Raw genomic sequence first — 288,358 nt, 5'->3', positions numbered from 1 at the left:
CTGTGCTTTGTCAGCTGCTCAGATGTTATATAGAAAAATAAAAAGCAAAGCGATGTGAGATAAAACACTTGGCAGCATAAACATCAGTGGAGGAATTTTCCACACACTACCAGCATTGTGTGTGCACTAGGTGGGCACACAGGATGTGTTTCTCAGATAACAACCAGCCAAACTCTTAAAGGAATGTAATAATATGGAAGTTTGTACCTGTGTATTTTTAAAGGAGTGGATTTTTAAATGAGTTTATTCTGCTTCATTTCAAGATAGAGTGGTTATGTTTAAAATGAAAGTGATTTGATGGCTGCCTAGCAGAACGCCAGGCAGGGCATCTTTGATAATGACACCAACAGCAGGAGGCTCTAACCACGTTGTCATATAAAACTCTGCCTCGTTCAGAATGAGTACAACAAAATTTCCAGATGTAGGGCTTTCTCCAACCTGGTAGATCTGGACAGCTGATAAACCCTCGGGTGTCTCAGCAACAATTAGTTACTTATCTTCCAATCTTGAAAATGGAGGCTGAAAGTTAAGTAGCCACATAAGGCTAAACACCTCTGGGACAGGTCTTGGGTCCAAGCTAGGCAGAAATGACAGAAAATCATTGAGAACTGAAAACGTTAAAAGGTCAGAAATAAATTGTGATCCAGCCCTGTTTGACCAGTTTATCAGTTGGTATTTTGGTCTCCTTTTAAGAATAAAATGACATTTTCCCTTCTCTGAAGCTGTTTGTGTTGGCATTAAGGATTTACCTACCATCTAAATATGTCATCTTATTTAGATGTGTATCATACTCAAGAAGGGTCATGTTTCTAGAGGAAACTTTGATTCAGGAAAGCTTTTAGTGGAAATATCAGTGATAAGGTAAGAAATGAGTGGTAGAGGACTGGGAAGATGTGGCTGCCTTAGTTACACTACAGAACATTCTGGAAATTCCTCCTTGCAACATGGTTAGTGAAATTCTGGCCACAAATAAGCCAAAATCAAGAAGTGCTTTGTGATTTCTTTGGAATTTCAGATCTTTAGTCTATATAACTTTGCAAGTCAGCAGATAAAGCAGATTTATAGCAACAAAGTCTGTGAATTAAAATATAACTATTTTTTATGGCTGTACCTTTTCAATCATTCACATGCACACCTTTTAGCTTTTGATCTTTCTGGGGCATTTCAATCACTAAAATATTTCCTCTGCCCTTATCTACCATATTTAAAATTGGCTCAGAGGCCAATTCTGGAAATGTGGGATTTTCCTAGAAATTTTAGGTTGTTCCTATGAGTTTGGAAATATTAATTCCCTTTGCTGCTACAGTCCATGAGGTTCTTGGAGCTGAAGTAGTTTTTGCCAAGTCATTGGGACCTCGGAATGGGTGCCTAGTTATAACAATATTTGTTTTGATATCCGCATCATGGTCTGTGATCCATGGTTCCCCTTAGCTCCCATTTCCAGATCCCAACAAGGAATTAATCCCCAGGCTTGTTCTGCTTGCTCAGTCATTCTGGTAGCTCAGCATGATGCCCTTCAAGGGCCTTAACAGTCTCTTATAAGAAAAGATCCTTGTCTTTGCTTGTGCCAACATACTCACTGTAGAGAAGCCAAAACTCAGACTTTAGCAGAAATCAAAGCTTTGTCTGCTGCTTGAACTGAAGATAAGTTGTTGCTGTCCATTATTTGAAAGGCTCTTACCAGAAAAATCTCAGTCTCCTTTCTCAGGCCAAACTGTTTTTTCCAGATACTTCAGCTGCATTAGGTATTTAGGTAGATTTATATGGAGACAGCTGCTAGATATAAAGTAAAGATGGATTTTTTTCATCACTATTTTTTCTATTCCAACTATTTGCTGCATTTCATTGTTTATTGTGCCCCTTTTATTTTATTTTTTTTTTTTTCCTGAGGCTGAAAACTGCTTTTGGCTTCATATCTTGACTCAGTTGAGATGGTGTTTCATTCTTCACAACCATAGTACTTTGAAGAGGGTTCTGACAGGAAACTTCTTTCTGTGTGATTTCATTAAATTTCAAGATTATGTTGCCCTGGAAATTCTTGGACTGAAGATGATTTAGAAGAAAGGGCAGAAAAGAGAGCACAAGGAATGGCTTCATTGAATGTAGTGGAAGTGTTACTGGAAATCCTGGGAGTGTGTTTCACAGGATACCACCCTTTCTTCTAGGTGAACAATTTCCTAACCTGTGCCAGACAGAAGGAATCATTGGGTTTTACTGGCAAAACAATTATTAGGAAAACTAAGCTGAAGATGAAAAGAACAGCAAAACAGAGAAGAAAATTCAATTGTCAGATTATTTTGTTCTGATTGATTTTAATGACTCTATTCTGTTTCTTTAAAAATCTTAACACTGCTTTTTGAATATATGGCTCCTTCCCCAGTGAATTAGATTTTATACCTGATGGATTTGGGGGTTGCTTTGGTTGATAGGTAATGGTTCACATTAAGACATGTGCCATCATTTTTTCAGATGCTCTGAGCCACCAACAGCCTAAATATTTAATACAGATCATTACAGAGTTTAGAGGGAAATGCAGGGAGGGAGTTTAGAGGGAAATACTCTTTGGAGCACCTTAAACCTATTCCCTTTGGTTTTGTGCCACCTGAAGTACATGCTGCAGTCTCTTTTAAATCATCTCCAGGAAATGTATTGAGACATATTGGCCGTGTCACTGTGTGTTGTGTGGAACTGGGAGTGATTTAGAGAGCCAGTTCTACTTTTTTAGGTAGAAGCTTGTAATTTAAACTCCCCTACAGATAGTTGTGGTAATGGGCACTTTAACTGTGTTAAAGTCGCTACTTGCCTTTCCTTCAGCCATGTGCATTAGAAATTCAGCATGATTCCTGTGGATATTTGTGATCAATATTTTTATTTTTAAGTCAGCTGGCACTAAAAGTGCAAACTCTTAAACATCCAGGTATAATTCTATCTCATCTCTTTTATTGCCTTCTAATCACAAAGGAAATGAGTGAAATTGTCCTAAAGGGTACAAATACTGCATTTGCTGTGATTCTTTGTCTCCCTAAAGCTTGTCAATTGGATTGGCTGCCATAATGGAACTCTTTACTAGCTTTGATCCATTAAGAAATTCAGTGCTTGCTGGAACCCAGAGTGGGCCAAAATCTTTGAGTATTTAGGACTGAAACTTTCTGAAGGGTAAATGTTTTGTAGGTATTCAGAAGAGAATCTGAAAATGCTTTGTTGATATTATTTTTAGGTTTGTTTTGGGTTTTTTTTGTTGTTTTTTTTTTGCTATTCGTTTTAAATCCCTGTATGTTTTTGTGTAGATAAGTTTCATGTTGACCTGGCAATGCTTGGCATTTCTGTACTTACTGTCTGGATAACTGTCTCACAAAGCAGTTGTTGGTGATTCTGCTTTTGTACCTGAAGTCAGTATGGGATTCTATATTTCCTGTAATGAACCTTACTCTGTAGAGCTTGGTGTCAACTGGCATTCATTCTGATTTATCCCAGAATACACTTAAATGCCCAAAGGTGTGAAGTGGCTACAGCAAATGGGCAGAAATACCTCTTTAATGACTGAAGATAGCTTTTATCTGCTTACTTCTGATATAAAGACAGTAAGCAGGACTCATTTAAAGTTTACATGATTATTCTAAGTGATGATGTATGGGATAAACTGTTTTTCTTTTGTTATACTCCAGAAAATGGTTTCATTTTCTCTTCTGTGTTGCCATTGTCCCCGTTCTCACTTCAGAGAGTCTGTAGCAAAGGAGTCATCATATCTAAGAGGATTAATTTCAGGGAATATCTTTGAGCAGTATCTAATGCTGGAGATTATCCAAATTCTAGCACATTGCTACTGTACATGTGTGAACTGGGATTCTTGGAGAAGAATTTGAGTACTCTCATGTCAGGGTGAAACCTTTGTCAAAATCAGTTTATTTCTTGGAAGGAGCAGAAATATGTTAAGTGACATGGGAAAGAGAAATAAAAAATTGAAGAAAAAGTTGAGCCTTGGGGCTAAAAAGTCATGTAACTAGAGTCAGCTGAAGAGAGAGTCCTGTCACAGGAAGTGACTCACAGATTCTACTTCTAGCTGCTGTTGTCAGCTCTGCTTACAATACCTGTAATATTTGAATGAACATTTAGTTGGTGAAGTGAACACCATTTTTTAAAAAATCTGAGCATGCTTCAAGGATGAAGTGTGCAAAGTAAAAGGAATATTCCAGGCCTGTGTCCTGCAATTCCTTTGGCACAGGCATCATTTTATGATAGGAGGTTACAAGCTGAATGAAGAATATTCTGTCACTGGTTTTGAGAAGCGTTAACAGGTCCTTGGCCGTCATTTTGCAAAGCTATTCCAAAATTTCTTTCTTTTTCCTCCTGCATTGCTGTGATACTGTTTCTTACATTCAGCTCATCATTTGTGCACAGGTCTTTTTGGTAAAAATTAATTTAATAGTTTACTACATGTGAAGGAAGTGGGAGGAAAATTTCAAGCCAAAGGAAATTCAAAGTGCCACACCTAAACAAGAATAAACAAATAAGAGGGCTGGCTGGATGAAAATCAGATGGTCAGAAGAGGACCTGGGGTCACTGGTGAACACCAAATTGACCATGTCCTGACAGTGTTCTCTTGAAGCAAAGGCCAGCCGGGCTGCTTGAGGCAGAGCACTGCCAGCAGGTCAAGAGAGGTGAGGCTTTCCCTGTGGGGAGCACAAACCACAAACCATGGGGTAGATGCAGACATCCAGATCTTTAGCAAAATTCCAACAGATGGCTTTGCAGCGCTGCTCACTGTAGCTGGATGGATCAGTTGCTCATATTCTCCACCTGCAGAGGTCTGTGTTTGGCTGGAGTCTGTTCTCAAGCAGATGGTATGGCCAAGTTCTCATCATCAAGCACAGCAAATTCACTCCAGGATTCTTTTGCCAAAGACAGAAAAGTGGAGTCCCACAATCTTTTTATGAACAGAAGGCTTTTATTTCTCCTTTTTCCACCTCTTGATATGGCAACCTGCTAGTCCCTACCACAGAGAGTAGAGGCATTTTGTTTTGTGTCCCAATTACGACACCTAAGAGCCCTTCTTACAGCAGAAGGGTTTTTTCAGGTGAACTTTTTCATAGCTGGGAGTGCTAAAAAGCATCAGCCCAAAGTGCATTGATCTTAAGGTACTCAAATACTAAGCTGAGGTTCCAGAAATAAGAAAGATGGTTGTTACCAATCTGAGATTCAGGAAGCTGAAATGCAATTCATCAAGCTGTGATGGTCAAGTGATGTAAACCTGTGAAAAGCAGAAAAGCCAAAAGATGTGGGACTGGGGCTATCTGCATGTATTTGGACATGCACCCTAGGGCTGTGAAGTCAGAGTTTAAATACATCCTTCCCTTTCAAGTCACTTTGTGCCTATGACCAGACAGCAAAGGAGTGCATAGAATGTGTGACTGTGCAAAGACAGAAGTAAGAATAACTTGTGTAACTGTATCCATATACAGAGAGACAGGGCTGGTTTTGGTTGGTTTTTTTTTGAAATTTGTATCTTATTCTAATGAATTATGTAGGGTTGGAGGTTTTTTTTCAGTTTTCATAAAAGCTACTTATGATATCCTTGCTGATGGTTCTGTTGATGAAAACATAAGGAAAGGGGAAAGGTGAAACTGTGCTGCCACTTTTACAGCATTGCTGTTATTTAATTCCACATCTCTGCTGTGAGGTAGCTCTAGAGGATCTGGCTCACAGATTAAGTATGTTTTTTTTCTTGTGTCATCTTTTCATAAGAATTCACTCCCCAAATAGCTTTTCTTGTACATATAATGTACTTAGATAATTGCAACGGCAAAAATGGGTTAGGAGCATGAAGAATAGAGATTTCACCTGAGATATAATGTTAAAAGGGAAAAGAAAGCAATGGATTATTGAGGAACAGAGGAAGTAAAAGAGCTGGCCTTATTCCTACTCTTATTAAAGAAGTAGAAGAAACTTGCCAATTTTTGTATAAAGGCTGTTAAATATGATACAGATTTGCTGTAGTAAAGGTGACAAAAGATTTTATACACCTTTTCCCTCCAATTTCTGATATATCTTTGCCTAAATAATGAAGAAAAATTGTTGTAAATAATAGAGATGGAGATACAGAAACACAGGGCCAAATTCAAGCAAATCCCCATCTTGCATAATTTATTCTATATCTTTCAATAAATTTGAAATTCTGATTGACTAGATCTCTGGTCAAAGTTTTGAAAAGACATTTTTCTTTATATTTTAATGGCAGCTGTGTCTAAAAGTTTGTTAGCTTGCAATTTATTGTTCATCCACAGGCTATCCCTGTAACTTTTCATAGGGTGGTTAATACTAAACAAAGGAAGTCCAACTAAGTTGGACTGCAGAGAGTGGAGTCTTGATTCTTGGCAAGTTTCTTCTGCCTAAAACAAGCTGTATTCAATGCATTATAACTCTATGCTTGCTCTTAAAATTTGAAATTTTTTCCAATATTTAACAAAGAACCATTGCCAAATGACCAGCCTTTATCTGTATGGCTGTGTAGGTACCTGCATGTAGAGATAGAGATGTAATAAACAGTATTAATTATAAAGCTATACAGAATATAACCAAAATCTAATTAAGTTGTCATGTAACTTTCTTCTTGCAAAACCTCTATGAAATCCCATGGGCTTGCTTGGAAGTCTCTTTGGATATACATGTTCAGCTGTGCAGGTCAAATTTCTTGGCTGGAGTTATCTAATGAGATGACACAGTTGCTTAGACAAAGTCATTTTAGATGACTTTAGATTAAAAAAGAAAAATAAAAAACCCCCAGATACTTAGTTTTACTTTAAGTGCATGACGACTTTTCCCTTTGCATTTGAAATCCCATTAATATATTTTCATTTTTTTTCTCACATCAGCTTCTTCTTTTCTGCCCTTTCTGGCAGTGACCATATCTGTGAGCTAACTGCATAAGCAGCACTCATTATTTGCTTATCCAAGTATTTCAGGATATTTAATTTCAGATTTGTGAATTAAGGAGAGACAAGATGCCTCCCAGTTCTCCAGGTGATGCTTAAAAGAGCTCAGAATTTTATAGTTCACTAGTTAAGACACCTTTCTGAGGTTAAGCTAATGACATTTTTTATACCCTATTAGCTATCTGATGGTGCACTAACAAAAATATATTAAACTTTATTTAAAAAAAAAGATAACTAATGCAATCACATGAAGCATCAGTTAATACTGAAAGCCCCAAACAGTATTGCAGAGCTGCACTCTAAGTTTGAGTGTAATATATTATGAAAAAATAGAATGGTTATAATCCAGTGTTGCTGCAATTTTCTTTATCTCTGAGTGATAATTTTAATTTTCTTTTTCAACTATTGTATCATGAATGGGTTAAAAAAAAGCAGAATGTGCATTCCCAGCCATGATTCCTTGTCCTCAGTAAGGAAATCAAATATACAGAGAAGATAAAAAAACCCAAACCAAACCTCAAAGAATTACAACATCAATTAAGAATCAAGAGCTATTCTGGGGTCTCTGGAACACCAGGGTGCATCAGGATAAATGATCCAAAATTTTTATCTTGTGGGACCCATCTCTGTTCATCTGCTTTAGTCTGACTGCATCATTTCCCTAGCACAAGTCCTGAGTGATGAAAATATCCCTTTACTCTTGGTTAGAGGTGTCTATTTGTCTTGTACTAGCCCCTAAGGGCTCAACCTTTACGGCTGTGTCGTGTTCTGTACAATTATCCTACAAAAGTATAGAAAGAAAAGCATTTCTGTTCTGCAGAGCTTCCAGTTTAGATACTGTGAGAGGAAGGAAGGAAGAGTAAATTGGGAGTTAATTCTGAAAAAAAAAAAAAAAATTAATCTGGGGCAATAGCATGTAATCTGCTTTATACCTTTGAGATGTCTAAAAAGGGTAAAGGGTGAAAAGACACACCTGCAGCTCCATCTTGATTATAAGCAAAACAGAAACAGGAATAATGATTATGGTTGTGTGCATTAAAAATGGTGCTGCTGTTCTCCTTCATATTATTCAGATAGTCACTTTTACCATCCACCCTTCAGCACTGATACTGCTGACGATAGTAGCTATAAAATGGCAAACCCATAAAATATCTTATAGTCAGAAAGGAGCTTGCTGAGATAAATGAGGGAGTTGATGCCAGAAATCTATGAGCCAAAACAGTTATTTTGGCAGAAAATTTTGAGCAGATAGAAGTGAAGACATATGGCATTTAGGCCACAGGGGTGGAAACTGCAGCAGCTGAGACACATAAGAATGAGACTTGGATGAACACTCATTTTTCTTCTCATTCCAGGCACCTCAAGTGCCTGAAGAACCTTTAAGATCTAGATTATATTGCATGAGATTATATGGATGAACAGCTAGAAAAAAAAATTACAAATTGTGTAACTCAGTTGGAGAAAAGTTAAGGTTTTCCTGAATCTGAGACTAGACTAACAGAAAGATATCCAGGGAAGGAAAAATGCGAGGGCTCTGTTTGAATTCTGCTGAGGTTGTAGCAGAGCTGGGCTCTCCAAGAGAACAAGAAAACATTAAAAAATAAGGCCAAGTTAGGTATAGAGAAAAGAAGGAATTCACCTGGACTTTCCTTTAGGAAATATTGCATTAATAAAATATAAAGTGTGTGTCTACTCCATAGTTTCAAGATTTTCCCAAATGTCCCTGGTTGCCATGGAGATGAGAGCCTAAGGACTGAAAAATAGTTTGTTGGAATTTAAAATTCTACTCTGTAATACTAAACGTGGGTTTTGCCTGAAGTGTGGAGAATCTTTGGGTCAGAAGAAGAGCAGCTTTTGCTTTCAGAAAGAGTTTGACAGTGTCAGGAGAAGTATTGTCACTGCTAGTTACAAACAGCTAAATCCAGTGAATATCTTCTTTCTTCCTGAGAGGAGAAATTGTAAGAAATGAGAGTGGAGCTGGTGAGGTTCACCTCCCTTTCTCAAACTGAAGTGCTGTGACACACAGAGCAGTGTCAACTAGGCAGGACAAAACACACTTCAAGCTAATAACTGCAGCCAAACGCTCCCTCACCCGCGCGGGATCCGCTCCCGCTGCGCGCGGAGTACAGAATCCCGCGCGTCGCGGGGCTGCGAGCGCCAGGAGAGAGAAAGGGGATTGCTGAGCGAGGACAAAACCCTGCCCTCACATTTGTGTCACCAGCACAAAGCCAGGAAACCTGTTTCTGAAGCTATGAGTATGCATCTTCTAGTGTTTTCTAAAAATATGCCCGGAAAGCTCGCCGCTTTGAAAGAAAAGTGCAGTTCAGGAAATTTCAAAAGGGGAAAAAATAATACTGTTGCATTTGCTGTTACTCCTCTGTTTCCTTCATTTTCTCAATGTATTACTGAAAATTGAAGGCAAGCTCATGATATGTACATCAAAAGAAAACTATCCCTGTGATGGATGACAGCAGGACAAGGTCAATAGCAGAAGTGGTTTAAGCATTTGCTAAGATCTGTTGCATTATTCCACTGCAAAATCTGCAAGGCAAAAACACACTTCTAAATACTAAGCCACATTATTCTGCTTGTGTCTCTCTGAAAATACCAAATCTGACATTCCTTCCACCGCTTTGTTGGCTATGATTTCATGTTTGCTCGAAAGATGCGTAAGAAGTGCTTACAGGTATTTAGGAGTAACCAAACCATTCTATGAGCTTTGAAACAGAATAAAATGTTATCAAAGATTATTACAGCTCAAAAAAAATGTAAATAAAATTTACATAGTATTACCTTAATACTTGTATAAGAAAAATAATAAGGTAATGGAATTTCTCTCTTATCTAGAGTAGTTATATATATAGTGTATATATATATATATACTATATGTATATATATATAGTATAATTATACATTATACTAATGTATAATACTTGTATAAGAAAAATAATATACATTTTTTCATTGTTTGAAAAAAAAAATTACTCCCAAGTTGAAGAAAAGGAGTTTACATAAAATGATTGGCTGAACATATTGATAGTAACAATAACAAACACTAGCAAAACATGCCCCCTTTGGGACAGTATCACTGTGATGAAGAGATATAAAAACATGTAAGGAAGGAAGGGGAAGTGGAAGGAACAAAGAGAAAGATGTAAAATAAAAGCACATTTACACATTTCATAACTATAACTACCTCCTCAAGCGAAGCAAAGAGGAGAGGTGGTACATACAATATTTTCCTGATGAAATATTATTGCCAGGAAGACAGTCTTGATGTAGCACAAGCTCCCTATAGTGTACATTTTTTATTCTACAGCCTGTTTTCTGTAGCACGGTGCTCATCATAATTGCACTAATAGGTTTTGCTTTCCTGGAGTGACCAAACGTGTCTTGGCAGGAATCACACAGGCAGGCAGGTCCTGGCAGCATCATCTGTGACCTTTCCCATGTTCCCAGAGTACAGCTCTCCCCTGGTCAGGAGTGGCCATGGGGCAAAAATTGTTTGGGTCCATAGGTCTGGGAGGAACCCCCTATGAGCTGTTAATTCCCTAGAAATCAAATCTGCCAGCTTAGGAATTCTTTGGCCTATTGTTTCAGCAATTCAAAAATTATTGCACCACTGTGAAATTCCTTTAATAAAGATTTCATAAATATTTAATGCACATTAGGCTTTAAATAGAAAATATTTATAAGGAATAAATGGTGTTCAATTAAGACACAATTTCCAGTAACTCCTCTATTTTATTCATATTTAGAGAATTTCTTGTCTAACCCTTTTTAGCAGACCATTCTTCTGCGGGCTGCTGCTTCAATGGTGCTTCATTCTTGGCCTTGTCATTTAAGTTCTTCATTTAATTTAAATATTAAAAAATTCTATCAGTTTAATGTTCTAGCTTCTCATTGTTTTAAATTAAAATGGAAAATATATCCCTTTGTATACCACTGAATATTTGAGACATTTAAGGAGCTTTAAGGAAATCTTTTTATGAAACTCTTTTTCTGTGTTCTTCCATCACATAAAGGGGAAAAGACAAGTAAGATGAAAAACTTTCTTGAACTGAATCTTGAATCAGTAAGAAATATGATGATCAATAATAAAATTTTGCTTTGCCAAGGCATCTCTAGGTTTTGCTTTCCTCTCAATTAACCCAGCCCACCAATTTCAGTGTTTTGGTTTTTTTTAATCAGATTTCTGCTTTCACTGTTTATGGCACAGATTGCTCTTGTGATAAGTTACAGGGTTTAAAAGACCTTTGCTTTTTCACAGTTGTGGCTACTGCTGTTGGGTTATATGAAACCCTCCATTTCTGGCAGCGGGAGCATTGTATCTCAGCAGTGCCTGCTGCCTCCAAGTGGGAAGCCTTGGTTTAAGTCCAGTAAAAGCAAAGAAAGAGTGGTGTTAACTTCCTGGGCACTCAGGTCAGAGCCTGTGAGAACACCAAATCTGTTTGCCCACAGAGTGTTCAGAAAGCCCTGTCATAGAGGCTGGTTGCAGTTTTTAATCTATTTCTATTCAGAGCTTTAACAAATCAAGTCTGAAAGGCAGAAACTACCTCCTGTTCAAAGAAGTACTAAAATGATCAACTTCAGTACAGTAATCTTGCACTAGATCAGAATCCCTCAGGGAAATATTTACATTTTGCCAGTTTACTCAGAGGAACAGCTCTGGGGATCTGGAGATATCCTCTGCATATATATTTTAATTTTTGGGGTTTTTTTTATAACTACAGGAAACAGTGCTGCCAGAGCTGAAGCTAGTGATTTAATCATAGGATTGCTAGAGGCTGCAGTACCCTATCTGCTCAGAAATCAATATCTATACTCTCAGTTATATTAGAGAAATGTTTACTTCTTTACCTGACCAAGATATTAATTTCTATATGCTGTGTTTCTGCCTTTTTTTTTTTTTTTGAGCTAATGATTTGTGGGGAAAGTAGCCTAATTTATTTTGAACTGCACAATTTTCCCATTATTGACTGGTTATTTTGTGGGTATATAGAGCACCATTCACATGCATCAAGATGCTCTGCAAAGGATTTGGGATGCTCTGTATGTAGGAAGCGATGCTCCTTGCTAAAACACAGCCATCAGCAGAGCAGGGTGTAGTAGCAACCTTTGTGTTGCTGGTGCTACTGATTTCAGCTCAGGAGGTGAATAGGAGAACTCAGCTGGTGCATCAGGAGAATTTAAGCAGGTGAAATGCAATTACCTGTGTGGGAATATGATCAGGACACTGGTGCTAAACCCCAGCCTGGTGAAAAGCGCTCTGGGATTCTTAATGGCCACGAGGCACAGAACGTTTTATTTCTCATCCCGAGGACAAAACCTCTATTAGCAGAGTGCCTCCTGCCACTCACTGCAATGTTGGTTTAATATGGACCCACAGGGAGCAGTGTCACCTCCCGTGGCGTGTCACCACTGCCACATCTGCTCCCTGCACAGGGGAGGGGGACACAGAGGTGAGGGGAAAGTGCAGAGGTTTGCTGGCTGTCACAGGCAGTCTGTGGCAGGACAAGGGGCTGAGTGGGATGGCAGGGGCTGCTCTGGTGTGATTTTGGTAAGGGCTGCACATATTTCCTGGTGGGAGCTGTCCCCAGAGGATTCCCATCCACAGGCTTCGTTTGCTTAATGAGAACAGATGAGAGCGTGGCTCAAGGTGCTTGGTTACAAAAAGCACATTAAACATGTCAGGGCAGGTGATTCTCCCACTATAAAAATTGACAGTGTGGGATTAGCTGGTGCTGCGTTGGAAATCTATTAACATTTGAAGCAGTTTGAATTAGAAGCCTTGATGGAATTACAATTACTTTCCTGCTCCTCTGTGAATTTTGCTGCTATCTTTGTGTACCTTGTAATGAGAAGAATTATAAACCAAGGAAGATGTTTTCCAAAGCCTTATGTGGAGCCATATTTCTCTGTCAGATTTACAAGCATGTATGGATAAGGGTGTGGGAGGAAATGGGCAGAGGAAAGTAAAGCCAGTGGGTGTAACTGTGTTCAGAGGGGTCTTTGGCTCGGGGAAGAGATGAGGATCTGACTCCATGTTTCAGAAGGCTTGATTTATTATTTTATTATATAATTACATTAAAACTATACTAAAAGAATAGAAGGAAGGATTTCATCAGAAGGCCAGCTAAGAATAGCATAAGAAAGAATGAATAACAAAAGTTTGTGGCTCGGACTCTCTGTCCAAGCCAGCTAAGCTGTGATTTGCCATTAATTAGAAACAACCAACATGGGCCAATCACAGATGCACCTGTTGCATTCCACAGCAGCAGCAAATCAATGTTTACATTTTGTTCCTGAGGCCTCTCAGCTTCTCAAGAGGAAAAATCCTAAGGAAAGGATTTTTCATAAAAGATCTCTGCGACAAGTGGGGTTTACTTTTTTGTTTATCAAGTCTAACAGCACACACCAAAGCATGGACGTGGGTAAGAGGGGAGGCATAAAGGTCACAGCCTTGGGAACAGGCAGGCGTTGGTGGTGTTCAGAATCACCCAGGACATGGGTACGAGTATCCTGCTTTCTATACACTCAGTGCAGGGTGATGCAAGTAGAATAATAAGAGAAGAGTCGGGGAGTTGGACTCATGTAACTTTTTCTGACTGGGATTCTGTTTCCTTTTGTGTTCAAGCCGACAGACAGGAATTAACAATGTGTGTATCTAGCGCCAGGATATTGAGGATATGCAATGATTTTCTCATAACTGCATCCAAAAAGTGAGGAACCTGCAATCTTCTTCACTCCTCTGGTGACTCCTAGACAGCCTTATAGCAGCCAAGTAAAAAAAAAACATGAAAAAGTAAAATCATCACTAGTCATTTGCTGTGAGTGGAGTGGTGCCAGAATTAGTGCAGCATGAGAAGAGGTGAAGGCAGAAAAACAGGAGGTGCAGAAGTGAAGCCACCTGGTTGGAGAGCTTAGGATGGAAACCTGGGAGAGAGTTTTGAAATACACATTGGCCTGCTGGGCAGCCACAGAAAGGCAAAAAAGAAGAGAGAAAATTATGACTAACATAATCTGGGGAAAAAGTGAGTGGCCTATTAAGAATGTAACCCTTGAGAGAAGGCATTGTCAAACGTGATATGTACATAATTGTGAGCAGGAGGAAAACCAGAAGGACCTGAGAAGTGGTCTCAGGATTTTGATATGGAAACAGTGAAATAAAATGTGCATTATGGAAAAATATTGCTTCCTGTATGGACATAGATGTGTTATTTCATCTTTTTCCCTGGACCAGAGTTTGCTTTAAATTAACGGGGACAAAAAAGAGGTGACCATCACGCATGAGCTGCAAGAAAGAGAAAAACTGCTAGAGGATTATGCATTTTTTTATAAAAATAGCATTTGTTTCTCATACTGCATTTCAGATCTCTTATAGAAACTCAGAGACATCTTAGATTTCATCATCAGTCCTACTGTTTATTTTTTTTAACTTCAGAATATTTTAGCTCAAAATGTAAAGCTATTGTTTTTGGAACTCAACCTCTGTGTCTCAAATAACTGACCTTTGGGTTTAATTTATTTTGGTTTATTATAAATATATTAATTTATTTGGGTTTAATTTATCTTGATCGTTACACAAGTACAGTACCTGTGTACTCAAGTAAGTCTCTCTTTTGAATAATCTCTGTTTTCTGCTGGTGGAACATTTCAAAATATTCCAAATAATTTTTGTCTTCTATGTCTCGATCTTCATCTATGTGTGTTAAAATATCACTTGACATTATCTGCTCACCATAATGTATTTCAGTCCTTCACCTGGCACAGCCATCTTTGAGTCATGCCCACAAAATAATCATTTTTTTATCTCAATATACAAACTCATCAGCAAACTCATTTCCATTAGGACTCTTGGTGGCCTTTGGCCAGCTTGTAGACCTTTATCTCTGGCAGGCAGCATGACATTTCATGCACTTTTCACCCCTTCTGCAGCAATGTCCAGGTTGCCTCTATATTTCCTATTCCTTCAGATCCTTCAGGTAAATCTTCCTGCAAAAGAAAGTTTTATCAGATGCTCATTTGAGGGTGCCCACTGTATATGTATCACATCTGAATTCAGTTATTTTGGTTCATATATGCAAAAAAATATATTAATCCCTTTATCTAAGTAACAGTTCATTGCTGATAATGTCTGCAGTTTTAAAGCTCTTGAAGTTCGTTGCTTCAGGGTTATATTTCCTTCAGTTGATTAAGAAGAAAATCATCTATGAGATCAAAATATAGGATTAACATTTCCTGAATATAGCACAGGTATGACAGAGGAGAACTTTTAAATTTTGGAAGCTCAAATGTATCCTAATTACGAGGGGAAAAAAATCTAATATAATTGTTGACAGTCTATCCAAAGTGTTTAGGGAACTAATATTTACTAATCACTAACAATCTGGGTTTTCAAATACCATAGGTTTTGATTTTTTTCATCCATCAATAACTTGACTTTGATATTAGTAAAAATTTAGGTGGTAATCCAGTTCCAAAAGCACTTTATTTCATTAAAAGCAATTATTCCATTGTGTCACATGGAATTGTTAAATTTATGTTGATCTTTTAATATACTATTGAATTTCTACAAGGAATAAAAAGACTTTATATTAATTTAGGCAATGTATCATTATAAATTTTTTGAAATCCTGTAGCCCACAAAGGTCATATTGTCAAATATCCTGTAATGTAATTTATCTTGATTTCTTAAAAAAATGAATAGAGTTCATGAAACAGGAGTGAATTAGATAGAGACACTTCCTAAAATCTGTAATGTAATAAGTCTGCTGTTAACTCCAACACAGAACGTTTGAGGAAAAATGGAAAAGAATTATGTTTTAGTTTATAATAAAATCCGGAGCAGAAAGGAAATGTCAGACAGGTATCACATTTTTAAGTAACAAGTGAACGAGCCAATATTTGAACTATATAATGAAAATTGACTTAACCATCTTCTATGTACAGGTCTGGGGAAATAAATATCTCAAAATTTGGATCAAAGAAAATATTCCTCCTTCATTTTAATAATGAATGAGATTGGAAACTAGCTGTACTTATTTAAAGAGATGTTCCTTTGAATGTATCTTTTTTGTATAAAATTATTTCTGGGCTTTTTTTTAATAATTCTTTTAATATCGTGAGTAGAAATACCTTAATAATACTGGGTAAACTAAAATAAGTAGAATTTTGAGACACCTCTGTCTCCACTAGAGGCTATAAATAGATTGAATGAGTCCAAGCATGGATGAATGGAACAAATGATTTATCAACCAGCTCAATATCACTTGCTGTATCTAAAACCAGCAACATGTGAAAGGAGAGCAATATTTTCAGGCAATAATTTTTTTTTCCCCCTAAGTTTTTTTTCCCCATACAGTGCACCTTGCAGACCTGTAATGCTGATATATACCAAAAATATCCTCTGCTTATTTACTGGAATATCTGTCAGGCAATTTGCAAGCCATTTTCTATTCCTGGATTATCTTGATGCCTGCAAGAGAGGGATCCCCAGAAGATGATGTGGCCCATAGACTCTGTCTTGTGCAGCTCTGTCCATACAGACTGGAAGATACACCTGGTAAACTCACTTGTAATAATTGGATAACTCTGGTAAAAATAGAAGAAGCGGGGTGCTGAAAATGAATGCACAGGTGATGCTTTAAAGGGTGTGTGATCACTGCTTTATTACCTTTTTTTCTCTCTTTTGAACTCTTTCATATTGGAATGACTGAGTTAGTCCACAGCATTGTACAACTGCTCTTGCTTTCCTCCAATGGCTGAGTCATTTTCTCATCTTTTGGTAGCTCTCTGACCTTTATGTGCCTTGATCAGTAAAAAAATCATTCTCCTGGCCAGTCTTCATGTGTGATGGATTGTCAGGAGGCAAAAAGCCCCTGTTTGCATTAATGAGGCTCACAAAGACCAAACAACACAGGTAGCAGAAAAGGAATTTATTTACTTCCATCCATTGCCCTTGCACCATGACAGCAGGGGTCTGCTGTTTTAGGCTGTTGAGACCTTCTCAGGGCAGCTCTTGGGTCAAATGTCAGGTTGTACTTAAGGACTATGTGGCTCAAATTCTAACTTCTGTTGCAATCTGTGATTCTGGCCACAGGGAAATTTCATTTGCTAGTTCCTTCCCAGACAACATGAAGACATCTTGACTTTCTTGCCCTGGGAATGCAATAATTTTCACTACATATCACAGTGAGCGAGTCCATTTCCCCCAACAATAAGATGGGCTAAGGACACTTTGTGTTACAAAGACTCACACCAACTTCATCCCATAAGAGGTTTGAGCTGAAGAAACCAAAATTATTTCCCCTCCTCCAAAATCTTGAAGAATAAGACAGAATTCCAGACTGCTGAGGACATACCTTGTATGTAGAGCTCAGGAAGGAGTGGGAAAATAATGAACAGAACTGACAGAAACTTAATATATAAGAGACACTTTCTTATTCTTGTAGACTGCAATTGTACCCATAGAGCATGTATAACCTAAGTACATGCACATATAACTACATGATACATATAAAGTAATACACATAATACAGTTTATGTACGTATATCTATGTAGATAAACTGTATTATATGGTTTATATATGTGTATAGTTATGATTACATTAAGAAATAAAGGCCAGATGCTTTATAATTAATAATTTATTATTTGTGGTGCTTAACACTTTTCATGCCAAAATGTCTTACACAATATCTGAACACAGACAAAGAGTCCAATTACTTCCCTGGCAATTGTGTATTCTAGGCCAATCTATATCTTTTAATTTTGGCCTGGAGCTAGAGAAATTCTCTCCTTTGTTCCTGTCAATGGCAAAACTCCCACTTCAGTGGGATCAGAGTTTACACCAAGATGTTACGTGGTACATGTCACCTGCCTGGTGAGACTAAGGCAGGAGCTGTAGCACTTCATTCCCTCCCCTGTTTTCATACAATACAAAAATAACCTTACAGCATGTCATCTTCAGGCTGAGGGCTTTGCAAGCAAGGAAACATGAAGATTTCAGCCTTTTTGAGCATGAGGTTGGAGAATATGTCATGTTCTTTTCCCTCACTTGTAAGCTTGCTAAAGTGAATAACCTCCATGCTGCAAGATCTGCCTTTGCTGGCAAGGAGAATGTGATGCCTTGCAGCTGATGTGCAAGGTGGCTATGGCATGATTGCATACCTGGATTTAGGTGAACAAAATAACTGTGCTCAGGAGACACTTGACATTTTGTTTTGCCTTTTTCTTTATCCCTGTTGAACAAATGGTTGTGTGCTCTTGCTTACCTGCCTCCCACCACCCGCCGTCCCTCTTTCAGAGATTAAAATGTGGAATTTTTTGTCCTGGAAATATACTAGTTTTTGAAAGGAAGGTTGTGTATATGGAGGGAATTATATATTCCAGTGTCATTTATGTGGATAATTTGGAAGATGTTTTGTGAAAAGATTTGTATTTGCAGGACTTGCATTCTGAAGCTATTGAGAGGTGCCAGGGAGAATGCACTTCTCTTCCTCCTGCTCTTACAGAGTCCTTGTGTGATGCTAATCAGAGCAGATTTATAGAGTGCATAGTAAATAAAGCCTGAACAAAGGGATGTATCCTTAGAAGAAGTAAAGAAAGTATTGACTAGGTGTTGCTAAGAGTAAAGTGTCTATTGTGTGCTCTGAATGGCACTGGTATTGTAGGGAAAAGGAAAATCACAGGATTAAAGCCAGCCTGTAAGCACAGCCAAAGCATACTTTAAAGTTTTCATTTAAAGTTCCCAAAGTAACCTCAAATGGCATTTTTCTAGGTTGCTTTTGGTTTGATTGGTGGGGTTTTGTGTTTTTTCCCCCATGTTTGTTTGTTTGGTTTGGGGTTTTGGTTTTTTGTTTTGTTTTGTTTTAAGGTTTGATTTTTAAATGTTAATACTCTTTAATAGGGTAATTTTTACTTTCACTCAGTATAATTGTGTCTGTGCTGGTTCATATGTACACTTTCTGACAATAACAGCTAGCCTTACAGATCTTTGAAGAAAACTTGGCAAAGAGACCTAAGGTTAATGCCTGGTATGAAGCTGTTACTCCCAGCCTCACAGTACACACAAAATTACTGACCTACCTGAATAAGAAAATTGCTATTTTATCATGGGTTGATTTGCTGTCTGGATAGATCTCTTTAGCTCAAGAACTTTCTGTTTAAGTAATCTTGGAGCAATTTGTTTTGTTTCTAGCTAAGCCTGAGCAGTAAATGTGTAGGATAAAAAATTTATGCAGAGAAATGAAACATTTGAAAGTCATAGTGGATCAAAAATGGCTACCTTACTAAATTACCAGAGGCAGGGGCTTACTTTGCAAGGTTGCAAAGAGTAAGCAAGAAATACAAAAAAAAGTTTAATTATATTTGTTGAAATACTATATAAATGAAAATTGCACAATTAAGTTGTTTACTACAGCAATTCAGATTCCTTCACAGCTGGTGTGTAAATACAATAAAAATGTTTATGCTATTTGGCTATATATATTAACAAAGAATATAATTGTTTTTCCCTCAATTTATTAGAAGATAAAAAATTAACAAGTGACCTGGGATAGGCAATGTAATCCCAAAGGCTATGGAAAGACTGTCTGCCTCCTTTGATTCAGTCTTTACTGTGGCAGTGTTGGCTTTCATGCCCCTGACATGTCCCAAGTCCAGTGTCAGTCCCTGGAAATGTAGGCTAACAATGGCAGAAGAGGATCAGAAAGGGATAGCTTAAGGAAGTGGGAGAAGCATAAACCTATGGGGCTGGAAATGGTAAAGGATGATAAAGAAACATTCTGAAGTCATTGTAAGGCTTCTTTCTGTCATCATGGAAAGTCTGTGGCCATTTGAGAATGACTTGCCATTTTCTCACAATTTATGACGATCTACACTCACTAAAAGCAAGGGTAGATATTCATATAATTATAGGCCAGTCAGTCAACCTTTGGTCTTGAATGAGGCTGTGGAGCAAATCCTACTGATTTGCTGTGTGTAGGGACCCAACACGTTGACTTATTATCTACTTTGCCTTCCCTAAGTGAAAGTTTTGTCTTACAAACCTCTGATTGCCTTTGGAGATTGCACAAATGGCTTGGTGGATGAGGAGACAGCACAGGATGCTGTTTTTTTTCTGATGGCAGCAGAGCTTTGGGCATGGTCTCTCATACTAGTATTTCTGCAGCCAAAGTGGTAAAAATAGGCTGGACAGATGGAAAACTTGCTGGGCTGCCAAATATGATCAGTGGTGTGGAGTCCAACTGGCATGTGATTATTAGTGGCATTCCTCAGCAGCTGATGCAGGGGCAAATACTGATTAATGTCTCTATTAATGAGCAGAGTGGTGGGAATGATGATAAATCCTCATCAAGTTTGCAGATGACACCAGAGCTGGGACCAACAAATAAGCTGGAGGGAAGGACTGTCACTCAGAAATAATTCAGTAACCCCAAGAAATGGGCTGCCAGAAATGTCATGGAGCTCAATAGTGGCAGACTGAGGAACATAAGGCTAGGGGAACATCTAAATGTCACTTTCAACTTCTTAAAAAGGATTTATAGAGAAGATGGAGCTAGACTTCTGTCAGAATTTCACAGCAAAAGGGCAAGAGGCAGTGAAGAGAGGCTGCAGGAAGGAAAAATGTAATTAGATCTAAGATAAAAAAATTCCTTGATGTGAGGATGGCTGAACACCAGACCTGGTTGCCCAGAGAGTTTTGGATTCTCCATTTCCAGAGACAGCTAAATTTAAGTTATCCCTACACTGAGATGGGAGCTGGATACAGACAACTCCCAAAGTCTTTTTAACTTGACTCATTCAATGACAACAGGAGAACTGGTGATCACAGAATTCCAGAACTCAAGTTTATAATGTCATGAAAGGCCTGTTAGGTGGTCACATCTCTTATTTACTAAGGGTAAAAAAGGCATAATTGTTTGATACAGGTACAAAGGAGATTTTGGACATACTTTCCTGTTTGTGTGAATGTAGGACAGGAACTACCACAATTACTGTGGTCCACAAAACATTGTAGAAAGTCTTTTGGTCTCTGAAAGACAAATTGTAGCAAAGCAGCACACCACACATACAGCTGAGCTTTGTTTGCAGTGAGAATGGAGCTCAGCCTGATTTATGTCCTGCTGGTAAAATAGAGTCCAGACTTTTGGAAGGACTTGGGTAAGAAGTATTAGCCACTCATTTACAGAAAACTGCACAAGTTTATGTATGACTCCTGTGGTAGAAGCTTCTCAAATTTCTTCCATCCTGGAACACTAGAAAGTGTTCCCAAATACTTTCTTTTAAGGGTTGCAGTTATCCCTAGAGATGAAATGGAGCAACTCCTGTTCTGTACGGTAATTAACCAAGATGTAGTCTTACTGACTAAGATCAGATAAAACCAGTTTCTTACATTTGACTAACTCTATTTTAGTTTTGACCTTTTCATGCACATTAATCTCCTAACCAGCTTAATGCTGTTCTCCTATATGCTACTCACATCATTAATGAAGGTTTTCTTGTTGCAGACTGGTGTAAGAAATTCAGATTTTTAAGACCTGTTTCAGTTGTTAGCAAAACTACATTCATCCTAAGTAAAGAGGAAAGATTTAATAATTTCAAAGAATTTAAGATGTGTTTTTAAATATTCTGATAATTTTGTTTCCAAGTGACAAACTCCTTGTGGATCATTGTAATTTCAGTATTTATGGTCATTTGTTCCTCAGCATCACCTTTAAGGTGTGTCATGAGACATGAACACAAGGTGCATTTGCAAAATAGGTTAATTTAAAAGACATTAAATTAATAATTTCTTGTTTATGTCAATAAACAAGTATTATAAGTCAATCTTGCATAAAATCATTGGCTGTACATACAGTAGCTTGCACTATAAAATGAGGTTAGATTTAAATATGTTATTTTTAGTTTATTGTCTTCGAGCAGGAAAAATCTATTCCCTTGAATAATTTTTGAGAAACTCAGCACAAGATGCAGATATCTGTGTCCATTTTCTTGTGACAGTACAACCTTAAGACTAAGGAATCCCTAAATGACTTTTTTTTGACCTTGATTCTGCTCACTTTGCAGAGATGAAAATCATTGGTCTAAGCTTTGGGACGTTTTTCAATTTTGGTTTTGTTCTAAAGGGATGTTTTAGCTGTGATAATCACAAAAATTACCAAAGACGGAAAATTTATATTGAAAGTCTCTCTTTAAAAGTCAAGCACGACTGCAAGAATCTTAATTGATCCTTCAGTCTATTCACGTTAGATGGACGTTGAAAAGAGAATCTTAATTTTCTAACATTTTGTTAGGAACATTGAGATCTATTCTTTCCAAGATGGATGCAGGACACTGCATGGCTCAGGAAACTGGTAATGCAACCCCAAGTCTATTATTACCCAATTCACAGGCTCAGATTCAGACATGGTGATGACTGAAAGTCATTACCATCAGACAACTGCTCCATAAATTTACGTCAAAGGCAATGATGATTCCAGCCTGGCTCGCTAAGGGCATCTGTCTGCTTAATAAAATCATCTCTCTTATTGGTTTGGATTTCAAAGACTAAACAGGCATAGAAAACAACCATTCAGACAAAAAACCCAGAAGTGCAGAGGGGTTGTGCAAATAAATACACACAGCCTGCACTCCTCCCAGGAGCTTTCTGGAATCCTTAATTGATTCCTAGACCTCAGCCACTCTGGAACGATAAGCAAACTAAAGGCAGTTTGCCTGGCTGTTTTCCTTGAGAGAGACCATGATATTTCCTCACAAATATAAAGATGTTGCATTCAATCACTGAGGTTGGAATTGGGGATCTGTCTCTCTCAAAAGCAATAATTTTCTGATATAGAACTTAAACATTTTCTGAAGCTCGTGAAGAAGTGTTTCAGTCCCACGTTCCCACTGTTGCAGGTTAATGTTTATAGGATTGCATCTTCAGTGTGAGGCAGTGATTAGCTCTCTGTTTCAGAGGAAAACAAGACATCTGGCAAGCTGTCAAAGCCATATCTTTTAGTACATGTCCTATGTTCTTTTGTTCTCAAAATAAGCAGCATAAATGTGATGAATGTATGGATGTGAGCATATAAATAACTAGTTCAAGCCTTCTTTCATGCAGTCTTGTTAAAGGTATGAAATTCAGGGATTTAGGCCAGCTTCTTTCCATGGCTGGAAAATTATCTTCTTTCATTTAATTTTCTACTAATAGAAACAAAAAAGAAGGGTTTTTTTCTCCTATTTCTCATTGTGTGTGCAAATTTGTGGGTATTTTATAAAGTAAACTTATTTTTTGCAAAAGACAGGAAGGGGTTTTATTGTAAACACGGAGTTGATTTTTTTTTTCCATTGCAGTGCATTTCCAAGGGAGATTAAACCTCTTATAAACTGATTATATTCTAAAGTAATTTCATGTAGCAGCTACAGGCCAGTGGCGATTCAGCATTTCTTTGAACAAGCCTGACAGGTGTGCAGGTGGTGGTTGCCCTGTTCAGTTGCATCTTCTTAAGTTAGTTTCCCTGCTGGTGTAAATCAATGTCACTCCGTGAAATTCAAAGGATATGTTTGAATTTAGTTACAGCTGCATTATATCAGAATAGCACATTCTTGGTATGTGTTCTGGGTGTATTCAGACCATGTCATCAAAATCTGAGGCAAGACCTAAATAAGAAACTGGAGTCCAACATCTTCTTTAGTGAGGAAGAAAATGGTAAATGTAGAATTCAAAAATGCGTATTGTGGGTTTGGGATGCCTAAGTATGAGTGTATGAAAAGTGAAATTTTAGATTTCATTTTCCTTGACCTTCTCCCCTCACATCCCCATTTTCCTGTTGCCATGCAGACAAACATCCTCAGTTATGTTAGGATGCCTGTTTACAGCACTTTCGTTCAACCCAATCAGGGAATTGATTTGGGCTGATAAAAAAGGCAGTCAGGGAAGGCTTTTTTTCATTTTTAAGAGAGAATCCTAATCAGCGCTGTAACACAGAGTAGCAAATGATTGTGCCAGCATAGTAGAAAGCAAAGTTCACCACGAGACAGGGGAAGGAATATTTATTTAAGGTGCCATTTTCACCAAACACTTTGCACTTGAAATTATATCTTTAGAGGAGTTCCTACAAACACATAAGTACTGCTGTGTGTTTGTTCAACAAGATGCTAACAGCTGCCCACCAAAGACACCAACAAGTGTAAAAAGGAAAGACGGGTGGGTTTGCTTATCAGAGATTCAAATTAAGTGGGGCAAACTGGGTTGATAGCAGCTGTATGTCTTTACTTAGAAGCCGGCTGCATGGTGTTTTAGAGATGCTGTTTCTAAGCTTCAGGGTACAAGTCAAGAAATTTGACTCATAACCTGACATGAAATAAAAAGCAAAGCATGTGAGAAAGCAGCAGACCAGAGGGATCAGATTTGCTGGCTGTTACCTTGATACTTTTTTTGGTGGATGATAAAGGTTAAAGGATAAAAGATTTTAAGCAGCCAAGAGGGTGCACAAGTGAAGCGGGGTCAATATCACAGGAGGAAATAAAAGCCATGCTCTGCCCCAAAGTATAATATATAAAATTGAATAAGCTGTCAGCTTTATGTAATATTTACTCTAGGGTGGAAATTAGTAGTTACCTTAGCAACACTAGTATCACCAGAGACATAGCCATGCTGACTCTGATTTACAGAGATGCATTTACCTTGACAATGTATTAAGTAACCTTTCTGAATGTTTTACTGTGCTTTTATGACAAACGAGGCACATTGCAACCAAGAAAAATGGTTCCTCCAGATTTCAAAACACTACATGCTGGTCAGACCCTTACCTGGCATAAATCTAAGGCTTCATTTGCCAAGAAAATAATGTTGATTTATTGCAGTGGAAGAACCAGCTCATCATTTTGAGCAGCACCATGGTTTATTACCATTCACTCTTTTAACTTGTCAGCTATGAGAGGGTTTGATTTTGTAATATCATGGTCATGAAAATGAGAATGGTTAACAACCTTCAGTACTGCCAGATCTACTGGGGCAATTGAAGTGTGACTTTACCTCTAAATTCAGGGTTGGCTTAGATTTCCTTCTGCCACAGAATGCTTCAAATATTAAGAACACAAAAAAGAAGTCATTACTGAAAGCCCAGCTTTTTATCAGGAAAGTTCTGAATCTGAACCTATGATACTGCATGGTTCATATTGCATGATAGTTGAATTATTTAATCCAATAAAAATGTTAGCAGTTTGAGCTTCCTTTTACACATACCACACAGCCATCTTCAAAAGATACATTAAAGTATACTGAATCTTAAGTACTCCAAGCAAGAGCGAGTCTTCTGTCTTCCAGGCTAAATTATTAGCTCTCAATACATGGAAACTGCTCCTTATTTGGATGCTGAATTTACTAAATTTTTAGTTTCTTCAGCTCATGTATTGTGAGTGAATTCTGATACTACAGATTTTCAGGTTACTTTAAAGTATAAGTACACTACATGCTCTGGAAAGTTTTAGCATTATTTTCTCCATAGCAAACAAACCAGATTGCATTTATGGCACGACTCTCTGAGTTATTCTGGGGATCTTCTTAGAGCTCCACTAAAATCTCTCCCTGAAGCACAAGCACCAAGTGGTGGTACATGTTATCCTTCTGCCACCTGTAGACACCTTGTCCCCAGAGGGAAAAACACATTCCTAATTTTGTTTCACTTTTTTATGCTTCCCAGATCTACAGCTTATTGGGTGCAAGGAAGCTCGGTATTGATTTTCATTTTGTTTCTCCAGTTATATATTCTCTTTCCACCTGGACATCTTGTCCTGTCAATTTTGAGAACTTGTTCTTTTGGCCAGGATTTTCAGGCATGTGTCAGCCAATTCTAAATGGAGGGTTCCAGCCTTCATATGGAAGTGGGTCATAAGATGAATGCAGGAAGCCACAACAGACACCACAGGTACAGAAATATGAGGCATTTTCCAGGGGAACACACTGTGCATAACTAAAAAAAGATACAGAGTAATCTCATGGCTAAAATATGAAATCTGTCTATAGATTACAAAGACACCAACCCCACATACAAACAGTGGTATGCTGTGAGATTTCCAAACGTGCATGCATTAGGCAGTTCCCAAACAATACACATGTGCTGCAGATTTCCAGCAAAATCCAGATTAACCAATAACTAATCCCTTTACCTGCATCACTGATGCTAGAGCTCAAGTCAAAGTTCCTCCCTGCAAAAACTCAGTAGTCTTTCTTTGGCTGATGTTTACTAGAACAAATTCTGCAGTCCTGCAGGGAAAGATCTTCGTTCCTTCTTCCAAGCGAATTTTCTTGTATTTTGTCACATTAATACACAATGTTGCTCCAACAACAGCCCCATCAGTAAATTTATACCTTTGTGTAGCAGATCTTTTTATTTTTATTATTGTTAATTACTATACTGTAACCTTCACACTACCTACAGACCTCACTAGGCATCACACAGACTTCTGATAAAATTACTCAATAATTTTGGATGATAGATTTATCCTTACTGGACTTTGCTAATAACACATTTACACTCTATAATCAATTATGGTTTTTAAAGATCTGCCAATTATTCAACTCTTATTCCATCTATTGCCATATGGAATATATCAACATAGGCATGTGATCATGTCCAGAAAGACATAACAGTCCTGTATTTTTTAATAAGAGCCACATCTCACAACTACCATTAAATTTCTGGTTTTGATGACACGGAATCTTGAGTGAATTGCCTTTTATTTGAATTTAAAGTCTGAATCAAGGAGTGTTTGTTTAGCTTTTATTTATTCTTCATGTTTCTAATAATTAAGAATAGCTGAGTGAGATCCTGCTCCTGTATGAATTTTCTGTGATTTGTGGATTTTTAATAGATGCTCAAAAGATTACTAATGGTGCAGCATAACCCTGGAGAATTGTGGGAACAGGTGAGTATCCATTCCCTTGTTTTGCTAAACATATGGAAGACAAGGTGATTTAAATGTGCCTGCTTGCTCCTGGCATTAGAGATCTGTCTTGTATTCCTTCCACCATGAGCTATTTGAAGCCTTTGTGGAACGAAGGGAGATTAATTCCTGAATTGCTTACTGTACCACTGAAACACTTGTGAGTGAGATGTGTGTTTGTGGCGCTCCTTTAGGTCACTTTTTCTCTTCTGGGTGAGTGTAATCATGCTCTTCACTGCTCCTTTCCAGTTCAAATCCATCCTGACTGGTATTATTCTTGTACTCCGTGCTTTCTACTGCACTCATTTCATGCCCCAAATGAGCAATCAAGACTGGGTATGCTGTTACTTGAACCAGATCTTAATGAAGGCCATCTATTTGCTTTCATTTCATTAGATTTAATGTGCAGAAGTCTAAACAGCTGTGTGTAGAGTAGAAACTTCCCTTAAGTGAAATGTTTGGGCTGTAGAATCAGTCTTCAAGGTGCGCAGCTGAATGCAGTGCTCCTGAGCCACAGGAAAAGACAGGTGTCTGCTAAGGAAGGCAGGAGCCTCTCTTGAAATGGAAAATGGAAACCCCCTCCCTCCAAACTGTTATAAACTTGAAACTAAGGGGCTCTCAGGCAAAGATATAGCAGTAGGAATAGCAGTTCTTTATTAGGAAAAAATAAAAGTGCAGTAATACAAACCAACACTGCCAGAGTCAGAATATGACCTGACACCCTGTTGGTCAGGCTGTTGGTAGCAGTCCCATTAAATGGTTCCTGCAGTCCTCCTGCAGTGCCATGTGTGGTTCTGTTGGAGCAGGGATCCTGTAGAAGGGTGGAGTTTTCCTCTAAAGGTCCAGTGGTGGTATAGATGGGCCTGGTCTTCCTCTGGGAATCCACTGGAGAAGAAAGCTGCTCCTCTGGGAATCCAGTGGGAAAAGGCTGCTGTGGTGTTCCAAATCTCAGATCATATCCAAGTAGGAATGCTTGGCTCCTCCCCCTGGGCAGACCTTCTCCCAGTGGGATGATGTAATTTTATCACTCATGCAGGGACACTCAATGGCCCATTAACAGAAGACATTTCCTAGAGGGAGGATTGGTTGTGGAAGAGATAAAGAAAACTGCCCAGTTAACAGGAGATAACTGCCCCACCTCTAACAGATGGCAATAGAATGCACACCCCCAGCCACATCTTGCATTTGCAGCTTAGGACACCGTGGTTCATCCTCTTGCAGAACCCAACTTCCTTGCAGAACAGGTAGGTGCAAGACTGAACACTTGGACTCTGCGGTTTCCAATTCTTGAGTTACTGAAATATCCTCTTTGCTAGCAAGCTATGCTGCAAAACAGCTGCCATGTGTTACAGGTGTCAGGAGTTAAGGAATTACTAAGGAATTCCTAAAACCACAATGAATATGCAAGAAAATCTTAAGGGGAGGGGAAAGGGTTCAGTTTAAGTGACAGGATAAATATGTTTTGAATTGCTCTGAGAGCTGCACAAGTGTCTAGAGAATGGATGATCCTGTGAATCCTAGTGCATCTAGCCCTGCAGTGTTGCAAGGGCACAATACAAGTCCTTGAAATAAGGCAGATCATGGGTAAAACAGAAATGTATAACAGCTCTTGGAAAAAAAAAGAGAATAAATTAGAAATATGTTTTTCTACTTGTAAACACATGGATAACAGTAACAGTGCCACTTCTGAAAAAAAAGGTTAAAATCAACTCCTTGGGTGCAAAGAAAGAAAAGCAAACATTTTTTGCATGCATTTCTGAATCCTGTGGATTTCTCCCATAACAGTTCCCTTGGAATTGCTTCTTTCTTGATAGGAGGAACTAATTTTTATGTACAGGAGCAATGCCTGAAGAAATCATTAGGGCAATGAATATTTCAGAAAGAGCATGGGGAGCACTTTGGGGAGAAAGGCATATCAGCAGGAAACCTGTTCTGAGGAAGTTTATGGCATTTTAAATCATTTCCTGGCCTCCTTCTTGCACGTTAGAAGATCATTATATTGGCAACATATTCATCACAATTTTGAAAGCTGGATTTTTCTCTGCTACAAGGGGAGAGGGTCAACAATAGCTGTGTAAGAAATTTATTGTATTTGTTAACTTATTTGCTGCAGTAGTGCTTGGATTCTGATTCTATTGTTTGTTGGCTATTTTTTTTTTTAATAGGAGTTATGAATGACCAAAGATCATAAAAAGTTAGATCTTGTCAATCCACAGGTGTGTAGGGTGAGAATATGGTACTGAACACCGCAAGAGTTAGAAGTTTGTCTCTTTCTGCTGATCCTGTGCTTGACCCCTTTGCTTTTGGAAAAAAAATCCACACCAGCTCCTCCTCTGCCTGAGTTCCCATAGAGGTGGAATGAGCTGCTGTCACCAGAACAAATGTTTGTACTGTCTCTGTGGAAGGTAGGGGCTCAGGGCTCCTGCTACACATTCATTTTGTCCTCGGGAGCAAGCCCAGTTTGTGATTCCAGTTTGTGAGGGTAACCATGGGGTATAATTTTTTTTTCCTTCTGCAAGCCACCACACCTCAATGACAGAAGAAGCTGTGGCCACAGTGTCCTTTGGAAGCCTTCCCCACCCAGCCTAACACCCACGCCCATATCAGCACATTCACCTGCAACTTCAGAAAATTGTGCTTCTGGGTCCTCCACAATTTTAAGGGTTTTTAAATGGTTAAAGAAAGGTGGAAATAACCAGACTAATCCTGCTGGAATATCTTGGAGGATTGTGGATAAACCATTGCGACTCAAATCTTGTAAAAAGTCATCCCTGGATTTAGCCATTTGGCGAAGAATTGGTGAACCTTCCTCATGCTGAAATGTCTTCACAAGGGGGGAGTTGATCTTGGTTGGCTGCCAGGCACCCATCCACCTTCTCTCTCACTCTCCCTGCTCAGAAGAACAAGGGGAGAAAATAGAAAGAGGAAAGCTCATGTGCTTGGGTAAAGACAGAGAGATCTCTTGCTAATTACTGATACAGGCAAAACAGTTGTGCCATTACTTAACTAATGAGGAGATTAGTTAATGGTAAAAATTTTTTCTAATTAAATTAGAATTGAATAGTGAGAAACAAACACAAAACCTTAAGCATCTTTTCTTCACCCCCATCTCTTTCTTCCAGGCTCAACCTCACTCCTTCATTCCCCTTTTTCTTTTCCCCCTTCCTAGCACTGTAGGAGGTTGGAGGGTTGTGGTCAATCCATAACAGCTCCTTTCCACTTTTTCTTTCTCTTAACAGCACCTACCCCATGCTCCAGCATGGGCCCTTCCCATGGGCTGCAGTTTTTAAGGATAAACCTGCTCCAGTGTGGGCTCTTCATGGGCCACAGTTTCTTTGGGGAATATCTATAACTCTAGCATGGAGTCTCCCACAGGCTGCAGGGTGAATATCTATTTATTCCAGCATGATTTCTCCAAGGGCTGCAGAGGAAGCTCTGCTCCAGCACCTGAAGCACTTTCTCCCCCTCTTCTCACACCTTTTTTTGTTCCCTTTGTCTACTGTGTTCTGCCTTTCCTTAACCAAGTTTTCCTTGAGACACCACCAGCTTTGCTGTATCCTGTGGTAAGTCAATTTTGGAGCCTCACAGGGCAGTCCCTGACTTCTTCTGCACCTGAGGGTGGCTCTCTTTTACAAAATGTGCCTTGGCTGGATGGGATGGAGTTAATTTTCTACATAGGAGCCTCTCTGGTATTTTACTTACAAAACCATCTTTATCTCAATCTGTCAATTTTCATCATTTGTTCTTTGATTCTTTCCCCCATCCCACTGGAGGTGTGGGAACAAGTGAGCGAGTGCTTGCAGGCTTAGCTGCTGGCCAGGATCAACCCACCACAAAGCCAGGATTTTGCCCAACAGGTAGCCTCAGGAAGACAGCACAGCAGCTCCCAGCTTCTGCTGAGCTGGAAACCTCTGCTTCATGTATAGATAATATACTTGTCACAGCTCAAGGCAGCCTGTGTCACAGATCAGGAGCTCCACAGCAGAAGGAACCTCTCATTACAGTGGAGGGGGACAGGAACTGTCTCGAGATAAAACCTCACTAAAAAGGTTTTAAAACAAATTTCAAAAATGAATAGGAATAAATTGCCAGGGCCAGGTGTCATTCACCCATGAATATGAAACTGGTGAACTGCTAACTGTGGTTTGCAATATATTCAGTGTATCATCCTTAGTACCTAAGGAGAGAAAGTGCTAAGTATGACAGAAACTCCTAAGAAGAACTCCAGAGCTATCCTAGTTAATATAAACAAGTAAATCAGATTTCCATGAGAATAAAATTGGTAGGAGCTGTAAAATAAAGAGAATTAATTAGCAGACCCATGAATAAATATCATGCAGCAAATGAAAGTCAATAGGTTTTTTTTTTTGTAAGGGGAAGTGATTTCTCCCTCTCTGTGACAGACACAGGTGATACAGTCAGTGTCATTTACCTAGTTATGTAAATTAGCCCTGAAACACAGGGCTTCCTGAAAAACAGGAAATTATCGTTAGGAGGTGCCTTTGTTGGATGATAAATCATTAGGAGGTTAGGTTTTATAATGGAAATTCATTATCGATGAGGCCCCAGGTCCTCTGTTTGGGATTTAGAGTGCTTAATATGCAGGCATATTTTCACCTTAGAGAAAGGGATGAATTGGAAAGTTAAACATGGTGACATCAAGCACGCTGCTGTGTGCTGAATAATTAGATAACATGGGGCCAGGCAGTAGATGTTCCCAGTTTTCTCTATATTTCTTTTTTTCATGTATGCATGAGTGCATGTATTTGCAGCCCTGATGAACTCTAAATAAGCTGCCAGTATGAGTGACCTGTGCTGCTGTGAAGCTCTCAGTTTTCTGAGGAGTCAAAATCCTCAATTTACACCACTCTGTGTGTTTCTAGTACGAGAGTTTGAATGCCATGATATTGCACTTACCTCACCTCAAAACAGCATGTGGAGAACAGGAAGGAAAATCTGCCTTCATATAACCAAAGATTTAAAAGACTAGGATTATTTATCATGGAAAACAAGTGACTGAAATAGAGGTATGGCCTAAAAAGGAAAAGGGTTTAGGTATCAATACCTAATTGATATACAGGAAGTAGGGGACATCTGTTGAAATTACTGGAAAATAAGATTAAAGCAAGTGATTTTTTTTTTTTTTTTTTTTTGCTAAGCATAAATTGTGGTGAACATTGTCATACATTTTCAGCTTTTGCATACAAATGAGTTCAAAAAGGACAAGGACACTGACAAGTGTTAAACTTTGGGGATTGCATTTATCTGTTATCTTAGTACATTTGTATGTTTTAGTTTGCCAGATCTGGCTAAGTGATTCAGCAGAAGGATCATAAGGGTGAATTTAATGCTATTTTACCTAAACATTTCTTCAGAGTCTATAATTTTACAGTCCCTGGCATAATGAAGAAATGTAGCCTTTTTGCATTAATTAGTTCTTTTCATTTAACTTCTATTTATATTATTTTAGTGCAAACACACATTGGAACCTCTCCTAAATTCATGACCAACTTAGTGGAGAGTCATAGATGAAGAGAAGCAAATTCTCAGATTAACTAAAAGATTACTTTTCAATGAAACAATACTTTACCTTGAAAACAGAAAAAAAAAATCAGTGGTGCAAAAAACTATGCTCTTGGTATTTACTGAATGTTAGATCAGCAAGTATTTGTTAATCAGCACCAGAAGAGGTGTTCACAGAGGCTAAATTTGTCCTGTTTATACCTATCTCCAGATTACTGGTTGGAAAGACTGGGATATGGGAAAGAATATCTTGCAATTTCCTTAAACGGTAACAATCTCTATGAGAAAAGGAATTTGCCTTTAAGTATTCTTTAGTGTGCACATAATCCTAATGATAACTAATATTAATAATATATATGTGTCATATATAATTTTGCTGCAGCGCATATTTATATATATATATATATATATTAAAAAAGACAATTTCCTTTTCCTAGCAGCACCTGTATGTATTTATCTTGGAAGGAAAAGTGGGAATGTAAAGGGTGAATGTTTCCAAGCTAATATAGACAAAGACAGGATTTCTCACCTGCAGGAAGGGATAAAGGCCAAGGTTTGCTAAAGATGTAACTTAAAGAGGAGTTCCCCAGGCTGTAATTGGGCATCTGTCTGCTTTGCTGTGGTGCAAGGCTCCTACAACAAATCATGTGGAGAGGCTAGTTGCTCATCACACTTCAAGGCAAAAAAGTGCCTAAAAACAACCTTTGGTAACCCAGCTTAATGAATTAATATTCAAGATTCTTAAATGATGCAACACTTTTTGTATGAGTTTTCTATAAATGTTTTGTTTATGGTCGTATGTCTCATGATTTTTACTGGGAAAAAATGTTATATTTTGAAACATCTGAAAATTACAAGTTTACTGAAAAATCTCATTTGTAAAATTTTCTTGTTTTCTTTTTCTCTTCCTGCCTTACAATCACACTCAACCTTTCAAGGACAAGTATCACTGCCTTGTGCAAGTGTACTCTCAGCCTTGCTCTTCAAAGTTCAGATCAAGTGATGCTGCCAAGATTTATGCTGCTGTGGCAAATAATTCACAGATGCCAACTCATTGAAGAATCCAAAAGCTTTGTCTTATGCCAGGGTAACTTCAGCAGTACTTTCCAGAGCTGTGGATTAAGTTTGCTGAAGCAAAAAAATGACGATGCGTCTGATCTATTTCAACAGCACTGCCAGACGTAAAGATGATTCATCAGTGTTCCCTCTTTAATGGCAACTCTCTCCAGTGGGCAGTAAAGAATGACCAAACTGACTATCAGATGGCAAGGAGCAGGAGTTGGAACAGCATTTGCCTTGCTCACTTTGTACTTGATTGTGTATCCAGGCGTTCCCGTCTAGACTGGCAGGGGTTGCTCGAGCATTTAATTGCTTGAATCCCAATGAGCTGAAACTGCTTGGTTCAGGAGATAGCATAATAAAGGCATTCTCCTGAGGTGGCTATATCATTTTTTTAAGCTTTACTGATGAGCTAGAAATAGTCACAGATTTTAAATGTTGCCAATGATTATCTTCAAAAAGCATGAACAATATGAGCCTACATTTTCTGCTGCTCCCATGTTCCTTCAGGAGCAGCAAAAGAAGGGAATGTAGGCATCATGTGGAACTATCTAACTCTCTGTCTGATTACACACCAGGTTTGGCCATTGTTATGAATTACACCATATAGTGGTCCCAAAAGGGGACAGTCTGGTGCTAAAGCCTCCCACTCCTGCATCACTGTGTAACCACATCAAGGAATGGGAGAACTGGCTTTGTTAGCTCAAGTTTTTCAGTGCCTGAAGTACTCAGACTAGAGGTGTCTTGCCAATATCAAGGTGGCAAGATGGATCAGACTAGCTAAGAGGCTCAGGGAAGAGGGAAGTGTAAAATGTTGCAGTCTTGGATTCTGCATTTCAAATGTATTTGAGGAAATATGAACGTCTTCCAGGTTTGTGTATGAGTGGTGTCAGTGGGGTGTCAGGTATCCAGCTAAGCATGTGACAGTAATTGTAAATGAGACAATTGTCTCAAAATTGCTACTTCACAATCCTTGTATTGGGCTTTTCAGGTAATTTTTTGTTAGGTTGGTTTTTTGTTTGTTTGTTTTGGTGTGGTTTTTTTTAGAGCTTTGCCCATGGAGTTTGCATGGCAGAGTGAAGGTTTCCCATGTAGTAGAAGAAAGAGTGCATGGATTTGGGATACAAATCCAACTGGAGAAAAACATTACCAAAGAAATCCTGATACTTAGTGACTCATGTAAAATATAACTTGACATTTGAGCATGCAAGATGATTTGTGGCACGTAGCTTATACAACTCCCAATTTTTTATATCTCTTTATGGGGAATGCTGCCAGATCTGGAATAGAATATATGATTTATTTTTATTTCAGGCTAGAAATTGTCTTTTTGATTTTCAGTCTGCAAAAGATGAGCACTTGCCAGTGCACATTTATACACAGCCAAAAAAAAAGAGAGCATGCTTGAGCCAAGCAGGAGCAGAATTAGTTATAGACTGTTTTTTTCTCCACAGCATGACTTATATTGATACATTCATTGTGTTAAATGGCATAACTTTGTATTTTTCACTAGTTTAAGTAAGAAAAATTCATACTGTTGGAATCCTTATGGTTCTGACTTAGGTAAATAGAATAGGAATAAGAATTCTCCCCTTATAGATTAATAATTCTCTTCAGGGTTTCACTTAATTTTACACTATGGACTGTATAATTGCAACCCTTTTGCTACCTGGGAGATAATATGAGCTCCATTTTAACAAGCCTTATATATAGCATGGATTATTTCACTTTAAATGTTCAGAAATCTGGGATTACCTTCTTAAAACAAAGCATCTTCTGAACGGGTTTGCATTTGGGAAAGAGGTAATGATAATCAATGCTAGATTTAAAGAATGGCAAAAACTAAAAACATAAGATCTAAACTTCTCTGATAATGCTTTCATTTCTCCTGCGTGGGGTAGGGTAGGTAGGAAAGGGCATAATAAGCCCTTGGAGTAGCAGAGAGAAAAAGAGAAAAATTTGTGATAAACCTCATATTCCTGTTATTATTGCCTCTTAGAGTCACTTCACTGCTGATAAGGCTTGTGTGCTGCTTCTTCCTCCAAGCTCTGTTTAAATTCCTAGTTTAACCATACCTGACTTCCCTCTGCTTAACAGTGATTTTACTCTGCCTGTAGCATTATTTTACTATCATAGAAGGATTCTTGGAGGTGATAATACTATGCAGTGCAACTCTGCTTTGCCTAGTACTTACCTGTTCCTTTAAAATATTCACTTTCACTTGTAATTCTAATTTGGAAAGACAAATGCCATAATCCATGGATAATTGGGAGTCTAGACTAATTCTGTCATGTCAGTGCTTTCTTAATCTACCCCTAATCAGATTAAACACCTTAATTTAGACGTTATTGACATTGCAGATTGCAGAATTCCAAGGAAGCTGCTACAGCATATAATGCAGTTGGAGTTGTTGTAAATGGAATTTACTGTCCATTTATAACCTGTAATATTTTGCAAATAGTATAAAAAATGAATTAAGGAATCCAAAAGTTTGTTCTGACACAAGGAAAAATGAAAGTACACATCCATCAAGATCTTAACTCTATTGTTTCACTTATCTTTTTAGGAGAGATGTCACTAAAAGTAAAGATGAGGGAATTATTTTCTCAAGAACTTTTTGCAGCTAAGAGATGCACAATGAGTTTCACTGTATATATTAGTAAATCGACACAAAATCAGTTTGTTAATTAGAGAAACCACAAGCTGTTTGTTCTTTATATCAATATCAACTGCAATCACAAATATTTTGGTGCAATTATTGGCAGTGGCCAACATGCAAGAGGACTGGTTTAAATCTGGAATTTCTGTTTTGTAGCCAACCCTGACTCATTAACATGGTTTGCACCTATAAAGGACGTCCTGTGATCCAGGCTGATTGTGTGTTGCTAATGGGATTACACTGAATAAAACCACAAATGATACCTCAGGATATATCAGAAAAAGTCTTCTAGTGAAGATGAAGAACTTGTAATTACAAAATTGCATCAGCAATTGTGACCAAGTTTTATTTTTATCTCTGTCCCAAAATATACTTGAATAATTATCATTAGCTTTAAAAGACATTCTCCTCCCACAGTTTTGTTAATTCTCTTCTAACTACTTTTTCTCTTGATCAGAACAATATATTTTTAAAGCTTGATTTGGGAGTGTGTACTCGTGATGGTGCCAGTCAGTTCTGAGCACAAATTAAATTCTGACCTTGACTCTGGAAGATTATGTCTGTCCTTAGTCTTTGCTTACAGCATCAGCAGTTGGCACATCACAGGTAGTGCCCATTCTCTTTTGAGTCTGCTTTGGCAAAAGAGGTCATCACAAAGCATCTGCATTCTCACCCAGAATATCCTGTCAAGAGCTGTATTTAATTTTTAAGTTAAAATAACTCTTGCTCTGATCTTAAAACAGAAGGCCAAATTTATCCTGAGTGAAATGCCTACTAAATTTGTTTTACTGTGGATAAGTTTATTTCCCTGTGTCAGATTCCAGCCTAAAGCAATTGCTTCTGAAAGTTTATTTTGTGATGCCTTATATGTGTTTGCAGAAATGTTTCTCTCCGTAAGTAATGCCCAAAAGCTGTTGTACAACACAGTACAATGCTATTAAAATGTTGACTCTGTGAATTTGAAATATCAATGGACAATTGATGATAGAACAATGGAAGAGATAAATTTATCATAAAGAATATTATGCTGTTCTTCATGTCTCTCAGACCCACACAAAGTACTGAATCAGATTTTTTTCATCATTAGCACTATAAAATTTAACTGATACCTGCACAAAATGTACTTTTATAATGCACATCAATCACAGATGCTGTGATCTGAGAAATAATCGTGCTAACTTGGCTTGGAGAAAAAGGCTACCATTTGGTAAGTTGAGTTCTTTTATGTCATTTATGTACTCGGGATGTTTTTACCCTTTAGGTTTTGTTTCTAAGCTGCAAATGGGGAAAGAAATGAAAGGGACAGTAGGAAGAAAATATAGAAATTATTGTTCTCATATCAAATGCTAGGCTAAGAAAATCCCTCAGCTAATTGTTTGTAAGATGGACTAGCTACAGGGTTGTAAACTAATTAGGATATAATTAACACCATTTGACAGGACAGTTGCTACAAAAAATTGTATCTAGCCTTCATTGCCTAATGCATTCTGCAGTACAGATCAAAATTAACATTTAAATTCAGCTTACTGACTCCCCTGGCAAAAGCCCAATTCTGTTTCCAGAACTTTGCACATTCTTATTAAAATGAGATTTTTTTAACACTATAATTTTTCTTTTTTCTTTGTTACACTTTTGTAATTCTCAGAACTGTTTCTCTTTCCTTTGTGTACCAATTATAGTTCTCCTGCTGGTCTAGATGGCAAACAGATAGAACCCTGGTATAAATCATCCACTGCTTCTTCATCAATGGCTTTTAACTTGCATGTTATCCATTCTGGTTTTGTGGGTTTTTTTTGTTTTTTTTTCTTTTTCAAGTTGTGCATTCCTCTTATAATTTATATATAAGGTAATGCAAGTTGTTCCCCATGCACCTAAGGCCTGAGGATCTTACCCTTATTCACTAGAAGTTGAAACCTGAATCAAGAAAGTGCCGCAAATGCTTGTGACTGTGGCTGTCAGAGCAGGTGACACCCTCAGCGCAGCTGGGATACTGAAAAAAGCTAAGTCAGGAAACCCTTTAAGCAGACATGAAGCAGGAGGTTGATCTCAGGCTAGGAACACTTTGTTGAGAGCTTGCAGGGAGCGTTGTAGTTGAAAATGTGAACCAGGAAAAATAACTTTTAGATTGAAACATGGAGATGATTGAAGATATTATCCTGGCTCTAACTCTAGTAACAATGACAGGGCTGTTAAGACTGTTAAAGATATATCTTGACCTACTGAAGAATTCCAAGTTGCCCAGAGGAACTGTGGATGCCTCATTTCTGGCAGTGTTCAAGGCCAGGTTGGATGGAGCTCTGAGCAGCCTAGGTCTAGTGGAAGGTGCCCCTGCCCATGACAGGGGAGTTGGAACTGAATTATTTTTCAAGTCTCTTCCAACCCAAACCATTCTATGATTCTATGGTACAGAAGATGAGATGAGCCACCTTCAAAAGGGCCAGAATGGCCTCAGTCTCACTCCCACCTTGTGAGTTGCTCTGTGCATGCCTTGAAACCTCTCACAAGATCAGGGTGTTCCAAAAACTTCACTGCCAGTGGTCCAGAACTGTGGCATCACTGCCATGTCCAACTCAATTCTTATTCTTCTACCCAAAGATTAGGTAAGCATTAGAATTTGAATTTGTACACTCTAGGAAGATGGCAGCCTTAATTGCATAAAATAGTAATAGAATTAATCCTTTCAGTTCTTAAGTTTTTTTTTGCGAGAGGACAAAATAGTGAAGAGACTTTTAAATTAAATGACGATTAAAAAGTCCACTTAAAGAGTATACAAATTATTGCATCTGTAAGATGATAGTTGCCATGGTGATGTTTAGTTTCCTATTGACTACTTGAGTAAACAGTTTCCAAAATCCTGTTGACAATTTCAGACTGGAAAATAACCATTTTATTCTGCAGTTCTTATTACATGCATTTAGTAAATATCACCCTTTATTCGTGATATTAGAAGTGTTATGTTTTTAATCTCTGATCTTATTCCGATTATAAGGAGAGATCAGCCAACAGACAGAAGTAAAAATGTAATCCACACTTGGGTGACCTCTTTTTATCCTGTTTAAAACAGAAAGTCATGCAGTGTTTCCCAAATGTCTGTGCTTACACCTTGTGTTCAATCAAAACTATGCACCACATGTCACTGGGTATTCTGGGCTTGGATTTTTGATCTTCCTGGTGATGATGAAGGCTTTTTCCTTACTTTTATATCTGATTTCAGTCAGCTCCCCTATTATTTTCTTTTTTAGGCTGAAGCTGTTTTGGAAGTTGCCATATAACCGTGTTCAAGTTTCACCTCTGATGTGCTCAGCTTGTCTGCACTCCTTAGGTTTCTAGAAAACAGTGGCAGTTCTTTTCAATTTATTAGAAGGACTTTCCTGATAAGAGCAGTGCATTCTAGAAAAGTTCCTCACTGTTGGGGTGTTTCAAAAATATCTCTAAAGGAGAGAGGGCATTGGAAATTGCCATTATTGTGTCAGTGTTGATCATGCTTCTGCAGCCAGAAGTATTTCCATTTTTTGAAGGACATTTGTTCCTTAAGATCACCTTATGCCTGATGTCACTACTACAGCACCTATCATTCTCTGGATAAGTAAAACATCTTCAAGTTTATAAAAAATATAGCTGGAATATTAACAAGTGTGCCATTTTTAAACAAAACCATGTCTTTCTTTTACTGATTAATGTCATCAGCAAAATGAAGGTCACTCAAAATGGGTTATGCCCATTTATAATTATCTTTCTCTTGATTCCAACAATAAACAATGTGAAAGTAGCAGGGCATAAGAACTCCTTGTTTTACTCTTTAGCTTCCTTTATTAATTCTTGGATGCTAATCATCCTCTCTGTTCAACCAGTATGATCACAAAGGATGGGGAGCATCTTGATTACACTGTCCTATCACTTCCTAATATTTTTTTTTCAAAACTATTTCTCAAAAGGTGTTTTGGCTAGAAATATCTTCTGTCATAAAGATTATTTTTTATGCTGCAGTTTAAAAAGAGATTTAATATTTTTCCTTTAGGGGGGTTATTTCTTGAGCCTGCAAATCTCAAACTTTTTAGTTCTACTGAACAAAACTGTATAAATAAATAATTCACATTTATGTGTCATAAAAAATATGCAAACATATAATTATGGGATATTTGTAAAATGGGGAAGAGAGACCTCTACAGTAAGTTGAATTATCATCTTGTTAAGTGAGTATTGCTGGAAATTTTCCCTGAAACAAATGTGCATACACATCTATAATTTCTGTACTCCAGTCTGCTATCACTGCAGTTGTCAGAGTCACAAAATGTGCACAACATCTCCAGCAATGTCACATCTCTGGCCTACATGTGGTGCAGTGTTTGACTTTGTTCTCTTCAGGATACCTGTCATCTACAAAGCAGACAGCCTGCAGCTTCCACAATCTGGCCATTTTTAGATCTTGGCAGTGCTCTGAGAGAGCTACTTATTCACAGGACGTACTTGTCATCATCACCAATTCTTCATTTTTTTGTATTTTCAGAGCATCACAGGTAACAAAAGAGCAGAGTACTTGATAATCTGAAATAGACCTTAAGATACATTTGTTTGGAGGTGTTTCACACAGCTCCTTCAATGTTTGTTTGTATCCAGAAAAAAAAGGATTCAGCTGGCTTCTATCTCTACTTTCCTCTTCATCTCTGCTAGAGTTCTGCTCTTTAAACCTTAGAATATGTTTTTGCAACTAGCAGAAAAGATGATACTTTCAAACCCTTAGCGAGTCAAGCCCAATTGAAAAATTCAGGACAATTCTTCAAAGACCAGGATTTACTAATAAGATTCATAGAAGCCAAGGCTAGTGTCATTTGAACTAAATCCTGTAAACATAGAAATACTGGGTTTTTTGGAAAATATTTTGCAATTTCACAATTAATTCCTACTCTAAGTCTGGTATGATACTATAAAGTATATATGTTTGTTGCATGTATTGTAATAATACCGTAATACCATTATGTGTAAAGTCAAACAGCTCCAATTTTTTTTCCCTGTGTGAAAATCTTCATGATATCATAATGTTACAAAATTGCAGGCCAGAATTTGGTTGGCTGATTTGCAATGAAAAGGAAACTATACTTTTCTTTATATAAGGTGTATAATTTTATATAAGTTGTATTTTTTTTTATATATAAGGTGTATTATATCATGTATATGTGATGCCTAGGGAAAAAAAAATCATTCTAGTTTTCTGAACATTTATGAAAAAACAAGATCTTGACTATGACTTCAGCAATACAAATAAGAAATTTGCTCAGTGCAATGAATATTCCTAATACCAGTGTAGGGTTATTTCCCTGCCAATGGAAAAATGAGCCTCACTAGTACAAGCTTCTTTGTAACAATTTCCCAACAAGAAAGTCAAGGAATCTGTTAAAAATGCGGGAGATTTGAAAGGCAGAGCTTTGGCCATGTGTGCTTATGAAAACAGCTTTATACAGAAACTGCACTGAAACTATTCCTACACATCAAATCGGTTATAGATGTTTGTAGAAAGAACTATTCAGATTCCTTAAGGAATTTAAGCATCTAATGATTTTGAGGAACACCAACTGAGATTTTCAAGTATCTTTAACAAGTTAGATACTTTGCTCCCTTTTGCTTCATCTATTTAGTCAATTTTGGGAGGGATAAAAAAGGGATCTTTTAAAGACTTAACAAAAGAAATCGATGTAATTGCTGTTAATGACTACACTAATGCAGTATTTTTCTAGAAAAGTTTTTTTCTAGACAAGGGGTAATCTAAACTACAACTCATAAAAGATTTACTTATATGGTTTAAGGACCATATTGCACTTTTGTAATCATATATACGTTTGATTATTTGTGTAATGAAAATATGCAACTAAAAAAAAAATAGAAGAGATCATAAAAGGTGAAGGTGAGTCTGAAATTTGGACTAAATTTTTCAATACCATTGAACAAAGCAAACTGCCTGAATACAGTACTCTTATCTATGGAACAGAGACTTTGAAAGCAAAACTGGTTTATTTCACACAGAATTTAACTCAGTTCAAAGACACATATGATTTTTTTGCAGAGCTCTGCTGCAATCAGACACTGAGAGATGAAACAAGTATTTTCATTTTTGTTTTACTACCTGACATAGCAGTCGATTATACCTGATCATATAAAAAAATATTGTAATTTTTATTAAAGCCCATAATTTATGTTAAGATTTTAACCTTTCCCCATATTATTTTTTCCCTACAGTTTTCTGAGCATATGGCCCTTAACTCTTCCAGCTAAACTCCTCAAGGTTTAACTGCAGACACCCAAATTAAGCATTTCTCACAACGATAATATTCATTCTTTCTTTCTGAAAAGCTTCTTGAACTTTAGAAGTGCCCTCAGCTTTCCTCAATAGATGATTTGTTTCACTTATTTTTCCACTGACCATTTCTAATTTTCAAGGCTGCAATTAAAAATCAGTTTGGCATTTTACCAATCAGAAACAACAGAACTCATAAAAGACATGAAGTCCAATATGTTTAGAAACTGTGCAAAACCCCTGGTATTTTCATTCTGTAGAGGAAACCCAGACTTTGATAGACTAGAAGAAAGAATTACCAATACTCTTTTTGTTCTTAAGTTTCACTAGAGAGCTATAAATGTTCAACAGAGTGTTAAACAGAAGGTGGGAATTTGAGACCAGTTTTCAACAGGTTTTGTTTAAATTTGTCAGAAATAAGTTCTGCAGAAGGTGTTTGGCTTGCATTTGGCAGAGTGAGAACTCAGGCACTACTTTCACATTACATGGAGGCAATAAAGATAAAAATGAAGGCAAAATTACATATTATATTAAGATCCAATTTGTAAACATCAAACTACCCATATGGGTTCCTTACTTGTCAGTGCTTTCATCTGTAATTTACTCCTCATTCATACTTTTGGACTACTCTGTATTTAACATTTTCAATTAGTAGAGCTTTTCAGTTTAGCAACTTTAATTAAACTTCTGATTTAACAGTTACTGCAAAGATTTTTATTAGATATAAGAAAACAATTTATTTGACCAAAGACTCCAACAGTTAAGAAAATGAGAACCTGAAAATATTTTACTATTCTGGCTACAATTCAATAGCTACCTATCTAGAATATATTCTAGCCTGTTACATAACACTTTTGGTATTTTTTTCATACATATTTTATAAATGCTATCAGTACCTAGGCCTCACTGGTGGTGATAATCTAAGTAAAAGGCAAGATGATTTTTTAATACCTACAAAGAATTGTATTTAATATTTTTATCTTCCCCAGGCTATGCCTGGAACAGAAATTAGTACTTGATCTCAGACAAATTGCATTAAAGCAAATGGGATCTTGAATAAAAATAATATTATTTAAGTTATAAAATGTTCTACTTGAAAATGTTTAATCCAAATGACTTATTTTTAGTACTGCCAAGAGCAATACACAGATATTTGCCACTTTATTATTGAATTTCTGCTTAAAGCTGAATAAAGGCAAATGCTCTACTGCTTTTATAGAGATTACATTTAAATCCATATGTATGCATATACAAATCTTTATGGTGTTGTCATTCTGGTGCACAGGAGTCTATTTGTGGAGGGAGGAAGGGTAAGTGGGACTTAGATCAGTATTTAAGAAGGTCAGAATATGCCAGTTGTTTCCAACAGAAGGTGATAGACTGGCATGGGAGTTGGGATTGATCCAGTGGTCCATAGGACCTGCAGCACACAGAGCAGCAAATATGCCAGGCACATACTAAACCCAGAAACTTTAGTTCTTTAGCCTCTGTCATGTAGCAAAATTTATAAGGGCTCCTTTTATGGTTAAAAATATACATGTATGAGTAGTAAGATTTTGCTTAACTGATATCTCCTTTAAAACTGAGTAGCCTGGTAAGAAAATGTCGGGTTATACTCCCCAAATATACACAGAAAATGACTCTTTTTTTCTTAGTGTATGCAGGAGACTCATCAGAAACTGACAGCTTGATCTTAATTTCTTTATGCTGTGACCTTTCAACACTCTGTTAAAGGGAAAGAACCTTAGCAACAACTAAGGAAAAACTCCTTGTTCAGTAAGCTTCCCACTCAGAATCCCTGATAAAAAATACCATGATTATGGTGTAGTTCTGAGCTTCATGCTAGGGGATGCTAAGCTCTCTTCACACAGCAGCTAGACAAAACAATTCCTTCTCTAGCTGGGGAAAAATGACCCAAATTTTAGGCCCAAGAGCCTAAGTAAGGTGGACTGAAGAGAGAAAAACAAGAAGGATGGGACTTAAGAAGCTAAAGCTGTAACTGGATAATTAACTCAAGTATGCAAATGGACCAGAATTTAAAAACGTCAGAGACCTCATGACAGGTTTTCAATTTTGTCACCATTTTGGGTGTAGCCCTGGCTGGGCTCTTGTGCTGCCCAAGGTGAATCCATTGAGACCTTCTAATAAATCCCTGCTTAAACTTTGTCTAGCCTCTGTTCTAGGTCAGCCTTCAAGGCAAGTGTGGCTTCTCTCCTTTCCCAGGCTAGAAGAGCCTCGGCTCTCAAGAAGCCCAAGAGTTACACACAGCATGAAAACCCAGATGAAATCGCTTTCATTTAGCCTCTATGGTAGATTCTATATGGACTCAGTGCATGCAAGGTATAGAAGAGTTTTGAAGTCAGCTTAAGCCCTTTTCTAGGGGCTAAAATAAATACCAAATAACATGGACTGCAGCAACATATTTTTTCCTTAAAAAAAAATCGGGTTCTTTTTCCCCTCATACTACTCATGGTATTTTTTTTCCCCAAGATTGTGTATAATGTTTTCACTGAGAAAAAACATGCTAGCAATTTAAAGGATTTCCACTACCCAGTAATAAAAGCAAGATAAATAGCCTAGGTGCAGAGAATTTGACAGCTTCTTTATTTGGGTGGTTTTTGTTAGATTTTTGATCTGTTTGGGTTTTGTTTTGGTTTGGAGAGGTTTTTTTTTGGTAGTAAGACATGTAAAGCAAAAGAACCAAAGCTCTGCTTTTGCCTTGTTGACACAGATAAACTTTCACTAATGCAAGAGAAGATAAGATTAGGCCAAAGGTGAGTATGCAATGAACAGGAGCAGGGCCAGCTCAAGGTTGAAATAGTGTTACCTTACAAGTTTTATCCAAAACAATTTCAAATTGGTGGCATGACTTTATGAAGATGTATAAATTAAATATTGTTTCAAAAGTGGTCATTATGGAAGATCAGTATAAAAGGAAAGAATAAAATACAAGAAATTTGTAATGGGTATATTTAGTGTATTCCATTATGTATAATATATATAGTATATATTCTGTTCTCTATTTTTCTTATGTAATCTACTGAATCTGACCCTGTGCAAAATGTGGCTCTGGTTGCATTTCCTGGGATTTGGAGCCCCATTTATGTCAGGTTATGTACATCAAAATTTTTGCAGCATGTGGCCTTCTAGTCTGACAGAATCCTAGCTTACACTTAGTAAATGACTATCCAAATATCTTTTCCTTAGCTGGTTCAGAGAATATTTTCTGGATTATTTTTAACTGGGCATAGTACCCAAAGTAATTCTGGAAATATATGTTGAACACTTGAGAGAAGTGGGTTTTAACTGCTAACAATACTAAGGCAATTTCAATAGCTGAATTGTATCATACATTCACGTCTATATAATTAATTTTAATTTCTTAGCATCAGTCATCTCAGTTATTTTCCAAAAAAAAAAAGTAATTACTTAGACTACAAAAATTAATAAACTGAGATTATTAAATTTAGGTTGTTTAAAGCTTTGTAAAGAATCACAGGAAATATCTGCAACATAAATAACTTAATGGTCATAGGTGTTATAATTAAATCACTGTTTTATTGTTCAGGAATGCTGAAATATCTTTAGGACATTAAATTTCATGTGTTGGTTCATGATTTGTTGCCTCAGTGTTCCTTTCAATTCTGTCACTGATTTTGAGACAAGATTAAAAGCAGGTGAGGTGAAAGTGGCTATACATACATTGGTCGCTTTGCAATCGAAATCTTCCTCTTGAAAGAATTATGAGAACAGATACACAAAATTTTCATATTGTTTTCCAGTTCAGAAATTTTATTCAGCACCTAAATTATCTTTACTTGTTTCTACAGGTTGTGGCTTGTTCTAGTAGTGTTTTAATTGATTTAGTGCACAAAATGTCCAGCGTCGGTCAAGATTTTTGACTTTAAGCAAGTTAGATGTCACAACACAAGAACAAGGTATGAGGACTTTTATATTCCAACCAATTAATTGGGCAGCACAGATTGCTTGTCTGATTATTAGTTACTCTCTGACAAGTCAGAAGTCAAAATGAGAACAGTTTCAATTGAGGATTTGGATTATTTCTTTAAGACAAATTCAACAGCCACTTTGATATTTTCCTTAAAATTCTGCAAACATGCATTATTTTAGGCAAAATTCTGAGGAATGTGGCACGGTTAAGTGGAAAATTGATGTGGGAAGTAATTATTGTTACTGGCTTGTATTATGTAAACTCATGAGAACAATTGTCATAGAAAATTTTATGAGTTGAACTTTCTTTTGCTTTATCAGGTAGCCAATATTTGATGCCTTTGCATTTCCATTAGGAAAATGCAGTATGGATTAGTTGTCCTGTGATATAAATGAGTGTAATCTATAATAGTGCAGAGGAAGCTGAACCAAACTCTGCTTTTCAGTTGAATTGTCTGTTTGTTTAACTTTGCTGAAGTTATGCTGGCTGTTCATTTCTGCTCACCTTCTCTGGATTTCTGGTTGGTTCTTACAGTCATTAATGCACTTCCAGCTATCAGGATGCTGCCCTTGGTATTGCAGACTATCCCAAATTGATTCTTTGGTCCTTATTCTTATTTTCTAACAAACCAGGCAGCCTCACACAGTAGCCTTCTGTTCTTAAAGTTGCTGTCAGAAGAACTGTAATTACCTAAGCCTACCAAAGCTTTAATGATAAGCTACAACATTGAATTTAAGTGAATTGAATTAATTTAAGATCTGTGATGGAACAAATATATACACAGAAAGAAAATCAAGGAGAAAAATCTGAATAGTATGAGAACATTCATGGAATGAAATTGTAACTCAGTTTTGCTTCCAAATTTCAGTATTTCAAGCTATTTCAGTAGCTTATTTCCCATTTCTCAAAATAAACCATATAATGGTTAAATGACACAATCCATCATTTGTGAAGAAGTGGCAAAATTTAAACTGAATCAATAAACTACTTGCTTTATTTAGCAATTTTGAATTTAAAGCAGCAACTTAAAAATTATGCCAAATGCCATATTGTCACAACTCCTGCCTTTTCCACAGTTCCACCAATTACCTTTCTCTCAAGAATATCTCCTTTGTCATATTTTATTATCTCTTTCTCCTGGCAATGAAACTTTTGAAACAATTAATGGCTTAGAATCTCTTAATTGCCAAAGAGGGCTCTTGCCAAATGCATTTTGAAAAAGCTGAATAGAGAGAAGGCTAATTAAATTACTTTTATAATGACTCTAAGAATTCCTGCCTTTTTTCATGAGCTCCCTCACCTGGTCCTACAGATGTCACTCTTTGGATTAATGCTGTTTCTGTGTGTTTTTCACTCTCAGAATTTATGTAGATCTTCCAAGATTGGGGGATTGGGGAATGGAGGTTGTGGTAACTCCATAATCATTCCTCTCTGCCTCTCCTTACTCCTCGGTTTATCCCAGCTCCAGAGTGGGTCCTTCCCACAGGCCCCAGCTCTTGGGGATAAACCTTCAGGAAAAATCAGGAAAAACCTTCAGGAAAAAGTTCCTTCAGGCCACATTTGCTTCAGGTCACATCTCTCTGCTCCACCACAATGGTTGCAGTGTGGTTATCTGCTCCACAGGCTGCTTCATCATCTGCAGCACCTCTTCTTCCTCCTCCTCTCACCTTGGTGCTCACAGTACTCTTTCTCACACTAGTTTTGCTTCCTTTTCTCCTTGCCCAGCATTTTTTCTCCTTTCTTAACAATGTTTTCCCAGCAGTGCCCCTGTTCAGTTGATGTCCCATGGCACAAATCCATTGTGGATTTGGCTTTGTCCAGGACAGGGCAGCTCCTGCACTTCTCTCACAGATGTCACCCCTGCAGCCCCCTTGCTGCCAACACCTTGTCACAGACACCCCACACTTAAATACATCAATCCTCTTTTCTTGTAGCACTTTTAAGGTTTTGCAGTGCTGGCTTCCCCACTCCAAATCTCATACTTACTTTCAATCCATCAATAACCTAATTTAACATTGAATCTTAGTGATTAAGCTGAAAATGCCCTCTTTGAAGCTTGTAGTTGTGGGAGGTGTGGGATTTGCTTCACATGTGACAAATGTATGAGCTGCATAATATCATTTACTGTCCTTTATTGGTAGAGGTAATTCCTTATTCTCCTTACTCTGGGGGAAAAAAAAAATCTAGGAGATTACAAGCTTTATTATGTCCTGCAATCAGCAATATTATTTTAAGAGTAATGATATTTTTTTTAGTTTGTTTTTTGTTATAAACCAGCAACTTCTGATGGGCCCTTATGCTGGACATGAAGGAATGAAAATGACATTGTCTTTGCAAATGCTGCATGCCATGCCCTGCTTACAGGCTCCCAGGGCAGCTGTCACAGCCCCAAGTCACTGCCAGAGTTCAAAAATGTTTGGACAAGGCTCTCAGGCACAGGTTGTGACTCTTGGGGATGGTTCTGAGCAGGGCCAGGAGTTGGGCTCAAAGATCCTTGTGGGTCCTTTCCAATCCAGCATGTTCTGTGATGCTGTGATATTATTTAATAAGTAGCTTGTGCTAATAAATATTATTTAGTTCTCCATCCTAATGCATCAGATATTTATCCAACTGGACTGTGTGCTGTGAGACTTAGCTCAGTGATTTTATTTCATTTATTGGAGTAATTCTGCAGTGATGGAGAGTTACTCTGTGCTTCCCTGCTGCAGCTCCTCAGTGAATGTGCACCTGGGCAGGAGGGAGGCACATTAAAAATAGTATTCCACTACTGTGCCCCTGGAAATAAAGATCTGTGGGAGTTCCAGCAGAGTAATGTCTCATACAGGCTTTGGAGGAAAAACTTTGCCTTGCCTGGGGTGAGATGCAGAGGATGTACCCTCTCATTAAACATGAAGGAAATGGTGCCACAGCTTTATGCAGCATATCTATTTTGTATGGAAATGCATAATGAAAACTTCCAATTTACATGTGGGATTTTGTGTCACAGCGTAAATTATTTGTCCAAAGCCATGTAGCTGAAACAAGGAATTGCAACTGGATTTTTGAAAATGTAAGCCAAAATCTTTTTCTGTGTTCTATTTTTCAAAAAACAAATCAAACCAAGAACTAAAATACCATTGATATTGCAACAGAGTATGAATATTACAAACCCATCAGTTATTGGAATTTATTTCAATGGCTTTTAAAATGCACACAGATTAAGACAGTCATGGAAATGTATATTTTTGTATGTATTTGTGTTTAAGTAGGAAAAAAGCTCAATAGTGCTTGTTCCCTGAGGTTTGACCTGGACTTGTTTCTAATTTATGAACCCTAATATTTAGCAATTTAAAGGCTAATGTTGTTTATAGATTTTGAATGCTAATAATTCTTTTATATTGTATAAATATATATTTACATTGGAAAATCCTTATGAAGCTGAATTAAAGGCAAATGCAAATATCTGGGTTAATTTTTTGCACATTTTCAAGCACATACCAGAAGGGAAGAGCAAAATTGGTCATTATGAGTACATAGTGATGAAAAATGGCTAGACACAATAAAGGATAATTTCTTTGGTTTCCACAGCATAATGGAGTATGAATCATATTTAAAATTAATGACTGAGAAGACAGATCATGATTTGAATGTCATCAGTAGCTATTTTACTCCTCCCTAGAGCTGCAACAAGCCTTTTATGAGAGATGAGTTCCTGCAAACAAGCCCTTCTAAGCTGTCTGGAAGCTCCTAATTTATAACAGAGCTTTAGAAAATGCTTTATTTTTACTTTTTTCCATGCTGGGGTTAAGAGTAATAGACTGGGGACATCACCTTACTGTCCAGCAAGTAATGTGCAGTTGTTTTTTTGCAAGTAATTTTTTCAAGCATAACTTTTTTGAGGGGTGATGTTGGCAGTACATGTCCATGCTATTGTTCCTATTTAAGTGAACATTTGAATTCTGTTACTGTGTCTGTGGGGTAGACATTAAGCAGAGATAATGAGTTGTCACCGTGATATTTTCTGAAAAATCCCTTTGCCAGGATTTCTTCTCCTGGGAAGATGAGAAGCCTCAGCTTCTCCATGTCTTGCTCCTCTGGAATGTGGTCTGGAGATTGTTTATGCAAACATGTGAATTGTTTTTTATTGATGACCAATCACTATCAGCTGTGTTGGACTCTGAGGAATCAGTCACGAGCTTTCACTCATTCCTTTCTAGCCTTCTGATGTATCCCTTCTCTTTCTTTAGTATAGCTTCAGTATATCAATTCATATAATTTCATATAATTTCATATAATAATTCATATAATATAATATAATATAATATAATATAATATAATATAATATAATATAATATAATATAATATAATATAATATAATATAATATAATATAATATAATATAATATAATATAATATAATATAATAATAAATCATCCTTCTGAGAACATGGAGTCAAATTCTCATCTCTCACCTCATCCTGGGGACCTCACAACACCACAATGAGTCAACAATGAATCTTTTTCAGGAAAAAGGCATCCTGATGTTTTTTATAGTGCAAGATACTGAGCAGCAATAAAAGGGGAAAATCAGGGTTGCTTTTTACTTCTATGTGTATGTAAAGTACTTTTTTTTTTTCAGCATCAGCAACAGTCCTATATTGAAAGTTAAAGTCTGCTATTGGAGATCAAACTTTTACTAAAGGATGAAGCACACCTTCTGTTTCAAAGGACAGCAGGTTAGACCTCTCCTGACATTCAAACTTTGTGTTTACTGCAGCTGGTGTGTACTTTCAGTTCACAGGTTGTCCTTAAGCTGCTGGAGTTGTTACAGTGGTGTATTACCTTTCATTCTACCCACCAAATCTCTCATGGCTCATTTGGCCTGCACAATGATGTTCTGTGAGATTGTTTTCATTTCTCAGTAACTTATATCACAGAGTATCTCAGATTTAGCCATAACTCTATTTTCACTGACAGGCTCCTCTCTCCTCTTCCTTTTGCAGCTGGCTCTTGAGGAGAGCACTCATAAAGCATGGACACTTCGGATCTCAGTTTAAAGAACCTGCCAAATTACACCTTCAAATAGGCATGAAGTCAGGATCACATGGTGAAAGCAGGCAGTAGAATGGTTTATTTTTACAAAAAGAGATAGACCAGGAGGGTTACTTTCATGTATAATAGTAGGACTTCTGCTTTAGTGCATCATTCTTCATGCTGCACTGTCCTATTTACAGTCTTGTAATGTCAGAAAAACACTTTCCATTGTATTTAGGTTCTCTTATTTTATGGCAACGTGTAGAAAGATACAGAAGCAATTCTGCTAAAGGTTGCTGAAATTTTTTTGAAAAATGTTTCCCTTCACATCATTACATTATATTGTTTTGCAGGAGCTGGAATGGGTACAGTGAAAGTTGAGAATTCTGGTGATCTGTAACTTGGCAACTACAGCAGTAGCCTGAGATCTGGAAGGCACAGATATGCTCAATTTATTGCTCTGCTGAAAAAAATTCTGGGTATATATATATATATATATATATATATGTGTGTGTGTATATATATACACATGTATATATGTGTGTGTATATATATACATGTGTATATATATATATATACATGTGTATGCATACATAAATATATGTATTTTATATATGTGCATGTGTGTGTTATAAATAACATACAGACAGAAATAACAAAAACAACAAAGTAAAATCATGTCCCTGCATGCTACTTTTGTACATTTCAGGGCACAGTGTCCACAGAGTATACTGCATGGCAGGATTCTGTCATCTTAATAAATACATCCTGAAAGATAAAAGAAAGTATTTGAATATGCCTCACTCCCAATATTTGGTATCATTTTCTTGATAGGCTTACTTCTTCTATAATTGTGATGAAAAGCTAGGTGACAAAAATTAGAACTTAAAAAAAGAAAAGTGATTGCTCTCTCTTCATCAACTATGACATCATTTTCCATTCTCACTACCAAGGAGGCTCATGAACTACATGGAGTAATGCCCTCTGCTGCTGGTGACTCCTCAGTTAACAAGGCACAAGGATTAAAGGAAAATGCTAATCTTTTTCACATCTTGTGAGGGATGCTAATGTTGGAAGTTCATGGGAACATGAATAAATGGAAGTCATCCTCTGCTCTACAAAGACAACCAGTGGAAGTTATAAAACTGCTACTTCTAAAGGTAATTGCCTCTAGGCATTTCTCTGTTGCACTTTTATTTTGCACAAGCCACACCTGATACAATATTGTGCTGTGTAGGAGTGGTTCTGATGGCTTAGAAAGGCAACCCAAATTATGGATGAACAGCTAGCTCCAATGCTCATAGAAACACATTAGAAAAACATTACACAGAAGCAATAATTTGAGATCCCAAACACGTTTTTTCCCCATTAATGATATTTTAAAATGCAGAAAGCACTTCTGTGAAGCATGAAGGATGGTCAGGGTTAGCTAATGAGGCTGATAGGTACAATTGCTGCATGCTTGATCTGCCTTGGACTCTAATGCTTATTTGGACATGTCTTATTATTGTGTGGGTGTTAAGTCTGTCCAAACTCATAATCAATAGATATATGGTCATTCACAGTGTTTATGTCTCTGTCTTGGATAGCTGGAACAAAGTGATGAGAATGTAGTTTGCTAGGTTCATACAGAGAATTTCTCATGGACAATCTGAGCAAACTAATTGCTGGCATTACCATGGGAGTCATATGAGCTGTGGTAATGATACAGATAATGAACCCCCCACCTTTGGCCATCACTTTATTAGCTCCAGGGTCAGTAAAGAATTTATTCAACCCTCAGTTACATTATAATTGGCTATTTGTACCTGGGAACAATTTGGTACTGCACAGTATCTTCAGATATCATCCATCTGAAAGTGCTTTAAGTGCATCAGAAAAAAGAATGGTGTGGACTCACTGTCAAAGTCTGTTGGGAAATGGAGAGTTAAAAACCCTGTAATTTTTGGTCACAGATCTTTGAGCTCTAAAGGAAACAGTCTGAACTGACAGCTTAGCAATAGCTTAGCAGATCTATAAAAACTGTATATCAACAAAATGGTGATAGCTTGATGTTGCATGAACATCCTGAACCAAGCTGGGCAGTGCTTTGCTAAGTATAGCTCTGTTTTGTGGATGTGATGACTCAATCTCCCAGAGAGACAGCAACACAGGCTGCATTTCTTTGTAAGCTGTATGGAAAGCCAGGGGAGAGAATGATTTTAATTGAAGCTGGTTTTGCAAAGGCTATTGACTTGGGTTTGGGCATTCTGAGTTAATTATCCCAGGCAGAGAGGCACAGGTGTCTGTCAGTGTCAGGAAGGTAAAATGATGCCCACAGCAAAGAGTTCTGCCAGCATCTCCAGTGTGAACTGTGACTTAGTGCTTAGTCAGACCCAGGCCCTTTTCCTTTCCTTGTGCAGTTGGCAGGCGCCTCTGAGCTGACAAGGGATGTCCTTTCCTGCATTTCACACCCACAGAGGGGCAAGTTCTCCCTTTTTAAAACCACAGTCCAACAGCCAACCACCTGTAAAAGGTGGAAAAATGATACTAATAGTCACGAGGTGGCCAGGAAGAGTTTCCTAAAGTACCCCTTATCTTGCACTACTCATTTCAACAGGGAGCTGCTTAACAGGAATGGTTCTCATCTGACAATCAGCCCAAGGAATTACTGGATTTCCACTAAAGCATTTCAGTAGTTTTGGTTAGAAATTTTAGCTGTAGGAAAATTACTTAGAGTAGATCTAAGTCTAAAATGTAATCCCAAATCTCCTGCTCGCTGGTTGCCTACAGTGCCATGGCTTTTATTTGCTTTTTTTTAGGGATCCTGGGACTACTCCTGTTTGAAACAGCTCTGCCAGTAGCTGCAGCTAAAATCAGATCAAATGTCCACTATGGTAAACAATTCTGGATACTCAGCACACACCCTCAAGATTAGATTGCTGTAGCTACCCTCCTCACAATTTTTCCTGGACAAATGAGAATAAAGAGATTTTTATCTTTAGAGAAAGATTCATAATAGAAGTATGTATCAGTTTGTCTAAAGAAGAAGTAAATCAAATCATGCTAAAGTTATTCTGAGTGTTTTTCTTACGTTAATTAAAAAAAAGAAGAAATCAAATGGAAAGTAATTAAAAAAAAAAACAAACTGTCAACAATAGTAAAGAAACTTACAAAGAAATAATGAATAAAAAATTATCTTCATTTAAATTTTAACTTTCTAATTATTTCTTGCCCCAAAATTACTCCATGAGGAAAATTCAGTGATGTAAATTCAAGTTTTTCATTTAAATAGTGGAAAGCAGTTGTAATTTTTTTCCACAAGCTTCTTAAACAGAGATTTCCAATCACTTTTTTAACATAATAATTGGAAAAGCATTCACTTACTCTGTTTTTAATCTAGCTAGTAATGAGTTCACTCAAACTGCACATTGATTTTATTATGAAAGTCTCAAGACAACTGTAAGTTTTTAAATCAGTCTAAGATTTTGGTATTATAAGAGTACAATTCTAAAAAAAATCCAAGTGGAATAACTCTACAACTTTTTAGAATGTAGTATTATTTCAAAATATGATATTTGGCAGGAAAGCTCCAAGGCAAAACTTGCTGCCCCAGCATGGCATAGCAGAGGGATATCTGTGCTTATCATGCCAGCAAACAGGTGAATCTCATCCAAAGATCTCTGCAGACTCTCCTCATAGGGTGGATCTGGGCCATAACTTTGCTAGGACCTTGTCAAACCATGCATACTGTGCTTTTTATATTCCTACAGGACATCCCATGCACACTGGGGTTTTTCTGCATTCCCCAGGAGGAGCTGTGCCATTCCGCTGTGGTTCCCCTCGGAAAACAGCATCCAGCACCTGTCTGTCCTTGGCAGAGAGCTGCAGCCTGCCCACTGCCTCCTCCTGGGCACATTTTAGGGCAAGGACACAGAGCTGCTATGTTGAAGGATTTGCTGTAAGGTGGAACTGATGCTCCCAGGGGCTGGGACAGAAATGTAAACTCAGTGATCGGTTGATATGGAAGAAAAGGAGAAAAAGAAGTTGCTTCAGGTCTGCCCTTACTGCCTACATACTGTCAGACCTTGTGGGAATTTTAGATTAAGTTTGCTGCCTGAATTTTTTGCTAGTTACGGGAGGGTACAGTACCAGGCAATTTTACAAGTGTGGCTGCTGCACTGAAATATTGAGAATATTTTTTTTCCTTGTACTTTTGACCTGTGAGACAGGAAACTCCCTGTTCTGAGAATTAAAGCAGCAATGCAGTTTAGGCTTCAGCTGTGAGAACTGGAGAATTCTTGATATGACAATTGGTGGATTAAGTATTTGTTTAAAACCAAAACCAACATAAGCAGCTAAATTGCACCATCTGGAGCAAGAGGCAGATGTAAGCATTTTTATTTAAGAATGAGTTTCTTATTATTTCTAAAAGATGTGTGGTATTAATTCACTCCTTTTTTTTTTTTTTGTCAGGGAGCATCATTCATGGGAAATAGCTTTGTGTAGACATCTGGAATAGAAATTTCTTAATAATTTTATATAATAAATCCAGAATAAATACTAATTATTAATAGTCAAGATTGCTTAAGGATTTCAGTCTAGCTGACAGCCTGAACAAAGCACAGGCAGATGCTTTAGACAGGCTGTAAGGAGGACTGATAATTATCAGCAAAGCCAGGGAAGTGACCTTTTATTGTGGCAGGAACTGCAAGCATCACCACCCTGCTCACCACCACGCTGCACAAATTAGACCCATCCATTGCCTACATCTAGAGAACCTTGATTTCCAGCTGGTGCTCTGCAGCTTTCAGCTTTAAGCTGGGCATTCAGCAACTGAGGCACGTAAAATCATCCGTCATCTTCCAGATTTGATAGGGAAAGTGGTATTTTCATAAGAGTGCAGTCTTTCTGTTTTCACAATACTAATTTGTTGTCAATGATTAATGAAATGGTAATCAGTTTTTACAGGGTTTGTCTGGCAAAATGACTTTATTCATTCATTGTTTACAGAAAAGAAGCGCATGAGAAATAATTTATATGTGATCCTCAGAAACTTTTTAAGCTTCATCCAAGTTCGTTCAAAGTGAATAGATAAATTTAAAGATAAAATAAGGCAGTAATCTATGTATATTCAGCCAGAAACAGACTATGATTTAGAGCCTCTTAGGATAAAAAATAATGAATGAAAAAGACTGCTTAATTAAAACTTAACATTAAGTTGTGCTCTTTTATAAAGGTCCATCTAAGTCTGTACAATTTTTTCCAGACAGAAGGCATGCAAAAGATAGATTATACTAACAGATAGAAAGAAAGAAAAAAATTCAGTGAGACCAAGGCAACCATTAATAAAGCAACCATTAGCACATTTATAGAGCTTTGACAGAGGAAGATGTAGGAAAATGAAATGTTTAAAAGAAGCTGCCATCAAATAAATATAGAAAAGTTTAATTTTGAATATGTGGCTATTTTTTAATCTTAGGGACTCTGATTTAGCTCCAAACATAATTTATGTATGTACAATTAAATTGTCAGCCTTTAATATAAATGTGCATTATACTGCCTATCCAAAGAAAGCTACCAGCTCAATTCTTGTGGTGTAACCAAACATACCAAGAAAGGCCAAAATTATTTGTTCTTCAGTGGATCTTTGTCTTTAGTAGTCAGCATCAGGAAACTGGATTTATCACAGTGGAAAAATTAGGCCCTGGCAATCTGCTCAGTAAAATTTAATTTAGATTTAATTAGTGATGCACTGTAGTCGAGATACATGGGTTCAGGAAGCTGTATTTAATACTGAAGGGGTAAGAGTTGCCTTTGTTTAATTGGAACTCCCACTGACAGTGACCCACAAAGATTTGCCTTTCAGGCTGGGTGGCTGTAGCCAGCACAGGATCAAATCAGCTGCTGGGGCAGGTGAGTGCTCCTAACAGCAAAGTGACAGACATTTGCATTATCAGCAGTCATTCTGAGTAGCTGTCCTCCTGGTCTTGTGTCTAAACTTGGTTTCTTACCTAATCCAGTTGCTTTTCACATTGATTTATCATCATTATCTTCACACGTCTGAGGACAGAATCCGATTAATCTCTATCACCACTAGCTCTTTTATTTTTGTTTTATAATGACTAGTTATAATTTATAATGACTAAATAAAACTTCCAATGACTAATAGATCAGTTCTTTAAAAGCATCTGTTTTAAAAAATGATCTGTGTATTTACCCATTGTCAGAAAAACAGCTAAAAAATCCTATTGTCACTCAAATGCAATAAAAGTCCAGGAGAAGGAATACCTATCAACAGATTTGAAAGGTGGCTTAATGGTCTCAAACTGCTTTCAGAATATTTTACCTTGAATTAGTATTTTTGAAAATAGAGATATTCAGAGTGGTATAACTTTCTTCTCAGTTGAGAAAACCAAAGTTAGAAATTTATCTTTGCCCTACACATCGACACAGGTCTGTCTGGTGGTCTGAGAATCCAGTAACGACACTGGAATGACTGAGGAGCATCTCTAAGCCAAATATTTTTTTCTGTAAGGCAATGATGTCAGAGGTTTGCTCTTGCAATATTGTTGCTTTCAGTGGTGCGCTAGAATTGGGATATCTGTAGGGTGCTGGTCAGCAGCTCATTTCTCAATTGCAATTATACCTTTTTCATTCCATGTAGGAGCTTTGCTACAGATGAGTAGCATACGGTATTGGCTGAGGAGATGAGACTTTAATGAGATATAGAACATGCCAACAAAACACATGTTAAATTGCAATGACGCGCTTGTGTTGGTAGCATGTCATGTTGTGAAATTCAATTCCTGACAAGACAATGCAAACAAATGCACTTCAGCAAGCCTGTGGTCACCCAGCTTGTCCTCAAGTTGGTCCAGGAGATAGGGCAAGTGGGAGGCTGCTGGGAGGGATTGGGTTCTTTCCCTGTTCTACTGTACCATTTCATAAAATGATTTCATCCTTTTTCTCAGATTTTGCCCAAGGATGTAATGAGGCACAGTATTACTCACTTGAAGTTGTTAGTACAACTGGTGTTGCAAAAGGATCTTCCAAAAGGTGCTACATCTGCCTTAGACACACAGATTTTCAAGCAGATAAACAATAAAAACAATCAACAATAGACTGTGAGTGATATGTGACTTGCTGTAACCTGGAGCCATGCACACTATTTAATTAGCATGACTGAAAATTTTCCATCTGGGAATACCAAAAGCAGCCTTCTCTTCAGCTCAAGCAGTGGCTGTAGAGCAGATACAGATAGCAGCACCCCTGAGCATCTCTGACACTTTGACTTTCATGCCTGGACTCCCAAATCACCCATTTTTTTGTAAGGAAGAGTAAAAGTAATAACACTAACAATATTGTTGTGAGTAGCTCTCAAGGTTTGGAAGGGTTTGGTAACATCATTACTCTGCCTTGGGAGAGATTAAAGAAATTAAATGTTAGATTCCTAGCCAAGGAATACAGATCCAACAGACATAACCTAGGCTAGCATCATTTGATGGGTAAAATGAAGCTATAAGTGTTCCATTAAGATTGCTCCTCTTGGGTCTTTCTGATACTCTCCAAGCTTCCTCTTGCCCTCCCCCAAACGCAGAGAAATGCATGTTAGAAAAGAAAAGCATGTTAACATCTTGTTTTTCTACCATGACTTGGTAAAACAGCCAGTTTATTAAAAATAGCAGCTTTCATCCACTCAGCCTTCCCAAACCATCTTGCGTCTCATGGTGTCAATGCATTTAGGAAAAAAAATATATTTTATCCCTTTATGAAGAGTTTATTCCTGTTTGTTTCACCTAGACAGAATTTGGAAAGCAAAAGGTAAGGAAAACTTGCAGTCCTAGTTATTGAGAAAATGTATTTTTCAGGTACACGAATTTTCTAGGAAATACTCCTAGATTTGAACTAGAAATAATCTGAACACCATTCAATCATTTGTGATTTTAAGGAAATCTAGATCGATTTGTGAACTTCATGGGTTGTTTTTTGTATCTTTTACAGAACTTAAACTAAAATCTAATCCTTGATGCAAGTTTACCTTTTAGAACAGATCTGAACCAAAGAAAATCATTGCAATTCCAGTTGTAGTATACTTGAGGGGGAAATATTCAAAATCTGAAGAACAGCCATGACATCATCCATAACATACCTCTATGATATGTGACCTGCAGGTGAGTGCAGATGTTTTTAAGATATCTTTAAATTAGATTACTCCAGCAATTCAGCTTTAGGAGCTGATCATTAGCTAGTTCTGGTTATCACACCAGATGCCAAAGTGAGTTTTGCACCACGCTGACCTTCAGGGTGCCTTCAGCAGTCAGACAGCTTCACTCTGTCCCACAGTGGCTGTGTACACACATTTGTGCTGTGTCTTTCACTAGTGATGTACTCAATTAGCTGCTTCTTGAAAGGCAGGAATCTCTGTCTTTGTGCTACTGGCAGGAAAAACTTTCTTGTGCTTGGCAGAGCAAAAGGACAATGATAATATCTTCTTACAGTAGTGATGAAGAAAAAGGGAAAATCAGTTTATGTGTGAGTGGAGGATTTTCAGGGTACAGTTTGGTTTGTATGATTCTGCTGGGTTCTGCAGGCTGGATTAACACAGGCTGGGCACCCTCCTCTCCTGCACTGTGTGCAGGAACTGAGCTCTCAGAGCACTTTCCCTGCCATGGCTCCACTGTGGCTGTGCTGCCATGGGAAGGCCAGGTAGGGAGCAGGACAGGCAATCTGAGCCCCAGGGGCTGTTGAATTGAGATTATCCCCAGCCCAGCTGATGTTATCTCCTCATGGAGTGGTGAGGCCCAGAGAACTCCCTTGCTATTTCCTGAGTGTAATTCGTTTTTAGAACTCCTTTGGACTTGAGGTGCCTGCGGTTTGTGCATTTGCTTTTGGCAGGGAGCTGTTAGGATCAATAAAGATTTGTGGAGACTTGCTGTTTCTATGCCAGCTACTTCCTCCAAAATATTATTTTTCCATCTTAAGGCAAAAAAAAAAAAAAAAAATCTTTGAAATCATTCAGAGACCAAGGATCTGAGCAGAAGCCTGTGTGGATCTGACAGTGTGGGAAGATGATTGGAGAGGGAGCTGAAATATCCAGCTCGGCAATTTTATTCCTTGTACTCCCTATTCACACTTCTCCCTGCTGGCACACCCTTATTTATCTCTTACCTTGAACCAAAGATATTGTGCTATTCTGAGAGAAATTTTCCAGAGGAGCTGCAGCGTCTCCTTGAGATGATGGATCCTGGCAAAAAGATTCCTTTGTTCACTTGCTTATGCACAAAGCATCATCTGTTTCCTCCTAATAGGTTTTTCTTCTAAGTAAATGTCTTTTAACAATGAGAATTAGAAACAAATGATATTCAGCTATTCAGACCTTGCAAGGAAAGCACAAGGACTGTCAGCCTTATGCCTTTGCCTATTTCCTTGTTTGATGTGCAGGCTACAGGACAAATGCTGCACTGTGCCCTCTGCTCCCAAGTACATGAATGGTAATTTCATATATATATATATATGTATATGTTAGATGTATTTTTTAAAAATAGCTACTGTAATCTGCATAATACATATATTTTCTTTGTAGATGTTCCAGTGATCTCAAGACAGTAAAGTATATGGTAACAGGCTTTTTCAGTTCATTTGGCCATTGCATTGCATGAAGGGGAAGATTGTATAGCTGGGTGATTTTTTTCCACAGTGAACAGTAGCTCTTTGATTATTTTCTCACTGTCTTTACTGGGGCTATTTTCATCCTCACAGGTTTTTGCAGGATGGGGATTGTGCATCTACACTATGGGAACATGATTATCCATGAGTGTGGTACCTGGACAGCTATGTGCTCAGAAATTAATTTTGCCTTTTATTGCAGGGAAGGACAAAGAGGAACAAAACTTTTGGAAAGAGTTTCCCTCATTAAATATTTACCATTTCAGCTCCAGATTCAGGAAAGGTAAGCTCTGAGTCATTACTTTTTATTTTTAGTATCCAATCTACTTGGAAATGAATGGAAGGCAATAACCTTCAAATCCCTTCAGAAGTTGTGAGTTACATGAAATCATTTATTTGAAAAGCACCACGAGATAATGGAGGGTGTATTGGGTTGGCCAGCTTCTGATAGCAGGGAGGGCGACAGGGGTGGCTGCTGTGAGAAGCTGCTGGAAGCTTCCTCTGTGTCCAGCAGAGCCAATTCCAGCGGGCTCCAGGATGGACTGACCAAGGCTGAGCCCAGCAGTGACAGTGATTGTGCCTTGGAGATAACATATTTAAGAAGGGGGGAAAGTGTTTACAGTGACAGCCAGGGAGGAGAGTGAGAATGAGAGGGACAACTCAGCAAGCACCAAGGTCAGTGAGGAAGGAGGGGCAGGAGGTGCTCCAGGCACAGGAGCAGAGATGCCCCTGCAGCCCCTGGGGAGACCAAGGTGGAGCAGCCGTGCCCCTGCAGCCCAGGGAGGGCACAGGGGAGCAGAGATGCACCTGCAGCCCAGGGAGGATCCACTCTGGAGCAGGAGGATGCCTGGAGGAAGCTGTAAACTCCATGGGAGGCTCCTGTCAGGGACCTGTGACCCTGTGGAGAGAGAAGCCCACACTGGAGTTGGTTTTCTGGCAGGACTTGTGGCCCCACAGGGACCCCATGCATGTTCAGCACGTTCCTGAAGGACTGTAGCCCATGGGAAGGACCCACACTGGAATAGTCTGTGAAGAACTGCAGCCTGTGGGAAGCACTCATGTTGGAGGAGACTATGGAAGAGGGGACCCCATGCTGGAACAGGGAGAGTGTGAGGAAGGTGTGGCAGAGATGTGATAAACTGATTTCAGACTCCATTCCCTGTCCCCCTGCACTGCTGGAGCAGAGGAGGTTGAGAAAATTGGGAGTGAAGGTGAGCTTGGAAACAAGGAAGGGGTGTGGGGAACAAGTTCTAAGATTTCTGTTTTCTTTCTCCTTATCCTAGTCTGATTTGATTTGCAATAAATCAAACCAATTTCCCCAAATCGAGTCTGTTTTGCCCATGACAGTAATCAATTTGTGATTTCCCCCTGTCCTTATCCCAATCCATGAACCTTTAGTTATATTTCCTTTCCCCTGTCCAGGTGAGGAGTGGCTTTAGTGTGAAAGAGTATCCTGGCCTGCAGGCATGGTCAACCCACAACAGAGTTGTTGGTTGGGAAATGTAAGGCACCTTATTCCTGCACAGAGCCATTTTCTGATTCCACTTTTCCCATATTTAAAATTAGAACTCTGGAGAGAAGAATATGAATTGATATTGTGAAATTGTTTTGTGTTATGTTAATTTAAAATGATCAGCTAGCACAGCAGTAATGATCACAGAGGATTGTTCTTTTGAAACAAAGATAACATATCATTGATCTGATGCTTCAAAATTCATCAGAGACTTTTAAGGCCACAAGGGAGTGTTTTGATCAGCTAGGCCTGACTTCTCACACATGAGAAGAGAATTTCACTAACAATTCCTGCACAAGTTGTGCTTCTGGAGAAACACAATTCTTTTCTTTGCAGGGGCTCCTTAAAATGAAAATAAGGCTTTCTGCCCCAGACTTTGTCTTCACCAGATAATTTTAATTTATTTTTAATTTTTCTTTTCCTTTTCTGAAAAGAATTTTTTCTTTGAAAAGCACAGCTGAGTAATTAATTTCATTTTATCTCTGACTTGGGGTATTTATTAAAAGCATAAATGGACTTCTGGAAGTGAACGAAAGGCACAAATTATCTGTGAACCTATGAATAAGAAAACTGAGCCAAAAACCATAATAAAATGCTGAAGTATCATCAGCCCACTGGAGATGTAAAAAACCGTGCCACAGAAATAAATGCAAAGAAAGAAAAAATGGCTGAAGTTGTAATCCAGTGAAACATTGAAGTGTGCCTGTGACTCTAAATAATATGAGAATTTTCACCAAAGGCAATGAGAGTGTTCAAAGTTTCAGAAGACACAGGTATGCCTCTAAGTGCTCTGACAGATTGAATTTGAAGTGCCTAGTCAAAATCATTTATTTCGTTTAGCAAGGAGATAGAGCAGATTTTATGAGACACTCAGTAAAATAAATTACAGAACAGAAAGAACTATAAGAAAAACTTGCTTTTCAACAGTCATGTTCATGGTGTTAGCTAAGGATCAACCTCAAATGAGGTTCCCCCTGTGCAGTGTAATGCACTTCAGGAAGCACAAGGTGCTACTGGCTCTGCAGAACATTCAAGCTAAAAAGAATGCCCATTTTCAAGAAACCACTCTCTTCTGATATTTTATTGTTTGCCATATTATTTCCTCTTGTTATAGTCTTGATTGTATTCTCAGTTACGCTGCTTTTCTCCCAATGCAGAAGTGTTTGGTTTGCATTTCTCAACATCCAGAACCACCCCTGAAGAAAATAGGGCAGCAGTCCTGCAGGTGAGATGTACCATAATATCTGTTCAAAGACTGAAGTGCTTCATTTTTGAAGAAGCCAAAGTACATAATTGAATAGAGTTGCCATGATTAAAATGTAATTAAGGTTGTGAAGCCCTTGAGCATCTTAAATTCTGGCATGATACAATATTTATCAGGCTTCAGAACACATAATCACATCTTTGGCCATCCAGACATGTTTTGCTTTTTCCCTATGCAAGATTAACCCTCTATCACAGTTTGAGGCAGCTAAACTTATTACTTCTGTATATGACACCTTAATAATTCTGAGGTGGAGGAGTAAGGATTAGAATTGCACAGAAGACAAGCCAATGAAGTGACAAGAAAACACCCATGCTTAAGCATTCATTTAAAAAGATGGTTTTTTTTTTCTGTTAGTGAATAATGGAGTTAATATAAAATTCTGACAGGCATAAACCTATTGAATAATTCTGATACTGCAATCTACAGGTGACTCACAGCAATAAATTGAATGATGTTAGTTTTATGCAAGAAATTATCTTTTAAAATTCAGAAAAAGGCATATGTATAATTCATGTGGTTAATATTTGAGGTATTTTGAAGGTAAGTTCACACATTTCTTGTGTCTACATACACATGGTTTAAAAGAAAAAAATAAAATCAAGAAATGCCCTTCAGTTAAAAACTTGGCAACTAGTTAAAATTCTACTTCTAAATTTGACTTTGTCACATCTGCTTATTAAGATTATAATTCATTGCTTGGGAATCTGCTCTGAAATACCAGTATCTATCATAAATGCTCAACAGTTTTTCAATGTATCAGCTTTCAGATGTTGTCACAGGATCAGCTTCAATGTCTGGGTCAAATTCAGGTGTTGGCAGATGACACTGTGGGCTCTAATTGTAGCTTTGTGAATTTGCTGAGGAACTTAAATACTGTGGTTCAAAAGATTTACTGCTATTTTGATTTTTTTTGTCACATTTAGAAGCTGATTCAAGAAGATCCTGTGACCCCTACCTAAATCACAACAAAAGGTTGCCACCCTTACACACAGAGAGCCTTAATTAGCTATTAAAAGTGCTGTCCTGATTTTCCCTGTTGTGTTTGTTTTTCTAGGTAGGAAAGACCTGTTCTGGAGGGGAAGCAAATATAGCCACCATATATTTTTCCTTAGAAATAACTGCCTGTAAGTAAAGCAGATTTTTACATTCAGACACTTAGTACTGTTTAACAAATTTTTGCAGGTTGTGATATTCCTTGTTATAGCTTCATGCATGCAGTAAGGTCTGTACTCATCAGTTAGGTGTTGAACAGACACAGTCTGTTGGTCTAAACCAGACAATAGAGATCAAATCCAAAACTCCTTCCAAATTCAAAAGAAGGGGCTTTAAAATAGAGCAATTTTCCCAATAGCTCAGCAGACTGAGGACTAGAGATGCTGCTGTGTTTCAGAGTTGAAGACTCAGCTTCCAGTGTTACCAATGCAATTACCACAATTTGCAAACAGCAGCTACAACAGCAGTACAAAAGAGAATTGTACCTGTTGTATACAACCTTAAAATTGAAAATTTGCTTTTTGGACAGGCAAAAAATCTTTTAAAAATGAGACTGTGAAAGATCATCCTAATTTCCATCTAATCCTGCTCCTGCTGCTTCCTCTTATATCACATATCACATTGCCTTTTGGAGAGCAGCATGGGCCCCTTGCCCCCTTCCCTTCCCTTGCCTTCTGCCTCCATAGGCTCAGCCACCACTGTGGGAGTTTCACAGGTTCTCCAGGCAGTGCTTTCCAACCCTTGTGTTATAGGCAGGAGGCAGATAGAAAAGCTTCCCATGTTAAAGATGCATTTAAGAACCATTTTGAGCCATCACCAGGGAGCAGTTTGAGGTGGACAAAACATGTGGGGGATGTGGGGAGGGTAAATGCTATCTGACTATACAGCTGAAAAATGATTGCTTGTTTCTGAAGGGGGGTGGGCTTGATAACAGCAATCACTTTTTTCTGTGTCTGCAATGCAGAAGTTTCTCTGTGCTACTCTTGGCACTGACACTGAAATTGATGTGTGGCCTTTAGGTAAGTCACTTAATCAATGTGTTTGTAAAATGAGGATAATAACATTTATTTGCCTGCCTGAAATGGATGTAGTAAGGACAGACTGGTTAGTGCTGTGAAATGCTATTTACTAGTAATTGCAAGTATTATTATGCTGTGGACTTAAACCCCTCCTTGAGTGGTAATTGAAATAGCTGAAGAACCAAATAAAAGTCTGAAATGTAAAGGTGACAGTGGTTTCAGCTAAGGTGGGGCTGGTTAACCTGCTTCCTTTTCAAGAAGCTAATTATGCTTTAGCTGAGGCAATATGCATCAAAAAAAGTGTTTTGAACATGTACCTGCTCTTACTTAGAAATAGAATGAGAGGAAATATTGTGGGATTCACATTTGAGTCACTGGGTAATGTACCATTGATAATGGGTCAAGGGAGAAGCTGGGTGTAACACAGACAAATACGTGTTCAAGGCTCTGTTCTGGGATGCTGATCTCTCAGGTGTCCTGAGAGCAGGACGAGCAGTGTAGATAAGACAGAATTAGATGCATCATTACCATTTTCAACCCAATTAACATCCCAGCTCTTCAGAATTAAATAAGGTCTGTAACTTGCCTTTTGGTATGGCAGGCTGAAAAAAAAAAGTCCTGAGGGTGAGAAGAATGAATAATGTGGTAGAGCAGTATGAAGTAGATTAGGAAATGAATTACAGTAAACTGTCTTATCTGTGAGCTGGGCTTTGAGAACTCTCCTGAGGCCTCAGACTTCCCCCTTTATCCCACAGATGTTTCTTTGAGAAGAGAGGAACATAAGATGGCTGTCTGGGGTGGCTAAAGAACCAGGTCATACAAAAAGAAAATATTTTTGCCATCTGTAATACTACAAAGAATCCTCCTGTTACACATAATCATGTTGATGCAGTAGTTAAAATAAACCTAGGCTAAGGTTTCTCTAACTAATAAAGGAGTTATTTGATCCGTCCTTATGTTGAGTGAAAGCTAACCAGCAGGGTTAAGTGCCTCTGACTTGACTAGAACTTAGGAAATAACTGCTTCAGGAATGTTACACATATCTCACTTCATCTCCTCGGTATTTTCATGGTGAATTTGCTTGAAATTTATTAAGGAAGCAGGGATGCAGACTGTGATTGGCAATATTGCCAAGAATGCATCAGGAGTTATGAAAAAAGAAGTGGTGGAATTGTTAACTGAGGAATAACTTTGCCCTTTCTCCAGCTTACAGCTTTGCTTTCCAGTATGGAGTTTTACAATCCAAACTCAGGGCAAACCCAGCCAGGGGGCTGCACCTCCAGAGCAGCAGTGAAAAACACAGTGGTTGCTGAGCAGTGGCTCTTGGCAGTACTGCTTGGCATACAGTTGGCAGGATGGCTTCCTGCATGTATTGCAGTGGATAAACTCTCCACCAAGCTACACAAGGAGAAACATTTTGCTTTCTTCTGTAAAACAGTTCTTGGAGAGATCACAAGTCCCTGCACAGTGGTGTGGTACCCAGAGAGAACTGTCACACAGAGGCAAATCATCCTGTGTTAATAAGGTTAGAAACAGAGAGGTGCCTCTTTGGGGCTCATCAAAACCTGCTAGCTGTAGGACACTCAAAGGAGGAAGAATCACATGTACTGAGAGCCAGACATTAAAGGGATACGCTCATGAGAAGGAGATTTATATTCAGAAATAAAGAATCTGGGTTGCTGTAGGCTCCTCAGGTTCAAAGGAGGGCGTCTCAGGGGAGTTCTGCTACAGTAATACGTGGGCAGAGCCCTGTCACTCACAAAGACTGCAATGAAGAGATTAGGCAGAGGCAAGGTCCAGCAACTGCTCTGATCCCATGGGAGACAGTGCTACTGGATATTAAGGCATTGCTGTCTGACAGTCAGTGAATGCTTAGAAACATTTCTGGGAGTATTTAGTCAAATTGAAGAACATGCTCAGTAATTTAATGTTCCTTTTGGGTCTTGATAATCATAGCCTTACAGAAAAATCACTCAAAATTGCATTTGAATAGCCATGTCAAAATGTCTAGCTGTGGCAGTGTGCTAATATCCACAGGTAACAGGAATATCATGCAAACTCAGTTGAAACAAGATAAAGGCACTCCATTTTCCAGGTATAAACTCTAGCCCCAGATTATCATGGTCCTATGTTCAATTCAAATTCTCTCTAAAAAGAAAGAGGTGCTGACTTGTTGAGAACAGAAATGTATATTTAGAAAAAAAATCTTGCTCCATTTCCCATGTTTTTATTTCACCGGACCTAGTTTTAACCAACAAGAAACTCAGTTTTCATTGATACAGCAGCAAGGTATGTCATTCTGCCAGCCAAGACACATTCACTGAGTGTTATGGTAATTAATATGGACATGAGACATTCCATCCACCTTTAATGAGCTATTCTTAACACCAGAAGTTCTTCCCAACCCGTGACAGAAGGAGATTTAACCTTACCCTGTCAAACTTAAGAGACAGATCAGAAGTGCTACAAGAGGGGGAATTCCAAGTCATCTCAATTATGTGGCACCACATGAAATAATTATATTTGGTTGCCCTTCAGAACGATATGTTCTTGAGGGGTAACTTTTCTGTACTGCTCCTTCAAACATGGCTACACTCTGAGTGTGCTGCTTTTGATTTTTAAATAGCTCACACAGCTATAACCCCTGTGTGTTATCTCTAATGATGAATGACACTATTATATTTACAAGCAGATAACACGTTCTTGAAAGATTTTTTTTCCCTTAACTATCCTGGTTTACAATGTAAGACAAAAGAAATTAAAGGCTTTGTTGAATCTTCTCTAACATAATAGAAAGTTATCAGAGATTTTTTACTTTTTACTAACAGAGATAATACACAATGCAAAAGACTTTTTTAAGAGAATGAAAAGAATGAAACTAATCAAACCTTCTTCAGTTAATATGCAAAGCACTATGTAAAATATATTAACCTTAAAGGCATAGTGTACCTGATTTAAACTCAGAGAAAAACTTGTTTTCATGTTTCTGAATATTGAATAGGTTATAAAATTAATTTAATTTAGTATAGCAATACAACAGAACCCACACAGTTCCTCAGTATTGAAAAAGATCTTGATGTTTATGAAAAACTGAACCCTGATATAAAAATTAAATCATGTGAACAAGCAGGACAGACACAAAAGCTGAAACACTTCAGTTTATTCTAAAAATGAAAAAAACAGGGCAAGACATTTGACTGTTTTAACTTAAATTTGCAAAACATTTCTAGATTTAAGAAAAACAGGGACAAGAGGTGATAGGTTGCCTTTTTAAAACTAATAGGAATATCTATACTTTGTGGAATAGAAAGGAAATGAAGAAAACGGGAAACATTTATTTTTCTGGTTTTGTTTTTACAGTTATAAATAATCAAGCCTTCCTTTTGCAGAAAAGGAATGGCTCCTTGTGCAGCTCCTTGCAAAACCAGGTTAGTATTTTGATGACATTTGCATCTCATATTTCATAGCGCTGTGCCTTCATCAACAGGCAATGACATCATGGAGAAACCATCATGCCTATTTCACCCATTGATATGATGTTTAATTTTCTTCCATGTTAATTTGAAGTTTCTTAGAGATGTCAATGCCACATGACTTACTGTAAAACAAAGGGAAAAAAAACAGTGTTAAATCAAAAAAGAACTAGACAAGGGAGAGGGAGAAGCACATAAATCAAGAAAATAAACCTAAAGCAAAAAGTATTTCTTTGGGATATTACAAATTTAATAAAGGCAGTATTTACAAAAACAGAACCAGCATGAAAATTCCTAAAACACAAAAAGAATTATACTGAAGAAGTCAGCTGAAAAGCTTTATTTTGAGCAATATAATACAACTCATATACAGAGCTCTTCACAAGTCTTCGTGTAAATCTTATTCAGAGCTACAAGTAACCCAGCAACTTGGACATAAACATGAAAAAAGTCCTAGTACTAATCACTTGTAGTAGTGCTAGAGTGTTGCAACATATCAGAGCATACAATTCTGACAAGGGCAGAGAAAAGATGGACACAAGTCCTTAATTTTAAAAATGCAAAGAATGTGCATGATATTTTATAGTGCTAAGAAAATAAGACATAAACAGTTGATCTTGATTTTTCCTCACTTTTAGGGTGTCTAATACATGTCCTCATTCATCAGCCCTTTTAAATGTTAGGTATATCACATGACTTAAGTCAGATTGATATTCACAGTGAGCATCTTTCAATGTTCTGACTGGAATAACAGTTTGATTGTACAGGAGGTTATGTTCCTTGAGACTCAAGGGTTCCTGAATGACAGCAAAGTAGTCACAGTTCACAGAAATTACATGTACGTACTAAAAGCAGTCCAGTGAAGATGTGAGTCTATTTTGAAATGACAATTAATTAAAAGAAAAGGAAATGGAACACAGAAGTAAGAACATAAGTAAGTATTTGGCACTTTGCAACACAAATGTCACAAAGAAAATTTTGGTGGACAGAGCTAAATTGTGTGCTTTTCAGTAGGACACACTAGTAATTTAAAGTAAGAGAAGCTAAAACATCTTATGCCAAATGACACAGTTAATACTTGCCCTTAAGTCCTGCAGGGGAAGGTTTTGTGTTCCGAGGACGATGTTCCAGATTTAGAGAATGACTCAGCTCCCTTTGAAAGTGTTCCTTGTGCACGTGTTGAATCAGATGGCAACACAGGAGTTGCTGAGGACACAGCTGCAGGAGTGCTTGGGTCAAGAAGCAACAGATAATTCATTAATTTTAAGAGTAATTCAGTATTTTAACTGTGTGCAGCTGAAACAGCAGAAGGAAGAAACAGAACAAATAATTCTAACAGTGTGGACAATTATCTTATGAATGAAGAAACCTCTTTATTTGGACAAGTTAATTCCTTAACCATAGACAGTAAAAAAAACAGATAATGACAACCAGAAACATGTCAGGAGAGGACTCTGTGGTTTATGACACTAAGCTTTAATGAGGGTAAAGCATGAAAGACTTTTGAAAATATTCCTATTTTATAGTGTACTATTCCTAATAGAGACTATTATTATGGCTACTACTTCACTACTATCAACCTGACTGACCAAAGGCAGTGAACTGTATCACTGATTAAAAAAATATTGAATTTATAGAAGGTCATTATTAAAGCAAAAATATAGATCTATAACAAAAGCTAAATAGAATAATTATATAGTATATATAAAATATAAATATATAAAATATAAATACAATATTATATAGTACATAATATATAACAATACATTATTCTGTATCTATAATAAGATATATGACAACCTATAACAATATAAATCTGTAATGATAATTTTGCCTGGAACAAGGTGGTATGAGTTTCTGTGATAGCACAAAGCAAATGGCAGATGGGTTCCAGAGACTCATATTAACTACAGGTCTGTGTGTTCTCATTTATCCCAACACAGTTATTCACATTTCAAATTCTTTGAGAAAAAAGAACTGGAATAAATGAAGACATAAAAATATTTGTAATTTTTTACCAGGACATAGTATTTTAATACTTACTTATTTCTACAGCATATTTATCAACAGTTGGCTAATGTAGGACTAGTGCACAATGAGCTGATTTGCTCATGGCTCCAAAAGACATGGATATAAGGTTTTTCATAGGATCTGTTGGGATTTTATCATAAATTTGGTAAATACTACAAAAGCAGAATAAATTGGAAGAGACTTTGGGGTTAAGTTTTTTTATATTCTATATTAACAAATTACTGAATTGCTGACAGGCTGTAAAACAGGCCTTTGAACAGTACAAACATTCATGATGTCTTCTATCTATAGATGCTTTTCCTGAGAAGCTCAATGAGAAATTTGAACTTAACAATGCAGTGACCTCCAGTTTTATACAGCTCTGCTGACTGTGCACTGCACCAAAACCACTGTGATTCTGGAAAATCAACATGTCTCTAACCTGTCTCCTGGAATCTCCACTAAGGAATTTCAGTTTCATATTGCTGGAACTACTGATTTTAGTAAAGTAAATGGTTGAGTGATAGAGGAATAAAATTGCAGAGGATGGCAGAAATCTGAGATCCCAGGAGTAAAGATATTGCACAATATTCAAACTAGCTGGGAATGGGTAAGAGGGAAGCAGATGTTGTAAGGTTTAAAAATAAAAGCAAACTTACCCAAAGCTGAGGAATTAGAATCCCACAAAGTAAACATCACTGTTCTTGTGTCATCAGCTAGGGGCTGATGACTTACAAAGCAAGTCCCATCTCTTGTCTGCATCAGGAAGCCTGCCAAGCTCAGGACTTAGAAGCAACTGGAAAGGTGACCAGAGTATCAAAAAAGTGAGGCTTTTATGCATTAATCAGATAAATTATACTGTTAGAATATTTATTGGGCTAACAGTAAATTCTTATCAGTGTGAATATGGTGTAGCAAAGAAGATTTTCAGTGTAACAAACTGAATCCTTCTAGTTGGGTTGCTGAACAACCAAGCCTCCGAAAAAACTTTTGTAGGAGGAAGCCTACAGTCATCACAGAAGACTGGGAACAAATGCAGCAGGTGTCCAGTCCTGTTTTCTGGCAATTATCTCATTTACTATTAAAAAAAATAAATTTGGGCAACCCAGGTGCTTCAGGATCACTAACAACCCAAGGAAGGCAGAGAAACAGTAGTTACATCAATTTATCATCTGGCTGTGACTCACTCCAGCCAAGCCTTGCCCTGGCAAGTAGTGGGTTTTGTGAGGGACAGGGAAACTTTGTTGAAAATCTGAGAGAAAGAGGAGAAAACAGATGGCAGTCAGAGCAAGCTGATGATAGGTGGATACTGAATGGAAGCACCAAATCTGCTTATACTTTCTTTAAAAGCCTCTGATCATAGCCCTGTGTGATTAGAGATCTCTGTCTCTTTACAGACTCTTTTTATCATGGCTTTACTTGTAAAGGAAAAAATCAGGCAGATTGATAGGGAAATCAAGGAAGGGGAAAACCAAATCCAACCTCTTACTACACATGCCCACTCTGCTCCTAGAAACACCTGTCTTCCTCTCCTTTTGTAGAAGAAATAGCTGGGCTGGGGGAGTGGCATATTCAGCAGGGACTAAGCCTTGGAGATGCAGATTGTTGCAATCCAGATGTTCCTGCAGTAGCAACTGCCAGCTGTGAGCAGATGTGCAACACCCTAGGAACCTGCAAAAGACACAGAATTTGAAAGATCATATCATCTAGGGATGGATCACAAGACAAAAGAAAGCAGAGACATATTAGGATCAGAAAAAGATGTCAGTCTCTCTTTGAAGTTTATGTGGTAGAGACAGGCAATCCTTGAATTATGACCAGGGTGTATTTTAAGTCCTGTAGTGGATGTCCTGGACACAGAAACATATTTAGTTTTAGGGCCTGTACACACTAGAACAGTACAGAAAGAGATGGCAAGCCATATGAGGGAAGAAGTGATGTAGGGGACACTAAATAATAGCAAGCAAGAGAAAAAAACAAAAAGTCCATCAGAGTGCATGACTCAGATGCTATAAAAGCTGCTCTTTTTTTGCCAGCATTCACTCTCATAAATTCTTCTCTGGTAAAAGTGGCAAAAGGGGGATGACAAAGTGAAAAGAGGCAGAAAAGCAGTCCATGCACATATGCAATAGTAGGAAATACTGTAGTAAGGAAACAGTGAGACCTAGAACAAACACATGGAAACAACACAAGAAAACTGGCAAAGTGATCCTGGAACGAGCTGATCACTAACTGAAGACTGGCATAAAGAAAAAGGCAACTAATTGCTTATGCCTCACCTTTACAGGCACCAAGGTGAACCTTTCCTCTTGAGGATGGCCTGCCCTCCTAGTGGAACTATGGGACAAGCAGAAAAGGAAGAGCCTGAATGCTGCCTGAGAAGGTAATATAATGCAGAAAGAAACAAAGAAGTGCATATTCAAGCAGGAGAAATGAGAACTGTTGTGAGCAGTGACGCTCTGTGATGACGGATGCCCTGTTGCTGCTGGGGCTGATGGTACAAGCAAGAGGAAATCTGCACCCAGTGGCTGCTTAAGCTAAAATGAGATTGGCCAATGTTAACCATCTTTTGAGTAGAATTAGGTAATGGAAAACAACATTCAGAGAGAATTTTGAGAGACAAACAGAAGGCTCAGAGACATCAGAAAGAAAAGGTGTTTGAAACTGAGGACAACTGACTGAGAGCCATCAGCACTTCAACCATTCTAATGGAACTGGGATTGCATTAACTTGGAAAACCAAAATTTACCCATATAATACATGACTGTAATTAATATATTACCAGTGAAGATTGCTATTTGGATAAAAATATAAATATTTAGCTGCTTGTTGCAAAAAACTTGTTATCTAAAAAAGTTATCTAATAATATGAAGTAAATTTTCACACTAAGTAGTAACGAAGTAGTTGTTTTATTAGTACATACTTCAACATAAAATACTCAGGAAACAGAAATGCAGCTAATAATCCTGAAAGAGGTGCTGGGTTTCTGGGTAACTAAGATAACTATTAATTATATTTGCCCCTTTTATTTCTCACACATAACACAGTTTAAGCAAACCCTTCCAAATGTACTCATTCTGGAAGCTGTGTATCACTTAAGTTTTCTTTACTGTATAATTTTGTTAAGCTGCATACATATAGGAAAAGTGAAAGTCATACCACTTTTCTTTTAACTGAAATGCCATGCCTGATTTTAAAAATGAGCATGATATAAACCTTTCTAATAGAGAAAAAGGATCCAACCTAAAGAATTTATCTCTAAGCAAGAACAAAAACTATGTGAGACAGACTGGTTGTTCCTAATCCATGAATATTGATGTTCTCAAAAAAAATTATATATATTTGTCTCGGATGAAGATTTCTATATTTATAGAAATGTAGAGTATTGAAATGTAGAGTCTTTGTTCTAAGAAGAAAAGCTGAATCACCAAGGCATACAAAATTTCCTATAGAAAATTGTACTGCATACAGTACAATCACCTATGGCAACAGGTTACACACCTGTAAGTGTAGCTCTGAATCACTGGGACTGTGAAGGCTGAACCTTCAGTACTGGAGATATTCTAAGACAAAGAATACATAGTTATACTCTCAGATTCTTTTGTGTGCTAAAGAATTTTCTGCATAACAAGTATGCATTGGATATATATATATATATATATAGAGAGAGAGAGAGAGAAGAGAGAGATGCATTATTAATGAGGGTGTTGGGGTTTGTTTTTTTCCAAATTTCTCCAATATTTTGAAAAATGATAGTTTTAAAATATTAATTGGACTGACAACAAGTTCTTAGTTCCATATTTGGTGTTTTCTTCTAACTACAGAAAAATTTTCAATGTAGCATTAAGGATCTGGTCCCTGCCCTATCTTTCTGTTCACTCAACACACTGTGGGTCATATCTGAGAATTAATTGGGTCAAATGCCACCAACTGCCATTAAAAAGTAAACCAGAACTAATACTGACAAGATCTAAAAGGCTGTCTGTGGAAAGCATTTTGGACTTCCAACCAAAAATTCTGCATTTCACATACACTTTGCACCAGATTCATCTGCTTTTCCTGCGGTAAACTCAGGAGAGACTTGAGTTCATGAATACAACTGAGGTACTATTCTGCTTTTTGAAATCTAAAATACTCCATACATACTAATGAATTTATATTGACAGAGCTGTCAGAGCATTAGCAGGATGCATCTCCTTTCTTCTCACCTCACTTGACCTCCCGAAGGATTAGATGTGTTACCCTCTGAACGATTATCTGGCAACCTCACTTTCTTTTCTGAGTAAAAGAGTAAAAGGCCAGGCAGCCTCAATGCCTGTAGTGTTTCAGGACTATGCAGCCAAGAAACACCCAAGGTAAGATCATTCCTCAAGGGTTTTAGGAAAGACCTGACAATGAACAGCAAGAAAGCAAAATTGCTGCCGATGCTGTGGGGTTTCATTCTCAGTTCTGAGTGTATTGGATAAAAGGAATACAATATTTGGCAAGTGTTAATAAGTTGCTTCTTTAATAGTAATATATTGTTACAGGAGCTGCTGCAATAATAGCAAGAATGTTCCTCAGGGGCAACTATCCCAGGGAGCTCAAGCTACTTATTTTCTAAGTGTTAGAGATAAACACACATCAGTAAAACAGAGGTGACAGCTCAAAAGTATTGTGATATGGCATTAAAGAAGTGAGTCCAGAATATTTTTTGTTCTTCCTCCAATGCATAAACACATATGCAAACAACAGGAAATTGCAGTAAGTTGTAGAAAGTTGTTACTACTGGCAGTAATTTCTTTTGAGAAATATAGAAGGCATACAACAGACAGAGTATCTGCAACACCCAAAAAAATTATGAAATTCCTGAAGGTTTTATTTGTGTTTTGCATCTGTGAATTGTTTTACAAATTCTTAGTTGATTTTTTTAGTAAGACTGATAGACATTTTCACAACAAATATCGTTCTACATCTGGATGTTTTAAAATTGGTATCACACTTTGAAGTGCCTTGATTAATGTAAACAACTTTGTAAGATATTTACATTTTTTTATAATTTATTATACAAAATAAGGACACCAAAGTATAATCACACTGCAATATTGTGAAAACAACAAGCAGTCATTATTTAGGACTTTTAGGTTGTTGGAATGTGTTTTTATTTTGCTCTGAATGGCAAGTGAAAATGGCATTTCCATCAACTCTGCTTACTGGAAACTTACAACCCTGAAACTGGCTTTTTAGTGTTTCAGATTCTGTATTTGTTTTGATCTTTGAAGATGTGTTGTTATGTAAAGCTCCTGAAACCATGACATGGCAAAGATGATACCTTAAAAGACAGTATCAATACCCTACATTTCTAATAAACCCCAAACTTAAAATTCTGAAACCTCTAAACTAATAGACATACCAACAGATACTTGTTGCAATTTGCTTGTTTGCTGCAATTTTCAAGGACAGGTGCTTTGTTCTTCACATGTAATCAAACAGTTGAATCCTTTATGTAGTACAGTTTTAATTATGGAACAGTGATGTGATGTTTGGCAGCAGCTGTGCAACACTGACCATTTCCTTTCTCCTATGTGTCTCACCTTGGTGAATCCAAAGATAGGGATAAGTCTCATGGGATCATGGAGTATCTTATGTTGGAAGGGACCTTTAAAGGTCACCAACTACAACCACCCTGCAGTGAGCTACAGCTCCGTGCCAAGTCTTTGACCTCTCTGGGAACCCTATCGAGATAATGCATAATTATTTTTTAAGGGGGGCATTTGCTTTGGATCTGGATGACAACTGTGCAGTTTATTTCTTATGGATCCTTGAACAAATAACATGGGGAGGCTTGGGTGGTTGTTGTGGCAAAATAAGCTAATTTTCCTTTACACTTTGAACTCTACTTTGCGTTAGGAACTGAATGTGAAGAAACTGGTCCAAAAGTGGGAGGTTGCAATGGGTTGGTACCCGTAACATGCTCAGATGTCTGAAGTGTCCTTAAAGGATAGGGGAGTCTTCAAGAATCCATTCTTCTGGAATACTGAAGCACAAATCTTTTTGAACAGCTGTCTCTGTCCACAGGAACACCTTTTCTTGATAGTTGGCATTATGAGATCCAACATAGGCACAAGTCACTGCAAGGCTGGCAGCTCTTGCTCATGGACTATCTTTCATCTCTAAGTCAAGGGTAGGTGCAATGCCAATAAAAAATACATCTCCCAACAGGCAAGCAAACACAGTGGACCAACCATACCTAGATGTAAAAAGACTTTCAGGAAAAGGAGCTGGGAGGAGTTCTGCCCAGACTAAAAGGATAACAAGTCTTGATATAGCCTTTAAGTATTGAACTGAACGATACAAAGGACAAGCCTTGTGACTTGTCACTTTGAGAGATCAGAAACTCTTCAATGTTCTCAACACAGAGTTAAAAAAATATCCTGCTGCCTTTGGTACCTGCCATCTCACACAGGTTAAACTGTGGGATTGGGTCAGTCTCTACATTAGCTGCAGAGCAGAAGCCTGTACCCCAAAGACAACTTAGACAAGCATCTTACAGAGCCAGGCCAGGACCAGGGCCCAGGACTGCTCTAAGCCACTTGGTTTAGCAGAACCTGGAGCTCAGGAATTTGCTCTCTAAGAGCCAGTCAGAGGTCAGAGACCTCACAGATCCATTTTGGCTGAAATATGAAAAGAAACTATTGATGAGGGAGAATCTGAACCAGTGTCCAATTGAAGGAAGATCTTTTTCCTGACTTACTTCCTATGGTTTATCATCTCTGTCATATTTTGCAAGTGCAATATATTACTGAATCAAAATGGAGGTGCTGCATGACAGGGGTAGACATTTTTCTCTTCAAAATTTAGGTTTATCTTTGAACTTTGTATATTAAAAAGACATCTAAATTGATTTTATAAATTTAACTATACAGTTACTTCTCAAGAACCACTCTGCAAAATTTTAAAGGATACATAACTTAAGCATGAACATCCTTTGAAAGACTACTTTGGAGTAATTGATAGACTCCAGCGTCACTGGTAACGGTGCCAGACACATGCCTTAGACACCATTATTATATGATCCACTGCTGTCCCCATAAAAGAGCAGTTATTCCCAACAGTCCTCCTCTTTCTGTTTCTACTGGCAGCAGCAGCTGGCAGCTTTGTATCCATCCCTGACAAATGCACAAAGACACATTCAGCTGTTGGGACAATATTCATTGTCTGAACTGTCGGTTTTGCCTCCAGGTAGAGGATTAAATGGCACTGTCCCGAGAGCCAGCCTCGGCTCATGGTGGGACCACCAGGATCATGGTGTAATCAGTGATCAAAATAACATATGCCTTAGGATCTTGCAGTTACTTGTGACAAAGCAGGCAGATAAAATCGTGCCCAAGTTGTAAAATGAAACATGAGTAGATACAAATGGTATGCTTATTTGTATTCTGGTTCGCAGAGTGTTAAATAGATCACTGGGGCTTTGTCTGTTATAAGGACAGGGGCTGTCTGCAGAATTTAACTTCCTGAAGTTCAAGGTTGCTTGTATATGACACTGGATGCTGTGTCATTTCTACTTAAAATCAACTGTTACAAAGGGGTCCCTTGTCTCTAGGGAGGTACAAGTCACAGCTACGTTCCTACACAAATTGCTAATGCTCGTTTATAGATGTCTCTCTTGTGTGTATGCTGAAAAGCTAATAACAATGCTTGGCCTTGGGAACTTGCTTGGCCTTCCTGACAATGAATAAAACCAAAGAACCTGTGCTAAGACTGAAGCTGTTTCCAATGCTCGTGCATTCAGAGGCTGCAGGAATTGCTCTCCCACCTCCACTTCAACCAGCAGGTGCCCTCTCCAGTACCTGGAACACCTGGAAACCCCAAAGCAGCAGCACATGTAACATGCAGCTATTGTAAAAAACCCAATTTCATGGCTCTTGATAATAAGCTGGAACTTCTCTTCTTCTAAATATCCAAGATATTTAAGTGTGAGAGTGAGGAGAATTTGCAGGAGAGTGCGATGCACACAGTATGAGGAAAGAAGCAAAAATAAGATGGTAAAGAGTTGTTAAACATTGTTTTAGCACAGGCACTGAAATCACTTGCACATAGAAAGTTTTGAGAAGCCTGGGTAATTTTAGAAACAGTTTTTCAGTCTTCAGTGATTGAAGAAATTGTGGCCACTGTGAAAAAAAAATAAATTTTGATCTATCAGGGCAGGATATGACAAGTAGTTCTGCTACAGAATAGATGCAATAATCAAACCAAAACTGTTAGGACAACTGATCTAGCTAAATAGTATGACTGTTGCCCCACAGTCTTAGGACAGAATATTTGTTGCACTCCATAAGGAGAAAAAGAACAAAGGTAGTTGGACTTTTGCCTGTGTAGTTAGAAACTGCTACAGGGAAGGAAATACAGTGTTGTTAAGTGTGCATGCACTGTTGATGAAACAAATCATTATGGAAACTTTCACTGTAGCTAGTTTTCGGAGAAGTAATAAATGAACTGTTAGTGTTCATCAGACACGGTGCTGTTAGTCATCTGGCAGACAAGAGAAACAGCACTTCAATTCAGAGGAAGCCAAGATAGGGGGGTGAGTGTCAAACTGAAGACAACAATTTTGGAGATAGTTGTGGGAACGAGTTAAGATGTCTAGAAGCTGAAAAGCATTCAAAAGAGGCCTCTAAATAAACTTTCTCACTAGCTATCAAAACAAAGCAAAATTGCTGGACCTTAAATAAAAGTGCTCAATGCTGGCCTAGAGGCACGGTCAGGCTGGTGATTAGTTGCCCTGGATAGTTGGTGACCTATCCAAAAACAAGACATGTGGCTGTTAGGTCAAAAACTTCCACAGCAATCTACCTGTGCTATTCAGCATTTCGAGCTGCACCAGGATCAGCTGGACTAACCTTAGCACGTTTGGAATTTATGTGTCTGACAAAGCAGCATTTTGCTGTGCAGACACGGAGTTTATGAGAACTCAGGGATGTCCCCAGAGTCTTGTTCTGCTGAGCTGTCTGTGAGCACGTCAGCACCCTATCAAACAGTCGAGAAATTTATTCCAGCACTCATGATGATGCCAAATCTGCTTTGGGGGGGTGTTGCTGTTGGCTGGGGTACGCAGTGGGCTTTATGTGCGTGGGAATACAGAGTTCACCCGGGCATCTGACACGCTGAAAAAGACATCAAAGAGCCCCTAAGAAAACAAACTGGGGCACTGCCGAGCCACAGCAGGCAGACATCCCCCTCCTGCCGGGCGGCTCGGCTCCCGCAAACGCCTTTTTTTTTTTTTTTTTTTTTTTTGGTCGCAAGTTTTTATATTTCCTCTGCCGTCACCCCATCCCGTTCGGACACCGGCGCTTTTCCGCAGCCCCTTCCCGTGCCGCGGGCAGCGAGCCGGGGCCTGTGGGACCGAGCAGGAGAGGAGGCCGGGCCGGGCCGGGCCGGGCCGTGCAGCCGCGGATTCCCTCCCGCAGCCGCGGAGCTCCGGCCCCGCCGCACCGCGGGCGGGGAGGGCCGGCGGAGGCGGCCCCGGGCGGTGGGCGGGGAGAGGCAGGGGCTCCCGGCCGCCCGCCCGGCCCCTCACCGGCTGTATTTAGCGGCGCCGCGGATCACGCCGAGCCCGCGGCGGCGACATGGCCGCCGCCAGCACGGAGCCGCCGAGGCTGAAGCAGCTGCTGGAGCGGGACCCTTACCTGGAGCCCTTCCGGACCGACTTCCAGCGCAGGTACGGGAGCGCGGAGCGGCCGCCTCCGGGGGCGCCGGGCCGGGCGGTGTCCCCTCCCCCGCGCCGCTCTCCCCTCCCCTCGGCCGGGGCGGCTCCGCTTCCCTTCCGGCGGAGGCGCCGCCGCTGCGGGCGGAGCCGTGGCCGGGGCTCGGCGAGGCCTCCCGGGGCTGGGGCGCTGCAGGGAGGCCTCGCCCGCGGACGTCCCCGCCGGCCTGGCGGGGCCGGGCCGTCCGTCCGCACCCGGCACTCCCCGGGCGCCGGCGCTGCGCCCGCGGGCCCTCCCGAGAGCGGCGGGGATGGGGGGGAGGCGGTGCCCGGGCCAGCCGGGCCCGTGGGGCGCGACCGGGGACAGCTTGTGAGAATCACGGAAGGGACCTTGAATTTCATCTGGTTGCAATCGTCCTGACGTGGGCAGGGACACCTATCACTTGTTCAGGTTGCTTAGAGCTGCATCCAGCTTGGGTTTGAATTCTTCCAGGGATGGGACAACCACAACTTCACTGGTTAACCTGTTCCAGTGCCCCACCACCCTTGCAATAAAGGTGTTTTTCCTAATAGCTAATCTGAACCTACTCCTAGCATGAACCTGTCTCCCCTTGACCTGTCACTGCATGTAAATAGTTCAGCCCCATCTTTCCTGTAAGCTCCCTTCAGGTACTGTAAGGGTGCCATTAGGTCACCCCTAAGCCTTTTCTTTCACTGGCTGCACAATCCCAGTTCTCTCAGCCTTTTCTCATGGGAGAAATGCTTTATCAGCTTGGTGGCCTCCTCTGGACTCATTCCAAAAGGTCAGTGTCCCTCCTCTGTTGGGGATCCCAGAGCTGGATGCAGTCAGGATGTGAGGGTGATGCACTGAGCTGCTATCATTAACAAAAGAGTTTAGCTGCAATACTCTGTAAATAAACTACTCCTGAATCTCGTCTTTCCAGAGAATTTTCCTGCAGGCGCGTGTTTTGAGGTGTCCCTGAACCGCCAGCTCAGCTGTTCGGCAGACCTGCAATGCATGAAGTAGCAGAGTGTGCATTAGGTTGGTGCCAGGTTGCTGGTCTGAGCATCCCTTTTTTTGTGCCTCTCGCTGGGAACTGTGACACCAACCCTCTGTCCAGGGCCTGGGTGAGAGTTTGCTAGTAGCAGGCTGGCTAGGAGGAGGCCTGCATCCTGCAGAGCCAGGCTGCTGGCCTGGAAAAGCTGCTGAAACACAGTCATTGGAAGCTTTTATGTTGCACGTTTATGTTGTGTTTCACTAGTGGTCCTCTGGCAATCAAAATAATTGTTAATGCTGTGTGTCCCAGAAGTCTGGAAAAGTCTCTGTGTGTGAGGGATATATTTTTTTATTTTTCAGTCTTTGGCTTTTTTTTTTTTTTTTCCTTCTCTGTTCCTATAGTCTACATGGTTAACATTACCAGGTGTCCTGTTGCGTTCTGGTATTGAATAGTTGTAAGTCTGGATCTTGTAAAATAGGATTAAGGACTGAGTAAACTATTAGTCTGATTTGCAGAGCATTTTCTCAAACTAATCTCTTAATGACAGAACAACTGAGAGTTTCGTAGAGTGGTTCCTGACAAGCTCCTGGCCATAAATGTAGTGCTTTAAAACACCTAATTTTTACAGTAGGGAGCCAGGGTGTAGGAATTAATAAATGGGCAGATCTTGCTCTTAATAAAAGTATTCATTGAAACATTTGGGCTCCCCAAATGTGCCTGCCATCAAAACAGTCATATTGTGGATAGTGCTGTTTGTATTTCTGAGGATAGTATGACTGTACTGAGTACATTGAGTTTGCAAAACTTTTCTGTCCTTCTCAGGTTTTGTGCATCTGGAGCAGAGAGCTTCAAATGGTCCTGTCCCTGTCTTGTCACTTTCTGGCTCCTGAACCTCCTTTCTCGGTCCCTTTCTTGGTGCCTTTCTCGTCCCTTTCTTTCTATAGAATTACTGTGGAAGCATGTATCCTGTTAATTAACTTAAAACAATAAAGGAAAACTTTTGTGGCAATCTGCGATAAACTGGATGATTTATTCTAAGCCCAAAGAAGCAGCAGATCCTGTGGAAGGTGGAGAGTGCCAGGGAGGGAAAGTTGTAAGCACAGGGAAAGGCCAGTTAGTGTGTGCATGCAGTACTCATTGTGGTTTCTATGAATTGTGATTCAGTCTGTATTTAATGGCTTTGGGTGTGTTTTGTCAAGAGTACCTAGGAGAAAGGAGTTTTGCAGCCTAATTGCTGTTTGTGTGAAGAATCTTTAGGGCCTCCAGTATATGGGATTTGCTTACTTCATGTCCAGTTCCTTTGCTGCAACTTTGTGCACTGTGTCAGAAATCCTTAGCAGTGTGGAACTATGTGATCTTTGTTCCAGGCTAAGGATTCTGATGCATTTAACTGGTGGCTGTATGACCCATGACTGGTCTCATGGGACTGGGACTCATTGAATAACCCAGTGGATCTGGTTTCTACACCTTAGTGGTGCAGGAAAAGGCTGTGATGAAGCTGCCAGGAATATGTGCTGTTAAGCAAACCTGTGTGTTAAGAGTTGATTGTTTGTCAGCTGCTTGCAATAGGCTCATCATAGGTTGGACAGAAGGACTAAATTAGCAATTAATTTAGTTTTGCAGAGTAGGAAAACTGGGTAGAAATGATGCCACTCAACTGCTGAGCCAGTGACAATCTGTTTATTATTCCTTCTCTTACTGTTGACTGACTTTCTCTAACTTTGCTCTGGGTACCCCTGCCCAGTGACATTTTTATTTTTACACTTGAATATTTTAGACAGAAAAAGTACACGCAGTCTATCAGTTCAGATGGTTGAGTTTTTCACCATGATGAAGGGAATGGGAGGCAGATTTGATGCCTGGCACCCTGCAGCACTAGAAGTATTTTACTTACTTGGATTAGGAAGCTTTGGGAAAAAATAGAAGTGAAAAAGACTTTATCAAATACAATATACGTGGATACATTTCCTGTAGTAGTCTGAATCTCTTCTTAGAGTTTGCAATGATATTGACCTTACTTTAATATTAAACCAAAGCATAATGGATTCATGGAAATTTTATAGCTTATAGTTATCATACTGTGTATTGTCTAAAGAAATAGAAATTGGGGCTTTTGACAGAGGATTAAGGATGCTTGAGAAACAAAGCTTTTAAACATTTGTTGGTGGACATCCTTATGCAGTAAGATCTGAAACAGTCCTCCCTTTATCTTGCTCAGTACAAGTTCTTTTGTAGAAGTGATGAGAAATAAAAGACTTGGGGTTTAATCTTGGCAGTGACATCAGCAAGTGGCTGAGTTGCCCTTTGGGCTTCAGTCTGTCGGGCTCCCTTCTCTGTGGCAGGGTATTAGCATGGCCAGGTGATCCTTAGTAGAGACCTTTGTAGCTGTGGCTGCACAGGTGTCTTGGTTATTCTCACACTCAAGGGACCAGCTATTTCTGCTGTTGGATTGGCTGCTCAGGACCTTGTTGAGTTGGGTCTCTGAGCATGTGTTTCCTCAGCCTCCTTGGGTAACCTCTCCCTGTGTTTGGCTACTCAAACTGTGGAAATTTCTTTTTTAATACTGTAACTTGATGCAGCCTTGTTGCTTCTGGTCTGCTTTCCCTGTTTCCCTTGGAGTGCAGCCTAGCTCATTATTTTCTTTAGGTACTCTCAGCTATCTCGGTGTGTAGATAGCTAAAAACTGAGTGGATATGAGCAGCCCATGCCTCCTCAAGTTAGCTTTTGCACATCTGTTCTGAGGAAACCCATCTCTCAGGCCCTGCCTGTGTGCCATAGGTAGGCAGGCCAGAAAACAAAAAGCTGTCTTCTGGAGAGGCTGTAGTGTGTTCCTGCTCATTTATGCCTTGAGCAATGCAGACCTCTCTTGTTGGGGGGTCACACCTGCCTCTCCTGCCCTGTACTGTGCTCCTTCACCCACAGGATGGTGACCAGGTATGCACAGCAGTGTAGCTAATACTGAGATCTTTGTGCATTCTTTTTTGTTGCTGTTGGAGGGAGTGGTTTGCTGAAGGACACACAGGCTTTAGTCACATCAGACTGGATTCTGCAGTGTAATATGATTATCCTGATTCACCTTGAGAATTGCTAGATCCATGATGAAATGAATTGTGATATTGCCTCAAGTTCTGAAAATGTTCCTCTTGCTTTCATGGAATAGTTTGTCTGTCCTTTACCTCTTGCAAAGTGTAACTTTGTGTTTGAGAAAACTGACTGTTTTCCCTCTCTTTCATTAAGCCTCAAGAAATGCTGAATGAGTGCTTTGATAGGAACAAAGGGTTTCTCTAGAGAAGTAATGCCTAAAATGTGATGGTGGGACCTAGTAATGCCCTGAGCATGGAGGATGGACTGACATAGTTAAATGAGTGACCAGGAGGAAGAAAGACTGCTGGTCACATTCCCTTTTCAATACTTTGTCATTCCTGAGCATGTTGCAAATGGTGTTCATGGGGAAAATAGGAATCTGTAGTTTTGTTTTTTTTTTTCTTTTGATGAATGCCTGAATCTGATCCTGAGTCAAGGAACGAGTATCTTCTTTGGGATGAAGGGAAATCAGTGTCTGTACAGTGAACTGCTCAGCCTTCACCAAAATATACATTATTCAGATCTCTAAATAAGAATTTGCTTAAAAAAAGCAAACAAAAAACAAATCCCGAAGTGATAGTGTTTGTGTAGGGTATTGCTGTGCTACATTGTTTGACCATCTGTGATTTGTTTGCCCACAAGTATTTTGTTAAGTCTCAAGTGTTATTTAGACTAAAGACTTGGTATAATTTAGTATGTATTTTTAGTCTTTTACCTCTTAGGGCATAATTGGTTCAATTAAAACCATTAATGCCTGTGGTGTAATTGCATTTTATGGAATTACAAACTGGTGTTAGAAACTGCTGCCTGTTAGAATTTTCTGCTATAGCAATGTCTGTGGCTTATTATATTTTACCAGACCGTGCAGCTGCCTCTGTAACCTACTGATTATGTAGCCACTGGTGAAGGCTTTTTTTGAATACTTCAATTTATAGAATAAATAAGAAAACTGATACCCATGCATAGCTTCTGTCTTTGTCTTCAAAAAACATTAGTTTGTTGAGCTAGATAAAATGCTGCTCAAAGTGCTTGGCCATATGAATGGGTTGAGAGAGAGGAGTTCCATTCCTTCTGTACTGGTTGAGCTGGGAGAATGTACTCAGTGGCTTTTGTAAGAGTATCAGTTACCAAGATGTCCTGTCACTTGGCTCACAGCTTTCTGTTCTGCAGTGTTCTGAGATGCCTCCATTCTTACAAATGGGAAATACTCACCTTTCTTCCGTTTTTATCTCCCATTTTCTATCTGGTTAATGTCAGTTTAATGCTGCTTTCTGGTTCTGTCTTTTTAATCTTTTTTGAAGAGGAACAGTGGTGGGTACCTGACTGAGGTATTGAAAATGAAGAGATGTCAAGTGCATGTGATAGGGCTGAGTAGGAAGGCAGCTGTTGGGCTCTAACAAGTTTGGGAATGGCAGTTGAAGGGTGACTAAGCTGGAGTCCTATTTTTAGATGAAGATGGAATGGGGAGAAGGACTGGAGTATGATCTGTCACAGAATTAACACAACTATTACGTATCATCAGGAAAACTGGATTTTCCTTTTCCATTTTGTCTCATACGGACTGTTGTATTGGGTGGGCAGAACTAAATATTCATAGGAAAAAACATGTCATATATGGCTGCATTTTTGGTGGTTTTAGTGACATCCCATAAATTGAGTAGACTTCTGTTGATTCTAGAACCTTGCCAATTTAATGGAATATATCCTTCTGCATTATTGTAGTGTCTGGCTCATGTGCACTTGGATTGCTAGCTGTGACAGGCATAGTTCACTATCTCACTGACCTTAATTTTTAAGTGTGTGAGGTTGTACTTACATGGGCCTATGTACATCTAGCATATGTGTGTCTGGTGTAGCCCTCATCAAAAGATTCAAGTTGGAATTGTGTTAATAGTTGCCAGATTTATAAAAATGACAGGGAAATAGGTAGGTATTGCTTTTTGTTAGCAGACCAGTTGCCTCTGTACTAAAATTAAAACTTGGTGTTCTCTGAAAAAATGAATTGTGGCCCCCTCAGCTTTGTTATGCAGTGTTAGCTTATCTGAGCATGTTGGATTGACTCTGAGAATTTGCCTGGAATTCTAGAATAATTTATTACGTGACCAGGAATCTGATTACTGTTTCACTGTAATAGTGAGGAAAAGCTTTGTCTTGTTGAGTACTTTACATTCAGGTATTTATGCATGTTTCTTCACTACTTCAAAGATGTAAAGAAGGCATTCTTATGGAGGACTGTCTTAAACTGACATCCTGTCTCATGAAGATACTTTTCTTCCCTTGTTCAATTTTAATATTTATGTGTAGAAACTTCTTATTCAAGCTCCCTGTTACCTTTTATTTGCTCCCAGTATCTAATCCTAACTGTTCCCTTATTTTCTGCCTTCCACAAAAGGTAGCTCCTTTTGGCTTGTTCAATGTCAGAGATCTAAAACCTCTCACTCAGGCTTCCGTTTGCTTTGTACTTTCTGAAACTTTGTTTTATACAGTTATTCATCAGGTTAAAAAGAAAATAATGTCTTCAGGCGAAGTGTCTAGTGCAACAAGATCAGCTCTTTGTATTTAAAATGTTAAAAACATAAGTTTTCTTCTGGAAAGAGAATATTCAGCAAAAAAAAAAAGTTTCTGCGTAGAATATGGCTGCCTCTTCCCCAAGTATCTGACAGTTTGATGTTCTTACAGCATCTCACATTAAGGAATTGAAGGCCAGTTGTTAGAAATGAGTCCTGTTGATTCTACAAAGAATATACCTCCAAGATGCTGCTCTTGGAAGCATCTAATTAGTGAATATTGTCTGGGCATTATTTAAAATTAAAATTCAGTATAGGCTCTTGGTAAAATAGATGTCTGAAGACCTGCTGAAGGACCCAGCGCAATTAGTTCTATTATGTGAACGTGTTAAAAAAATTCTTCCATGAATCTGGGAAATTCTAAGGCTAAACTTATATTCTCTTGGTATATTGAACAAAAAAAACCTCTTACTGACAGTTTTAGTCATTCAGCTGTGATTCCATTGACTGGTATTAGCTGGAGGTAGAGGTAGCTCTAATGCTTTCTGTTAGACACTCTCCTTTTATCTTTGAAGCTGTTATTCAGGCATAGGATACTTTGCTTCCTTTGTATTCTTGCTGTCCTGGTGTGTTGCTTTGCCTCTGTCAGTGCTTACCATGTCTGCCCTTGTGCTTAGTGATGGAGAGGGAAAATATTTCCAAAGTGGATCATGAGGTTCTGGTGAGGGTGGGCCTACATTCTCCAGAGAAGGAATGCCCCTGCTAAAAGGTTATGCCAAGTTCAGAAAGATATAACCTAGATGTACAAAAGGAGAGATGCTCAGTCACACGAAATTAACTGAGATGTGCTCGTTTCCATAGTTCATGGAATAGAATATGTGAGTTTCAGCCCTTGTTGCCTGAACTGGTGTTGTGTTCATTGAGTGAATTTGTGTTTCACAGTCTCTAAAAGGAGGTTGGGATCTGGATTCTCCCACTTTCAAGTGGTTCAGGTATGACATGCCAAAGGAAGGATGCTGTCTTTTATGGTAGGAATAGAAATGTGGAGGAATTCTGCTGAAGTATTACATTAGGAGAGTAAGGACTTCAAGCTTATCAGTATTTCTTCTTTAATATCTTCCTCAAAACCAAACCCTAACTTTTCAGTCAAGAAAAGCTTCTGGAAGTGTGGGTAAGTGGGCATATGTAAACAAGCTGCATGGATCTTAAAGGGTGCTTGCTAATCTGTGTGATTGTAAGGTAATTACTTTGTTTCTGGCCATTGCTTAGTGTGCTCTTCATTTGCTCTCATCCTTCTCTTCAAGAGGGAGCTGCTAGAGAAGGTTCTTTAGGAGACATTGCCTTGGAACAAGTGAAAAATAAACTTAGTGCTGATCACAGAGGTAGGTAATAAGTAGGTAGTTCATGACAGTTAGTTTGGGGACTTTTTTTTTTTTTGAGAAAACAGTATTTTAGATGGTGGCTAAACTGTGCCAACTGTGTGTGGGTCAGGCTTCTGGCTTGAGGGCACTCTCTTTTTCCTAATGTGTCCCAGAGAGGCAGGCTACATTAATGTACCTCCAGGCATTCCCCATAGTCACATGTGAATGCATTGTCATCATCAGATCCAAGTTTTTGGTTGTGTAAGCATTTGATAAGATGATTCAGATGAAAGGCAGGAGGGCCAGGGGGAATTGTCTGAAAGACTCTTATTAAAATCATGCTGAGTTACTGTGTGTTGTAAATGAAAGCATGTTGCACTTCCACAACTGTTTGGAAATTGCCCATCTAGAATGTATTCACTGCATGAACATGAGACTCAGCAGCTCATTTTAGCAGCTTTAGGGGGCATTCTGATTGTACTGTACCTGCTATCCCAGCAAAAAAAAAAAAAGTTTAATAAATTCTGTCTTATGTGTCAGGCTTAAGCAAGTTTAACATTATTATTTTGCACCTGTCAATAGTTAACACAATTGTTTGATTCCTATTGTAGGCTATATCCCCAGTACAAATGTTCCTGGTATAATAGGGATTGGTCACCTGTAAGGTCATGGATGCTTTCCAGTCTAAGAAAAAGAACTCCATTTCCATCATAAGAAATTATGACACTGTCATCACTTTCAGCAAGGTTTAATTTGACCTGAATCAACACTTCTTGAAAATGCTACTCCTTTAGGAAATTGTTGAAGCTTTATAGAAATAGGGATTCTGGAATATTGCTTTGGTTGCCAGCTTTTTTTGAGGAAATTTGGCCAGCATGTAAATACCTGCACAATAGGTTTATATTGTTACACAAACAGCAGTGATGACTCCATAGAAGCATTTGTGACACAGCAGATGTGATGGTTTGGGACAGGAGCTGGTACAGGGGCTCTCCAGAGCTTAGAGCTAAAATCTACCTTTTTGAGAAGTAGAAATTAGAGAACAATCTTATACTTGCTGCATCAGTGTAAGACTTAAGGCAAATAGGATTTGAGAACTAATACAAATAATTTTTCTCAGCCTGTATTTTGATGGGATGTGTCATCTTGTGTTATCTCCTGTGTCCTACCCTTCTGCAGTTGTCCTCACTCCCTGAAAACCTTAGACATCCCTAAGAGAAATACAGAAGGAATGAGGGAAAATCCCTCCTTGGTAAGGAAGGAAGGTGCAGAGCTGAAAACAGACAAGCTTTACAACTTCAGGGGCTGTTTAGACTACAGCTTTTTTTGAGAATGTTAAAGCAGTGAAGGGCAAGGTAAAGCTTCTGCATGCTGAATGAGCCAAGTAATTTAAATCTACTGTCTGAACGACCAAATATGTTCTATCAGTTGATGTGAACTCCCAGGCTTTAACTTAATCTTTGGAAAGCTCATGGATCATCATATCTTTCAAGTTGAATAAATGGATGTTGTTTTTAATAAAATATTTTACTTCTGGGAAGTAAACAGTACGTGTCTAGTTCTGCCAATGGCATGGCCTCTCTGAACATGTGTGTGAGGTTTTTTCCCAGTGAAACATTGGCTTTTGGAAAAGGGTTTTCATTTCCCTTTCAGTAGGGCTCAGATGTCTTGTGTACATTTTTTATTGTCACTTAGAGGAAGTTATTTAGAAAAATACAGCTTAAAAAAAAGATCATTGTCAGAATATCATTAAATCTTTCATCTTGCAAATAATGTGGGCTGTACTATCTTCTTCCTTTGGTCCAGCCTTTATGAGCTTAAATAACAGTACCAATTTGCCCATGTTCTTTTTAGTTGGGGTGGTCTTTGTGCTTCTGTTTTTCTTCAGCTCTTGGCTACTTTCTTGGTGCTGGTTATCAATTGTTTTGGCCTACAACAGATGCTTTTGGGTTACTGCACAGCAGTAGCATGAGTAGAAAAATAATCTCCTCGTTGGCAAGCCCTAAAGTGGTGGGAGAGAGGCTGCAGCAAAGCGTAGCATTTGGGTTAACACACTTGGGTCTGTGTCCATTGTCTAAGCAGCTTTTCCCCTTCTTGGAGAAAGCAAATCCAAGGAGGTGTTGCTGCCTGCTTTGTCAGGCAGTGAGGGGGAAAGTGAAAGTGATCAAGGGATTAAAAATCAGGGAGGTGGTGGAGTCACCATCCCTTGATGTGCTTAAAAAAAGACTGGATGTGGCACTTGGTGCCATGATCTAGCTGAGGTGTTAGAACATGGGTTGGACTTGATGATCTTCAAGGTCTCTTCCAACCTAGAAATTCTGTGATTCTGTGAAAAAGGTCACTTGAGGCAGGAGCTTGGTACTGGTAAGAGAATCAGAAAGGTCTGTGTTTTAACTCTTTGCTCCCTGCCCTGCCTCCACATGTAAACCCCAAACACAAACCTCCACCACTAAAAATGGGAAGGAATTGGATCCCTAAAGATGTGTTTAGTCTGTGCAAAATTCAAGGTAGTTGTAGCTTAGCTTTTAGTGATGTAAAGCTTATTTTGAGTGTGAATGCTAGTTTTTCTTTCGTTTGCTGTACAGCCTTTAATGTATTTTCCCTAAAGACCATAAAAATATCTTTATTAATTGCACTTTATGTGTGTAATGCGTAAGTTTATATAGACACAGCTTTTTTTGAGGAGTTTTAGCTGGTCTGTGTGTAAATTCAGCCTCCACTAGAGTTCATTGGCAAGTTTAGCTATGGCTTATAGAATTCATAGACTTAATCTATGGCTTATTTGTTACAAAATTTCTAATAAGGGTTCCTTAATGGCTGATTTTAAAACATCTGAAAGGTTTTTTCAAAATATTGCTGCTTTGTTTTAATCCTGTTTACAACAATTGGAAAGTATTTAAGGAAAAAAAATCAGGCTTGTAACAGTTTTTTCTTTAAATAGCAGATTACTATTAAAAAATCTGCTTGCTATTGCAATGTAATTTGAATGTGATTACAGTGATTAGTTGTTTCAGACAAATTTATAAATAAGAAGTGTTAACATTTAGAGATATTTGCCAAACTTCTTTGCATTTTCTTTGTTTCATCAAAAATTTTGGGCACAAGAGCTTTTTTCTATTTGCTACTTGTCCTAAAATAAATAAGAGTACGAGTTCATAAATCAAATTATTTGCTACTTCACTTGAACACGGTAAATTCATGTAGTTAAAAACACTTCAAAGCTGAAGACTCCCTCTTCATCTCCCTCCTGTGCCCTCAGTTTTAGATGCCACAGTTGATGTGTATGTAGATGAATGGAGAACTTTCCTCAAAAATTCAAAACCCTAATAATTGGTATGGTGTTTCCTGTTTTTACCCTTTTTGGGTCATAATGTCAGTGTCTAACCAAGTAATGTATGAAATGTACATTGTTTTCCCGTTGCTGTGGTAGACAGTGATTGAAAAGCTGACGTTTGCAGGAGGGCAAGACCTTGGGGAGGTTGGAGAAGTTTTTTGCCAGACTTAATATTGCCATGTACTGATACTATGTGGGCATGTTTAGGTTTGCTACTTGGATATAAATTTCCACCCCTTTATCCTCAGAATTTGCCATGCAGTGAATGCTGATTTATAGCAGGAGCTGTCTTTTCTCTGACTTGAAGGTATTTTGTTGCAGAGATAGGTGTGAGCATGTTTTAAGAATGAAGATGGCACATAAGCTAGTTTAAAATTCACTTTGTCCTGAATGCTTACAGTCATGCAATGACTGCTACTCAGGTGAACCTTCAAGCTACTCAAACTTTAAGAACAACTCCAAACAGAGCAGGTGTCACCAGTTCCTTTTCTGCAAGGTTCCCAGTCGAGTGGTTTTTAACAGATTTCATGCATCTATTGCTTAGATTTAAACTGTTTCTGTTAACTTTTTCAACTGGATAATAAAAATATAAGGTTCTTCAATGACAATGAATGACAATAAATCTGGTTGTTCAAAAATATGCTTTTTCTTCTGAGGAAAGCAATCTCCCTCTTTTTCCATGAACTGATAATAGGATGAAAAAGTATTCATAGTACAGAAGTTAACCTAGTCCTTTACACCTTTAATTGGTAGAAAGTGTCTGTGGGTTCCAAATGAGTAAAATTAACACACTCAGTTTGTGTTTGGAGATGTGTATATTTCAGCTACAGCTTGTGAATTTGGGAAGGACAGGAAAAGCTTTATGGTCAAGATTAGGTGGGTAAATACAACTACTGGTCCTTCTCACTTGAAATTTCATTAAATTTGGTTTGAAATAGGGCTTGGATGTCAACTGTTTTAGCACAGCCAGTAAAGCAGGAATGTTGTTACTGCACAGTAACAATGACTGGATTAAAGTGTCTTTGCATTGTGAATAGGATCTCTTCTGGACCATGAAGTTATGGCCTGAGTATTACAGGATAACGAACGATGTCTTTGAGTGTGACTATCAGGCATTCTCTATTTTGGCCCAGTGATTTGGCTTTTTGCTTAGCAGTAAGTAGTATAAACAATGTCATAAAAAGGTTTTCTTCTACAGCAGAAGCAAATATTTCATCTGAGATGGGGGCCTTTGAGTTGCAGAACAAGAAGTAAGGCATGACCTTCCCTAATATCATAAATAGCATATTGCCATCGAAGTAGACATCAGACTAAGCTTTCAGCAGCAGTCAGGGTTGACTTGAGTGATTTCCAGCTTAAAATGGAGGGAGCTGTAAGTGGCAATTATATCCATTAAGTGTCATTGTAGACCACTTTGACCATAATGATTTCTGACAGAAACAGCTCTCAAGCCTTACAGATGCAGGAAATGCCAAATCTGATTCTTCTCCAGGTGTCTCACTGAACAGCTTGTTTGTCCTTATGCTGTGGAGATCAGAAAGGTTTGCTGCAAACACAGTACCTGTCATTACTGTTATTCAATTTAAAGTGTTTCCTCCAAAATGGGTACTGAGTTCTGGGGTGGAAGTTGGATAATAATTGCACTCCTTGACAGGGGAACCAAAAGAGGGAGTTACTGAAGTAGAAAGTCCAGAGAAAATAGTAAATGTCCACAAAAAGAGATTACCAATATAGTGCACAACACTGACACAGTTTATGGTGTTAGAGCATGCTTTTCGTAATATGAATTATTGCTGGTGCCCAGGCCAACCCTCAACATTAAAAACTGAATGATGAATGTCTTCATCTAATGGCATACCCACTAAGGACTTTTGCAGCCAGAAGGATATTGCTCACCAGTAGTGTTTGCTAATCCACTGGCAAGCATTTCTAATGTAAACCTAGTTTTAGAACAACAGCTTTCACAGTTGGGGGGGTTAGAGACAGCTCCTGGGTGCACTTGCATAATTCTTTTAGATGGTGCTGGGGCTGACTGAAGTAGGAGGTCTAACACCATGTTTGTGTAACTTGTGGACTTTACCAAGAGGTAACAGGCTGAACTTCAGGTATTTGACTCCACTGATTACTGTGGGTTATCAGTGTCAAAGGCTGCCCTGGGTATTGTTGACTCTTGTCAGCAGCCTCTGTATGTAATTGCTTGTTTAAATGACTGTAAAAATGCCACTGAGATTTCTCCACAGGTTTTTATTAAATGCTTCATGACACTTGTCTAATACAAGCCATGTTTAGTCTGTGTGAAGGAAAGCAATGTGATAGTAGTAAGCTGTGGTGGTTTTTGTATTTATTTTTTGACATTTTTTCTAAGGTTTGTCTGTCCAGTCTTTGCTTGTTCAAAAGAATAGATGTGCTAAGTGTGTCAGTATTTTTTTTTGTATGTGTGCTATTCTTCTATTCTGTTTCTGAAGTTTATCTTGGTTCTCTTTCCTAGGCTGTGTGGATTGCCTGGCAGAAACTGTAAGAAATTCAGGGATTTGTCAGAAGGGAGAAGGCTTTTAGCCTCTGGAACCTTTTCTGGCATTCATTCTATCAGTATTACTCCATGATAGGTGTCAGACAACATGATGCTTACAGTCATGTCTGTTACCATGTTGTTAAATACAGACAATGCATAGGTATTGTTGAGTTGAACAGTTGCAATATGTTTTATCCTTTGGTTTTCCATGAATTGCTATAGTGATGAGGACTAGTTGAGAAAAGAAAAATTTGCAGGAGAATAAGGACCAAAAGCAGATTGTGCTGTGTTTTGGTATTGAAGAGTGGTTTTTTTTGTTTTGTTTTCTTTTTTTTTTTTTTTTTTTTTGTTTTTTTTTGTTTTTTTTGTTGTTGTTGTTGTTTCTTTGTTTTTTTGGCTAGCATTACTCCTGATATTTTCACTGAGTGTTGCTACTCTAGAGCAAGAAAAGACAGATCTGTATCAGAGAAACAACAGTATAAAGCCTTAAAATTCCTAAATTAACTTTTTTAACACCTTTTTGGAGAGGTTTGAAGCTGACACTTGCTACTTCCTGGCACAGAGAAACATAATTTTGATCTGATGGCTCTAAACCCTAGCTTTGATATTTCTGATCATGCAAAAGCATAAGTGATGAATGGAAGAAGAATAAGGATAAGGTTTGTTTTGTTTTTTATTTTCAAGAACCATAATCCTTGTGGCAAGGAAACTCTAACAGAAAAGTAGGCATAAACAGTAATTTGTGGCTGTTTTTTAAAATGTCTTTCATACTTCGCAGTGGTATATTCCCATACAATTTTTAGATGTGTGGGTATTTTTATTTGAAAAAGGTGTTGGGTTTTGGTTTTTTTGTTTTTTTTGGGTTTTTTTAATATCCATCTGCAGTAGATTAGCTTTAAGAATCTATTTTGCTGAAGTTTTTGATTCTCAAATGTCAGTGTAAAGAAAGTATCTATCCCCTGCAGCTTGTAAATTACTTTTCTGGCTTTCTAAAGCTTTGTGCAGAATAGGCTGACCAAGACTGAGGTTGCATGAACATCTCTGTTGGAGAGGATAGGAAGGAGCTGAAAAGTGTTGGTTGAGAGTTCTCTGGGTCTTGCTGTGCTTCATCAAGGTGGTGTTCCTGCTGTGGTTTGCTTTCCCATTTAGAGGACAAGAGGCATTGTAAAATTACTCAAAATTCAGTGGGGTATGAGCTTTTACCTGGTGAAAATCTAAGAGCCTGTAAGAGGTAAAGGGGCATCTAGAAAACAGTAGAGATTGGCAGTGCTGTTGTGCATGTGCTTTGGCAGTGAGTGCATCGTTTCCTAGGCTAAAAGCTTTGGCTTAAGATTTTCTTTTTTCCTACTGTTTCTATTGATACTCTTTCATCAACTGATCCACTTGTGAATTATGAAAGAAACCACGAGGGAATTGATGCAAAGAGACAATTGTGGTCTTGACAGATGGACTCAGGAAAGGTTCCTTTGTGATGTGGAATAAAGTGGGGAGCTTTTACAGTATAGATCTTGCCAAATGCAGATTACATGTATGACCTTAATAAAATGACAGAGCTATTTATTAAACAATATTAGAATTGTATATATCCCCAGGAGACAAGCTAGTGTGTTACAGCTGCAGTGTAGGATATCAGATTACAAGTTTAGTGTTTCAAAACTCATGTTGACTTGGAAGCCTGACTAGGTGGTGACATGATGAAGATAAAGTATTAGGATACTGTTGCACATACTACCATAAGATTCTAATATACTTTGCTGTTTCTACCATTCATAATATAGCCAAAGCAAATTTGGGACTGGATGAATGCAGTGGAATTTTGTACACTCAAATGCATGTGCACACAAAGTGGCTACTTTAATATAAATTTGAATTCCTGTCTTCTCTAATAACTTCACTCTGCTTCTTTTTAATTAAAAACATTCATTGCCTCAACAAAAATAAAACTATAGGATGTGAGTGTTTGTGAGAGCCAAGGCAAACTTGGGAGCAAAAGGAAAAGAAAATAGGACATGCAGATTTGCAGACAAGCTCTAAAGGTTGTCATGAAAGCTTTGGTTACATCTTTCAGAAAGTGTCCAGGCTCTGCTGTGTTCTGTTTTCCAGCTATGAAGAGAAAGTGTGTGGTGTGGGAGTTTTCTGGGTAGGGTTTTAAAATAATTGTTAGGGTGGTCATAAGATAACTGGAGCAAACAGGTTGTAATTGCAACCTGTAGTGTTGCTTTTCATGATAGTTATTGCAGTGACATGGTAATTGCAGATCACATGAAATCTCAATAACTTTTGTGGTGGATTATTGCTTCTGCCTGCTTCTTCCTTTGTGCTCTGCTGTGATAGCTGACAAGGGAGATGGCCAAATGCAGGGAGCTTAAAAAATTGCATCATTGTATCATGAGTCTACATGAGCAAGATGACTATCAAGCTTCAGGTGAAATAATGCCATATTTCAGTGTGAGTCTTCAGTAATTCTTGGTGTTCTGATATCTTGGTTAGATATCACTAAGAAATTTCTGTTAGTAGATAGAACCACGTAAGTGCTTTTTGTTAAATTTTTGGAAATACAGGTAGCTGTCAAATCTTAAAGAAATAGCTTCTGCATTATTCATGATGCAATTTGTATTGGATACAATCGTGTCAGTACTCCAGGGAACTGTGTATATTATGGGAAATGTTGTACCCTACCAAAATGCAGCCAAACAAAACTCATATCATCATACATTACTGACACTGCACAACCCTTGTGGATTATTGCAAAGGTATCTTGAATTCAGGTATTATGAAAGGGTAAAATATACAGACTTTGTGTTTTGAGATATTAAAAAATACTTATATCACATCTTCTGTGCTTTTTACATTAATTACCTTTCCTGCTTTTGCCTGCCATGAGAACCATGTCTTTGTATGCCTTTATTGTATCCTTTTTACACGGGGAGCAATCTGGAGTGCAAGCCAGCACTTCATGGTCTTTGAGAAGTTGGGGATTCTGAGGCTGATAATACAAATCTTTCTTTTTAAAAAAATACAGCAGTTGTGTTACTTTACAAGGTAGTGGAGGGAATTCACTCCAGAGCATTAATTACAAAAGAAAGAAATATGTTTTAGCAAGATGGAAGTTTGATTTTCAAATACCTTAGTACTTGGTAATAACCTAGAACAAGTTTGGTTTTTTTTTAATTGTTCCTGTGATGTCTGTGGTGTCTCTGTGTTGTAAACATCCAGAATAAAAGTACTTGTGAAACAAAATCATACATACCAAAAAGAAAGGAGATTACAAGTGCAAACTAAAATTGTGGCAGCATTTTTTCTTCAGTCTTGAAAAGACTGAAGAAAATGATGAAATGGGATTATTTGGCTATTCAGCTCTGTTCAAGGTATATGTTACTAATGGATTTGATGGGAGGACACTGTGTGTGTGTATTTTCTGTGACTTTTTGGGAGTGGGGTTTTGTGGAGGGATAGAATGTAAGAGAATAGTGCAGAAGGTAGTCTCACACCTGAGGAGTTGCAGCTGAACTAATCCCCAAAGATTAGGAACAGGCCTGCCCTTAACAGGCCACAGCTTTGGCCAATGAGTGCTATAAAAGAGTGGGTTAGCTGGGTGAGGAGAGAGCTGGAGTTTGTTGGCTGTGCTGTGAAGAAGAAGGAGTCAGTGCTGTGAGGAGCTGCCCATTAGAAATCACTGAGAAGGTATGGAACTTTTGCAATAAGATGACAACAGGATTTTGTGGGTTTTTTTGGTTTTTTTTCCCCCCCTTTCTGAATTTCTCTGTGACCTGCCCGAAGAGTGAGCATTTTCTGAAGTTTAGTAATAAGCAAAGTTTGAAGTTCATTGAATGGTCCTAGAATAGCTGTCCTTGATACAAGTTAAACTTAGTATTAAGTTTATTTTTGTTTTTGGGAGAACACACTAAATAGGAAATCAATAATTACGTAGGCCGAGATAGTTTCTGTTGCATTCTGATGTTTTCCCATCACCGTCCTATCAAAACCAAACCAAAACCCAACCAACCAGCAACAAAAAACCCCAACAAACAAAACTCCCCACAAAGCCCTTTGGCAACTAGTTGCTACTAGGAATTTATTCTCAAAGGAAAAGTGGAGGGTGCCTGATGCTGAAATTTGGTCTAGAAAGGGCTAGCTAATTTAGTTTTTAAGATTTAGTTTTTAGGTTTAGGCCTTGCATTCTGTTTGTTTTAGTAGAAGGTTACTGTGTCATGTTCATTGTTATTCATGTTTGCTGACATCTACTTCTGCCAAAATACATTGAAAGTGCTTACCTGTTTTGCCCAGTAATTTCATATGTAAATAATGAGCTAATTAAAGAACAGCTTTTCCATTCAAGATACATTAAATTTTTAACAGAATGGGTTTCATTTTATTTGTTTTTTGCCTGTGTGTCTTGGCTGTGTGTGAGGTCTTTGAAATGTCAGGTTCATAAAATTGTATCAGGGACACTTTGACTGGTTTTGAGACCTCTATGGAGAAAAGTTGCCCTGTTACTTGGGGAGTTCACAGTTTTGCCTTTGCTCCAAACTGAGGTGAAGGGAAGGAGGAAGATCTTGCCAAAAGGGAAAGTTATGGCCAAAGAACAGGTCAGGGCTGGCTGTGGGACCCTGCTTTTTTGTTTGTCCTGGATTTGGAAAGTGCTGGGAGCCTAAGAGACTAAATGGGAGGGCTGGTGGAGAAGCTGAGTTGTTGTTCCTATGTGCTCTTAAAGGGTCTAACAGAATAGAGTTATTTCATGTGTGCAAGTTGAGCTCTGTGTTGGAGAACAGACATGAGCCTCCCCCAAAGGTCAAGTATTACACATGAGTGCAATGCAGTTCTAGAAACTCTTTTAATACTAGAAAGAGAGATTAATTGCTGGTTTGGACTCCTTAATATTTCCAGATCACTTTTTGTTCATGTTGTTCATTATGTGTACTGACTATGCCTTTATGAATCTAGTTTTTCTGGATTTGACCTCAGTAAGCAACCTGAAAATTTATGCTTGATTAGGAATAATTGATAAATTTAGGAAGTTTCTCTTAAGAAGCTGCCTGACAAGTTGAATTTTTTTTTTCAGTTGTATTTCCTAAAATCATCAAATGGTTTGATTTGGAAAAGACTTTAGAAATCATGCAGTTCCAATCCCACTGCTGTGCACAGGGGTGCCTTCCAGTGCAGGTAAAGGAAGAAAGAACATTTAAATTCAAGCCCTGCTTATTGTTCTCCTCCTCACATGATAAGGTCATCCTGTCCTGGAAACTTTAAATGAGCTTTTTCTCCATGTAGGACATGAAACATAACTGCATGGGCTGTGTGATAATTTGGAAGAGAAGCTGTGGTTCTGGGCTGTGTTTGCCTGCCTGACCTGTACTAAAGGACTGTGAGGGAGAAAGAAGGGCCTTTCTGCCAGTGTCTTGTCTGTCTGGTGTGTTGCTGGAAGCTTTTTGTCATAACCAAATGCGAGTGTGTTGTGTCATGTGGTGCACTGGGACACCACACCAGGGCTTTTGAACAAAGGTGTCTGTAAACATCATCACAAAATCATCCACTCTGTGGCTTAACATTTAAAAGAAATTAAGAGTTCATTTAGTGTGCACGTTCTTAAAGGCACTAAATGCTCAGCTCAAAAAAAAAAAGAGTAATTATGATTTTTTTCTTATAGTATATGAATAATGGACTATAACAATTCAGTCTTCCATCAGATTTAAAAATAAGGGAGGTACATATTAACAGCTCTTTGCTGTGTAAAGAGGCTACATGATGTGTGACATTACAGTAATTCTAGCCATCACACTGCAGTGAATTAAACTGTCTGACTCCCTCCTTGGTGAGGTAGAGGTATGTTTTGTCCTTTGCAAAGGAAGACAGATGCTAAACTACTGCTAAGGTAGTAGCTGGGCTGTTTTCTCCATGGTTTTGTGTGTTTTAGCCTTGTGGAATTCTTGTGTGCATGGATACAGAAACACAAACAAAGGAAATTAATGCAAGCTTAGGGGAGGTGTATGTGATTGCCAGTAATCCAAGATATATTAGAATGCTTTGGCATTTGCTGTGCTTGTAGTATTTGTTGTGATCTCCATTGTTGGTTTTATATATCTTACATGCTTTGTGGTGGTTTTAAATTTATTTTTTTTTAAAGCAGAACTGTCTAGCTACAGTAGGTGTGAAGTACTAGATGTTCAGAGAACAATTCTGGTTGAAGGGGACCTCTCAAGGCTGTGTCTCAGCCTCCTGCTCAGGACTGGGTCGATGTTGAATTGGGACTGGATTGTTCAGGATTTTGTTTTCTTGCATGTGAAATCTCCAGGAATGGAGCCTTGGTCCTAAGAGAATATTTTTTTTCTTCTCTCTAGGTGGCACCCCTGTCAATTTTTGCATGTGTTTTACTCACAAATCTTTCATCCTGTACCAGTTCAGATGGCAATTATAAAAGGCTTCTAACTGGCAGTGCACAAACTGTGTGTGTGTTGGAGGGGACAAAATAGGTGATTATGTTATAGAGGGTAATGCATGTGTAGCTTTGTAAAAGCTGAATGTCAGTTCAAACTTTCCAAGGGTAGAAAGAAAAGTTTAAGTATGGCTTTTTGGGAGGGCTATATGCAGTTTAAAAGTTATGCATTTATTTCTGGAATAATAAATAGCCAAGCTACTCTGATGCAAAGAATACAAGGTGATAAAAAATGAAACATATTAATTCTTTGCATAGGTAACAATACTGATTATCTTCCTTGATGCCTTGGAAGTATTAGTATCATTATTACCAGCTTTATTCTTCATATACAACTCACAAATGAAGAGGCTAATTTCCTAAAAAACTCCGAACACTTGAAGTTTTGGCTCATGGTTTTTCTGCTTTATTCCCTTGTGCTGGTGCGTATCAAGTTGACCTCAATAAGGAGGCTGTGCTGACTGAAGCTTTGGGACTAACCTGTTGTCCTGCTTGGCTCAGTTTGTAGGTTTTTCTTTGGCAATTCTCCAGGCTGGAAATTGGAGCTGGTAGTATTTTCTAGGCTTAGTTCCAGTAAAGAGATATTACTTTTATGTTCTGTCGTATGAATTTCAGGTGGGAGAGGGGTTGTAAACAATCAGATTTACAGATCATCATATACATACTTTTATTTTTCAATCAAGACTACCGTGCACTGTTTTTTTTTTTTTTATTTTGTACTTTAAAGATAGATGCTTTAAAATACAGCTTTTCAAGCAGGTAATCCAGTGCAAATTGTCGAAGTTTATTTATAAAGAGAAAAAAAATACAAGTAGTCATAAGAATATCATAATGAGTGGGAAATTACTAAAAAGGAAAATTCTGTCCAGCATAGAATCTGTTTTATTATGTTGCTCAACCTATTTGCTGTTTAGGTTTATCCATCTGTAGTGAGTGCTTAGTAATAGTTCTCTACAGAATAGGTTTTGTATAAACAATGCTTATGTCCAAATTTCCTATGAAAGATGGCTCTAACTTAAGTAGTTGTTTTAGAAGGTGCTTATAGTCTTAGGCAGACAAGGTGAATTTGAAATTACAGAAAAACAATTTTATCTACCCAGTAAATAAAGTGTTCTGTTACATCTTCTATTTCCTAACTCCTAATATTAGATAAGGGTTTATTCCATGATCTTGGAAGTTTTCCCAGTAGTATTTCACAGTAAGAGTAGTTACACCTGCATGTGCAGTGAGTGTATCAGGATGACTAACCCTGGCAATACCAGACATTCTGACTTTGTAGTTCTGCTTTCAATTGCTGCAATTGCTGTGTCCCAAGTTACCTCACCACTTCAGATTTTTAAAATTCTGCTGTAAACTTCACTGTCTTGATGTGCCTTGAGTTATTAAGAGATTTGAGTGTTGCATAGTAATGAAGAACTAGATAATGCTCTCCTCTGTATTTTGTTTGCAATTTTCTTTAGTCAAATTAATTCAAAACTTGAATCATAAGCTTTCTAATGTTGTGACAGATAAGTCACATTGTAGACAATACTCACTTGCTTGCATTTGGAGGCTGCAAAGTAAATGATGTCTAAAATTATTGGGCTCTCCCTAAAATCCAGTATAGCTGCAATCCCATCAGAAAGGAGGTCTCTTGGAAGTTATGCCATATGTACTCAGGAGCTTAAATCATGTGGAAGGGGCTATGTGGGATGAATCCAACAGCTACTGGGCAGTGTTTTTCCTGCAGTTACATGCTTAACAGATTTGGGTGATGCAGAAAATCATAGAGTTTTAGTCAGATTAGAGATTATGTCCAAGAGATACGGTACCTTAGTGTTTCAGAAGAATAGCCAGACTCTGTAAAATCTGAAGTGTCCTGTTTTTGATAAAGGTTAAAATTTTCAGTATAGCAACTTGGAAAATCTGATGTTTGCTTTTTTTGGCTAATACAAACTTTTTAATGGCTAGTATTTCTTACCTCAGTATTCATTCTCACTGAAGTCTGGAATAAACAGTGTTTTGACTGCACCTTGAAAATGCTTGGCCGTGAATGTCACAAACTATTCCTAGCAGCCCTTAAGGACAATACTTGCTTTTAGCTTGCTTGGCTCCTGTGGGAATTGATTGCCTGGGACTAGTTACAGGCATTTCTCAAGTACACAAGTTCTAATTATACTTCTAGTACATTGGCAGTAAATTATGAAGACTTGGCATTTTGGACTGTATAAATGTTTGGGTGCTTGGCTTCCCTTGTTGGTCCTGTCTGCAGTGAAAGCAGCTGAGAATTAAATTTAGAAAAGTTTGTGCTGCGAAGCCCCTGTGGTACCTCTGCTGAGGTGACTGGACCTGGTGTGATAATGGTGTTCACCCCCCCACCCCAAATGTCCCAGATCTTATTTCCCAGTCATTAGAGGTGACTTTTTCCTCCCTTAAAATGGTTTTCTCCAAAGGCTGCTTTTCCCAGGCATTACAGGGAACCCAGCAAGCAGAGCAGGCGTGCTGGGGGAGTTGAATGTGTGGTCTGTGTGAACAGCCCCCACAGCTCCTGAGCCTGCAGAGACAGCACTCCCTGATCAAACCAGGGATGGCTGATCAAAGCTGGCAGAGTGGTCAGTAATAAAAGCAATAGTCCTTCCTTCTCAGTCCATGTTTAATACTTGTTTTTCTAGCTATGGTGCTGTATAAAAATCTCATGCAGGCTTTTCTCTCCTGGAGTACTGTGAAGTTTTGTTTGTTACAGTAAAATACAGAGGTAAATGAAAAGTGGATGATGACAAACACTTAAAGGCCAGGAAGAAACCTACAATGGCAGGATATTTGTGTGCATGGCAGAGGGATTGGGAGTATATATTTGTGCATAACAAAAGAAAACAAATCACATCTTTTAGATGATGCATGAGTACATGCACATTCTAAAGCTAATAGAATGTAAGGGGTTATTTAATTAGGTGGAATACTGTAAGTTTATGGAAAGGAAAATTGTTATAGGGAGAATAGTTTGGAGAGGCAGTAAAGAAGCCAGGTGTTGATATAGGTACCTTTTCTCAAACCATCTTTTTGACAGTCTCTTAAGATGGCTGTCCATTTAAATCTGCTTCAAGTTTGAGAAAAAACCAATCCTGTAGTAAGGGGAGGTTGTGTTTGTTTGATATTTATCAAGGATGAGAATTTTTATTTAAGTTCTAACATGTCTTTCAAATAGTGACCTATACAATAGTTAAAAATACAAGGTGTTGATCTTATCCATTATATCATGACTTTATTTTTAAGTTCTGGAGTGTATTTTTAAGCAGCTGAAATATGACTTGTGGAAATGAGTAATGAAGCAGTAGCTAGAGCAGCTGGGCAGTTTTCTGTCAGGAAATTCAAATAACAATTCTTACTCCATCGTTTTTCCACCAAAGTGGGATGAGTGGCAAAGGTAGTGAGGAGTATCTGATGTTTTATTTCAAATAAATCAGGAGTTGTGACTTCTGATTTAAAAGCTTTTTTTCTGTTTGGTAGACAAATAAAGCTTTCAGTTTTAATTTCTTTTGAGTTTATTTAGAAAGGTAAGTCCTTAGGCTTGTGTTGAGCTTCATTTATTGCAGTTAATGTTACTTGCAGCTTTTCAAAATGGAAGTCAAACTGATGCAGCAGACTTGAAATCCAAGTTTGAAAAGAAACCCATGTCTTCTTATGTTTGCTGCTGTGGCAAGCTAATAAAAAACCCAAACCCACAATATAAAAAACCAGCTTTAAAACAAAATTAAAGTGTTATTGAAGTCTATTATTTTGTCACTGTGCAGGGCTTTTAAAACCTTAGGAGGTCTGTGAGCTGGTTCTCACTGTACAAATAAATGTTTTAGAAATGGTGCCATCTGGTGCTTCCAGGTTACTGAAGTCCTGCAAGAGTTAATAACACTTGACTATCAAGAGGAGAATTACAAATTATTTTTACAGAAATTCTTTTTTTTCCCTGAAGTCTCTTGCACAGCAACTTTGTTTTGATTCCAGCTTTGTAGTAGTGCTCTAGTAATCCTTGCCTCTTTCCCCCAAACTGGATCTTGATTTCTATTAACACAAAGGGGGTCTGTTAGCAATAGCTAGCAGTGGAATCAAATGGGAATTGATAAGCTGTTGTTTACAGCTTCATTAAAATTAATTCTGGTAAATAAAACATCTGAGTTCTTTCTAGATTAAGGTGCTTTTAAGCGTTTATTGATATGATGAGTAGAAGCTGTTTTGAATGTTCTACTAATAAATACATGCTTAGAAGAGAAGCAATAAGCTGGTTTTAGCATGGGGAGAAAATCTAGTCTTTGGTTTCCAGTTAAATAGTACTGAATAACAAGAAGAATTTGTGAACTTTTATTATAAAAAGGCATTAGTAAACCAAATGAATTTTTGACTCAGTTGTCTTCATATTACAAACAAATTAATCACATTCACGGATAACCTATAGGAACAGTATAATTATTAATGTTTAGTGTTACATTTTTTAGTGTGTTTCGGCGATATGGAAACCTGAATGTTTAGCAAGAACACAATTTCAAATTAAAGCAATAAATGGGAGTCAGTGAAGTCAGGTGTGCAGTGTGCCCCACTCCTCGACAGCCACTGAGAGAGAGCAGTGTCTTGTCCCACTCCTTTTGGCAGCAGGAGCCTCTTTATCAGCTACTGTCGTTCCAGTCACGCTTGTGTTCGCGTCTTTGCTACATGCTCTGCTGATTACCTTGGAAAAGGGCAATGCTGTAACTGTTCAACTGACCTTTCAGTTTATTTTCTCTTGTGTAATATGAAACATGAGCTAACGCAGCCCCAGTCTACTGATTTCAAGAAAATCTGTCGCTGTGCTTCTGCAGCTTTCTGCTCAGATGTGATGGGGTTTCTCTGTGGTTACATTAATTCCAGAAACTCCATCAACTTCAGATATCATCACAACAGTGAAGCAAATTATTATAGCTAAAAGAGGGGCTTTAGTGTACAACTCATGCATAATAACGACTACTTAGCTGAGGAATAGTGGGACAGTGACTATGAAATGAAGAAATCCTATACCTAAATAAATGAAGTATGTTGCTGGTAAATTTGTCTCCTTACATTCAGAGAAAAAAAAAATATAGAACTCTCATTATTTTGTAATTGCTGTTTTATTTAGACTGTGTCCTCATGATAGGGAAGCTGTTTTGAATGCTTTGGCAGATACACAATATACATAGCTGTGCCATTCCAGAAGGTTGTAACACTACTTTGTATTGTAGTATTGTAAAGTTTGGGGGTTTGTCTGTGGGGCTTTTTTGTTGTTTTTTTTTTTAATTTAATTTTTCTTTATTTGTTTTTTTTTTCTTACTTTATTCCTTGAGGAGTGTGTGCTTTAGTTGTTTCATTTTCTCAAATTGCTATATACCTTTTATTCCATTAGAGAGTTAAAGTAAATGGCTTTCTTGTAGGAAGTGTTGATACATGCACAGTTCTTTCTTCTTTTCCTCCTGCAGCTGATGTCTCTAAGTAGTTTGCTGGGCTTCTGATGGAAAGAAAATGCCTCTTGGTCCTTCTAGACACTAGTAATTTGTTGCACTTAACCTGTGAGGTGCATCCATGTGTTTCTAATAAACTGAAGTGGGTGAGAGATGAACAGGGGTGTGTATAAGTGAGCCTCTAAATATTGGCCAGGGGGAGGTGGGTGGGAGGGGGATTGTTTTTAGGATTGGGATTGGTTTAGATAAGCCAGTGGAGCAGTTGTTAATAATTGATTGCATGAAGTTTGCATTTCATACATCTTGTAACCTCTCCTGCATTTGGTTCCAAGTTGAGAACTGTGTGTGTCCATTCTGATGCTGATGGCAAAAATGTTACAGCTGTCAAATGCTGCCAAAGTTACCTTAATGGCTAAAGCAGGGAAGATGGCTCCTGGTCAGCGACAAATAATCTTCTTGCTAAAATACTATGAAATGATCTTTATCCATATTAGACCACACAGCTTACAGGTCTTAGCATTTCTGCTAGAAATTGCTGGTAGGATGTCAAGAAAATCTGCAGTTCTTTTTCGTTTTTTGTTGTGCTTCCATGTACTAGGCTTTTTGTTAGGGCTTGACTTGCATGTCATTGTACTTTAAATTGTTTTGCAAGGAGGTGATGCTGAATCACATGTCTTGTCTTGTATTGATGGCTTTCAACAGAGTAAGTGATGATGTATTATTGATCCCTAGCAAATATTTCTTAATTTTTGATGTTGCATTTAGTTTGAGATGTGAACTACGTTAGTGTTCTATGCATAAATTCTTTACCTCATCATTCTGAAATCGTGAAACATCCAAAGAGAATTGGGAGTTATTAATTATCTGCCAAGTAGAGAAAATTTGTACAAGTCATTTTTCAAGCTTTTGCCTTTCCTGCTCACTCTTATGAGTTCTCTGCTGGATAGTCTTCTAGTAGTTAGGAAAAAAGCATGCTTTTGGTAGGAATTACAACAAAATTTTAGCTGTGTAAATTCCTTACTGGAATAACTATATCCTCAATTTATTTGGGTAACTATTGATTTTATTACTCCTGAAAGGAACTCAATGCCATTGGTCAACCTGCAGAAGCCTTAGTTTTTAGCTAAAAGTGTATTTTAAATTGCCTCTGATGTTGGAGAGAGGCAAATTGCTCTGTAGTGGACAATTTTGTGGATGGAGCAATTAGAAGATTTGGGGAATTCAGATTTAGTTATGGGGAAACTTCTTAAGGTCATGATTTCAGAATCATGTAACAACTTTACTTTTAACCTGCAGAAAAGCAAAATTAAGTGGTCATCTCCTGGATCATTATAATCATCATCCATGACTATTTTTTTTTCTTCTAAAGCATCTCTCTGAGAATTCTTCTAACACTTCAAGGGCTGTGTGAGTTGCATGTTTTTGATGTTCCTTAATCTATTTAAATGTATATTAAAAAAGATTTCCTGAATGGGACATGACTTACTTGCATAAAGTGCAAGTCAATCAACTACAACTATAAAATTGGTACAAGTTAAAAATGCATTAAATCTGTTATTCTCAAGTAGTCATACTTACCTAGGATTTTCTGTGCCTTTACTTCTTCCTATTTTCATGAAGTGTGGCTACTCTGTTTTACTCTGAATAGCCAAATGAAAAGTATGTGACAGAGGGTGGAGAAAAGAATGAAGTAAAACCCAAGGCTCCTGTTTTGGTGTATTTTCACTAGTGACAAATGAAATGGAAGAAGCTGCCAGCGGGAATTTGCTTGTATTGCATCATTCTAGTTCAGAGTGGTTTGGTGCCTTTAATTTGCTGGGCTGCGGAAATTTGCTCTAGGAAGAGCTTTATCTCTCCTACTTTGGTCTTCCTGCAATCCATTGCTTCTGACCAGTTGAATGATGAGAGATTGAGGGAATAATTGGCTACAGACTAAAGGGGAAGATGAGAATCATCAGGGCTTCACTAATTTGAGCAGGGACTCTGCACTGGCTTTGGTGTCGGTGAAAGTCTTTGTAACTGCATCTTCAAAGTGATTGCAGCAATATTAGAAAGAGGCAATTTGTGAACAACACCATAAAGCTATGGATTATAGTCCATGACCCTGACATTAACTTAAATGTTTGTACTTGCTGGAAAATGGAGGATTTGGTTACAGAGAGTACCTCACTTGGTATTTTCTTTCATTTCCTGTTCCCTTTGGTATCTGCAGAATTGGGCTTTTCATATGGATACCAGATACCATTATCAAAGTCTCTCCTGCTTGCTTTCATCTTTTGAATAAATTAGCATGAATACTGGGCCAATACTGTAGAAATAAACTATGACCAAAAAGCTGATGTGGACAGAAATCTAAAAGATGAATAGCTACTAAAACCAACATCATAAGCAGAAGAGGGGCTAAAATCATTAATGTTAGTGTTGTTGCCAGAGGTCTTATAGTAAGATGACTGACTGTTCCATAACTTCCAATCACAACAGCTTTGTAAAAAACCATGAGAATGGGCATAAAATTGTCTTGAAGTTTTGCAGCCATCTTGGTGTTCAGCACCAGCCTCTTTAAATGAGAGTATCTTATATACCTCTTTGGTTATATTAGTTTCTGTTTAGAATGTAGTGATGCCTGAGAAACTAAAACTAATCTGGTTAAATTTATAAGTTTAAAGTACTACAATACCTCTTTGTTATTTTATGAGGTGGTCAGGAAGGAGTTAGTACCTCTTTTGCTTGGAAGAATAAAGTTGTGAAGGCTTTATGTGGAGCTCTAACTCAGTGCTTTGACTTACCATCAGACTGTTCAATAATCTGCCAGAAGTCTTATTTCAATAAAGCTGTTGACTTTGGGGAGGAAGGAGAAGCTTATCTTGATTTTTCTTGTGCTTCATATTGAGGTTAATAATTTTAACATGTACCTGAGACTTTTTTAATGGGTTCAATAGTTGTATTAATTCAGCAGTTATAGGAACTGCAGAACCAGGGTGTTTCTTTATCAAAGTTACAAAATAAATAGAACACTGTTTTTTGGGATAAGGCTGTGTAGTTTAGCATTAAACTGAGAACTCTTTACTTGTACTGCATAAATTTTAGTTGTATAGGGAGCCATAAGACAAAATATTTGAGGGTGTTTCAGTGATAGAAGTGTGAGGAGTAACTGCTCACCTGACATGTCAGTTCTTGAAACATCTTGCTGATGTAATATTGTCTTTGTATTCACTTGGAAGGCTATTTTTTGGCAGGATACTTGTTTACTGGATAGCCATTATAGTAATTCATGTTTGATATTTTAATCCTGCTTCTATGGAAAGTCAGCCAATTCCTGCACTTCTATTGTAAGGCTTCAAACAAAGCTGCATATAAAGCATGGGATTTAAAGCAATGCTGTTACAAATTATGAATGTAACAATAGGAAAAGACTGTTGTGTGTCTCGGTCTCTCTGCGAGCCTCTCAGGAACCCTGGGCCAGTCCGAGTCGGGAGACACCGGGGGGCAGCCCCGACACGGCCGACAGCGGGGAGACACTGTCTGTGTGTGCCCCGAGGGTGCTGAGGGCACCTGGGCTGGCAGGGAGACACTCTCTGTGTGTGCCCCGAGGGTGCTGAGGGCACCTGGGCTGGGGGGAGACACTGTCTGTGTGTGCCCCGAGGGTGCTGAGGGCACCTGGGCTGGCAGGGAGACACTCTCTGTGTGTGCCCCGAGGGTGCTGAGGGCACCTGGGCTGGGGGGAGACACTCTCTGTGTGTGTGCCCCGAGGTACTGAGGGCACCTGGGCTGGGGGGAGACACTGTCTGTGTGTGCCCCGAGGGTACTGAGGGCACCTGGGCTGGGTGGAGACACTCTCTGTGTGTGCCCCGAGGGTGCTGAGGGCACCTGGGCTGGGGGGAGACACTCTCTGTGTGTGCCCCGAGGGTGCTGAGGGCACCTGGGCTGGGGGGAGACACTCTCTGTGCCCCAAGGGTGCTGAGGGCACCTGGGCTGGCAGGGAGACACTCTCTGTGTGTGCCCCGAGGGTGCTGAGGGCATCTGGGCTGGCAGGGAGACACTCTCTGTGTGTGCCCCGAGGGTGCTGAGGGCACCTGGGCTGGGGGGAGACACTCTCTGTGTGTGCCCCGAGGGTACTGAGGGCACCTGGGCTGGCGGGGAGACACTGTCTGTGTGTGTGCCCCGAGGGTGCTGAGGGCACCTGGGCTGGCAGGGAGACACTCTGTGTGTGTGCCCCGAGGGTACTGAGGGCACCTGGGCGGGCAGGGAGACACTCTCTGTGTGTGCCCCGAGGGTGCTGAGGGCACCTGGGCTGGTCGCCTGTGCAGCACAAGAGACACCAGAGACATCGGTAGAAGAGAAAGGGCCGACTCTTAGCAGGGGTTAATCCAAGGTTTTATTAGGATCCCAAAGGAGCTCCTGCACCTCAGGGGCCTCCTGCCGAGAGCCCCGGGAGATGTGCCAAGGTCACATTTAAAGGGAGGTGGAAACCAAAAGTAGATAACATTTTACCAAGCAATAAGTAACTCTAAGGGATGGGTAGTGGGGGACAGACATATAGGACAGCGTATGGGGCAAGGCTTGGGGGGCTGACCCCTGGCCTCTGGCTGATCACTCGACGAACTGGACCAAAACTTCTGCATGGAGGGGATGGGATGCTGAGTGATTGACAGAGAGCCAGGGTGGGGGTTTGGGGATGATCTCATCCCGGGAGAGGGATAACACAGGTAAAGGGAGGGGAGTACAGTCTGGGATAAACCATTTGGGAAAAATATGGGAATACAAAACAAAACTACTTCAAAGTATTACAAAATATAAAAACGCACTACAACAGTTGTGACTGTGTTTCAGGTGATGTTTAGGATTACCAGTATTTCACACTGAAATAATGATGGGGAGGGCAAAAATGTTGGTGTAAAAGCATTTGGTAACAGAGTAGTACTTTCTTTCTGTTCTTGGGCTAATGCTAAGACTGAAACCTTTTCAGTAAGTCTGAAGACAACAATTTCATTATTTCAGTTTTAAGAAACACTGATCTATTAACAGAGGCTAAATGAATGAATAAGGGACTTGAAAACCTTACCTTTTCATAAAAACTCCAGGATCCAGAAGTACACCATAAGCAGCCCCCCTTTTGCTGCCAGCACTTGTCAGATTTGTGTTGCTGTACCTGTAGTAAAGGACTTCACGTGCAACTTCTTTTAGTCACTTCAGATGCTCTGTTCAGGCATTCTGTAGATCCTCTTGTTGCTCAGTTTAGGTTTATTTTGACCCAAAAGTAATGGTTGTGCTTTTCAAGTCATAATTGGGTACAGTTTTTACCTTGTAATCCTCACCAGTGTCGACATTAACACTCAGAAATTACAGCATCTTAAAAGACTTTGCACTTTCTGGGAACTTGAAAATTATGAAGGCAGAAGTCAGTCTTTTATTGTGACTTACAGCTCTAGATGCTGATGTCCAGAATGTTGAAATTCTCACAAAATGCATTCAGAGTCTGTCATATAAGTATATATATGCATAGCTGAACAGGACATAACTTGCAGTGTTGAAGAGATCACAAAATGTAGTCTTAATCAAGTGTTTATCTCTGGTATTAAGACTTGTATGCTATTAGTGAACAATATAAATATTAGGAATTGGTTGGAAAAAAAAAAACTGTCATTTTCTGTGTGTAATCCTGGGGTGTCACTTTGGAAGATAAAAAAGTGTTAACAAGCCTTAGGAGTATAGAAATGAAAGCTGAAATAGTCAGAAAAATATTCCGAAAAAAATTGAAAAATTTTTGCCTAAGTGAGCCTCTAAATATTGGCCAGGAAAGCAAAACCTTGAACTTCCCTAAAATTCCTAAAATACGTGAGTATGTACTTAACTCAGTCCTTTCCTTCAAAGGAGCAGCAGGCTACAGTTGCTGTTTTACAAGGCCTTTCTGCTGTTTTACAAGGCCTTCTGTGACAAGTAATGTTGTTCTGTGTCCAGAAGTATTTCATCTCCTGAGATGAGTTTTGGGAATAGTTCATGGCAAAAGTAATTGATCCATTTCAGGAGTTGGTGAGTGTTTTTGTGAGCTTTGAGCAAACTACAGTACCTTACTGGCTAATCTCAGGAGGTAGTTAAAAAGAATAAATTCCTTCTAAATTATAATTTAAAATCAATTATGGAGAACACTAGTTGTTGCAAAAGTCTTTATTTCTGCAATGTGATGCAGCAATAATACCTGAATTAACTTAGTCTATTAAAATCAGCATGCTTCTGTACAAATAGAAGGAGCATTCTTATTCAATGTATATGATGCTGTGATGCTATGTTCCAAGCAAAATATGTCCTGTATACAAAGCCATTGTTTTAAGAATGTTATGCATCCTTGCTCAACAATTCTTCTGATATGTTCCCTTTTTGCCTCCCCTCCCTCTTCCCCAAAAATAATTTATTGAGCATGTAATCTTGCTCAGCACTCGTTGAAAAGTGAGCAAAGAGTTGACTTTTTTCACAATGATACTCATGATCATTTCATCTATTAAATGCCATGGTGTCCTTGTGTCATGATTTCCTTGAGCTCTGAATTTACTGAAAGGCAAAAATTGAAGCAGTGGGTGTTCTTAGTGATTTTGTGACAAGAATTAAGAGTTTACAATGTCTGTATTACTGATTTTTTTCCCCCAAAGATACAGAATCACATAATTGCTTTCTGAAATTCCATTTTCACCCATCCCACATTCAAATCCTGAATTTGTTAGAGGCTTATTTCTTCTGAAGGAGATGAATGGGTTTGATTCCTAGGAAAGGGGTCATGTTAAGGAAGAGCAGTAGGCCACTGGCATGTGTTGCACCTCTAGGTGATGTGAAGTGAATAGAATCCTTTTCCTTTTCTGCACTGAAATTTTCTGTCCTTCTTTATGGCTGGTTGTTGTTCTCTGGTAATAAAGGATTCATTTCCTTCTTCTGCAGCTTTCAAGGGTTTGTGACTGACTTTTGTTTAAAAATGAAGCTTACCACTACTTTTACTTTCTGCTGAGTATGGGAATAACTGCATGCAACTAATCATGTTCTTAAAGTTGTGTTCTAAAGTGGCAATGTATTTGTGGTAAGAGTGGGGAGGAAAAGAATAATTTTGGTTAGTTAATATATTTCAAAACCTCCTCTTCTGTTTTACCTGTGTCAAGCTTATTGCTTCAGTTAGATCTTCTCTGAAGTCACAGCAGCTACCTATAGTAAAACAGATCCTGCTTCAGCCACGGTGGAACAAAGTGGAAGCAATACATGTGACAAGCAGCAATTTTAAAACAGTTTATGTATGGCAGACAAACAGGGATTTGCAGATAACACTCCAAATGAGCTTCTTATTATATATATTTTTCCCTTAACCAATTAAATATTTATATACAGAAAAAATATCTATATGTATATAACTATACTCCTTGTATCATATTTTAAAGAATGACTTAAATTTCTAAGCTATAGTGGTTGTTTTATTTTTTTCCCCAAGGACAATTCTTCAAAAATAGAGTAATTTGATTTTACTGGATGATATATGTTGAAATTCTGAGCGTATTTGTGACTTGCTATGTGTTTCTGTATTTAAGGTTTATATAAATTTTTGTGGTTGCATCTGTTTAAAATGTAAGTCGATCAACTGAGTTTGTATATGTATATAATATACTTATAGTTGGAAATCTGACAAAATATTTTCCCTCAAGGACATAAATGAAATTGATTATCAGAGTAGTAGTAGTTAGTAATGCACTTCTGAGGATTATACCCATGAGCAAATTTTAAAGGAATAATGCTGGTAGATGGGCAAAAATATTTATGAGTGTATTTGCTACTGTGTATCCTGGAGGCATTTTCAAATCTTTCTCCCTTTAAAGGTGATCCTCAGTCTTAATAATAAAATCATAAAAACTCACTGGGAGATTAACCTTAATAGTAGTCATAATACTCTAAATTAATACAGGTAATGCTGTTTACCCTAACTAGTAATTAGACATTTTAATCTACTTTCAACTAATTAAGGGCCAAAAAAATCAAAACTTTGCAACAAATCACAGTTTGCAGTCCTGACACTGCAGACAGACTTACTTTTCTTTGAGCAGCAAGGTGCTATTCCATAATGCTGGTTTGGTGTTTCTGTTTCCTATTGCAAAATGTAGGAAGTGTAATAAGGCTGGTGAGTTTGGTTTTGCTGGGGTTCTCACTGGTTTTTATGCACTTCAGAAGACTCTTTACCATTTATGAAAAAAGAAACACATTTCTAATTTACCTCAGGAGTGTCTTACTGAAAACAAACAAACAACAAAAAACTGTACAGGTAGCATTAATTAAATGCTCAACTGCAGCTTTTAGCTGTGCTTCTGGACAAAATAGCTCATAATTTAGGGGTCAAAGTTGATATCTTGTTTATATCGTACCCCTGATGTTACCATCAATTCCAGAAACTTACTTGGAGAAAACATAGCAAAATATGTCAAAAAACTCTAAGCTGTTACAGGCAAAGGTTTATGCCAGAGGTTTAGGGCATTTAAATTCCTACTGGTATAAGTAGGGTATGGTGCAAATAATTACTTTTATGAAGCGGCAATTTTTTCCAAATTGTTGCAGCGTCAGGGACTGACTGCAAAGTCTTGCTGATTGTCTCTGTAAAGAGGTTGCCTAATGAGCCCCTTTCTGCAAGGACCAGATGGGTTTGTCCATGCTGACGTGCTGTACTGCAAACTTTTCAATGGCCTGAGATTGTCTGTCTATTAAAACTGGCTGTGAGAGATGTGGCAAGCCTATCCAGCTCTCCCTAGGAGGCTTGTGTCTGATATTAATAAGATGGAAGGAAAAGTGCTAGGCTGTTCAGAGTGTGAAGTTCTCCTGTTGTGTAGTAATACTGGGATTTCTTGGCTCCCAGTCAGGAATTGTAGTTTTAGACTGAAAGTGCAAAATGTTCCTGTAAAGTAGAAAAAGCACTGACAAACACGAAGATTGCAATTTTAGACTGTGTAACAACCATGGAAAAATTGCATGGGTTGTATTAGATTTTTTTTTTCCTATTCCAGTAGAGAGCAGTGAATCTCATGTTAGTGTGTTTATTTTTTTTTTATTTTAGATTTTTACACTAGTTAATGTAAGAGACATGCTTGCTAATCTTTCTAAAAAATGTTCTCTCTTTTCATTGCAAGGTATTCTCTGTTTTATAACCACTTGAAGAACATTGAGGAAAGTGAAGGTGGCCTTGATAAATTTACCAAAAGTTACAAAACCTTTGGAGTGAACCAACTTGCAGATGGTGGAATATACTGCAAAGAGTGGGCACCAGGAGCAGAAGCAGTGTTTCTTGCAGGTGACTTCAGTAAGTATTCTTAGGAAAATTTCTTCTCCCCTGCATAATGTTTTACATCAATATTCTCATCTTTTAAAGAAAATTTTGTCACAGTGGTGAAATTCTGGTAGTAAAAAACGTATGTCATGGCTTAAATGAATAATATTTTCCTCTGCGTTGCAGTAGCTTATGAAGATGTGTTTCTGTTGCATGGTCAGTGTTACACATTTTTTTATACCCCAAAGCCAATAACTCAAGTCACACTGGATCACACTGCAACCTGAGGCTGTATCTAAACTTACTAAAGTTCCTTTTAAAGTTTTCTAACTAGGCTTTTATAACACTATATGCAGAGAAGCAAAAATAACAGTGAAATTTGCTTCATCTTTTTACTGATCAAGCAACAGTTTTGTTAAGGACCAAGGCTCTTGAGAATTACCACCCATCCTGAGAGCTTAGACAAAAGTTCTGCTGGAAAATGGTAGCCTAAAATCAAACTAAATATTACTGAAAGAGTGGCTCCTCTGTGTTTATGAGGGCAGAAGAAGGAAAGGTGTTAGCAGAATGGGAAGGTGGCAGTATTACGTGGAGGAATTGCATTGCTTTCTCTGAGAACCACGAAGATTATTCCCTTTGGATTTGAAACAAAAATATCAATTTGCTTCTTATTTGAAGGCTAGCTACACTCAAATGATGTTCCAGAACTTTTAGATGAAAGTGACATTCATCATTGCTCTTCAATCCTGCAGTACTTGCTCTCCTTTTTCTTTAGGGTTTCCGAGAGCTTTGTTCTTTTTTTCCTTTTCACCTCTACTCTCTCTTCCATTAGGTCTGCCACAATACTGAAGAGGGACTTTCTGTCAAATTATTTTGTTCATTTAACTGCATTTCAGAAGCATGTAGTTTTATTTATCTGACTTTGATTTAGCAAAAATACTGATCTAGGGAGTGCTCAGTGTATTTATATTGCAAAGAAGCAATATGGAAAAAAGTCCTTTGAAGCAATTAACTACTTCTGCTTAAGCACAAAGCTAAATGTTGGCCATACCTTTCCCCTGTCTGAGGAAGCTATTGAAATGAAAATCTTTTTTTTAGGAAGGTTTTTATTTAAAAAAAAATCCTCTTTTTGATGCAGAAGATGAACAGCCATGATCCTGTTTGATATGACTAACATAGTGAATGATAAAGTAGCTTTTCTTAAAGTGCTGCTTGTCATTTTATTGGAATAGACATTGATAAATAGGTTAGTGTAGTTCGTGCATTTTAATATTGAAATTGGTTATGTCCTCTAACACTGAATAATGAGTCATGTATAGTTCACCTGCTAGATAGATAATAGTGATTTCAGGTATCAATACAGACTGCAAGGCAACTAGATCAGGTTATTTTCATAGGTCAATTTTATATGTATAAACATGCAGAAAATTCTCCTCCTTGTCTCTCCTCTACTTGCTGCAACCCCATCCGTTGCTTAAGGTTTTCATGGGGTGGGTGCAGGTTAAATGTCTCAACTCAGCTAAAGACCAGAATGCATTTGTTTTAAATATGTATTTTAAGAGATGTTAATATTAAAACCAGATTTTTAATAATATCTTTAATATTTTGAAAAGAGGCCATAGCTTGTAAATTGTCTTATCAGGTTGGAGGGGGAAGTATATGTATACCAAAATAGGGTAGCTAAACACTGCTATAGTTTTCTAAACCCTACTTCATTTAAAATATTTGATGTAATACATCATATGAAACAGAAATTTAGGACTAATATCTTAGAGTAGTTGTATGTAGACACTAATGAAGACAGCAATATGAAGAGGAAATAAATTAAAAGAAATTCATTGTAACATGGGAAAACTGTGTTTCTTCTATATATCAGTTAATCATAGTAAAGTATTCATTCCCAAAGGGGACAATAGTATACTTGGAGAGACTGGAGACATGGAAGATTGTCATTCAATTCATATGATCTTGAATAGTATTCTCATGGAAAATGGATTACAAAACCCTAAGATTTAGAGTCAGATTGCTACAGATATGTTTAATTAAAACTGAATCCCTTTAACCTTTCTCTAAATTTTCAAGCAGGTTAAAGTCTCAGACTAAATTTATGATTATATTGTGTTTAAATTGGATATTGGGATTGCTTTTAATAAGATTTTTTTTTTAATAAAACTTTTTTTTAAAAAGAACCATAGTGTAACCACATCGGGGAAGTTGGAAATCTTAAACAAAGAAACATTGAACTTAGATGGCAGAAGCTCTTTAGGTTTTAAACTGAAATATGGGGGTATATAATGTAAAAAACTGTCAATTCATGCTTTTTTTTTTTGGAGATGAATAGCAGTGTTTTTCTTAATAACATGTTATTTTTTGAGAATAGCTTAATGTTTGATGTAAAGACACAAAGTATTAGTCTCTGCTGTTTCATCTTAAGGTATTTGAGGATCAAAAACTAGTAAAAAAATAAAATGGCAAATACAGGTTTTGTACAGAGACCTTGAACTTTTTTCCCCCCAATTTATAATTAAGCTTATAGTTGATAATATCTTTGTTATGAATTACATGTAAGATAAACATGAATAATTTGCTTCTGTAATTATATACATGTGAAGCCTTAGTCCTGCACATGTATTTTTTTCTGATTGTCTTTTATGCCTTATTACCAACAATAAAAGCTTTGCTATTAAGGTATTTTGACCCAAATTATGGGATTTTTATACCTTATTCTCAGAAACTTGTAATGAATTGGATAGCTCCAACTTATAGAACAATTCTTAATATCACTGTGCGTTTTGGAAAAAAAAAAGCTAGCAACTGGTAATAGTACACAAATCTGTAAGTGGATTGGAGAATGAAACATGAATTCAAGAAAATCCCAATGCTTTCAGAGCCTTTTTTTCTCTTTAAAACTCCATAATTGGAGAGAAAAAGTATTGTATCTGTTGGTGTTCTAGTATGAAGCTTTATCAAAGAAGTATTAAATGAGCATCCAAAACCATTAAGATTTGTCAATTAGTACATTCAGCATCTCAATAGATCAAGTGTATGAGACAATTACTCAGCTGAATTTCCAACAGCAGAGGCTCTATCAACATTATAGCTCCTTCAAAAGCTCTCAGTGATAACACTGAATATTTCATTTGTGTGCCCTATATCTGAGAAACTCAATGACTGCTGACAATTTATGGCTGCTTTAAAATTGTCTATTTCAAAATAAGTCACTGCGTGTGAGTGACTGTGAGTTTTGAAGGTAACCCATGAAATTTATGTGGGAATTGGAACACTCAGTATTTGTATTTGGTCATGTGGAAGCTCAGTGGGTTATCTGTAAACAATTCCTTAATTTTAACAAGAAAGCTACTGGTTTAAAAAGCTTGAGAGTAAGTGTGCATATGTTGATTTGGAAATCAGCATTTGCTATAATACATGGTTATATTTGTGGTTTCTGTTCTTTTAGTTGTCTTCCCTTCCCTCCTTCCCAGCTAACATTGATCTAAAATGTTGATCAGTCTGGAATATGTGGTTGGGTTTTTACTTCCTTTTCCTTGCATTGGTGGGGAAGGCTCCTGCAGAGGTTGGAGGGAGGGTAGGATAGTTGGTTCTGGAAGGATATTTGTTTATTATTTAAACTCTGACAGGATCCCTTCAGAGTGAAAAGAGTACCTTAAGGCACTGTACTTCATAATTTGGGTATCTGACAGCTGACTGAAAACTTCACGTATCAGAATGTTTTGGGGTTTTTTTATTCCAGATTTTTACTGAAATGGATTCTAGGTACTGTCATGATATCATGCTGAATTTCTTACTGCTTCCTTTCAAGATTTTTTTTATAGATAAATATCTGCATTTGATGAGTAAAGTCAAACCGTGTTATATTTCTGTGGGTGCAGATGATTGAAAGCAGTAGACTGTAGTATAAGGTGGCACTAATATACAGGGAAACATCCTATCTAAGAAGTAATGACACTTGTTTTTATCTCACTGTTTGAGCTATTTGCCCAGTTTCCAACAACTCAAGCACAGGATAATTAATGTAATCTGCTTTAAAAATAATTAATGTGAGGAGAGGAAGACCTAATTGGCCACTGCGTAGAACAGAATAGTGTCCTTGGAGGATCTTTCCAGTTATGTTCTGATTTCATATTCTAATAAAGTGGAATACAGGTATCTTGTTGGGATACTGGGATTTTGATGCTCTTTCCCTTGTCTGAAATCTTACTTGCACGGTAGACTTCTTCAAGGATGCTTTGTGTTTGCTGACCTCTCTATTCTCTTTAGGTGTCTTTAATTGGTCAAAGTATGTGGAAATAAAATGGCTATAAGAGATTTGATTTCACTTGAGAATTCAGCTTTAGTTTATAAAGCTTTTTGACTTCTGGAAAAAAAAACCAACTACAGTTCTTGTATTGGACAAAGTCAATTATTTGATTAATATGTGAGAACAACTCCTTTCCTCTGTGAGAAGTGTTAATTTCTTGTGTGAAACTCCAAGTTCAGGCATGAGCTTCAGAGTTGTATGGATGTATCCTTGTCAACGTGAAAACAAAATCAAGAGATTGAACAAGAAGTCACTCAAATTGTCATTTAGCTGGAAATATGCATTTAAATTGATTTTTTGTCACAAATGGTAGAACCCATTTGAATTCTGGTCTGCATTAAAGCTCAGTTCATGATTCTTTGGGTGCTAAGGGTGCTTTCATGCTAAGGGTGTAGTTTTGAGCAAGAAGTTCCTTTGTGCCTCCCGTTGCTGGGGTAGGATGTAGTGTTTTAATAATTGGCTAGGATTGGAAGATCCAGTCACAGAGATGAGACAAAACAAATATCAGGCTATCAAAGATGTCTTCTGTGTTGGATTAAGCAGTAGCTGAGGCTTGAACTTTTGTACAGAAGCTTTTGCCTTTGTTTATGGCTTATGAGTATTCTGTGATGGTGTGCTTTTCCCCCAATACCTGTTCAAGCTGATTATTTGAACTTCTGCTGGTAATCTCCTCAGCTTTTTCCTGTTTGTAGTTATTGGCAGAATCTTTGAAGTCTCTGTTCTCAAACTAAGATCTTTCTTTTGACTTTTAGTTTTTCATCTTCACAATACTCTACTAATCACTTGTTGGTTAGTTGAGTTTGTTTTTTTTTTTTTTTTTCTTCCCTCAGGCATTTTTGGGCTAAGTTTTGCTGAAAAAATCAGAAAACCAAGCAGTAAAACTGAGATAAGCATGAGCCACTCTCTCTTTGAAAGGAATATTCAGTTTTCAGGGTTTTCTATGTTCTTTATGCCTCTGGCATTAATACAAAGCAGTGTTTTCTGTTATAATCTTTCTAAGTGAGCTCCTCTCCAGGGGTAATTAGTAAACAGTGGGTTTAAATAGGACCGTCTGGGGCAGATGGGTATTGCTTTGCATTTATTTTTAAATCGTGAGCCACAGGCTTGCAGTCATGGACTGTGGCTGGGAACAGGAGGGATTAACAGGAGCATCTGGCATTGCTGGCAGGTGAAGGGGAAAGTTCAGGCAACTTTGGCAGAATCATCAAATCTGTCTGTGGAGAGCAGAAATATTTAAATAGGTAGAGAGATGTAACCATTCCCTCTCTGAAGGAGGGAAGAGATGTGGTTTTAGTAGAGGTCATGAGAATATTTTTTCATATTTTAAGAATGCCGTGGTTTTGGTGAACATGATGTTCATGTGCAGGTTCCTCTGGGTGAGTTTTATAAAAACTGGGCCTAAGAATTTTTTGCTGTAACTTTTAGTTTTGCTCAGTATTTATCACCTGGCATATGTGGTTCAGTTTCTGCATTGAATCAAGAGGTGTAGCTCTGTTGGAAAGAGTTCCATGAGAAGCCATGAAGATGATGGGATAACTGGGAGGGAGAAGAAGATGGAAAGAATTTAGAGTAAGTCCCCCAACTTGGGTTTTGACTATCATAAATCCTAATCAGTTTTTAAAGCAAACTTCTTTTGACATCTCAACATCTTGTTGCATTTTTCATCTTCCTTCCATTTTCTCTTTTTTGCCTGGAATGTTTATTTGAGATAGTCTAGCTGCTTATGATTAAAAAAAAAAAAAAAAAACCCATAACTTTTTCAAGTGCTGTTTTCTACATCTTTTTTACCATGACCTGAAATAAAAAAAAATATCTATATTTTGTTGTATAAACACTATAGTTTGCAGTTTACACATTTTGTTAAGGAGTATTGTTTAATTTCCAAGGTGTTGTTTGTTTGATGTTGGTCCTAGGAATAGTATTTGTTTAATTATTTTTCTTGATTAAAACTTCAGTGTAAAGCCAAGGGGGATTAACCACTTTAATTCTTACTAATATGTAAGTTCTTCTGCTGTTAAGCAATAGTTTAGTAAATACATTTCCTCTGCTAATATATATAATTTAGCTCCACTATCCAAATACTTTAAACATGATAAAACTATCATCTAAATAGAATACTGAATTAATTTCATTTCTGTTTTACTCTCCAGTGTAAAATGAGTAGGCACCAGGATATTTGTCTGGCATGGTTATTTTTGTCACATTGTGTGGCCTTGTTTAATTTGTGTCTTTCAGCGTTCTTTAACTAAAGATTGGCAGTTCTTGGGTTTAAACAGCTGTGCAAATGCAACCAGTAACTTTGAAAGCAGTCTGGTCTTTCTCTGAAATGCAACACGTCCATACATTGCCAGGAAGTTTTATCCTTTTATTGCACAGCAGATAATATTTGTGATTATTCATGTTTAGGAAAATACGTATGTTGATGGATAGACCTTCATTTCTCTACCTCCCCTGCTGTGATTTCCATAGTGGCAAAAGTGATGATCCTGCTTCAGTTTAACTGTCCATTTTTTTAATTGAAATGCTTTTAACCTGAAATTTTTAGTAGCAATGTTGTTCTATACAACTCTGAGTTAATATTCTTAAACTGAAGGCTGTTTATTCTTCTTTCAATGATGTGTGGGTTTTGGTTTGTTGTTTTTTTGGGTTGGTTTTTTTTTTTTTGGTTTGTTTTTTTATTACAAGAGGCCATGGCATGCAAATAGATGAGCATGAAGGAAGATTAACTAGTGTTGCTTTAATGTCTTTTAATTCAGTTTTCTTTGTTTACTGGTACCTATTTAGCTTGAGTCTGTTGCCTTGAACTATGTGAAACAGATATTTCAAGGCAAAAAGAAAAAAGGAATTTTCAAACTTATCTTTTATTTCCTTCTAGCCTAGAAATGACTCCATTGCTGAAATGTGTCAGTTCAGAAGTGAAATCTTCACTCCATTCAGAGGAGTTAACCTTGAATGTGCTTACAAACACTCCAGACCCCCTTGGCAGGTGTCTGTTCCGTTGGACAGGCCATAATGGCCATCCTTGCACATATCCAGTACTCAGTAAATCCAAAGAGGACAAAGAGTCTTGATTTAGGGGATTTCAGCTGGCTTCAGTTGATTTTTTTTTAATGACAAAAGAATCTTCCTGAAGATTTAAAACTGTGACTTTTCATTTTATCCTTTTTGAGTGTCTGTCCAGTATCAGGCATGAAAGTATTTTTGTCTGCTCTCACTGAAGTTTATTTTGAGAAAGATGCAACTCAGAGTGACACCTTTGAATTGTAACTGGATGCATTTTAAGATGAACACTTGGTATTATTTCTTATATTGCAGATGGCTGGAATCCATCTTCTCATCCATACAAGAAGTTGGAATATGGCAAGTGGGAGTTGTTCATTCCACCTGAAGATGGCCAATCTCCTGTGCCCCATGGGTCCAAGTTAAAGGTGTCGGTTCTAGATTTACTCTAACTCTTATAACCCTTCTTACTCATTTACTGTCCATTTTGTTTTCTTGTAAGTAACTTTATCCTCTTCTAATTCTTCTAAGAAGCAGAATCAGTTTATCTAGTTAAGCAAAGTGACCTAAAGGAGTGAAAGAATCACAAAGAGAGATTTTAGGAACAGGCATATGTGGCTGAAATGTAGTTGTAGGGTATTGCACCATGCCATAAGAGGAAAACAGTTTACAAATTGATAATCTGAAAAAGAAGATTTAAGTAATGTATAAGTAAAATCCTTCTGTATTTGATGCAACTACCTGTTAAGATCCTATTAAAATCTCAATACCTTGATAATTTTTGCAGTACTTTTAATCATGGCTTTTCAGGTGATTTTTTTTGTTGCTTTAATGGTACATGCAGATTTATAAAACTTCTATTTACCCTTCAGGAATTCAAAGTATTGAGTGGAAGGCTTAAGTAAGTGAAACTGAACAGAATTGTATTTCATGGGCATCCATGAGCTTTAAGTATTTTCTTCCAGAAATTAATGGAAACTTTCTTTGAGCTGTCAAATGCCACAGTTGTATGCTTAGTGCAAATACACCTAATGACACCTAGCTCAGAGCAGAGTTGATGATTTCTAGGTGAATATTGATTTAAATCAGAGATGTGATTTGTTGCACTCAGAGCTTGAGTTTCAGAGATACTGGGTGCTAATAGAGGGCAGTACTAAGTAGTAAAGGAAAGAAATGTACTGAAATTACCTATGGACTGGGAAAATTAAAAACATGGGAGCATTTGTGTGATGCTACTACATTTTCAGAGGTCCCATCAACAGAACTAAAATACTGGGAGAAAAAATCCTCATTTTTCTGCTGAAAATCTGTTTAGGCAAACAAGAAATCTGTTAAAACAAAGATATGTGGGAAAATGCTCTGGAAATGCTTACTTCAGTGTGTGTGCTTATCTCTATGCTTTTTATCATGGCTTATGAAATAATCCCAGTAATAAATAAGGATAAATTGAAGTTTAGGAACAGTCATTCAAGGACGAGAAAGCTGTTTTTATTTTACAGAGAAGGAAAGAAAATACTTGTCTGCAACTCAGAAATGCAGTGATTATGCAGCAAGGTATGAGAGTGCAAAATGGTTATTTAATATTTTCCATGGTTTTGAGATGCAAGTAGATTAGATTTGATTGTTGCTGAATTTACCATCTCTGTTTTATCTACAAAACTCTTGACCCATCTACTGTAGAATATTCCATGCTTTTTGTCAAGATTAGAGGTGTGAATGGTGATGAGTATTGATAATTATTAACACAATAGCAAAAAAAGCATAGAATCTTAAATGCTTTTGGAGCAATGTAAGATGATTTTTTTTTTCTCTTGGATAATCACTGGTCATATCTCCTTATTTTGAAGTACAGTCTTGATAGTATTTTCTTCCTGTTCAGCATTTTCTTTGAAATATAAACTCCATAAAGCAAAGATTGCATTATACATGATTTTTTTAGTATGTTGAATTGCTATGGATTGCATTTGGTACTGATGTACTTTCAAGATGAACTGCTGTACTTCTGTAGTTGCTCTGTTTTCTGAAAAGCCAGAAGATACCCACTGGCACAATACAATATGAGTTTCCTTTTTTAGGCTTTTTCTACCCTCTCACTTTGCCTAAAATTGACCATGGAAAGCACAAGTGAAGTTATGTGGCTGTCATTGACACTCACAATACCTTTTTGTCCAGCAGGCTCTTAAAGCAAGACTGTCTGTCTGCATGTGAAACAAATTTTCTTTGGAGTATATTCATTACAAAAGGACTAAATATTTAGGAACTTGATCCATGAGTGTATGTAGTCATAATTGATGGCTCCATCCATATGGAGTTACTCCCTGCCTCATCTGTAGCTTTGCTAATAATCTTTCATGACACTGTTTTGTTCCATGGTGCCTTCAGGACTGAATCCAGCACTTCACAATGTGTACTTGTGATGTAGTCAGATGATGAGACTAACAGAAAAAACCAAAAAAGCCTCCAGTTAAGGTAGTTCCAAGATGGTTTTTCACCAAAGCTTTTGGAGTATTCACATGGTAGGCATGTACCTTACCCTCATGCTACAGCTGATCTTACCCTCTCCCATTCTGCTATAATGGGTGCAGAAAGCTTCTGCTTTTCTGTAAGTTTTCTTTGAGCTACGTGGTTCAGACATTTATGACTGTTCATAAACGTCTGTATTTTGTGTGTTAGAGCGCAGTTTTGCTGTTCTTTGTTCACGTAGAAGCTGAGAAAATTGATTGTTTGCAGAGAGAAATTGCTATGTAGATTGCAGAGGTAATGTTGAAATACACAGGCACTGGTGTCTGCACTAGACTAGGCAACAGGCATCTTTCTAGTAATGAAAGTATTTCCCATTTTTCTTTACGAAAGAAGCCTAAGGGAATCACAGCTTTAAAAGTTTATTTTACCAGTATGATTCTTAAGTATTTAAGTTAAACTAGTCAACTTCACCCATTATTGTTAGGGGAAGAAATGTCTCCTCCAGAAGGGCCTTTTCTTTAGCTTCTGTCTACTCTGTTTTGATCTTGAGTTCCACACAGGCGAATGCCAAGTTCTGAGATGGTAACAAGGTCATTTCTTTTAAATAAGTAATATCTAAGCCAGAATGGGAAATGGATGGAGTGTAGTCGGTGACGCTAATTTAGATCAGGTCACAAAATATTTTTGTGGGGAAATAAATGAGGAGCAGAGGTCAAACGTTTGCCTGTTTTCAAATAGTAACAGGCTGTCTACTGTAGCACTTCAGGCAGTGTTCTTGTAAGTAAATATAAACATTGCAGAAAATGAGTAATTAAAAAACCTGCTGTAAATCTTCTGACACTTGTCTGTGTGAAGAGATGGATGCTTATGAGAGTTGAGTGACTCCCCTGTCAGTTTTGACATCCATCTTCAAAATAAGGTTACCTGCTAGAAAAGGGTATCTTTTCTTTCTCTCAATCAATTGGGAGCTTGGACTGAGTTAAGTGAACAAATATTGTTGCTATTATTGTAGGGTAGTGCTGGTTTTTAAGCTTCTGATAGGTGTCACGAGTGAGCGCAGATTTAAACCCAAAGCCAAATGTTATCCTTTAATAAAAGAAGCCTTTTTACCTCTCATTATTTCTAATGAGGTATTTTGAAAGATGTTTTTTGAAAACATCAGCATGTCTGTCATTCTAGAGTGGTAGCAATTGGGGTGCAAGTACTTACCTTTTGTGGTAGAAAATGACTGCTTTTGTTTCTTTAATTTTTGGTATCCTTAATTAAATTTTTAGAGGATGCAGCAAGTTTTTAAAAATTATAATAGATCAACTTTTATAGCAAGTCACATTGTGGTCATATTAATGCAGGAGTTTAATCATTGTTACACTTTGTCCTTTTACTGTTTATTTATAAATTATTTTTCCAACTGCTTAAATGTACCTGTAAATTAGGTTTTCACTGTAGGTGGTGAGATCCTAATTTTAAAGTAGTGTCAATGGAGTTTAGGGATAGTATTGGTTAAATTTGAGATTTTAGTATCTGCACTGGGGAGCTTGCTTAATGTTATTTACAGGAATGCTGAAGAACAACAAAGAAAATGGAAAATGATTGGCAAATGGAATCCTTTAAGAATTTAAACCTAGTTGAAAATAATTTCTAAATTCATGGTCAAGTTCTGAAATGCTTTCACACATCTAAATTAGAAAAAATGGCAAGATCAGTACTTGAAAATTATTGGCAATTATGATAGAGCTACTTGCTGCCCTGTTACATTAACTAGGAAAAGAATCTGTATAGTAGAACCACTAAATTTTCTTTTCTGAGCTGGAGAGGATATATTAAAATAGAAGTGATTGTTCAACTTTCTAATAATGACAATAGAGCTGTAATTTCTGAAATTATTACCAGAAGAATAATTTTTTAGACTAATCAACTCATCTGACACGTTAGCTAACAATGTGCTGGGTAGGTGCACGAATCTATATACGTGCGACTAAATATCACTTGAATATTCATGAAATGTAGTTAATGTATTTTTCCTGAAAAGAACACCTCAGAAAGTGGTGGAAACTTCTTAAAAAAAACTCTGCATTCCATTATTTGTTAAGTCTGTATCCTTTTCTTCTTCACATGTCTCTGTGTGTATATATATATATTTTCTATGTATTTAAATGGTGACATTTATGGTTTTTTGAGGGAGTATCTTGTACTGTAATGAGGTGATTAGAGCTGATAACTTGTGCACTTGTTAATACAATATTTTTCTACTGATACTCTTGCATGTTTGAGTGGTTTCAGTGATTGCTGAACAGGAGTTGTAGGTGCCAAGGTGGGTACAAGATCGAGGCAGGCATCAGCAACACAGTTCTGTCATCAGTTTGTACAAAGTGCTTTTAAGTTCACTGTGATTGGTTTTAATGGTTTTCCAGTCCAAATGTATTACCCTTTTTAATACTCAAATGTACAAAGGAAAGAGCTACATTGAGTCAGAGCATTAACAGTTTATTCATCATGATTGAAGGTACCTAAAGTACATTTGTATTATTGAGGTAGAGGAAAGCTAGTTATGAAGAATAGTTTTAAAACTTAATCCTTACAGTTTTACCACTCTATGCTATACTTCCTAGTAGATCTGCATGCTCTGTGTTAAACTTGTACACCTTGAAAAGGAATCACATGTGGTGAGCAGGTAGGTTAATCTGTGTCAGGGAACCACAGCTAGTAAAATTCATCAAGTGTAATTACTGTCACCAATGAAATAGATGGTGCTGCAGCTGACCCCACTGATCAGGAGGTGCAACTACAGTACCAGACTGGTGTGGAGTTCAGGTCTCATGCACTTCAAGCAGTCTGCAGTCAAAAACGTGTTTATAATCAGAATGTGAAATCTATTAATAATGGCCGGCTGGTGGCCAGGATTCTAGGGACAGAAGTGTTAAAGATGTGGTTGGCTTTCAGGACTATAAAATGTAAATAGAAACAGAATACCTGGTTGGAAGGGACCTCGAGGATCCTCTGGTCCAGCCATTCTTGACAAAAGCATGGCCTGGTCACAATGGCCCAGCACCCAGTCTAGCTGGATCTTAAGTGTCCAATGTTGGGAAATCCAACACTTTCCTGGGGAGATGATTGTCATTATGACATAGGTTATGTGCAGTCAGATGGCTTTTACAAAGGGTGTCCTGGGTACCCTGAGCAGAGACACTAAACTTGATTTCAGCAGAAACCTTTCTGAAGAAATGCTTGCTATTTACTTTAATATACATATAGAAACACTTCTAATTATTCTGGTTTTTACCTTAGCTTTGGGGAGGAGGGAATATCTCAGGGAATGGCTCAGTCTGCCGAGTCCTGGATCACTTGAATATAATTTCTTAAATAGTCAGTAGGATGCAAAAGAAAAAAAAAACCAAAACAACCCAAAGCACCATCACCAGTTTTGCAAATTTGAACAGTGAATGAAACGAGCGTTCTGCAGCATCATGGTACATACCCTCTGTGGAGGAAGAAGCAGACTTTAACATACTTTAAAATATTTTACTTTTAGTTTATCCATACAGAATCTAATTGTTTCAATTACTATTAGGTGAACATTTAAGAAAAATGTGATTTTTTTTTTCTTAAGGAAAAGAGGGGAGACATCCTAAAGAAGAAGACATCTTGAAACAGAATTTGAGAGTCCATATTAAGAATATACAAGCATGGCTGTGATTCTCATGGGAATTGTTTTTGTTTGGAGGACAGGATCACTTTCTAGGGAAAGCTCCTGATGTTCTCTGCAGTGTGGCACAGCCACCCAATTGCAAGGTGCATTCTGCAGCAGTTGTCCTTGATACAAATGTTTTGTAGTTGAGGATAAGTAATACCTAATGCTTGGGTGCCTCTATTACATACTTCATCAGCTTCTTTTCTACTTGACATGGCTTGAAACAACTGTAAGAAGTTACACTTACTGTATGTGTAATGTGTGCTTTATTATTATGGTTGCTTTTCAAACCATGCTCTTGTACCCCAAGCCTCTTAACTAAAGTACTAGCAGAATACATACAGGCATGCTTCTGTATTATGCATACACATTTTGATATTCTTTAGGCTTCATCACTTATTATAGTAACCTTTTTCTGATTGCCATAGGGAGGGAAAATATTTTTTCAAATGTATTTTCTAGAGATTCCAGTTTTCCTTTGAATAATTTTTTTTTTTTGTGCTAAAAGGTTTTCAAAATCAGGATTCTATACTGAAATAAGTTTTAATGCTTTCCCTCAGAACAGATGTGTGTTTTCCCTTTGTGAAAATAAACTGGCTGTCCCTCACACCTGATAATTCTGCCCCTGTGTAGCTAACAGTTATATTGTACTTGGGTGATTAAGTGAAGTATTTTCTATACACTTGAACGTTAAATTCAGTTGGAGATGTTTCTGTGTGATGTTGCTTTCATTTTTAACAACTCTCCTAAGGCTTCCTGGATTTTGACGGTTTGATTTTCCTATGGTATTTTTATCTGCATAGATATTTTTCAGTACTAGGCTACTGGCTCCATCTTTTGAATTACTTTTTTATTCAAATAGATAATACAGCGTTTTTTTGGTTTTTTTGTTACTACTAGTTTCTCCTAGTTTTTTAAGATAAGCACAAAAGCAGAAAAAAGAACAAAAGCTTTCCTTTTTTACCTGATCTAATAAACTAGTTAAAGATGTTCAGAAGTTCTGCAATGCAATTGAAATACTTAAATCACAAATGGAGCTGCATCTCCCTCTTTTGGAAAATCAAGGCATAACTCCATGACTTGGCTTAGAATACAGGCTTTTGCCTGTTTCGTATCTTGATTGTATTTTAGTTTTACTTTATTTTCTTTGCTTGAGGGAGAAGGAAGGGGCAAAAAAGGGGGAATTGTGAAGAAATATTTAATATCCATAAGTTTTGATTGCAATAGCTGATGTCGTGATACATTTACAAAGCAAATAAATCTCTCTCCAATGATTTTTGAATGGCACAGATTTGCCTGCACAACTTTGTTAAACATGTAAACCACTTAAAAAGTACTGTTATGTCTGATAATTAAGGAATTTTTTTTAATATTTGATATTAATGCTTGTCCCTTCAGCAGCTTTCTGTTTCAGAAAATAGTTAGGAAGAAACAGAGCAAACCAGTCAACTGGTTTGTATCATCTGACTCAGTTTTGATAGTAATCATAAATTGATCAGGAAAACAAAAACTTGGGGGAAGGAATAACGTGACTAGTGTTCTATTACTTTTTCTTTCCAGTGTAGCCAATTTGCAATTTAAGAAGGAAAACAGCCTGGAAGAAGCAACATGCTGTCCATTCTTTCCAAAATTTCATTTCAAGGTTTATGATCAATTCACTGTAAGGAAATAACTTCAGTCTACAAGCACCTTGACAGATAGACTCGATTTCTTGGTTATTTGGAGCAGTATGAATAGAGTATGGTAAAGTTTTTCAGGGGAAGTTGAGTTCTGGAAAGATCTCCCATTTTTTGTGCTTCTTACCCCTCCAGTTTGGGTGAAGGTTCATTTGGGAACGTACTTCTGAGTTGGGGAAGCTGAAGTGTTGAAGAGCTTCTGATTCATTTATTTCCTTGCTGCCTCTCCTGAGCTTTGTTACAGGGCTGTGCAGGAGCAAGAAGAGTGAGGCACTAGTGCAGAAGCTGTGTTTGCTTCTTCATTTCTTGCCTTCTCTTTCTGAGGCTATTAAAGAGAAAAAATTATCTGGCCTCTAAAAATCTGTCAGGTAAAGGGAGACAATTATGGAGTAATGCTCTTTACCATGCTGTTCGATCCCAAATTTTCATCAGGCTTTTGTATTTTTAATCTAAAGCTGCTTTAAAGTGAACTTTCAGACAAGAAACTCTAGATTCCAGTCCTGGGCTCTGCAGCAGGTTGCACTGTGTTATCAGGAAGTGTTCTGCTGTGGTCCTATGCATTAAGAACCAAACATTATGAAGTACAGCCTCTAGATTGCAGTGCTTCTCTCACAAACCCCTGCTGACCTGTAGAAAGAGAGGAGTTGCTCTCTGGTTTCCTCTGTGCTTGTTGAGGGGGTGATGTGATTTTATTTGCTGCTGTAAATGGCCCCTGTTTACACTGCCCACCTGCAAAAGATCATCAGAACTGTGTGTTCTATCCTGGGTGCTAAAGTCAGGATTGTTTCTTTTTGGGGATGAATAGGACAGACTGGGGTGTACAGGGAGAGCTACTTTCAGCTGATGGATTGTAGCACGGTGGGAGTGGGTCTCTTCTCCAAGGTAACAAGTGACAGGACAAAGAGGGAATTTCTTCCAGTTGTGCTGGAAGAGGTGTAGATTGGGTATTAGGAAGGAGTGGTCATGCATTGGAACAGAGAAGTCATGGAGCTGCCATCCTCAGAAGTTTGAGAAAACAGATGGCTATGGCACTCAGGGACATGGTTTAGTGGTGAGCACGGTGCTGAGCTAGCTGTGGGACTACCTGGTCTTTTCCAACATAAACAACTCTAGGATTCTGTTTCTGGAGCACCTTGAGGATTCTGAGAAAAGGATGTACAACTGAAAGAAAAAGAGAATAGCAGCATTGTATTGGTGTCTTGAATGCAGGACCTGTCTTGGAACAGCATTTATGAAATAAACTCTGAGATCAGGTTTTCTTATAGCACCAATGTGTCCAAAGTATATTGGGTCAGATTCTTTTGTATTCTTGGAAATTTGTGGTGCTTTTTCTTGGTTACCCTATCTATCTACAGCAAAAAAGTAAAAATGTGAACTTTTATATTCTACAGAGCACATTATGCTAAAAAAACTCTTCATATTCAAGCAGCTGTTTTCCATTTTCATGTGCTTTTAGAAAAACTGAGGGAGGAAAATACCTTGATGCTAAATTTCTAATAAATTTCCTGTAGTAGAAAAAACTTGTTATGTTATCACAGCATCTAATATAAACTTTCTAGGGAGTCTTTAAAAGTTTATCCTGCCCGTTTTTTATGTTTTGTGTTGAACTTGCTTTCAAGTCAGATGCATGTTATTGAGATGAAATGATATTTCCACCTGTATTCCTGTGGCTTTTATATTTGGATAATTTTGTGCAGAAATGAATAGATCTGAAGCAATTGAAATACTGTAGATTGTAAAATACTGAAATAATAGCTTATTGCCCTTATATAACAAGTCACTTCCATTTCCATATTTATATTAAAGCTAGTCCACTCTCTCATTTTATTAGCTATTGTTGGTTTGATGGCCAATTTAATTTCATCATTGTATTAAAAGCTACATATACCAAGAATCATTCTAAGTGTTTTCAAGCTTTAAAGTAATGAAATAATAATACAGTTTCAGAGCAATTTATTGGCTTGCATATATTCATCAGTTACTTAGTTATGGTTTTGTTATTTTCATTTCCTCAGCTGGAGTATAAATGATAAAGCACTATATAACAAATTTCTCAAAAAGCAGAAATGTGTCTAAATTCTTATCTATATATATTTAAAGAACTTTATATATGTAATTTTTAAAGAAATTTAAATTAAAACAAATAACTGAGAAGTAAGAATGGCAGCATGGCTTTTTGGTTCTAGTGTTTGAACCTGTCTCCTAATTAGTAGAAACAGATGCAGACACCTTATGGAAGCACCTCATAATTAAATTAAATGGATTAGATGCAGGAACTGAAAGCTAAAGGAGTGGTTGCTGAGCAGAGTAGTTGTCTGATCTTCTGCAACTCTCTTGAATTATCCTCTCGCACTGTTCTGAAGATCTTTGTGTACACTGGGAATTGGGGTAGCCAAATGGAGCTGATGTGAAGAGAAGATGAAGGTAGGTAAACACAAAGAAAAAAAGGGATATTCGTAGACATACATGAATTTTAAATGTGGTAGTTTGTGTCCTATTACTGCAGAGGTTTGTCTATCATAACAATAGCACAGCCACATTAAGCTCCGTTTTTACACACGGATTGACTTTTTATGTGAATTTGTATTTGTGACAAAGCTTTTAAATTTGTTGTGAACCTTTCATACTTTTTATCATTATAGATTGTCTTAGAAAAAAACAGTGTGATGTCTGTTCATAAAAAGCCAGCAGATTTCCCTGAGTCACAGTAGGTTCAAAATTGCCTGAATGTAAGCACAGAGTTTTCCTTTAAATGCCCCAAGACATCCAGAAGGAATTGGTGGATGTGCTGTGGGTGATATAAAAGGCCTGTGCTATTTTGGAAAGGCAGAATAATGGGATACCCAAGAGTCTCAAATGCCTGAAAAATCAAGGCCTTTCAATTTCACTTGTCCTGCATTGGCAGCATCATTACATTAAATGAGACCTATTTCAGCTGCTGAATTGCTCCTATGTGTTATTGCATTTTCTTTATGATACTGGACTGACCTCAGAGTGATGGTTTCCCCTTAACTGTAATAAACTGCTTTTGAGAGTTTCAAACATCATCAGACTCATAACCCTTATATCTAATTCTATCCTACAACCTACTCCCCATTCCATGAATTTCCTATCCTCTAGTGGACAGACATGGAACACATTGTCACTTTTGTACTGATGTTATTGTGAAGTTTAGGTCCTGCTTTGTCTTCCAGCAGTCCAGCATTTGGAAAATGGGAGTGAACTTTTGCGCACCAGTTTTTACATATCTTCAAAGTCAGCCTTTGTTATGTTTTCTCTGGCTACAGCCGTACATTTGTTTTTTATTTAGGTCTGAAAGTTTTTCAATATTATTCACTTACTAGCACTGATGCTGTAAAATTCAGGTTTAAAGTTGTGTTTTTTCTGTGTTGAGTGTACTCATCTGTGAAATCCACAGCACTTACTACAGTGTTTTGGATGCTAAACTTTAGGATGCTGTGCACTTCAGACAGAAACTTTGAAAATCCACCCAACATCCCTATAATGGAAAAATGAATACCAAACATAAATTTTTAACCTTTGCATGCGAAAGATGTACAGCATAGGTTGAGGTCTTCACTTCTGTTGTTTTTCAGTTGTACTTATATAAATTGTGTGTCTGTCATGTCCATTTTTAGAGCAAATTGACTTTTTAATGCCAGGTTTTGAAGGACATTTTCATTCTGTCTTCCTGACACTTATTTCTGTGAGATGATTTATTTAGATGTATTTATATCTCACTTGGAAGCCAGAATCATGTGACATTCAAAGGTCACATCAAGGATTTTGAATGTTTACCACTAGGAGAGGTGGGGAAAAAACCCTAAACTATTTAGATGAGCTATTTTTAAAGTTGATGTCAGCAAATTCAGCATGACTTACTTTGAATTTCCTACATTCCTGTGTTAGAAGTTTCCAATGAGAAAGCCATCATGGAGACTTTGGAAATGGGGGAAAAACCTCTTTTTGATAGTTCTAAACAGGCTTGCTGCTTAAAGATGCCTCCCTCTCGGCACACAGACACATAAAAAATTGTGATGTTGTCTATGTACTATACAATTTGATAATATATTGCTTTGTCTCATGTTTCACACAAAGAGGTGGTTGATGTAGATGGTGGCAGCTTCTTTACATCTGTTATTTTGTATTTGTTTCATTCTGTCTAAATTTGGGCAGTGGAAATGTAACTCTTTTGAGATACTGGTTTCTTTCTTCTTAAACAGTTTTTGTTGGTTTTTAACGACTTGGGGAGGATGTATTAGATTGTGTTGGAAACTCGGATTTCCTTTTTTCCCCTCACTTGTCCTCTTGTTGGAGTGTTTTCTGCAATAATAGGATCAAAAATACAGGGATTATTTTTACCTATGATTTTCTTTCACTTAAATCTAAACTGTAAAAGACATTGCTTGTGATGAGAGGTTTGGTTCACTTGGCATGTGTTTCATGCTATGGCATTATGTGTTTTAAAAGCTTTATTTAATGGGGGCTGTAATTTTTATATCAAATGGTGGGATGTGCCTCCTCATATACATTGAGGAATGATCAGGGACATGCCTTGTGAAAATCAAGTAGGTAAATCCCAAGGCCAGTTTGAAAAAGCCTAATTTAATGAACATCATGGTTTTATATATGTTCTTTAGAGAACAATTTTTTGAGTTAATTAGAAAATGTAAAGTCAGCTATAAAGTCTTGATGAACTAAGTAGTAGCTGGTTAGGCTGCAACTTTTATGAATTTGTTTTTACTCATTTCAAACTAATTTGTAGGAAAAGTACAGTATCTGTTAAACTGATTTATAGGTACTCTGTCAAAAGTGCTGTGTAATGGCTCTATTCAGTAATCCTTATGCATGTAAAATCTGTAACAGCACATTTCAAGTGTTCAATACACAGCAGCTAATTTTTATATCTGGACACTGCAGAGAAGGGACCACAAGTCATGATTTGGGGTGAGTGGAGCAAGAGTTTTCACCTGTCTTTATTTTATGTGTGCTTTATAATTATACTCCTTTTATTATTATATTATTGTTATTTTATTATTTTACTTATATGTAATTGTTTCAAGAAATAGCAAAGCAAATATGGGTATTAAAGCTGTCAGACTGTTTGCATTAGAGTTATTTTTGTCAGTCTTGGGCTGAACTGCTATTTGTTTTGTTGTGCTATTCAGTTTTTTCCTGTTCCTGTGCTCATGCTTCAGCTGAGTGTGGTGACGTGAGAGTTCTGTACAAGAAACTTCAGAAAACATTTTTTGGAATTTTTATTTCTAACTTTATTAATAAAAACTTTATACAATATCAGAGAGACAAGTAAGATGATTGACTACAGAGCTTGATAATTAAGCCTAGGAGAGACTCTGTAAATGGTATTCACATAAAATTAAGAGAAGTATTAAGGAAGCTTAGCTACAAAGAGTTGAAATTGCCAGGCATCACTTGATAGATCTGTAAGGACCCTGTGTTGATTATGCTTCTGCAAATCAGAGGAGGAAAGGACTCAACTTTACCAGCTCTGGTGGTGTAATAATTGTTTTTCTTGACTCTGCTTCTCTGTGCACAGCCCATGATACTCAAAAATTACAGCAACAAATGAGCAAACTTGAGGTTTCTGCTGTAGGGTTGAAATTAATCTATAGCCATGGCTGGATGTATTTGAAAAATGTTTCTTAAGACCACCACTTTAAGAGAAAGCAACAAATAAATTTTATGATTACTTGTTTAAAATAAGTGCTTCTCCACATTTTCTGAGATTTTTAATATTTGCATGGTTAAATTTCATTACTTCTATTTTTGTATAAATGTATCTTGGGTTGAACTCTATGATCTTAAAGGTCTCTTCCAGCCTCGTGATTTCTGTGATATTTTTTTCTTTTGAGCTTGGAGTTGTCTTATATGTTTGCATAATAGAACTGAAAGGAAAGTTGCAAAATGAATGAATCCAAAAAATTTAGATTATGAGCCTTAAAATAGAGCAGCCTAAAGTTTTAAGACTGTTCAAGTGTGTAAAGCCAACCCTTAGAATAGTAGATTTCCACCACTTGTTTATGACTCTACATGATTACTATCATAATATATGAAACATAACTGTATGTATTTCTAGTAAGTTTTGGTTTTATCTTTTAAAATCCTGTCTGTAAAGGTTGATAGAAACTTATATGATTTCCTGTAAGTCTCTCAATTCCTGAAAAGTGTAACCCTTAAGTTTGGCTTTGTAGATGTTTTGATTAAATGCAAAACTAGCACTTGAAAAAATTATTTCTGAATAAATGCTAAAAGAAATGCACTGGTGTCTTACAAAAGAGGGAAAATAAGTGACTTGCAATTAAAGTGACTATTAATTTAACTATCAATTTAAGTGACTACAGAACAATGGAAGTTCTTATACTTGCACAACCAATCTCTGGATACCAGATTGTTGTGCAAGTATAACTGTAGAAGTTTAACCTGAAAAAGTCAAATAACTGATGGTTGGCCATTTGAATGATTTTCTGATATCTTTTTTTTTCTCCTAACTTTTTCATTTCTTAATGGCTTTAATTAAAGACAGTACATGACTGGATAAATATATCATAATAAAGAAATTTACATTTCCCCCCTCCAGTATCATTTTTGGATTAAACCAGTACTACAGCTAATTAATGTTCTGAATGTAGATTAATTACTTCACATTTCTTAAATGTGCCTACCCTTCATAAGCCTGTCTAGTATGAATTATGCTAAAATATTAGAAAAAAAGGAATGCCAAGATGAGTAGGTTATTATATGCAGTAATCATCTTATTTCTGTGATGGGTAAATTGGGAAAAAATAATAAAAGAAGCAATAGCCCCGTCAGAAGTGTGATATTAGAGAGAGGAGATAACTTTTATTATTTTAAGAATAATTTGCAAATTGTCAATGCTATCAGCAAGGAGGATCTTCACAGTGTTGATAGAATTTGCAGAAATATTCTTTGGGTCAGCTTTGCTAGTGCAGCTAACAGAAGAAATTTTACATGCAGCTTTACAGTGTTTTGCAATAACTTTCTCAGCTTTTTTGGTGAGGTTTTTGATATGAATTACTCCATTTTATAAAACCTATTTTAAATTGTTGGAGTTATAATACCGTGTACTAAGGCACTGAAATCATTCTTCCTTGCCTTATTCCATCAACTTCCATTAACTATCTGCATATACCTATTTTCTTCTTTGTTGATCTAGATGACCTTTTAAAGGTCCCTTTCAACTAAACAAAATTCTGTGATCCTGCCTTCTTCCATGATTGGGTTAAGGATACAAATAATCTATGAAAACAATGAAAGACACTTGCCAGAGGTGAAAAGGCAATTCTTTGATAATTTCGTCTTCCAGACTACCTGTTAGGAATTGAGAGCAAAGACAAGTAACTTTTTTAACAAAAACAATGAGCAAGGAGTGGAAAAAATCCCAATCCCAAAAATCCCTTTCCCTTTTTCATAGTTTTTCCCACAAAAAATAAAAAGCCCCATAAAACCAACAACCCAACTGAATAGTCTCAGTCATCAATTTGTTAATAAAAAGCAGAATTAAGAATTCTGTACATTCACTTGCTTGTACATTTCTAGGTTTTAAATTTGCAGACCATCTGTGTTACCGTTTTAGTGGCAGCCAAGATACCAAGCACAACCAGAGTGGTGCTGTTCCTTCTGTGCTGAGGAGAGGGGAGGTGGGACAGGGGTGGGAGGATGTGAGAGAGGTGGAACTTTTTCTTTGCCTTGACCCAAAAACTGTCCTGTGCTTCTTGTGTTGTCTGCGGTCCTGGGCTATGTGACATTAAGGACTCTCAGAGCATGGAAAAGAAGATGGAATTATGATATTAAAATTGCCTTACTAGATTGTTTTGTTTGTCAAGTTAAACAAATCACAGTTCTCATCCTAATGGCATAATACTGCATGTCTATTTAAATTTATCAGAACATGGAAAGGAAATAGCAATGACAGGGGTAATTAGGGAACCTAACAGAAATCCATTTGGGAAGGCTTCTTCTCCCATTACTTATATAAATCTTATGTATATTCTCACCTTTCAGCTCTTGCTGGTGAACATCACTCCTGTCTGACATGTCTGGTTTACTGTCCCTTTGCAAATCATCCCTGCGGGCAGGGTCATTCTTCCTTCTCTTGACTTGCATTGTGTGTTTGTGTGTTCTTTAAATTAAATTTCTGTGTAGTCTACTATTTCATTCTGTGCTGTGGCTTGCATAGAAGGCGTTCTGTGAGTTATAAGTGACTGCCTGCATATGTTGTGTTATTTTATAGGTGGTGATTCGTGCTCAGAATGGCGCCCTCCTCTATCGTATTTCACCCTGGGCGAGATATGTGGTCCGTGATGAAGACAAAGTGAATTATGATTGGGTTCACTGGAATCCACCACAGTCATATATAGTAAGGCTTCAATATTATTTTCAAGAGGTGTATCATGTTATCTTTGTTTCCCTGTTTGGAAGAAAATAAAAGGAAATAGCAAACTAGTTAAAAGAGCTGAGAGATGAAGGGCTTTTATTCATGGCTTTGACAGAAATAAATGACTTTAATGATGAATGTTTTTGAGCTGCTTTTCCAGCCTCCTGTAGAATATATAAAAAATAGTTATTAATGTGGTATTTTAAACTTTTGCCACCTGTTAGGTAAGATTGACGGGTATTCTGGGACAAGATGGCTGTTCCTGGTAGGGAGGAGAGCAGGGCTCAGTACTGGATTTAAGGATTGGTTGTCTGCAATGCAATGTTCAGTCCTCAACACGAGGTTAATATTCCATGAAGTCAGAAAAAACCTGCAAAATAACATGCCCACACTCCAGTCAAATCCTGGTTTCTTTGTATCAGGAAAGTCCCATTATTGAATTTAAAGCTCTCTTTCTTCTCATGCACTACTGCAAGGGAGAGAACTCTTTGCATGATGTATGAAAAATACCCTAGGAGAATATTTGGAAACTTCAGACCATCTGAGTGATGTTGTTTCATAATAAACTTGTTCATGTTTTTCCTGGAAAATGGTATGCAGTGTTTTATATTAGAGATGCTGTAATCTCTACTTGGAGTTAAATTTTCGCATCCACCTCAAATTAGGAAGCAACTGCTTGAGAGAGAAAAGGCTATTGGTATGGAAAATATTTTCTTTAAAAATAGATAACATAATGTACATTAACTCTTGTTAAAGTGTGTAGTCTATAATTTTAGTGGCCTACTCTGTGTATGATGCTCTGTGACATCTCAATGTCATCAAGAAAAGTAATGGGTAGGGATTTGGGAATGCAGTGATTGGGATGACCTAGAGTGAAAAAGAGGCTTGAACTTTTGAGTGCAGATAAGGCCTTACTGAAACAATATAAAAGTCCTTTTATGAATAGTAGAGGTGTCCAGTGGAAATAAGTCATAGGGAACAAGCCTCAATCAGAAGTTTTGTCCTTTAATTGTTCCTTTAATTTCTGTTCACATGTTTGTATTCAACTAGCTTTGTTCTGCATTTTCAAAATTTCACCTGGATAATAAACTAACAAATGTTATGTATGTAATGCTATGTACTTGTCTCCAGACTTGAGATTATTTAATTATATTTTAATCCTACGTAATGACAATATAGTTGATTCTGTGCTATGGAACTGTATTCTTTAGGAATAACAAATTTATAAATTTCAGATAAGGCAGCAATTTCATGTACCTGCAAAATAGGAGGTATGCTTAAAAAATAAAAGCCAATCTTATTATTTTCTCTCTGTATTTTCAAACAAGCTCAGAGTGATTCAGAAGGACATCAAGTGGAGTGGCTACTATCAGTTGAACACTGAAGTGTAATTTTAAAAAGAATATAAGAAAAGTGTTGAATCATCAATGTCTACTTTCTTGTTCATAAAGGATGTTAATTTCAAACAGACATTTGCTCTTAGAGGAAAAATTAAATAAACCTAAATTGTTTTTCATCTTGTACAAATCATGTAATTATGACAACACTTCTAAGCTGTTCCTAATGACAACTCTGTTTTTTTTTCTTATAGCATAAGAATCCTTCTCCCAAGAGATTAAAAAGCCTACGAATCTATGAATCTCATGTGGGAATTGCTTCCCCAGAAGGCAAAGTAGCTTCTTATAAAAACTTCACCTACAATGTACTACCTAGAATAAAGGATCTTGGTAAGTAGTACTAGAAATGCTTGCAGAGGTAGTTATGTGCCTGTGCTTGTTAGAAAAGATAACTGTCAAGTATCTAGAGTTGTTTTTTTTTTTTTTTTCCCAATTACACATACTATAAAAATAGATTCTTAGGTGAGCAAAAGTTATCGACAAGTGAAATCTTTGGAGAACAAACAAAGACTGAAATAGGATATGTGAATTAAAGTCTATTCCAGATTTTTAAGTAAAATATGATTATTAAAGCCCAGATAAGTATTGCAAGGTAATTTGCTTTTGGCATGGTTTGCTTTCAGACTGAAAAAAGACCTGTTTTTGTGACAATCTTCAGAAAATACTTAATTGCTTTTACAAGTGTAAAGCTTAATTCTAAGCTTTACACTAGTAGAACCAATTAAGTATTTTCTAATTCTAATTCTTTTGTCCTTCTGATTCTAAGGAAGGACAAAAGAAATACCTTAATATTCTTTGTTTTGCCAGAATAAGCGTGCTAGGCATTTTATCCCTGAACAGTAGCTCAGAAGTATCAGAACAAGGAAACTTTAAATATGAAAGACCCTCCTCGACCTTTTTCAGGAAAAGAACTTCTAGTATATTGGAGAGGATGTGTGAAAGAGCTGCTAACATTATCTCAGGAACCACAGCAAAACTGTTCCCCTCAATTTCATTTAATTATTTTTTCCCATGATGTCTTTGCACTGTTTCTGTAATGGACAATGTTAGAAGCTATTGCCTTTTACTGCCTTGTGATGAAATATATATTTTACACTGCTGTAAAATAATCATTACATCTGTAGCTGAAACCTCTGTGGATGATGGCTTTGTTTGTGTTTGATTTCTTTAATTCTGTTTTATTTATCAGAGCGCCTGACAAAGACATTTTCTTGTAGCTTTACATGTTAAGTCAATGTTTTGTGGCTTTTGCCTTTTGGTAAAGTTGAGCTTGCAGGTGAGATGAGGGAGTTTGCACATATGGAAGATGTTTTGGATTTTACATTCTATAAAAAGCAGTTTTGGATTTTACATTATATATCTGTGACTCCTTACTGCCAAGGAATTTCACTTGTCCCAGGAAGTTAAGAGGATTTACAGAGTCCTACAATTTTTTCTTTGTGGAGAAATGTCATGAAAAGGCTGATACACCAAATAATAAAACGCAGTATCAAATTTAGGGTATATAAAAACGATAACTACTTTTCCTTCTTGTTTACATTAAGTAAACATTGTGTGATTTAAGTATTTTTAAAATATTTTTAAGGTCTGTTAGATTCAGTTGTGGAATGTCTTACTTTTCAGGACAAGCTTAAAGACATCACTATATGAGAAGTCTAATATATTAGTAGTTTGTAGAAATATGTGCATGACAAATAGCAAAATAAGTAGCAAGGAAATTGAATGAGATTAATTTGATGCAATGTTGCTGTTTATTTATAAAAATGATGTAAATAAAAATAAGTACAACAGGCCTGAATCATAAACCAGCAATGAATCTGACAAATTGCTGAGCTCACACCAACTGTCTTCTAATAATAGCTCTGGTTTTAAATGTCACAGCTATAAAAAACCAAGGAAGAATAAAAAATCCTACAGCATCCTGTTGAAATTAAGGAACGAAGTAAATATTTTCTTCAAACAGAGTAGTGGTAGAGGTGTGAGTCTTAACAACCTGTAGATAAAAACTGACTCTTTGGAGTTCCCTTCCTTAAGAATGCACTGAACTGTCTTAGGAGACACAACACAGTGTGTCCCCCAGCCCTCCTGGACTGCTTTGGTTCTTGGGTAAACTTGGAATAAAAGCACATTACAGTTGCGATTTTTCTTTTTTGGAAGACTTTTGTAGAGGGAAGAAATAACTATTAAAGTTGGAAAAAAGTGTTTTTGCTGAATGAAAAAAATGGTTTCATATGTCGTGAAGTTATAGTGTTGTGTCTAAGCTGGAGAGATGTGGGTCTGACAGATGGGCCGCTTGGTGGATAAGGAATTAAAAGGATGGTCACACTCAGAGTTTCAGTCAATGACTTGATATCCAAGTGGACACCAGGGATGGGGTGGCCTCAAAATGAAGCAGGGTGTATTTAGGTTGGACATTAGGAAGAAATTCTTTACTGTGGGCTTGGTGAGACACTGGAATAGGTTACTCAAAGAAGTTATGGATGCCCCATCCCTGGAAGGGGTGTTGAGCAATCTGCTCTAGTGGAAGGTGTTCTTGCCCATGCCATAGGAGTGGGAACTAGAGGATCTTTTAAGTTCCCTTCCAACCCAAACCATCCTGTGATTTTGTCACAGTATGTGTAGCCAGTGGCTAACCCTGTCTGCAAGTGTCAAAAGTTGAAGCAGTTCAGGACATGCAGGTTGGCATTACTAATATTCTGAAGTTAAATAAGGATGACACTTCTTTCTGTCTGCATCTGGGAGATTGAATATGTGTGAATCACTTGGCAAATTGACTGTTCCATTTGCCGTGGAGATCACGTTAGTATAAACTATTAATTAGAATTGCTTTGTCAAAGTTACTCAGTCTTTAGGTGTGGACCATTAGGGTCAGAGGCAGCTAAAACGAGAGAAGACTGGAATAGATATGTTATAGGTATTGAATACTCTTTTAACTATCCTTAATGCATTTATTTGTTGTGTTTGTTTTTATTATAGGCTATAACTGTGTCCAGCTGATGGCCATTATGGAACATGCATACTATGCCAGTTTTGGTTATCAGGTCACAAGTTTCTTTGCAGCATCAAGGTAGGTTTAAGTGCTCCAGCATCTTCTCTGTTCTTTTCCCTTCCTTCCCATCCATTGAAATCAGTATGGCATGCAGGTGTGTGTTTGCAAGAAAGCGTAAAATGGGAAGCAATGGCTTAGGTATTTGCTCTACCTTCCTCTTAAATCTGAAATCAATTTGGCACAGTTATCAGCTGCTGTGTGAAATGCTTTCAATAGAATACAGACAAAAAGTTTATAAGTAACTTCAGCTGCCATAGCATATTCTGAGTAATCCACCTTCAGCAGTCTTTATGCATGGGTTTGTGGTTGTGGAATTCTTGGCAGGAACAAACAGGGTGTGTAGGGCTTTCTTTTATGACAGACAGAACTATACACGGTTGGTAATGAACTTGATTTAAATCATGACTCTGTATGTTCTGTGGGAACCCTTTCCCTTACAGGCTTGTAACAGACTGTATTTAGACATGAGGTATAGGGTGAGATTACATGATAAATGAATTCAGGTAGTTGTTAAGAAAATTATGATAAATATGGAAATAATTTTTTTAGTTTTTTTTTTTTTTTAAATCTTAGAGCAGCTCAAGTGGCAACCAGGCTAAATTTAGGCAGTTCTTAACTAGCTTAAATAGTTGAAAAAGGCATGTCAGGCATAGGATAAAAAAATCTTTTTATAAAATAAGAAAATGGTGTAATACCTAAACCAAATAACCAAGCAGGAAAATAGCAGATAGTGTATTTTGTGGGCTTTGTGGATGTACATTTATTTTTGTAATCATTGTGTTACTTTATTCCAGCTATATGAGTATATTCTTGTCCCTTATGAGCGAAGGAAGTGTTCAATATTAAATAGCAACTTTAAGTTCTATCTGTTATCTTTTATACTGAATTTTATGTATTATTAATAAAGGAAGAATAAAACAATCTATTTCTTCAAAACATTGTGTGGATGATGGAATTCTTATAAGGAAAAATGGTTTCAAATGTTTGTTTGTAAGCAATAGCTACTGCTGAAGAGGCTGAAAAAATAATCTGTAGAGTAGGTGATGAAGAACTGCTGACTTTGATGTAGTTTCCATGATGAATGTTGAGCATTGCCAGCAGGAGCCCTGATGGTGCCACGTTGTGTTTTCACAGCCGGTACGGAACTCCTGACGACCTGAAGGAAATGATCGACGTTGCTCACTCCATGGGCATCACAGTCCTGCTTGATGTGGTGCACAGCCACGCCTCAAAAAACTCAGAAGATGGTCTCAACCAGTTTGACGGTACAGATTCTTGTTTCTTCCATTCTGGATATAGAGGCAATCACCAGCTCTGGGACAGCAGGCTCTTTGACTATGCAAAGTGAGTATAAAACATCACTTCAGCTGTGCTAGTGGTTATTATTTCATAGCAATTCTGTTAAAAGTACTCTCCTCACCAAGCTGGTAAAGTCATTTGGGTTGTTTAACAATTGCAGTATGTGGAGTTAAATTCCTCTACTTGCCTAAATCCTGAAAATCTAACACTAAATGATAGTATTTCAGTTTCATTACTTTCCTGTCATCTGTGACTACCTATGTGCATGTTATATACCATGTGCATTGCACGCATTAGATAATGGTGTAGTTATTTTTATTTAAAAACGTATTTCTCTATAAATATCAATTTCAATACCCATTATGTAGGAGTATATAATTGTGTATTTTATGCATTTATGCATATTAATATTTTCCTGCTATATATAGTATGTTGCATATATATACTAGATGATGTTTGTATATAAAAATAGTCGGAAAAGCTGATGAAAACTTGTAAGCTCTGTAAATTTATTGACATACTGTCAGGTTGTTGAAATGTAGGAAAAGATTTCCCTCAGGACAACTAACTCCATTTCAAAGAGCTTCTGGAGGTCAATCAACAATTAATACAAAGCAGGGATCATTTTCAGTAGACATTTCTAGAGACCCCAGTTTGGGCAAGCTTAATTAACCAGTATAAATATAGTGTGTGTCAAAACATGTATTAATTCCAGTTGATTATTAGTACTTAATATTGTTTACTCTGTATTCTCTGAGGTACTGGGGACAAGGAGATTGATCTTGTATGCTGAATGTTTCAGTGGTTTAAATGGAGAAACAGGCACAAGCAGCCAGCTTCTTTCAGTGTCCTTCTCACATTTTTTTTCTGTTTGTTCATCCCTGAACCACCCTGCTTCTTCCCTTTCCTTTCCTTTGTTTCTCTAAACATTCCACAGTAAGTTTTGTGTAACTTTACAGTCTCCTTAAAGCAGGTCTTAATAAAATTCTGTATAGAATTGATGACTTATTCCAGGATAAATTCTCTTATTTTCCCCCTTGAGATGCATAATCTTGTGTGACCTTCTTATCAATTGCAAAGTCCTGTTTTAACCCTTTCAAGGTTCATTTGAATGTTCCTGTAGTGGCTCATCACAGAGCAACTGTAAAGTTCTAGTTTCTTTTTAACCTCTTAGTTGTTAAGGTTTTTGTGCTGCAGGTTCAATTTCCTGTTTTTCCCATTTTTCTCCCTTGCTTGCATTGAATTGCCATGGACTGGATGGATATGATTACACAGAAGTCATGTTACATAGCATAGGCCGATTGTTTAATGGAACTCAGTGTCAAATAAACCAAGTGACCAGTGTAAAAACTGACTGGTGCACTTCAATACTTAGTGGGATGGGCTGTTGGGACTTGTTATTTGGGACAATTTAACAGGTCATTTCAGGGGGAGTTTCTGGTGTGATTTATTGTGATTTAATATTAATTGTGATTTAATGATAAGAAATGCATTTTAGTCCTTCCTATTAAGCTTTAAATTCATACTCAAATCAGTTGTATTTCAAATAATCTTAAAGCTTTAGTATTAATATGATAGTATTACACATTTTATTTCATTTGATGCTTATAAGTAACCAACAAGTGTGTGAGTATAAGTGTCTCTACTGAGACAATGGAATGTGGTTATGGACCTTCCTCTGTTCTGGTTCTTCCTGCTCGAGAAGAAAGTGGTGCTGGTATTGAGTGTTTGGGGGTATTTATAAATGAGAGAAACAACCAGCTCTTCTGTGGGTTGCACTTGTCAATGTTAAGTATTTCTTCAGAAGTGAAGAGCTGCCTCCATGGCTTGCTTGAGTCAGTGATTTGTACCTGTGGAATTTCTTTGCATGCTATGGCTTTGGAAGAGGTGCCAGACTGAATGCAGAAAGGGGGAAATGGAAAGAGCTGTGAGGGGAGAGATGAGATTAGAGAATAGCAAAGACCAGAGAAACTGCAGCTCTGCACTGGATGACTGTGGGTCCCTTGAAGGTCATTTCCCATCCCCTACCCTCTCATGATATGCAACAGCAAATCTGGAGTTCTCTTTTCAACTGCTTGTGGAAAACCTTTCTTCCTTCAAGCATAGGATGCTGTGAACTTTTCTAGTTATTAAGGGATTCTTTCATCCTCATAGCTGGGATAGTAAATATTCTCCATGTATTTACAGTCAAGTTTTAAGGCTGAAAACTTATAACCTTCATGGTCATTGTAAGTTTCACAGAACTGATTAAAAAAGAGCTTGCATTTTTTCCCCTATTCTTTGTGTGTGCAGGTTCCAAGCAAAACTGTGAAAGAATCAAACTGACATTTCATTGAAAATGTTAGGTTTGGCTTTTTTTCCCCCCAGTTTAGTCTGTATTGGCATTCTGCTAATTTCCATACCAGTGGACGAGCAGCTCTAGTCTGGATGATGCAAGCATAAAAATCTGTGAGAGAGAGTCAAGTTACTGGCAGATGTTGAAAGTTTGCTCAAAATAAATGACAGCAAACACAGTCTGTTGAATGGTCTACAGAAAAGCTTGCTTGCTGAGTGAAATTTCTTCAGCTAGCACAGCCTTCTATCCTGTACAGAGCTTGTACTAAATCCCTTTCCTTCTGTAGTGGGAAGAGCTGTTAAATCTACAGGTGCTTAGACATCAAATGCAAAGAATGCTCAATTCACTTTGGAATTGAGAGAAACTAATTCTGAACTGTGAAGGAGATTAAGGAACAGTTGCTTTATCAGTTTAGTCTGTCTACATTTTCTTTGAAAGCCAAGATGTAAGTAAGTTTATCTCACAGCATTTGCAAGATTATTCAGTTGTCTGTGAAGGGGACTGTGACTATTTCCTATAACAGAATGTGGCGAAAGATCCATATCCATGCTAAAAAATAAAAAAGGATTATATCCTTGTGTATTTAAATACTGTTTTTTAGTAAAATTCATGTAAGTAGAGAGTAGCTACAAGAAAAGCAATTGTAAACCTGTTCAACAGACAGCCTGGGTACTGCATATTTGCACCATAGTGCTACTTAAAAAGAAAAAGGCATATTTTAAATTCTTTATATTTTAATCCATATTTATACTAGTGTTGTATGAAACAGGAGCTTTGCTGTAAACTGTGAACAACATTTTAAAATTATACTGTTCATGGTGTTGTCACAGGAGAATAGCTACTCGATTTCATTGAAATGAGAAATTCCAGATAAGATAGCTGGCCAATAGAATACTTTTTGCTTAAATATTTTCAATAAAAGAATATAAACAGTGCTTTAAAATCAATCAAAAAGAAGCTTTTACTTTAATAATTTTCATAGCTCTTTCACATTCTTATGAGTTTTTCTAAAATATTTGAGGGAAAAAAATGCCCTGGATCTATGTTCTGATTTGGTGACTTCCTCTCCATCATCTCCATCCTGTCTGTCTAAATCTGTGTCCATCCCTTTTCCCTCAGCAAACAACCCAAAAACCAGAATCACAAAGCTTCAGTGAGAATTGCAGTTGATTTTAACATTTTCTGTTGAAAAACAAATTTCTCTATAGTTTGCTTTGGTTCCTGTTAATAATTGTGACTTTTCTAGCCCTGAATTCATGACAGGGAAATGCTTTAGTGTAAAAGGGGTGCCAGAAGCTCTGGACTGGTACTCTAGTTGGCATTGTACAGTTAATTTTGGAGGAAATTAAAGGTCTCTGTTGTGTGCCTGTTAAAGGTAGCTCTCTTGAAATATATGTAAACACCCTCCCATCTTAAGAAAGGATTCTACTTGTAATTAATTTTGCACAAGCCAAGTATAATTTTTATTTTCCTTCTAAAATCATATTCCAAGGTTATTCAGCTGCCAGATTCATTAGAAATGATGTCGTACACCCTGGAAACCAGGTGGGATCACAACTAGAGTGGTTGATTGTGTTTTGCTATTTGGAGAAATGAATTTAAATTAAATGTGTCTAAAATAATAATCAGGCAAAACAATTTAAAAATAATTGAGAACAAGATATTACCTAGTAAAGATTTTTCCCACAGCACTGCATGAATAGAATGTGTAAATGATGTTGCCCTTCTAGACTTGTTGAGGTCCAAGAGCATTGTTTCGACTTATAAGGCTTTTTGTGTCTTTTCATTAGATTTTGTTGGATTCTATTCTGTCTTAATCCAATTCCGAATGTCAATTGGTATACTGATATATTTCTGTGAGCATTTAGGAATTATGGTAGTATTAAAATTCAGAAATCATCTGATGCCTTAAGTTTTGTTGGGGTTTTTTTGGCTTCTTGTTTGTTTGGGTTTTTTTTTTTTTTTTTTGTGGGGGGGTTTAGTTTGGCTTGTTTTGGATTTTTAATACTATGGCATTTTTCACCTGAGCACTTAGGCAAATGTTAAGTTATTTCACAGTCTTGGAGATGAATTTGGTGCAAGGTCAGTAATTGATTTACAATGCAGTTTTAATTTTAATTAGTCCAGCTTTCTTGAGTGCAGCAGTATGATTAGTAAGAGATTACGTTGGTTGCAAGGATTTGGGGTCAGCAGATGTCCCAGCATCTCCTTTGGGCCTTTTTTGAGGCCTGTTTTCCAGAGTTTTTTAAGACAGGATGTTGTGTGCATATTTTTGGGGTTAAAAATCATAACTAAGCCAGGTAATGGAAGAAATCTCCTATTAAGTTTTTTCTTCATCGGTTTTATGAAGTTTCAAGTGACATCCATGCCAAATGTGCTTTCAAGTGCTACAGGTAGGGTTTAGTGTATACAATAAACACTTTGTCCCATGAGCCACAGTTTTACATCAGGGCAACAGATGACTTGCTAGTCCCCTGCTGCCAGTCCAGATGTTCTCTCCAGCTCAGTTTTCTGAACTGCTGGTGGAACAGCTGATTATAGCTCAGTACTTTTTACTTTTTTTTTTTTTAATTCAATTTTTCTTAATGTGTGTTAAGAAAACTGCCAGAGCTCAGAAACTGCTTTTAACCTTGCTGTCAGTGCTGCAGAAACAGGGCAGCTGCCAGGTGTTGAAGCTTGTGTCTTTGTTCTGGTGTAGGTGGCCTCTTCCCCAGCTTGTCCCTCCACAGTGGGGTGGGTCACCTGAAGCTTTTTTCCCCTGGTCCTGTGGTCCAGCCTGGGGCAGGTATCTCAGGTGCTCTCTTGAATATAAAAAATCCCCCTGTGTTTGGATGCTGAGACAGTGGCCTTTTCTGCCACCCAGTGTTTAAATCGTGCATAAACCTTACTCTGTATATTCTGAGGGGAGAAGATCCACTGATTTTGCTTGACTTCAGGATCTGACTCTTTAAAGACATGTTTATCTTCTAACATCTTCAGCAACTCGGTGTTTAGTTCTTCCTTAAACAGCTGTTATTCACCCAAATTGTTTTTCTTTCTTCTGATTGCCTACTTTGCCAGTCTTTATCTGCCACTGAGGTGATGATAGTAGGTGGAATGAATTGTAACATAAATCTTTCAGAGTTTAGTGTTTGGTCAGTAGGGTACCTGTCTGGGCTCATAATTCTCTAAAAGCAGCCGTTCAGAATATTTCTGGGTTTGTTTTCCTTCAATTCAGTGATGAATTCTAAATATCAGTGGAGGTAAAGACTTGTTGCCTTCTTTGGGAGCATCCCCATGGTTTGTAACAGTTTTCAGGATGAAATGGATTCACTGCTACTCTTTATTGCTTACATCATTAGCATTTTAAATAGATTTAAGTTGATACTCTGGAGTACCACAGTACTAAAGATTCTGGTTTCTTGCCTAATGCTCTTAAGGAAAATTGACACATGAGCAAGAGATAGAGACTGCAGATAACACGCTGTGTGTGTTCTTGCCATCCACCTCAGGGGCCCTTTATTGACACACGTTGTAGAGTGCAAAGATTTGACTGCAAGCTTCATGCACACAAAGGATAGATGGGATTTAAAGGCTGCTAGGACACTCATTGCTGCTGACATGACACCTGAACAGACTCTGCTGGCCAGGCAGGTGTCAGTCAGCTGGGAGAAAGGAGACTGCCACTACTTGTCACAGGCCCTTGATGGTGCTGGATAGTCCTCTTCACTGTTTTGTGCCTTTCTGTGGCCTTCCTTTTGAATCCTAGGGCTCCTAACAAACCTGTCTGTAACTTTTTCTTGTCTAGTTCTGATCTAAAGCTTTTTCAGGTATCTCTCAGCTAAGGAATTTTCTTAGAGGATTAAGCTGTGCAGGTTTTGAGACACAGTTTGGGACACAGGAAGAGGAGAGGGAAAAGCAAACGGGGGGGGGGGGGGGGGGGGCTTGACCATAATTAGTCAATCATATCCAGTTGACTTCCCAGAGTGTAAGAACTGAAGCTTTTTCTTCTGCAGCTTCTGAGGATTTAGCAAGGTGCAGGTGGCATTCCCCCAGCTGCATTTCCAGTGCCATGCCATGGTTGTCGCACATGGGTTTTCACTGGGGAGAATCTTTGGCCATAATTCCAGCTAGACTAAAGATAATGCAGTGAGCGTTGACGGTGAGAGAGGTTCTCAGTCGTGTGACGTCTTTTTGGTATATTGTTGATTCTAGGGTAATTACAATAGAACAAGGATGTAAGCTGTTTTTCATTATGTAAAACATAAAGCTGTGCTGATTTTAATTCATTTCCTGCCAGTCTTCCTGTACCAAATTAGTTTAGGAAAGCTCTGTATTTAAAGATCTGCATAATATGCGTTGGAATTTCATTTGGCTGGCAAAGATTATTTCTTAATGACTGTTTTAAGGAAGCACTGCTTGCAGCATAATAGTGAGATTTTCATTCTTCCCCTCACCCCTCATAAATGTAATTATTTTGATTAAAGATTGTCTTTAAAAACACTGTCTGCCTATGATCCTTAGCTCTCTGTTTCTAATAGACTGGATTTTGATGGCGACTGTGACAGTATAAAAGTACTTTATAAAATTTAAACCTTAAAGACCTTTCATGCCTAAAAATCCTTGTTTCTTTTTGTTTTCTCTTCTATTAGTCATCATTATAAATGCTAGTAAGCAAACACTTTCAAGTATGGGAACATTGCAGTTTATAAATTGCCTTTTGTGAAGGGAATGATTACTGAAAGCATTTACAGAAGAGATGATACAATAGGAAATTACTGCAATGTAATTGGAAAAATTGAAATAATAGTACAAAAAATAAAAGTTTCAGCCATGATCCTATGATTTATACTACATACAGTCGAGACCTGCTGTATAATTGCTTTACTTTTTAATTTTTAAAGTTTTTAATTAAATAAGCTTAATTGTTTTACTGTACTGTACTTTGGTATAACAGACTGAGAAGCTTTAAATCCATAGGTGCTCTAAAACTGAGAGTTTCACATAAGAATCCACGTAGCTTTCTTTGAAGTGTCCAGTTTCCAAAATTACCTCCAACAAAGCATTCAAAGCTTTGTGTGAAGTTTCAAAAATGTAGCTGCACAGAAAGTGGTACAGCAATAAAGCAAGATATTGAAATGTGAAGAAAGGCACACTGAAAAGTTGCAGTCAATCGTTCTAAATTTTGTCAGGTAGCACATTTTGAAATATTGAGGTGACCACTTGTAGCCACTTAAATTCAGTCTTATCTTGAATAAATACAGTCACACTTATATGAAGTTGATTATGGTATTTCAATAAATATCTAAAATAAGCTAAGATGCAACACAATGCAGAGAATAATTTTGCATCAGTCTAAATGCAATAATGATCTTGCATTTAGTAATCCACACTTGAATTGACAACTTCTACAGCATTCTTAAGTGATTGCTGCAGCAGTTTACATGAGCAGCATCTGTTGTGAATAGAAGATTGTGCTGGAGGAAAGGCTGATGTTTGTACGAGTTTGAGAAGAATCCACAAGTGAAATAAGGGATGTTGACTTTCTTCTAATAGGGTTTTATCCAAAGAAATTCAAGACTGGAGGAAAATGAGGCAAGGTATAGCACACAGCAGGGAAAGAAGAGGGAAACATTAAGACAGTTGTTTGGGGTTTTTTGATTCTATTATGTACTTGTTGTATAATGCAGAGATCCACTTGAAATGCATTTTTTGAAAACTCACTGTAAAGAGCATAAAATAAATAACTGGGGAAAATAAATAAATTAATGGCTATGTCTACAAAGTAGAAAACAATCAAAATGCTGTAGCATTTCCAAAAGTCAGTAGTGTATGTGTGGCCAATGGATCAGAAATAATCTGCAAGTAATTATGTTCATCTGGTATATTACCTAGAGTTTTGAAAGGGATGCCATGTGTTCTTGAGAGTGGCATAAAGGCAAAAGTTGCTGCCTCTAGAAGGTGATTGGAAGTGGAAATAGAGAGCAATGCGTACAGCAGAGCTGGGCAGCCTGCTGCTTCAGGGAGTAGCTGCCTCTGTCCAAACAAATTGCTTGCCACCTGTAGCCACTGCCTGAGATTCAGCTTGGGATGGGACTGTACTGCTGATGACATGCTAACATTTAGGGAATTTTTATAAGGACATACTCAGCTGTATATAAATGTTTTCTTTAGGGCTTATTTAAATGCCATAATGACTTTGGAACTGTTGTTATTGAAAGAAATTTTGTTAGAGTTAATACTTAAGAAATTACTGGTGAAGTTGTAAAGAAGATTAAAAAATAGTTCTACTGTTCATTATAATAGTAATGGATGGACAGCTAGCAGCTTTTGGCTCTGTTCTGGCTGGTGTAGTTACAGGACAAGTTAGAAAAACTGAAGTAGTGTATTATGTCAAGCGTGTCCTAATGAAGAAGGACGATATTCTATTAAAAGCTTTATCCCTGGGAACGAAGCAAATTGTTCTATACCAGGTCAGGAAAAGAGTGGTTTGTGGTTTTTGGGGTTTTTTAAAAGCATGCAGTATTTCCATCACTATTTTCCCCATAGATTTGCTTTGGGTCTCCTTGTTGATAAGGGGGCTAACTCTTTAGCCAATATTTGTATGTATCTATATTACAATTCCTTGTCAGCTCTTGAAAATTGGTATAAAGTTATTTTGGAAAAAAAAGAAACTAATTGCCCATTTGATTAATTAATAGTTTAAATAGTTGACACAAGTTTTTCTAAGTTATTCTACTGCAATTAATGAGTTTATTTCAGGCGGAGGAAAGCAAGTGTACAAGTAATACTTTGGAGACCTTACCCCTTGATTTATTTAGTGTTACTACACAATAATTAAGTCCTGTCAAGTGTAGTTTTAAAGATAGTTACATGTGAACTAATAAACAAGAATGAAAAAGCACATCCATAGTCACTACTATGTGCTCTTGTAATTTTTTTCTGTAGGAGACGACTTAATTTGTTCAAACAAAGAGCTGAGAATTAAGTTCTCTGAAGAATTATTAAGTAAAACTATGGATTTTTTTGTATATATAATATATTTAGTCATTGCACAAAGAGTGTTTAACTGAGTATATTTATCAAAAGGCTTCACAACGAAGAGAAGACTTCTCTTTGCGGTCTTTATTTTTTTCTTTATTCCTTTAAGATATGTGAAGAAAGTAAAGTAATGACTGTTGTCACTTTCCTGATTAAATAAACACCTAAGATTGCCTTTTCTTGGCTGCCGGGATTTATGTAAACACCATAGAATTTGTCATTTCATGATGTGGAGTGAGGCCATTTTCCTTTCTCTCTGTCATAAAAAAGAAGAAGTTGGACTTACAGCCTGTGTTTTTAACCCACGAAACTTCAGAGAAATTGGCACTGTTGTTTGGTTTTTTTTCCTCAGTGCTTGAGTCATTAACTTTTTCTCCTCTTGCTGTTTGTATTTAGCAACATTTTGATTGCAATGTAGCCCACCTTTGATTAGGGCATGATATTTTAGAACACATTTTAGCACAAGCTTATTATTAGAAGCATATTTAAATTTTCTTGGACAGTTCTCCGGTAGAGTGATAAAGAAATTGGTGTCTTTTGAGGAAAGAGTCCATTTCTTATTAAACCACAACTGGAAGTTAAATGAGTACAGTATTACAGTTTCATACCCTGACCTTTTGCAAGCAGGTGGAAGCAGTGCTAAATTCCCCCTTGTCTTCCCTCCCTTCCCTTCTTGCCCAAAGGCAAAAGGAAAAAAAAAAAAAAAGTGGAAAAAACCATTTAAGTTACTGTTTCACTGACACCAAGTTGGTCAGGCTGGTAAATAATTTGAATAATAAATAATAACAATAATAAAAAGAATTTTTCACACAAAGGAAATATATGTACTTCACCGGCTTCAAGTGTCAAGTTTGTCTGAATGACATTTTGTGACTGTAAATGTAGCCACAGCTATGGGCCAAAAACATTTCTTATTTTGAGTTATATTGTTTAAACATAACAGATTTATTTTCATTTATTTAGTTTTAAATGGACTAAGCTTGGACATTGAGAAACAAGTTCTAAAAGCTGGAGTTTAAGGAACCAAATAGCATAATCTTTGAAATGCTGTATGCACAGCTCTTTTTAGGAATAATGACTGAGTGAAATTTACTTTTTCTAGTTGAAATTTAACTCTTGCCTTTAAGATTTCATAGATAGAAACTATGTTCGAACAATTGGTGAATTGGAGTGATTAGTCAGTCAAACGCTGGAGGAAAAAATATCCCAAAATATTTCCATTGCTGTTTCTCCCCATTTTCTGATGTGTTTTGTGTTTATTACCCAGGATTTTTAGACTACTCACTACCCTGAAATGTAAAACTCTCTATTTTTCTTCCTACAAGTTAGGTAGAGGCTTATAACTGTTCTAGGGTGGATGTTTAAGTCCTGTAGGTGATTGACAAAGTGAATGCTTTTTGGAGAGGGGAAAAAAGTCAACTACAAAACACTAAAATTTACATTATGAATGTTTCCAGGCTTCCTTTGCCACCACCTTCTTGCATAAGGGCATTGGAAAAGATGAAAATCTACTTTGACTTTGTTATAAGAAATTTCAAGGTAATTACTTTGTCATTGGGTTAATTGGGGAGGAAACTGAAAGTCTGTCAGGAAATGGGAAACAGCTTTCAGCTGGATGTTCTTTCTAATCCTTATCCAGCTAACAAATTGGCTGAAAAAGGTAGTGACTTACAGAAAGTAGTTCAAAATAGCATTTTTATAAACTCATTAACTGTGTACTGGAAACAGGAAATGTTTTGTGGGTTTCACCAACAGTTGCTCTTAGCAGAGAACCATCCTCACCTAAACTTGAAAAACCAGAAACGTTTGATTAGAGTCTGAGGCTTGAGCAGCTCATTTGCCAGCAGTACTAGACTATCAATATATGTAAGGGCAAACTTGTTTTAAACTATTTCTGAGAATCTTAGCTTTAGTTTTTTCTTTGTGTTCTGTCCCGGTCTAGAAAACAAAACCTGTTTTCTATAATATTCTGAAGTTTCCATTTCAGATATATTTTGAATAAAAGTCGCCAGCATTCTGCTTCTACATAAGCCAGAATCAGTAATACTTGCACTGAAATATGATCTGAAATAGAGGATATCTGTAGTAGGTAAATAGTTGATTTCATTTCAGTTAAAAATCATGGCATTTCAGTAAAAAACCTTAGTGTTAAAAAGAAAAACATATTTCCAATGCATGAAATAGATTGGTAGATTAATATTTCCAAATGGAGATCAGTAACAGTAGTGTCCCTAAGGAACTTATTGAGACTGAACTTTGTGGATGGCAACAAACTGTGTGGTGTGGTTGACTGGCTTGAGGGAAGGGATGCAGCACAGGACACAGGTAGCAGGACATGGGACAATGGTTTTAAACTGGAAAGGTAGATTTAGATCATAAGGAAGGACATAAGAACAAAACTTTTCTTGCAGAGACTGAGACACCAAAGAGATTGTCCAGAGAGGCTGTGGATGCCCCATCCCTAGAAATGTTTAAATTCAGGTTGCACAGAACTCCAGACTGGTGATGTCTCTGCCCATGGCAAGGGGGTGTGTTAGTATAGTTATTTTTATCTCACAATACAACAATTACATTCTAAGTATTTATTCCAGAGATGATGCAAATAATAATTTTGCCATGTATTTTACTAAGAAAAGCTACAGTCACAATCTATCATAAATGTGTTTATTGTTCTCATATTTATCTTCATGAAGTACAAATTATATGGTTGAAATGACAGTATCTAGTAAGAAATTGAGATTAAAAACTAGGTGTCTTTGAATACAAACCTGTTCTTCAGGTCTCTGAGATGAAAAAGTATTTATGAAACATACTGAAAGTGTATTTGCAAGTTCACAACTCTATTGGCACAGCCCAGTCGGAGCCAATATCTTTAATTACATTTTTGAAGAATGTAGCTTCAAAAAGTGCAGCAAAGAGAGAAATACTGTGCTGTGCTTAAGGATGGATTCCTGTTTAATATGAACCCTGTACTTGAGATCTACTGTGCTGGTTTGTGGAAATGCAACAGCTTTGCATTCTGTGCTTCCTCAAAGAGAATGGGGACTGCTGCATGCCTTGGTCAGCTTTGCCAGGTGGCTGCTTCCCCTTGCAGATTCCCTGAATCTTGTGCTGGGGGTGATCTGAGACAATCTTCAGGCTCTTTGAGCTTTCCACTGGAAGTGTTTTTCTGTGAAGGTAATAATTAATTGTACGAACTTTTCTGCCCTCCATGCCATAGTCTGTCACGTAACTGAGCAGTCTCATCCCACAGTGATGAGAACAGTTCCAAAAAGGAACATTTTGGACTGTATCCACAGCAATTGCTGATGCTGAGGATAAAATCTGAAAGCATGAGAGGAAGTAATCTAAGACTTGTAGTAGCTAATATACAGAGTGAACTTCCCTTAGCCCCTGCTTCCCCAGGGTTAGAAATCAGTAGATTGCCATTCAAGACATGGAGTCAGTATCTCAGACGCTTCCTGTGTTGTCTGTACTGGATGATGACTGATAATTAACGCTTAGACTCATCTTAAAATTTTCTTATCCTTCTCTAGATTTGGCATTGCTACCAACTGCCTGTTTGGGATGAAGGGAAAGATAGACTTTCAGTCAATAAAATACAGACAGGCAGCTAAGTCTTCAGGGATTCAGTGTGCTGGACTCTGAGGGTCTAAAGTAGAAAGATATTCAGATAATATCTTCTGAGGTGGTGTCCTAGGTTGGTAAAATGCAAAAGTTTGCCCCTTTTTCGGTTTTCTTTATATGATACTAACTCACATTGCTTATGAGGTTGATTTTGCTATATAAACATAAAAAGCACCTGCCATGCTTTGTTGCTTGAGGATTAAAGTTTTGATTTGGCAATTTCAAGATAATTACTTAAAAAATAATTTGTAGTAGGATGTAAATACTTGAATGGTAGATTGATAAGGTATTGTACAAGGTATCATGGTATAGATGAATTTGAGCTTCACATCACTGCAGCAACTGAGATTTGCCATCATCTGTACACAGAAAAGACTTTTCAATTATCAGTGCTCTCTAACTTTTAGGAAAAACAGATATTTGATGATCTCTTTGTACTAATCCTGGAATTTTCTCAGAGGCAGAGGTCTGGCCTTTCTTCACTTCTCTAGTGCTTTTATTTTGGATTTTTCAAAATGTTCTCTTTTGTGAAGAATTCTGCTTCTTAGCTGCTTAAATACCTGTTGCTATTCTATTAGCTATTCTATTAGCATTAGAAAAAAAATGCACCTGAATTCAAATTAAACTAGTTTGAGTTTGCATTTTGAAGGTACAGGCATGGTATGAATGCTTTTAAAGATTTTTGTGTGTGAACCAGACACCTTCTCAGTGTCCCTTTGAAGTCACTTGGGTGAGCATAAATTAGGGAACCAGTATTTTAAAGTAAAAAAATGAAATTAGGTTTACAGAAAGCACTGTTTCAGCCTTTTAATAAGATGGTTTTGAGAAAGCAAAGTTTAAAAATGTTAACAGCTGGCCAGGTAGTTAATATTTTTCTCACAGTAATGAAATGAATTGATTTTGAGCGTAGTTTTGTTGATTTTGTTTTCCTATATAGGGAATAAATAAAGTTGAGGATAATTGTTGTCTATTCTTACAAATATATAGTAGCATACTATTTCAGGGGAGAAAAAGCACCTCACAAGGAAGCAGTTAAATCTCCCTTGACACTTGATCCTTTACCAGTCCCCATCTCAACTCTGGTGCTGTTTTCTGGGTAGAGTTGAGGATAGTGATCTCTTTAAAACCAAGTCACCTGACATTTAATACTTTGTAGCTATTTGTGCTCTACATTTAGACTTATTTTGAAAGCAAGCTCAGTGTTGAACAGTAAACTACTGTTTAATTATGGAAACCATGAATTGCATTGAATTGTCTGCAAATTCTGACAATACACCTTTAAAGCTGTGATTTAGTTGTGTTTTGTAGAACAGCAAATTTTGTTTGTTAATTTGTGGAGTTGATTATATGACCAAAGAAACTTAATATTGTCTTCGAGGTTTATTTTGGGAGAACAGAATTTTAAATAATCTCAAAGATTTTTATTTTATAAGTGTATAATTTACTTGGGTAGAATATAAGTGGGATGCTAATTTATTGAAATCGTAGCTGAAATCCGTGTAGGCTTTATCAGCTTTTTAAAAGAGTTTTGTAATATTTTTTGGTACTTTCTTTATTTTAAAATGTGTATGTCCTGCAGGCTTTCTTAAAACTGAGGTAATTGTCTTCAGTACATACTTGTTGGTTTTTTTTTTCTTTTCTATTTAACTCAGGAAGCCCACTGAGCAAAAAGCATCCAGAGTATTAAATTTCATTACAATAAGTACCTACCTGCTTTGCCTCCAAGGCTGTTCTTATATTCACATTTTGCAGGACATAACCTTTGCTGAGTAGTATCTGAATTATCACTTCCATTTTATTGGGCAGATAACTGAATGCCTTATTTGACACTAGTTTACTCCTACCAAGTGTGGACAGGACTAGCCATAAAAATGTTGGCCTAGGACAGTGCTGCTTACTTGTAGGTTATTTTAAACCCTTATGTAATCCATAGTTCATTTGAGGAGAAATTTTTTTTTGTGCAAATGGCATTTCTGGAAGGTCATGTGAATATATTCATAAACATGTTTAATTCATTGGCAAAATCTGAGAGAGAATTGGTGCAGAATTAACCTGCACAATTTTAAAATGAGGTGTCTTTTCAAAGCATTGATCAAATGTCTAAGCCATCAAAAATTGGGAAATTCTTGTTTCACCTTGCTGTATGGCACTGCTTGGTACCAACAGGGGAAGTAGAATTTTAGGCGGAAAAAAGTTAAAATACTTTCATGAACACTTCAGAACTACTGATTCTATATGAATAAACAATGTGCCTAGTTCTAAGAGTTCATTTTGCCAAAGTAATTATTGAATGTAAGTCTATAAGTTTAATAAATGCATAGGGCTGTTATATTGTTTACAGCATATTGAAAAAAAGTGCTTCCTCCCTAGGTAGCAGTGGACTTATGATGATCAGGATTAATGGTGGCAGAAGGGCTGTTGTCTGGTGTGGCACTCTACAATTCCAATTTTAACTAAATTGGAAAACCCTCTGCATCTTCAAAGCTGCTGCTCTTGTTCACTCTCAAAACAAACCAAACAAGCTGCATAATAACCAGTGGTCTGCTTATTAGAATTTTTAAATAGAAAAGTGTAAATATATAAAATATAATGTGGATTATGTATAATATATATATTATTATTATTGTAATTTGTTTGTTGTTGTTTGTTTGTAAAGCCAGACTGCTTCTCCTGTGAGAAATAGCTGAGGGAACTCAGACTATTTAGTTTGGAGAAAAGAAGGTTCAGGGGAGACCTTACTGGTCTCTACAACTTCCTGCCAGGAGGGTGTAGTGTGGTGGGGTGGCTTTCTTCTCCCAAGCAGCAAGTGACAGGACAAGAGAACCTGGCCTCAAGATTATATATCAGGAAAAATGTCTTCACTGGAAGGGTGAGCCTGTGTGACAGGCTGCCCAGAGGAGTGGTGGAAGAACCATCCCTGGCAGCATTTAAAATGTGTGGATGTGGCACACACAGGGACATGGCTTAGTAGTGAACGTGGTGCTGTTAAGAGTTGTGCTCAGTGATCTCGGAGGTCTTGTCCAACCTAAACCATTCTATGATTTTGCATATAATATTGCATATTTGTCTGTGGTTTGTGAAGAACTGGAGTTTTGCCCTCAAAAAGACACAGAAGTAATTGTGCAACCCTGCATCCAATTAATTTGCAACTATTAACTTTATTAGACTGAATGCCCATTTCTTTGTTTGGCAGTCTTTTGATTGAATTTAAGCCAGTCAGCTGTTGAAATGTTTGGGGATAGTTTGAGAAATAATGTTTTAGCGATTCAGTGCTCCTATGTCTTAACTTAATTAAACACTGAGAGCTGAAACAGGCATATCATCATAAAAGTCTAGATTCTTATAAGGTCAGCAGTTCTCCAATACATAGTAATAAATGCAATTCCTGGAGGTCAACATTAATATGGTTCAAAAATTACATCTTCAAACTGTATTAGGCACAGCCAATAGTATTTTTGTCCATAGTGACAAAATTAACTGGTTTAAATGCATTCCGTGCATCTAAATAGTTCATGTTCATCATGGACTGGAATTTAAAATGCTTATGGTGAATCATTATTTTGCTTTTTTTGTTAGTATAGAGGAAAAAAGTAAATAATGAGTGTGTCTTAGAAGTGATTTCACAGGTTTTCTGCTGACCTAGTATAGCAAAGTTGTTAAATGTCTTATCACCTTATGAAACTAGGTCATCTAGGGTAGATGTGCTCATTCCACTTTTTCAGACAAAAAAATCTGTTTTTAATAAATGAGCTATGGGCTCCAAGAGTGAAGGGAAAAAATCCAGCAATACTTCTCTGTAAAGACCTTCTTTGTTTTGAATGTCTGAGTGAATTCTGAGTTATATTTCTTACACTGTAAATCATGCTGTTCCTTAATGATGATACAGCATAAAAAAGCTACATAATAGCCTGTCTTTGGTCATGCATGCAATGAAAGAACTTGCTTAATTTTGATATATGCAAAAATGTGAGATTTTTAGGATAGAACTTAAGATATGGCTTTTTTCCAGAAGAAATTACATTCCTGATGAATGCTATCCCGTTTCCATATCTGTCGGTAAAATACAAGAAGGAACTGTTTTAGAAATGCTCCTGAATTACTGCTTCTGTGGTGGTTGTATCTCAATAATGCCTCTTCAATTTTTGCCTCTGCTGGCTTTCTGCAAAGTTATTTGTTCTGTCAACTTCTATGTCTAATATTGCTGCTCCCATGAACAAATTGACTTGGATGAAAAAATGAACCTCTGTATGGTTTGTGTGATTTGCATGTCTCAAAAAATCTGTTATTCTGGTTCATGTTTTGGAGCTGTGTAGTTATCTCTCTACAATTCAATATGGTTGCTAGTACTTGATATACTTCTTAAAAATTATCCTAAAGCTGATTTTTGTCCAAGTTTAGACTAAAATCACAGATTAAATGATTATATACTTATTTATTTATGGTCTTCTCTCCCATGTGCAATCAGATGCTTGGAAAACATCTGCTGCTCCTACTCAGGTTTTTGATCTCATAAATTTTCTAACTAATACTTTGGTGCAACAAATTCATCTTGTTTGTTTTTATTGTTGTCGCTTTTTCATCTAAAAGTCATTACAATTTATGTTCATGCTGGTTCTCCATCTTTTCCCAAAGATCAATCTTCAATGCCAGCAATGGTGGAAAAAAATTACATTTGTTATCCATTTTGAGACTTTTGTGTATGTTTTACAAATGTAAAAATCCTCTTCACCATCTAAGGACTTTAGGGTTATAAAGTCAAGATGTTTGTAATGACAAGAAATAACTTTCAAGTCTGGATAGTGCTTGTAGTAATTAATGTAATCTTTGTGCATGCATTATCCTAATTCTGTGTGAGATACTATTTTTATTTGCGAAAATGCTGTGCTCTTTTCTCACAGTATTTAGCTTGCAGGAAATAGCTTTCTGTGAATTTCATGCTGAGTCAGAATAAGATACAGCAAACGTTTGCACAAAATTGCTTTTTTGTGACCAGTTTGCCAGTTTGTAGGACTTTTGATACTTTTCTATCCCTTGCAATATCAGAGCAATCTCAATCTTTTCCATTCACTGCAAACCATCTCACCTGAGAAGTAATAAATATATGAAAGGTTCTTCAGAAAAGCTCCTGAGATCTTCCTAGTGTCGTGTTAACTTGTGAATTGGATGATTTGAAGCAGGGGAGTGTAGCAATGGAACAATAACCAAAAAAATCTTGCCATGTAATGCATTCCCAGGAAAGGTGTTGAACTGAGGGAATTCACAGTGAGCTGATTCACATTTCCTAAATTTGGAGGTTTTGAATTGGTAGTAATTCTATCTTTATATGCACAAGTGTGTATTTCTGTGCAGTGCTTGCAGAAAGAAGGGGAAATATTAAAATTCTATGGAAGTTAATAAGAATTAGCTACCTTAGTGAGATCAGGATTTGACTTTATAGTGTGTCCATAGCCTCTCCTCTTTTCTTCTAATACCACTTACTCAGGACTTAAAGCATCCATCATACGAAGAAGTTTTTTGGAGGAAGGAAAGTGGTAACATTCGTTTGTCAAAATGGAGTTTATTCCTTGTGTCATAATTTCTCCCTGAAATTGCTGTTTCTGATGTCTGTTAAATGAAATGTAGCAAGGGTCCCCTTCATTACGTTATGCCTACCATGTGCATAGGTAAATTGTGGTGTGGTTTGTGCAGCATTACCTGTTCTGTCTCACCCAGCAGAGGGTGGCTGGAGAGACTGCCTGCTCCTGGCCTTTTCTCTGAACAGAAGCTTGATAGGAAGTGGGGTTTGTAGCTATGCTGTCTTGGGAAATTGGTTAGAAAGAAATCGTAACATTGGCAAGTGTTGAAGATGTGAACAAAAACAGTTTCACTACATCTTGTGTTGGCTGATTGAGATGGGTGAGGTCTGCAGAGCTGTGGCTTGCCGGAGATGCAGATGAGGGTGTCAGAGAGGGATGTGCTGTGGAGGGTGAACAGTAGAAACAAGATGTGGGTGTCTTTGGAAGCTACAGAGACCAATGCCCAGGGAGAGGAGGTGATGAATACTAGGAAAACTGTTCATGAAACTATTTTATTCCTTAATATCAAAATCTGTTCATGAATGTTTCCACATGCTTGTTCATTTTGGAACCCCTTTTATATTTTGATTCCATCTCCATGCTTTGTGTATGTGTGTGTGTTATACCACATTCCTGATGTTCTGAACTTCAAAATATACCTCCTCAACTTTCCCTTGGTTTACTTTTTAAATGTGTAAATTTGCAACATAGTAGGTGATTTGGTATTCTACTGGTGACATGTGTTTTGTCATTAATTGGGAAGGGCAGCTTTTCAACAGCAATTATGCCTAAAAATTGCTATAAATCCATAAAATGTTGGGGAGAAGTTCTTGCCTATAAAAAATTTATTTCCTTTTCTATAGCATCTTTTCCCACAGAGAGTAACAATCTTCAGAGGGGGAAAGGAAAATTACACCAGCAAGTATGGGTAGTAAAATATAGTATATGTGTTCAGACACTACCCTGTTAGATGTCTATGTAGATAGTTGAGAGTTTTTACTAACCTCCTTTCTCCAGTCTTAAGATTTTTTGCCATAAAAAGGCAAAGACTTAAAGACAAATCTTTTAGGGAAAGGTTAATGAAAAACAGGGAAGAAGTCATTAAAACAATAAAATGTTCAGTACAAGTACCACATATGCAAGTAGAGGACTTGGTATAAGGAACTCTAGTTGGTCCCAAGGTTTTTAAAGCTTAATAAATGTATTTCAGCTGGGAAGTCCTGAGATTCCTTCTGTCTAATTTGAGGATGTGGATTGAAGACTATCGCTTTGATGGATTCCGGTTCGACGGCGTTACGTCTATGTTGTATCACCACCACGGCATTGGTGAGCCATTTATCAGCTCTGATCTCAGCCCTCCTGGTGCAGCTCTGTTCTTCTAAAGTTCACTGTTTCTCAGGGGGGAAAAGGGGTTTAGCACAGGAGCTAGAGGGGCTTGTTGGTAGAGCTTGAAACTAGATGGGAAAGGGACAAAAGCAGGCTTGCTAGTGATGAGCAATGGGATGGCACAACCAAAACTTGAGGATGGAAGCATTAGGAAGATCATTCAATCTGCTCCACAAGGTGTCAGCTGTAACAAACCACACTGGAAGTGTTTCTGTACCAACACACATGTGAAGAACAAAAAAGAAGAGCTCAAAGCTTTAGCCCAGTCCCAGGATTGTGACATGATTGGCATAAGGAAAACTGGTGGGATGAGTCCTGTGGCTGGAGTGCCACAGTGGATGGCTGGATGGGAGCACAACACAGCTGGCAAAGGTGTGAAGAAGATTCCTAAACAGGTTCAGAAGATTGCTAAAACACCTGGATGATGCAGGGTGTGATTCTGGGGCATGGTCCTGTGCAAGGCCAGATACTGGACTCTGATCTTAATGGATCTCTTCCAGCTCAGGATATTCTGTGAATGATCAAAAAAATCTGAATTTGCCAATTTTCTTGCTTTGTTGCTATGAGGATAGATGGAAAATCATTAATATGTTCTGTGCTTATAAAATGAAATATTGAGTGAAATATGTGTTCCTAAATAAAACTTGACCCTGGCTTTTAAAACTTCTTGTCTTATTAGGCACAGGCTTCAGTGGAGATTACAATGAGTATTTTGGCCTACATGTGGATGAAGATGCTTTGTGTTACCTGATGCTTGCCAATCACATGATTAATACCTTGCACCCAGAATGCATAACCATAGCAGAGGTAAGATCATTTTGCCATTCTCAGTGACATTAATATTGATTAGTTTGCTTTAGGATGTGAATTTCCTGTTAATTATCAAGTCACGCTTTGGGTACTCAAGCAGTGACACGAGCTGAAAAATATTAATTAGTGGGCAGACTTTGCCTGCTGGGAAAAAACAACCTGAATATGCACTCTGGGAATTTTCTCAGCATTAATAGATTATTAATTAATGTGGCAGTTTCTTTTTCTTTTTTTTTTCCTTCATCACCTTGAACTTGTAATGAGAATTGTTTTTATTAGTTTATTGCTTGTGCATGATAGCCATTTGTCAGTAGTGCTCTGTGGTGCTAAAAATTAACAGCCCTAATGATCCTTTGCATATTTTGAATTATATTGGTATATCTGACAATTACCCTTCAAATTAAATGCAATAAACTTATAGATGTTAAATATATAGGGTAATTAAAATTTATTATTAAGTTTCTCCAGGTTTCTAAAGGAGTAAATAGACTATATTACTTGAGTTGATTGAGATAAATTTTTTTGACTGAAAAATGTTTCTGGCACATGGGGCTTTTAAGAGTATGAAACAGCAGAGCGTTCAAAATTCTAATTTTCACTATTATTTTCTTTATCCAGAAGAAAAATCATTTAAACATAGAGGATTCTTTTCTATTATCATCTTTAAATAATTCATTTTGTTTAGAGGAAAAAGTGATATCTATCTCATACCATTAGGGACTATATGGATTTCTAATAAAAGGGTTTGTGATGCTTAAGAGTTCTCTATCTTCAGGAAGCAAAATACTGCTTTATTTAATTTCTTATTTATAGTAAAGTCTTCTATCATAGACAATCACTGCTAAGAGCTCAATGACAAGATACCAAAACAGCATCTGGGGAGCAATCAGTAGCAAACTGGAGGTGGTTTCATTGAGCTGTAGGCTTATTTGAAATTAAATCAATTAATTTTCTAGGTAGGCCTAGATTATAAGCATTCCTACCAAAGAATTTGAGTTTAGTTGTCTTGTATTACCTGGCCTAAGGATTCTTTTTTTTTTAATAAGATGTGTCTTCAGTTTCTCATGCTTAAGTTGAGAGTGCTTCTTTTTCAATACATAATTTTCTGCCTCGGGAAGTCGCTACATGAATCATAGAATTGATCAATGTGCTTCATGGTTAAAGGAGAATTTCAGAGTGAGAAACTATTGACATAATTGAAAATTACAAAAGGCAGTGAAGAATGTCTGCTTGCCTACGGAATCAGTGCCATGTGAGAAAAATGTTTTTCTCTGGCTATAACTAATGATAATATATTCCCTAATTAATGTAATTAATTGATGATTTTACAGCTTTTTAATATTCTGTATATTCACTGTCTTAGTAATTGCTAATTTTTTAGGTGTTACTGAGTATACACTTGTTTTTAATTTTGGTCTTCCAAATAAAGCGGTGATTAAAGATCTTTATAATGGGAAGAAAAAATGCTAAGTAAAATTATGTCATGCCTGAAGTGTTATAGACACAAACAGGCAAAGAAACAGTATGTTGAGGTTGCTGTTTTTATATGCAGCTCTTCTCAAACTTGGTATGAACAAATGCTTTGAAATTAGCTGTTTAATTGTAGCATAATAGAATGGCCTGGGTTGGAAAGGAACTTAAAGATCATCAAGTTCCAACTCCTTGCCATGAACAGGGACATCTTAGACTAGGCCAGGTTGCTCAGAGCCCCATCCAATCTGGCCTTGAACAGGTTCTCTGGGCAACCTGTGCCAGTGCCTCACCACCCTCAGAGCAAAGACTTGCTTCCTAATACTTTATCTAAACCTCCTCTCTTCCTATTTGAAGCCATTCCCCCTTGTCCCATCAATACATATCCTAGTGAAATAGTAGGCTCCTTTCTGAAGCCACTGGAAAGCCACAATTAGGTCACCACAAAGGCTTTTATTCTCAGGCTTGAACAATCCCAATTCTCTCATTCTTTCCTCATAGCAGAGCTACTCTCCCCCTGATCATCTTCATGGCCCTCCTCTGAACTGGCTCCAACAGGTCCCTGTCCTTCCTGTGCTGGGAGCCCAGAGCTGATGCAGCCCTGCAGGTGGGGTCTCAGCAGAGAGGGGCAGAGGGGAAGAATGCCCTCTCTCTCCTGCTGCTCACTTTGGACACAGCCCAGGACAGATTTGGATTTCTGGGCTGCAAGAGCACACTGACAAGTCATGTTGAGCCTCTCACTCACCAGCACCCCCAAGTCTTTCTCAGTGGCTGCTCTGGATCTGTTCTCACCCACCTCTGGATCTGGTTCAATCTCTGGTTGCCCCAACCCAGGTGCAGCCCCTGGGACTTGCGTCTTGCTAAACCTCATGAGGCTCCCATGGGCCCACTTAAACTGGTTCCAACACAGAACTGAGAAATGTGATTCCTGTCTGAATCCAGCATACATGCCCATTCCACTGCCAAAACCCCCAACATTTTGGCAGTGACACCAGCCATGGAGCAATGTATGAATAGACTCAGTCCATCCATTTCTTTCAGTGTTACTGCCTTCGACTAGAATTAGAGAAAAGGGCTTCTGCCTCAGCTTCCCTTACCAACTGTCTCAAGGCCCTGAAGTCCTTTTTGATCCCCCTTGGATCACATGTTGTCACTTCATTGCCCCCTCTGTGGAAGATCAGCACTGTGTTGTAGTCTGAGGGCTGTACCAGGCTAGGAGGTTTCCTGGTGGAAGTGCATCTGATCTACTCAACAAACTATTTATGGTTATTTATTTTATTTTGTGTGTGTGTGTGTGTCTAGTTAAAATTTGTAGACATGGATATGAATGCAGTTAAATTTTACTTCCCAAAAATCTGGCTTTAATTATTTTGATTTAAGTAGATGGGACTTGCTTAAATCTCAGACTTGGACGTCCTCCAGACTGGCATCATGGCATTACAGAAAAAGGCTTTTGTTTCATATCATCATGTCCTGTATAACCTAGAGACCAAGAGACTGTGTCTGTCCTTTCTGACTGATTTAGGAAAGTTTTGAAATTTTTATCACATCTAAAACCCTGTAAAGAATTTACACTTCACTATGTGTTTTTTACAGCCTGTGGAATGTGGACAGAGTTTTCTGTGTGATCCAATGGCTGCTAACTGAGGGAGGATAATTCCCTCCTTTGATCTCCTGGCTGTGCTGCTCACGCAGCCTGGGATGTGCTGGCCATCCCTGCTGCCAGGCCTGGCTGCTGGCTGAAGCTCAGCTTGCTGCTGGCTCACAGCCCCAGCCCTTTCTCCCCAGCAGAGCTGCTCCCCAGCCTGGCCGGCCCAGCCCCTATGGATGCAGGAGGTGGCCCATCCCAGGGTCAGGATTAGCTTGGTGACATTCTGACATTCTGTGTGACATTTCTGCTGATTGATTCCTCCAGCCAGTCTCTCTGGATGGCAGCCCTGCCTTCCACCCCTGGGATGCCATCCATGAGCTTCCTGGTGATCTGGTTGATCTCTTCCCTTATGTCCATCTGTGTATGCCTGTGTATGTGTATGACTTGAAGCATAAATATCTTTATTCACTATTCCAGTGCAGCAATTGGATTGAAAACTGGATTGAATCCAGCAAATCAGAATGAGCTTCCTAATTAAGCCCTGGTTCTAGTCATTATTAATTCCATAAATTCTCTTGTGTAGATGCAAGAGGTGTTTGTTAATCCATAGCTGCTGTTAGTGAGAAGCCATTCCCCCACAGAAGTTACTAAAATTGAGTGCTGATGGATATTTTGCAATTATTGGAGACTTGTATTTTTTGTTCAGATAACTTTAAAAAGAATGCTGCATGATAAAATTGCCTAACAACATGGTGAAATTAATATTTTGAGAACGTGGAATTACAAATTTAAGAATATTCAGCATCCATCAATATGAAACTGGAAAATTATGCAGTAAGACCATGTCACATTCCAGGACTAGCTGGATCAATAGGTTGGTTTTGATAAAAAAATAGAGATTGTATTTTTCTTCCTTAGTGTGCTTTATATTTAACCTTTTTTTATGCCATTCCTTATGCAAAATATCAATAAACAAAATGAAGGTTTAATTTGTCTTTTGTTGACGCTGTACTTTCTATTGATTACTTGGAGCTCAAGAGAGCTAATTATTTCAAACTCTGCATCTACTGAGGTCTCTTCCCATTTAAATATTTACTGTATTAAAGTATTCTGAGGCAGTGTATTTGATGAGAAAAGTCATAATGCTTTTCTCTGTAACTTTTGCATTCAAACAGCACATCTGGGTGTAGTAATAGCCGACTTAAATTTATTCTGTTCTCCTTTAAACCAGGTCAATCTGTGAAGCTGCTTTTGGAGTGTTTGTATATCAGGATTGCTGGTGGGAAATATGCAGTGATATTTGCAGTGCTGTGGAAATGATTCTGTGGGTGTTTCATCTGTTCCAGGATGTTTCTGGAATGCCAGCTCTCTGTCGGCCTGTGGCAGAGGGAGGAGGGGGCTTTGATTATCGACTTGCCATGGCCATTCCAGATAAGTGGATACAGGTGAGGACTGCTTAAAAAAATACATCCTGCTCTTCAAAGTGGGATGTTTCTCTGTCAGTGCATACACATAAACACTTCTGAATCCTGCTGACAAGTTTTGCTTTCTCTTATGTTAATGTGCTATTGAAATAAATTCTGACAGGCTTGAGCACAGGTATTAGAGGCTGAAATGAGAGCTGTCAGATGTTATGAACATTTCAGGTGAGGAAGTTCAGGAGCTGGGATTCACATTCCAGCTGATAATTGTTTTCTTAATACAATACACATAAGCTCAATTTCTTTGAAATGACCTGTGCCTTGCAACATCTGTAGAATGTGTAATCTATATTGAATGTGAACAGGTAGATAAAAAGTTAACCATATGCATATAAATATATAAAAACAAACAAGCAAATCACTCCAAAAACATGCACTAAACCCTCCTGATGCTGGGCATAGAAATTGTCATTGAGTATAAATAGACCTGAAAGTTTAAGCAAAGTAATTGTAGGTGAATTACACAAACACCTGCAATTGGTACGGGGGGTTACAAAACTGAATGATATAAATCTGTAATAAATTCTGACTACACTAAGGATTTTTATATCACCTTTTCCTTAATATAGAGAATCAAAAGAAAAGGCATAAACACTAAATGATCTGAAAAGGCTTCTAGTGATATTTTAGAGAACATTTTTCAGTTAGCTAGAATATTGCACCCAAATCCTTTGCGATGCCACGATGATCTGAAAACAATAAATGTATATGACCATTAATGCTTCAATAAATACAGTATGGAGCTAAGAATAATAACAAAAAAATTAGCTTACCTTCAGCATCTTTCAATTTTGTAACTAGGAGGTAGAGGGCCAATTGAAAAACAGATTTCAAGCCTCTTTTCAGAAGACAAACTTGACAGCTTTTCCAACAGAGACACCATCATTAGAACTTGTAATGTGTAATTTAGACATTTAGGTCCTGGAATGCAGTAAGGACTCTTTTTTTTAACACTAAATACCTAATTGTGATGTTTTGTGGGTTTCTTGGAGTTTTGTTAGTTTGTTTTTTGTTTTGTTCCTTAACACACTTTAGGGCAGGCAAGATGAGCAATTTCCTAGGTAAGCAAAGTGCAAGTGGCCAAGTTCATGTTACATGGGTAAAAAACCCAGACCACAGAATTTTACAAGTGCAAAAAATTTGCAATCTAATTTAGCAATCTCTGATATGGTCCGCTTCATTTAATTTGCAATACTTGGATAGGAAACATAATTGTGCTGCAGCAAGTTCTTTAACTGGAGAAAATGTCAGTTTCTCCAGCTTAAATGTGCACTTGACATGGGATAGCATGGGACACTGATGGGATGTTGAGTGCAAATCAGTTATGATTGGCATTGTACAAAAACTTAGTGTGATGTAGGCAGGAAGCTTCTTGCCAAAGAGACTGCAAATAAGTGACCAGAGTAGAGATGTGGAGTTAGAGAAAGAGGTGATGCCAGAGTTTGTTACCACATTTTATGAAGAGAAAAATAAAGCTGAGATGGTTGGAAGGGAGAAGTTCAGCTAAACAGTTTATGAGCAGTTATCAAGCTCTCCTAGACTGCTTACTCTCTCTCCATTTTTTAAGTACATACCTGTTCATAGGAAATTTTCTAGGCAACTTGCTAAAGTCAGTTTAAAAACTGAAGAATCTCCAAGAGATTCCATGAACTAATTTTGAAGAATCTGTAAAAGTAAGAAAGATAAACTGTTTGGCACAACAGTGGTTGTACTAGTTAAGATTCAAGATAGATGTAATATGATGTATATGTAATATGATGGTACATAGGGACCTCGATGTGTTCAGAGCCAGAATTTATGGACTTTAAAAAAAAATTTACCTAAGGAGGAAGAAAAAGACTGTTTAGGAGTATATGGGCAGTTACAATTATAATGTTAACTTTTACAGCATATATCGGCCATCTTGGTGCTATTGCCTTTTTATCACTTCTATTGTTATGTCTATATATTTGTGTATATTAATTTAAGTCATAGGGATCAATGGAGGTCTACAAAGTGGTGTACAAAAAAAAGAACAACCTAACACTGAGATTGAGCTAGATTTAGCAGAGGAAGGAAATAATGTGATACGAGGCAGAAAATTCCTATTAATAGGATTCAATTTAAATTGCTAAAAATCAGGAGGTAGCACCACACTGCCTGGTGGTTAAACTTCATTTGGAAGCTCCCATATGCCAGGATTGCATTTCATGATACTGTGAACCAGGTAGGTCTGTGCCCACGTATTTCTTCCTTGGTTTTGGTGCAGTGCTCTCTTGCAGGTCCTATCAATCACATTATCCACTTTATCAGAGGATTCATGTAATAAATGGCAAAACCTGTTGTCTGAGCTTCCTTGGGGAGGTAGAGGAGAAACCAAGTATTCTAGGTATTATATTTATGTGGGAAAGTTGAAAAGAAAAAGACAGCTCTTTGGATTATCAGAGAGAGCTCATCACTTCAAAACTTGGGAGCATGAGAATACAGTTCGCAGTCCATTGGAAATTTCTGTGCCAAGATAATGTTGCATGTTTTTAGGTAAAGCAGTTTTTCAGTGATCTTTATTTCATTTCTGTAGATAATTAAGGAGCTGAAAGATGAAGACTGGAATATGGGCAATATTGTGCATACATTGACAAACAGACGGTGTGAAGAAAAATACATTGCTTATGCAGAGAGTCACGACCAGGTATTTTCAGTTGTTTGCTTGTTCATAACCAAGGAAAAGGTCCTGTTTAGAAGTTTGGTGATTTGTTTGTTTTGTTTTTTTAAATGAGAAAGGAGTTGAGGAAGATGGCAAGAATTTCAGAAATGGGTAGATTTGGACTAGTGCTCTTTTTTTTGTACTTTTTTGTTTGTTTGTTTTGTTTAGGTTTTTGTGGTTTTTTGTTTGGTTTTTTTGTTGTTGTTTTGCTGTGTTTTTATTTTATGATACTTAATTTTAGTAAAAGAATTCTCCCTGGAGTCCGTGGGTAATATTGGCTTTCAGTTTTGTTTTGTTTTTAAGGAATGAGTTGAAGCTTCTTATTTTGCCTGCCAAAGAAGACAGGAAGGTGTATAATCCATGCAGTTTCTGTTAAGTAAATTGTAACACGACTTCTGATAAGCATAAACGATACACCAATTTAAAAAATTTGTTTGTGACTTGTTTTCCCTTCATGAAAGACATTCCTCTCTGGAAGGATTGAAATCATACTCTTTTGAGACCTAAATGAAATATGCTGTAACAGTTTGGTTCAAAGCACAGCAATTATAATAGTTATGTGTGAGAAAAAAAGAAAAAGTAATGATGAGTTTGGATAACACTCATCTCCCACAATCCTTTTAACCCTTGTTTCTGAAGAGTCAGAAAACATGTAATTTGGGAATTGTACAATTAACATCTTTAAACCTTTCATTAAAAAATTCATATTTTATTTAATAACCTATCTTTCCTTTATATAATAGAGGTTGATATTCCATTTCCTGTACTTTCTGCGATAAATGTCAACAGAAATGTCCAAAACAAGTTGTATATTTTAAAAAGAGCATTCTGAGTTTACAATTCATTTTGTGTGCCAACTTACACTCTAATCTCAGAGTCTGTTACAGTGTTCATTTAATGCATGATCCTGATAAAGAATTTCAGAAATTACTTGAAAATATATATTATTCTGTGATAAGCTGCTTTCAGCAAAGTTGATTTTTCACCCTAAAGCACAGCATAGAACATTACTGTTGCTGTTCTTTTATTTCATGGTGACTTTTAGCAATTGAGTTGTTTTCCATATCACTTTGCATTTTCTGTTTAGAATGTCATATTTAGGGGAAAAAAAAATCTCTTTGTTTTTAATTAAAAGAAAACAATGATTACAGATGTGCATCAGGCGGATTTGTGAAAAGTAGGCTAAAGAAACAAAAAGTGTGGGTAAAATTCACCCTGAAGATGCCTGAAGTGATCCATGTGAGGGTACAATCCTGATTTCTAATGTACTGTAATGGGCTATGAGCTGACTGTTGCCAGTCAGAATAGTAGGCCTTGTGGTTATAAGAAGAGTGTGAAAACAGCAACTCCAAATCTAATAGCTGTCAAAAAAGCAGATGCAGTCCTGGAATTACTGAGCAGAATAGAGCAAAGAGCACAATCAGCATGCCTCTACAGTCTTTCCTGGTTTGTGTGCATCTTCAGTGTTGGAGACAGGTTTGGTCCTGTATTTTAAAGGATATGCAGCATAATTGGAAAAAAAAAAGCTGTGGAAAGGAATAGCAGGTGAAGATTGATTTTCACAAGAAAAAAAAAAACTAAACAGAATAAGATTCTTTGGGGCAGCAAAGACATCATTGAAGGGGGAAATATATCCATTTATAAAATCACAGCTGCCACAGAAAACATGAATAGGGAAACACTTAGCTGCTCTTCCAATGGAAAGATTAGGAGATATTAAATGGCACTAACAAATGCCACATTCTGAATCCAGAAAATAGTTGTTCATTGCAGTCTTCAGTCTTGTCATTGTCACATAGGAATTTTTTTTTTCCTTTAAATAGAGTATTTTTTTACTTAAGGGAGTAATCTATATATGCTGTTATAATGTCAGCTGGGAAATGAAACGATGATGATGCTTTTCAGCTAGACCTGTTTACAATTCTTCTGTATCTCTGGAATTTAGTAAGTTTTCATTCAAGAGCATGAAACAAGAATTGGTCTAATTGGACAAAAGTCAGCTCTTTAAATATAAATGCTCCAAAATGTTTTCCACTATCTGCCTGCTAATACATTGAACAGCATTTTGTGGCTTTCTCTAGTAGAAGTGAGCACTAGCAAGTTAGTAATTCAGTTTTTTCTTTTGTGTGAAATCACAGAAAACCAATCATGTTCTTGATTGCATATAAGTGAATGTTACATACTCACTCTGCAGATCTGAATCAGAGGGTTTTTTTATGCCCATTTATTATTTTACATTTCAGGAACTTTTACTTTAAGTGTTTGCTTTCCTATTTTCTGTGTTTTCTATAAAAATTCCCAAATGGTTGGTCAGCTGTGACTTACTGAGTTGATGCTGATATTTCACATTTGATATCTGTAGGTGAAAAAGTTCTTGAAAGTACTATGATCCCATTAGGTGAAATGTAGGACCAGGGGTTAGCTGCTAGTCTGTTACCATTATACACTGAATCAGCCCAGGAGCCCCAGTAACAATGGGCAGGGTTGCAAGGGGAAAACAGACAACTGGGACTGACATCCAATCCAGGCTCAGCTCGTGGACATCCCTGCCTCAGGTTTTGGCAGCAGACCAGATTGATATGGCACATCACACAGTGCACAGATGCAGTCATCAGAATATAGCATCACCATGACTTGATGATCATTGGTGGTTTCCTTCAGGAACAGGGACTGGATCATGCAGTGATCTTGCAAGATCTCCCCCTACAATATAAACCCCTCGTTTTAAAAAAACCCAAACTTAGAAACACTTCTATTACACTCAAGGGTTTTCTTCAGTGTCTTTCTGAACTGTTCTAGGCACTGGTTGGTGATAAGACCCTGGCCTTTCGCCTGATGGATGCCGAGATGTACACAAACATGAGCGTGCTCATGCCTCTGACGCCAGTTATTGATCGTGGGATCCAGCTTCATAAAATGATTCGTCTCATTACTCATGCACTCGGAGGAGAGAGCTATCTGAACTTCATGGGTAAGTAATCTCAGGAAAAAGTCTCTCATTTTCTCATCTACAGAATGCGTGGCGGGGAAATAAAATGATCTGACATCGTCTTCTATCCACACTATTTATCACAGTGCTGAAATTTGGAGCATAAATGCTTTTATAGATTTATTACAAAAGGTAATATGCGTTGTTTTTCTGTCTGCAAGATGTATGGTAAGACAAGAAAATAAAATCAAGATGGTTTCTAAGTGTATGAGAAATAACTTCTACAACTCAGACTAGTATTTTAATTGTTGTTTTGCAAGTTTATCAGGTGGTGAGCTGTGGCTCATGCAGCTGAGTCGTATTTCATCTCTATTCTTTTACTCTCTTAAATTTTGCAGGGTAACAATGAATTTACTAACGATAGCTCTGTGCTTATTTCAGTTATTAATTGTCAGGAAGTAGCCTGGAAGCAGTTGACCTATTTCATTGCTTCTTAGTGCTTAATGAGGTAGGCAAGGACAAATCACAGACACAGGACATACATGCTGCTATCAAAGCACAGAAATTGAAAGAGTTAGTGGTACTTTCTTCTGGTCCATCAACTGTAAAATAAAACTGTTTAGTTACTTCCTAAGCACAGTTGCTACAAGAAAGTTCAAGTGTTAGTCTAATTTAATCAGCAAGTTAGTTTTATGAAGTCATCTTAAAAGTTGAATATTCTTAGCTTTATGGAAAATTCCAAAGCTATTTATGTTGCCTGTTCTTTGCCACATTCAGTTGTTTAACTTCTTTGCAAAATAGTTTTTACTTGACAGTAAAAAATTTTGTAATGTGGTCTGACAAGTTCTATATGTCATTTGTGATAGTCTTATGGGGAACAAAAGTGCTGAAAGCCTGTTACAAAATCACCATCTCAGTTTTCTGATAATGTAACACTTAAAAATTATAGACATTTTAGCTTAGTACTGTTTTCTACTTGTGTGGTTAAATATTTTGTTATATAAAGTTGAAAGGGACTGTTGGATATATACTGCCCTTCTTCCGTAATGGTGTATTTAACATCATATTTTCTGATTGAAAACCTGGAGAACATAAGACAATGGTGACACTGGATTTAAGTTTACCTATACCGGTACATATTCTTTTTCTTTGTATTAGGAGTAAACTCAGAAAATACTGTGCTGATTTTCTTAAAAAGAATTGAAGCAATTTCGGTGCAGAACGAACTAATTCACCATATGCAATACTAGTAAAACTCTTATTTCCAAGAAAATACAGGTTGTTTGCTTCACTCTTGAGAAGAAAAAAAGAGAGTTAATGAAATAAATATTTATGAAGTGTGCAATCAGGCACCAAAGTGTTCAAGGTATGAGGTGTGTGCTTCCATTCAAACTAGTGATACTGTAATAGTTAAGGAAGCAGGTGTTTACTAAATACTGCAGCTAAACTGCAGGTGTCTTTGGCCCAGATTGACTTAGTAAGATTAGAAATATAATCAGTAATGCAATGTGGCATGTTAAATCCAGTGTGTCAATGCTGGCTGATTGAGCAATTAATATTGGGTATCTCTGAGTACTGCAAGTGGTTCAGTAACTACATTATAGTTTGCTATATATAAAAAGGTGGAAAGATTGTAATAACTGTTGGAGGAAAAAACATATAAATTCAGAATGCTGGCAGTCGTGTAGCCTTAAAATGCATGTTGCAACATGCTATCTAATTAAGCAAATACAGCGACAAATGAGTTCTTTAACTTGCAGGTTTATGTGAATGCCAAAGGTAAGAAGGAGAAGCCTCCTGTAGGGTGAGGGAGGGAGTGGAAATCTTCTTTCACAGTGCCTGGAGAAGGCATTCCACGTGCCTCTGTGCTTCTCTAGATCCTTCCATTAAGAATCTGTACTTCCTGTCTCCGAAAACCCAGCGAAGAAACACCCTATTTTCTGAATGCTATGCTCACCTTAAGGAAAAAGAAACCTCTTGTGTCAGGAGTGGAAATCTGTATTCTCAAATATCATATCCTGGAATTTCTCTTTGAAGATCTGGAATAATATTTAATTACCCACATGTTGGAGCATCATTTGGGCTCTATACGCGCAAGCAGATTCCTGCTGACAGAAGTTTGTGCACCAAACACTGATTGTGGCTTTCTCTCATCTTTCTCACTTTTCACACTGGATGGTTCTCTGTCCTTCTTACATGTATCTCTAAGAAACCACTGCCAAAATCCTGAAAGTCGTAATACTTAGTTTTCATGTTTCTGGATGTTTAATTTTCACTGGAGACTTTTATTTCTCTTCCCACTTGCTTATATCCCTCTATTGGCAATGAGTGTTGTATGCAAAGTTAAACGTGAATAGGAAATTTCTGTCCTTTCAGTAAATTGGTTCCCTTGTAACAAAAACCTTTGGGAGCATTCTTTCCTCTAGTCTGTGTTCTGGTTTTATGTGCAGCTTTCCAGGTGATCTCTCAGGCTTCATGCCTGCATCTGCAATGGAAGACTTAACCTAGGAAAGGAGAAACTCCATATGCTTGGCTGAGAATAACAATGATAAATGTCTTGTGGCAGTGAATGCATTCTCTGGAAGGCCAGTTTGTTTCATAGTAATAGTAAAAAAGTAGCAATTGTTTTGGAACTTTTGCTGTGTCTAAATTTTCTTTTTTTTCAGAGCAGGTAGAGAGCAACAGTGCCAACTTCGCTGTAGTTTGTACAACTGAGCTCCTGTTTTAGACAGATTTTAATACTGAGATGGACCAGTTACAAGTCAGAAGTTGACACAGAGTTTTAGGAAGTCATCAGAATATCAAGTTCTTCTGCACAATGCTTTAGTTGGGAGTACGTGTGCTTCTTAAGGGGTTTCTTTCTTTACTAATTTCCAATGAAGACCTTGACATAGACAATGCACATGCACATATCTGAACTTTAATGACACTTATGGGTTCAAGCAGTTACAATGTGTGTATATTAAATAGTGAAAGTCGTCTTTTTAATTGTAAATAATAAGAAAAAGCTCTCTCCCCCTACTCAAGTGCTTTTGTTTGTAGTTACAGTGATATTGAAGTACCATACACATCTAATTAACTTAAAACCAGAAAAATATATGCAAAAATATTTAGGGCCGTAGATCTCTGCCCTCCCTAATATCAGGATTTGAAAGCAAATCCAAAATAAAAAACTTCTATCAGACTAAAATTCTTAATTGTCAGTTTTAGTCCCCTACAAAATAACAAAAGTGCTTGAGATTGAGCATATTTCCTCAAGCACTAAACAAGGACTAATAGAAGTTGCTATAAGAGTTCTAGAGTATTACAGGAATCTTCTGATCTCAGCCTGAAAATAAAGCAACCTCCGTTGTTACCCAGCAAGGTTTAACTTCAGTGCAAATAAAGACTCACATAAATTTCTTTAAAATAATATTTGAACTTACCGCTACAAAACTGCTGTCTCTACATCTTTGAATTTTCTTTTTGCTTCATTTTCCATTCTGCTCCTGAAGACAAGCTGTAGACAACAGTAAATGCTTTTCTTTAAATGTTCCTTTTGTATTTTCCTTGTTCATTGCATCTGTCTTGCCCTTAGGGAAAGCCTGCAGGACATGTAAAAAAGCGATGCCAGTTCTTCAGTGGACTTGTTTTCATGGTCTCTCCTTATCTTGCAAGATACATCTGTGTGCTAGATTTAGACAAGGGAGGGTAGTTCTTTTGTTGCCCAGAATATACATACCCAAGGGGCCTTAAATAGCATTTTGGGTCCTTGAGATCCTTCATAGAACAAATGCTAACTGGTTTATGCCCCTATAGGGTCCTGCTTTTCATCTTGCTAACAGTCATTTCCTTGGTTCTTTTTTTTTTTTTAATTTGAAATTGGCTTAAGCTCTAATCCATTGCTTTAAATGGAGATTAGTTGCTACATGAACCTCTAGCACTATTTTTCATGACTCTCCCGTAGTAAAACAACTCTTAATTAAGCCTCCAGAGACCAAGTTTCACTCCCTGAAAAACAATTTTTGAATCTATATATATGTATATAGTTAGGAAGTTATTTGAAATAACTAGAACATTTTTTTGCTATCATGAATATTGACTGAAAATTGGGTTGACATTCACCTGTTTCACTACTCTCTAATTTGTCTGTTAGGTTTCCTCTTTCCCACTTGTTAGTTAATTTACACAGCAGTTTCTATCTACCTTCTTTAGTAAACTGACATGCATTATCTATTCCTTGGAGTATTTTAGAGAGAGAAACTTAGATGTTTTTTCAGAAACTTACCTTTAAACTAAGGAATTTCATAACAGCAGGCTCTTGAAAAAATATTGACAAACAAGAAAAGGAATGGTACAAAAACTTTATCAGTGGCACCAATATCAGTGTGAGAAAGGTGTACCATTTTCTTTAATAATATTCATTAGAAACCTGAAATAAAAATGGTGCAGCATAACTGACAATATAAATAGGAATGATACTTTAAACAGAATCTGAACTACTATTTTTATTGCTGCCTATTCTAGATGAAAAAAAATTGCATCAAGAACAGGATATTTAGCTTAAACCTAAGCGAGTTTGGTTCTCTTTGGCACATGTTGCATTTTGATAGTTTCCTCTGTTCACCTTCTTATGCATCTTACATCTGTGCTCTGGTTACAGGGTGACTTTTTTGACCATCACCTAGAGAGTGGCCTTGGGAGAGCATATGCTCTTCAAATTTGCTCACTTGAGTCAGCTCCTCTGGATAAACAACCTTGAAGTGCTCACTTGGTACAGACTGCAGCGCTAGGAGAGGTAGTTTGACGTCATCCTTCTTAATATGCTTGCCTAGGATAGGTGACAAATGTGCTGCCAGTTCCAGCAGGTGCTTTAATTCCGTGGCAGCCTGACAGAAAACAATTATGTTCACTTTAAAGTAGAAAGCAAGGGTGTAATCTGAAATCTCACCTACAGTTTCTCAGAGACTTAGTGATAGACCACCTACAACTTTGTAGCATTGTACCCCATATGCAACCCCACTCACAACTTGGGTTGGGCAGTGGCAGTGGGAAGAATCCAAATTTATATATTAGGCTTCATAAATCACTTTGACAGTCTCTTCTGCAAGGTCTAGAGGTGCAAACTGTTAATATTTATTCATTTAGAGTTGATTGAAGCAAGCTTCATTTCTACACTTCCTCAAAACACATGAGAGTGGCTGGGAGAAAAACAATTAAAGAGAGAGATTGTCTCATAATTCAAAACTAAATCACACACACAGACCTGTCTTATCCCACCTCTCTTTACAAATTATGTCCCAATATTAGGAATTTGTTCTGTGGGCTGACTGTACATCCTCCTTGCAAGTATAGCGAATAAAGCAATATACATGTGTGTATGTTATTTAAATACATAAATAACATTGTTAGAGGCAGCAATCTATATGTGGTGGTGCATCCCTGTCCATACTGTGACCTCTCAAGGCAGAAACCTTGAAACAGAAACCTTCACAGTCAGCAGCATCCTCAGAAGTGCTGGAGAACCAGCAGTTGCTGCAGCTGTGTTCATGGAGTGAAATCCAGGTGGGATTTTCCAGGATTGTCAAGGGAATAGCCTTAATCAAGGTAGCTGGCACGTGTGGCACTTTGTTTTTTTTCTCAGAGTAATGCTGATGTTTCCTTAGTTTGTACCCACATCTGCTGGGTATTGGCTGTGACTGCATTGCCAGTGGAGATTTGTGGTATATCAAGGCATTCTGACATTCTGCATCAGTTACAAGGTGTTGGGTGTTTTGGGGTTTTTTTGTTGGTGTTTTTTTTTGAGGATGGGACTGCTATTCTTTAAATTTATTATTTTCTTTATAATTATGCTTAGTAGCATCATTTAGCCATGGGATACTGTTGTTGAAACTTCTGCTAGTGTCTCAAACTTTGCTTCTAGGGCTCCACCTGTTGCCTTGCATATTGTATGATTTGCAAAGCTCACAGTTGAGACTTGTGACATCTCCACTATCAATGTGTGAGTGCATGCAGACTTGTCTGCAAATATAGTACCTGATGTAATGTGAGGGCTTGCTAAAGAATAATAAACAAAGTCGTAAAATAAATCTTTAGTCTTTAAGAGCTCTATTTCTGTTTGTATGACAGCCTCCATTTTTCCTTTATTGTTGTTTTATTTGTTGTTTTGAGGAAGACAGAAATAGGCCTCTATATATTATAATTTTATATAACTCTACACTATATAACTGTACTATGTACTATAGTGTTCAGCATAGTTTTTAGAGGAATTTCTCTTTCCAGTTATTGAAAAATGTAATTTATTACAGAAATTATGACAAGCTAATATAATTTTGAAAAACTTTTTTGCACACCTGGATTTCTGACTTTACAGGACATGGCTGTTATTCTCTCCTGTCATAGTTGTTTGTTATTTTTCTCTCCACAGCTATAAAATTCAGAATTTCTTTGCAATAAATTATAATTAAGCTCTTTACACATGGCATTGATTAGTTTTACTTGGGTGTCTTTTATGGAAAAGAATAATTAAAGATAAATCCAAAGACTAAAGTATATTTTGTTTTGATTCTCTTCACTCTAAGTTCAAATAAGTTTTAAATCAACAGATTTACCTCACTTTTAGATTTTGTTGCTTTCTTAATTCAGGATGTAAGCACCATTGTAAAAGTTCTGTCCTAAAAACATATCTTAAATTTCTGAGAAGTTGTGCATATAAACACACAGTTTTGTACATAAGAATCTGTTTTGATTAAACATCAGACATAGTCCAAAATTAATATTTGAGTAAAAGACAGAATATTTTTGCCAGATAGTATGGAACTATGCTAAGTTCTTGAAATTTTGTAATATATAGAAAAATTTTTGTATGCACATATGCAAATTTTTCTGTCTACACGTGTGTAAACTTTAGTTTGCATTGATTCATTGTCTAAGCAATGAAGCATGGCCATCGTACACTTCCTTTGCTGTAGTTAACTTGGATTCAAACAAAAGGCTTTGAATATCTTCTGTTTATATACACTTGAAGTGCTTTAAACTGTTACATATTGCAGTGACTTTAAGAATTTCATAAAGCTTGGTTCAGTCTATGAACAATTTGTTAATCATTAGTGCTTCAGAAGAGCCTTCATATTGTAAGGTAGGTAAAATGCCTTTTTGAGATTATTTTGCTCAGACTTCTTCTTCTAGTGCTCTGTGTCCCTGGTTGAATAACACAATGCAAAACTTAAAGAAAATTAAAAGTATTTTCAGATTTTCATGTAAATAATAAGTTTATCTATGGATGAAAATGAAGTCCAGTGTTCGGGTCTCCATTATAATTTACGTTTTGAGAGAGAGTAAACTTTTTTTTTGGGGGGGGGGTCTCTCTGTTGTACTTTCTACAATAAGTTCATGTAATAAGATACAGTTTTCATGCAGAACTTGGCCTCTGCCATGTCACAGAACAGATGAGTAAAGTTGATTTTTGAGTTTGTCAGTGTCACTAATGAAATGCTTACTGCAGGAGGTCATTCATTTCCTGAATGCCAGCTGTCTACAGAAGTGGTGTGCCTGTTAAAAAACCAAATCTGTGCAAGAATTTTGTGTTCTAGGAGCAGGAAATAAGGATAGGCATACCCATTCAAGCAGGGGTAAATAGGATGTGGATGTCAAAGCTTTGTCTTTTCTCCCTGCTGCTCACTGTGTTACATGCAGTTTTGATGATGATCATTTGTCAGTACTTGTTTTAAGTTACTTATTTCTGAAACCCCCAATGCTGAAAAGAAGCAGCAGCAGCCTCTTACCACACCCAGCTGTGTTTTACTTCTACTTTTGGCAGTCTGTCTGTACTCACTAGTCTGGAAAGGGCTGAGAGAAAAACTATTCTCTCCAAATCCATCTACCAAAGAGCAAAAAATTTCTTCCTGATGAAACTGCCTGGGTTGGCTTTTAAAGAGGTAGAGAAAGGTGATCCAAATCAAGTAATTTAGTAAAATCAGGCTGCAGTGAGCTGGTGTAGGAGCACGCAGAGGGCTCTGTTAATCTCAAGCCTACCTTTGGTGGCACATTGCTCTTTCTCAGACTGGTTTCTCTGGGCAATGCAGAGCCAAATAGAATTAAACCCCATGTGTTACTCAGTAAGGAGTTGTTGGCTTGAGACATGACTGTGCAGGGCACATTTTGTATTTGGAAAAGTCTGTCGTATTAGATCCTTAGGCATAGATTCCAATTTGGATTTTAATGCATGCAGTTGAGGTAATTTGAGATGATTTCATCTCAGTAGTGTCATTAATTCCCCAAATCAATGTAGCTTAAGCTGAGATAACACTTTGTGATGACATTGGAATAAAAAAAAGACGTCTTTATTTGTTCAAGAGCTTATTTTCACAAGATGTTATTAGCTTAGAATCTTCTCATTGTCCTAATTTTTTGAGGCCATCAGTCTAACACAGAGGAATTTGCTAGAATAAGAATTTGAACAACATTGTAGTTAAATTTGCATGGACTTTGAAGAGAGGAGGTATTTTCTGCTTTTTCTGAGAAATGGTAAAGTCTGCAGAGCAAAGCATGAGAACATCTTTTATAAACGTTGACCTTTTTCTTTCTTGGGTGTCTCTTGAGATCTTCAATTTGAAATTCCATAGAATTGTAGAATGTTGTAGGTTGGAAGGGAAACAACCAAAAGATCATCTTAAATGTCATCAATCCCAACAATCCTGCTGTGGGTTAGGACACTTTCCACTAGACCAGGTTGCTCAGAGCCCCATCCAATCTGGCCTTGGACAATTCCAAGGATGGGGCATCCACAACTTCTCTGGTCAACTTCTCCATTCTCTCACCACCCACACAGCAAAAAACATCTTACTACTGTCTGATCTAAATACTAGTGGAATTTATAGTGGAGTAAATTAGAAAAGGAGTTTATCAACACAATAAAACTACTTCTGGCTGAAAAGAAAATGAATTTTGTTGGCGGGGGATTTTTTGGGGGTTTTGTTAGATTTTTTTTCTTTTCCAAACAGTACGGATACCTTTTGAGTTGGAATGCCTTGTTGAATATAAACCACTACTTTTGTCTTAATGTGCTACATAAAAGTGCAGGGCAGGAGAACAGGAGAAGTGACTAATGTCTTAAGGAGAACAAGATTATTTTCCACGCCAAAAGTACTGGTGCAGTCTTTTTACAGTCAGAAGCTTAGAACTTTTACTCAGCTGGGTTAAGTATTGAGATCTTTTTGTGAAATTCAGAGCAAGTCCTGCAAGCAAGGTATTTTCATAGAGTATCTTCTCAAGTGGCATTTCTAGAGAGATTATTTAAAAGCAATCTAGTAATCCACTCACTCTTGATTTAAGAGTCAATCTCTAGACTATGAAATAGTTCCCTCAAGCCTCTCATATATATTTTTTTTAATCCAGCTAACTGTTAATACAAAATACTGCAGGAAAGCGTGGATCATCTAGGTGGTTGTATTATAAGTCTGCTCTTTTGTAGCTTAAGCTCACAACCTTTATCTTCATAATGGAGAAATGTATGGTCTTGTTTCAAAATATTATATGGGGAAAAAAATATATCTGATGGAAAACATTAACCAGTATTAACATGCACTGTTGGATTGGCAGCATACTGTTGCATGATTTACCTTGAACTCCTAAAAACAAACAAAAAACTTAGCTCAGGCTGAGCTGTTCTTGTTTGTTTATTTTCATGACTGGTTATTTATTGTAGTTCCTAGTGGCTGCCACCATTTTAGCAAGTCATGAGTTGTGCATAATTTTGCTTGAAAGGAAAAGTGCAGAAGTCTGAACATGGATGGACTTTAATAACTTACATTTTTCTTTTATCTAAGCTAACATAGTCCAAGTAGTAGTTATTGATAGATACCAAAGTACTATGTGAATGTGTATTCTATTTTCCATAAGTCTTCACTTGTGTTTCTATGCTTTTTTTTATCCTTGTGTACTATTTAGCTGTACTTAAACAGCTTTTATGTATTTCTTCTTGAATATGTGAATAGTTAATTCTTTAAAACTCTACATTTTTCAGTGCATTTTGTTTAGCCTGGAGAGAAGGAGGCTCAGAGGTGAACTTACCACTCCCTATAACCACCTGAGAGGAGGTTGTAGCCAGGTCTCTTCTGCCAGGTAACAAGTGATAGGATAAGAAGAAATGCTGTCAAGTTACACCACTGAAAATTTGGATTGAGTATTAAAAAATTTCTTTACTGGAAGGGTGGTCAGACACAGGAGCAGGCTGCCCAGGGAAGTGGTGGAGTCACCATCCCTGAAGGTGTTTATTAGATGTGGCTCTTGGAGATGTAGTTTAGTGGTGGACTTTGCAGACAACCATAATGATTGTATGGCTATTCAAAGCCCACAGGCAGATAAGAATTGCAGAGTAATGACATATAAATTTCAATAGATGTAAAAAAAACTTGCATTAATTGTGCAAATTTCATTAGTATGTGAAATTTATTGTTCTGTTTGGTGAGAGAAAAAGAAAAAACAGAAAAATTAATATTGCACTAAGCTTGTTACAGCCGTAGAAGTACAGTAAACTATTTATTAATATCCTGCTTTCCTACTTAGGGTTGGAAAGGTGTGTCCTAATTAAATATGAAGCAGAGAGTGTCATGTCTTCATTTAAAATAGTTTTCATTTTGTGGAGTTCAGCCTAGACATAATTGAAGTTTTCAGAAAAATTGTACAAGTTCCTTTTTGTATTTGCTAGTTGCTTTTATATTTGTAGACCAGAAAGAGACTGTGTTTTTAGTTTATTTCCTACATGGAAGGCTATTTGGTTTGTACACTGCACATAAGAATACAGAACTAAATTAATTGCTTGCCTCTGGAAGCTGAAATACAGGAAGAGGCTTGTAGAAATTACTAAAACTTATCTTAATAAAGGTGCTGTGTGCATGCCGTATTCTCTCAGTAAGTTTTTTGATTTCTGTTTTTTTTTTCATTTCCCAGTTCATAAAGGGATGATGTGATCCATGTCTGAGATACTGTGAGGCTGGGCTCAGGGACATGAGAAGTTTTTACCAGGCTTCTGTTAGGGCTCTGTCTCTTTTCCTCCCTCCTGCTGTTACCATGACATATCAGGTTTCCAAAGGATATGTTGTATTCTGACAATAAAATGTTCCCATTAAGATCAAAATAAGAAAAAAAGTATTGAAATAAGCTACCACCATAATGTGGCCGTGTAAAGGAATGAAATGGAACGAAACAAAACGAGTAATGACATTGGCAAATATTTTTTTGCAGATAAAGGTGTAATTTTACTTGTTTCAGAGGATTCTTCTCCCCTTTTTTTATAGGTGATCCATGTAAAGCATTTATCACTTGAGCAAGTTTCTTTTCTTTTAAAGAAAAAACCCAAAAGGAATGAAAAATCATTACTGAGAAATTTCATATGTCCAATTCAAAATCTCTTTGTGCAAGTAATCTCTAATGGTTTCTTGTCTGTGTTTGTGTTTGCTTTTGTCATTTTGAATTTCCATATAGCATTGCTGGAGGGGGAAAGGAGGAATCATCTTAGTGTTTGTACATATTTGGCTTTCCTCAAACAGTTGTAACACTTTTCAGACATGGAAGCAGGTTGGGGTTTTTTTATGAGATCAAAGCTTACTTTTTCCCTTGACAAAGAAGTTTTTTCTTAAAGGCAGAAAAAGCAATATGTGCAGTATATTTTCATCTTGGCCCCTAAAAAAGCTGTATCTCTTCTTTGTGTACAATGCAATGACAGCATGAAATGTAGTACTTTAAATGCATTCATATTTCAGTAAATTGAAACACTATTTTTGGAAATAATATTTTTTAAGAAATGAATGAGTGAATACAGAATTAATTCCAGCAGTTATGTGCAACTTTGGGGTAGGAAAAGGAGCAATTCATCTGAACATATGTTTTTAGTAAAACATTGATCAAGGAAAAAGAGGTGTCTACCTAAATGACATTGCTTTTATTATTTTGTACACTAGTTCAGAGGTACTTATTTCAAAACTGAAAAACAAATTAAAATTTTATCGTGATTTAAGCGGCCATAATGTAATCTGGAATAATTTCTGCTCTGATTCTCATTTATCAGTCTAAATTTGTTTTCTGTCTGTTAACTTGGTGTCACAAGAAAAATCTAAAATTCTTAGCTAGTTTTGTCTTGAAAGGCTCACAGTTTTGTTATGCCTTCAGCTGATTCATGTCTTGATGCTAATTTGTTTATGTTTTGAGCATGAGATGAATACTGTGATGTTTGCCTCTGTGTGTATAGCAAATTGTTGAATTTCAAAGAAGGGTTAGCTGTCCACTGCAAATAAAGAGGCATGAGATAATGGAATGAACGAGGGGATGGTTCATTGTGAACCTCTTTTTCTTGGAAGTTAAATCTCAAAGGTTCACAGTTCTAGACCATTCTTTTACAACTATTTACTTGCTTCCTAACCTCTCTTGACCAAAGTTATTTGAAAAAAAAATCATGTGTGAAGACAGATAACCAATCTGATTTTGTAATCATCCCTTCCTCAGGTGCCACCAGAACAAACCATCCAAAATTCAGCTTTTCCTCCCACCTGCACCACAGGGACAGTCAGGAAAAGCACTGGATCACTTTCCAGTGATATGCTCCATACTAGAGTTCTTGATGTATGGGTTGATATGTGTGTGGAGTTACGTATATAATGTGCCCATTGTCAGGAAATGGAGTGTGTTAGTGGTTCTTGGGTTTCCCAGCTATTTGAAAATATTTTCTGCACTAAACCCTGAGAATTGGGGGACCAATTAAAAAACTGACCTGTTATTAGGGAGCAAATGTCCATTATCTTTTCTCTTACCTTTCTGGCTGATGAGAATGTTTACCTGAAGGAAGGGGAGTGGAATCATACCGCTTAACTCAGGGCATATTGTGGCTCTTCTTATGCCTCTTAAAGCTGATTTTTAAGGCAAGTCCTCTTCAGAAGTACAAGGGAAGGGAGAATGTGAAGGAGTAACTAAACATGCAGAAAGGGCTTCTTTTGGCCACAACTGCTTTTTCAAAAGCTGTAGTAACATTCTGTTAGAGTCTATTTTCTTTCTGTATTATGTTTTAAATTTCAACAAACAACTGTTCTCTCAATATTATGAGATTTATTTTTTCCTGTCTCCTTACATAACAAAAACAACAATGACAAAAAAGAGGAATGCCTTCCTGCATAATTCAGCCCTGTTCCTATAGGTTTTGGTGGCTGTTTTGTAATTCACCTGCTTCTTGCAGCAAAGGTGCCATCACAGTACCAATTCCTTAAAGTCCCTTTTTTTTTTCTGAGCAATGGTTTTGCTTCAATTTTAAAAACTGTTGCCTGCTATCTATTTTTTTTTTTTTTTGCTATATTTTCTTTTCCTTTTTTTTCCCCCTTTTTCCTGCTTCTAGTTGTGCTGACAGTAGTTAACATAGAGGTGAGTCAAGACTATCTTTACATTGTGAATCCAGCCCATTTTGCCATCAGGATATTTGTAAAGGTCTGCCCCAGCCTGCACTGTAGTTGTGGTCTCCATGTGCCCACTCATACTGGAAGACCAGCAATTATTCTGGTGTAACTAATTGTAGATTAGTATTAGAAGGTGATGCTCCTCAGAGGTTGCTTCTTAATTACAGCCTTTCTTTGTCCTCTCCTGGAGTTGTAAACAGTCATAAAAGAATTTTAATAACATACGAGCTTTATATTGCTATGTTATTTTAATTTTCCTTTTTTGTTCTTATACTCTGAGATGTGACAAAGGATGGCTCAAGGATCAGGCTTAAGATGCTTAAAAAGCAGATGTTGTGACACTTGCTTTCATATAAGATGTGCATGCATAATGTCCACTTGAGGCAGTTGCAAATCTATGCTACATTTTAAAATCTGATGCAGTGAACATTCCAAGGCTCAGAATTTTTGTGGAAGCAGCACATCTTAATGATTCTAAATGAATTCTGATTTTTAACATTCTTCAGGTGTAGTCTGATCTTGCAATTCTTGCCTTGTATCTTGCAAAAAGTTCAAAATATCTCTTTGAAAACTGTATAAGATTTGGTCCCTAGTCTAGTAAGAGGGAGAGAGAAGACCAGGGCAATTACTGCTTTGAACAGGTCAGAATTACATCATCAGAGGTTTCTCTCATTAATACATTCCTTCTGTGCATCTTCATTAATAGATCTCATTTACAGACAAGACATTTCAATTTAAACAATGCATTTTCTGTTCAAGAACAGTTGACATTATTATGCAGACTAATAGTCATAAGTATTTTAATTGATTATCAGGCAAATGAGACTCTTCTTGAAACCTGCCCTTTTTGTAGCATGACAAAATACCAGAGACCCTGTCTTTAAATCTCTAACTGTTCTTTCTGGAAAAAAAACCCCAAACCTGAAAATTTCAATACCCATTTCCACAATGAAAAAAACCAAAACAGCAAACAAACAAAAACCCCACCAACAATCCAAATAACCTTGCCTTAGACATCCTTATTGTGATTGACTCTAATGAGCAGAGATCTTTCAACAGATTATGCTGTCACCATAATAATATTATGCTAGGATTTTTGAAATATGTTAAAACAAATAAACATGACTTAGAATTGCTTTCAAATGTCTGGTTAGAGTTTTACATAAACCACTTATCTTTCATTTTTTATGCAATGGTATCTTAAAAATAAAATCCCACACACAACTAAAACAATCAAACAAAGCCCCAAACTGTGAAGCTAACGATGAACAAGTTGAAGGGGGGGAGGAAAAGACTCCAAAACAATGAAAGCAAAAAGTCAATAAGTTGATGCAGGATGTTCTTCTGACATACACATAAATGATATTTATACAAGCATAAATATTTACCATCCAATGAGGATACTGCTTTTGAAATGCAAAGCAAAGCAGCAGTTTTGTTCTTTGGAATATCAGTGTATTTCAGAGCTAATTTACTTCCCGGATAAAGAGTCAAATTATTGTGAGAGGAACAATAAGGAAATTATTTCCACTTCATAACGTTTAAACTGGTTATGATACTTGATTAATCTGTTTATTTAACAGTAAGCAAAAAGCAAATGAGTCATGATGTAAATGTACTGTTTAATTTGGCATAGGCCTAATGAGAGTTTGTAATTCTCGAGGCTTCCTCTTTTCTCCTCAGGTTGCTCAAAATATTCACACTTTCATAAGGAGGATTTTGGCAGACTTGTAATTCCCTAGCTTAAATAGTCAGTTAATTTTTATTCCAGGAATGCCATTCTTCTCTAACCATTCTTCTTAATCTGTCTGTTAGATGTTTCTTGAGCAGCCCCATGTTTTCCCTTGAGTTATTAGCTAAAAATTCCTTCTAAAACCCAGCAATCATACTGTGTTGGTTTGAGTGGAAATGCCCAAAAAGCAGTGCATAATGCTGTGTTGTGCTGCATTCCATATGGGGATGGGTGGTTTTGGTATGTCTTTAACTAGAGCTAGAAAACACCAAACCAACATTTGTGTTGGCTACTATTTGTAGCTATTATCACTCTTTCCCAAGATAATACCTTATGCTGAGTTACTCTTACAGCTCATGCTGTGTATTGATTTCACAAAAGGGTTTAGTATGGGCATTTGAAAGTAGCAGGATAAGAAGATTGGTTTTACCTGTTGCCCACACTCAGAGTTCTTTCTCTACATGTTCAGTTCTCTTCGTGAATCTCCTTATAACATTTACTTTAATAACTATAGAGAAATGGATTATTTAGCTAATATGTCTTCTCTCAGGACTATATTAAACTATTAACAAAGTGATTCTTAAAATGTGGATTTTGTATTTTTATTTTCCCCAGCATGTTTGAGTTTTACAGGTGGCTCATATTTCATTCACCCCTCAGCAGCAGCCCTGAAGCCAAAGGTGTAGTTGGCCAATCTTTTCCACTGTCAGTCCATGGCATTTATTTTCATCTGTTGTGTAAGAAACCCAAAGCAACACCAAAAATCCCACACAAAACCAAGCTGCAAACAAAAAAGTCCAAAACCTTAACCTGATATGACCTTGACTCCTCAGTGCATGTTTATTTATCATCAGTCTTATTTATTCTTTTGCTGCAAGGTAGAAGTACAATAAAAATTTGAATGTCTTCCTGTTAAGTAGTGAAATTTAAGTAATTGTAGAAAGAAAATGTCCTGCTGAACAGTAGGAAGGCTGGTTATTGCCGGGGCTATGTTTTTTTATCAGCTCACTCAAGTGAGTCTCTTTCTTGAAACTAATTATTTGAGGACACTGTCAGAGAAACTTGCAGCTCTTCTCATTTGGAAGATGTTTTGTATTGTGAGACAATGCTTACATACAATTCTGGATCACAATATTTGCCTTTCTCCTTAATGATGGGTTTGGATGTACTGACCAAGCACTACACACATTATGCTGTATTGGTGTTGTCCCACTCTATAATAATTGAGCAACTGGAAAATAAATCTGTATATTCCCAGTCTTTATTTTCTGAACAGTAATTATGGTCAGAAACTTCTTTGCTACATGTTGCCATGATGTTTAATTGCTGAATAGGGAACCTGAAAGGATTTCAATGTAAAAAGTTTCCTATCTAATATGATGTGTGGCTAATTTCAGAATCATTTTACTGTTATTTCACTTTCCAGTGTGTAAAATTCTCTGCTAACATTCAAGATTTTCTGTGTGAGAATTTTAGAAGTTGATATGAAAATTTGTATTCCTTTCTTTATTCTATAAACTTTTATTTTCAGAGTAGGATATTGAATTTTACTCTCTATGATGGTTTTGGAATATTGGGGTTTCCTTTGGCCAAGGACAACTAATTCTTAAGCAAATATCCTTATATATCTAAAATATGGCTTTAGTTAGGTATTAGTTCCACCTAGGATTTCAGCTGTTGTGTAGAATTGTATGTAGAAACAAATACACCAATTCAGTGCATTTTTTAATATTATGTTTATTTATATTTGTGTATATACAAGTTCATAGCAGGAGACATTACAGTAACAGGTTTCTTTGAAACGGTGCTGAGTCCTTCAAACAAAACACGGATTGTACCTTCCAAATTCACAAATCACTTATGTAACATTCAGAAAACAAATAACTCCATTTCCTTATCTGAAGTGAACTTAGAAATACCACTGATTGTTTTTCTGCATCAGAGGAGTCTTAATGTTGGCAGCCACAGCCTTGAGACTGAGGCCTCTGCACTCTTTAAGAAATGTGCAACAGTGCCCAGGTGCTGTTTGGAGTTTTCCATTTCTTTGAGAAAAAAGTAGTGTAGCAGTATGATGCTATGCCTTTTCAAAGACTTCTACAGTAATTACATAATTCTGGTTCTGAAAATACCTTAGTAAGTGCCCAGGTTCACTGAAAGCAATGGCAGACAAGAGCTGTTTAAAATTGTGAGGATCTTGAGAAGGTTTTTTTCTAAAACAAGTGTTTTTAGGAAGTTTATAAATACATTCTCAGCATTGCAGGGTTGAACCAGCCTCAGGTGGAGGGCAGGAGGCAGCTGGCAGAAAGAAGCTTTAATTTCAAAGCAGCGATACATGAGTCTAGGAAGAATCTTGGCAATGTACTCCTTTGAGGACATTAGGTAAGAAGAGGTTTAGAGGTGCAGCCAGAAGTATACTCTGATGGCTTATTTGTACTGTTTCAAGAAAACCAGAGCTTCTCACAACACACCTTCTGTTTTGGTTGCTGACATCTATTTTAGAATGCTTTTTTTGCCCCCTATTTTGTTTGAAGTTTATTCCAAATTTTAATTTCAAATTTTCCTCGTATTGTACTGTTAGCAAATGCATAGTTATTATTTAAGTAATTAGATTTGTTCCTGTAATAAGAACAGGATAATACTGAACTTTAATTTTTTATTTACTTTAACTTTCCTGTGCACCACACACTATGTAAATGGTCTTTTTCCTCTGTTTACTTTTTTTTTTCCTCTTAATTCTTTATATGCTCTTTCAAAATTAGACAATGAAATTCTTACCAGTAACTAAACTGCTGCTTGTTGGGTATCCCAGGGCAAATAGATTGATGCCTTTCTTGGACTGCTCAGCCTTGTTCTAAATTCACTTTGTAAGCCCATTGACCTGTCAGTTGTGGTACCAGTTAATAATTGGCAGTGCACCAAACTGAAAGATCTAGCTAGAACTTCTCTGACTGCATCAGCTGTTAAAAAAGTTTCTTGATATAGATTTGTGTTGTTTTGCTAGATTGGGGGGGGGGGTTTGTCTGTTTTGTTGTGGGTTTTTTTTAACCTTTGCAATGTGTTCTGCAATATTTCTGTTCCTAAATATTTTAGTGAGCTTCTGGAAGTCGTTGACTAAATAATGTATACTCTGCCATGTTCACATTGAGCCTGGTGGAAATGTCACAGTACCAAAGTCAGTCTCTTGTTTTTTACCGGGATGCAGCTAATAGGAAACAACAAAATGGGAACTGTTTCAGTGTGAAAGCACCACAAAGAGTTTAGTTGCTACTTTACTGTTTTTAAATACTGTATGAGGACATTGAGTAAGTGGTAAGTCAGAAATATATTATTCTACACTGGGAGAGGAGGCCTGAAGTGTACACATTCACACCTGAAAGTTTCTAAGAGTGGATTAATAAAATAATTATCCTCTCAAGGTCTCTTCTAGCCTAGGTAACTTCTCATGGTACTTTTTTTTTTTCTTGTCTGTTAGTATGAACTGCAGCAACTCTTGCTCTGCTCAGTAAACATTCAAGGGAAAATGTTCATCTGCCCTTAGAAACTGAATACTGTTTTCAGTGAGGCCACTGGTATTTTATTGAGTACTCTTTGATAGAACTTTACAAATAATTAAATGAAAGAATAATTTATTCCAGTTAAATATTTTGGGGTTTTTTTTCTGTGTAACTAGAGTTTGGCTAAATACCAGCATGTGGGCATAACTATCATGTGATCTTCTTCTGTTGAAAAAGAAAGTAAGTCATAGTAAGAAATGCTATGGCCTGTTTACTATGCCTGTGCCTGGTTGTTCCTCTATGTAAGAAATCTTCTCAGGCATCCAGCCCTTCCTTATAGAGATGCAGAATTGGTGCTTCTTAGGGGAATTCTTTATTTCTTATTATTTGGTTTGGGTTTTTTTCTGCAATTTAGCTGGCAAAAGAGAGATCTGCATTTGAAATATGAGAACTGAACAGTGCCACTTAGTATGGTTGGAATTTTTGTTGGAACAATTGGAATATTATCTCCTTTAAGAGCCTGGAACTGTTTTATCAGTGTTTATAAAATTGTGTGGTACAATAGCTCCCAACTTGTAAACATCATTAGAAAATGAGAGGAGACAGAGCAACTCTTGATGGGAAGTGGGAATGGGAGAGAAACAACAGGAACTGTGTCCCTGTACAGAGTAATGTGTCCCTGTGTGATTTAGGGCAAGCGTTTTAAGGACTCAGTCCTTTCCCATGTCTTGGATACATTGGAGGCACCCTTGTGTTTCCACGTGAATGTGTCATCCCAGAGGAGATGCATTCTTTGATCCTTTAATACAGGGAGTGTTAAATGTTCCCTCCCTTCTCCCCTAGGAGACGTGGAAGATCCAAGCTGCAAAACAAATGTGGTGTTTATCCTGATTTTTAGCTTTCATTTTGTCTAGCCTGTGTTTCATGCAGAAGTTAAAATATAATTGTTTGCCTGAATTGATTTTGTTAGTCTTTTCTGACCCAATATGTCATTAAATACCAATGCTAGAAGATTAACATATGCGAAGGCCTTCATGTTATCTAACCCAGGTGTATCAGGAGTCTACTTAGAATTTCACTTAATTTTATTTTTGTATGGATTTCAAGACTATAGGAATGCTTGCAGTGAGGCTCATTCTCTCATCATTCAGAGACAGTATAGCATTGTTTGGGTTTGATAGTAAGAAGAAGATTTTAAGATGTTAAGAAGAATATTTGATACAAATATGAGTAAATACAGAATTACTTAACACCCAAGAGCTGTACAACTAGGGAAGATGAAGATCCATTGTTTGAAGTGTTTATTGTTTGAAGTAATGATAAATACCATATGCTATCTAAATCTGATTTACATTGATTCTCTGTATAGCTTGCAGACTGTTGCACTGTCATCATTGTTCACAAAAGGTAGTGAAATTAAATTCAAAGCAGTTACAACTCCTGGATGACTTTATCATCTGACTTCTGTAAATTGGTGGAACTCCACATACTTTGATAGATGTACTTTAAGGTGGAATTTTTGAAATTCCAACTTTTGTTGGAATTTTTGTCCCAATGCGTCCGGTCTCCAACTCATCAGATTTAAATAGGATCTTTTTGTGGTGTTTTAGATCATTTAAAACCTTGTTTAGCTTTATGCACCTAATTAAACTTCTTACCTTTGTTGTATAAAATAAACTACTTGTTTTAACTGCTTTTAAAATATTTAGTGTCATCGTATTTAATTCAAAATGCAAAGAACTCCTAATAACATCTCTTGAAACTGCCTGCTCCATCTTTTAAATATGCCTTCAGTTCTGCTTAGGCTTATTCTTTCAGAGAGCATTGCTACTAAAGATGTCTAAAGAAGAGAGATCAAGAAAACTTTATTGACCTGTGCAGATCAACTTTAAAAGAATTCACAGCAGCCTAACTTCTTTGTGGTGTTAATGCATTTCTATCCTCATAAACAAGGGTGACATAAATTTTAATTATGGTAGTAGAAAGTTAATTTATTTGTTGGAATTGCCATCTTGAAATCCTGTACATAATAAAGTTGTCCAGCAGTGCACAATATGCAAGAAATAGCAAACTTCAATTAATTCCTAGATAAAATTAGCATGCATTGCACTTCAAGGATTTGTCTTTGTTTTGTTTCTCTAATCAAAACTTCAGTTAATTTCAGCTTTGTTCTCTGCCTCCCCCCTACATTAGTTCCATTGTCTTGATTTGCATCATTTGTGGCAGCTGGCTTCTTATCAATCTGTAGTTTAGACTCTTACATCAAACAGTAAATTAATTAGAGGAAAATAAATCCCAGTTATACTTCTTGGTAACTGTAGAAGCCTCTAAGCATAGAAGTGAATGTTGCTGATTCTTGTCGGAGATGAGAAGTGTAACAGTGGGGAAGGAGGCAGATGATGCTTCACATTCAGTGAACTGATAATTATCTCTAGCAGCAAGTGTTGGTCACCTGTGCCTTTTCTTTCCTAGTCCCTCCTATTGTTATGAAGCTAAACTAGAAAAAAATAGCATTTAAAAAAGTAGCATTTAAATGTAAGTTTTTTTAATAGGATGCATGGCCTTAATGTATTGCAAGAAGCAGATTCATCCTAAATGTTACTTTCTTTTCCCTATACCACAATTTAAAAACATAACCAAAACTGCTTCAATTCATTCTGTTACAATTTATGAACTATTTTTCTTCCTATAAAGAGAAAGCAAGGGACCCTTTTACATTCATGCCACTAGTACAAAAGGCTCAGGAGCATATTCTCCAGAAGATGCTCATAGACACAGACTGTCAAAGTACATGCGGACTTTAGACCTCAGCTTGTGTTTTTGGGAACAGAAAGTATCGTATTGTTTTAGTTTTAGTGTTTAGTTTTTAACAGTCAAATTGCTGCCCTGTACTAAATTCCCTTTTTTTTCTTAATAGCCATTAGTAATAGTTAGGAAATTAGGACTACTTTTAGTATTTTGCTACATTTATATTGTTCCTTTTAAAAAGCCAAGACAACAGAACGGCATTGGAAACAGATTAGTTACTGTGGTGGGGAAATAGGCAAAGCGAGTGGAGGTGAGAGAGTCATTACACATTATAAACCTGAAGGAAGTCTGCTCTACTTACAGTGAAATAATCTATGGAAATGATGGGCTAGTTCAGTCTAATTTATTTGCTATCTCCTATTGCTTATTTCCCCCATTGTTGTTTCTTTCTTGAACAAATAGGTATGATTTTGTTGCCTATCAATTCAAGATACGTGTCATCTCTGTCTTTCTGATGTTTTTTGCTGTCTCTAGCTGAACTATCTCTTGTGGTTCATCTTTTCAATAGTGTGCAGATCACGAAAGAAGGTAATACCTTGTCTAGCTCTTCAGAGAATATTGAATTTGGTTAGATACTGTGTCTGTTTTGCAGCAATATCTTTCCTCATTTTCCAAACCGTATTGTTAGCACAGTTTAAGAGCTCAATCCAGCATTATTCCAAGGTCATTTTGTAAGTCCTGCTGTGATTCTGATTCTTTTATATTTGTCTCCAGTTTTGAGCTGAATATGAAATTTAGTGGTTTAGCTTTTGAATAGGAAATTTAATTTACAACTTGTCAGTTCGTTTACAAAGCGGATACCGCTCTGAAGGACTCTCCTAAATATATATGAGGCTTTTCTCTTTTGTCCTCTATTCATTTCTTTGTTCCCATGAAGCACAGAATTACAGAAATCATTTCACAAATTGAAGTTCACAGTTGTCTCTGCTGCCTGTGTCCTCCAGGCCTTCTAGGCAGTGCAGATGGGTGGTGGATGCACATGTAGGGTATCCAGCCAGGAATCTCTTGCCTTCCCTTGGCATCCCTGCCCTCTGTCAGCCCACAAAGCTCCAGTTCATTGACAAAACTTGAGTAACAGTTTGTGGAAATGTGAGGATCCTTTTACGATTCTTTTTTCGTTTGTTTGGTTTAGTAGAAAAGCTCTTAAATGTCATTATATTACTTTCCATACCTATTTCCAGGTACATGTTTTTGTCTCTGTTTTATAGTGAGTGGGTGTTGTGTAATCTCTGAAATGTTTGTCATTAATCAACTGTCATGGGCTTTGAAATGAGTGTTTAACTTGCAGGGTCCTTGATACCATTTAATCCTGTGTCAAATGAATAGTCCAAAATGTCAGAGAGTCTGCAGGACAATAGGTTTTATCATGAGTTAGAATTATTAAGTCCATTTGGAGTTGTCTCAATCTGTAATAATGACAATATATAAACCAAGAAAATTTTGGATACATCAAAGTCACTTAAAATACAGAGTCCCAAATGAGGTTTTGCTTTGAGATTTGCTTTGGAGATTCTACATAAGAGAAGCTATACTTTTTCTTGACTGAATGTTAACCTGTTTTGTTCTTTTTGAATGTGGTCCAGGTTTGAATAAACCTATTCTTTGTCTTCAAGTGAAGTCTGGTCAGTAGTTTTTTGGGCTAGATAATCTGGGTGAGACTGGCAGACTTGTGAAGCCACTGCTATAAAAAACCAAATTGAGATATAATGGCACTTACTTACACAGAAAAACTTTTGGGAATTTTTAAAGCATGGCATGATAACATGGAGTTCATAATTCGTCACTTTATACTTCCCCTGGAGTCCATGGATATTTTGCTCTTGTAGTTTTAACGGCCAAACAGCCTTGCTAACACAAATGGAATTTCTGAGAGACGTATTAAAAAATGAGAGACATAATAATAAAATGACTGGTTTCTATATGGAAGCAGATTCTTTGGAATTTAAAACTTTTAGAAAGGAAATACACGTCAATATATTTTGCATTAGCAGGCTTAGTATATTCTTAGCATGTGATTTCATGTATCCTTAATATTTTTAAATGCAGGTAATGAATTTGGACATCCAGAATGGCTTGACTTCCCCAGAATAGGGAATAATGAGAGCTACCACTATGCCAGAAGACAGTTTAATCTTACTGAGGATGATCTTCTTCGCTATAAATTCCTAAATGCCTTTGATAGAGATATGAATAAATTGGAGGAAAGATTTGGCTGGCTTGCATCTCCCCAGGTAAGCTGTATATATAAAATGATAAGTTTTAGTCACCAGTTTGGGTACGTGTGTAGAGCACTTTCAAATTTGCATGCTGAAATTTCAAACAGTGCTTTATTATGAGCTGTGTAATGCCTCACCGTATATTTCAAGCTGTCACAATATGGCACTGAAATATCTTCCACAGATAATAGAAACCTGAAACACTCTCCTCTAGCTTCATAACAAGGTGTTTTCCTATTATTTTCCCTATTTTTATTCAGTAACTGTGGATTGCATAAAGCAGACTATAAAATTGTCTGTAATCCTATCCAAGGATTGCTTTGCAAAAGTATAAGTTGTTCTGACATTACACTTTATAAAAATAATTACTCCATTTCTGAGGAAAAACTTTCAGCAAAGTCTAGTGTAAGTTATAGTCTCCTAGTCATCAACCTGCTGCTTCTGCATTTGCATTTTTTACACTGGTATCACACTGTAATTTTTATGAAAGATCAATTGTTATAATTTCTCAGTGTTTAATTATTTTATTCTAGTCCACTTCAAAGAATAATCCACTTTAAAGATTTTTTTTAATTGATGCCTTGTTATTTATTAATGGCTTTAGCAAATAAAACAAAGTATGCGCAGCCATTTATTGTGGCTTATCAAAGCCATTTCTCACACAGATTGCTAAAAAAACACACAAAAAAAACATATTGAGTGCTTCATTTTCTGAATTAATAATACTATATGTGATGCAGATCCCCATAACAAATAGGCTGAAGATTTCATTTGACAAAAGAAATGCATTTTTTACTAAAGGAAAGTGTGATGAAAAGACCATGTTACCAATCTTTGAGCAGGAATTTTTCGAGTGCTCTATGCTGAACAGGCCTCTACCTCTGTAATTTTATGTTGCCTTGTAAAAAGTAAGCTACAGCTTAGTAATCAAAAACTTTATATGAAATTTCATAGATAAACAATTTCAGTTTGCATGTTAATGCCTTTAGTTCTATTCCTTGAATATTTACTTGGATTACTTGAAATGAGGTACAGAAGCAAAATCTTTTTAAAGTGTTGATTTTTTTCTTTTCCCCCTAGGCCTATGTGAGTGAAAAGCATGAATCCAATAAGGTCATAGCATTTGAGAGAGCAGGTCTTATTTTTATTTTCAACTTCCATCCATACCAAAGTTATGTGGACTACAGAGTGGGTATTGAAACTCCAGGAAAATATCCTTTTCTTTACTGTTCTGCTTGTGAGGAAAAGTTTTAGAAATTGAAAGCTGATTTTATGTCTTTTTTTCCTAATATGAATCCAACCTGTAGTTAAAAGGTAAGAAATCACTAATTTGTCACCAATATAATATTGCTTTAATTCTTTGCGTACACCAAAAAAAAAAATCTATAAATTAGTCGTCTTCATGAGAGAGAATTTTGTAGAAAGCAAAAGTAAAAAAATGGAATGTAAAGATTTTTGAAGCTGTTTTTTGGAATTCTGTGGAGGAATGAGAAAGCAAGTAACTCCTACTTCTTAAAAACACAGCAGAAAGCCACCACAGTGGGATGATGCTGCATGGAGTCCCACAGGAATGTGCATTAGTGCAAACCATCATCAGGCAGTTTGCATTTGTACATTTGTACTTTAAAACTTGAGTGGACTGAGAATGTGCTCTTAGATCAGCTGAGCTGTAAATGATTACTCAAGTAATTCACTGATTTTGCATTTGTGTCCAAATTCTTAGAGGCTGCAAAAATTAATGCTGATTTTCTGGGGGAGTTTTGGTTTCCAAATTCAGTTTCTTTCAAGTCCTTTGACAAACACAGCCTAGTGTGTGACTCTTGCTGTGTCAGTTTAAAGCACTGCAGTTCCAGTTTTAGCCTCCTCTTTATTTATTAGCTGTTCAGGGTAATTCCACGTTTCAGTTGCTTTAGTTCAGTCATGGAATTTCCTGTCCTGAGGATCCCAGAGCTGCACACAGTACTCTGGCAGGGGAGCTCACCAGAGAAGAGTAAGGAGCTTTTTAATATCTAGAGGAATTTCCTTATCTGTTTTTTTTTTTAAATACTTTGGGGTGTTTTAATGTTGGCTAAGGTTTCTCCCTAACTCTTCTTCTGCAAGTAGAACCATGAATTTTATGTATAGTTTTTTAATGGATCCCTTTAACCTAAGACTTCAATAAAGTATGATCTATTATTAGGACATATAGTAACGTTATATTAAATCTTCATAACAATTTTTTCACTTGAAAAGGAGTTATTTATGATCTGTTTGAAACTTCTATGTGAAGAGGAAGTACCTAAAAGCAAAATTTTGTTGTTAGTCTGCTTGTTTCTTCTAGTAAATTAGTGGATTTTTAATTTGATACTCTTTGCTGTTATAAGCCGGAAGAGACAAACTGCAATAATGTATTGATCAAATTGTTTTTAATTAAACATTTTTCTGAATTATGTTGGGAATTGTGGGAAATGGGATGATCCTTTCAATACTTAGGTTTAAGTTTGTTTTGTGCATTGAACTAGATCAATGAGTGCACCTAACACGTGTCTTTGAATGTGCCTTTATTAAATGGCTGGCTTTGGTCTATCCATATATTGTAGTGATATATACAGCTTCTCAGATATGTTATCTGGTATGTTGAAAGGTACAGGATTTCCTGCCTGGCCTGCATTTTTGTAGTCAGTCCTCAGTTCTGGACTCACTGAAAATGTCATTCTTCTTTCAACTGCTCTGTATGTAGGCTGTTGGCATAATAACCCCAGTTCTACTTTTATATGAGAAGATGTAGTCAGCAAACATTACAGTTCTGCTGGTCCCAATTGCTTTGGAAAGTCTTTCTGTGGGCATTCAGCTAGTCCATGTCTGTATGAGAAGTCACAGTCTGTGGTCAGTTTTTCCTTCCTCTTTGTACCTCAGTCTTCTCTCTTGACTTATTTTCCTTGACATTGGGTTGCTCTGTTCTATGATTTGTTCTTGTAAGATCCTGTACTTTGGTGTGAGGTATTCAAGGAATGAGACCTTAATTTTATATGTGAGCATGGGTGTCTGTGAATGTTGAGCAGTATAAATTGCTGCTGGCTTACCTGTGTTTTGACATTTCATGTTGTCATATACTGCTCAAGCAGAAAACAAGATGCCATGGGAAATAGTAATATGTAAAACAAAGTGCTTTCTTTGTTTTAGATATTGCTGATTTTGCACAGCATGTATCAAAGCACTGTAGTCCCAGAGACCAGGGTGGCATGAATTTAGGGTTCATAAGGATATTCAGGTCCTCATCTTTTCTCTCTGGTGACCAGTGACAAGACCTGAGGGGATGGTATGAAGCTGTGTCAGGTTTAGGTTAGATATTGGGAAAGGTTTTTTCCCCAGAGGGTGGTTGGGCACTGGAACAGGCTCCTCAAGGCAGTGATCACAGCACCAAATGTGACAGAGATAGGAGCATTTGGACAGTGCTTTCAGACACATATGATTCTTGGCTGTCCTGTGCTGGCCCAGGAGTTGGACTTGGATCCTAGTGGCTCTCTTCCAACTCAGGATGTTCTGTGATTTGAAGCCAGAGTCATCCATAAGCAAATAGCTAGATTTGACCTGAGAAATCACAAATATTGTCATCAAAATGCTGCAAAAATATACTTTTTTGTAAAAATCCCCACATTAATTCAGCCTCTCTGACATTTACAACGTGCATCTAGAGCTTCTAATGAGCAAGTAAGGTCATTTAAATGAGTCACTGGTGTGTGATTGCTGAAGGCAAGGACGCCCCTTTGAAGTGTGGTTGTGTAACTGTCCCTCCCTGGTAGAATTCTGGCAGGCTGAGACAAAGGACTTAATTTAGGATCAGTCAAATGCTAAATTCCATCAAGGTAGTTGATACTTAAGGTTAATAGGTGTGAATATGAAATACAGCATACTAATGTGGGAATGCCTCTTTGATCTGCATGGGAGAAGAAGGAGGTTTGCAGCACTGTGAGCCTGTGTAAGTATCAGAGTGGCATATCCTATTGCCCAGTTTCTGAGTCATTATGTGAAGGAAAAAGAAGAACATTTCTCTGCTTATGCTGGAATTTTACTTCATAAATTATGCTCTTTCAGAAGCCTTTTCATGAGAAAAGAAGCTTGAACTAACAAATTATTTCTGCCTAATTTGCTTCAGTCTGGCAGTAGATGAACAATCATCATCTAGGTCAGCTGTCTCTAGTTTTCTGATTGTAGATAAAACTTTGAATGTTAATGGAGAAACCATTCATAAGTTTCCAATTTTATGTTTTTACTACTGCTTAGGCCTTTTTGTGGGATAGTGCTTGGATTTCAAGGCCAGTCTGCAGTGAAAATTCAATATGGAAACCTTCTTTCCTCTATTGAAAAGGAACATGGATGAAAGGATGGAAAACAAACCAGAAAGGGACTTAAAGATTTCAGAAATTACTCCTTTTCTCTCCCTGAGATTCCACATTTAATTTTGTTAAATAATTTTTCCCCTGTGTTGGAAGTCTCATTAAAATTAAGCTATATGTGTGTATATCCCCTCCTTTTTTAGCAAGGCTTGTTATCTTGGCTCCAGAGTAAATCTGCATTTTATATTTATAATCACCAACCAGCATGAATTGACGTATCTGTAAATTTGTGTGTGGCTTAAACAAAAATCATATTTGGCAGAAGTTAAAAGGGACAGTGCTCCCCTCCCTCTCAGTACCTGTGCATGCATTGAGTGCTTAAATGGCTTCACCTGTCATTGAAATATCCTGAGCTGAATTTTATCAAGCCAAGGTGTTTAACTTCATTACAAAATTTAGCCAAATACCCTCCATATGCTTTTTGTCACTCATAGGTTGAATCCTTAGACTTCAAAATTAGCAATGTGTGGAGATGAGCAAAAGTGGTACCCTTCATCCTGAAATTATGCTAGATTTTTCAGTGGAATTCAGGAATTGTGAAAAGCAAAATGGCCTAACCACTTAAGATTTTATCACCCCCACAAGCACTACTTGGTTTCTTTCATCAACAGCAAGTGTTGGAAAAAAAGATTTTCCTATTTTATGATTTGCATTTACTTTGCAAATGTGTCGATAAACATGCCAAAGATTGAATTTAAAAATTGTGTTAAAATATGTATTTCAAAACATTATAAAGACACGATGATTTAGTAATTAATGTGGTAGATAATGTGTCAGTTTTTTTCCATTTTCAGCTCTGTCTATACAAGGGTTCATTGCTTTTGCTGCTCTCCTCCCTTGTAGTGGGTGGGAAATTTAGCTGGAGCACCAAACAACAGGAATCAGGCTTTTTTTTCTTCCAGTGAGAATATGGGATAGTATTTCCAACACTGTCACAGAAACAAAACAGACCTCACTGCATTAAAAAATACTTCTATTATGTCCTTAATTAAAATGCACATCTGTTGTTTAACGTTTTTGTGAAAGTAATCTTCAGAAAACTAGATGCTTGTAAAATTCTGAAATGTGAAAACTGACTTTTTTTCTGAGGCTTTAAGTTGGAAGGTAAATGCACACATTTACCAAACTAGGTATTTTTCCCAGACAAATACCTGATCTGTGAAGATCTTAAATTTTTTTTCTGACCCCATTATTCAGGATATGATTAACAGCATTTACACAAAATATGCTATATTTTGTGAATGTGTGAATATATGTGTGAAGACATGGTGATATTAACTTCAGCAGTACTTTCTGGCAATACAGACATAATTTTATGAATTGTTTTTAAAACAGCATAGCCATAACAGTGGCATTTGCCGTAAATAGTTTTGAGGGAATCATTAAACATGTCAAGCCTTTCAACAACACTGATAACTTATTAAATTTAATGTATAGTGCAGATTACCAAAGCAAGGTGTGAAATGCTTGATGGAGGCCTTCTCCTGCCATGTTAATAAAATAGGAAGTGGAATAATAGCAGACATTGCTGCTGCTGAAAGGACACTGAAGAGAGTGACTGCATCTTGTACTTTGTGGCTCTGCATGTTGTACATGACAGCAAATAAATGGTAATTAGATCATATTTATAAAAGAAAGGAGAGGTGTGTGGTGTGCACATGAAAACCTTTGAGGACTAAAACTGGCAAAGTATAATTTTCCAAACTTTTTTTTTTTTTTTTTAGGGAAATTAAAAAACATGAAGGTTTTGCTGTAGAATGTTGTGATCTTTGGGCACCTGCCCTGTAGAACTCAACAACTAACTTGGCACTTTTGGACCATTCTCTCATTTTGCTGCAAACACTTGTGGGGAAGGGATTAGATACCATTTGTGATTTGGGAGCTGATTGACAGTTTTCCTGTTTTCCTTACATGCATTTGCTTTTCTTCATTGCAGTCTTCTAGACTCAAGTGTCTCAGAGTAAATTTGTGGTTACTTCTTTGTGATGTCATGCTCCAGCCTTCCTTGTCACCAGAGATTTCAGCCAGTAAGGTGGGTGGTTGGGGAATTTCCCACCTCATCTGATGGAGTTGTGTAAAGAGACTTGAAAACAATTCTGTTTATACCACCATCCTTCAGGTTTTGAGCAGGCCTGTTTTCAAAAGGTTGGGCAAAGGCAGAAGCCTAAGAACAGTTTAAGAACCACTGGCTTTTTTGAAAGAGTGTTGCTTCACTCATCCCTAATCCTATTAAATACAAACTCTAGGAAAGTAAGATTCTTCCAGGCTAAGAATAGAGGAAGCAGGTTGTGGATTATAGAGCATTGTTTTTTCCCTCTCTCTTTTGGTTGCTAGATAGTAGAGATTGCCTTCTGTTGTAACTTCAGGAAAGAAAAAGATGCTTTCATTATGTCCAATCAAGAAAATGAAAGGTACTGAAATAATCAAAAAATTAAAATATTTGCAGTTGTCACAAATAAGAAGAAATTGATTTTGAATATGGGTTAGCTCTTTATTTCACCATTTATTTCCTTATGTTGTCTGACTTTGTTCAACTTTGTTTTATCTTTTATTTTTTGCTAAATCTGTTGGAACCCTTTTATCTAGAGGTATTCCAACTCATTGCTACACTTCATTAAATAATTCACCCCATTTTAGCGACTGCAGTCAGAATATTGGTCTGTTAAAAAGCCTTCTCTTACAATATAGTCTTTCTTTTGTTCCTCTATGCTATAATAATTCCAGCTCTTGTCCAGAAGACTCTCAGAGGAGTTGTGGGGTTTTCTTCTGTAAAATTACATGCTTTTCTGATTGACACTTGCTCAGATTTTGACAGACTGTAAAGTACTGCTAAATAACAATTGATTTTGATGGTCACAATTATATTACTTCTTAAATGCAATTCAAATCCGTTGTTTTATTTAGTGGTACATTTTTAGTCTAGTTCATCACCTAAAGTCCTGTGCATATCTGCTGTAATGTATAAATTTATCATTCATGGCAGATTGCAGAAGATACTGGGGGGTACTTGCTGTGAGAGAAGTCACTGTGCTAAATAAAATTTTCAGGACAAAACTTCCTAATAATTCTATATGTTCTGCATGGGTTTTCCATTCTTTTCTTACATTTTGTTATGATTTTTGCTTTATGTTGAATATATCAGCATGCTTCCATTACTGCATAACCTCCACTACTAATTCTTCTAGATTTTTTGCTATGATTTTTTTTCTGTTTAAGAGATAATTGGCATAGTTCCTTAACAGTTGCCTTCAAGTATAAAATCCTTCTTGATTCTGATGCTGGAGAATATGGAGGGCATCAAAGGCTGGACCACAGTACAGAGTACTTCTCTGAGCAATATCCTCACAATTATCGACCTAATTCAATTATGGTAAGTAAATTATTGGGGGGTTTGTTTGTTTGTTTTCATTTTACTTTCATCTATGTAAGTTTTGCAATTCTTTGGACAAATATGGAGTCCCTTCTAGTATTTGGGGGAAGGAGATATTTTAAATTTATTTTCTGAAATTAACCTTTGTCTAAATACAGTATAGATAACATTATGATTTGATTATAACCAATAATATTAATTATTTTTTTCTTTTTCAAGCTTGCTTTTATATTTCCATGCACTTTTGCAGTGTCTGGCACATGGTGTTCCTTGCCAACATGCATGGAAACATACTAATATGCTTTTGAGCTGCTCTCCTTAATATTATAATTTGCTTTATTTTCACTTTATTTCCGTCAAGAGACTGCATCTTCATGCTTGCTTTGTTTAAAGCTCTGCAGAAACTGAATCTCCCTTTTCTGTCTTAAAATCATGTACTTAACTCAACAAATACGAATTAGAGTCACTCATGTGTTTGCCAACTGACTTTTTGCTCCTCAGTTTACAGAAAAACTTTGCAAAATGGAACAGGATTTCTCTGTTCACATCAAGAATTTCAAAGATTTCCATTCCTAGAGCGGTATGAATAATGGATAAGGAGTTTTCCACAAATGACCTGAGATGAACTGGGAGACATCCTTGCATACAATTTCTGTTAGCTGAGGTGGTTACTAATAAAACTCTACCTTTCTTAATTGCTCTTGAGATCAGAATCACAGTTAGCAATTTTAAAATGTTATTTTCCCTATTTTTTATGTATATGTGTACATGTGCATGTATTTCCCGTTCTTTCTGTATGCATTCACATCTGTGTATATGCTCATAAGCACAAGAAAATCAGATTCAGAAAGGCTGGAAATTAAGAGTTCACTGAAAAAAAATTCTGAAATAATTTATATTGTTGAGTAGATTTTTATACCCAAAACATTTATGTGGGTGAAGGGTATGTTTCTCTATGCACAGGTATATTAGTACAGGTGAACACCTGCAAATAAGTTACATTTGTAACCTTAAGGGCTGGCAAAAAATGGAGCATCTGCACTGATTCTTGTTGGCCACTCCCTTTCCATGGTTGAACAGAATATGAATTTCTAGTGTCACATCTTTTCTCATGAGATCTAAACTGCTGAGAATTATTTTCACGTCTAACCTCTGCCTCTCTTTCTTTCGTTGTATCCAGAGTATTGGCATTTCTTTCATTTGCATGATTTAAAATATTTTCTTTACATGAAAGAATTTTTGTGCTTGATGTAAAGGATCTTAGGAATGGGTTTTTCGGTTTTTTTTTGTTTTTTTTTTTTTAAGTATCTGCATGTGATAGTGCCTTCATAATGTGGGTAAGTATTTGTGCTAATTTGAAATGAAAGGTCTGAGGTTTCATTCCTGAAGGTTATGTAGCAAATTATTGCTTCCAGAGCTCTTGCTTCGTGTGCCCAATTCAAATACATTGCCTGGGTGATTGGAGAGCATCTTAATTATCTATCACTAACTTAACTTTTGCAAGCCAATTAACTGTGATTTGGAATGTATATTTCACATTTAGTTCATTAGATGGTGAGTGCAAGCCTTCCAAGCCAGAAACAAACGTGGCAGAACGTGAAGCTGTGGTTTGCTAGGAGTATATGGAACATAAGGCATGTGGCAAACACAGCAGCAAATGCACTTTTGCACCAAAAGCTGTGGCATGGCAACGGCACTTCTAGGTCAGAGAGAAACCCAGTAAACCCTTTCACTTGTGTCCTTCTGCCACCCAATTCACAGAGCAGCTCCAGCCAACCCCCCAGAGGATGCCTCTTGCACCAAATAAAGGTAAAGTACCAGTCAAAGGACACCGAGTAAAAGTGATCGAGGAAAAACATCTGGAAAACCTAAATTCAGCAAATAGGTCTTCATGTAAGAACTAGCTAAAGTTACAGTAAATGCCTCCCAGCTGCTATTTTGCAGTAAAACAAAGATGTTTTATTTCAAATAGCAATTTATATCCAGGTTATTGGGTAATTTGTCCTGCTTAGGAGTTTCTTTAGTCTTAATTGTACTTTCTAAAATCCAACTCAAAAGTCTTCCCACCAAATTTCTTTTCAAATAACATATGATGCCACCTCAATAAACTCATGAAAGTTCTTTTTCTGTTGTTTAATAATTATTCCTATTTAATAATTCATAATAACTCATAATTCATGAGACTTGAGTTTCTTGTTTAAAAATTTTAGTTTCTCCTCCACTACAAACTTTGAAGGAGAAATTTTTTAATGAGAGATGAACCTTCCTTAAGGTGTGTGGGTAAACATTGTCAGTAAAATATGCCCAGAGGGTTGTGACAAAATGAAATCACATGCAATAATTCTGCTCCTCAAGTCAGGCTTTAATAGCACACAAATGTGTTACAAAAATAGAAGATTAAATGTGACATGATTAATTCTAAAAAAATCAGCTAATAAAAGAAATATTCAAGGTGGCATATCAAAATGAGAAGAAGGGAGATACGAAATTTCTGGAGCAAAGAATCCTGGAAGAAGATGAAGCTTTGTAAGCTCTGCTGAGCATTTCACGGTACAGTTTTCAGGCTTGTTTAGTAAAGCTCTTAGAGGGCCAGAATTCAAAATCATCAGACACATCTTGAAAACTCCATAGAAAATGCACAGAAATGCCCTTTGTAGTACAACTTATTTAAATAACTGTACTAATTTTTCCATTTCACCGCTTTTTCTATAATGGATTGTTAACAAATATATGAAATGTACATAACATTCCATGCCATCAAACTTTCTAATAACAAGCTGTGAACCATTTTGTCGCTGTAGGAATAGATTCTTTTTACCCCTTTAGCTTAATTTCTATTTACAACTCCACTCTGGTATTGTCATAGTAGTCTTTTTAGAGGTATGTTTATGTGTGCTTTTTTGATGAACCCTTAGACTTGCTTATGTCTCATCATCTCTTTGCAAGATGTAAATTAAGTGCTGCACACACATTTCAACCCCTGTCAGATCTTAGTGCCCCTTTTTGGATTGATTCATTTGCTGGCACCTAATTTGTGGTTGGATGTGAAACTTAGATTTGGGGCAGGGGGAAGAAAACATGTAATTTTTTAGTAGTGTATCACTCAAAATATCTTGTTGGCCTTTTCTAAGGTATCCAACTCGATTGTGTTTTGCTGTAGGAAAAAACTAGCTATCAATAAGTGTCCTAGTAAATTTTTTGTACCACACCAAACGTTTGGATTTATATGAAAATGGAGTGGTTATACTTTGCTACATCATGCACCAACAGAAACTGAGAAATTGCAGGCTAAGTGGAGTATTGCAGAGGATGTTGTGTCACTGGAAAAGTAGTATATGATTTATTGTGAAATGTAATTGCTCAACATGTTTTGACTTTTATAGATTTGCTTTTTTTGTAGTTCATTCCAATTAGTTAAAAAAATAAATAGATGTTAGTGTAATCCTTTCCCCCTGTCCCCAGTGCTGTCTTTTCTGTTTCTCTATTTTTGGCATTCAGTGATAAAATCTTTTCACATTAAATTAAGGTGAAATTATATAGTTTATTTTAAGAATATCCTTACTACAGGCTTGAGTTTTTAACCTTGACCTTAATGTATATTATTGAGTGTCAAAGTGCAACTTCCTGCTTCCTTAAGTCTGTGGGCAAATTAAAATACTCCCATAGAGGGAAATTATCTAAAAGCATTTAGTGACCTTAGTTTTGAAAATATTCATTCAAATAACTTTCATTGTAAGGATTTATGTATTGAATTTTAAGTGACTGATGTAATCTTTCACTGTTTTCTCCCCTGATATGCAGATATACAGATTACATGAAAGGATGTTTGTAGTTAGAAATTTAACTGTTCAGACTAGGTGAATCAATCAGAATTTAATGCCACAAAGGTCCTTTTGATTTTTAAATCTTGATGATTAACATGTCTAAATTCATTTGTTCATCTTCATTGATTGTTTGACTTCTTAAAACCACCAGCAAATGTAATGTGAAGTTACTCTGTTATTAATTTTGTTTCATCCTGTCTTTGTCTTTAGAGTACTTGTCTTTCAGGGGTTTTGGTGTCTTTTTTAAAGTACTTTTTCTCAACTTGAAAAAAGAGTACAGAAGGTAATAGAGAAGAAATTTTGAGACACACCCTTTGCAGTATATCGACTTCTTTTTGCTTAAACGAAGCAAGACAATCTAAGAAATTATTTTCTGCATATTCCTGCTGTATAGCTGTAAATTGAAAATAAATTGGAAGGCAAAACTTCACATTATTTTAAGCATACATAGTTTGTCATGTGCAAAATCTACCAAAATGAAAACCAAAATGTGTGAGATTTTATATAATAAATTATAGTCTGAATGGAGAGCTATCATCTATTTTATTCTTTGATGGTTAATTCTATTCTCAGAATAGTGTCTGTGTGTGAAAATTAGTGGTGATACAGGGACGGGAGATTGTCTAAAGTCCTCATTTTAATTAAAAGTTTTGGATGATGTTGGCACAGGCTCTTGTGACATTGCCTTCTGCATCTACCAGCTGCAATATGTTCTACTGAGTATTTTTCTGCAGTGCTTGATCTAGCTCTGAGTTCTAGTAATTCTCCCATCTGTTGCAAAATGACCTTGAAATTGTTTTTAGGGCTTGGTGTTTTCCAATCCTGAAAGTCAGAGGAAGAGTAGTTCATTGCAGTTCCAGCCAATTTTGGTTGTGCTTGCACCTGGTATTGAATTATTCTGACAGATCTGAAAGTAACAGTTGTCATTTGTAGAACCTCTTGCTTGTGGGTTTTTAGATATATTTGGAGATTGCTGTGTATTTTAGTCCTCTCCTGAAATATGTAAGGAGATATTTCTGCCTATAGCTGCTGCTGTTCACAGGTGCTTCCTACATGTGGCATTCCTGTATTCTTCTTGACTCTTTAAATCTCTTATTTTCCTAGAAGTGTTCTGGATATTCACAGAAAAAAAAATAAAGTATAAGGAGTAAGAATTTGGCTGAAAAGCTCTTACAATCCTGGCCAGTAATAGTACCAGTTGTTTTTGTCCTGTTTGTGAGGTAGCCAGCATGAGTAGACTATGATCTTGATAGGTAGTTGGTGGGAAAGAGGTTGATTATTAAAAATCTTTTTTTTTTTTATCTCTTTACTAGAGATACTGTTCTAGTGCCAGAAGTCTTGATCTGTGTGGGACTTGCCTTGTTTCAGACAGTGTAGCTGCCTCATATGGATATGCAGTATAAAAAGGTCAAAAGTGCCAACAAAATCCCATTTTGTATTTGCCTTATGAACAAGATTCCCCACCATCCTCTCTGCTAGCACATCTGCTGGTGAAGTAACAGCAGTTATTCCATTCCTGACAAGCTGAGAATAAAAAGACATTCAGTGATATTTTATGAGTAAACTTTTCAAGGTTAACTTTGTCAAAAACTGTCTTTGCAGCTGAGTCATCCTGTCTCAACAGATTGGATGCTTTCCAATCCCTATGTTACACTCTTCTGTCAGAAAAGGCCTCATGAACCTTCCTGTGTGTGTTTTTAGGTGTCTTCTTAGCTTCCTAAAATAGTGGAGTTGGTGTGAACCTTAGAGGGCTCGAGGTTGTAAGTTAATAATGGTACAGAGAGCAGGGGGACAATTCACTGAGATCCTGAGTGACCCTCTCTGACCTCAGAGCTCACCCTGCTTTCAGCAGAGAGTTTGGGTCTCCTGAGGCCCTTCCCAACATGGGTGAGCCTGGAGGGAAGGAAGTGGCTGGAAAGGACTTTCAGGATGAGCAGAAAGCTTGGAACAGAAGAGAGACTCTGAGGGTGATTTGATTGATGGCAGTCAAGATGTGGGTAAGCTATGAATGAATTCTCCTTAGTGTTCTGTTCTTTGGGTTTTCACTTCTGTCTATGGTCATCAAGTGAGCCATGGGAAATGGTGAAAGAGACATGAATTGGGATAAAAATTGTGATCAGAAAAAGCAGGTTAAAAGAACAGAGATCAGTAGAACTGAAGCTGGTAATTGAAAGTGTATAATTCAGCAGCAGTATATGAAAGAATAAACTTCTGTGAGTGACACTTCCTAGGGTATGGAAAGTAAAAAATTGCATATCTCTTATAGTGTTTTTTGCTGAAGAATACCTAGGTTTCCTGTAATGGTTTTAATCAGGAAGCCTCTGTGTCCTTTTAGTACACTTGTCTATTTATAGATGGATATCTATATCTCAGGCTGTATACTATATCTACAAAATGAAGAGCAGAGGAAGGTGATTTTGCAAATCTGCTGATAAGGAAAAAAAAAGGTAAAGGGAAGACTCCCCTTGACTTCCCTTGACAAAGGGAAGACTCAAAACTTTGATGGATAATATGGACAATACAGGAGTATGCAGTGCTTTTTTTTTTTTTTTTTTTCCTCAGACTCCAAGGGCAAAGTCTGCTTTCACATATTTTTGTGTGGTGGTGCACTACTGAACATAAAGTAGCAGGGCAATAGGTTAAATAGGCTGTATATAAGTGGGGTACACCCAGAAGCTTGGATGATTTCAGTGATGTGATTGCTAGGCTGGTGATTATTATCTGAGAAAAATCATAGTGGTCAGGGAAAACTTCTGGCAGCCGAACCAAGGCTGAAAAGGAAGGCTGAGGGGTCTGTAGGGCAATTCCTCAGGAGACCAGAACCACTTCTTGCAGTCTGTGCCCAGGCAAGTGGGTTACATGAGATGGGTCAGTCAGAAAGCCAACCTGGATTTAGCAAAGTCAGAGCATGCATGGTCAGCCTGATTGTTCTCTTGATGAAATGACTCAAGCTGTGTGCCAAGGTTGCTCCAGTCAGTTTGGTAAGACTTTCAGCCTTGTCTCCTGCAGCATTCCTGCCTAGGAGCTGAGCAACTACAAGGAAGAGAAGGTTATTGGGTGGGTTAAAAACTGGCTTGGCCACTGCTGTTTGAGCAGTCAGAGGCTCTGTGTGCATCTCTTGACTGGAATCAAGGAGAGGGTCTTAGGAATTGTGAGGGAGATGATCCTGTTGGGAGTCTGGAGCAGTGACCAGCATGATGGGACAGAGCACAGTTGTAGATGACACTGAATTAGAGTGAATCATTGATCAACTGAATGTTCAAGGTCCAATCCAGACACATCTAGAGCTAAGGATTATCCATACATTAAAATTCGATTATCATACATTTATATTTTGAAAGTGTCTGGACTCAAACATACAGTGAAATGCTTGCATTTCATCTTACCCTGTCAGCAATGGATTCCTGGCTTTTTTAATAGTGTCACTTAGTGGCAGATTGAAGCATATGCTTGGAGCACAGTTGACTTGGTACAATGGCTTGAAATAGTCAGTACGCTCAGGAAAAATATAGAGAAAATAAATTTAAGTAAAAGGGGATATGTTGCTACAAGAGTGGTAATTCAGGTGAGAGGTGCTGAAAGAAAAGGAATAATATTTGAGTGAAAAGGCTGAGGAAGTTTTTTGGTTCAGGCTGTCAGAAGGAGGAGTGGAGGGGCTGAAAACCCTGCTGGGATCCTGGACAGATAGTCTTCCAGTTTTCACTTTATCTCAGGAAAGACAAGTGATCTTTCCAACCTCACTGGTCACATTTTTCTTCTTCAGTCCATCACACAATGTTCTGAGTTCTGTCTGTTTAAACAAGTGATAAAGCCAGAGCACATAGAATGTGGTATTTCTGGAAATATTGTTGGGCTGGAGGAAAGGAATAATAATAATGCTTATATACCTATAATGCCTATTATTTGTAAGAAGTAGTGTCTAATAGTTGTGTCGTATTTTTCCTTTCAAAAAAATTTTACACCAGTGGAATGAAAAATAATCTTATTTGTAATTAATCATATGCTTAATCAATAATTGATATTTTTGCATTGTTCATGCCTTAAATTGTTGCTTTTTGTAGCAAATAGCCTCAGAGGTGGTTACATGACCAAGGAAGTAAGATTAGGAGATAGAGCCATATGTGGCTTTTCTATGATTTAGCAAGAAGCCCACTAAGATAAAAAACTCTAAAAAGTGTATTTAATTTCCCTAGGTAAGGAAAAAACAAGTGACTAAAGTAATAAGCTGGCAGACACAGCTCTTCATGTCAAGTACAAAACATATCTGTCATTAGTTTAAATACAATCATCTGTGCAAGTTCTGAAATTCTGCTTAAACCAGTTAAAATTCTGCTTGTCAATTAAGTGGTTGGAGTTGGATGATCCACACTGCTCTCAGATTCTCTGCTGATGTAAATTGACTTTAAAGGAATTGGGATAATTTACTTCTCCTAGGATCTGACACATTATTGACCAGAATATAATTGAGAATTGCTGTGTCCCACATTAACATTATTTTTTTTCCCCATCACTGAAGTAACATTTTACAAATTCTTTCTTAGAAAACTTATTTCTGTTTGTTCCTTCTCCCTTCTCACTTCATCATCCAAACCCAGACCGCTGAATTTCTCAGTGCACAACTTCAGAATCTCTCCTTTATCTATATGTTTTGAGGTAGTTGACTTCATTAAGTATTTCCTCTCCTGCACCAGTTTATAGAAGCTATTTATCACTGAAACCTTAGGGGAAATCATTATGTTCGCTGCCTTTCAAGAAGCATTGGACACTGCTCTGTCTGATTCAATGAAGATCAGCTGTTTTCCTTTTTTTCTCCTTTTCCTAAAGCTCTTTGCTTTATTGCTTTATTCTGTTCTGAAAACAATGAAAGCCCTTCGTGCCATCAGGCTCTCGTTAGCAGATAACGCAGTTGAAATTGCAGAATATTAGACATTCCACAGGGATAAAGGATGGTCCAAAAGAAGACGTTGTCAGAATGAAACCAATAATCTTCAATCTTGTGTTACCTTTTATAATTGCATTTTTATTGACTTGTTCAGAAAACACATTCATAGGCCTGACAATTGATGGAGTACCGTGTATCAAGGTAATTGGTAGATACCACATATCAGTCTTGTTTTCTGATTGTGACTCTGCTCAGCTTGGAAGGAATGTCATGTAAAATACATTGCCACGAGTTCTTTTGTGATCTATGAGGAGTCTTTTGAGTATATGTGTTTGGGTATTTTTATGGTATTCAGGGGAAAAAAAGGGGGAAGAAAAGTGCAATCATTTAAATGGCTAATTTTGATTCTGTCCACTTTTGAGAGGGAGTTTTATCGCTCAGCCACTGACATTCCATAGGTGCCAAGAGTGTGAAGAATATGCTGCTGTGTCATACTGCTGGTATTTACCTGTATGAAATGACATCACAGGCCTTGGGACAACTTTAATTCACAGCAAAAGAGAGTTGCAGAACTTTGTCATTTATCACTGACCCATCTGTTGACCTGGATGTTCTCAGGTTTTTGAAACTGGTCATTGTAAGTCATATGAGGCCCTCTCCTGGTAGCCACCTAAAATATATCACAATAAGCTGTTAAAAGAAAAATAGACAAGAGATTGTAATCAAGCTGCCTTTAAAATTTTTATATTGTGTAATTCCAGTGCCAGGGACTAAGCAGTCAATAATCATTCTTTAAGTATGACTTTTATACCCACAACAGTGCCCAAATGACATATTTTTAACAGTTAAAATATGGGTTTTTTTTTCCATATGCTGTTTTTTAGAAATTGTGTCCTGTAAGTTTTCTGGGTTTTTCAGCTGTTCTTGTTCTTGTCATGTTTTTCCTAGGTGTACATTCCAAGCAGAGTTGCTCTTGTGCTTCACAACACGGACATCCCAAAGTGAAGTTCTCTGTAACCACCACAGAAGAAGCAAGTCACAAAGAAGTGCTGATACACTGTACTAGTACTAAGTATAACAAAACTTGCTCTAAGGAGGCTTTCTGAGGCTGAGTATAGTAATAGTAGGTGTTTAAAATGTAAGATTAATATTCACATGTAATTGCAGAGGTCTTGACTTGCTAGACCCTCTTTTGAGGAAGCTTTACAAAGAGACAGAAAGGAAAATGTTGGGTTTGTAGTTCTAGTAGTACAAAATTACACTTAAGGTGTTGCAAAGCAGCAGGTATTCTCAATTAAATTGTTGTTTACAGAATTTTATCAGGAATGGTAAGAGTGATCCTGCTCCAAAGTTTGTAATTTCTTATAATCCTCATTTTGATAGTGAATTCAAATATTCATTATGTATTAATGCTTCTTACTAAAAGTAAGTAGTTTGCTTAAATGAAACAGAAGTTTTTGGCTAAAAGGCAGCCTTAACGGTTTGTGGGACCTAATTTGAGGCTCCTCTTCTTCAATGAAGTCTAACATGGAATTAGAAATGCTTATCCAAATGGATGAGAAGGTCCTCTGAGAGTCTTGTACTTTGCCATGTTTTATTTAATTACAAATGCACAAAAATGCTGGGCAGCAAAACGAGCCGGCCGATTGAGTGGAGGCCTGCTGATGCTATTGTGTGTGCTGGTCGTCTGCTCCCACCCAAATCACTTAGTCTGAGCATCTCACTTGCTAGAGATGGACAAAAATGACACAACTATTTTATTTAGATCACTAAAATGTTCAGTGAGAAGCATGTTTTGGTCTTAATGCAACAATACCACACTGGAAGAGGTACTTGAAGTGTAGTTCTTCCCACTGCGTATATTTCACTAACATCAGGACCTTGCAATACTGATTTCACTACTTGCAGAAGCTGCCTTTCAGCTTGGAACATGATGATGTTCTTGCACTTTTATAACTTTTGAAACATTGCTTCTCGTGAAGAAGCAGTCTCAAAATTCAGTGATCAAACTAAGGTGGTTCTTTTTGATTAAAATTAAGATAGTTAATTATTGGAGTGCTGCTAAGATAATTCAAGTGAGTTTATTCACAAGCTACAACTTTTTTGTAAAGAGTAAGATTTTGTATATTTGAAAATGTATTGCAGAGTATTCTGGAAAATTAATACCAAATTAACCAGACATGCTTTATTTTGTTCCATTTATTTAAAAACATATTTGAATTGGTTCTGAAATGAATGTCTTTTGTACCAATCTGAATTTTCTAACTTTTAAAGTAGCCAAAGAGGAAGATGTCCGTGACCATTTCCAAGTCATAATTTTACCCAGTTTCCTTTGTGAACCATTGTGTAAACTACTGAATAGTTGATGCCAGCACTGACAATCTATTCACAGCTCTTGGAATGCTTACTTGTGGCTTACTTCTTAAGCAAAATAAGGGATGGAATAATGCAGCATGATGGAAAACAGTCTTTTGCAGAGTTCACACTGAAAGGGCTTTGTGAACATCCCCTGTCTGATATGTTCTGTGTGGCAGAGAATGTTATATTGCAGTTGAGTACCATAGGATCATGCTTCATTTTCCTCTACACCAGTTTGATCATTGTTTGGGTGTGGGCTAATAAAAGCATTCCTGTTATGCTATGACTTTAAATAAAATACACTGAACTGGTTTAGCAACTGGAACTGATTATCTTTTTTTTTCCCCCCCAGATTGTTCTCCTTCTAATACAGAGCAACTTCTAAAACATGTTATATTTACACTGTATTGATCTAATATGTTTTATAGGGTGGTTTGTTTCTTTTTTTTTTTAATTTTATTTTACTGGCACAATTCCAGGTTTCAAAATGTAATGGCAAGTGTCTGTGTCAAACCTTTCTTCAAGAGAAGGAATAAATGTATGATATGAAGTATAAACTGTAAAATCACCATGCAAAATAAACTCTTGAGGAGGAGAAAACAAATGCATATATGGTTTCATTCCTTGGATTGTAAAATGATTTTACAGCAGTCTTAACACTGAAAGACAGATTAGACTTTGCTCCATCCTAAAATGGTCTTGGTCAGAAGCGTTCATAATGAGATTGGTAGAATATTTGAGCTATGCATATTTTCTTTAACATAATGATAGATTAATAGGTGAACAACAAAATTTGCAAGGTGAACATGTAAACACAGAAGGCATAATAATTAGGGCTTTTTGAAGCCCACCTCTGCATTTTAATGGTGAGTGTGCTACTGCCTGTCTTGGAAGACTGGGAAATTTTCCCTTTCAACACCCATGGAAAGCCAATTTTTTTCTCCTGCTCCTTGAATATTGATGGAATCTGAAGAGAAATTAATCTTTCACTTTTCTTCTAGTGACACTCTGCAACCAAGGCCCCTCCTTAGAGTCATTTACTGAGGTTGTCAACATGTCTGGTTGAAGCCTGGCACATTCTGAGAAGCAGATGAGTTCCAGAAGTTTTTTGCTTGGCCACACCTCAAATCAGCTCTCCAGAGATACTCAGACACAGTGAAGGGTAAACTCTTTAAAGATGACCTCTTAGTGTACAGGACTGAGAAGGATTTATATTTCAAGGTTTGGAAATGCGGACTTCCCTGTCACCTGGGAATTCCTGCTATCCCTGGCCCCAGAAGCTGTTGCTCCACAGTTTCTCTAACACATCATGAAAACTCACGCTCACCTTCACCTGCCAATTTATCTGAAAAGTCAGGCTGACCTTCCTCTGTCTTGCACTGTGTGTGCAGGGTTCTTTGCACTTAATAATTCAAGTTACTCTCCAGACCAGGTGGTTGTTGTGATAACAGGCAGGCATCCACTACACTGGTGTGTTCTGTGAGCAGTGAGTTTTAATTTCCCCACTGTTTTCTCCTCCTCCCACAACTCAAGCTTTACTATCCTTAGGTTTTGGTGGTTTTTTTTTGAAGATGAAGAATGGAGCCAATATTTAAAATTGGTGAGTACTTCTGGAAAACAAATTTAATTGGAAAAAATTCTTCAAGCTTTATGGGGTTTTTGTCCTATCAAGTTTTTCTTGCTCATTCTATTCAATTTAGTAAAGACTTTTTTAACCATGTTCTCTAAGACAGGAATGTGGTGCTGGTAATATTCTGCCAAAGGGAGAGCAGCTGTGTGAACAGTAAGATACCAGATAAGCAAGTGTGTGATACTTGCAGATACTGCAAGGTGATATTTTGTGTATTAATCTGTCAGTCACAATTCTATTTTCAAAAAATGTTTTAAGTATCTTGAAGTAGTTTTAGCTTCCCCATTTTTTTCATGGTTCTTAACAGCCTATTAATGGTTAAAGGAAAAACTTTGTCTATTTGAGTCTCATTTCTCAGAGCTTAAAAGTAACTCTGTAGTTAAGTAGTGAAGAGTGAAGATTAACTGAATGAACAGCAGAAATTGTTTCCTTTACCTTAAATAAATGTGGACATTCTCTTCAGGATAAATTCAGGTGTATGGTTTGCTTGTCTTCTGCTTCATTATTTAATTTTCTAGAAATTTAAGTATTCTATCACTGACTGATGTTTCTAAACGGGGCATGTTGATGTTGTTGAATTACTGCTACAGAGATGAAGCAATGTTTTACATATTTTTCGTGTATCTTTCCTTATCTGGGATCCCAGTTTCAGAAGAATGAGCCTGTAAATGGTATCTTTTTAACAACTAATTTGAAGTGTTTTGCCAAGGAAGACTCTGCACCTGTGTATTTTCACACCTCAGAGTTTATGGTGCAAGTGTTTTGAAAGGGTTGAGGGTGTAATTTACTGTGATGGAGAGCTGCTTCTTATGCCAATCTTATTTTTTAATTCTGTTTGGTTTCTCGGATTATCTAGAGTTGGTTTCAAATTATTGAGGAGAGAAGCAGCATCTTTCTGAAAGTTTCATGAGCATTTTTTTTTTAAGAAAAAAAAAGGAAATCCAAAAGTTTTGGTCATGATTGCCTTTATATACAGAGAAAAATATTTTTTTTCATCATGGAATGTTTCCTTTAAGTAGGCTTTTTCAGTTTTTGATTTATGTGAAAATAACCTGCAGTAATAGTGATGGGCTGACATATGACAGCTCTTCTTAAAAATAATTATATAAGTTGTTCGGTAAAAATAACTCCAGTTGAATACATTAAAAATATTCTACTTATGGAAAGGTAGAAACAAAAGCTAATGATGACTCATTAGATGAGACAAATTATATTTTTCATGCCTGTGAGTACAATATGTACCCTGTAAATATAAATAAGTCTTGGTTATTCATGGTAAATTAAAGCCTAAAATACATTAGGACAAAACATAAGAATTTGTAGGTATTGAAATCAGTCTGAGCTGAGCTGATGGTTTTGCATATTTACAAAGCTATTTTGAACACTGAAAAAAAATCTTAAGTGTTGAAGTAGGTCTGAAAACTTGTAGAAAGTTAAGACAAAGACAATAATTTCTCAGTATTAGGAGGGTACTAAAATTGATGCAGCACTAATCATCCATTCCATTTGGCTCCACGTCAAATTAACTTCAAATTTTCCATATTATTAAAAGCTAGGAGTGAGCTTTCTCAACTTCATTGTTTCTTCTGACTGTGCCTCACAGATGGCAATTTAAATGTATAGAACAAGGACAGTCTGTTATTGAATATTCAATGCATTAAATTCACATCATTCTTTCCTTGCTGGTGGTGTGAGGTTTATGACAGAACAGGTAGAGTGCATTTAGGAAGAGAGGTGTGTCTGCAAACACTGAAGAAACCAAGCTGCCAGTGCTGTAATGGGTGTTGTAGTTTAATCCCAGGCAGCAGCCAAGCCTGAGGCAGCCACTTGCCCACCAGAGGATCAGGGAGAGAATCAGAAGGGTAAAAGCTGGAGAAACTCATGGGTTTGAGATATAGACAGCTTAATAGGAAAAGCAAAAGCTGTGCACACAAGCACAAGAAAAACAAGGCATTCATTCCCCGCTTCCCATAGTTAGGCAGGTGTTCAGCCATCTCCAGGAGATGAAGGCCCCATCACACATAACAGTGACTTGGGAAGACAAATGGCATCACTCCAAACATCCCCCTCTTCTTCCTTCTTCCCTCTACCTTAAACAGTGAGCAGGATGCCATGTGGTCTGGAATATCCCTTTGGGCACTTTGGGTCACCTGGCCTGGCTGTGTTTCCTCCCAACCTCCCAGGCATCCCCAGCTCCTTCACCAGTGTGGCAGCATGAGAAACAGAAATAAGTATTGGCCCTGTGCTAGCCCTGCTCATCAATAACAAAAACCATCTCTATAGTATCAACTCTGTGTTCAGCAAAAATCCAAAACACAGCCCCCTACCAGCCACTGTGAAGAAATCCAACTCTACCCCAGCCAAACCCAGCGCAGCAGGACTTGGGCAAGCACCCAGCTGTCCTGGGGTACTGGGTCTGGTGGGGCAGGTTCATGCTAAAATAGTGTTGATAAATCAGTGTTTTGGCTGTTGCTGAATGGTGTTTGCAGTGTGAAGGCCTTCTATTTCCTACCCTGTCCTCACTCACCCCTTGCTAGGGAGTTCCTGGACATCTTTCTGCTCATGGAAAGTTGTGAATGAATTTGTGTTTCTGCTTTGCTTGCACATGCACATTTTGCTCTCCCTGTTGAAGTATTCTCATCTTCCTTCTACTCCCTCACCATCCTGGTGGAGAGGGGGCTAAGCAAGCACCCCGTGAGGGTGTTTGGCTGTTGGCTGGGATCAACCCACCACCTCCAGCAAAAACTGAGTGAGCTGTCCATGTCAGAAGAAATTGGCTGGCAGGAGGAAAGCAGGTTAAGTCACTTGAAGTAATTTGAAAGTAATTTGAAATAAAAGGGGAGAGATATATCCCAACTTTCCTTAGCTGCCCTTCACAAAACACTGAGTGTGTGTCTTGTGTTTATTTGGGTAGTAGAGTGAGACAACTGGAGTAGGTTAATTTTCCTTCTATTCAGGTATCACCTGTATGAGTCAGTCAGTCTTTATATTCAGTCCATTTCATGCTAAAAGTTCTTGGACCTGTTCTTTTGCAGTAGTAGCATAAGATTATCCCCGTAGAAAAGTGTAAAAATATTTTTCTACTTCAAAATTTAAGTGAGTTCTAATGTAAAATCTTTCATAAAGTTTTATTCATTATTAAAGGGGAGGATGGGAAGCTGCTAGTGGAAGACTACCTCCTGGTTCAGTGAAGATATGGAAAATGAGCTGAAACATTAAATGAAAACCTGACCTTTAAAATGCATGGAATTTTAACCATTACTTTTGCACAAAGCTCATTTCAGCTGTTGACTGCTGCTTCTGGGTTTTTGTTGTTTTCTTTGTTCCTAGCAGTGGTTTTAGACCAAAGGCAACACTGAGTCTTTCTGTGTTCTGTGACCTGTGTCACTGCTACCTATGAATGTTTGAGGCAATCCCAGTTTTCAGTCATCAGTGAGAAGGTGGGGTTAGCCTTGCTTTTTATAGGGTGGGGATAAGAGGAGAGACTGAAGATGCTTCCTGGTGTTGTTAAATACCACTTAAATTCCTGCCTTTGCAATGCCACTAATAACTTTAAATCTTTGACTGAGGCATGTCTTTGTCAGAAAAAAGCTAGCCCTATGCAGCACCAAAAAAAAACATGTCTTTAGACTGGCATGAGAAAGCAAATTATGCAAGCACATCATGTCCAAAACTGAAATGAATTTTTCTATCCGGGTTTGTTTATCTGAAGGGACCTATTGTTGATCACTTCATGAAATGGAGCAGATGAGCTGTATGGCATAGAGAACAGGCTTTTGTGCAAAAAAAAACCCCCTATTTTCCCAAGGCAAACAATATTCCAGTATTTGAAATACAGGTTTTTTGGGTTTTTTTTCCATGAAAAATACTGGATTATGACAAGTGAGCATTTTCATAGGAAGACATTTGTCAAAAAACCCTTCCAGAACAGTTCTATAAAAATACTATTCAAAATCAATGCTTCCATTATGTGCAAAGCATGGGCACTCACAGCTTTAACTCTGTTAGTGTATGCAGCTGCTTAAAGGGGGATTTCATTAAATTCCTTGTGTAATTGAATTACTGTGCTATTTTTATGGGGGAAAAAAAAAGATTTTTGATAATCATGTAAAGTGATAGGGCTATTTAGTTGGCTTTTCATAGGCCTCCTTGGACTTGTAAAATTCCATTCACCTGTGTAGCCTCTGCCTGGTGCTTTTTGGGGAGCTTGGCAGGCAGTGGTTTGGGCAAGCTGCTGCCCTCAGCATCTCTTTTCCCAGGTGGGCCAGGTTGTGATTGTCCTGGTTGTGGTCCTTGCACAAATGCTGGAGATGCCAAGTGATGAACTGGGCTGGCTGGGGAACTGATTTTGTGGAAATGCAACTCTAGAATGGCATAAACTGCTGAGATCTGTAGCTCAAGCTGGAAAATTGACTCTTTAGTCTGAGATAGACAACTCAGTCTCCCTGCAACCTGTCAGTGGGGGTGAGTGCTGCATTTTTGTGTTTGCTCTAGTTGTGCTATTACACAGAACTAACTCTTCCTTCTGTTTTTCATTAACCTTCTGGATCTACCAGCCCCTGGTCCTCAAGCTTATCAGACAAGTACAATGCAATTCCTCATACTCATGAATGAACACAGTGGACAGTTCTTTATGACAATTAACTCCATTTTAAAAATGCCCAGGGAATTCTGTAATGTGACTAAGTGTTTAGAAACAAGCTGAATATGATTTGCCCAACTGGGTAGAGCTAGTACAAAACATCAAAGGAGCAAATGTCCTGGAGTTATGCATCTGCTGCTGCTATAGAAGCTCTCACCAGGAAACACTTGCCTTGCACTGCTTGTTACAGTGGCTGATTGTAATAGTCCCATTTGAGCTTGAGTGGTGATACACACCTTGTTATGTAAAACACTGTGCAAGGTTGTTTAAACATGAGAGATAATTTGCTGATTCCTTGCTGGCTGTAGCTCACAGGTAGACAGTCCTGAGACTGATTATATACACTGACCTTTGGTGTTAACAGCCTTGATGGGTTTCAAGTCATGGTATGCTTTGATGTGAAGCATAGCTTTCAACCTGACTTGTCTGCTTTTGCTTTTTCCTGAACAGAGCTTGTCCATCTTCCTGTTTATTCTGGACAACATAAGCAGGTGGCTGGTGCTCCCTGCAGTGCCCAGCCACATCCCAGGACTCAGCCCTATGTGCCTCTAATTGTTTTCTTTCTATTTCTATCCTTCTGAGCAGCCCTTTTGTCCCTATCCCTTCCTACTTTTCTGTCTCCCACCCCAGGGAGGTGGAGTTCTTGATGTGAAGGTATTCACATGGGTTTGGGCCCATCTTATTAAAGACAAATCTCTCAGGAGCTTGCAGACACAGGGGAATGCAGAACAAATGTGTTGGCCCATGTTTTGCTTCATCCTTAAAGGTCCTCCTAATTTGCCCAGATTTTACAGATTCTGTCACTCTGGTCTGGGTGGCTCCTCAGGGCTGTTCTTGATCTGAAGGAGCAGTAGTGCTGTTTCCACTGTTGCCTTCACAGCAATGACTGGAACACCACAGATGTGAGCTGCAATCAGAGGTGTGCAAATAAACCACCTTGAGCTTCTTAAATTTATTCCTCCATGTCATCTGCTGAGCAGTGCTTCTATGTTGTAGTTTGGGAATTTCCCCATGAGGAAAAATGGTAAGTCTGAGCATGTCTTTGCATATATCTCAAAGTTACTTTTGTGTCCCACACATCTTCACTTTGCAAAGCTGATATGTGGCAGATGACTTGCCCAGATCTTGAGGGAATCACTCCAAAACTCACCAGGTACAGCCTATTGCACTGGGGGAAACAAACCAAGGTATGAAGATATGAAGGGTTGGTGATGACACGTCACCTGCTGATGCCCAGTGTGTGAGTGAGTGAGTTGATGTGAATCCTCCTGCAACTGCTGGATTGGTACAATCAAATTCACCCTCTTCCCATCTCTTTTAGGGGAGCCAGTAATGTCCATGCCAGTATGCAGGAACTGCCTGTGCTCCAGAGATTATAGGTAGAATGTCACAAAATCAGGTGACGGAATGACCAAGGTAAACAAGGACATGAAACCTCGAGTGTGCTGCACATACACACAGAGTTTAGTGTTTCTAACTCCCATTTCTTACTGGAATTGATCAGCTGCTCACCTCATCTTTCACAGTGGCTGCTGCTGGCAAAAGACACAGGGAGCCAGCAGCAGGTACCTGTCTGATAATGCCTCTTTCTGGGCAAGGCAGGTTTGTTTGGGGATGGAGTGCACATGATAGAGGAATCAATGTGGAGCACAGATACCCAGATATCTCTGGTAGGTGTCTGTGGTGAAGCTGTTTCTCCTGCTTTGAAATCTTCTGTTCATGTATCTCTCTGTCACAGGAACATGAGTAATTTGGCCTTATTTTTAAGTACACATTCTGTAATATTTCGTACTCACTTCTGCATCTCTAAGTCACATCATTAGCAGCAGCAACCTACTGTTGCACAATATTTCCGCAAATTATGCTGCTTGATTAACCAAGTGATGTGTAATAATGCTATGTGACATTTTTCTAGAAGTGTTACCTAAAAGGCCTGAACCTCTTAAAGTGATAACAGGAAAGTGGTAGTTGAGTTCAGAAAGATAAATGTGCTGCAAATTGTTTGGTAGCCCTGCAAGCCTGTGTCGACAGCAGTGGTTCAGATCAGAGCAGTACTGTGTAGTTTTGAAGTGAGTCCCTGGATGGTCTCCACTTACCATGGGCTAACTCATTTTCCAGAGCTATTTCAGGACAGAAAAGTGTAGATTCTATAGAGGTGGAAATAAACAACAGCCTCCTCTACAAAAGCACTCTGGATGTCCCTTGGCGTGTTTTGCTTAGACCTCCAATATTTCCGTGTGCTGCCGCTGTCCACTGCAAGGACTTCCCATGTCAGAATAAATCTTCCCATCAGGAAGCTTCAGCATAGGAGGTAAGACTGTCTCTAATCCAGAGCATACTGTCCAAACTACATGGAATAGCAGTGTGAGAAGCTCAGCAGACACTTTCATCTCTTCCTAAAATATTTGCTAACACAGATGTAGCATAATAGGCCAGCAAGACTTTACTATTGTCAATCCCTATTCCTTGGCTTAAACCCTGTTCTTTATGTAACACTGCAAACCAAATTAAAGTTCCAGAAATGTTTCTGGAACTGTTTACACAGAGCTGATGTTGTGAATCTACAATTATTTTTGCAGTTATCTTAATGTAGCTGTTACAGAATAATAACAGCCTTTAGTCATTGTTTTTCTGCCTGCTATGGCAAATAATGTGCTTGTCTAATGCAACAGAAACTGCAGTCAGTGGCAAAATCTTTAATATCTAATTTACTAGACCTTATTTTGCACTTTTTCATCTGAAATGCAGATTTATAAATTGAAGCAGTGCATGTAACATTTCAGTGAACGAAATCATTACCAACAGGATGTTTGGATGACAACTGTAATTTGGCTTGAGAGAGTTTTTTAGCTGGGACTAATTTGTCTTTGTGTGCCAGAAGATTTTTAAAAGCTAACAAGTTTTATGTTGTTTTTTTTTTTTTAATGTGAGGAGGGGTTTAATTTATGTAGCAACACATAGTGGAACACTTGGCTCCCCTCACTCCTAAGAATGAAGGCTCCCTGCTTCATTCTTAGGCTGCTTCACTTGAGGGTTGCCATTCCACTGATGCAGCCATAAATTCAAAATCAGGAGTTAGTTCTCAATCTTTGTGTTTGGTGTTTTCTGACGATACAAACAATACCTGAAGGGAACCCACAAGAAAGATGGAGAGGAACTATTAACTCAAGGGGGAATAGTTTCAGCGTGAAAGCAGGTTTAGATCAGATATCAGGAAAAAATTCTATACTGTGAGAGTGGTGAGGTGCTGGGGGTGTTGCCTAAGGAGATTGTAGCAGCCCAAGGCACAGGACAGAAATGTCCAGGGCCAGGTCTGATGGGGCTCTGGGCAACCTGGGATAGAGGAAGGTGTTCCCTGTTCATGGCAGGAGGAATGAGATGATCTTTAAAGTCCCTTCCAGCCCAAACCATTCTATGATTCATTACTATATTCACAGAAGGGATTGCGGGAGATGATTTTCATCTTCAACAGAAGCTCAGAATTAACAGGTCTGTCACAAAGAAGGATGCATTTCAGGATGTTCATTCACTGCTTTCAGAGCTTGCAATGCATTTCCTTTACTGAATTATTCCTTAATTGCAGTAATGAGAAAAGCCCACCTGTGAGCTGGATGGGATGAACACTGCCCTTGATACTGTTGCTCTCATTCTAGTCCTCCAGGAAAATTCGTTCCTGTTTCCATAAAAATCCAGCAATAACTTTAAGTTAGTTTCTCCTCCTAAGCAGATGTCAGTGTCTTTCTGAGTGAATAATTGATTTTTGGTTTTGGTTTTTTCAGCACACTGATAATATACAAATGTTTAAGAATCATATAAACAGTTCTTATTTTTTGCTGCCAAGCTAAAACAATGTTCTGTGATGCTTGAAACACTTAATTTGGTGCAATCATCATTTTTGGACATCTTGATCTTAATGTGCCTGCAGAACTGAGCAAGGTAGACCTGAGCTCCTTAATCCTGAATAGGGGAAAAGCCAGACCAGATCTTTGCCATGACCTTAAGTGGAAATGGTAATAAAGCACTGCTTTTTGCTTTTAGGGACACCTGATCCACTCTGACTGTTCTGTCTCTCCTTTTTATGGATGTTTTGTCTCCATAAAAAAAACATGTCTGGATGTGTGTGTGCCCTGTGCATGTGCACACAAAATATATTTCTTCTCTTTGAGTGCAGGACTGCATCAATACTTAACCAGATTCCATCTGTTTTACGGTCAGGAACAGCTCCTGTTTGTATGCCTGAACAAATCTAACACAAAAGTTCTGGTTTACTCAGGAAATTCCTAGACAGATATGCATAAATAATAAACAATGAAAACTTTCTTGACCCATCATCAGATTGTTCTTTTACAGAGATTTTGATTTTTTTATTTTTATTTTTTTTAGGAACAGGATAAAAAGACAGATCTCCCTCTTGTGGAATTCTGCTAATGGGCCCTTTTTTTATAGGCTCTACATTCATTAAGGAAAATATACAGACAAGGAAATATGCTTGTATATTTCTTTCACATTAAGAATATTTATTTAAATATTAAGTGAAACTGTTGCCCTGACAACTTGCTAAAGCAGCCACAGAGTCTGTGTAATCCTGAATGCTCCTGCTAAAGTGGTTTTAGTGCTATTTGTTTGTCCAGTAGATTCTATTGAGTCTTTCATTGAACTGGGTTCCCTTAAGGAAGTCAGTTGGTAAAGTTCTGGTATCACAAATTCTAGGTTGGTGGGAACAATTATATTTCCTCCTCCAAGCTGTGGTTTTGTCTTTGTGACACCAGGACTCTGATACCTTAGCATCAGAATTACATGAAGTGGAGAGCAGGATTCAAGTCTCAGTATACTGAGTTTGAAGAAGTGTTTTAATATTGTAAATTTGCCCAAAAATTCTGCCTACCTCTCAGGCTGCCTATGAATTATGAAATGGAATTTGGGTTCCTACAGTTCCTGAGATATAGATATAGGCATCTCAGCCAAATAATAATCATATAATAAGAGCTGATAATGACTGGCAAGCTATTTCATCTTTTTTATTACTTTGCCTTCACCATCAGTACTTTTGCTGCATCCCCAATCTGCTCTGCTGTGATTTACCTTGTTATTTTATTGCAAGCTCTCTCATGGAGCTCCCAGAATCCCTGAAATTGTTGTGCCAGTTATCTCATAACGTTTGATAAGCTCTGCAGCCAACTCCCCAGGGTCAGAATTTGTCACTCAGGTTCTTGCTTTTGGGATTGGCAGTGCCCTTTAGCACCACAAAACCTTGGCCTAAGGACCCTTTGGTGCTTTCTCATCTGGTAATTACTCCATGAGAGAATAGGAATGCACAGGATTGTGCAGAAGTGAATAAGCAAAAATGAGCAAGTCTGCACATGGTATAAGCCACTGCAAAAGGATTCAGGGGGTAGCCCTGTGTCAGGGAGGGGCTGCCGTGCCCCACCTCTTCTCTTTGGCCACTCCAGACAGAAATTTAAGAGCTTGCTTCATTGAGGAGTGTCAGTGAGATAAAAGCCTTAAAGAGGAATATATATCTTATGCTTTTTGTGTCCCTGTTTCCTTCATGACTGGGGAGCTCAGTGTCATGTAGGAAAGGATGTACAGATGTGCGAGGAATCACTGTCTGTCTGATAGCAAATCACACTCCACCTCCTACATTGTGCCTTTTTTCCATTGTGCCTGGAATTACTCTTTAGGAAGTGCTGCAAAAGCTCATTTAAGGTCAATGAAAGCAGTCATAGTACTGTCAGAGTTGCCAAATCCAGCCCAGGACATTTATTTTCTGGCTCCCTTTTGCTTACCGTTTGCCAATTATAAACGCATTTTTCCCCTTAATTATTGAAAAGTGCAAGCGCTTTTATGCTCTCCTGATTTATATATATTTTTAAATTAAATTTTGAAGGAGTGTGGTGCTTATGATGAGAGTTAAACATATTTCATATCTTAATAAGCCTATTTTTATATTATGCTGCTTGAACTACAATCATGCTAAGGAATGGAGTGAGGGGAATAAAATTAATGGGTTACTCTTGAAGTAGAAAAAATTATTCATTTTTGATAAAAGATCTTTTTGATAATTTACTCTTGACTTCACTACTTGATTTATCTCATCTTCTCACATTAATTTGTTTTTAATTTTTTTCCGTTATGAGGTTTTTTAGCTCCAGTAACAGCTCTGAGATGGTTGGATTGATGGACTGCAAAATTTAACATTTTTGAACTAAAAAAGAAAAGAGCTTAAACACTTGAGCTAACAAGCAATATAACTTTCATGTAATAAACTAGAAATTCAGCTTTCTAGTGCCTTGATTTAAGATGCTGAAATTTGATTATTTAGTTCTCTTACTCCATCTAGAGTAGATATGAACTAAAGCTGCTTGGTCTCTTCCTTGTTGTGTCATTTTTTCCTCAAATGTTCCCAGTACCTCTCCCCAAATCCTCATGAAGATGTTAGCCTGTGTAACATTATCAGTGTTGTTAGATCTCAACGTTCTCATGTGTTTTTATCTCATTTGCAGCCTGTTGATGAGCTCTCAGAATGAACTAGGCTGAATTTAGTCAGGATTGGTCAGAATTTAGCAGTCCTTGTAGGGCAGCTATGTTATTCAATAGAAATTACAGATATTACTTTCATTACTGCGAATACAGAGAGAATAGAGTGAAAGGAAAAACAAAGAGGCAAATGAAATGAGAAAAAGGTAGAGTGATTGGAAACATTTATGTTAACCAGGGCAAACAAGAGTTTTGATGAAGTTATGAACTGTACTTAGGACTGTGGGTGAATCAGAAGAAGAAAAGGAGAAAAACACTTCCTGAATTAGTTGACTGAAGGTGACAGATCATTAATTGAACCTACCTAAATCAAATGGTAAAAATCTTCTATCGTATCCTTTGTCAAAATTTAAAAAACAACAACAAAAAAAATTCCCAGAATACCACAAAAAACACCAAAAAACAAACTGACAAAAAACCACCACAATCTCCCTTTGACCTGAAAAACCAACCAAAAAAAGAAAAGAAAAAAATAAAAATCCAAAAACCAACCAACAAAAAAAAAAAAAACAAACCAAAACCCTAAAAAATTAAAATAAGAAAAAAACCCAAAACTAAAATACCAAACCTAAAACCAAAGCACCTGAAGACAGGGAGGAGAGTTAAATTGACTTTGGCAGCTCAGCTGCAGTTATTGAAAGAGGGAAAATCATAGCTCTGTACCCTGGAGAGCTTCCTGCTCCTTTCCCCCACTGCCTGTTTTGTTCTTCCTTCTGTTGTTTTCATCCCCCTTGTTCCCTGACTGTGTCCCAAAACAACACGAGGTGATTCCCAAACAGCAGCTGAGAGGCATCAGAGCACCTGGCCAGGCACAAACTGCCCAGACTGGCCAGGTGATGGTCTGGACCAGATGGTTGCAAGGAGCAGTTTTAGCTGAGATGCACAGTCTGTGCCTTCATGGATGATGGATCACATTTGATCCAGTTATATATAAAAATAAGCATTTTCCCCCTTTACTAATCTCCTGTGTTTGTCTGTGTTGGCAGCAACACAGCACAAATCAATTGAGATTCAATAGGAACACCAGTTCTTTCTTCTTCACTAAGAAATATTACTTGATGTACAACAGTACTGAATATCCCCTCTCTAGAAACATAAATCTGATAGTTTTTTAGTAAATTTATCTTGTGCAAGTATTGACTATAAAAGTCACATTGTCCTACTATAATTTTATTTTTTAGTGTATTCTACTTCTTTCTCACTTGTTATCTTTGAACCAATAAGTTATCAAACTGTATCAAAAGCTGTAATATTTAAAAGATCCTTATTTTCATCAACTTCAACCAAGAACTACAAGTTCTTGGTCAACAGTTCACATATATGGTATATCCATCTTTAACATTTTCTTCTTTGAGCACCATAGATGGTGAATTTGATTTTTTGAATGGCTAATATTTAACATAAAGCCCAACTTAAGTTCTTTTGAAGAAACTGATATATTAACTCTGTGGTGTTTACATACAAATATTTTTAAAGCTTTGCTACTCAAACAGAGTGATTTTTGTTGCTATTTAGTAATTATCCCTAATTTGTACGACTTTCATTCTTATTTAAGGTTGTCTAAGAAAGTATAACTTTTTACCCTCCCCAGGTGCTTGCAGCCCTCAAATGTTCCATATTCCATTAACACACACACTTTCTTTTCCACACTTTACCTTTTAGTCAATTATTGGCCACAGACACATTTGCAGTGATTTTTTTGTCCTTCATTGTTAATTAGTAACTGAGCAATCACCAATGATATTCCAATTTTCTGAGCTAGTTAGTGGATTGGAGTTATGTATGACATTTAAAGCACCTGCCCTAGATTCTAGGCTCTTCTAGTATATGCTGTGGTTAGAATAATGAATACAAATGTGAAGGAGGGAAAAAAAAAAAGCAGCCTGTTCCATATCATAGCTTTTTCAGTCTTGGTTTTTGCCTTTTAAGTATTTTTTCCACTTCCATGAAGGAGAGAGATGAGCTTTGCAGCTTACTCTGGAAGGTCAATGGCCCGAGGCTGCTCTGAGGAATGAAGGGAACGAGCCCAGCTCTGTCTGTGCCTGCCTGCATGGCAAACCCTGCTCACTGCTGCTCCTGTGCCTCTGGCCACAGCTGGAGCTCAGAGGGGTTTTCAGATCACAGCAAATGTCTTAGGTAGGGTAACTTTCCCTGCAAACCTCCAGCCAGTCTGTGCATCTCCTGGAAGAGTGGTAGTGGTTTCACAAAAAGCAAAAAGAAGGGAAAAAAGGGGGTGGGGGAGAAAGAAAAAAAATCCTCTAGCATATACCCTTTTGCATTATTTTCATAATTCAAGTTAGTGAGTTGCATTTTTCAAATTCAGCTGAACATTAAGTGTGTAACATCACCAGAGACAATCCTTGCCACAGAATCAGCACACATCTTCTGTCTGGCCCAAATCCCTGCTGAATTTTTGCTCCCACTTCCATGGATATCTCTGCCTGAAAACAGGGGTTTGTAGTTGTCTATAACAGTGTAGTAGACAGGACTGCCAGGTGGAGATTGACTCTATGTGGCTGTTCTTTTTCAGTGAGTTTTGCCAAATGGTCAGATTTTAAATAACCCTTCAGAAGAAATGTAGGTGTAGGCAGATATCAGCTCCCCTGGCTCAGGTGCTGGGTTTTGCCTGCTTGGACAGAATCTTTTGAAGCTGCCCCTGTGCTGCTGGCAGGAGCACAGAAGGGTCTGGTTCCACCAGCAAAAATCTCTAAACTCAATCTACATTGAACTGGAGCTTTTGCAGATCTTTCACAACCTTTCCAACCTCGTGCAGTCTATTATGTCCACTCACTTAGTGAAATCTATCCTAATCAATGAAAGGGGCTCTGAACTTCTTGGGAACAGGTTTGGGCTGCCTTGCTTGGCTTCCTGCAAATCTCCATAGGCTCCTGATGGAGACAAGCAGACCCATTGCTCCTTAAACTGCCAGGGAAGGAATCCACACATTGTTAGGCACAGACAATATTGGTAGATTAGCAAGCTGGAGCACCTTGTCACTTGAACTGAAGAGATATGAAGAATTATCTGGCTTTGCATAGATTGACTTTGTTTTCTGCTTCTCTAGTGGCTTCACTTTCCAGGTAAGGCTGTCACTTCACCCAATTCCCACATATAAGGACTACAGAATAACAAAAATGTCCTATTCATATGCCTTTTTTTTTTTTTGTAAAAATTATTGCATACCCAGACTTAATGAAAGAGAAGAATGCATTTCAAAATATTTTTTTTTTCTCACGATTTTAGACAACCAAAGCAATTACTGAAAATTTTCCAGTTCTACAGTGTGTTAGTGAGAGCTGTATTTGACCCTAATGTCAGAAGTCTTGTTGGAAAAGAGTGAAATGGTAAACAACAAAAGAAAAGTCTCCAGTATCAGGTGTGCCAAAAGGGTATGAACTGGCTGGATTTAGATCTTACAGTTTTGAGTTTTGAAATGTTGAATTTTACAAATGTTTAATTTTTAATTAAATGCATATTGAATTTTACAAATGTTTGCCTCATGCATTTTTAATGATCACATGCAGAGTGCTTAACCTTAATAGATGTCCTGGCTTTAAACCAAGTCACATGTAAGAAATGCCCTATAAATTTATAAATGAAGTGAACATGTGTGTGTTGGTTGTACAGTGGCAGACTCAATCTTGCCCAGTGAAAACTACAGACAGAAAATGTAACCTTCCAACCCCCAGTCAGCTACAGCAATTTTTAGAAGCCCAGAAATAGTGACATCTGTTTTCAGAATGGAAAATATTTGCATTGTAAAGATTGCAGCAATTTGTTAAAGCATTAGAATAATCTCTGTCTCTTTTTTTTTTTTTCTTAATCTTCTTATTCTCTTAATATTGCTAATTTTGTGGTTTTATGCAGTTTTACTTTGGGGGAGAATTATTTAAAAAGATGTGTCTTAAGGTTTGTGTTGGTTTTTGGGTTTTTTTTTTGGGTTTTTTTCTTCTATGTGTTTACAGGGTTCCTTCTTTGCTTTATAAGAGGCAGTGGTGGTTAGAGTTTCTTTGTACCTAATTACTGTGGGGAAAAGTGGCATCTGAAAAATCGGGATGGTGTTTGTTTCCTGTGTGATCATCTGCTCCTGCTGTTTAGGCTTCACCTGGATACCTAATCCTTTTAGAAGTGCAGAAGATTATGAAGCTACAGACAAGAGATTATGGCTCCAGGTGAGGGATAAGCAGCTGATCAAGTGAATGAAGGAGAAAAAGAGATTGTTTCAAGGCAAATATTCCCTACTAATTAGGGCTAGGGAGAACAATTGAGAAGAAATGTGATTAGTAGTCTCTCTGTCTGTCTCAATAGGATTTATTTTTTTCTCAAGGACTATGCCTTAAAATTTTCATAAGGAATTTAATCAATTCTTCAGGAGACCAGAATTACCTGTACACCAGCACCACACTCTTGTGTCAGCTTTGTGATATCTTTTCTGTCATTATTGATATGTGTTTGCTTTAAGCTTCCTTTGTAGCAGAATTTCCCAAGGACAAGAGCCAAGCATCAGGAGGAAGGATCTGTCAAGGGTGAGTGGCCAATGGTTCCATGACTTTGCTTGCAGAAACTCACATCACCTCTTCATTCTGCAGCATATTTCTGGATTTTATTTATCTTGGCAAACACTGAGTGGAATAACAACACAGCAAGTCTTCCTCACTGCAGGATCACTCTCATCAATTTATGAGGATATGGGAGCCCAGAGTAGCAGCCAGTGCAGTCAGGTCTTTAGAATGTTTAGCACTTTCTCCCTGGTGTACTCTGTGCTCTGACTTGTCCACAGAAAACCTTTCACGTCTTGTGTAAAACAAAGAGCAAACTAAAACACTAATTAGCTAAATAATACTAGAACTACTCTTTTCCCCACATCCTATCCCTGAGAGGAACACATCAGAACAGAGGCAGTTTTCTGCTGGTTTTACCGGGGACCTCTGGGTTCTGCTGCAATCCAAATATTTGGATTTTTTCTCAAGCATTTAGTCATGGCTTCCCTTCCCTTTATCTTTGCAGGAAGTCGTGACCACAGTTGGAAATCAGTTGTTTTTGCTGAAATTAATACAATTTGCAAATAGAAGCAAACTGGAAAATGCAGGCTTAATTTCATGTTAGCCTAAGTTGGTGTTTGAACTTCTGCAAAGCAGTCTCAAGGTATTTTGTTCCCATGTGCAGGTTTTGTTTCTTCAGTTCTCAGGAAACTGCAACAGAAATGGGAAATACTTATCTCCACTTCAGTGCAAATGCCAAACTGAGGGTGGCATGGCTTGTCCAGTCTCCTAATGATTAACTGGTGCAGCTGAGAAGAAAACAGGGCTGTCCTGTTCTGATCCCAAACCCTGCTCCAGGCAACATTATTGGGACCAGAAGATTGTTTCTCTATGCTTTTCAGATTCCTTGAAAAGAAAAAAGATCCCTGGAATACCAAAAAAGCCTGGCTCAAAGACAGCATGTGAGTTAAGTACAGAGAGAAAGAATGATTTATTGTGTGAACTGTGTTGTTGACTCAGAAAACCTCACAAATTGTTTCCCAATGTCTATGTGCAAGACTCAATTAAATGCAGGTAATTAAAAGCTCTTTCACAGAACTGACAAAGCAACTTCCCTACCTGTGGAGACATTCCTTCTGAAAAGAAATTACCAGCTCCCAAACATGCTTGGGATTAAAACAGAAAGTTGCTAAGCATTTTCATGTCTTTAAAAAGGACACTCTTGATATACTTGTGTCAGGCGTGTTATTTTGCAATCATTTTATTTAAACGAAGCATAAAATTCTGATATTTTCCACAGAAAATAACAGAGAACAGAGAGAAGAAATGCAAAATATTGTTTGTGTTTAGGGATGATTTCAAGTTTTGCCACCTAGCACAGCTCTCTGAATAAGTGCACTAAGGTGAACTCAACATACAATAGACAACATGATAGCAGAGAAAATAATTTGCAATTAAATTAGGTGGCCCATGCAGTTTGATATATTCATCCTTGAAAAAATATGTGGATGCTAACACTCGAGTCAGAATTTAAATCTGACAGTTGTGCTATTAATAATCAAATTCATTAAGAAAGGTATCTGCAGTATATCTAATTAATTGACTGTTGCACAATACTAGTCTTTTCCTTTTGAAGTTTTTGAAGTCAGCCAGTATTTATAGCAAAAAAGTGCTGCTAGGGACTTTTAAGCTGTAATTAATAATTGTTATGTCCCATCATTTAAAAGGCTTGTCCCATCAATATGTTTCTTCTATTTATGGCTTATGAGTCTGGTAATAATTAAAAGGAAGATGGTGGAAAGTAAATTAAATTCTACATTATAGAGATATTAATAAGGAAAAAAAATACACATTGTACAATTGACAACAAAGGAGTCAAGTGTTCCTTTAAAAAATAAGAGCTGTGCTTCTACTGCAATATGTGAAAGACGTAAAATATGGAGTTTTAAATCAAAATTGAACCAGGTTACAGGTTAAAAGAATAGTTTCCAGGTGCTGTACAGGGGGAAAGGCCAAGGAGTGGAGTGAGGAAGTGATGTTTTCAAGGTCAGGGCTGATGGCAGTGCTGCAAATGCATAACTGAAATCAGGTACTTTGAACAAAAAAAAAAAAAAAAATCTGTGTTTTGCTCTCTCTCATCCACTGATGCTGACTTCTGGTCCTTCCCTTGTTAAGCACTTGTGAGCCCAGCTGCTTCTCTAAACTTTACATCTGGTCAAAAAGTAAATATTTGAGAAGAGCACCTTTCCTGAGATAACTTCAGAACAATCAGTTAAGCTGCACTGATGTCTTTTCCCACCAGCTCTAACTTGGGCCCTAAAGCTGTGCATTGAAGATATTTTTCCTGCTCTGATGCCTTCCTCCATGCCTGGGTGCTCCTGTTCAGCTGCACCTCAGCCTGCAGATGGACAGTCCTTCCTTTATTGTTTTTGTAGTAAAAAATGCTCTCCAGTTATTTTAATCTAAGTTATCTTATGCTGTTACTGTTGGGAGAAAACCAGCTTCTTTCAGAGGGTGGAAAATGCTTCACTGCTCCTGTGTGGTAGCTTCTTCTGGTGAGATGCTTTTTCCTTGGTGATACAGAACAGTTGTTTGATAATTTTCTTTTATCTTTGTCCTCCTAAATCTTATCTTATGTGAGTACTGATATTCTAGATGCTTATCTTTCCTCACAAGCTTCTTAATGTTAATTTCTTTTGCTGTACCATCGGAGCTGTCCGTTCCCCCAGGCAGAGACAAGAAAAGAGCCAACCCAAAGGTCTTTGAGAGAGTTTTCAAGGTTCACCTTACACTGCCCTTCTGGATGCTAGAGTACCTGCCTATGAAAGATGAGCTACCAGCTGAGCCATTTTGTTCCCCACAGTATTTTTTTGCTGTAAAGTTTGAATATTTCTCAATATTTCATTTAATTTCTCTCTAACCTTGGGGAAGCATCAATGAGGTTTCAGCACCCTTTGACAAGCAGCCTGAGAAAACAGCACCCAGTCCATTTGCTGTTTTTTCCATTATTTTGCCCACTTCAGAGCATGACAAGGGGTCCACCATCTTCTGGCAAAGATTTAAATAGAAACATTTATCTCCACACTGTTTTTCACTCCATCCCCTGGGTTTCTACATGGGCATGGATAGCTTGCATAGTTTGGCTGAGAAAGTTACTGCCCTCAGCTGCAGAGTGTAAATCAGCAACTACTTCCATTTAAACTGGAGTTCTGCACTGTAAACTATGTGGCTCAAGGTCTGCTTGCTGATCAGCTGAAACATCCTCTCTGCAGTGGCAGTGTGAAAAAAATTAACTGTGAACTGTCTGAAAATAAAACGTCTTGTTTTTAATTAAAGCCCCCTTTTTATCTTCTTTGCCAAGTAAATCTAGATGACTTTTCTCTCCTTAGTGACACATTCATTACAGAATTACTGTGGTGATTTGAGGAGCAGCAGCTGAGATTATTATGAGTTCTTCTGGAATTGGTGGGACACAGGCAGAATAAAGCATGAGTTTTCAGTCCAGCAGCATTTAGTGTCTGGAGGAGGCAGATTGATGCTTCTTGCTGTTGCTGGCTGTCTCATTCTGTATGTGTCTGGCACCTTAGGGCAATTGCTTTGGATTAGAGATGGCACTGAGCACGCAAAGGAAAAATGGCACTTTGTGTACGGTGAGAGAGCTCCTCACAACAGCCCTTTGAACCAGCTCATTTGTTCTAGTCGCTGGCTGGGAGTCCTGGGACTTTATCTGGTACATGCAGGCATGAAAAAGGAGGGAAAAAAAATAAAAGAAAGAGCCTACTTCTGCTCAAGGTTGTGCAGGTTTGGTCTGTGGGCCAGTTTTTCAATGTGTGAGTTGTGTTAGGAACATTTGTTTATCCAGGCAGGTATCTGTTCACCTGTGTGCTCCTTCTGCTAACCAGGAATAATGGGCACTCTCTGCCAGAGCCCAGACACACAACTGCACAATTGTTTTATTCTTCTGAAGTGGGCTTTGTTTTTGTTTTGTTTCTCCAAGTGGCCTACTGCACACTGAGTAGCTTAAGCTGCCATTATCTGTGACTAGCAGCAGTTATTTAGATAAATGAAATCATTGTATTTGCCTTATTGGCAGCGTGGTGGGTGGAAAATCTAATGGCCTCGTTTGCTGGAGCATTTTGGCATTCACTTTTAGCTTCATGGGGCCTCTATCATCCATTAGCTTTACTAGTTAATGCTCTCAATATTTACTCTGGTTCTTAAATAACTGTTTTACATAAGAATGTAAGATAAAGCCAACAGGAGCATTTTAATGTTCTCATTATGTTATTATTTAGGAGAGGAAAAAACAACCTGATGGCTGAATTCTGCACCTTGAAACTTTGTAGTTAATTAACAAAATCCCCTCAGCTGGTGGTTTGGGCTAATGGCAAAAAAAAGTTGTGATGGATTGTTAAAGGGTGAGAAGGATGGTTTGTTCCTACAGAAGAGACAAAAATTACCTGCATGTGGTGCACTTAATTTTCTTTCTTGAATAAATAGCAGAGGATGCAACTATGATTATCCATTTTCCTATACAGGTGAACATTTTAACACTAAGAAGGAAGTTTTTTTCTTAAAGGAATATTCAGACATGTTTCTCTTCTATATTGACAAAACAACTCAGATTTAAGAGTTTGCTTATGTGACTTTACCTTTTATCTCTGAACCACTAATAATGAAATAGAAAACTTTACATGAAATGTGGATGTCGTTCATTTTGTAGATAAAAAAAAAACCTTTCCCATCTTTTGAATTCCTCTTCTCTTTGTGCTGTGTTTACCTGAAGATGTTTGTATGAATCTATAACCTCCTCCTTGCAATCCTCTTTGTTACAGCTGTGGTCACTTGTAAGCCTGTCAGGAAGGACTGGATAAGAGGTAAGCACTAAGTTAGTCTGATATTCCCCAGACTGTTACAGGGGAAAAAGATAATTGATGGTTAATATGCATTTTCAAGGATTTTTCCATTTTAGGGACATATTTAAAAAATCTTTCTTAGTGACGTCTTTGCTTTTGAAATATTCATATTTCACTGCTGCAGAAGACTCTGGTTTGGCCTGTGTTTCATTAGCCTTTCTCATGTCAATTTTCCACAGCTCCTTCAGCCAGATCCCTTTTGGTTTGCTGTGTTCCATGGTTGGCTTCAGATCAGGAATTTTGTTTTGGAGAGTAAAGAAAATTTACTTAGCTTTGGATTTCTCCATACATTTTGAATCAGGAGAGCTCTAAATATGCAATTTAATGGATGATGCAATAATTGGATTTTAGATCTTTAGAAGAAGCAAGACGGATTTGAAGCTAGAATATTTTGCAGGTTTGCATCTGAAGACATTTGATTTTACTTGTTCTCTGTAATTAATGGAAATCTGGTGTCATTTTTCATATTGTGGGATGGATCAGCAAATGGGCTGGAGAAGTATTTCTCTCACTGGGTTTTTAGGCCTCTAGTCTATCGTAGACCTCTAAATTCAGCTGAGACCAGGCACACTCTGAATAAACCCCCACTTTTGTCCTTCTATAAAAGTCCATTTGACCAGCTGTCACATACCCTGTACATTATAGATGTATCTTTGGTAGGCAGGCAGATACATCCTGAACTGTCTTCAGGGAAGTGAAGCACTGAAACTTCCTTTGCCTTGCTTTGTCAATGGTCATGAAGAGAAAATTTTGAACTTTAAATTTTTATTTTCTTAACTCTTCAGGGAACACCAACAGCATGCATATATATATATGTATATGTATGCATGTGTATGTGTGTATATATATAAAAACACATATATAGCAGAAGTGTGGATCTAGATTGTTTCTAAGCAAGAATTTGGGTTAGGAAGAAATTTTTTTCGGTTACTTTAAATATGATTACTGTGAAAAAAACAGTCCATTTTTGCAGTCAACCTGCACATTCTGGATATATATGGATTTGTGGTTGTGTCTTCTGAGTCCAGATTGGTTTGAAAGTTTGATCATGTGAAATGGGTCACAGTTTTCAGAAATCAGCTAGGAAATAATCAGGAAATGAAAAGTGTATACCTGATTTTACCTTTGATTAGATATTTTACTGTTGTGTAGGCAGAGGCAAGAAGCTCCCTGCAATAACCTAGGATAGCAGAGAGAATCAGGTACTTTCAATATTATTAAGTCCCTTGGTTCTAATCCTTTAAGCACCCTCCAGCAGATTGGGAAGTTGATCTAACCTTTGCTGTCAGTACCTATCAACCAACCTTGCACTCAGTAAATGAATGAGCTGAGCAGGGACAGTGTTGTAAACTCACTGTTTATTTGATGTTCTTGCAGTAAGTGGTGTCTCATTTCAAATTCACAGTTGGATGTTGTTGTTGCAGAATCTGTTTTTAGGTATGTTTTGGGTGCTTTTTGTGGCTTTTTGGTCTTTTTTTTTTTAATTCCACAGTCTTTCCTTTTCAAAAGGAAAAAAACACCTTCAAAATTGTGTGGTTTCTTTCACTGTTTCAAAAGTTGTTAAAGCTTTTTATTTCAAACCAAGTGCTTGAACTTTCTGAATGACTTGGAGTTGCCAGTACTAAAAGAAATCTGTATCTCTGTTGTTAAAATTTAAAGATCTCTTGCATCATAATCCAATAAATTATTTTGTACCCCACCTAAGCTGCTCTAAAATTGGAGGACAGAAAGAACTGAAATACATCAATGAGAGTTTTGGTAATTGTCCTTGACCTTTTCTGCACAGCCAAAAAAAGTGCTCTTTAACCTTTCTGTGATAGAAGAGGCTGCTGCCTTTTTTCACACCCCAGAGTATGTGCTAGAGCTTATCAGGAGTTTTGTAGCTCCTCCAACTCTGATGATCTTTGGAGACATGTACTGTAAAACAAGAAGCCAGGTAAAATGAGACACAAGTACAGGAGTGCAGAGCACAGAATAACTGTCTTGATGCTGGAAGGGCTGTGAATACATACCTATATTATTTTAGTAGAGTACTCAAGGTGGCTAGAATTCTTTTTTTTTTTTCAGTGTAGCCAAGATTTCTATCTTCATGAACAAGTATTTGTTTCTCCAGGCTTGGTTTAGCTTCCATCACATGATAAAGGTATCTGGAGGAAGAGTAAGCACAGAGAAAGTTCCCCAGTCCTGATACATATCCCTGTATTATGATGTGAAGGTCAAAGTCTTAATTGATTCTCCACCTGAGGAAGCAGACCCTTGCTTGTCCTTTCCCATGAAAGTCTCCTAATTGTGAAGCTGGAGGCTAGATTGGCCAGCCTTTGAATAAAAAAAGTGAAGGATTGTCTCCTCAGCCCCATGATAAGGGCACTCCCCGGGCAAAGAGAGGACTGAAGATTGATCCATGCTTCCCATAGCAAGTGCAAAACCCAGAGCAATCCTAATTACTGCACTGCTATGACACATTTATCATCACTCTTCCCTATCCACCATCTCTGCTGAGTGTTTCACATGACAAGAAGCAAGCTGAGAATGCCAGCCCTGTCACTGCATGCCTGGTCTAGAGAGGGACAAAGGCATGGTGATGCTTATTTATTTTGTCCATGAATGAAATGCTCTGCTCCTTGGTTGTTATGAAAAGAAAAAAATAGCAGCACAACTTCCACTTCTGTTTCTAGTGGTTTTTTAAAAGGAAAGTGTAAGTTGCCTGCCTGTGTTAAACAGGTTCCCAAGTCCTGCAGGGCTGCAGATCCTGACTGAATAAAAACAGCTAACACAGATCACACAGAGACGCCTGAGAAAGATGAAATTTTAAGCACTTCTCTCTTCCATTTTTCCTTCTAGCTAGTTTAGATGATCTTTGAATTATATAGGAACTCAGAGCTTAAAACAGGGCTTCTGTAAATTTTGTGGAGGAATGTGGGTGTCGAAAAGCCAAGCATCACCATGTTTTAGTCCTGTGTAGTGTTGGACTGTAGTGACAATGCTGGCATTCTCAGCTTGCTTTTCTGTCTTGTGAATTATTTTAGTAGAGCCAGTGGATAAGAATGAGTAATTATGGAGGTGTCATAGCAGCACCATAATTAGGATTGCATTGAGCTTTGCAGTTAAATTTTACGCCTAATGCTCCCCTGCTGTCCCCCATCAGTGCACCACATTTGAAGTACAGCTACAATTAAACCATCATAAAACAGAGTACACAACTAGACAAAATGATTAAAAGGAACCTGAATCCATGTGTTCTTAGTCTGGAATGACTTTCTTATGACATTGAGTGTTCTTGCTGTAGGTTGTGGATTTCTAAGCACTTCAGTTTGGTAATTTCTCACTCTGCCCCTCTATTAATATTATAGTATGTCACCTTGGGCCCTATTATTTGTCCAATTGCAACATCCACTATGACAGAATAGAACTATAAATATTCTTGGCTCTGTTTATGCTTGAATAGTTCAACATGCCTCAGATGCCTAGGCACAGTTTGTGAGCACAGCTATATAATAATCCATAGGATATAAAGCCAGTTTTCCCTTTGAAATATACATTGGGGTTTGTTTTCTTTAGCTTGGATATTCACATCAGTGTTGTTTTCCAGGAAGCAGGCAGAACATGAATGGAAAAGTCTCACTGTGCTGTTGAAGCCCAGAACACCTGCAAAAAACTGCTGGAGTTTGAAATAACCCCGGGGTATTTTTGGCTTGTTCTTCTTTTATACAGCATTTGTTCGTTTCTTTTTTCCTGTGGTATTCTGCATACGGCATGAGGTAGCATCCATCTGGTAGAATACAGACAAGAGGGAATACATGGCTTCATTTGGGGGTTTAAAAACTAAATGAAACACCTATTACTTACTGAATCAATCATTACTTACCAACTAAGTAATGATTCAGGTGTAGGAGGTGGGTTTTCAAGTCTGCTTCAAACATCTACATTCTTTAGCAAAGCATGTAGGGTTGGAGGCGTGCCCCAGATTATTATCAGGTAGCTCTGTGTGGGTCAGGAACTCATAAATCCCTTTGTTTGGGTGCTGAATTGCCACACAAGAGTCCCAGTCCATACATGTGTGTTTATGTGTTGTGTGTGCACTGATGTTGGAGATTGCCACCCTGTTTGATGGCAGTGACAGTCAGATCTCTCTGACTTGCCCTTTTCCAGACACATTGCCTCACTGCTGGGATCTCCTTCTTCAAAGTTATTGGGCTCCATGGAGCACTAACAGAGAGCCTGAGTTCTACAGGAATTTGTGTTTGCTCATCTAATGAGACTGACATTTGTGGGCCTACTACAAATTAATGCAGCATTCTGATGTAAGGCTAAGCAGGGGTCCTAGCAGCAGGTTTTCCTTTTGTTTACAAGTTGTTCTGCTTGTAAAACCACTCAGAGAATCCCTACCGGAGAAACTTATTCAAACTCAGTGAAGTTCTCATTTATAAAGACCTTACTTCAGGAGGAAGATGGGTTTCTATAATCTTTGCAGGCATGTGTCCTGTTCCAGAAAATATTTAATTGCTTGCAAATACTGTTGCTTTTCTTTTCTCCAAAGCCTGCAATGCACTTCAGACAGAGAAATATATTTTACTCTAGGAACTTTCGCAATGAACGAAATGTTATTTATTCTATTTTTGTTACACTTTGCACTACAAAAGCATGAATATCTTTTAATAACTCATTAAACTGACAGTCATTACAGTGGATTAATTTAAAAACATTAGTGAAAACACTGTAAACTGCACTGAGGCCAAAATGTGTGCAATCACCAAAGTTTGCTAAAGAATGCCATCTAGAGGGCTTTGACAGTGCAGAAAGAACACTTCAGTGTTTTCAGGGAAGCATGACGGTAGTGTCTCTGTAGGTATTTTGTCTTAGCTTTATATAATCTTAGTCAAAATTCAGCTTTCTGCATGAAGCCACGGGCAAGCGAGTATGCATGTTTTGACTGGTGACAGGGAATGAGCTGAGGTTAGTTTCATCATTTTTCTGATTTGAAAAAAGCAATTTAAAACAGAGTGCAGTTTGCAGGTTAGAGTTTTTATCTCCTGTGTATGCAGCAAGACTTTCAGTTTTCATTCGCTTCATCTTTTTGATGTAGAACATAAAAAAGACTTTTCAAATGGTGCTGCATAATAAATATTTGCATCATCCTTACAGTAGAGAATAATAGTTAAATGTCCTCTTGTGAATATAGGTGAGTGAAAATGTTGAAAACTACTGCTGCCTGTGTCTTAACAGGCAGTGAAACAAAGCTTTATTATTCTAAAAGCAAAGAAATTTTGCTTGGGAAAAAATAAAAAACCACAAGAAAAAAAAATGAAGTAGCAATTATAGTGTCCATGAGGTTCATTCAGTAGAATGGAATTCTGTAGCGATCCTACAAGGTAACAAAAAACATATTCATATCCTTTTTTTTCTTTTTTTTCCTTTCCATCAATTGTTCATCAGTTAAATAGGTGGGTTTCTTGTCAGGATGGCAATTGGCATTTCATGTATGTAACAGGGCTGTAGTCACATCACTCCCTTAGAACCTGGGCAAATGGGCTTTGGGATGCATTTTGCATGAGTAGATACAGCAGGAGTGCCAAGTAAACATTAATTTTTGAATTTGAATTGAGTAATGTTGGTGATCCAGGGCTTCCTTATTAAAAAGATGATCCTGAACCTCTTGGTAAGATGGGGAAAATTAATAGTGTAGTATGTCTCCTACTCTGTCTTCCACAAATACCTGCTGGGTTACCTTTCAGATTGCAGTTTTCTCATCTTAATATTCTGAGCAAGACTTGACTTTATACCCTGTAGCTCCTGGTGGTTCATTTCTGAGGGCAGAAGGAGGAGAGAGACTGGGAAATGGAAGCAAGTGGCCTCTGGTCTTATTTTGAATGGGCTGAGAACTTCAAATGGCACAAAAGTGTGTGTGTGTGTGTCAATTTCCTTTTTATGTTTAAAAGACAAGAAGGTACCAATTTGGTCCACTTTCAACCTTATTTTTAGGGTAAAATGAAAGTAAGTAGTCCCAGCAGGAACCTCCCCATGTGAATACAGGGAGGTTATGTAGGGACATGTAGAGAGATCTGTCTTGGGCAAATCTGAGCTTTGATTTAAGTTTTAGATGTGCCTAATTGTGAACTGGTTTTACCTTTTCCTGAGGGAAAAAAAATGGAGTGAAGATTGCCCATGGAAGGATTTTCTTCATTTCCTCTTTTCTTTCTCACTTTGGCTTCACTATAAATGATGTAGTTGAGTGCACCCATTATGGAGAAAGGACCAAATATTACATTCTGATAATAAATGTACAGTCGAGTCTGTAATGGAAATCCTTGCTGATATAAAGGAAGATTTCTCAGTGTGTCTTTGTAGAGGAAAAAAAAAAAAAAAGAAAAAGCATTTCCACTTTCTGGAGACTCAGGCAGAAGGGAATAAATTGTGCTGGTTATTTAAGTCCAGATTTTTGTCAGGAGAAAAATCAGTCTGAGACAGTAAAGAATAAGGCAGAGAGAAGCTCAGGTCTCCAGCAGGCTCTGTGCTTTCACAGCATGGAAATTGGATTTGGTCCCTCCCAGCCAGAGAAAGAAGCCAGGCTGTTTTGTTTGTATTTTAATGCAGCATAAGATTAGATGAGATTCCATGTGTGTACAGGCTTTCTTTTTTTATGGAGGATTCTTTAATATTTCCCTTCAATGATTACCTCAGCAGATCAGTATTGCAAAAGCTGCTGGTCAGAGGCTCCTGAAAGCAGCTGGCACAGAGGTAATTTCAGAGAGACAGGGAGTGATGTTCAGCCTTGGGTGGAATTGTGCTTGTGGATGTGCACATAAAGAGCCTGGCAAGGAGCAGAGCTGCTATCAGCTCCACAACCTAGATAGCAATATTAACAAGTAATTAAAACTTGATTCCCTCCTCCATCTTCCCCTGCCCTGTTCCTCACCTACCTTTAAAAATAACCTAAAAAACTGGTTATGAATATTAACCTTTCTGCTGCTACAGAGAAACACAACATGTGGTGGTGGATTAATAATTAAAATCAGGAAACTAAGAGCACAAGCACTCGAGGCAGTCAGCAGCAATAATGTTATTGAAACAGCCAATTTAAGAGTCAGAATTTCTCAAATAATTTAAATGTTAACTTTTAAGATGATGTATAAAAGGTCAAACAACATATAAATCATCAGCAACTACACCAACTTTTTGCATAATTGGAAGTTTGTAATTGTCCTGTTTCTCTGTCTCTCTGTGTTAGGAGAAACAGGAAAGCCCCAGAAGCTCTTTTTTGAAGAGACTTTTTTGGAGGGGGGTATACACAAACAAATGAGATTTGAGCACTTCAAGTAATATAAACACTGCAGCCAGAGGAGAAGAGATGAGGAAAAAAGATAAATTATTAGATGCTGAGTTCTGTGCAGCCAACATTAGGTTTTTGCCTATAATCAAGCGTGCCCCAATATGAAGGTGATCTGAATGTCTGTTTTGTGATACAGCCACTGGTATACTTGAATGAAAACCAAACCTGTGCTGCAGGTTTTGTAAGGACTCCTGGGAATTGCTAGCCTTCTTCTAAAGCTGTGGCTTGTTTATTTTTTAACCCAGGCAATTTTTTTTTTTTGGTCCCATTTCTTGTTTTGCTCGAATTTTCTTTCTGCCTCTTATTTGTTGAGGAGAATATCTTAGTCTGATCTGCTGGCATTCTCCCACAACAATTTTTTCTCCAAGCCCTTCCTGGCTTTGCCCTTGAATCAGGCACCCAAAGCCCTTTAGACATTGGGGGAAATCTCCTGTGAGACAGGTATGTGTCACAGTGGGTTCTAAACAAAGCAAATTAGTCCATACAAAAAGTTGGTTTAACCTTTCTGCATGGCCTTTTCTTGTAAAAAGTAAATGTGAAAATCTGAGCCAAGGTTTTCCTCTCTTCTAGCTCTGAGGCTGCATCCATGACATTTCCTGGTAACAGCTCATAGGGCTGTTGTTTGGTTTCTATTTCTTCCTCTTTTCTTCCTTTTAATTTAGGAATGGAGGTCATTGTCAAAATAACTTTTTTTTTCTCTCTTTAGTTTTCCAGCTGCTGCCTCTTTGAATACCTATTTGCACTGAAGGGCCTCTAGATGTGCTTCAGAGGAAGCCTGCCAAAATTTCAGAACCCTGCTGTTTTTCAGTGAGGACAGACCACTCTCTCAGATACTGATCTCAATAAAAGAGAGTTCTTGCCATTAATAGTGACTAACAATGGGAAAAGCATTAAATCTCAGAGATCTAAAATGAAATACATGAGGAGTAAAAAGCTTTCATGCAGTGAAATTTATTCCATGGATGTTAAACAATGAATTATTGTACCTTCTGCATTATTCTTCTGAATTATTATATCCTTCTGGTTGCATAAAGAAACAAGGAAACAGGGGAGCAAGGGTTTTGCAGCAAAGATCTGAAATCTTCATGAATGTTAAAAAAAATGTGGTAATGTTTGCCTCCACTATAGGTGCTGAATATTGCTCATTTTTCAGTTGAAAGTTATCTCCTCTCTCTTTCCCCCTGTCCAAATAGTCTTGCTGTTGTCACACTGATTGAAAGTGACTTATCTTTTTCTTACCTGGGGTAAGTTCCTGTTGTCTGAGAAATGAGGGGCAGCACTGTGCAGCATTTTGTCTGGAGTCTTTCTAATTGGGACTCTGCCTGTGTGCTGCAGGTCCTTTTGATTTTCAGCACTCCAGGTGGCAAACTTGATTTAAATCCTTACGCTGGAGGTAAAATATGTATGTGTGGGGGGAAAGTAGTTTTTTAAGTAGTTTGGCTTATGTGAGAATTTATAATAGAAAATAACACCTTGAAAGTCTGCATTTCTTTTTCTCTCTTCATCATTTGTGTGCTCAGTCTGCTGGTCCAATTTCTGGTCTTTCTAATTTGAAGCATGTTGCCTTTCCCCCAGTCACACCATGCTTGTTAATTCTACATGTTGCTGTAGCATCCAGAAGCCAATATTATGGTGTAAACCTTGTAATTCACTTTGCTGTATACTGAAACAGGAAGATATAATTTTTCCACTCCCCAAAGTCCCTGTCCTTCCCTATCTTTTGGAGGTAACTTAGAATATTAACTATTCAGCTATGTGGCTTATATCACTTCTCATGCACTCATCTCCTCCTTGACCAGCCATCATTAGCTGTTTGAACTCTATGGCTACGAGAGCAAAGATCAGGTTTGAGGAAACGCTTAAATGAATAAAACAGTACAATGTGAGAAGGAGATGGAAAAGTGAACTTTTGAAACTTGATTATTGGTAATTTAAGGGAAGCTTGAATACTTTCCAGTACCTCCATCCTACTTCTAGGTGCCTCTGATTGCCTTGCCTTCATCTCTGCTCTACCTTCTTTTTCTGCACTGTATGTTTTCTTCTCCCCCTTTTAGTCTGTTATATCCTCATCTGTATACAGTGTGTTTTCCTTCCCTTTCCAGGAGTAGGCCTATTTCTTCCCCTTGAGCACTCTCATTTCCCTCTCCATTGCTCCCCCTCACCTTTCCTGAGATTTTCAATCATCACTTCGTGGCAGTGGTCTCTGAACCTCCCTGTGCTCACACTGCCGTACCTGCCGCAGAAAGAAAAACACATTACCTGATTCATTTTAGAAATGATTTTACAGTACGTCAAGATAAAAGGGCTTGGGGATATAAACAAGCTGAGAAATATTTTGAGATCAGGTAGATGTAATTAGAACACAGGCTGTTGATTAGATTTCTTTATTTTGCAACAATGTAAGTTTAATCATGTTGGAAATTGGTTACGGGATTTCTTGTGGTGATTAGATATTTCTATCATGTTTTAGTCTCCTTTAATTACACAAATAAATACTGGCTGTTTACTTTGCAGTTTACTTTTTCTAGACAGTATCTAGGCCTGCTGCTCAGCAGCCAGGCTGAGTGTGACCAGATTCCTCATGGCACCTGCTGGGAGAGGAGATGAGATTTCGATGCTCTTCCTCCATGAGAGGATCACTCACTACCTGCTTCCCCATTCATCCCTATCTCTGATCAAAGCTTTGTCTCCCTCTGTCCATAACTGCAGATTCCAAAGTACTTGTGACCATGTCCAGGCTACACAGAAATGTTCTTCTTGAGTGAAACCACAAAAATCAAAACAGCACCTTGCTGCCTGAATTGCTGTGGGTAAGTGCAGAGCCCTGTTGCTATGTGATGCACTGAGCAGGATCAGAACCCAGCCTAGATGTCTGGGATATCCTTCCAGAGCAACGTGGTGGGCTGTAGGGATGGTTCAGGGATGGTATTGCCATGGCAGTGTGATGGAAATGTTGAGGAGCACATTCCATGCAGAGAGCTCGGGGTGCAGCTGCAGATGGAGCTGCAGGTTCACCTCTGGGCAGGAGCCTGAGACAAGAGGCTGTGAGCTGCCACCCTCTGCACAGCAAAGGGCACAGGGAGCTGTGGCACAGCCAGGGGAGGGACACAGAGACACAGCAGGAGCTGATGGCTGGAGAGGAACAGCGAGACTTTGGTGTGCTTGGAGTTTGAGAGGATAAAAGCCCAGGGGTTCCTTTGCTCAGGGTCCCTCCTTAGAGACACCAGCTCAGGCTGTTTGTGTGTTACTGCTCTGTGGATCAATGGCTTTATGGAATGAGGTGTCAGAGGCTCTGCTATGGAAATTCTGGGATTGAGCTGGTGAGGAAACCTGGTCTGACTGTGAGTGGGTGTGCAGGGAGTCAGGCAGGGACCCACTGGGGCACTGGAGCCACCCCAATGAAAGGGTGACAGTCCCATCAGTGGCATTCTGTGACATTGGGAGTGTGATTGACAGAGAATCTGGTGAATGGTCACACTGGGAAATTTCCTTAACAGCAGGACATGAGTTTAAATGGCTATTTACTATGCAGAGCTGGCCCCAGCTCCTCCATCCCTTGCAATGCTCACATCTAGTCCCCTGTGAAGATGCACCCACACCCCTTTATTTATATTTCTTCACACAAATATGGCACCAGGCTTGTAAAAATAGGTAAATAACTGACATGGGAAACTGCAGAAACATCTCAGCACCCTTCCATTCTTCCATCCCTTGGCTTGTGAGGCTGCAGTCTCACTGAAGCAAAGGTTCCCTACTTCCTTGGCAGTGCTCATTAGCTCCCTGCAAGGTTCTGTGCTGTCCCTCCTGTGTGTGGCACCATTGGCTATTGTATTTGCTGGGAAATGTCCTGACAAAGGCAGGAATAATGAATCTGACTCCATGTTCTCAGAAGGCTAATTTATTACTTTATCATACTATGTTATGTTGAAGAATATTATACTAAACTATACTAAAGAATACAGAAAGGATACAAACAGACTGCTAAAAAGATAATAATGAAAACTCATGACTCTATCCAGAGTCCCAACATAGCTTGGCCCCAACTGGCCAAAGAGTCAAACAACTCACACCAGAATCCGGTGAAAAAATCACCTGTGGGTAAACAATCGCCAAACACATTGCACGTGTGAGCACAACACAGGAGAAGCAAATGAGATAAGAATTGTTTTCCTTTTTCTCTGAGGCTTCTCAGCTTCCCAGGAGAAATATCCTGGGCAAAGGGATTTTTCCAGAGAATGGGAATGCTACAGCTGGCTCCCAGGGGAGGGACAGCAGAGCTGTCAGCCCCATGCCTTTGCTGCCACAGAGCAGTGGCCAGGTTGGGCAGACCCAGGCTGCCATGCCCACAGATCAGGTTTTCTGCTGTGGACACATCAAGGTCAAGCTGATGAGAGGTAAATGCTCCTCCTGGGTTTCTGCACAGAGTGTGTGAGAGCTCTTTGTCCTCCAGCATGACAGAGGAAATTTATGGGATCCCAGGAGACTGAATGCACCAAACTGGGCCTGATAATCTTGCAGGAAAACAAATTTGTTGTTTCAATTGTCCTCCCACATTTTGAGCCTCCTTAGTCAGCTTCTCACACCTACCTGGCCAGATTATTCACACTCTGCCTGGGCTTCCACTCTTGTACAGTTTCTATGGCATCTAAAGAACCCACAGGCTCAGCAGGTAACAATTCTATGGCTTTATTGATATATTATATAACATATCATAACTATCCTCCCATAATTATTTCCCACTTGTAGATAACTGGTTTTGTCTTCTTCCTGGCTCTACTCAGGTGTGTCAATTGCAGCCTGCTTCAAAATTTGCAGGTATGTGTTATCTGGCAGGCAGGGACCACAATTTCCAACATTAATGTTCCTCTAATGTTAAGGAATGGATGATTTAGTATGTGATTCTGCATTACTGAGGCTTAGGAACTATTCTGCATTCTATAAAGTAAATTTTAAAATGTACTGTTAACAGAATTTTGTCCTGCAACAGAAGTCTGTTAAACGTTGGGCAATCCCTCTGTGTGTCATCCTGAACGCCAATTAAAGATGTAGGACACAGCAAAAAGCAGTAGCTCTGTGTGTACATATCCAGACAGCAATATTGTCCTCTTGGGGTATGTTGCAGGGGATGGAAAGTGTGATAGGTACAGGTTTTTGTGTCTCTTTCCCCTGTAGATTGCTTTTCAGAACTTAATTCTAATGTATACACTTGATTCAACTTCTGACAATATGAGAAACTGTTCCTGAAAATGGGTCAATATGGTGAGGAATTAAAGGGAGAATATTGAGAAGGAAATAGAAAAATGAATTGTGTGATACCAAGAAGATAATGTTGATGAGAAGTCCAGAAAAAGAGATGATAGTGGAAAGATAAGGAGTGTATTTGAATATGCAAATTTGAAACATGTGAAGACCTATAGAACAAAATAGAGGAGATTTGAACAGCAAAATCAAAATTTTGATTAGTTATTTCAAGCCATGAATAGAGAACATGGTCCTCATAAGGACAGCTCTATTACTTTTTCTGTTAGAGAGTGAATGTTCAGTTCTGCTTCCTCACTTCTTTTTTTTTAATTGAAGGATTTTTGTGGCAATATTGCATTCTATTCAATCAAATCACTGTTGCCTTGGTCATGTATAACTCTAGAAACATCATCAAAATGTTCTGTAGCTCATAAGCCTGTCTCTTGATAGTAGAGTTGCCTCTCAGAAAGAGTGGTCTTAAATTCCTGGAGTGAATGCTCATATGGTGAAATCGGCTTTGTGAACCAAAGAAAATAATGTGAGGTTCCTGTCTCCAGTTTAATGTATTTCCCCCTCCCTCCTAGTTCACCCTAGTTAGGAAAAAAAACCAGTTCAAATTTGATGCTGTTAAAACTTTAAAACTTTAACATAAAAAAGGAGAAGCATTTCTCCACAGTGAATATCAAAACATATTTGATTACACCACCTTAATATAAGTGTGATAAACCAGTTTTTAGCAATGCCTTCTATATGATCTCTTAGCATGATACCTAGCAACTCTTTCTAGGCAGTAAAACCTATCAAGGCAAAATAGTACATAAAAGATGCAGTACTCAGGGCAGAGATTTCCTTTTGAGGTCCAAACTGTGTCGTGAGAGGAAGGAAATTTAGATTCTGACCATCCATAAAAGTCAGGATGCCTCATCTTTGCACTTTTGAAACTAAGTGCTTATCTCTTGATGAGATAAGTAATGTTTTGCCTGGGCCAAAGTAGCAGAATACAGAATTTCAGGGTCTCTGGGGTAAATTAGTTTTTACTTCCCCATCCATGCCTGGGTCAGGAGCACTGAGGGAGGTGACAGAGACTGAGCAGGTGCCACCAGCCCTGGAAGCTTTTCCTCCCTGCAGTCTCTGCTCACAGCCCCTCAGAGTTTATCGAAGGACTGAGGGTCAGTGGGGTCAGGGATTGTGGAGGATGGTTTGCAGCACAAGAGCAGCTCCCACAGGACATTTATCTACACAGGACATTATTTACACTGCCCACTTGGATGGAGCAAAGACTGCTTCCCTTCTGGGGTGGCTGCATGTTCTGAGCAGGACTTGTGAAGCTCAAGAGCTCCTGATTATTGTTCATTATTAAACAGTAATGACAATGTTCTCTGGCTCCACATAGTTTTCAGTCCAGCAGTGTCAAAATCCACATCATGTCCCCAAGACAGAGAATTGGTGTTCTTATTTCAGCCATGCAGATGATGAAGCAGAATGGGGCAATGAATCTGTCACAAGGACAAACACAGCAGGACTGTGGCAATGGCAGAAACATTGATGGGTTTTTTCTGGTGTAATCCAAAGGTGTCATTTCCAGCAGACCAAGAGCTAGACCCTAGGCTGAGGGTGAATCTGGGAGGAAAGATGTACAATGATTATACTGATTCCTTCTCCCTTGCCACAGGCTTAATGGTATTTAATGATTGTTTTACAGCATTGCCCCTGGACTCTACTCTGCCAGGCTCCTTGCACACAATTAAAAACAGAGATAATCCCCAAACCATAGGTTATAGACTGTTATAACTTTAAAGTAACCAAGATTTCCCTGGAGAGAAAAAAACCCTGAAACCCTAATCTGACTGTGTTTCAGACAAAACACTGGAGAAATTTTCCCAGTGCTCTCACAGAAAAGTGAGATACAATATACTGTGTTTATCATTTCCCAATAAGTTAAAAAAAAATTAAAAGGAATTATCCTAAAGATTTTGTCATTATTTTCATCAGTTCGTTCAAATCTTCTCTGCAATGCAAACTGGAAAGAAAAGAAAAGGTGAGATTGATGTGGTTTTTATTTTACTTTTTTTTAACATTTTTTGTTGTTTTAGATCTGAGGTAAATGTGCTAAACAGTAAATCCCAACCTGACAGATTTCATCAGGTCTCTGTGTAACAAGCACTCTCTTTCAATCTTAAAATGTCACCACTGTATAAACCTTTTCAATGTTCCCTCCTGTTCTCAGAGCCCTTTATAAACCCATTATGATTTTAAAAAGATTTTATTTCTCACAGCTCCTGCATAGAGAAGGTAAAACCAATTGCATCGTTTCCAGGATGTTGTGACCTGAGGTAATTTCCAGAGTGCTTGAATTGAAACTTTTAAGAAGGATATGCACCCATTTGGCCCCTAACAAGGAAAAATGGGATCGCATACATTGCTTAAGTAGTTAAAGATAAAAAAAAATGCCAATAAATATGGTTGTGTCTCTTTAAGTATTTGGAGTGTACTAAAGAAAGTAAATAACTCTACAATTTTCACTGCAGCAGCCGACAGCTGGCTGGGTTTAAATCTTAGTGGAAACAACATTCTGGATGCTCAGAGCCTCCACTGTTCCATTTCAGCTAAAGGCAGGATTACTTGAGCTGTATTATATCCTCCATCTCATTTTCAGCTCTATTGCACCAATTATGCAGCCTGGAGGCTTATAGAGGCTCATATTGAGTTTCAGATAGATATAAGAAAGTCGCCTATATTCTCTGTGATAAAAATAGTCATTAATTACTGAGATTTGTAAACCGCTTAGCATCCTTCTTAATGTGCTACATCAGGCACTTTACTGAATTCTATAGCTAATCACCAAAAAAAAAAAAGTCTGGGAAAAAATACTTCTTGAAGAATGTGATCTTTCTTAGCTGGAATTGAATGCTGGAGTTTGAGGGATGAACAGAAAAGGCTCAGCCACTTCAGTATGAATTTGGTTTTCAAGGGCTTGGTTGTTTGTGTCTATAAAATCAATTAAACATTGATGCTGGAAGCAGCCCCTTGTGCAGGGTTCACCAATATAATCAAAGGTCTTCCTGAATCTGCGTGGCACAGATATAAAATAAAAAAAAACAGCCTTATCTAAGTAGAAAATATATTTTCAAGTATGTGAGGGTACCAGAGTGAATTAACAAAAGCCCTTTTAGACTTCTTCAAAAGGACAGGAACCACAACAAGCACTTGCTAAATTTCTACCCATGTGAATTATGAACCAACCACTATAATGACAAAATGGCTAATTATCATTCATCTCTTTGTGGACTTCCATAAGGTGAAAGGCAACCAATCAATAATAATTTAAAAAATCCATTCAAATCAGTTTTTAAATGTCTGAGCTTCATATTCCTAGTCAGAATAAACCGCTACTGAGGGAGTAACTTCAGCTTTCAGTTTGTTGTTTGTTGTGGTGGTCAGATTTGTTGTTGTTTCTCTTTAGGAGCAAGAAATTCAGTCTATTAAAGGAAAAGTAATTTAAGCTGGGTGGGTTTTAAACATTTATTTACTGCCTAATTTTTCTTAATTTGAAAGTCTCCATTTGCAGCTTTTCCTTGATTCTCTTGAGATGGATGATTTAATTACAGAAGCAAATGGGTTTAAGTCTTTTATGGCTTCCATTACCACAGGAGAGAAATGCCTCTCTGTGCATAACTTATCCACATAAACTTGCCCCTCTAGCTGGGAAACAACAAGTGGAATCAAGATAAAAAAATAATCCTAAAATCTTCATCTGTCTTGCAGCTGAGAAAGCACTATCAGAAGGTGAGTTTTTACAATAGGATCAGTTAGTGTGGATTCTCTGGCAGTCTACTGGACTGACTGAAAGTAGCACCAGACTCTAAAGCAAAGCAAGAGTGAAGGCTGAGATGTTTGGAGGTATTAACTGCATCACAGCAGAGGTTTCATCTATTTCACAGCTGCATCAGGCTCCAGCCATGGAGAATCATTAGCAGATCAGCATCCATTGCTCACTGCCAAGTCCTTCAGGAGCAAAATGAAAGCAAATTCCAAAACTCACCTTAGATATTAACTCTGGTCTACTGAGTTTATTCTATTCTTCTACTACCTGTATATAATAAAATATTTTGAGTGAACTACCATTTTAGACTGTACTAATCTTTATGCATTGCAACACTACCTAAGAGCCAAATTGTTAACCTGTGAACTTAATTATTTTTAGGACTTCAGACAATCACACCTCACAGTTTCCAAAATAAGGTTCTATCATTGACAGAAGACATTTTTTTTTCACATTCTACTATTTTAGGAAATTTTTGAAATATGTAATCTCAGCCTGCTTTTCTAATATTTTCTTCTTACTTTCCTCTTCTTGATAATTAGGGCAAAACCAAATAAGGCCTTACTCATTTATATCTGTGTATGTCCATGTCCCTTTAGATTTGTACCTCTGATATGGTATGGAAATTTTGGTGATGGAATATCCAAGCACTGCATGTGGCTCTTGAACTTCTGTGAGCAGGTAGAGGTAGATGTATTCAGCCTGGCAGTTTTGAAGTGTCATAAGCAGCAGGGACCTGAAAAGAGAAAAGGCTTTTCAAATTATTTACCATTAATTACTTTTAGTGAAGTGTACACTTAGCATTTTAAAGATGCAAAGGAAATCTATCACTGACTGAGAAAGGTATCTGCATGAATTGAAATTTTTTATTTTCTCCCAGTATGTATTCCCATCTTTTGAATTTCACCCAGTGTTTTTCCTGACCTTCATATCTTTTGCAAACAGGCAATTACTATTCATGGCATTTTCCATCAGATTTGTTTGCTGTTATGTATTGGTTCTAAAATTACAGGTCTCATCCAGTTTTAATTTTTTTCCTTGTCACTGATACTATTACAGATTGTGCCATGGCTGTGCACCAGAAGTATTTGCAGCACGGTGGAAAGGAGAAATAGGCTTCTTAAAAATTCACATCCTTGTTTGATGCTTTCATAATATTTCTCTCTTTAGGAAATGGGACAACCTGCAATGCAGATTTCATAGCTTTTAAACACTAATTTACTATTAATACTTTTTTCCCCAATTTGCTGCAACAAGATAGTTGTACTGACTGTGCAATGGTGAGTGAAAAAAGATTAGACTATGTGGTATTCCAGTGTTTTTGACAGCCTGATATATTGCAGCTTGAAACATGCAAGTCTTTTCATTGTTATTCCCTTGTGCTCATTAAAACTGAGAACAAGCTTTAGGAATCTGACACTACTTTTCTTTCTGTTTTTAAGGGAGAGCAGAAATAAGCCTTTTGCACTGATCCCATTCACATGTTCATACTTGTGACCAAGGGGCTAATTTCCTCTTTCAGTTTCATTCTCATTTCCAGTCTGAGCCTGGAGGAAAATGAGGATGGAGATGGCCGAGTGGCACCTCCACTATCTGTGAAATCAGACGACAGCGTTCTGTGCTGACTACAAGTAAGGGCAACACATGGCTCTGCAGCTGTTATCTCTGTGAGATGGCAGCCAAGGAGAAGGAATTACATGACTCTGTAATGTAGGACAGGAGACGACCAAGTCAAATAATTTCTGTTTAATACGACCTTTGAGCACACTCCCAGCGCAGCCTGAGCTTTCTGCCAGCAGCTCAGCTGCTGTGTGGCTCTTGTCCCTCATGACAGATTTCCTTTTTGCAGAAACAGGAGGGCTAGGGAGGGGAGTGCTTTAGACCGAGTGGTGCAGTGAAACAGCATTCCTGATTGGGTTTCTGCTAACAGACTCAGTCCTGTGCAAATGCTCAAAAATAGATATTTCATAGAAACTCCTTTCCTCTCTTTATAGAGGTATGTCTTGGGTTATGGTAAAATTTGGATCATGTTCTGCCTTCTTCCCTATAAATCACCATGGATAACAGAGTAGGAAACTTCACCCCAGAGAAAGGATTGGGTCACACAGCATAAAAGTCAATCCTGGAAAGAAAAGAAGATTGCTGTCAAGTGTTTAAGCACTATATGCTCCTTTTGTTCCTAAATGGGGAAAAATAAGTGATAATAACTCTGCCATGTGCCTTAGGTTCCCTGGGTTGACACTTGACTCTTGCCTTATGTCACCCACATACCTCTGTGGCCATAAAGATTTGATTAGGAGTGTGGTAGCTCAGCAGAGCAGAGTGAAAGGTAGGCTATCATTCCAGCAGATAAATGTCTCAAGTAAGTCAACCTGACTCTTGTTCTTTGAGTTTAGTATCTATTGTATACCAGCCAAACCAGCCTTTTAGATTTAATAGGGCAGTCTCTTGACTTTCTGAAAGATGCAGTTCACCGGGCATTATTCCAAAAATCATCCATTTCCAGCACTGAAATGACTTTCAGGATCAAATAATGCTTTGCATCTCTGGTTTTCACAAAGATTGCTCTGTATCCATTATCCTGTGAAAACTAAAGAGAAAGTAAAACTGGCTTTTCTCTCATTTAATCACCACCATTAAGAGCTATGGTTTTAAGGGCAGTGCCCAGTGGCAAATTTTCACTGTGGGAACTACCTGAGCCTGGCATAGGAGATTTTACGTACTGTCCCATGAAAAATATAAAAAGAAAAAGCTTTTTGTTCACTCTGCCCCCTGAATATTTAGAGGCAAAATTAAGGTGGCTTTTAAAAGGTTATGTCTTTTAATGAATGTGCAATATTTGGAGTCTAGTAAGGGATAATGGAGCTCAACAAATTAAATGGTAAAACCTTTTCTTTTTTCCAGAACATTGCTGAAGCCTACCTGGGAGAGAAATCTTTGTATTTTCCCCTAAAGGCTGTGGAAGTTAGGCTTTATGTTCAATTTAAGGCTGGGCAAAATAATAGGAAAAATAAATCACAAACAGCTGCAACTATTTTGAAAGGGAAACAGCTGGCCATGTTTTATTGACTTCTATGTTCATAACTTCATAAATGTTTGTACTCATGTGAGTGAAATTTTATTTGTAGAAAAGTTTGAGAAATAGACTTTTAGATTGTAAGCTGAAATCAGTTTCATACTATACCAAATCCATTTCAGGTGAAAGTGAAAGTAATAGATTTCTGGTTTTCCAATTAAATTTGTCAGAAGGCTCTTTTCTCTCTCTTCCCTGAGTCCCTCTCTCTTCCCTAGGTAACACTCCAAGTAGAAATGAGTCATGATATTAGAAAAAATTTCTTCACTGAACAGGGGGTCAGGCACTGGAACAGGCTGTCAAGGGAAGTGATGGAATCAGCATCCCTGGAGGTAGGCATGATGTTTAGGGTCAAGGTTTAATGGCAGTCATGAGTTAATGGTTTGGCTCCATGGTCTTAGAGGTCTTTTCCAACCTAAATGATTCTGTGATTGTGAATGACCCAGTTCCTAATTGCCCCATTACCTATCTCCATATACAAATTCAATGCTCCATATAGCAATTCAATATCTCCAATAATGAGATTTCTGTAATATTTTGCTTTATAGAATAATTATAGAAAACTGTAGCCCAAACAGATCTTTGACAATCCAAATATAAAAATTCTTTCTTCCTCACCCTGGGGTCATTATTGATCTATCTTTGTTGGTTTTTTCTTCTTTCTTTCTGTCTATGTATTACACACTTCTTCCCCATCCATTCCACATTTCTTCCCAGCCAGAACTACCTGGATGGGCTGCTGATAACAAATTGAATCTTCTCCTTGAATATCTAAACAAAATTTGGGGGCATCTGTTTTAAGAAATTTCCTCCCTCTTCCTGCACATCCCCCTGCCCTTGCTGTTCCCTGTCACTTCTGTGCAAGTGACATCTGCCAATGAATAAGTTGTATCAAGAGAGAAAGTCCTTCTCTGAACCAAGAAAATCTGCACTGAAACACTCTTCCAAAGGTTCAGCAAGGAGATGTTATTCTTGTGATACCTCCAGCACATCAGCTGAACCAGAAATCTTTGAGGTAGGCTGAATTCCAGGTGACACAGCCACATATCCTTGCAGTGAAATAAGTCTGGCCATCAGGGATTGTAGCTAACTTTCTTAACCTAATCCAAATTTTCTGGCCAGAGATATTTAGAGTTGCTTGGAAAAAAAATAGTTTTTCAAAAGAAAAACCCAGACCCCTTAACTTTTTAATTTGTTAACCTGACTTCCCTTAATTGCCTTTGCTTCAGTCTGCCTCTTCCAGGAATTTACTGAAATATAATGAAGTGTATCATCAAGAAAGGGAAGAGCTGAAATATATCCCAAGGTGACCTACTACAAACAGCAATATTAATTCTCTAAACACAATTTTCAAGCATGTCATAGGCTAAGTGCTGCTGACATAAGATCTCCAAATAATTACAGACTGCAGCCACACTGGGAAAAATAAAAGCATCTTTGTGAGCAATTTATTCATTTGCTCTCCATAGTCTATGTACAGACAAGTGGCAGCTGCAGATGTCTGGTTCACATGCTACCTAAGAGATATTGGTTTCCTTCAGTAACAATGGCAAGTTTGTCACTGATAGTGTCTAAACAGTGAAAATAGTTTAATAAATTTAGCAGTATTGAACCTATTCCAATATTGTATTTGGTTAAATTCCTCTCTTGGCTAGTAACCAGATAGGTAATTCTAAGTATGATAAGGTAACTCCAAAGTCCTCCCGAATTTTCAGGTGGATGTAATTTCTTCATTCTCTTTCTCATCTGATTATAGAACAGGTGTCACATTCTGCAGAAGGGAAGCAACATGCTAAGAAAAGGTGTAGTAGATGTTGGTATACATAGACCCCTTTAACTTATTAATTTTTAAAAATATATAAATACTATATATTAATAAATATTATATATATTTATTATATATTATCTATAAATATTATCAACGTATAAAATATGTAAATATTTTTGTGATTCTTAACTATTTATATTTTATTCAGACTAAGTATTACTTTTTGAAACTAATCATCAATAAGCACATCTGGAAAACAATAGAGTGGTAGTAAAATTGATTACAAATCTGATATTCCCTTAGCCAGCACTGCCTCAAGCTAAAAATCTTTTAACATATTAGAATCAAACAGCTCTTCTGCTTCCCCAAGACTGTCTAGCCATGCATTATAGAACACTAAAATGTATTTTCATATGCTTTGCCAAAAAAGAGCAATCAGTTGTTTTCTATTTAAAAAGCAAGGGATTATTCTTATTCATCTTTCATCTGAAAATTACCTGGGAGATTTTGGGGAGCTCCTTGAATGAGGACCCTTCCCCACCTTCATTCTAGAAATACCCCTGACCGATTAAGTTTGGTGGCATGTTCCAGACACCTCTTTGTTTCTGCACAAACCCTCAGAAAGCTTTTCCTTTTGCTGGTTTCCAAAGTCTTTAGTAGGTCTGTAGCTGGCATCCAGCATGTGAGGAGCTTCCATCCCTCGTTTTCCCCTCTGAGGTGTTGCAGACTGCAGCAGAGAGCACCAGAGGACGAGGAGTGCCGAGACGAGTCGAGTGTCGTAGAGGTCAGGATGCAAACTCCTCACCCAGATAATGAAAATTGCTCTGTTGACAGGGATTACACCTTCAAGCACTGACCTTATGCCATTCAAGTCACTTTAAGATGCAGTTGTATAAAGACTGCTTTAAGCATAACTCCACATTATCAGTGGAGAGTTGTTAAACAATGATGAGAAGGAGAAGCTTTATGAAAGTATCATAAAGTGTTGGCCATAATTTTATGCATAATAAGTGCTAGTTGAGTTTGTGGTTTTTTTCATGTTCTGTCCTTTTCTGAGACAGCTTCTCAGCTTGATGGAAAACTGCTTGTTGTCTTGGGCAGGAAATCTCCTCACACCTTTTCCACGACTAATAGGTAGAGTACGTAAGGGTGTGTAAATCAAAGCTGTATGGGACAAAATATTATGGGTTTTACTAGCAATTAATGAGAGGAAAGATTAAAATGTTTGCCCAGCAACACCACTGGTCTGGGCTATTTTCTCCTCATTGTGGACCTGTGAGTTAGGCATGTGGCTCCTAATGAGAGCCTACTGGGTTTAGACACTTTTTAGTCTTAGCCTTCACTGTATCCCTTGGAATTAGAAAGTGAATGTGTGTAGCAGATGCTCCCAGCCCGCTTTACCTCATTGTAATTCCTACAATACTTGGCTCCTTATCTTTAACCCATTTCTGAAATCGATGGTGTCAAGCCTCTCTGGCTTCACATAATCTAATATGTTTTAAAAAATGATTTTTCTTGCCGTCTTATTCTTTCTGCCTCGCTTCTGCATCTTCCATCGACTTTAATTAAGCTTTCCTTTGGCTTGTGACCTTGGCGAGCTTTTAAAAATAAAGTGAACTGACTTGCAAAGTGATTTTTCCCAATCTTTTTGTAGCCCTGCTGGAAATTCCGTTTGTGTGCTTTGAAAATATAGGCTGTTCATTTGGGATCATCATATGTGCACGGTGTGGCAACCAGGAGAAACCTCAGCCATCTAATTATTAAATTCTAGTAAATAATTCTATTTCTCTATAATTTCTGGTTTGACTTTTCCAGCCAGTTAGGACCTAACTATACATGGTTGTTTTTTTAAAAAGAAAGATGGAAAAAAAAATTTCTTTCAGACAGACAATATTGAAAGAAAATCTTTTTTTTAAAAAAAGTAGAGTACAGAGTTGAAGATGTCTAATGAAATACCTAATACAGATTCTCAGCATGCTTGTTATCTTCCTTACCATTTTTGCCCCCAAAAAATTCTAGAGTAGTTGGGTAGAAGGAGATAACTCTTAATTCCATTTATAATTACATTTGCCTGACTTCCATTGGAAGTCTGAATAGTTGCCTTTTGTCCTGATTTTCACTGCTGTGGAATCTACATATAAATCACTGCACACTGTCATGCTCTGGAAGGCTGGACATGAAATACCCCTAAATGTGACAGTATAGATGCCAGATCTACAGAGGGTCTTATGTGCAGAATATCTAAATGGGTCTAAAACTTCAAAGGATTTTTTTGGTTTGTTAGCTTGTTCTCCTCTTTCTTACTTGCAATCATTCTTTTTGCCAGCTTCTGTGCCTGGTGGATGGAAAGGAGTGGACAATCCCAGGAGTGCACAATGCCACATGGAGCCTTATGCAGCTTTGTAATTTCCTGCCTTTGCAGAGGCTTCTCTTCCTGTGTTCGTGGGAGAGCTGGAGGAGCTGGCAGAGTGTGCCTGATTTTTTTGACAAAAATCACATCGTGCTGGAGAACCCACCAGGGTCGGGAAATGAAGGCAGTATTGGATGTGGCTGCACACACAGAGCAAACTCACAGCAGGAGGGAGAAAAAAAGCTTTTATAGACACTACATAATGTACTAAATAACACAATAAAAATCTTATTAAGGGCTGGAACTTTAGTTTTAGGTCCAGGTAAATACTAGCAGGGAAGACTACTGTGTGCTTTGACCTAGTGACCATGAGTCCTCATTTATTTTTGCTGGGAACATATTTTGGGTTAACCATTACTTTTCACTTGTAATGTCTTTTCTCTTGGGAAAAAAAAAAATCCAATCTCTTCAAAGAGATTATGTTCAGTGTAAGCAAAAACCAACCTTGAATTCACACTGGCTACCTGACTACTGCTAAATTTAGCTATCCTTGATATGATGCATTTAAAACTCTCCTAATTTCCAGTATTCCTGAAGCCATATTCTAGTATGTTGTAGTTTTCCACTGCAGACAAGGTCTTTTTGTGTGGTTTTGAACAACAGATTACTTTTTCCTATTTGGATGCCTTAGCGTAGAGCCCAGCAAACTGCAACAGATCCCTGTAGCAGCGTTCAGTACCCTGATTTTTGACCTGGAAACAGAATAGCAGGACAGCAAGGTGTGATACTTCCCTAACACTGCCAGGGTGCTTTTGCATTCCAGGAGCATCTTGTGCTTGGAATGAGCCTGGGTGTCCCTAAAGTACCAGTGCAGTGCTTTTTACGGACACAGCCTCACTGAGTGAGAGGGGACAACTCCCTGCTGTGAAACGAGGTACGTGTCTGCCAGTGCTAGATCAAGTCCTAACCCTGATTTTAAAGAGCATTGATTTAGTCATCAGGTCAAATTTAATATAAGTTGTTAATGATGTCGTAAAATGATTAATATCCACTCCTTTTCATCTATGAAAAGTGAATGTTTAAAACAGCTGTGACATTCAAGCCACACCCATTTTTGGTGGGTGGGTTTTGTTTCTTTTTCTTTTTTTTTTTAGTTTTTGGAGTTAATCTATTTTTGCTATTATTAGATTAAAGAGAAAAGTTAGAAGAATGCTGAGAGCAGACAGGTTGCAAATTATTTTTCACGTGTGTTTTTCCTCAGGAAGCACTCCTTGGTGTTTTTAAAGGTGTTTGAATGTTTTTCTGCTCCACTTTGGAAGGTAGGCAATTAGCCTCCTCTAGGACTGCAAGCTTTGAGCCTTTCAAATAGACTTGTATTGAAAAATGTGAGATGATGAAGGAATAAGAGAGCTGCTCCTCAGAAGAGACCTTTGGGTAGTAGGGATTCTGCCTTTGGAAGGGAATGGACACTGTGGGATGTTCCACCTGTGTGCTGGGATGAGGAGCATCCTTTTGCCTGGCATTTCACCTGAACAGAAACTTCTGCTGTCACAGAGCCTGTTGCATTCTGTACAGACATTCTGCTCTTAAAAAACAAACACCTTTTTTCCATATGGCTTGATTTAATTCACTGACACATTTGCAGACTGGGGGTGTTTGAGGGTGAAGGAATTCTCTGCCTGTGCTAAAACACACAAAGATGCAAATGCTTTCCTAGAATCACTGAGGATGAAGGTATGCCCTCAAGTTTCTGAGCATAGATCAATGTTCAATTTAACAAATCTTCTAGATAAGGATGAGGCTTTATTTTTTTATTTTTTTTTTTGGTCATACGCTGGAATATGTACAGCATCAGCAAGAAACTTTCAGGCAATTTTATTTTGGTATCTGAAACTCAGAATCTCTTAAGTGGTTTAAATTACCCCTTTTTACAGTCCCCATAGGAGTTCATATGTAGTCAACAACAGTTAGGCTTCAGTTTAAGATAATTCACCGCTTGCTGTCCTAATGGTATGAGCTAGTATTCATGCAGGACAGATTTATCAGCTTGATTTTGAAGCTGTATTTGCAAGGATGTTTTGGAAATTTTCCTTTCTCTTACAGGTAGATCCAGAGCAATTGATAAGATCTATGATCCCGGTGCCTTAAATTCTTTATTAGAATTTAATAAAGAATTATGTGTTAGTGAGCGGCTGCTCAAAGTGTATTATAGCAGGCCAGATCTTTTCTGGGCTTGTCTGAGATGCTTTCAGTTTTAAAATGTAGGTTATTTGTATGGATAAATAGATGCTGGCTTGCAGGCAGATTCCTTGAATATGGTGGAACTTTATCCACCAGCATTCTGAACCTGCCCAAAGTTGCATTTTGGTGCTCTGCTCCCTTGATTAGAGAGCAAAGCAGCACAAGAGACAAGGGCCAAAGGTGTCATCTGTGTTGGCCACTCTTCAAGAGGTATCCTGGGTTTAGCTGGATTGTTTTGACACTTTCCCTCCAGGTTTGCCCAAGCTCAAATGTACATTAAACCAGACCTCTGGAATTTTAGCTCTTTTAGTTTGATATGAATGAGGGGCTCATTTGATTTCTAAGCAAAATTGCATAAATGGGGCTGAGGATCTTAGGTGACATTGATCTCAAATTTTTAGACTTCTGAAATGGAAATGGTTTGTTTTTTTCAGATATAAAGAATGATCATGACACACAAGTCAGGGTGATATGTGAATCATTTTGCCTTTATCATATTTTCTGATAAAACAACTTGAATTTGCAATACATGTAACTTTTCATGTTAATAGCTGGTGAAGTTCCTTGTAGTTTCAGATATGAACAGAACCATTTTTTCTTGCCATACTGATTATTCCTTAGATCAAAAATTTATCTTGCTTTCACTTTTATTTCTAATGTGCTCATAAACATTTTTCTGACTGAAGCATTCCTTCATTTCTGTGCATACAGACTGCATTTGAAATAGTCCCAACAGAATCTGATGCCAAACCTTCCCATGTGGAGGACAGTTGCCTGTAAGAGAACAGATAGGAATTTAACTTAAAGCCATTCAGAACTTATAGGTCAACTTCAAAGAGGATTTCTGCTTATGCTTTATTATTTTTCCACTTTACTCCAGGTCATGGGCTGTATATGATTGATGTTTCTTCAAGCTTTGAGAAATCCATCAGTGTTGCACTGGATTCATCATCTTTCCTGACATAAAAATTGATAAATGGGATGTGCTTCATAGTTAATTCCTATCCTTGCTATACAGGCCGTACACATAAAAGGAAAAGCCCTGTGATTATGAAGGAACTTTTGACAGAGCATGCATTCAAATTTATGCATACATGTGAAGATCATCTGAAAATTTGTTTTCATATTCTGTCTGATCAATATCAGAAACTGAGGAGGAAGAGATGCTGTGTCTAGACACGCAAAGATGCGTATCAGTTATGCTACAATAATTTTCAAGGCAAGGTACACAGCCACTTGACAGATGGTAATTCCTTCTTTAGAGCTTCCTGTTTTCCTCCCTGACTCTTGAGTTGTCATGATAAACTTGGCACAGCTTTGTTGCTTGGAAGGAAGCTCTGTGACAGAGGAGCATGTGTGTTGTATGAGTATGTGCACATGCCTCAAATCATTATTATATAACACATCCCCAGGCACTGCTGCATCTATTTGTGGAATAGACGGATGGCTGAGCTTTTTGAACTTGAATAAATCATCTCTGACCAAAATATCTGAGTCCCTGCTGCTGGAACATCCTCTGATATGTGCTTCTAAACCTCTCCCAAGTAAGTAGCCCAATAAAAGATGCAAAGCAAAAATAGATGATGACAAGGAGGAGAAGGTTGAACACTGTGGTGACCTCAAGTGCTGCTGATCACGGAGGGCTAGAATTGATCCAGATGTGGCAACCAAGCCCAACACCTGCAGCTTGTTCTGCCAGCTGTGGCTATTTGATTTGTATTCAGATGGTGACCAGAAGACCTCAACAAGGATGAGTTCAGTCACAGTAGCTGGTGGACAGTGCATGAAGATTCAGGTCATTTTGGAACAACCCATAAGCTAAACAAGCCAGTTGAGTAATCCCATTTTATTACAATCATTAAGAAGTAAGTGACCAAACAAGATTTATGGGTCTGTGTCAGCATGTCTATAAAGGTCAGCTATCATTTATTATAGTAATCTGATATATTTAAAAGATAAAAGGGCAATAAAAATGTTTCAATGTGCCAAAAAAAGAACAGAGTAAGAAAAATCCAAGTCCTAGCAGCTGAAATGTAATGATATTCCAATCAGCCTTGCCAATGGGGCAGAAGAGTTCTAGGGGGAATAGTAATACAGAGAATCAGATTTGTCGTGCAGACTTAAAATAGTACCAATGAGAAAAATTTAAAAGTCGAAAAAATTATTTGAACCTTCTTAGATATCTCCCTGACCACCCTTTACAAGCTCACAGGCATCTTCTTTTTTAGTATAAATATGGATGCTATCACTATACCAAGTAGAAAAACTGTTCATATGAAAAAAATTAATATGAGTAATCTAAAAGCAGAAGAGAGAAAGGAGAGCTTGGAGTAATTCAAAACATATTTAGCCTTCATATTAGAAATGTTTACACATGTTTAAATTTTGTTTGATTACTGATGACAAGGGTTCTCTCTTCTTTATGTTAATATAAATCAGGAACTGTAAAAAAAGAAAATGCTATGGTTTTATTTTTCTGAAAGCAAATTTTCCTACCCTTATGTCTTGTTGGAAAAAAAACATAACTGAAATACAAGGTGTCATTAAGGGCAAAGTCTGAATCTTTAAAGGATCTTGGTGCAAATTTAGCTTGTCAATATTAGGGAAAGTGAAGCAGCTATGGCAAAAAAAAAACCAAAACAAACAAAAAAAATCCCCCAAAAAAACAAAAAGCCAAAACAATTGCTTATGACATAAAATTTTCCTTTCTAGCAGTGTATTAAATTAGATGTCTCTGCTGCTGTCTTTCCTCTTTTAATTACCATCACAATTATATTAGTCAGTGGGTGAATGTCCCTGTGTAGTGGTGGTTTGGATCAGCTAAATTTGTATTCTTCCATTTCATTTACTCTCAGTGAGGAATATGAATCTCTGTCTCTCATAAAACCCAAAGTGGATAAGTGAGAATTTGGACCAGTGTATTTCTGGGAGTGGGTGCTTGCGTCAAGGGAGTTGCATGCAGCTCCCTGTTCAAAAGATGCAGCCCTGAGCCCTGTTTTCAGAGCTGAAGATGAGTTATCTTAGTGAAGAAGAATTCCTTGCTCATATTTTGGGTGGATTTTTTTTTCTTTGTTTTTTTTTCTTTTGGTGTTTTTTTTTTTGTTTGTTTGTTTTGATTTTTTTTTTGTTTTTTTTTTTTTGTTAATGGGAGCAGGTGTATTAAGTCAGGAAATATTCTCTTTTCAGAGACCTGAAAGAAAACCTGTCTGTCAAAATTCATTTGGAATGTGAGACAGGCAGCCCTTCCATCTAAGAGGGAATTGAGGGGCACTGACTGATGGCATCTGAGCCCTGCCCAGCACTTTTGAGGGGTGACCATTCCAGATCTGTCCTTCAAGGATGCCTTTTTGCTCCAGCTCCAATTCCACTTGTTTAAAAGAGAGAGAGAGAGGGGGGAATAAAAGACAAAACAAATGGCCCACAACAGGTTTCTGGTTGATAGCATGGATTCAGGAGAGCTTGTTACAGTCAACAGATATTACTTTCCAATACCTCTGCAATAAAATTTTGCTGTCAGCAGGAATCCATATTTTTATAGAAAAAGAAACCGAGATTGTTTAGCCAGTTATATTACAATAGACCTTGGAGTGTGACTAGGGAAGAACACATAGCTAGTAAAGAAATAAATCTTTAAGTTAAAAGTATTTATTGCCAGTTGATATAATTCAGCTCTTTATGTACTGGATAGTCTGAAATTTAATGGCTAACCAAAAAAGAGATAACATAAAAAAGGGGATAACAGAAAAGAAAAGGGATAACATTAAAAAAAATAAATGAGGGAGAAAGGGGAGGGAGAAATGATTAAAAATCTGTGCTAATAAGCTGAGCTCTGCTTTGCTAGAGGCATGTTTAGTATTGGAGAATAACCAGAATATACAAATGAGATTAAAGCTTTGCAGTAATAGTAGGGTTGTGCAGTCAATGTACATTTCCAGAACTGCAGAAAAATAAAAATTATGACCACTTCTTTAGGAGTGACTGATACAGTTACAGGTTTTCTGCTAGATATGAATCCATGATAAAATTCCCCTAAATTGTCAGATGTTTTAAGATTTGGAGATGTATATGTACCTATAATGAGTTAAGATATAAATCATCTACCACAGAGCCAGTACTGCCTTTCTTTCTTTTTTTTTTTCCTTTAGGACAATGTAAATGTAAGTTCCTCCTATTTAAGTGCAAGAGCTTCTCACCTTTCTAAAATTCTGGCAACTTGGAATCATCAGAGAGCATCAAGGCAAGTAGTTCCGAACTAAGTCTTTCACTTCAGCCGTATGCTGAAGATTTTTTTTGAATGCTGTCTCCTCTCTCTTTTCCTGAAGAGCTCTAAATTTGCATGAAAAATAAGGGAATAGTAAACTTCAAGGATTATTGGTAAAATGTGATGGTGGTGTGGGTTCCTGTAACTATGCCTTGGGACAAATGGGTAAGTTGCAGACACTGTGCCTTGTTTTTCTGTCCTAAAGATAATGTGACTACTTACTGATTCCAAAAACATATTGTTTTTGGAGGCCTCATAAGTGAGTATTGCCTTTTAGAGCAATATAAGTAATACTTATCAAGTAAGCTTGTACTGGCTAAAAGCTAGATGCTGATTTTTAGTCAATATTGACAGAAAATTTTATTGAAGGGATTTTTTATATCATTTGGTAAAATGCTAAGGTTTGCAATTAACACACTGTAGGTTCCAAAGTGATAAGATTCTTACAGGGCTCTAAATTACTGGTACTTATTGCCCATTCTGCTTTCTGCATGTAGGTTCTGGCAGTTCATCAAAAGTAGCAGAAAATAACTATTACAAGTGTCCTCTTGGATTTTGTGCTGTACCACATATGAAACAAAAGACATTCTTGTAGTTTAATGACTTTATGTAGGAGAAATCTTGGATTAAGTATTTGGTGTTTTTATTTGGGTTTGCTTTTAAAAGAGGGACAAGCTGCAGCTGATTTAATCCCTGGTAGCTGATTTCATTGGGCACTTTAAGGTATATCTGCCACCTGAGAGCAGAGAGCCCTTCTGCACTGGCCTGGGAGAGGAACCAGCTTCAGCTACAGTTTCAGCAGCATTGTGCCACAGATGCTGCCACAAATGAAGTGAAAGGTGCTAGCAACCATGGTATTCCACCTAACTGTCCTGAAAATGATGCTGGAAATGATCATCCTCATCATGGAAGTGATTAGCCTGCATTCAAAAGGTCTGCACCTGCTTTTACTCAGTTCAGCAGCAGCTCTGAAAGGGCTAAAGTCAGTGCTAACATTTGTATATTTGCAGTATAACAGAGTGAGCACACTTTTATCCACCACTCCCCCCCGCCTTTTTTTTTTTATTTTTAACAGCAATTAATTTCAGAAATTACTCTTCCTCCTTTCTGGTTTATTGCCTGGGTACCACTAAGGCCAGTGTTGTGATTGTGGTATCAATTTTACTGGAGGTTTACTGCCCAGCTCCCTCAAACCCCACTAATTGCTGACACGGGCAGAACTAAGGGAGCAGGAATGATATAGGAGGCACAAGGCAGGGAGAAAGTCAAAGGCCAGAGCTGCTGAAAGGAGCATTTGTGAAGCCCTCTGAGGATGCCAGCTCCCAGCAAGCAGGACTGACTCACAAGCAGGCTACAAATGTGCAGCCTCTGTGCAAGCTGAGCATCCTTTTCAGCGAGTTGGTATTCCCGTGACAGCGACAGGCATGCTCCCATCCAGCCCACACTCAGAGAGTATCAGCTGGGATCTGGAAACTCCTCAAGTGCATGAATTCAGGGCTGGCCCTGCCATAAACTGGATGAGAGACACTGCATTTCAATTTGGATTGAACTCCACGCCACTGTGGCTTCCAAACTAGAGCTGGCTCGCTTCTTGTTGATTTGGAGGACGGGCCACTGGAATGAGCACCCATGGGGAAATATGTTCTGCTGACTGATCTCCCTGGGAAGGGTAAAGTGGGGGTAACCTCATGCAGTGTGTAAAGATACAAAGCCATTTAAAAAACTAAATTATGTCTTCAACAAGAAGTAGAAGAGAAAATTATTTTTCTTTTGTCATTTATCATACCGTCCAGTATGTTGTATGTTTGTCATTTGTCATACTGTCAGTATCTTCATTGAGAGAATATTTCTTTTTTGGTGTTGTATAAAGTAAATAGGGGATATACTTGTTTTTATTCATTTTTTAATTAGCTTTTTATTTACAAACACCTGGGACAGGAAAGTGGTAGAAAAATCTTTCCCATAATGGTTCAGAGCCATTGTAAAATTTTCATCCTGGGCAGTATGCAATGTGGAGAAAAAACTTGGCATGCCAGTATTTTCACATTGTTCACAAGGTTTTTAAGGTCAGAATGGATTATTCTGATAAGAGTCTGACCTCCTGTCTGCAGCATGTGCCACAAAACCTAACCTGTCAGAGGAGTTTCATTTTGGTTTTGCTGCCTTTAGCTCACCTTGCCTAGCTTACTGTGAATATTCAAGATTTGACAGGCTTCAAGGAAAATATGCTGGATTCCAGAAAACATACACATCAAATCAAATGGGTAAGCAGTCTGGGTCTAATATGAAATTTTCAAGGGAATCAACCACCTACAGTATTTTTCTTTTCTTCAGAATGTGTATGTGCACTTGCTTCCCAATCATCCTGAATGATTAAACACTTACTGAGAATGGCTGACCTTCTCATAGACCTTTCTGACCTAATTACTGCAGTGGATGTATTTGTCTTTCTGAAGATTTTTTCTTCTTGCTCAGCTCAGGTTATTCAGTTGAGGCCCATATTGGGTTCTAAAGACACACATCCTGGCCCTTCCAGTACTCAAAGTGCATAACCAAAAACTATTATTTTCACATCAGAAGGGAGGATACGTAAGAAATGTTATACAGTCACCATCACCAGCTCCCATTTCTTAATGACAGTCCCAGTCTTCTCAAAACACAAAGCAAAACATTAAACAAACAAGCAAAAAAAAAAAAAAACAAAAAAAACCCACATCCAAAAGCAGGTAGTATTTATTTTATCTAGGTATAATAGAGATGGTGTACTGTCTAGATGAAGGATTCCACTTGAGATCCTCTTACTCGGCTAGTTTCTTAAGCCACCTCTATAATACTAGGTTATCTTTAGGTTTGTTGTTTTTTTTTTTTTTTTTCAATAATGGGCATGATATTTGAGAGCTTTCTGTGCCAAAAAGTTTGGGGGAGGGTCTGAAAAGAATGCTGCATTAAGTCAGTTAGATAGAAGGAAACGCTTCTCACTAACTTATCAGTCTTTTAGTCTCTAATGTTTTCAGGGAAGGAAAAAACCTGTCATTTGGGCAAGCTTTTTTAAACTCTTCAGGTCTGTCTCAGGGGATTGGAGCTGATAAAAGTGAGAAGTGGAACAGGCACCCTTGGCCGAAAGCTGTGGTGTAGACACAAGTAGCCAAGTTACTTTCAGCCAAGCCCAATTTTGCTGACACCTGAGAAGAAGTGACAAGATTATCAGGCTGGCATTGATAGATAGCATCATCATGGGTGGACAGGGCTGACATCTTTAGGGCTCTTAGGTCCTAGAGCAGAGATGACCCAGCTAAGGGGAGCACCCCAGCTGAATGGAGCTTGCCCTTGCCAGGCCTGTGAGAGGAAAACAAGCAGATCCCCCTAGCTAATCATGTTAGTGCTGCTGACAGCCTCTGCTGTGCCTCGAGGATTTTGCAGCTCTGTTGCTGAGCCAGTGGGGTTGTGTGTGGGTGATGGCCTGTGCATCAGGCTCTCCTCTGGCTTGTTGAGAGCATGGTGGATTACTCCCTTTCGTGTTTTGGCTGCGCTTGCCGAGAACTTCTCCAAAGGCTCAAGCTGCTATTTTTAAGCAGCCACAAGAAACTGATTTATCTGTCAGTGCAGGGGAATGTGCTTTGCAAAGCAGTAAGCTACATATCTGGGTCACACTCTGCATGGAGTGAGGCAGCCCTGAGCAGCTCAGTCAGGAATTAGGCAGCAATCAGATGTGGGGTTTGGGGGAGAAGGAAAAAGAATCCTCAAACAGCAGGGAAGGAGTCTTTGGGATAAGAATCACCATATGCTAAGCTGCTTTCTTGCCACCAGCTGGACAGCTGTACTTTAAAGCTGTCTAGAGGAATAAAGCAAACCAGCCTCTTTTTTCCACAAATTTTAAAGGAAAAGAACTTTTTAATTGGTTGGTCTTTGTTTTGGACATCAATAACATGAACAGGTACCCATAAGCTTCTCCCTTAAGCCATCCTAGCCTACTTGTACTATTACTGTAAGTTTAATAACATTGGAGGTTGCTTGCATGTGTGTGTTCATTAGAAAAGCAGTCTAGCCCAGCATTCTTTGGATAAGAGAGGGGCAGAAAATCAGGCTGCACCTCTCCTGTGGGAGTCTGAGACAGTCCTTGAACAACTTCACTGGAAAATGAGTTCCCTGACCATTTGTTACACAGGCTCATGAAGGGGAGAGCTGAGTGCCTTTGCTTCCACAAGGCTCCCACCTCAAAAGCAAGTCCATGAGCAACACAACGTGGAAAGAGCAGGATCTTATGATTTCATCTTTCAACATCTTGCAAAATTGTGGCAGTAATGGTATCATTGATGTGGGTAGAGCCCAACTATCCATCTGAGAATGGAAGGATGAGACAGGGAACACCAGGGTCCAGAAGATGACGAAGTTCCATTGTTTTTTCATCTTTGCCTGGCACAGGCAGGGCTGGTGGATCCCAGACACCACAAAACTGGGAGGAATTGGTGGCTTGTGACAGCAGCTCTCCAATGGGTGAGTAGAAACAGAACATGGCACGGGAAAAAGTGTAACTGCTGCCTTAAGGGAAATATTTAAATGATCTGGGATTGTTGCATTCTATTTCATTCTGTTTTCCTTCCTAATTTTCTTTAGTACAGTGTATTTTTGTAAGTTTTTAGCTTGTGTGGTATCTTAATACAAAATCTTAGAGGACAAAGGTACATCAATTAGATCATGTCTACAAAGACCGTGATCGTGATCTTTTTATCCTTTAGCATTTTTGGCTTAAACTACCTGATTAGCTTGGAGAGGAGGGGTCTGGCAAAGGTAGGAGCTTCATTTATTGTTTCTTATGGGCTCATCAGACTGGATTGATGCTAACTGGCTTATGTAAAAACACCAACGACAAAAAAAAAAAAACAAAAACCCCCCATGCAAACCCATGAGAAGTCCTTAATGATTATTTTCAAGGACTTGCTTTAATTTTTTCTCTTCTGATAATGAAATGGAAGTGAACTAAATGTAGCAGCTGCAAACTAAAAATTCTATTTTCTATATTCAAGGACAGGTACAAGATAGCAATATCTGTCCTTTGGAAATTGCTTTTCCCTTTTTCCCTTTCCTTCTCCTTCCCTTTCTTCCTCTCCCTTCTGGTCCCTGGTTGAGCATGTTTTAGCTGGCAAGAGCACTAACATGGCATTGTGGTGTCAAGCCTGTAGGTCCTGAAGAGGCTCAGTAGGTATCGCTCTGTTCCCCCAAATACACTCACAATCTGTATTTTAATATGTACCTTTGTACTGAAGGGTTTGCCTGAACTGAATCTCCCTTTTTTTTCCAAGGCCTGGCTTTTTGAATAGTTCAAAGCTCGTTAACAGTATTTAATTCTGCAGGGGGCTGTAATCTAGTCAAGGGCAGAACAGATTAAGTCAAATGGATGTCTACCTCACTGGCATGGTTTAACCATGGCTGGCAACTAAGCACCACATAGGAAGTAGAGAGAGCAAGGAGAATCAGAAAAAAAAAAATATAAACCTCAAGGATTCAGTTACAAACAGTCTGATAATTGAAAAAAATGTTAGCAAAAATAGTAATGAAGAAGAAAAAGAGCATAACGGAAAGAGAGAGGCCATAAAGCCCAAGAAATACAAGTGATGCACAGCAGATTTGCTCACCACCTGCTGACTGACATCCAGCCCATCCCAAGCACTGACCCCCAGCCAACTCCCCCAGTTTAAATACTGGGAATGCTGTTCTGGGCTGTGGAACAGTTCAGCTCAGCTGTCCTGGCCATGATTCCCCCGAAATCTTTGTGCCCCTCCTCACAGGCAGAGCCTGAGACAATGAACAGTTCTTGACTTTGGGCAAGCACTGCTCAGCACCAACCACACCATCAGTGTGTGATCAGCATTATTCTCACACTGACTCCAAAACTCAGCTCTCTACCAGCTACCAGGGAGAAATGAACTCTACCCCAGCCAAAATGGGCACTCACATCACACAAAAGTGCATCTAGTGAGGTGCCTATAGCATTCTGATAAGTTTTCCAAGGTCAAATATACATATGTGTACATACATTTACATTTTAAATGATACAATCTTGTTTTGCCACTCCAAATTCACCATTGTAGCACCAGTTGTGCAGCCATTTAAATGGGTGGCAGGATATCCTCCCTGGATTCAGAGAACAGTATCTCATTGGCAGATTTTTGAGCAGCAGCTGATATTATAGGGTCATTCTCTTTCTGAGTTTAGTATATCAGGAGAATGAAGGCTGTAATAAAAAGGTTTAGAATCATCCTTATTTGCCACACAATACTTGAAATACTATATGTAGCCTGTTTGCATTTTGGCAATATTATTGTGCTGGACGTGGGGAAAGAGAGATCATGGCATAAGAAAAATATTTTAAAAAATTCTATTTTTTTTTATTTGGTGGAGACCTAGGACCAGTGAGGTGATAATTATAAAAAGAGATAATTTAACGTAATAAAAATGAATGTAACAAGTAACAAGGCTTAAGGTTGCAAAACTGTACTTTGGTTTCTTGGTCATTTTTCAGCATGCAGCACTTCAAATAAACTCTGATCATAATTCAGCCAAATTTCCTCCTGATGTTCAGTAAGGGAAGGATTTGTGCCCCATTTCTCTGAGGGTTAAACTTTATACCCCTGACAGAGTGCAGGTCTGCAAAACAGCTCAGGCATCCTTAAAGGGATTCAAGCACACCTCATTTTCCTAACCTCTTCCATTTGCCTCAGTAAAACTCTGTGCTGCAGTCAGCATGTGGAACAGCTTGCAAGGAAAACTTCAAATCTTTCCAGTGCCTGTATGCATAAATGTAAAAATCTCCATCTGGTAGTGTGTACTGATACCTACTGGCCAGTCCTGTACCTGGAAATTTAAAATCTATAGCCAAGGTTAACCAGTGCATTTTAAATATTTTATTCAGAGTTTGAAGATCATACTATGTAAAACATTTTTTTAACTCAGCCACTTTTTGCATTCAGATTGTATGTGAGGTGGAATTTTAAAATCTTTGTTTGAACATATTTTTAACAGTTCCTTTTTATAAAGGTTGATAAATTCTCAGGGAATAACATCAATCTGGCGTCAGCCCTTATATCTTCCTTTAGGGTCATAGTATTAAGCTTTCACTTTGGTCATGGCCATGATTTTTATTTAAAAATAATAATAATATGATGCCTACTCTGGAGAGCTGTAATGACTTTAAGCAGATATCAGAAGGCTTCTGCACTATTCCAACAAAATTAGTTATTGAGCTTGAATAATACACATTTAGGAAGGGCAGAGGACCCACTTGAGTGGAGTGTTTCTGTGACAGAATTAATACCAGCTACTGTAGTTTTAGCTCAGTGTTCACTGATGCAATTATATGACTTAGGAAACCTTATGAAGTGATGTTGAACTTGTAATTTTCATTCAGATTCCTTCCCTTTCTGGGTCATTTGCAGTGCAGACAGACTTCAAGTTGAAATAGTATTCCTGTATTGAGTGACCACAGACAATTTTATTATAAATAATCCTGTACACATTTATAGGTTATGTGCAGATAGGGTTAGAAAACTAGAATAGTTTGAAAGGCCAGAGTAGGAGTCCATCAAATACCACCAGGGGAAAATGATCATTGTGTGTATTAGTGCCTAGCTTCAAATTGCATCTAAGTTTTATCTTTTTAGTAATGCATGATTCTCAAATTCATGTTGTCCTGGAATCATGCAAAATAGATGGAAGGCTTGGCTATCATGTTGTCAATAATGTGTATTTTGTGTTTTCTTGCTTATTCCACCATGTAAAAAACGCTTTTGCTATCAAGTGTGAAAAATGACCACAAAAACAAAGAGGAACCTGTCATTAGCAAAAAAGAAAGCAAGCTACATCCAGAAAAAAAAATCTCACTTTCAGGTTAAAGCCTGACCACAGAGGATGATGGCTTTACATGCAGTTTATGTTCTTGTGTGGAATTATCCAATGCAATCATTTTCCTCAGTATGTTTAGCCAAAATACCTGTTCCTGAAACTGCTGCCAGACATAAGGCACCTTGTAATTATTGCATTCTGATCCAGTAAAGGAAAGCCTCACAAGAAAGAGTGTTGTGTGTGAATTTTGCTTCTAAAATGATGAAGTTATTTGGGCTAACAGATTCTAAATACAGATAAAAAGCATTGTGTTGTTTACCAGCTCTCCAAAACAAGACTTTGCAGAACAAAATGGATTTTCAGAACAGCTCAAGTGGCACAGGCTAAAATGTGTTTCTGTTCTGGCAGGAGCTTTTCAGATGCCTGCCCTGAAGTCTCTGCTTCAAATCCCACTGACAAGGTGTGGCAGTGGGTTTGCAGAAAGCCTTGGTGACCTTCACAGAGGCTTCTGGGCACCCAAGCCACCCCAGGAGGGCCTTCACCTCTCTGGAGATCAGATGATTTCAGCACATGAGACCTTTCCTGTCAGTGAAAGGAGAAGCTGTTTCCTTCTCATGGACTTGGAATATTCCCTGCCAGCTGCTGGTTTTATCTGCATGGCCAAGGCAGAGCGCAAGGAAGGCTCTGAACTGGTCTGTGAGGTCCTTCTGTGCCCCTCTGCAGAGCCTGGCTCAATGCTGCTGCCACAACCAACCTCTCCAGAAAGATACCAAGGGTGGAGGACCTGGCAGAGAGGGCTGGGAAGGCTTTGAAGAAGGAGTAGCTTCATCCTTGGTGTAGGTGGAGGGCAGGCAGGCTCCTGTCAGATGCTCTGGCACTGCTGGATCCTCCTGAGAATGGCACTACCCATCCCAAATTAGAAACAAGCTTTTGTCCCAGAGGCCTCATAATGGTGAGGAGGATTAGCTGAAGATCTTTCTCTTGGAGAAGGCAGTCTGGGACTTGGAGACATTTAGGGAAATGATTTTTGACTAGCTAGTAATGCACCTAACTCTGTGTTAAAATTTTATACCTTACAAGTCTGCAGCCTTCTTAATACAGAAATATATTTTAAGTGACTAATTATATTTATCTTCAAGGGTAATTTTGCCACAGCAATTCTAGAAAGTTGGCAGTTGAAAATGAAGGCAGAGATTTTTCTCAAAGACTGCTGAGTAATTGCAGTCTTCCTGGTGTGCTAACTTAATTTTGTTACCCAATACATCTTTCCTTCTTCCAAGTAGATTCAAGTATTTTCCATGCTTGAACCTTACAGGAGGGTTTCAGGGTTGTAGGGATGGCATTATGTAGCCTGTCCTGTAGGTTTGTGGGACATATTTCTTCCAGGGGGCAAGGAAAATTAATGGAGTAACATGTTCTGTAGGCTCTTGGGGAGTAGAAATACCTGCAGGTATCTATTGACTTCAGATTACTGTCTCACATCCAATCAGAGAGACTTAATTCAAAAGGATTCTTTAGTGATACAGACACAACCTTACTCAGTTTAATAGCCTGCCTGTTGGCAGAATCTTTGCTTATGTTCAGATTTGAGGCTGACAAAAACAAAAATGAACATGTGCTTTAGAGAGATATGCAATTGGGCATTCCAGTTCTGGGCAGTTCTTTTACACCAAAGAATTTTCTTATTGGAAAAGTATTATTAAAGGCTTCAGGTAATTTGGGGTACCCATAAGTGGAAGAAATCAATACTGAACCAATGAGATCAGTGTCATAAATTATTTTTTGTACTTTGTGTACTTTTTGTACTTGCTTGTGTTCTTGTGGATCAGTTTGCTACTCTGCAGCCCTGCCAGTGACTGGGATATCTCTTCATCAGTGCTCTGGCCCAGGAAGGTGCTTTGCCTTCATCTCTGTGTAGTAATTGCTGGTGTGGTGGGGTGGACCTATTTCAAATGTGCTTCCCCTCCCAGCTGTACTCAGGGGAGCTGTTCTTAATCTGTCATAATGAAGGGTGGCACAAGGAGCAGATGAGAGAGCAGAGGCTGTAACTCTGTGTTTGCCACATTATTGGGGTGGTGGTGGGCACAGGGAATGGATGGTCACGAACAGAAGAATTGATTGTAAAGTTATGTTGTTTGCTGTGATTTGAGGGATGTTTTAATGCCTCAATAGCAGAGACTATTTTCATTCAAATGTAGCAAAAAATCCTCTAAGTTTAAAGGCCTACACAAACTTTGATGCAAGCTGAACTCGGATTTGAAAGTTCATTTCCTCTCAGATCTGCATATGCTAGGGCACATCTGCATGCTCACAATCAGTTTATTAATTCTGCAACCTATTTTCTCTGATGTAATCATGGGAAGAGCAGGGATGAAATGTGCTCATAAAGATTACCTTTTGCCATAACTGTCACCCCATGTGCTACCATAAAACAACACCCTTATTGGCAACAGGAGATGCAGGCAGGAGCTGCTCTCTGCACTGTATGGTGTTTTAACTGGGTAATTACTTCCGTAATTAACAATGCGAGCTGCGCTGTGATTTGTGGCTGCATTCCTGCAAGTATCTCTCAGTAAATCAAAGTGGATGTGCCAGGGCTGTTACTCAAGTTCCATCACAAATATTTACAGGAGTACATCAAGCCCACTGAATTATAGCTGCTAAATTGATGGGAATGGTACCCACGAAAACAAATTCTGTTTGTACAAGAAAGGAGGCACAATCATTCTTTAAACACTGTGATAAATCTTACTGCTCTGAAAAGGTTGAAAGGCATTTGCATTTGGCCGAGGCATTGAAATACATCTTAATAGACTTAAATGTTCAGCGTTGTTAATGAAGAACAGCAGAACACAATCATTTTATGGGAGTGATCAGGTGGGTTCTGTAGAATTGAGGTTTGGTTCTGCGGTTGGATCTTTCTCATTGCCAAAACTCTCATTTCTCCGTGGCAGCAAATCATGCAACAGACTTGCAGACAAATATAGCACCAGAGCTATTATCCTGTGGAAATAAACAAGAGCCATTTGTTTAGTCAGCAAATATATGCTTAATAAAGAATACAGATTACTACAACATTTTCAGAACTGCTGTTAGCTTGATTGGTAAAATGGTCCTTTTAAAAAATTCACTGAACTCAGGAACAATAAAATGTAATAGAATCAGTGTCCCCAGGGGTTTGCATGTTGCTGTATAATTCTGAGAAATAAGCCTTACCAAATCAACTCTACCCAATGGTAGAGTTCTATGCAGCCTCTCTTTTAAGACATAGCTAACATTTAAAAATGTCGAATTTTCTTCACTTTTTTTAAAACTTGTTTTGAAAGAAGAGGATAATTTTATGTACAGCTTTGCAGGATCAGAACGAAATCCCTTCCTATTAGAATCTATGCCATAATAAAATCTGAATGCTATTTCAGATTTAATACTCAGTATTCTTTTATATCATGGAACATGGGTATTCTAGGTAAAAAAATTCTTTCCTTCTGAAGAAAAGTAATTCATTTTTCTCTATCCTTTCTTCCTTTTATCATAAGAATTATTTTCATTTGTCAATGAGGAAATGCTTATTCTGTCTCAATATCAATGATAAATAAGAATAATTTCATACCTTGAAGAATATCTTGTTTGTATTACCCATCTATATTTTTATTACTTGTTATGTGCACTGCAATGACTAGACACTGTACATTCAGGGAAGGGGAATGAAGTTGTCAAAAATTCCCTTTAATTCTTACTATAGGAGTCTCTCTATGGAAAGTATTTTTTTTCCATCTTTTGCAAGTTATTAATACTGATAGATGCTTTACAAGTTATTGCTTTTGATAAGGTACTTTTTTTAGAATTTCACTATAGGGGAGTTTTTTAGTAGGTGCTCAGTTTTTCACAAGTTTTGTGAAGTTTGACTGTGTGTTTTCCTAATTAACAGGTAAATATCCAGAAAATACAACAAGAAATAACCTGAAATAAATAGACTGACCTATAAGCTGTCACCTGATTGACACTTTGTTTTCTGAGTAATATGAAGTCTAGAGAAATGGATTTAAAAGAACTCTACCCTCTCCTATAACAAACAGCAAAAATCCACCCAGGTGATCTCCCATGGCTGCACTGCTCTGTCTTTCAGAAGGGTCAGGGGGATTCCCATGTGAGACCCAAGCAGTGGTAAGCTTTGCTTTTTACTTGTGAATATCTGCATTCCAGGGAAATCTGTCATATATTATAAAGGAGAGTAGGAGACTAAACCCAATACCTGTCATTCTTCTGCCAGCACCTGTTTAAATGCCCAGAAACTCAGGAAAAGCAAGAAAACTGACAGTGCTCCCTTGAAAGCATGGAGACTCGGTTAGTGGAGACTTTTTTCTTATTGCAAGCACCTCTTTGTTCCCTTGTCTGTCTTTGGAGCCAGCCAACCTCCTCTGCAGAGCTTCCTTATTGTGCCCTGCACCCAGGTGGCCAAGCCCGTGGCCATGGGCAGCTTATCCCACTGTTTCAACACCAGGGGAACCTCCTTTGGAAATCCCTGCACTGCACAACAAATAGCATCCAGCTCCTCTCCAGGCTGAAAGGTCTTTTGGGGTCTCAGAATTGTTTCAGCCACCTGAGTTCTCCTTTTTGAAGTGAGCACTTTTGATGCTCTGAGCAGCAGTCCCCAAAGAGCAGCATCATTTTGAACTGGAGAATCAATGATGTTACAGAGGTGGGTTATTTGAAGTCAGTTTTGTTGTTGCTGTGTAACCTCAGTTCAGTGACAGACTCTGTGTGATGGGGCAGCTCTTCTGATTCATTTGTTTTCTTGTGTTTCACTAACCTGTCCTTTGCTTCTGACACTAGCTTGTATGATCTTTCAGTTAGACCATCTTGTGTGATTACAGAGACATTTGACTAATCACATTTGATTGCATATTGCACTTGGTAGTGCTTCTCTGTGACTTTCAAATGCAAACAGTGCAATAGAATTCATGCCCAGGTGCTTCAGCTTAGAGCCAAACTGAAATAAGAAAACAAAGCTGCTCTGTGAGTTGTAGTCCTTTGACAACTCAGTGACTTTGTGTGCCATTTGATATTGTTTTAAGTATAAAATATACCTAAAAGTTCCTTATATTACTTTAATGTTTAGGAAGAAGACAGCTAGGTATGAAGGCAGCAGACAAAGCTGTATAAATAATGTAAGCTTGAACACATAAGAAGTGCAGTGGAAATCAGCAACCTTGGAATGTATAGCAGTCAGGTCTTTTAACTCAAGAAATAACATGGGAAAATAACAGCAGAATTATTCTGTGACATTCACACTCAAAAATAACAGCAGAAACAAGTAGACTGCTTTGAAATTCACCACCTATAACAGGAGCCTTTTGAAAAGCGGAATCACCTTTTCTTCCTCTTATTAAATACTAAACACTACTAGTCAAGGAAGCAGATGCATTTGAAATGTAAAGAAATTCAAGAAGTCACTTTACAGCCACAGTTACAGAGGAATTCTGTTTTGAATAACAAAAAAGAGTTTCCTTTTTCCCTGGGATGGCACATTATAATTGGCTTTCAGCTGATCTCAGAGCCGCAGGAAAGGCCAATCTCTGGGGCAATGCATTCAGGACACAGCTTTGGTTTGAATTCTGAATTGGGTTCTTGTGGTGTGAGGAATATTCTGAATATTTACACATGCTTTTCCTTTTCTTTTCTTAGAACACCATTGTCCTGGAATGTGCTGTTTCTGGATTGACATTATTGTTTTGCAGAAGCCATTTGAGTCTCTCAGGTAAATACAAAATTGTTAAAATGTGTATTGTGTGAGTTCCCTTTACTTACCTGACTAGCCTTCATTTTCAGAATTATTATAATCTGTTGTGTACCTCTGTCGTTAAAAACTCACCCAAAGCTCATCTGTAAGCTAAGAGATTGTGATAGCCCCTTTATTTTTTTGAGCAGTCCTAGGGTAACATGTTCGTGAATTTCTACAGACCTTGGAATCCATGGGTTATTCATTGATCATGAATATGTGCCAGGACTGCAAGCTGAAAACCCCCTTGAGCATTTTATTGGAGATGTTACTGCATTCCCAGCCTCACTTTGAGACAAAATAACATCTCAATCATTTTTATTTTCTCCTTGAACACTCAGCACAGAGCATTTGAAGAAAGGTCTGTGAAGGTTCCTTCATCACCATTGTGTTAGAAAAGTAATTTTTTCTCTCTTTCCTGTTTTGAGGGTTGTGTGTTTTCTTAGGGAAGTGATCCCATGGAAATGTGGACTGGAGGGTCCTTTCTGGGCAGCTGGGAGAGTCCAAAAATAGCCCAACAGAAGCTGGTTGGAAGAGGGAGAAGGTGCCAGGATGGATGCAAGGATTATTTCCCTCAGGGCAGGGAGAGAAACCATCACAGGAGTGCTCAAGTATTTTCACAGGGTGGAGCTGATTGCACAGAACTTTCATTTTTAGCAATCAGTTATTCTTTTAGATCCATTCCTTCATTCACTGCATTTTTGGATTTAAAAAAAAAATCTTCCCTGACTTACTCTCAAATCTGACACAAAAGAAAGCAAAATATACCAAATTTCTAATAGCTCTATTTAGTGTTTATTCCCTTTGTATGATTGACAGAGTTTAAAGTGTTTTGCTGTTGATTTCAGGGGTGGTGGATGGATGTAGCATTCACATTCTCTAAAAAAATTCTTCCGCCCAGGACTTTTCTCCTGGGAAAATGAGAGGCCTCAGAGGAAAAGAAAACAATATTATCTCATTTGCTTCTCCTGTGTTGGGCTCATCTAAAATGTGTTTAGAGATTGTTTACCCAAAGGTGGTTACCTAATTAGATTCTGGTGTGAGTTGTTTTGACTCTTTGGCCAATTGGGGCCAAGCTGTGTTGGACTCCAGAAAGAGTCACAAGTTTTCATTATTATCTTTTTAGCATTCAGTATCTTTTCTGTATTCTCTAGTATAGTTAGTATAGTATTCTTTAATATGGTATAGTATAGTATAATAAAATACTAAATTAGCCTTCTGAGAACATAGAATCAGAGGCATCATTCCTGCCTGCATCAGGGCATCCTTGTAAATAGAGTAGATGGGGAAGAGGGAAGCAAAGGTGTGGGATCTTTAGAAAGCTCCTCCTTTTCTTCCGAGTTTTCACTGCTGCTACCATACTAGGAGAGGAAAGGAACATACCTCCTCTCTTGCTGTAGTTTGAATGTGAACCTGAGTTTCCTAAGGAAGATCAAATATCTTCCATCCAAGCACAAATGAAGAAAGGCAAGTGGAGGGAATAATGCCGTTTGACATTGTCAGAAGTAACATGTAACCTACTGCCGAGCGTGTTGCAGACCTACCTGTGTCAACACCCAGAGAGTTTGTCTATTATAGTCCCATCCAGAGACCTCAATCCTTCCTTTCAGACAGCAGCAGCTGAAATTCTCAGCTGCAGAGAGAGAGCTGTACTCTGGCAGCGCTGACCCCAGTCTGTACGCGAGGGATTTGCTGTGCTCGTCAGGCTGCAGACGCTGCAAAGAGGGAGCTGGGCAGTGCTCCAGCCCCTCTTCCAGCCTGGCTGAGAATGGAAACAGCAGCAAAAGGAGGGAGCAGGTGTCAGCAGGGGCTCACCCCAGAGTCTGGGTGTTATTTGATACAGCACACATGGCTGGCTGCAGGTCAGCCCAGGCTGCCTCTCCTTGTTCTCCACACTTGGTTAGGGACGATCCCGCTGCTCCTGGGTGGGATGGATGGCTCCATCCACTTGGCTCTGGTGCTTTTACAGCACTAGTAATCACAATAAATTACCTGCACTGGTGTGAGGAATAACCTGATGAGGACAGTCACAGTGCAGCAAAGCTAGGCACCACATGAACAAGGAATTGAAGAGCATATATTAGAGATTTTATTTGACAGGCTAATGCACCATAAAGTTTTGCTGGTCTTTGAGAGAGAGGTTCAGAGAAGCTCTTGGAGAGGAGAACTAGTCTCTGCTGGGGTCTGGTAGCTCCTCATTACAGTGTCTCACAGGACCAAGAGAGGGGAAGTTGCAGGAAATGCATGCAAGATTATTTTTAATAAAGCACCTTCCCCCCCCCCCCTTTCCTTTGGAAACATCTTACAGTAATACAAATTGAAGGCTTTATCTATTTTAATTAGGGTTTGGTATTACTTTATTTTGTTTTGCTTAAAGAAATCTATTCTAAACCTAAGCATTGTGCAATTTATTTCTAGTTAAAAAGGCAAAAAAAAAACCAAAACCCAAAACTCCAAAGCCAACCCCAAATAAGCTTTAAAATTATGTGTTAGAGGAAAGATATTTTCTCTGACCAAGTCGAGTGAATAACTGATCTGGAATAAACTACAGTCCTGCTCTGCCCTCACCATCATACAGCTGTTGTTATAGCTGTGTACTGGACATGCCTGGCACCATAACTTGAGCAGGTTTTATTATCTTTCCCCCAGGCAGGCATGAACATTGCATGTTTGTACTTTATACCTCATCGAACCTGGAAATCAATTACAAAGTTCAGACAATGCAGTAGTTTTATTTTTTCATGTTTTGAAACAAAATCCCTTTGTAATGTCTGAAACATCTTCAAATGATTTTTCCTGTCCTGTTTACCTTCCAAGGGCCATAATATACCATTGATTATTTTTTCCTTTTTTTTCTTTTCTTTCTTTTAAAATTAGAGTTTCCTACTGAAATCAATGGGGAGTTTGCTTCAAAATCAATAGGGCATTATGGCACTGAAACTTAAGACAATGTTGGCTCCTTAATCATATCAGAAAATGTGATTAGGATGCCACAAACAAACCGCTAATCCACAGACACAGGCGCAGCTGCTAAATTAGGAGCAACCATCTTTAGCAGAGCACAGGTCCATTTAACTTCAGTGGGATCTTTGAGAAAGAGCAGTAGAATCAAGGAAGAAATGTCATCAGATTTATCAACCAAACTCCTGTTGCTGAGCTATGATAACTCTTCAAGAGCAGGTTGGTGTTTTATTACACAAACAACTGATTTTGCAGTTCAAAGCTCTTCTGGACCTTGGGGACTGGGAAAGCAAGAAACAAATGATGTTCAGAACATCAAACTGCCTGTTCCCAAATGAACAGGCTGAACTGATGAAAAAAAATCTCTCTTCAAAGACCTTTTGGGCTGACTGGACTTTGTAGGGCAGGAATTTACAGAATTATTCTTGTGGAAACAAGTGGAAGTACAGATTGCTTCTCCAAAATTCCTCGTAGTCCTGAAGGGTTGCATTTGGAATGTTTTGTATCTAATATTTCTTATCATTTCACTTTTTTTGTCCTTTTGAGATCTACAACTCTGATTGTTGGCATTGTGTGGGAGTCTCCCCTTTGTTTGTAATAGAACTCTGTGCCCACTCAGGGGACAGAGGAACCCTGTGTAGGAATTTTTCTTCACCAGTCCCAGTTTATGATAGATTTTTCACAATTCAAATTTTGCATATGCATATTTTTGGCAACTGAGTAGCAATAAAGCTCTAAATGATAGAATTGTAAGCACTATGGCAAAGAGAGGGTTGGCTATATTTCAATAAAAATGTAGAAACTGAAGCTGGGTTTCCCATTTAAAATGGTGCGATAAATTTATTCATAGTATTAAAGATACTTCTGAGGAAGTTAGTCTCAAGGGAAAATGTAGGAAGAAACT

The 288,358-nt window shown here is 37.8% G+C and overlaps 1 protein-coding gene and 2 long non-coding RNA genes across 5 annotated transcripts; 2 read left to right on the top strand and 1 right to left on the bottom strand.

Moving 5' to 3' along the window:
* The first annotated feature begins 59,150 nt into the window (after window positions 1-59,150).
* On the top strand, window positions 59,151-65,842 carry LOC118685462 (uncharacterized). 2 transcript variants are annotated; one of them, XR_004979973.1, is made up of 5 exons: window positions 59,151-59,508; window positions 61,206-61,286; window positions 63,674-63,741; window positions 64,838-64,907; window positions 65,741-65,842. It is a non-coding gene; the product is annotated as an uncharacterized LOC118685462 (long non-coding RNA). The 2 variants fall into 2 exon arrangements; XR_004979977.1 differs by lacking the exons at window positions 63,674-63,741; window positions 64,838-64,907; window positions 65,741-65,842 and adding an exon at window positions 61,944-62,208.
* Window positions 65,843-68,940: 3,098 nt separating this feature from the next.
* On the bottom strand, window positions 68,941-81,119 carry LOC118696890 (uncharacterized). 2 transcript variants are annotated; one of them, XR_004981707.2, is made up of 5 exons: window positions 80,948-81,119; window positions 74,781-79,432; window positions 73,558-73,615; window positions 71,938-72,949; window positions 68,941-70,497 (listed from the first exon to the last, which is right to left on the bottom strand). It is a non-coding gene; the product is annotated as an uncharacterized LOC118696890 (long non-coding RNA). The 2 variants fall into 2 exon arrangements; XR_004981698.2 differs by having other exon boundaries at window positions 71,938-79,432.
* On the top strand, window positions 80,875-218,900 carry GBE1 (1,4-alpha-glucan branching enzyme 1). Its single transcript, XM_036399098.2, has 17 exons — window positions 80,875-80,979; window positions 115,778-115,947; window positions 123,548-123,660; window positions 139,332-139,457; window positions 141,067-141,202; window positions 143,849-143,939; window positions 145,056-145,265; window positions 164,968-165,083; window positions 165,823-165,950; window positions 170,361-170,459; window positions 173,053-173,163; window positions 175,978-176,149; window positions 199,606-199,790; window positions 200,856-200,986; window positions 207,404-207,521; window positions 209,283-209,330; window positions 217,176-218,900. Exons 1-17 carry the CDS (start codon window positions 80,888-80,890, stop codon window positions 217,230-217,232), a joined length of 2,103 nt encoding a protein of 700 aa, XP_036254991.1. The 5' UTR covers window positions 80,875-80,887; the 3' UTR covers window positions 217,233-218,900.
* Window positions 218,901-288,358: the final 69,458 nt, after the last annotated feature.

Source organism: Molothrus ater, chromosome 2 (assembly GCF_012460135.2).
Source record: "Molothrus ater isolate BHLD 08-10-18 breed brown headed cowbird chromosome 2, BPBGC_Mater_1.1, whole genome shotgun sequence".
NCBI classification, from domain to species: domain Eukaryota; kingdom Metazoa; phylum Chordata; class Aves; order Passeriformes; family Icteridae; genus Molothrus; species Molothrus ater.
The sequence above is the reverse complement of the archived record's forward strand: the minus strand, read 5'-3'. Positions and strand labels throughout refer to the sequence as shown.

What these genes read in the sequence shown, in the direction of transcription:
- GBE1 (XM_036399098.2), top strand. Translation starts at nt 80,888, where the DNA reads ATGGCCGCCGCCAGCACGGAGCCGCCGAGGCTGAAGCAGCTGCTGGAG. An exon ending in AGTTTCTTTGCAGCATCAAG is followed by an intron (nt 143,940 to 145,055) that starts GTAGGTTTAAGT and finishes GTGTTTTCACAG; the next exon opens with CCGGTACGGAACTCCTGACG. An exon ending in GTATCACCACCACGGCATTG is followed by an intron (nt 165,084 to 165,822) that starts GTGAGCCATTTA and finishes TTGTCTTATTAG; the next exon opens with GCACAGGCTTCAGTGGAGAT.